This window comes from Miscanthus floridulus, chromosome 17 (genome assembly GCF_019320115.1).
Source record: "Miscanthus floridulus cultivar M001 chromosome 17, ASM1932011v1, whole genome shotgun sequence".
Taxonomy (NCBI): Eukaryota; Viridiplantae; Streptophyta; class Magnoliopsida; order Poales; family Poaceae; genus Miscanthus; species Miscanthus floridulus.
Window position 1 is genome coordinate 3968009 of NC_089596.1, and position 288358 is coordinate 4256366.

Sequence of the window (288358 nt, forward strand, 5' to 3'; positions counted from 1 at the left end):
CACCTCATGCAGCTCGGCATTGATACAGTCCCGGTGCTTGTTGGACCAGTCTCATACTTGCTCCTCTCTAAGCCTACCAAGGGTGTGGAGAAATCTTTCTCTCTTCTTTCACTTCTTGGTAGCATTCTTCCCATCTACAAGTAAGCATCCACACAAAAAGCCAACAATTTTTTTTCAGCATGATCCTCGTTAATTAATAATGTGATATGTTATGAAATACAGGGAGGTTGTTTCTGAACTGAAGGCAGCTGGTGCTTCATGGATTCAGTTTGATGAGCTTACCCTTGTTAAAGACCTTGATGCTCATGAATTGGCTGCATTCTCTATGTCTATACATGTGTGTTCTGTGAATGTGTTGAAACTGTTGACCACTTATTCTTTCAGTGCTCCATTGTCAAAGTAATCTGGATGGTGGTAGCAAAATGTTTTGGTGCAAACAACATTCCTTGTAACTTACAACAATGCTGGTTCTGGTGTGAGAAGTGGTTGCCATTTGGTAAGAAGTTCCACCCATGGGGTGTTGGCGCTATCTGTTGGGCCATTTGGAAGAGTAGGAACAAAGCATGTTTTGAAAAGAAATTGATCAAAAATCCTTTAGAGATAATCTGCCATGCATATGCGCTAATGAAATTTTGGTCACTTAAATGGATCAGGACCAGCTGGTGGAAGGTACCAATAGGATGCTGCGCGTGGCGAAAGAAGTCTTGGTGACTCAGACCGCGCGACAGGTGAATCAACTCCTGCAAGATACTGATGTAACTAAACATGATGAAGACGCAGCTTAGAGGTGATGACTCATGAGGCGGGTGGAGGAGGATTGTGTCCACTTAGATGCAGTCCCCAGAAGTTTAGGATGTTGTTGATGTCTGTCAGAATTCAGTCTTTTTAGTATCGTTTTGATGGGTGCTGGATTGCTCTGTAATCTTTTGGCTGGCAACTGTATGCATGTTAAAACTCGGCCGTATATATATATATATATATATATATATATAAAGTTGGTGTATGTATGGAAGATCTAATATATTATTTATATAACAATCAAGTGAATTTATTCAGTGTGATGCCTTCTATACGAGCTAAAGTGGATTTGTCAAATTATTTTAATTGTAATTATATCTATGCAGTTTTGTCGACAGTTTTTTTGGCAGGGTATGGTTTGTAAAATACCTTGGAAATGGTTTGGCCAACATACAAACTGTCGGCAAAGGTCTTAACTGTCGGCGTAGGTCTTAACTGTCGGCAAAGGGTTAACTGTCGGCAAAGGTTTCAACTGTCGGCGTAGGTAGACCGTTTGCCTACACATAAAGTGTCGGGGATTCTGTTAACTGTCGGCAAAAGTTTCACCGACGGCTTCTAGTGCGACTGTTTCTAAACTATCGGCAAAACTTTTCACGAGAGGTTATCTGTCGGCAAAGGTGCCCTTTGCCTACAATAGAAAGTGTCGGCAAAAAGTATGTTGTGTTATAGTGAATGTTTTATGTGGTGTTCCTCAATGAAACTTTTCCAAACATTGCGCCCAATAAAATAAAAAATTAATTTGGCCTTTAATAATTATTGTAGTTAAGAGATCGGGGTATATATAGTTGCTAGAGAGACCAAATTACCCTTGAATAATATCTATCATGTCTTGGTACTCTGTTTGCTCTTTTCTTAACGAGTCTAAGATGCTCAACCGACTATTGGTCATATCGATGACCATCAATATCCAGTGATTGCTGCATATATTTTTATACACAAATATGATCGACATTAACTAGAGTCAACATATATATGGGAGATAGCTTAGCTAGTAAGCAAATAATTGAACAAATGTCCATATGATCGACATTAATTATTTAACACTCACTTGAAGTTATAGGAGAAGAGTATGTCCTTGTTTTGTTGGTTCACTAAGAACCTCATGAGATTTTTCTCGAGTTCAGCTTTCCATTGAGGCGGGGGATCAAGGTGTTTGAATACGACATTTGGATCAACGAAACCAACATCATTATCCTTTCTCTTTCTAAGTTCTGTCATCTCATATCTGCATATATAAAAATATAGTGTGAGGATATATATAATATATATATATATATACATGTAGCTTTATATATATACACTTTAATAGTAGAAAATAATCACACTTACAGACAATAGCAGCTAATGAGACTTTTGTCGAGAGAGTCCAGGTGGCATAGTTGGTGTAATTCTAAAAACTCGACATATATAACGTCATCACCACAGAAGTAATGTTGGTTTCTAACTCTGACAGAAACAAAGTTCTCTCCCCATTCACATGCTGCCATGTACCACTTGTTTAGCAGGTACATTTGCGTACCCAGTTCACCTAAGGCCTCAGGGTTGTATAGACTCTTTCTATGTTCAAATTTCTTCCAAGGATCCACTTTTGGAGCAGATGGTCCTTCAGCGAGCACTTGAGCAAGGTCCAAACCATTATCCTCGTAAAACTGAACTAGGTCCTCAAAATCGACGTCCTATAAGTCTAAGTTTGAACCATATTCATTATGAATGACAAGAGGGGGACTGATTGTTGCGATTGTTGTCCGAGTTGTGTAACACCTTTCCCTGCTCTAGTCTTTTTCTGCGCCGCCTCAAATGACTTGGTGAGAGAGCGGTCGTAGTCTGATTTTGGCAGGGTCTTTTGAGATTCCCGCTTTTTCTGGTCCACCTTCTTTCTTAGAAGATCTGGAGGTAGGTACAAGTATGGTTTCTCCGGGTTCTTCCTCACTTCTCATTGCTTTCTTACTTTTTCGAAGAAACTTTTCACATCTTTTTGTACTGCATCCTTTAATTCCTTTTCACTTTTCTCGTAAGACAGTTTTTGGGGAATAACTAGATTAGAGGAGGCTTTCTTCTTTGCCGACTGGTGGGCCAACGACTTCGTTTGCAGGGCGGACCTCTTAGGAGCTGGCTGCTTCTTGATCATCAAGGGAGGCGTTGGAGACCTCCTTGGAGGTGGCGGCGGTGGAGACCTCCTTGGAGGCGTTGGAGACCTCCTTGGAGGTGGCGGCGGTGGTGGCGTTGCATAATCATTGCCCGGAGCACTATGATGATCTGGAGATTGAATAATTGGACTTAGGTTGGCGGAGGCCCTGCTGTGTGAGTACAAAAAAGAATAATTAGATATAAGAAATTATTATTATTAATCATGCATGTCAATAGAAAATTAGTGAAAAAATTGTTTCGTTCACTTTTGTCCGCACCTATTGTCTGGCAGTTGAGGAAGCGGTGGTGGGCTAGAGACCCTGAGAATAATGATGTAGCGCTTGCGCCATAGTTTGAATGTCTTCTCTGCTTCTCCTAGAGTCTTCTCCCCATCACCTCCTAGAATGTCAAGAGCCAGATCACTAAAACCTTTGTTAACTCTATCCACTGAGACGCTAACATGTCCAGGTGGTATTATTGCCCCATGAATTCTTGGTGTCTTGGTAGGATCTGGAGGAGAAAAAACACCGAGAGCCACCATGATTGTGGCATTCTCTTTTGGAATATGTAGCTCACATGATGTAAACGGTGCAGTGATGTCATCCACGGGGAAACGTAGCATTGCGTCATCTTGATTTGGCAACTCCGTGGAAGCGCAGCTGCTTTTCAACTGATCAGGGGGGCTAATATTAATGTTGATTCCTTGATCTGATGCCTGCCTTTGGGCACTCATTGCTATTTGCACTTGCTTTTTGATTTCGTCCTGCATTCTAGCTTGCATGTCTTTTTCGTGCTCCTGTGCCTGAAGCAACGCCTCCCGTGACTCACGAACTAGTTCCTCCAACCTGCTGATCCGTGCTGTATCCTCATCCTTCCTTCTCTACTGGCTTCTGTAGGTATCTCTATCATTAGGGAAACCATGCTCCCAAGAAATGTTCCGTCCTAAATCTCTCGTTCGGCCACTGTGTTCAGCAGTCCCGATGGCATACGTCAGTTCATCCTTCTCTCTATTGGGCCTGAACACACCAATAGCTTTAGCTTGTAGAGCATAAGAAAATCTTTGTGTTGCTCTTTTGAGTTTTGGGCCATGAACCAGCTTCCCGGTCTCTAGGTCCAGTCTTTCCCCATGAGCGAAAAACCAATTCTTTGCGCGTTTGGGCCAATTGAGTGATTCTGGTGTGATACCCTTGGCAAGAATGTCCGCTTCCATTTTTCCCACTTGGGAATGGTAGTCGCGTAGCCACCTAATCCCATGCCATGGTGGTATACCTTCTGTCGGGCATTCTCTTGGTTCCTTCTCACCCGTTCCTCACCCTCTTCCGATGTCTTGTACTATACAAAATCATTCCAGTAGGGCCTCAACTTCGCGAGCGGGCCGCTAGTATTGAAATTGGGCGTTAGGTTCTTCTTGACATATTTCGTGTATAGGGATTTCTTCCAAGTCTGGAATTGTGTAGCCATCTTCTTCATAGCCCACTTTCGAACTAGTTCCTTCAATTCATCATCGTTGATAGCATCATAATCATCCGCTTGCAACGTGAAATGTTGAAGGATATCATCCCAAATTAAATTCTTATCAAGATCAGAGACAAAACTAACATGAGGCTCGTTGATCTTTTGCTTCCATTCACGGGCACTGATCGGAAGTCTGTCCCTTACAAGGCACCCACAGTGTTGCACGAATTTCCTTGCGTGTGGACCAAGTGGTTCGCCTGTCTCGATATTGAATTCCGATATTATGTAGCGCCCCGCCAATGGCTTTTTCGGGCCTCGAATATTTTTGCTTTTCGTCGTTGTGGTCGTCGATCCAGAGGGCTACGTATAAAAAAAGAATAAATAAATATCATGTGTACACATAATAGATGATAGATATTCAAATATGTATATATATAATATTCAAAAATATATATAAATATATATACCTCGCTAGTATTTTCTTGCACAATATTTTCTTGGTTATCTTCAAGAGCTAGGTATTGACTCCCGTCATCTACATCCTGCTGGTCACCATCGGCAAATTGAGTGCCGGTGTTGATAATATCCATCATTTCTTCATCCATGTTGTCTCTCGGGGCAGCCATCTAGCTTTTACACCACTAGATATATCTATAAAAAATAAAAACTATATCTATAAAATGGACTCCTGTAGGACGTGCCACCTCGAGGATAGTAACATTTGTAGATGACATTTGTAGGTCTGAAGTTATCAAATATCCATCAAATTCTAGCTCAAAAACATGTTTAAATAAATAACCATCCGAACTAGTTGACCTTGCTTACGTGATCATCTCGGCGAGCATGTCTCCACCGGACGGCACCGTACTTGGCCACGGAAGAGCTCTGATTCTACGAGGAAGGGAAAACGGTCTTCCATGACCGTTGCCGCTCTCCCTCGTAGAATCAAAGCTCCTCCTTGATGTCCGTTACCGCTCGGCAGAGAACATGCTAGCCGAGATGAACACGGTCCGCAAGTTCAACTAGTACGGATTTTCTATAATTTTCTAACTATTTTCTAAGTTTTTCATTTCATAAAAAAATTAATTCTAAAAAATTAAAGACATGATTTCTAAGTATTTCATTTCATGGAAAAATTAATTCTAAGTGACCTGCTCGACATCGGCGAGCTCGCGGGCGTTTCATGGAAAAATTAATTCTAAGTGACCGGCTCGACAAAATTGAGAAAAAACACACGCTCTCATGACCTCACACATCTTCTAAGATCACATAAGCCACCGCTTGTCGATCCGATCTGACGGGGTTTCACCAGCGCTGAGCGTCGTTTAGGTTGCCTGCTCGACATCGGCAAGCGACACATACAAGACACATACAAGTGACCTGCTCGACATCGGCACATACAAGACACATACAAGTGATGGTTCATTCATGATTCATGCTACTGACAGGCCCATACAAGAGATCAAATGAGCCCTAGTCGTCGTCTTCCAAACACAGAGCAAACTCACACTAAGCATCGGGAGGTAAATTGCATCCAATACACCCGCAACTCCCGGGAATGCGCCAAGTGGACCAAGGCAAAACCCAGGAAGGCAGGAAAGCAGCGAAGCTAGATCAAATCACTGAATGAATCCGCGACGAGCCAACAGATCAAAAGCCCCAGCGGCCCCGCAGCTGGCGGGAATCGAATCCCCTACAGGGCCTAGGGCTGGGGCCTTGGAGCGGGGCACCGGGCGGATCGAGACCGAGGGTAACGCCGCAAGCTTGGAGTGGAACCAAACGGAGACGGGGGCAGTCGGTGGCGAGAGTGTAGAGGTGAGGGGAGAGGGGCTGGAGCAGCAACTTACGTCATCGGCGTGGCCGTGCAACTGCAGTCCGAGGCGCGTGGAGCCGGGGACGACGCACGAGTGACGAGGCGGTGATGACGAGGATGAGGCACTTCAGCGAGGACAAGGGTCGATGAGAGCAGCTAGCCAGAGAGAGGAGGCATGCCCGTGTGGGCTAGGGACGAAGCGCGCGCGTGACAACGTAGTACTAGATGTAGGCGTGTGGAGCTGGCGATGATGAGGACGAGGATCGACGACGGCAATGAGGCCGCGGTGGATCCAAATCAGATCTGGACGAGGGTGAGGATGATGGCAGCGGATCCGGGTCTAGGCGCCACACACGAATGGGAGAGGCGCGAGCCGGGCCACTGGCGGAGATGGCGAGAGACGGGAGAGGCGCGTGGAGGCGACTGGAGGCTATGGGGAGCGGCGGCGGCGCAGTGGCTCTCGGGCGAAGAATGAAGACGATGGATGGGGAGAAGAAGACGTGGCGATATATATTTGGCGGATTTTTAGTCCCGGATGAAGCCACGGCCCGAGAATAAAGAACCTTTAGTCGCGGGTGGTGGTAAGAACCGGGACTAAAGGTCTGACCTTTAGTCCCGGGTGCATCCATGACCCGGGACTAAAGGTATTTTTTTGGCAGGCCGCGAAAACGTAGCCCACCTTTAGTCTCGGGTGGTTGATCGACCCAGGAGTAAAGATGGGCTGCAGTTGGCTTTCTGCCGGTTCTAGAAGTTTTTCCTTTTTTTATATATTCCTTTTATATAAATATGTAGACAGTTATTAATTGCCTAATAAATAAAATATCATCCAAAAAATTATAATAAATATTCTTAGACTTGGTTTTGCATTATTATACACAACAAAAATTTGTAACCTAACTCTTTTGTTTTACTGTATAAATATTTAACATAGTGTAAATAATAATTACAATTTGCACCATGCAAAAATATACTACTTGATTAAAATCATTAAAACTATTACTTTTCAACAGAAAATAAGTTTTCACATCTTATTAACGTTGATCATTTGGTTTTTCATCACACATTCTCCACGGGAAATCCATCGTCAAGCAGAAAATTCATTTAAACCGTAGAAAATACGAAAACATGACAAAAAAAATCTGAAGTCATAATTATTACATAATAGGTCTAATACATCACTATATATATATCAAGCGGGCACAGTAGTGAACTTCTTCTTAACGTATATCCCTTGGTTATGATCGCGCCGTAACCATGGAGTGTCCTCATCATTTAGCTGGATGCTTGGGTCTTTGTTCACTATGAAGGGTGGAATTCGGTCATCCTTTTCATAATCTTCTGATATGTCTAATTTGTCTTCAATTCCGAGGATGTTTCTTTTTCCTAAAAGAACTATGTGGCGCTTTGGCTCATTGATTGGGTCGTTGTTGTTTTTCTCTCTCTTCGGTTTTGTAGACATGTCCTTGACATAGAACACCTGATTCACATCCTTGGCAAGGACGAACGGTTCGTCTTTGTACCCAATATTGTTGAGGTCCACGGTTGTCATTCCATACTGGTTGTCGACTGCTACCCCGCCTCTAGTCGCCTTTACCCATTGGCACTTGAACAAAGGTACCTTAAAAGTAGGTGCATAGTTTAGTTCCCATATCTCCTCTATGCGGCCATAATATGTTTGCTTATTTCCATTAGGGTCAGTGGCATCTATGCAGACACCACTGTTTTGGTTGGTGCTCCTTTTATTTTGGGCTACTATGTAAAATGTATTCCCATTTATCTCATACCCTTTGTATGTGAGGATATGCCACGATGGCTGCCTAGCCAACAAATACAGTTGCTCATCAATACTCTCATCACTCTAACATTCTTTTCACAACTAGTCGCTAAAAGTTTCCATGTGCTGACGCGTAATCCAAGCTTCAGACTTCCCTAGAAACTCGGATCGGAGCAACTCTTTATGTGTCTCGATATACGGATCCACCAAGGAGGAGTTTTGCAGAACTGTGTAGTGTGCTTTATTAAAATAATTGTCCTGTGTACCAATATATGTTTTCTTCCCTAGTGTCCCCTTTCCACTTAGTCTCCCCTCGTGTCGCGATTCAGGAACACCAATCGGGTCAAGGTCGGGAATAAAGTCAACACAAAACTCAATGACCTCCTCTGTTCCATAGCCCTTGGCGATGCTTCCTTCTGGCCAAGCATGGTTGTGAAAATATTTCTTTAGGACTCCCATGAACCTCTCAAAGGGGAACATGTTGTGCAGGAACATAGGATCGAGAATGCTAATCTCTTTGACCAGGTGAACTAGGAGGTGTGTCATGATATTAAAGAAGGAAGGAGGGAACACCAACTCAAAGCTAACAAGACATTGAACCACTTCATTCTGTAGTTTAGCTAGATCCATTGGATCGATTGCCTTCTGAGAAATTGCATTGAGGGATGCACATATCTTCACGGTGGCTAGACGTACATTTGGAGGTAGAATTCCTCTTAATGCAACTGGAAGCAATTGCGTCATGAGCACATGGTAGTCATGGGACTTTAAGTTTAGAAATTTCTTCTCTGGCATATTTATTATACCCTTTATATTCGAGGAGAATCCAGATGGTACCTTGATACTTGCTAGGCATTCAAACATGCTTTCCTTCTCTTCTTTGCTAAGAGTGTAGCTAGCAGGACTTAAGTAATGGCGTTCATCATCTGTCTTCTCTGGATGTAGGTTGTCTCGTTCTTTCAAACACCGCAGGTCCTGTCATGCTTCAAGTGTGTCCTTAGGCTTTCGATACACACCCATGAAGCCTAGCAGGTTCACACAAAGATTCTTCGTCAGGTGCATCACATCGATCGCGCTACAGACCTCTAGGACTTGCCAATAGGGTAGCTCCCAAAATATGGACTTCTTCTTCCACATGGGTGCATGACCGTCGGCATCGTTCGGAACAGGTTCGCTGCCATATGCCTTTCCAAATACTACTTTCACATCCTTGACCATATTGAGTACATCCTCACCAGGTCTGGTGGTCTGCCTTACCTTTAAAATGCTTGTCTTTCTTTCTTAGGGGGTGATTCGCAGGAAGAAATCACGATGGCCAAGGTACACGACATTTTGACATTTTTTCAAGAATATACCTTTAATGTCATCGAAACAGTGCGTGCATGCATTATATCCCTTGTTTGATTGTCCTAAAAGATTACTTAGAGCAGGCCAATCATTGATTATTACGAACAACAATGCTCGTAGGTTAAAGTGCTCCTGTTTGTTCTCATCCCACACACGTACACCTGGTCTATTCCACAAAAGTAGAAGTTCTTCAACTAGTGGCCTCAGGTACACATCGATATAGTTGCCAGGTTGCCTTAGGCCTTGGATGATCACTGGCATCATAATAAACTTACGCATCATGCATAACCAGGGAGGAAGGTTGTAGATACATAGAGTAACAGGCCAAGTGCTATGACTACTGCTCTGCTCCCCAAAAGGATTCATACCATCCGTACTTAAAACAAACCTTAAGTTTCTTGCGTCATTTGCAAACTCCGGGAATTCTCTATCGATTGCTCTTCACTGGGACCCATCAGCAGGGTGTCTCAACATATTATCTACCTTACGGTCTTCTTTGTGCCATCGCAACAACTTTGCATGGTCTTTGTTTCTAAACAGACGTTTCAAGCGTGGTATTATAGGAGCATACCACATAATCTTGGCAGAGATTTTCTTCGTGGGACGTTCGCCCTCAACATCACCAGGGTCATCTCGCCTGATCTTATACCGCGATGCATGACGTACCGGGCATGCATCTAACTTCTCGTACTCCTTGCCACGGTAGAGGATGCAGTCATTAGGACATGCATGTATCTTCTAGATTTCTAATCCCAAAGGGCAAACTACCTGTTTTGCTTCGTACGTAGTGACGGGCAATTCGTTATCCTTCGGAAGCATCTTCTTTTGGATTTTTAGTAACTCCCCAAATTCCTTGTTAGATACACCATTCTTTGCCTTCCATTGCAGCAATTCCAGTGTGATGCCCAACTTTTTCTACCCCACATCACAAGTTGGGTATAGCAATTTCTTGTGATCCTCTAGCATGCGCTCGAACTTGATCTTCTCCTTTTCACTTTCGCATTCTCTTTGTGCGTCACGAATGGGCTGACCAAGATCATCAACGGGCTCATCTTCTGCCACTACCTCTTCTTCAGCTTCCCCCATTGCAGTATCATTGAAGGCACCATATTCAGCAATAATGTCATCATCGTCCCATTGTTCTTCTTCACCTTCTTCCATTACAACCCCGGTTTCTCCATGCTTCGTCCAACAAATATAGTTTGGCATGAAACCCAACTTCAACAAGTGTGAATGAAGACTCCTTGAGCGAGCATATTCCTTCAAATTCTTACATATGGCACATGAGCAGCACATGAAACCATCGCGTTTGTTTGCCTCGGCCACACGTAAGAAAGAATGCACACCCTCAATGAACTCTTGGGAGCGGCGATCAGCATTGTGCATCCAATGCCGGCTCATCTGCATTACATGACATACATACCATATTAAAACGTAGAACATAATAAGTTAATTATACGACATGCATGCCACCACACAAGGTATTAATTTATGAAAGTCTCGCTACAATGTAGACAATCCCAACTACCACTAAAAAAACTAAAGCTAAAATGCACTTCAGCAGCATAAGGATTTCGCGACCAATCCCAACTAAAACAGACAGATCATGCGTTTGTTCAACATCTATGGGCTTCTTCCGCAGGATCACTGCCTCACCAGCCGCCGTAGGCGCCTGTGCAAGAGAGTTTTGCACGTGTTCAACATACTCTTTCTCCTAGTACCAGCCTGAACATCTAGTGCCATCCCACTGAAATTAAAACAAAAAATTAGAACTTTAATCACAATCATCATGAAAACAAGTATAAATTAACCATAATCATCAAATGCGACAAAATAACTCACATTGTGATCCAGACACTTGTGGAAGATACGACCCTTGTTGGGACACTCCTTCCTCACCCGGTACTCCATCACAATCTTCTCCTCACACTTGCTGTATGCAATGAGAGGGAGGTCCGGCCTCAGTCGTTTTGGAACCCGATGAGAGGCCGAGGACCCGGAAGCAGTCGCCATCTACTCTCTATACTCATTTTTACTATAATATAAATTTCTCATTTTATAAACAAATAAAATAAAAAAAAACTCTAAAATTCTCTATATCTCTAAACCATGAAGTGTGCTCTGCATGCTAGAAATGAAAGCTGAATACTAGTTTTGAATAACTACTTTAACCTTCCTTCATCCAAATATGCAAACTTTAAAGTGATTTTGAGCTTAAATGGCTTACAAATAAAAAAATCCACCATAAAAAACCACATATATCTAGTCCATAAAATGAGATATGCTACTGATAAAACATGAGAGTATAAAGTTGGTAACCTTTAGAACCGAAGAATCGATGGAGGAATCGAAGAAATCTTGCGATTACCGATGATGAGGAAGAAGAGAGGCCGGCGATAAAGCAAGAACACTGAGCTCGAAATGGCTCGCGGAGAAAGAAGGGCTATATAGGAGGGGACCTTTAGTCCTGGTTGGAGACAGCAACCGGGACTAAAGGTCCCTTTCTAGTTCCGGACGGAGCCTCTAGCCGGGAGTAGACTTTTACTCCCGATTGGAGGTACCAACCGGGAGTAAAAGTTAACCTTTAGTCCTGGTTGGTAGTTCTAACCGGGACTAAAGGTCATCTGCAGCAAAAGCCTGCCGTAGTAGCCGTTGGGTAGGGACCTTTAGTCTCGGTTGGAGCTACAAACCGGGACTAAATGTCTCTCTAGTCCCGGGCGCGAAAAATACCGGGACTAAAGCCAAATTTTGAGGTGGGATCAAAGGTCGTTTCTCTACTAGTGAACCCTGGGTCGATGTGCCTGTACTATCAGAGCAAGGCTAATAATACAGTCGACAGGTCAGCTATAACGATCTTTACAGTCTTCTCTCAGCCCACCCATATAGTAGTTAGCTCTCCACTATTAATACATGGCTCACTTGTTTCTCTCATAAAGTTTCTCGTTTTTTATGTCTAAGCAGGCCGTAAGCTTACAACTCACTTCTCTTTTCTCTCTTCTCCTCTCTCCTCCACCTCAGCATTCAGGCGGCTTACAGCCTGCTATTATACATGCTCTCATGTGTCTCCTTATTCGAGTGATACACTACACTACCTCTTAAATGATTTTCAGTGACGCCTTTTTATTTCTCTTTTTTTTCCAGATGTAGATCGATTGCTGATTAAGAACTTTTTCTAGAGGTGTCTCCAGGATGCTCGAACCAGTGGACCGCTCTTGAGAATTACTAGTTTCGAAATTAAAGATGGCCGGCGGCCTTCCAACCACCAATAATCACTACGTCAAAAAGCATTTCTAGGGGCGGTTGTACACCATTTGTAGGGGCGGTTTTCCCAGCCGCCCCTACGCAAGGGTCTCTACAAATCATGCATTTGTAGGGGCGGTTCCCAGGCCGCCCCTACAAATCAATTTGTAGGGGCGGCTGGAAACACCAGGCGCCCCTACAAATATATTTGTAGGGGCGGCCGTAGTACCAGCCGCCCTTACAAACAGGTATTTGTAGGGGCGGTTCAATCTAGAACCGCCCCTACAGTTCGTTTTCCCGCCAAAAAAATCAAATTTTCAATTCAAAATCGCTTTGCCGGACGTCCCACAACCAACGTTCCGAACCGCATTCGCGTTGACGAACACCCCGCGACCAACGTTCTGAACCGCGTTCGTGTTGCCGAACGCCCCGCGACCAACGTTCCGAACCGCGTTCGCGTTGCCGAACGCCCCGTGACCAGCGTTCGCGTTGCCGAACACCCCGCAACCGTGACTACAAGCATAAGAGTATTCTATAAACTACAATTACAAGTCCAATTCACATGAATATATACAATCCATCATTAAATATACAAATTCCATACACATTGTTATCAACGTCCTAGAGCTAGCCTTTCAGTCTCACGAAGGTGTTGGTACTGAGGATTTGTACCTAACTCAGACTCTTGGTCATGGTAGGCGCCTCTGACGTGTACAATCTGGTCCAATATGAAGTTGCAAAGGTCGCCGACGAGCTCTAAGAGTTGGTCATCCTTGTATGGGTCTCTTTTCATTCCTTTCTCTTCTCTCCACTACAATAAAACAAGTTTTGGTTTAGTATTTCATACCATTTACGAAGTTTTTATACTACGGGTGAAGAGGTTCAAACTTACCCTTAAGGGGTGTCTCCTGTAGGCACCGGTGTTACCCATCATTGAACATATATAGTATCCATAATGTACACTCCCAGACTTCAGCTTGGGGCACTGTGTGTTTTGCATATGAAAATGTTAAGTAATGCTTTTGACAGCCATGAACGGAGTACTGAAGAAGTAAGTTACACTTACCGCACATAGTGTTTTTATAGCCAGCTTTTCCTTCCTTGCTGGATCATGCCTTCCATGATGATTAGTGACATAGAACCTAAATGCCCTGTTCGAATTATTTTAGCAAATACAACTTGTTAGTATCCAAAAGTGAACGTTACAAGTATGTATACAAACATATAAGCTAATGAGGATTGTCGATATGTATACATCTTGAGAATCGATATGAAGTCTTTGTATGTCACCGTGTCCTTATCTAATGAATCAAAGACCCATGCCATGCTCCTCCCGACATCGACGGCTATACAAATCCAGTGGTTGTTGCATGGATTTAATCATAGAACTAGATAAGCCCTTTTGCATCGAATGAAATATATCGAACAAAGCTTTAAGTATAGAGTTGAGCTTACTTGAAGTTGTATGGTAGCCATATAGTAGAGTGGTGTTGGAGATTTTTGAAAGCCAAGGCAATGTATGCCGCAACCTTAAGGGACTCTTCCCTTAGCTTCGCACTACGGATGCGCTCTTTCTCCTAAAGAGTCTTTGCAGCTGCTAGCTCTTTGGCATCCAGTGTCCACCGTTTAGGGTAATTAAAATTTGTTTGGGCTATAGCTTGAGGGTCTACATACCCGGCTTTCACACTTGGCATTTGTTTGACAATGTGCACTTGCATTCTACAAATCATGGCGTGGGTTAGTTACAACAAAATTCAAAGATTACATTCATATCATATCGGGAGGACAAGGACTTACAGGCACCACGTGCGAATTAGATTCATCTCCATTTCTCCCAGGTGAAAGCATGTGTGCATGTCATTGAAGTCAAAGACAATTTTCCTGGCTGGGCTTCCAAATGTGCCGGTGGGAAAGCATGCTTGTATGATATCTATGCTCGTTGGGAGAACACGCAAGTACCAATCATGGAACCTTCTCATTCCAAGTGGTAGGCGCTGGATGTCTCGGTTTGGTAGGAAGGGCTTGCCTCTTTCATATTTTTTCGGGCAATCCTTTGACCATTCGATGGCATCAACATTTGGATACTGCTTTGCAATTTGGTGGAGTTTGCTACTGACGGCCTCCTCATAACCCCGTGATGGGACTTTTTTAACTTGGTTTTCAGGCTTGAACTGATCATGGGAATACCACTTGGACACCGACGAGACATCTTTGATCAGAACATAAACTGGCCTTATGTGGATTGGAATCTTCTTTCGAAGTTCCCATTCAGGCACGTCCTCATCTTCTTGTGCATCACCTTTTTCAGGAGGCACTCGTTGTTCATGTATCGGTTGTGCTTGTTGAGAAGACTGTGGCATCTCATGATGCACTTGCCCGGTACGAGCTGGAGAAGGTTGTGGCATCTCAGGAATGTGGGGGTCATGAGACGGTGAAAATATCTCCCTGGCCTCAACAACTCGCTCCAAATTTGGGAGAGGGGGAGGCGTCAAAGAAGCAGTCAATATAATGTCCCGTTTGTGCCAGAGGATGAACTGCCCCATAACATCTCCGAGTAACACCAGCCCCTCGGGAGTTGTGTAGTCTATCCTCCACTGCATGAACTCGGGCTTCACTATATGCACCTCGACCCTAGTGTAGTCCGGCGGTATCTTATTATTGTGGTGTAAGCCACCGGAAGGATGTGCCACACCCGTTGCCACCTCCATCACAGTGTTCTGCCGGCCGCTAAGAAACACCAAGGTGCAACTAGCAGGTTCCCATATGAGATCGACTGGGGTTGTGGCTGTAGTGGAACTTTGGCCGCTAGGAACTTTCGGAGGGCTGCCAACTAATGCCAGTTCTCCCGGCGGCGTCACTAATATACGTGGCTCCGTAGACATTTCTTGCTCCTCCAGCACCTTCGCAACTAGAGCCTTCACTTGGAGCTCAAGACTAGTCTCCCGGTCTCGGCCATGTTTCTTGTACATGTGCCTGTCCTCTTCGAATCCTTGCTTCCAGGTCATCCTTTTCCCTAGCCCCCTGGTGCGGCCTATGTGCTCCTTGTTTCCCAAGCCAAGGCTAAGCTCGTCCCTCTCTCTAGAAGGATTGAATGAGCCCGTCTCTTTGTCTTCAGCATATTTTAGTATCCTTGATACCGCCTCTTGGGTCTCCGGCTTATCAAACTTAAGATTACTGCCGGATGGTTCTGTACTCCTCGCATATATCCAGTTCCTTGAGCGTACCTTCAAGTTCATCACATCGATATTCCCAGTAGCTGCGGCCTCTTCATCCATCTTCCTAAACTGCTCTTCCTTGGCATAGTAGCCACTGGGGCCTAGATGATGGTGGTGTTTGTTCCTCCTTGCCAGCTTGGTGTTACGGGCACTGAACTCCAATGCCTCCGGTGAAGTCTTCTGAGCCACGAGCTCCTCCCATTGACTAGGAGTTATTTTGCCGAACTCATTGAAGGGAGTTAACCCCTTTTGAATATACTTCGTGTTGAGCTCCGACCTCCAACGTCGAAATGACTCTCCCATCATCCTGATAGCATTTTTTTACCAATTCGTGCTTACCCTCCGGAAATCTAAAATTGACCTTTAGCTGCCTATCCCATAGTGCATTCTTTATGTTCTCTGGTACCTCTTTCTAGTTAGGGATTGCTGGGTTCAATTTATCTCTTACTAGGGCCCCGATCGCATTATGGAATCGTCCTCTTAATTCCTTCAGCTCAAGGATCTTCCCTGCTGGCCCAACCTCCGTTATCACATAGCAAGCCTTATCTGGATATAGATTTCCTTTTCTATCCCCTCGTTTCCTCTTAGGCTTGGTAGTCATGGTTGTGTCTTGAGTTTGTGGAGCAGAGGCATCGTGATCTGTCTCTGTGGTTGTTGCCTCTGCTCTCCTTTTCTCTACTCCGTCTTGTCCAGCGAGATGTCACGGACGTCGACGTCGTCTTTTCTGAGTTTCAAGAGGGACCTGTATATAGGATAGGTCAAAGTGTTAGCAGAGGTAACACAGCCAAAGCTTTAGCAAAATTTACAAGCTAAGGCTTCTTCCCTACCTCCTCGTTCGGGTCAAAATCCTTGTCCAAATCTTCCTCCGTTGGCCTCCTTCTTGCTTCAGGTGGGAAAGGATCCTCGGGACTTTCATATCCCTCTTCTGACTCATCATCCTCTTCTTCTTCGCCTTCAGCAGCCTCTTCTTCGGGGCCTTCCTCCTCGTCACACTCCTCCTGAGTAAGCATCACTTTTAGATCCTTTTCTACCTCATTATCGAACTGTTCCTGAGTAAGCTGGTCCTCTAGTGCTTGCTCCTCAAGGGTTGGCTGCTCATCATGCTCGGGGCATCGAGCTGCACTGTCTGTTGTCCGCGACATTAATTCGCGCTTTGTTCTAAAAGATGCAAGAAAATGTGCTTTAGCTACGCGAGAAGGTATAAGAAATCAAAAAGGTCTATAAACCAAAGTAGTCCTATAAAACAACAATATAAAAAAACGAGAAGTAGCAGTGGTAGAGGCCTCAGAAACATGTCAATCATCATCTGATCTTGAACTTGGAGCATCAAGGCATCATAACAGAGAAGAGAGTAGAAGGTAATGTAGGGGCAGCTGCTAATGATGCCAAGTTCCTCATAAGTTCTTGATCATCAGCTCATATTCCATATAATGTATGGACTTAGACAATTTCATCATCGGCAAAACAAAGGAGAGGAGAGGAGAGGAGAGGGGAGATTTGGCAAAAAAAGCAACAGCTGCTTAACAAACATAGAGAGAAAAAGGTGTAAAAAAAAGCAGCTGCTGCTTCCCAAACATAGAGGATATGAGTTGACTGCTGCCACATGGTTGGAAGACCCCTGCAGATCAAAATCTAGTAACTTAGATATGGTAGAAGTGAGCCACTTAGTAGCAGCCACTTAATAGCAGTGAGCCACTTAGTAGCAGCCACTTAGTATTAGTCGTAGATAGAGTAGTAGAAGTGAGCCACTTAGTAGCAGCCACTTAGTAGTATAGGGAAGTGAGTAGAGTAGCAGCCAGCAACTAGGGAAGAGAGTAGAGTAGCAGCCAGCTAGTAGTAGTAGGAGTAGCTAGCAGTAGCAAGTAGAGTAGTAGTAGTTCAGTAGAGTAGTCTAGGACAGTAGTAGGACAATAGTATAGCAGTAGAGTAGTAGTAGAGTATAGAGTAGTATAGTAGTAGTAGAGTAGAGAGTAGTTGAGTAGTAGTAGAACAGTAGTATAGCAGGAGTAGTACACGGGCAGTAGTATAGTTGAACAGTAGTATAACAGTAGTGACGGAGGACGGAATAAAATGAAGGAATGGCAAAACTGATAACATAGACAATGGAAGATCCAAAGTCAAAGTAGTGCATACACATGCAACACGCAGTTACGTGCTAAGTATGAATTATAGAACTACCAAACATATATATATATATTCATAAGCACAGAGAAGAGAATGAAGAAAACAAAGTGTTGCAAGATCTCATCATCTTATTGGAAAACTGTCTCTACTATGTCGGTGGATAGCCCATTTTCCCCCCACAGCTTTTATAAAATCTTGTTTCTAAAATGTGGAGCACACAGGCCTTAACTGGTAGATATATAAAATGTTATCTGGTAATTAAGGATAGGGGAACTGAAAAATCATGAGAATGTATAAACACGGAGACATAAATGCAAGCACTGGTGGCTTATATGGATATTTCACGAAGTCGAGAACAATTCTGGACACTTGTAATATTGGAGTTTGGATGTAACACTATATTTAGCGGGAATCTGAAATTCAGGAATCAACAAACATAAGGGCTGGCAGGACCAGCATCTAAACTAACTAAACCACACTATAATTTAAGCTTTAGTGAATTGTAAGGTCAGTTAAAAATATCTCTGGGACTTGATGTGCATTGCATTAGTTAACTTGCAAAGAAAATATCAAACGCAGGCTGCTACTAATCGGAGTAGTAGAGCTGTCAAAACCATGAATTAAGAGCTAAGAGAACTCTAGGATTCACCTAAAGAATGAGAAATTAATTTATGGCCTCTATATCTATTATATTAGAACTGTGAAAATTCAGATAGGAGAAAGTAAAATTGGTCTAATGTGGGATAATGAGAGGTAACTTAACTTTTTTGGAGCAATCTTACTTAGGTTTAGATTTATTGAAACATTAATACAAGCAGGCAAGCATAACAGCATGATCTCATTTCTGTAAGCACTGACAGTAACACTTACTAGCTGCAGTTTCATGACAGCTGGTCAGCTACTAAATTCAAGTTGGTTCAAAGTCCATACAACACTGAAATATCAAAACAGTATGCACACCACAACCAAATGCACAATATGTTCTCTATAATGGATAAGAATTTGATATTTTTTTAGCTGCTCACCCATAATTGCAAAAAGTGAAAATTGGAATCCTAATGGATGATCCTAGAAGTATCTTCTGAAAATCTTGTATAGAGGCAGCAACATGTACATCATGATTTTATAAATTGGAACGGAGGGAGTAAACAAGGTAGAAGGGGCCAAAATTGTGCAGGCTTAAAATTAAAGGTACATGTAATTAATTGTTAATAGCAACAGCATATAAGTCACAGATATGCCAAAAAGGCACAAGTTGTAATAAGAGAGAATCATGGAAAGCTGAGTGCTTTGTGCCCTGCTGCTTTGCACTTACATGCAAAAAGGCGTGTGCCTGAGCAAGTAAACTACAGCTAGACTTCTAGAGTAGCTTCAGATGGTCATGCTGCACTAAACCTAGCCACACGCTTTTTGTGCATTTAACTACCCTGATAATATCACATTATGGGATACAAATGTTAATGAAACAATTGAATTGATGAAAGGCTGTCAAGAGCTTAGAATCAAATTTCAGATGTTCTAAAACAAGTCCGGTAAGGATAACTGGGCAAAAGATTGGAACCCATTAGGCTCTTAAAAATCACGAGTCCAGGAATGCTTGCAGTTTGTGAAGGCTTCGGCATCCAAGGGTGAAACTAGGATTCAGATATTAAGCAAGCACAGAGGCACAGTGCACAGGTTTGGCAAAGTGTTGGGAAAACACCTAATAATACGGTAAAAACACTAATTAATAGGAGGTAAGTTTATTCATGATTTCCCATAAGTTTGTTTCGGTTATTGAAATCAGTCAAAACGTGGAGCACACAGGCCTTAACGGGTAGATATATAAAATGTTATCTGGTAATTAAGGATAGGGGAACTGAAAAATCATGAGAATGTATAAACACGGAGACATAAATGCAAGCACTGGTGGCTTATATGGATATTGTAACATCCCGGTCCAGGGCTTAACATGATTAATAGGATACTCATACCAATAAGTTACAACTTCTTTTTCGGAAGCCCATCTGCAAATAACTCCGAGGTTAAGCGTGCTTGACTTGGAGCGATGGGTGACCGACCAGGAAGTCCTTCCTGGGTGCGCACGAGTGAGGACAAAGTGCGTAGAAAAGACCTGTGTTGGTCTGTGAGGGCAGTCTATATCCTAGAGAAGCTGCCAGATGTAAGCGGGCCTGGCCTCGGAGAGGCGGGACGTTACAGATATTTCACGAAGTCCATGAATTAAGAGCTAAGAGAACTCTAGGATTCACCTAAAGAATGAGAAATTAATTTAAGGCCTCTATATCTATTATATTAGAACTGTGAAAATTCAGATATGAGAAAGTAAAATTGGTCTAATGTGGGATAATGAGAGGTAACTTAACTTTTTTGGAGCAATCTTACTTAGGTTTAGATTTATTGGAACATTAATACAAGCAGGCAAGCATAACAGCATGATCTCATTTCTGTAAGCACTAGCAGTAACACTTACGCGCGGGGGAGGGCGCCGGGGGCCGGGCGCGGGACGCCAGGGGTCGGCGCGCGGGGGCGGGCGCCGGGGACCGGGTGCGGGTGTCGGCGTGCGGGGGCGGGTGGGCACGGGACCGGCGGCGAAAACCCTAGGCAGCCTGACGGCGTCGGAGGAAGAACACAACGCCCAGACGATGACTCCCGTGCGCTTCCTCCTATTTATACTAGGTACCATTTATAGGGGCGGTTCCTGATCCAGCCGCCCCTACAAATGTATTTGTAGGGGCGGTTCCTGATCCAGCCGCCCCTACAAATGCATTTTTAGGGGCGGTTCCGGATCCAACCGCCCCTACAAATATTTTCTATTTTTTTAAATTATAAATTCTATATTTTTATATCATAAAACACAAAGTAATATAAAAAAAATTATGTATATACACAAATATAACATTTTATATTATTATATATATGAAGAAATATATATATAAACAATTGTAGTCAAAACAATATAGAAAACAAAAAAAACAAAAATTAAAAATTTGAATTTTAAAACTTCGAATACAATTTTATGATGTTAAATGAAATAAAATGAAAATGTTGTAAACATAAAAGTTGTATAACTCATCAACATGTACAACTTTTATTTTGGTCATCTTGTCATGTGACTTTGTTTGAACGATTTAAATTTTGAAATTCAAATAATTTCAACTTGAAACAATATTTTGAAAGAGTAAATGATTTCACATGAAAAATTCATGAATACCAAAGTTGTAGAACTCATCAATATGTACAACTTTTATTTTGATCATATTTTCATTTGACAAAATTTGAACAGTTCAAATTTTGAATTTCACTAAATGGCAACTTCAAACAAGATTTTGAAACCTTAAATGATTTCAACAATAAAAGTCGTGAACATAAAAGTTGTTGAACTCCTCACTATCTACAACTTTTATTTTGGTCACTTCTTTATGTGACAAAGTATTAGTAAACATTGACAACTTTGGTATTAATCACTTTTTCAGCTCAAAAACATTTAGTGGTTGAAAATCTCGTTTGAACTTGTCATTTTTTTAAATTTGAAAATTTGAAGTGCTCAAACTTTGACAAATGAAATTTTGTAGTAATAGAGTGGATGTTCAAATAGAGTCATCTGGATGTTGCAAAGGGTAGTCTCACACACATGCATAAAATGTAGTCTCATACACATATAAAAATATGTAGTCTTACACACGTACATAAATATATAGTCTCACACGCATGCATAAATGAAATCTTACAAACACACACTTACATAAACACTCCACGTTCAACAACTAGCTAGCCCGCTGTAACGACTTTCTCTTTGACACCTTTTCGTTCCCATGGCATTATGTCTTTGGGGAGGTTCTTTTCTACAACACTGATCTTCTTAGGAAAGTCTATGAATAGCGGCATCTCATCGTAGTTATTGTAAGCTTCAACATCATCCACGCCATCAACTCCAATAATGTGTTGTTTTCCAGAGGCAACCACGTGCTTTGTCTTCTTCTTCGGGGGAGGTTACTTTGTGGGTTAGACATATAGAAAACTTGTGCGACACGTGAAGCGAGCACCCAAGGGTCATCTTGGTAGCCTAGATTCTCGAGGTCCAGGACTCTCAATCCGATCTCGTTCAGTTGGTGTTGTTTGATCCAGCGGCATCGAAACAGGGCCACCGTTATATCCCTTCCATAGTCAAGTTCCCATATCTCTTCAATGATGCCAAAGTATTGGATCTTTCGCCCTAATCCATCGAGAGCCTCTATTCGAACGCCGCTGTTTTGGTTCACATATTTACTATCCTTTGCGTGGGTATAGTACGTGTACCCATTGATGTCATAAGCATTCCAAGATGTCACTTGTCTTGATGGCCCTTCCACCAACCTACTGATGGTAATAGAGTCTATGGTTTCTCCAGGCGGTATGTTTTGGTCCTTCAACCATGTAGTTAGTCGTTGCTTGTGCTGTTTCATGACCCAATCATCCGAATAGCCATTTCTCTCCGCCATAATGATAGCCAAGTGTTCATCAATATACGGTTGCATCAGTTGTGTACTCTGCAAGACACTGTAATGCGCCCGACTCACCTCTTTGTAATCATGGCCGATGAACACTTTTCTACCACTGGTGCCCTTCCCAGCCAGCCTACCCTTGTGACGAGAATCGGGTTTACCAATCCCTTTCTGTACTTTTAGGTACTCTTGACAGCACTCGACGACTTCTTCAGTACTGTAACCCTCTATCATAGAGCCCTCTGGGTATGCTCGATTATGCACGTATCGACTTAAAACCGACATGAACCGCACATAGGACCACATTTCATGCAAGTAGCAAGGGCCAAGCGCCTATATCTGATGAACCATGTGAATCATGAGATGTGGCATTATATCAAAAAAAGCAGGAGGTAAACACATCTCCAGTTGGTTTTGTGTCTCCACCACAAATTCATGTAGGTCACTCAGCTCTTCCTTGCCAATCGTCTTCTGTGAGATCTTCGAAAAGATGTAGCACATGCGGGTGATGGCCATTTTCAAGAACTCTGGCTTTATAGCCCTGATTGCAATAGGTAGAAACACTGTCAGCATCACATGCAATCGTGAGCCTTGCAGTGTGTTATTGACAAGTCCTTCATCGACACTAGCTTCTTCACAATTACTGAAAACCCAGTCGGGACTTTGATCCCCCTCAGGAAAGTGCATATAGCTCTCTTCTCGTCTGGTGTTAGATTGAAGCACGCCGCGGGCAGAGTGTATTTTCCATTAGCCTCAGGTACCGGGTGAAGCTGTGGCATCACGTTTAGCTGCACCATGTCTTTCCGTGCTTTCAGACCATCCTTTGACTTACCTGTGTCCATTAAGGTAGCAATGAGACTCTCAAAGACATTCTTCTGCATGTGCATAGCTTCAATGACATGGGGGACCTCCAAGTCTGGCCAATAAGGCAGATACTGAAAGAAGATCGATTGTTTCTTGAAAGGTACGCCTTAGACAGGAGGTGTGCTTCTATCTCTGTTCGTCCCATCCGGATTCTTCTTCCCATAGACGACGCGTATGTTTTTCACCATTCTGTACACATGTTCTCCGTTATGACGTCTCTCCGGAGGGGGTTCAATCTCTGGGGCGTTATCATAAAATCTAAAGAACAATTTGCTGCGGTACTTGTGACTTGTCTTTAAGAAGCGTCGGTTCCTTAGGTAAACTATCTTCTTGGATGCATCCAGGTACACCCATGTAGTACCATCCAAGCAAACCAAGCATCCCATCTTCCCTTTGATCTATCCAAACAAAGCAAACAACACGGGGTAATCATTGGTAGTAACAAATATTATTGCTCTACATATGAAGTCCTCCTTTCGGAACGCATCGTACATCTGCTCCCCATGCCTCCATAGCCTCTCCATTTCTTGCATCAAGGGCTCGAGGAACACGTTTATATCAATGCCTGGTTGTTTAGGGCCAGAACTAAGAATAGTGAGGAGAAGGTACTTTCTCTTCTGACACAACCATGTTGGGATGTTGTACATGGTCAAGATCACTGGCCATGTGCTGTGGTTGCTCATCCTCTCATTAAAGGGATTCATTCCATCGGTGCTCAGGCCAAACCGTACATTCCTTGGGTCATTGCTGAATTCTTTGTGCTTCTCATCAAACCTTTGCCACTGACTATAATCAGCCGGGTGTGCAATCTTATCATCATCCACCTTGCGCTCATCGTCCCACCATGTCATGAGTGCGGCTTCTTTAGGGTTTAGGAACATACGTCTCAAGCGGTCGGTCACTGGCAGGTACCACATTACCAGGGCAGAAATTCTTCTCTGCTTTGCATCGTTGCCTAATGGAGTGTCCTCTAGGGGCTGAGATTCTTGTACTACCTTTTTTGTACCCTTCTTATTCCTCTTTTTCCCTATGGATGGTTCGTCCCCACCGTAAAGGTCATTGTTCTTGTACCGGCTGGCCCCACACCGGGGACATTTATCCAATGACTTGAACGTTTCACCACGAAAAAGTATACAGTGGTTGGGGCATGCATGTATTTTTTCAACCCCCATTGTCAATGGACTAATGACCTTCTTCGCTTGGTATGTGTTGGCAGGAACTGAGTTTGGTTGTGGCAGCACCCATGATAGGAGATGCAATAGATCATTGAAACTACAGTCTGACCAGCCGTACTTAGCCTTTAGGATGAGCAGCTCAAGCATGAAACGTAGCAATGTCCAATGTGTCGGACAACCCTTTTCAACACCATACACAGTCTCCTTCGATGCTTTTGTCACTCTTTCCAAATTTTCTAGACCTTTCGGGCTATTTAGTAAAATCTCTGGTCCAAGGGTTCGAATCATGTCATCTAAATCATCTTCAACTCTGACACGTGCTCCACCATCAATATTGGCACAACCTTCGTCGTTACCATCCCAACCACCAGCATCACCACCTTGTTCATTGCCAAACTCGAAATCCATTCGTGCATCAAGCTCTGCTGAATATTGGGACATGGATTCTATGGTTTTGTCGTCGTATTCCTCCTCATCCTTGTCGTTAACTATAATCGTTTCACCATGATGAATCCACACTGTGTAGTCCTCAACAAATCCTCGCATAATCAAATGTGATCTGATGATAGTCACATCTGTCCATGCCATACGGTTCTTGCAATCTTTACAAGGGCAAATAATTATATCCTTATTCTCTTTCAATGTCGTTGCATGCTTCGTTGCGGCTTCAATAAATTTATCCACCTCTTCACGGAAACCTGCCTTGAACCTTAACGATCCATACATCCAAGAGTTCCTGTACTCCATCTTTTACAACAACAACAAAACAAACATTAAAGGACTACTTATTCAGATATATAAAAAATGAATCAAAGTAATAATTATTTGAGAATAATTGTATATACCTCAGATATATATGAATATAAATCTAATATAATTACATGAAGCATACAAACACACCATGGTAGAGGAAAATTAATTAATGGCCCATTTATCCATAAATAATTAAAATACATATTTATTGATTATAATAAACAATTTCAAAGACAACAATTAGCAATAATTATACTTTACCCAATATCTTTCCTACAAACCCTAGTCCAATTTTATCAAACATAAATTTACAAAAACGAAATTAATAAAAAAACCAAACCCTAGATCTAGATCACATGCACATGAAACATCCATAAAACTAACTAATGGTTCATTAAAATCAAGAAACATGGACCAAATAAGGGTATGATCTTGTTCCCCTCCCTAATTTACCCTAGTACATTTAAAAGTTGGGTCTAATTTGCTCATAAATAGCTCAAGCACCATAGAAGAGAGAGAAAAACAAAACTCTAATTACTCACTAACCAACCATTAAAACTTAAAAAAAGTGTGGAATAGCATTTTCTTACCTTCTACAACCTTTCCACCAAAGGATTTGAGACCAAAACCTTCCCCCCTTAGTAGAGCAATTTTTGGGAGGTGCCCAAGGCCTCCCCACCTTTCTTTCCCGGGTTGGAGTGAGTGACCCGAGGAGAAAGAAGGTGCTGCTTCTGTTTTATATGGGGGTCATTTGTAGGGGCGGCTGGTGATTGAGCCGCCCCTACAAATCGGAGCGTTAAATACGGGGCCATTTGTAGGGGCGGCTCAATCACCAGCCGCCCCTACAAATAGCATTTCCAAGGACGGCTATTGATTGAGCCACCCCTACAAATCAGACCCCATTTGTAGGGGCGGCTCGTAACACCAGCCGCCCCCTGTTGTTCCATTTGTAGGGGCGGCTGGTGTCTGGGTACCCGAGCACGCCACTATAGGACCGGCTCCATCACCAGCCGCCCCTAAAAAAAATCGAACCGTCGCTAAAAATCGTTTTCTACGTAGTGAATGAAAATAGCCTCCATATTACTAGAAGAAAAACCCGGCGGCATCTCGACTCGTCCTTCCTCCCTCTATTTAACGGGTGAAATCCCAAGAGGCGAAAACAAGCTAGTTAGCACAGAGACGAGAGAGAGAGAGAGAGAGAGAGAGAGAGAGAGAGAGAGAGAGAGAGAGAGAGAGAGAGAGAGAGAGAGAGAGAGAGAGAGAGAGAGAGGAGGAGGAGGAGGAAGAAAAAGCTAATAATAAGGTGGTCGTTCATGGCTCCGATGAAGCTGTACGGTGCGACGGTGTCGTGGAACGTGACTCGGTGCGTGGTGGCGCTGGAGGAGGCCGGCGCCGAGTACCAGATCGTACCCATCGATTTCGCCACCGCCGAGCACAAGAGCCCTGACCACCTTGCCCGCAACGTACGTCGTCGTATTGTACTGTCTTTTTATTTGCCCGGCCGGCCGGTCGTCTCTCCCGGCGGTCTCCATCCCCTGCTGCTGTTGCTGCGGGATCTGATCTGATAGTTAAAACTCATCACTGTCCAGAGTATTGATATGATTTACATATATTGTGTTTCGATCTCTGCAGCCGTTCGGTCAAGTTCCAGCTTTCCAAGATGGCGATCTCCACCTATGGGGTACGTACGTATGATCCTATCATATCTCTTGGACGGAGAGTCGGAGATCCTATATATACAACCTCTTTGTAAATATGACAGTAGTACTAGTTTTCATCCCTGCCATGCATCACAAAATGGTATTTTTCCCAGAATCGCGTGCAATTGGCAAGTACGTTGCCCGCAAGCACAAGCCTGACCTGCTGAGGGAAGGCAACCTCAAGGAGTCAGCAATGGTGGACGTGTGGCTGGAGGTGGAGGCCAACCAGTACACCGCTGCACTGAACCCTATCCTGTACCAGTGCCTCGTCAGCCCTATGTTCGGGGGCACCACTGACCAGAAGGTGGTGGAGGAGAACCTGGAGAAGCTGAAGAAGGTGCTGGAGGTGTACGAGGCGCGCCTGGCCAAGCACAAGTACCTCGCCGGAGACTTCCTCAGCCTCGCCGACCTCAACCACGTCTCCGTCACGCTTTGCCTGCTCGCGACGCCCCATGCTTCTGTGTTCGACGCGTACCCGCACGTCAAGGCATGGTGGGATGGCCTCATGGCCAGGCCGTCTGTCCAGAAGGTCGCCGCGCTCATGAAGCCGTCTGCTTGAAGTGAGCTGAGTCTTCGTACGTTCCTGGAATAATAATATATATAAGCCGACGATCGAGCTGTGTCCTGGTTCTCGATCGATCGGCATGTTATCCAGCAGGTTGTTGTGTTGAATAAGCTAGCCGTTGTATGAGATCCTTTGAATAATTGCACTGAGAACAACGTCGGCATGTTTTCGTGTCTTGAGAATAATATAAGCTATGTGTTTGGTATATATAGTAGCTTCTCATTTAATCAAGATAACTACTCTCCCTCTGTTCTAAATTCAAATCCGTTCTAGATTTTCTAATATTATATGCATGCAAAAATTATCTACCTAAAAAAATCAGAACAACTTACAATTTGGAATATTTCACATGTATAAATGATGGATGTTAATGCTCATGGAATGCTTAACATAGTCGAACTAGCTATGTCATTAATTTATATCTATGAGAATATTTCATATAAACACAAAAAGTTATCGAATCTGCCAAGATTAGTAAGATTTTGCTTGCTGTTTTTGGTTGATTCAACAGCTATCGATCTTATTATAATTAATATCCTATTAATTATAACAAATCATCCGATTGAGATAGAGATAGATCGGCATCACATCATCTTAATTGGTCGTCCTCTGATCTGATCATGCTTCAAATCTTATAATTGATAGCTTAATTATACTAGATCGCTGCTTTATCTCTATTCCAATCAAACATAGTATGCATTCAAAGATATGTTTCAATCTTGAATAAACTCACTAGTTATTGGGAGCTAATCTAATGATAGAACCATAGCTGCATCGATCCAGTCGAACCTCACTGGTAAGACTTTGATTAGAGATTATTAATTAGTGGTTTTGTTCATGGTCGAGATATGTACTTTGTTTGTTTACTATGTATGCATCGGCTATTTTAGCCGATTCGCCTGCGGGGTTGCGGGGTTGAATACTAATTATAAGGGCTTGCGGGTTTGAATACTTGAATTTCCTATACCAAAACAATGCCCCTTGTATGTTTAACCTTTATAAACAATATCCAAGCAACGAACTCATCACTTTTGCTGATTATAAACAATTAATCAGCTAAACAGTATAGAGCAGCCGAATTAATTAAACTATTGCAATAAAGACTAATCTTATTTTAGCATCAAATTTGGTCATGTCAAATATGACTCAAGCCAAATTTGGGTACAAAACACAAAGGTGGGTTGGCCAAAAAGAGTCGACATATGTAAAATGAGAATAAGTCATATGGTTAGGTTCCTTGTGTTGAAACCCACCCATCCGAGTCCACGTTCTCGATTTGACACGGGTGCTCATATTTTTTAGGATTTAACAACGCTTTTCTGTTAGTGGTAAACGACGTGCCAGTGGACAATGAGACACCTGTGATGATTTCATTAATTTCGAGATGCGTTGGCTTAGTCTTTCAAAGGTTTCATAGGCGTAGGTCGTGTGTGTGCATGTGCATTCATAGAGGTGAGTGTTCCTGTATGTATATGAGCCTTTGTGTTTGTACTATGATTTATATAAAAGAGTCAACAAATAATGATATAGCATATTACTGTGATTCAAAAAAACAAGAGACTCAATAAATTTGAGGACGAAAAAATATTGATGACCACCAAATTGTTATAGTTAAGCCTATGTTAAGTAAAATCTAAAATTTCATGAAACTTACCCCAGTAAGGTAGGCAAATAAACTTATATGAACGGAAATATTTTATTCCAGTTGTGCTTTATGTGTTTTTATTATTGTCTAACCCGTAGAAGCCATATCAACAAATATGCATAACAAGAATATTGTTACAATACAATACTTTTTTTTATGAAACTTACCCTACTAAGGTAGCTAGGCAAATAAATTTATATGAACGGAAATATGCAAATAAACTTACCCTAGAAAGGTAGCTAGTATAAACTTTTTTGCTGTGATGTTAGGGGGCATGGCCCTGCCGGGCCCCCCTTATCTCCACCACTGGTCAGCGGTCACGTTGGTCTCGCCCATGGCCATTGGCCAGCCAAGCAGGTAGATCTGACACCAGGTTCCTCCATGCTCTCAAGTCCCCTGCCGTTTGCCCGGTTTCATCCCCTCCGGCAAAGCCCAGTCGAAGCAGAGTAGGTTGGCCAGGGTTATTATATACATAGATGGGGATGGCTAAATAAAGAGAGTCGACATATATGATATGAGGGTAGCCTCTCCTTGTATTGGAATCCATCCATCTGAGTTTAAGTACGTTCTCATATTGTCCAGGATTTGACAATTTTATTCTTCAGTGGTAGACGACGTGATAGTCAACAACGATATACCTATAATGGCTTTATTAATTTGGAGATCTGCTGACTTAGTCTTTCAGATGTGTTCATAGGTGTAGCTTGTGGGCGCGCGTATGTACTGTGATTCAAAAAAAGAGGCAATTCACAAAAAGAGGAGAGACTCAATAAGCTTGAGGACGACAAAATATTGACAACCACCAAATCGCTACTAGTTAAGTACACGTTAAATAAAACCTAAAAATTCATGAACTTACCCCAATAATAAGGTAGGCAAATAAGTTTAAATGAACCGAAATATTTTATTCCAATTGTGATTTTATTGTCTAATCCGTAGAAGCCATCAATAAATATATGTATGACAAGAACTTTGTTATACTATATCCTACTAAACATAAATATACATTGTCGAGTTACATTTAGGAAAAAAAATTAACATACATTTAGGTACAGTAAACTTTTTTTTTTCTGTGATGCTAGGGGGCATGGCCCTGCCGGGCCCCTCTTATCTCCACCACTGCCCACTGGTCAGTGGTCACGTTGGTCTCGTCTTGCCCATGGCCATTGGCCTGCCCGGCCGCCGTGTAGCTAGATCCGGCACCAGGCGCAGAAATAAAGATGCATATGCTCTGACTCTATGTATGTAGGCAGACGGTGATCACGCCCTGGCCCGTCTCTGTCTGATCGATGGATCGATCCTAGCTTCATCAATTCTGAGTAGCTGCAGATGGATCGGATGGCTAACTGCAGTAATTGGGCAGCAGGACACTGGACAATGCAAATTGCAGGCAGCAGGGCATGGCCGCATGGTAGCGGAGGACCAGCGATTGCATTGGTGGAATGAATGCGCAGGCGATTAGATCGTGGCATGCAGCCGGACATGGCAGCGGTGGACCAGTGATTGGTGGCTGAAAGGGCCGGCGCTATGCCAAAAAGAAAGGAAAAAGAAGACACCTAATTTGGTGACGCGGTAATAATTGTCTTTCCTATTTTGCTGCAGGCTACCCCTCTTGCTTGATGCTTTTAACAAGGACAGAGCTTCATTCTCAAGACATGATTAATGATCTGCATTACAAGGACAAAGCTTCATTCTCAAGACATGATTAATATACTAATCTGTTCTTTTTCACTAACTGTTACAAGGACATATATATGCTATCTTTCTTGATCAAGCTCTATGATGAAAGGATTTTACTCTTCTATGATGAGTATTATCTTTATTTTTTTAGATGAAATAGTCCCATGTAGTTCACTTCAGAAGTTAGTTGTTTTGAGAACCGTACTGTATCTTTGTGTTGATTGAGATTCATAGAAAATAGAGTGCATGATGACTCTATGCATGTGAAAATTTTGGTTATATACTTGCAGAATAAAATAGGATACATCCTCTGTTTTGTTCTTGTAAACCATCATCACAGACCTGTTTTATCTACACACGTCTACGATGGGGAGTCATCACAGACACATTTTGTGTGCACACGTATGAAATAACGCCTCATCATAGACGTGTGTAGATAAAACATGTCTGTGAGAGGAGTTATCACAGATACATATTAGTATATATGCATCTATGATGAGGAGTCACCATAGATGCATGTTCACGCGTCTGTGATTTCCAGTCATCATAGACGTGATAAGAGTGACATGTCGAACCCGCGTCTGTGATTTGCGTTGAACGCATTTGTCATGTGGAATTCTGACATAGTGCCAGAGAATTATGCACGTTTTCAGTCACGCACACTCTGAAGAATGCTACAGCTATCTCTTTCATTGGTGCCATCATAAATATGAATATGAATCATGGTGATGGAGGGGCTCAATGCAGTGAAGGGATCAGCAAGTTAGGTGCACAGGCACAACCACATGCACCGTGCAATTTCACGTTGCCATTATTCAATTCCCTATTTGGAAACATGTCATTATAATTCGATCATTGTATAGCTGAACTATGCCATTTTCTATGCCGTGGACAATGTTGGGACCACGGACGACAAGCGAATGCATTTCCATATTGCTCCAACTGCCTCTTTCTTCTTCCTCTAGTTGTTCTCCTTGTGTTCCTTTGTCTCAACCACTATACTGCCCCTTTGTCTCAAGCACTATACTTCATATTATAAGTTCACAATTTGATGTCTTGTCTCGATCATTGTGAAGCAAAAGAGCACTCTTGGAGGTACTTATAGTCCACTTATTATATATAAAATCATGTCTTGAGATGAGTTTAATTACGCAAATTGACATACAACATGAACTAATTAATCAAAACAGTGGCATCACGACGGGTACGAGATAGCACAGTCATGTTGCCACTTGACTATCTTCGACTTAGGTCCTATTTGGATCCATTAGCTGCTAATAGTTTGCTAGCTAATTTTTGCCGCTATTAACTAGTTTGTTCAACTAGTAAAATAGTTGTTAGTCGGGTATTTAGTTAACGATTAGCTAAACTATTAGCTCGGTCTTTTTGGATCCAAGGAACTAACTATTAGCTCTATGGATTGAAACAGGATCTTAGCATAGAGATCTAATAGGAAAATATTTTCCATGTTTATCCTCTCGGTCTTATACCTCTTAGGAGGTGGTAGTAGGTCAACATCGTATCCACGTAGATCAAACTAAATAGACGGCGCGCAATCATTCTAGAGTACTGTAGCAACACCTATTATTTTTATATTGAGATGTAAATGTGACCACATTGGCAATTAGAAGTGTTGTGTGATGACTAAACAAACATAAACTTATTTTTTTTTCAAAAAAAGACTTGCAAAAATCAATTCAAATATATTTCAATGTGACCTTTGCAACCTACTTTTTTATAAAAGGTAAAGAAAGTATAATGGCAAAAAAATAACTAGCCATATGCAATTTGGTGGGCATCACTAATGCAACCGTCTCGTATTATCTTTTTACACATATAGCATGGCGACGATTATGGATGCTTCGTTCGGACCATACGCGCAGCCCGCAGGTGCACATGAAGCTATACCATCTGTTCTATAGCTGTCATATATTGTCGTGCCTACTTTTTTTTTTTTTTTTTGCAAAAACCCAGACACAGACATACTCACACTCATCAACTCTATGAATGCAAGCACATTACATTATGAGCACCTTTGAAAGATAACTATGATGAACTGACAAATCTCGAGATGATGAAGTCATCACATGATGTCTCGCTATCGATGAACACATCGCCTATTGCGCTGAAAGAAAAATATCATTAAATCTTGAAATAAATCAAAAGAATATGAGAACCTGCACAAAGTGGAGAATTTAAATCTGGGGTAGATAATAAATTCCACCGAGCAATCTACTCCCTCCGTCGTTATAAATTATAAGTCGCTTTCACTTTTTTGGTACATCATATTAGTCAAAGCGACTTATAATTTGGAACAGAGGGAGTAACTTAGTTCGTACACATACTGTCATGCCAGCTAACCAATGGAGAAAGAAGTTATTTGGGACGGATACGAGTCCTCATTGTGGAATTGTATATCCACGTATTAATTATTGATGTACTGCCATGTATAAATACCGGAAATACATGAACCCACAGTCGTCATGCAAATTGCAATAATATTCTGTCTCTTCAGACATGCATGCATAGTAACGGCCGGTAAGTCTACATGCAAATTTTAATATTCTATCTCTTCACACAAACGTGTAGTTATAAGCTACCGTACGTGGATAACAATATAATACCCTGCGTGTACGTATCCTATCCATGTACAACATGTGTGCTACCGTCATACCGTACGTGTATATATATACATAATACTTGCATGCGAAATATCGATATATAGACAGCCATCGTCTACTATAAATCTAAATATTCTGTCTATTTACACATAGTTAATTAAGCTTTCTCCATGACACAGCGCGCGCGCTTCAAAAAAAACACCTTGTGCATGCATGCAATTGACAATAATGGATGCTTTGTCCAAGAAATATACGCACGTGCATGCGAATCAAAAGCGTATAAACGCGACAACGCGATCGAGCGAATAATTGACGCCGCGCGCGTTAATTAATGGTACGGTTGGTCCAGTACGTATCTGTCTGTATTTATCCCTCCTATTAAATAAGCGTCACGTAGGTCCTCGATCTCTGGCTACAAATCCATGTGATTGTGAAACTCCTCCTGTAGTTAGTCCGGTCAACATCAACCGGCCGGCCCGGAAGCCCACAGGGAAAATTGTCGTATATTCTAGCTAGCAGATCTCTTCGTGTAGTTGTCATGCATATATATATATTACCAGGCCATCTATATATATAGATGCATTATTGTAGGAAATCACATGCATGCATCCGGCCTGACACGATGATACGATTCTAGTTGATCGAGGACGATATATATATTTGCATGCATCCTGACACATGGACCCACCGTCCGTGAAACATTATTCGTGTGGACATAATATAACAATATTAATATATATAAAGGTGGTTGGTCACTTGTGTGATTGCATGTCCAAAATCACACGAATTTACAATAACAGCAAACAAATCATGTATTCCAGAGCCTTTCTCACTTGGAATTTAAAACCATGTGATTCACGAATTTACAAAAGAGAAATACTATAACACACTCGAGTGGTCCTCTCGCTCTCAACACTTGATTCCTCTCCCTCCCATTCTTCTTCATCTCTGGCCTCTCCTCTTCTTCCCTAACTCCAGCGGGCTTAGAAGGGGCTCGGGGAGGCAGGCCGTAGAGACGGCAGGATTGCAACGGTTAGGGTTTTGACAACGTAGGAGGCGGCCGGGCAAAGTCGGGGCGGGGGTGCCCATGGCCATGACGGCGGCGGGGGAGGGTGGGGGGAGAAGGAGGCTGCCACGGGAGTGGTAGGGTCTCGGCCGTGGAGCTTCGGCGAGACCCTACCGCGCTGCGGTGGGGCAGCGGGCGGCGGTGAAGCGTCGGGAGGAGGATGAAGGCGTGAAGAGCAAAAATCGAGTGTTCTCTGGTCTTTGAACACTCAAGTGTTCTATAAACGGACCCTAGAAAAACCAGGGCAGACGCAATCCAAAAGCTAGAATCACCATAACGTAAATTAAATAAACAGAAATAAAAATAAATTTTATGTCTAGGAACAAAGTGTATGAAGATGTCGAAATAAAGTGAAATAAAATAAAATGCGGATTTAATTTGTGGAATGTAAATTAACATGATTATATGATTGGACAAGGCAATTAATGGGTATGCAATAATAATATGAGATGGATGCAAACTCATGATCTTATTGAACTTGGGCCAGATCCAGTCCCGGGACCACACGATTGAATTTTGTTTTCGTTCTTTCCGCCTAGGGTTTTTGACCAGTACATGAAGACCTTGTGTATTTTCACCGCATGCGTGACATGTGAGCGTTTGTCGTCGTCTCTCTAGCTTCACCAGGGTTTTAATTAATTATTAATTAATATAAGGTGCTCAGGAGTCAGGCTCCTCCGGTTCCGCCCAGCCACGAGTATATTGTTGGGTGTTGAACACGTACTCGTGTGCGGCTGTGCTACCACCAAACCATGCAAAAATAAAAAACTGTAGAGCGAGTACTATACACACGGGGGAAGTCCGCGAATCGCGGATCGGAGGAGCAGGGATTGCCGGCCGGATTGGGAGCCGAGCAGCAGGGAGCATGGGAGATCGCTAGATGCCTGCCTGCAGCCAGCCTGGTGGTGTCATGGACGTCATTGCATGTCTCATGCAGCTGCAGCGCCGCCCGCCCAGCAGTAGATCGACCTGCTAGCTAGTGGACGGTTCAGGACTTATTGAGGCTGGGTATTGGAAAATGCAAAGAATTATAATTTTTTTTAACAAATTAAAGCCTACTAAAATTTCTCTTGCTAGCTAGGCTTCACAGCTTGTTGTACAATATTTTAGCTTTCCATCTATTACCATGTTCCAACATCATGGCTAGTTTAGAAAAAGTTTGAAAATTTGAATTTAAAAATCTGAGAACTTAAAACGTATATTTGGGACCTTAATGATCTCCAATCAAAAGTCATTAACTATAAAAGTTTCATATCTCTTCGAGCTCCACAATTTTGATATATAGTTATTTTGTCTTCGTCCAACTTCAAATGAAAATTTACAGGGCCGTTCAAATTACCAATCGCCTCTGAAAGTCAAATATAATCATGTGTAAAAGATTTGAATTTGAATACTATGCTTTATGATATATTCTTTCCCTACGGTTCAGATTCCGAGGGGAAGTTTCATTGTCATGTCACATTCTTTCTGTAGGAATTAAATTCGTAGGGAAATCACCTTTCCACCTAGGATATACCAGACCATCTCAGCAAGTTTCCCTAGGGATACAACCCACTAAGGAAAGAACCTTTCCCAACCGTTTTCCAAAACCGTAGGGAAAGAAGGCCTTTCCTATCGATACCCCTCCCTAGGGGGCTTTCCCTACCAAATACCGTAGGGAAATAGTTTCCCTACTGTTTTTCACCCTTTCCCTAGGATTATAAACCCTAGGTAAACTTGCTGATTCTAGTAGTTTAGCACAAACTTGCTCTAGAAATACCATTTATACATGAGGTTGTTAACACCGGTTGTGCCTGAAAATGGAGGAGATTTAAAGGAGTGTAGTGTCTCAGAAACCATTTATAGAGGCGGTCGTTGATACAAACTATGTGTCCTTTGTGCTACCCTCTAGGCCCTGCTACGTGTGATGCATCCTAGATTCATGCCCAGGGCAGATCCAGCTGTGGGACGGCGGGGTTTGATTAACCCCTACCGCATCCGCGGTAATGGCGAGAGCCTCCCTTTTAGCTCCTAATAATTTTGATGGACATGAAAAAGAAATTAAAGGAAGGAGAGACTCTAGAGTTTGTGGATGACTCGTGTTCTCTCTTCTGTAATTTTTTAGATCTGCCACTATTCATGCCGGTGATAAGAGCTTACTGTACGTGAGTACAATAGTTGGACCAAAGAGGAAAGTTGAGTGGCAATGCTTTTTTCCTTTTCGGGATACGGAGGAAAGTTAGACCAAAGAGGAAAGGTGGTGTTTAAATCCAGGGGATAAAGTTTAGATGTGTTACATCGGGTGTCACATGGGAGTGTTCGGATAGTAATAATAAAATAAATTACACAAGTCCTCAGTAATCCGCGAGACAAATTTATTAAGCCTGATTAATCCGTCATTAGCATTTGGTTACTGTAGCACCACATTATCAAATCATGGACTAATTCGGCTTAAAAAATCGTCTCGCAATGTAGTCGTAATCTGTACAATTAGTTATTTTTTAATCTATATTTAATACTCTATATATGTGTTCAAATATCTGATATGATAGGGACTAAACTTTAAGGAAGAACTAAACCAGGCCTTCTTGCTCATGTGCGTCCTTGCCTTCAGGACGGAGTACTAGTGGCTCTCTGCTGGTACACGTCGTACGTAGCTTTAATTATTCTATTATGAGTATACACCACCTCAACTCGTTGAGAACAAACGTCAGCATTTGTGAGCTTTGGGGTGTTTGGTTCCCTACTAAAATTTAATCCCTGTCATATCAGATTTTAGACACTAATTTAGAATATTAAACGTAGACTAATTACAAAACGAATTGCATAGATTGAGAATAATTTTCGAAATGAATCTATTAAGCCTAATTAGGCTTATGTTTTGTCTTTCTAATTAGTATCAAAATATCCGATGTGACATCTACTAAACTTTAGTCCCTGTATCTAAACACCCCGGTAGGTTTAATAATATAATATGCTACTTGGTCAGAGTGATTGATATAAAAAATTATTATCAATATTTGTGTCTCCAAACATGTTTAATGAAAAAATATATCACTTAATAAATATTAATATTTTTATAATATTGATTAAAATTTAAATTTATTGGCTTCTTGAAAAATGAAAATGATATTTACGGTCACGGCCAACTTGATTATAGCATGCATGCATGTATGGGCTTACGGGTTCTACTTGTAGCTTTCAATGCTTGATGACTTTATGGTTACAGCCAAAACCTGATTTTTGTATTGTTGCTAGACATATTGGCAGTTCTCCCGTTTCAACAATTCGCTATTGGCAAAGTCACCAGTCATCTAGGAGTTTTTCCTCTTATGATCATCAAGTACGATACATAGCTTGTCAATTCTCTTGCAAGTAGGTTAGTGTGGCAGTATAGCCAATGCAATAACTTATGTTGTGTCTGGCCGAGTTTGTGAAGTGCGGTAAAAACTCAAGGCTACCCTTACATTGTCACATATATATATATATGCATGTCAATCTGTTATATATTTACATGCATGCATTGTTGTTGTAGTCCCTCCTACCGAACAAATTGAAGGCACATGCGTTTGAAGCTTTGGCATGCATGGAGATGCATGCATGACAGTAGCTAGATCCGATCCGTAGTTGAGGACAACAGATCGTGTACCTATCTATAGTTTCAAGTCTCGCTCCATGCATTCATGCACGCATGGATCTGGATTAATATTCGCACATGGACCTCGGTGTATTGTAATATTTATTTTTGCTTTTTTTTTGGGTTACAAACCGATTTGTTGATCATTTGATTGATTTTTTTAATTGTCCTTTCTCCATATAATTCCATGATTTAAAAGCTATCGTCATTTTCTTCTCTTCTTCATTCCTGTTGTAGTTTATGCCAAGACCAAAATTAAGATTGCCGGGAGTTTCTTTTGGTGACTATCCAAGTCTCGATCTCGTTAGTTCCCAGCTTGTGTATGCAACGTGCATTCAGTCGCCAGACGGTCCGGATTTACCGTTCATGCAGCCAAGATGTTCAATGATTGAAAAAAAAAATCGATCCAGTTTCGGTTCACAAATAATGAGTCCTTTAAGTTGTTCTCTATTATGCCCCTCAGCCTCTCAAAGATAACCATTTACATGGTTTCTGGTCGTTCCAGGACGTCAAAGTATGGCATTCTAGGCGCGTGCTCTATGGACTACTATGGTAGCTTTGGTCCATCGGTTGGAAATGAATATGCAAGGAGTTATCTTAAGCAAAATACTCCTAGAAATGCATTTTCAAGAGACATGCATTTTCAGGATGGGTGGGTAAACTCAACTCCGCAAACCATTTTTACGGTCCCTGAAAATCGTTTCCGCCGTAGTGGATGTGTCTCTCTCCCTCGGCCCAATAGAATGAATATAACTTTATCATAATAATACCCACTTGAGCCATCTTGAGTTCAATCAAATTTATACAAAAATATCAAAAATTATAATACCAAAGAAACATCATTAGATTTGTCATAAAACACATTTTTCATAATATAATTACTTTATGACACTCTTTTTTATATGTTTAATCGAATTTTAGATAATTTGACTATAAATTAAGACAAAAATAGAACGACATACATTCTTCCTCCAGACGGAGGTAGCACTGCAGCACTCCCTCAGTCTCTTTTTTAAGTGTCGTTCTCACGTATCGAGGAGCTAAATATTCTCAAATTTAACTAAACATATATAAGAGGTTACTAATTATGATATGTAATAATAAGTATCAATAAATTAACCATTGCATATATTTTTGTGATATACTTATTTGGAGAAACAAATATCACTAACATTTTTTAGTCAAAATTTAGATGACACCTAAAAATACTGCAGCCGTGCTGTCGAATCTATGGCATGGTCAGATCAGGCGATCAGCCATCAGTTGCTTGTTATGTCATGCAGCATGCATGTGAGGCTATGAGCGCTAGCTTGTCGTCGTCCCTCTGCACCATCAGCTCCTGCTCTATATCTCGCTCACAGATTGAGGTTTGAATCGGAGTCAATGAGATCAGACGACGCCTTCAGGTGGGAGAGCCGGTCGATATAATCATGCCATGCATCCTGGTGGTGTGTCATGCATGCATTTTCTCACATGTGTCATCCATGTGCCTGCCTGCAGATCGCCGTGCTTTGTAACTGAATTCATGACCCCGACCTTTCAAAAGGAAAAAACTTGTACTAATAGTAGAACGCAGTAGTGGCTCTCTGGCTGTACACGTCGTAGCTTCGATTCTGCTGTGTTTACACATACAATAATACAGTAACGTACCTCGATAAACCTTTAGATTTGCTCTTGGCAAACAAACAAACGTGAGCTTTCAACAGGATGCAAGAAATGATCTCCTAGCTGTCCCTGCTGGATCGGAATATAATATAATCTGGATATATATTCGATATCCCGTGCCTGCCAGGCCACCTCCCAACTCCATAAAATATGTCTTGAAAGCTACACGAGCCAGTTTTTCTACTGACGGGTGACGTACGGCTACCAACCGACATATTGTTTTCTACCAGTAAAAAGATATGGGTCGATGCTGCATGGCATGATCTGGATACAATATTGCCCACACAATATATAATATTTGGATGCCCTGCCTGCCGGGCCATCAGCTACTTACTACTTTCACTATGTAAAAAAACCAACACCCTGTTCGCTTAGTTTATAAGCCGTACTTTTTTAGTCAACTAACAATATTTTTCTCTTATAACAAATCAGCCAACAGTACTTTTAGTCATGGCTTATCAGCCAAACGAGTAGGACGCAAATAGCAGACACCCGTTCTAGTGACACGAATTGAGCCACGTCTGGATGTGTGATCACAGACGCGTCTAGACAAAACACATCTATAATTTGCTCCCTTAGTTTTAGTTTGGAATATAATTAATCTAACTGAAGAATATAACTGATCCCATGCATCGAATACAATCTGTCGCCTCAGTCTTATATCACTACCCCAGATCTGGACATCACTGCCGGTTCAAAAACCCACTTCACTGTCGGATTTTGAACCGATAGTGGCATACCGACAGTGATGAGGGGTTGACATCACTGTCGGTCCTTAAAAACCGACACTGATCTACAGGAAACAGTGTCGGTTCCTGGCTCCACCTAGCAGTGTCCAGTTAAACAACACTGCCGGTTTGTAGTGCCAACCAACAGTGACGGTTGCTTTAAGAGTGTCGGTTCTTGACTCAAGCCAGCAGTGTTGAGCAAGCCTACACTGTCAGTTCATGGATCAAACCGGCAGTGTTGTAGTAAATATCAGTGTCGGTTCATGGATCAAACCGGCAGTGTTCTCGTAACTATCAGTGTCGGTTCATGGTTCAAGCCGGCAGTGTTGAGCAAGCCAACACTGTCGGTTCATGGTTCAAACCGGCAGTGTTGTAGTAAATATCAGTGTCGGTTCATGGATCAAACCGGCAGTGTTCTCGTAACTATCAGTGTCGGTTCATGGTTCAAGCCGGCAGTGTTGAGCAAGCCAACACTGTCGGTTTCCTTCTAACCGGCAGTGATGGTTACGACAACACTGCCGGTTTGTTGCTAACCGGCGGTGATGGCCCATTCATATTTTATTGTTTTATAATTTATTTTAATTTATATTTTTTCGTGGAATCGGGTTTTGCTTTATATACGCTACGTAGACGACAGGTCCATCAATATTAAACATTACAAATGTTACGATTACAATTCAAATGTTCTTATCCACATCTAGATCCCTCAAAATAAAAAAGAAATGTTCTTGGACTTCACACATGCTTCTCGGACTTCCTACAATAATCTGGCGAGCCGCTTTGGGCCATACTGGTCCTTGTACCTCACGGATTGTGCAATGGAAAATACTCCATCTTTTTCCAATACCTCGGCTAAGATGAATTTTGCCGGCTCCGATTGTAGTGCGACTATCTCCATGTCTAGCAGCCTTTCATGCTTAAATTTCTTGCGCTGTTGTTCAAAAAAGATGATATCCAAAGAGGAACAGTAAATCATTTTGTTGAATTATTAACAGACATAAATGAAATGGAGATTATACACACCAACTTATCGGCTTCTTCCGATTTCCCACCGATGTAGCGAAGCATTGCCCACATTACATAAAACCCACATTCATTGTTTTCCGCCGGCTGTGATAGGTACTTCCCCTCCATTTCGGCAACCTTGAATGGGACCGGCGTCCCACCGATATGTCTTCTTCGGACACTGAGCAACATTAAAAGGAGAAACATTAGAAAGCGGTATGTGTGACTAGAAAATAACAGTTATTAGGATCGCTTACTAATTCAGCACTGCCACCAATGCATCCAGATGATGAAATGGTTTTTTCTTCGAGTCCCACACCTCGATCAGATTTTTGGCAAGATTGACACAAATGAAGACGAAATGGTTGCTGCAATCACAGAATCCTAATTATCGAATAATCTTAACGAAAAAAGAAGCATAAAATTAAAAGCCAAAAACACATACTCGCCGTTGTAGGCTAGAAGTATGTGGGTTTTCTTCTTCATCGTGAATTCGTCGAAAACAACAATCAATCTCTGTTTCAGGTCTTTCACGTCACATCCATAGAGGCCTAGACATGTCCTCTCATTGACTCGCAAGGGGTCCAAGAAGCCTATGTAATCCCATTTGCTTTTTACAATGCAAAATTTTGATATACACCTACATAAAATCATGGGAAGTGCTCAAAAGTTAACAATTTGTCTCGAGAGAGTAGTTAATTGTAATATCGCGCATGTAGGGTACTTACATAGTCCACAGCGTCAACATTTGAACATCTAGATCACGTTTCTGGTATAGCTGGAACAAGCACTCCCACTCGACATCGAACTTCTCTTCTTCGGGATAATGGAAAACATGTGGCGAACGGATAATAATCTCAAAACCAAAGTCGTCCGTCTCTGTTGCAAGAGCCATGTAATATTCATGCAACTGGCGCATATATGTTGTCAGATTTTTATACTCGTCATCGGGAACCAAAAGATTGCCTCTTTCATACTTCATTGCCGGTGTTCCCGTCCCTTGTACATCATAATAGATGTTCGCGGCCTCTTCCATGGTTAATCCTGGGTTGTCTTCGACATACTTCTGTATGTTCCTTAAATCTTTATTGTGTATTTCTTCGTCTCTTGTTGTAGCGTATTTATTCTGTGTTTGCCTTTCGAATTCGGACTTCAACATATACGAAGGCAGTGAGGCATAGAGATTGAAGAAACTAACAAAATCTTCCTTCAAGATGTGTGCTGTAAATTTTTCTTTCATCAAGGTGGTAACGCTGCCACTGAATGACCTTTTTCTTTTCCGTTGGTCCACTTTGGGAGCATTAGCGACCGAATCCAAGGACCTTTTCTGCGACTGTGAGGATGTCCTTGATCTTGTTTTGGGCTGAGGTGGAGGAGGAGGATGACTACGAGAATTCTGTTTTCCCGACGCTGATGAAGATGGAGGAGGAGGAGGAGTCTCTTTTCTCAGGGCTGATGAAGATGGAGTCGAACGAGGAGGAATAGAAGGAGACCTCTGTCTTCTCGGGGGGTGATGGCTTCGGATGAGGAGGGGAGTGATCTCTGTTGGGAGATGGTGAGTGATCATCGGGGGTGGGTGAAGACTGGCAGTCATCCTCATCATCAGAGGACAATTGATGGTCAAGCTTAATGAAGCGCTTACGCCAGGCCACTTGAGAGCCCTTGTTTTGACCAAGTTTCGGCCTGTCTTCCGCTACGGGGTACTCAATGGGTATCTTGTTAAACTTCTTATCAAGTATTCTGTCAATGGTGATGCAAGCGTACCCCAGTGGAATTGGGCGGCCATTAATTATCCCGTCTCCCGTAGGCTAGGCTTGGCCGAGCGCCACCTTGTCCTTTGTCCATTCCTGACGGATGTACAACCTGACATTGACGGGTTCAGTGATGTCGTCCACCGGATGAGGCAGATTCGCCTCTTCTTTGTCGAGCGGGGTCGATCCGCAGCTGCTGCGACCCCTAAACTATGGGCTAAAGGCACTAGGAGTAGGGTTTTATGGTACTACTGATCCCTTGGACAGCAAAATTTGCTCGACTCGCGCTTCAACGGTTGCCTCAATCCGTGCTTCCATTCTGTCTTCCATCTCTTTTAGTCTCCTCAAATACTCTGCCTCATGTTCCGTTCTACCCCTCGAGCGGCTCCGGTAAGTGTTAGATTCTTGGGGGAATGCTAGTTTCCAAGGAACAACACCGGTTCCTCTAGTGCAACCAGGGTGCTCCTTGGTTCCGAGTGCTTGGGTGAGCACGTCTTTCTCCCTATTAGAAGTGCGAGTCCCTTGCCTCACCTCCTCAGTTACCTAGGAGATCCTCTGGATGAGTTCGCTCATGGGTTGATTTGAGGAGCTAAAGCTCCCGTCCTCGGCGTGCCGTACATTTCTCCCCATATAGTATAATACCGATCTGGGCTCCCAATCGGCGGTCTCAACCTGAATGCCTTCCTTAGCAAGGCGATCCATCTTTTGAAGTTCTTCTTCAAATTTTGGCATCTTTTTGGCGTAGCCACGAGAGCCGAGATGATGAGGATTCGTCGGTTTCTGCGAATTCTTCTTATTCTTCCAACTCAGTTCTAAGTACTCCTCGGATAACCTGTATTCCTTGAAATCCTACCAGAAGTCCTTCTGCTTGCTAAACTGTCCACCATCGAAATTTGGCTCTTTATTTTGGAGGACAAAATTCTTGTACAATGTCCCCTTGAAATTCTTGAAGCATGTCCCCATGATTTCTTTTGCTTTTTTCTTGACTAACTCCCTGTCATACTCAGCTAGGAAAGTGAAATACTCTGGGATCTTGACATCCCATATGTAATCCTTCCCGCTTTCGGGAACCCTCCACTAGTCATCATCTTTCCCAATCCACTTCTTGTACTTAATCGGGATGAAGTCCCTAACAAGTAACCCGAGGATAGTCTTGTATTTGGTCAAAGCTATAGGTGGTGAGAGCGGATCCCTGAATTCATCGAACTCAGTAATGTGCCAGTGTGCATTCCTACCAACAAAAATCTTTGACACGCCTCGCTTGGATCTGGCCTTCCTGCTACCCGAACCCTCTGGCTCCTCGGCCGGCGGAGGCTCCTGCTAGAGACACTAAGTAAGCTATGACCCTCTCAATTAATTAGCGTGTGTGGCTACATAGTGACATGATACCAAAGTTACCTGGCCATCTTGGTCATTTTGACCCAGATCGAGCAGGCCGGATGGGGTCCATGGCTGCTCGTTCTCACCGACCTGATTGACACCATCACCGTTTGTTAGATCATGCGGCTCTCCCGTCCCAGCGATATCAGCCGCGTCTTGTTGCCGATTAGTTCTTCGGCGATGGGGTAACAGGCGACGATGAGTCATGGCTGTGACACGATCGTGGTTAGTTTTGGCCGCGGACAACTACTAATATCATATGTTCATATATATATAATATGTTTAATGCAAAGTCTAATAATAAGTCCACATACAACAAAGTCAAATAATAGCATATGTTCACCTAGAATAAATTCATTGTTTGATTGACCACATACAACAAAGTCCACCTACTCTTCTACGAAACTAAGCATACATCAACTTCCAAATAAGAAAAGCAATGACCATAGCCATAAATAAAAGCATGACATCTTTCTAAGACCAAGGAGCAATTCTCCTAATCTTCACATCTTCGGCGGGTGGCTTCTCTTCGATCTCCAGTGCCAGCGGATGGCCATGGTTTGCATTCATTGGACCATAGTAGGCCGGTTGCCCATGGTTTGCAAGGTAGGCCGGATGACTATAGTAGGCCCTCAAAGCTTCAGCTTCTGTGTTGTATTTTTTGTACAAATTACCAGGGTAGCGATTGACTTGAGCATAGCAATCTTCCTAGGTTCGATAAATCCCAGGCATGTGACCAACATGCACTACATACCATGCCATGGTTGCCTATACATTTAAGTAAATTAGGTTGTCATTCAAACATGATGTATTCTTATACAATTTAATATATTTACGAATAACACACGACCATTGCATAGATAGGAGTGTTTGGAAAATAGCTATTCACGTACCTTAGTAATAGTTGTTAGATGTAGGAAAGATATAAAGAATATTTTTTATTCGTTAAAAACCAAATGATGATTTAGAGAGCCAGTTTAAGACTTTTGGATATACTCCTAGAGATGTCTAAGAGTCTTCAGTCTCACTATAAATCCTTAAATCCCCCAACCATCGGCGCGAGGTTCTTTCAGAAGTATCAGTGCAGGTAAGCATCTTTCCAAATTAGTGATACGTTGATCTGAAACTTACATGGTTGGTAGGGGCAAATATGCATCTCATACTATCCCAGGAAAGTGACATGCAAAAACTCATAATAAGATAGGTTGTTGGAAAATATTCCCAGTTTAATGCACAAGGCTACATAACTATGTATTACTTGTAATCTTGCATAAGTTAATAATTATGCATCTTTATGCTGATAGCATGTAGAATTCCGTGACAAGTTTGGACATATATTAGTTATATAGGTCTAAAGTATATCTACTCCATCCTCACATCGAAAAACATTAAGCATCGGTGGCACAGTTCCAAAAACATTGAGTACCTATCTGATGGGAGCGCAGTTGCAATTGCAAGCTACGAGGTGAGGCCAACCATTGGTTTCACATATGTATCCGGCCAAGCTCCAATGATGCACAAGATGGTTTCACAGAGAAAACGTAAGTTTGTTTCACAGAGAAAATGCAAGTACTCCGAAAACAAACTACCATTAACGTTCAGAGAGCAATTTCTGTCAAGTATTACGAGTCCCTGCTATGTTTATCCTGGTAACCAAAAATAAAATTATGCTTTTGTTCTTATCAGTATACTGATGAATATAGCTGAGCAACGTGCTACTAAGTAACAATGTACTACTTACTAGCACTGCGTCTAGAAACACAAAGAAACAGATAGCACACACTGTGTGGCAAACCTAGGTTCTAGCATTCACAGCTGCATGATCAAACTGTATGATAGCACACACTGCATGATCAAACTGATTCAAGTAAGCAACTGTGGGACATTTCATCAGACACGTAGCAGGCAGTGAGCCACGCACTCACTGTGGGGGGGGGAGCAACTGTCTACGTGCTCCTGAAGGCCTCGGTGGTGGGACGGATGGCGCAGTGCTCCAGACGGCGTGGTGCTCTGGCTTGGCACGGATGGTGCGGTGCTCCGGCTTGGGGCGGTGGACGGCGTGGGGTGGTGCTCCGGCGTGGGGCGCTACTCCGACGTGGGGCGGTGCTCCGACGTGGGGTGGTGCTCCGACGGTGCGGGGGGAGGGGTTGGCGCGGGGTTGAAATGAATTGGGATAATTTCAACCCGTGCCACTTTTATAGCAGTAGCTCATCACTATCGGTTCTGCTTGTAAACCGACAGTGATGGGGCACATCACTGCCGGGTCACTCCCTAAACCGGCAGTGATGTGCTGTAGCAATTAGGTGTTAAGTAGGATAAGTTTTCGTTTTCTTTTGAACTCCTCCTACTGGCGCATCGGTTAAGACCCCTCAACTTAGCCCCCGAGACCCGTGTTCGAGTCCCAGACGGCCCAAATTTTTTTGTTCTATTTTATAAATTATTAATTTATTTCGGGAAATAGCTCATCACTGTCGGTTTTGCTTGCAAACCGACAGTGATGGGGCACATCACTGCCGGGTCACTCCCCAAACCGACGTGATGTGTTGTAGCAGTTAGTTGTTAAGTTAGGTGTTAAGTAGGATAAGTTTTTGTTTTCTTTTGAACTCCTCCTACTGGCGCAATGGTTAAGATCCCTCAACTTAGCCCCCGAGACCCATGTTCGAGTCCCAGGCGGCCCAAATTTTTTTGTTCTATTTTATAAATTATTAATTTATTTCGGGAAATAGCTCATCACTGCTGGTTTTGCTTGCAAATCGATAGTGATGGTGTACATCACTATCGGGTCATTTCCCAAACCGGCAGTGATGTTGTGTAGCAGTTAGGTTTAACTTAGGTGTTAAGTAGGATAAGTTTCCGTTTTCTTTCGAACTCGTCCTACTGGCGCAACGGTTAAGACCCCTCAACTTAGCCCCCGAGACCCATGTTCGAGTCCCAGGCAGCCCAATTTTTTTGGTTTAATTTTATAATTTATTAAGCGGTCTAAAGGTAAAAAAGATAAAATAAATGTGTTGCATCCCTGAATCGAACCGAAGCCTACAAGTTCCAGACCAGCGGACAAACCATTGAGCTATCACCTGATTTTGAAAAGTTTGAAGGAATTTATTCCTTTGAGTGATTATCTGTCCCTGCTTTGCGCGTAGGCCCTTCAACTCCCTGGCCACGCTGGTCGCGCGGTTCCCATATGAAGAGCCGTTGTTTTAATTACCCGGTCCATGAAGCGCGGTTCCCACGAAGAGCCCTTCAGTTCCCCATGAAGAGACGCCGCATTTACCCGTCCATCGGCTGCTCACGCCGGTTCCCAAACGCAGACGCGCTCCATCTTCCCAACGTAGGCGCGCTTCGTCTTCCCAACGCAGGCGCAATGGTGGTTCAACTGTTCCCAACGTAGGCGCGCTCCATCTTCCGAGGGGTGCGAGTTATTGCACCGTGATCAGTTCCACCACCGACATGCCTATATAAGCCAGGCCCCCATGCACACAGTCGGCCGCCACACCACCGCGCGTCAAGAAAGCGAAGCACCGCCCTTCCCACGCACACCTCGCCCCCCCCCGTTAACCTGCCGCCACACACAATGCCTCGCCGCTTGAGGACAACATGGGCGAAGCTGAACCCGTCATCCTCACGTCGCCCCCCGACCCCTCCACCGACGTCATCGTCCGAATCGAACCTCGAGGACGATCCGGACCATGAGACCGCATCGGAGGAGGAACCGGAACCTCTTCCGGTGGAGGAGGTCGTCTTCAACTCGTTGGAGACGGCTCAGAAGGAGGAGGAGGACCGGCACCTCCGTGCCATCACACAGAAGGAGACCGATGACTGCATCCTGAAGTGCATCGTCGAGATCTCCAAGGAGGAGGAGCACTGCCGTGAGGAGGAGGAGAAGTGCCACCGCGAGGAGGAGGAGCGCTGCCGCCAGGAGGAGACCGAGCGGCGTCTCGCGATGGACATGGAACGGCGCTGGCGCAGGGCTGAGTGAAAGAAGCGCGAAGAGGACCGACAGCAGGGGGACGACGCATGCGGCAGCACCGGTAGTAATTAGTAGCACTACTGATTAATCAATGCCTTAGGTCGATGTAATAATTTACTGGTGCTGAAAAAAACCGTGTCGTCGAATCCTTTGTTTGATCATCATCACCTTGGGTTGATACTTTGCATTGCATATGACCTCTCGTTTTATTTGCTTACATATTGGATGTTGCATTTTGTATGACCTCATTTTGCTTACCTCGTTGTCACAAAGACCGTAGTATATGATATGCTACGTACCGGAGATCGAGGGGGCCAACAGGACTGTTGCTCTTCTAGATAATACCGTGTTGCAGCATGTCTGTCATCTATCACATCACTGCCGGGCCATTCTTTAAATCGGCAGTGATTTTCGTGTGTGGTTACAACATAAGTAAATTATCTTTTCCACATCTTTCGAACACCTCCTACTGGCTCAACGGTTAAGACCGCGCAACTTAGCCCCCTATACCCGTGTTCAAATCCTGGGCGGCCCAATTTTTTAGTTTAATTTTATAATTTATTAAGCGGTCTAAAGGTCAAAACGATAAAATAAATAAACCATGGCACACATCCTATACTAGCGCAGCGATTAAGTGTCTGAACTCTGTTGCCCGAGACCCGAGCTCGAACCCGAGGGCTGGCACAATTTTTTTTAATTTTTTATATATCACTGCCGGTTTTCAAAATAAACCGACAGTGATAACAAGCATCACTGTCGGTTTCTTCTCATCACTGCCGGTTTCTTGAAACCGGCAGCGATGTTTATATATATTAAAAAAATTTCTTTTATATACTGAATAAATAGAAGCATATGTATTCCTATGTCGAAATGGCTTGAATTTTTTTGACAAGCGTGTACACCCAAATTAAGATCCCATACAGGATCTTAGGTTTTTCTAATCATTTTTTTATTAATTATATTTTTCTGTGTGCTGAATAAGACAAAAGAGGGTGAATTTCATCTTGGACCCAATAGATTTTTTCATCCACCTCCACAAAATTCTTATCCCCAGGGCACATTAGAGCATGTGTAAAAGTTTGGCACCATTCTGGATCTTTTCGTGGGTAGACTCAGTTCAACCTATAATTAAACGGTCTCGTCGCGTGGAAATTCAATTAAGCCTCAGAAAGTAGCAAACCCTCTCCGAAAAATTCCAAACTTGGTCTTTCCTTCACACGTGGCAAGTGCAAGCCTGAGAAAAAGTTTGAGACCAATACGACACCGGAATGCCTATGAACCACAGAAACCTTGATAACCTATGTGTATAGTCATGGTTCGATGAAAGAGAACATGTACCTCTGTGAAGCATGTATACTCCGCCTATGTTGAAATGGCTTGAAATTTTTTTGGCAAGCATGTACACCCAAATTAAGACCCCACATAGGATCTTAGGTTTTTCTGTTTATTTTTTTATTTATTATATTTTTCTCCGTGCCAAATGAGACAAAAGAGGGTGAATTTTATCTTGGACCCAATAGATTTTTCCATCCACCTCCACAAAATTCTTATCCCTAGAGCACATTAGAGCCTGTGTAAAAGTTTGGCACCATTTCAGATCTTTTCGTGGGTAGACTCAGTTCAACCTATAATTAAACGGTCTCATCGTGCGGAAATTCAATTAAACCTCAGAAATTAGCAAACCATCTCCAGAAAATCCCAAACTTGGTGTTTCCTTCACACGTGGCAAGTGCAAGCCTGAGAAAAAGTTTGAGACCAATACGACACCGGAATGTTACACGAATTACATGCATGACAATAATTAAACACACAAAACCGTACATATTAAAATTAGAACACAATTAAACTACGACCTTGAAAACCTAGCTAAATAAACATTAATTACTATCAGAATCACTGCCGGGATCGATCAGGCCACGCACACTAACATACCTCTGTAGCCATATATGGTAATTGATGTCACGAATTATGTATCCGCTTGTATCGATGAAGTCCAATGCCCTAATGAGTGCACTCTCTCTTGCCTCACAATACCGAAAGAATGGTTGGCCATAGATGTAACCTATTGAACGACCACTGCCCCTGTTAGTAATCCTTATGCAGTACTGGCGTCCTTCTATAGTGAGCTGGCCGAGGTTTCCATTGCAGAAGTCCCAATCGTACCCGAGTTGCTCCGTAGCTTGGTCTAGAATGTCCGAGATAAAGAACCAGCTAAGTGCTGGTCGCAGCCAATCTATTGGGGATATAGTCTGCGACATATATGCATGCAACAATGATATTAAACTAATTACAGTTATTTGTTAGCATCAAAAAACAAAAGATGTTGGAAAATATTTCATACAATAGCTGGAACAGGGAACCGTGAAATGGCCACATTAGGAGCGAATGGCTCATCGCCAGGGTGGAAACCTGGTTCTTGTGGTGGGGGAGGTCCGTTGTTCATACCACCTGATCGATAAAATGCAAAAAAAATATGAACATAAAATATATGCACAAAAAATTCTTCCAAGTAAAATGTGGCAACATAATTAAATATAGATCGAATGCAAGGAATAAGAATATATATAAATATAGAATGCAAAGAAACATGAATATAAATATAGATCAAATGAATATAGATAGAATATTGGAGAAGACAACATATCAATACCATTGAAAAATGCAGGAGCCATGACCAAATCACATAGAGAGAGAGTGGATGTCTTGAGAAGTGGGAGTGAAATGTGAGAAATGAGACTGAGAGAGTTCGTGAGTGGGTGGGATCGATGTATGTGGCCGGCAGTTTGTTTTATATAGGGGGCATGGACATCACTGCCGGTTTTTAAATAGAACCGACACTGAAAGTTACTATCACTGCCGATTTTTAAATAGAACAGACGATGAAGGTGACTATCACTGTCGGTTTCTAAATAGAACCGACAGTGAAGGTGCATATATGTGAAGCATATATTTATTTAGACACTACAGTGGGAAAGTTTTAATAACAACGATATATTTATTTAGATAGTAATGAAATATATAAAAAAATTACAAAAATTAGAAATAAGTTACATATACGATAACAAAGACCTTACACTAAAATTCCATATACGATAACAAAGACCTATTTGCATACAGGTCAATGTTACCATCAATGTGTATCAACACATTATAATTTAACCACCTTAGTAGCATTCTTCTAGCACCAACTAGGGTCAAACAACAGCACCGAGGTGGTCTACGAGCTATACCGGTTGGAGATGATAAGTGGCATCGATGAATCCATGCCTCTGATGTACATGGCCTTTTTCTTGGTACAGTCCAGAGCACATCGGATTCAGCTCGACACCACAGCGGATGGCTCTGTGAACCTCGTGGCATCTCCAATCTTCGACGTTGCTCTATCTTCAGTAGCATTCTTCTAGTACCTCATGTGTGCACCATTTTGGTGGGCTACGATGCATAATGATATCTGTGGTTTGTTGTGAGGAAAACATTGTATCATGGCTGATAAGGCCTGGCTGAAACCAACATGTATGGAGAGGCTAGCTCCTGGCCTAGGGCTATTTTATAGGGGCTAGCAGTCATGGTTGTGGTCATAGGAGCACTGTTGGCATGTGAGGAGCATCTACATATCATTGTCGGTTTTAGTTTAAAAACAGATAGTGAATGGGGCCTTCTGTGTTGGTTTGAGCAACCGACTGTGATAGAAACTATCACTGCCGGTTTTAAAACCAAAACCGACAGTGAAGGACCCTGCCACCAACTTTAGGTAAAAAAAAACAGTGTCGGTTTGGAGCCTACCATCGCAGCCTTTTGTAAATAATATAAAAAAGTTTGGCCCGCCTGAGATTCGAGCGCAGGTCATGGGGTCGAGAGTGTGCGGCCTTAACCGCTGAGTTAGGATAGGGAGTTCGGTTAGAATGGTTTTATTTTTTCTTTTATCCCATTGTAATGCACTACTAAATAATAAATACAAAATCAAAAAAGTTTGGCCCGCCTAGGATTCGAGCGTGGGTCTCAGGGTACAGAGTGCGCGGCCTTAACCGCTGAGCTAGAATAGGGAGTTCACTTATTTTGCTTTTCTTTCTTTATTTATTAATAGAAATAATGCAGTTAGTTTATATTCTAAAATAACACAAAAATTTATGTCTTGATTATTTAATTCTATGATAATGAATTAATGGTCTATAATTATCAAATAAATAGTGTTTGTGAACATCATCTTAATATTTGATTACATAGTCAATAATTAAATTGTAGAGATGCGCACAAAATATAAATTAAATATTCAGTACGAATTACTGATACAACGTCTGCATAATGATTACATAGTTAACAATAATCTAACTATCTTTAGGTCCATCAACAATGAGGGCTTCATTGTGATCAATTCGTACGTAAGCAGGTTCGTCACCCTCTTGAAGGATAGGTAGGGGTACGTTCGCCCCGAATGGAGGCATTTCCTAATAGCCCCTGTAGTCTTCTTCGTCCGTCACTCCATTGACACCGACAATCTTCCTTTTCCCTTCTAGGACTACTTTTAGCCTTCCTTTTGTCTTGTTGTCCCTTGCATAGAAGACTTGCATAACATCTCTTGCAAGGACGAAGGGGTCGTCTCTGTATGCGGTATTAATGAGATCAACGGTAGTGAACCCTTCGCTGTTAGAGTTGATTTCCTCGAGCCGGACCCACTGGCAGCGAAAAAGAGCTGCCTTCAACGGACCGTAGGCTAGCTCCCATATCTCCTCCATGAAACCGTAGTATGTCGCCTGCACGTTGCCGCTCTCGTCGTGAGCATCAAAACGAACACCACAATTTTGGTATGTGCTCTTTCTATCTTGCTTTTTTGTGTAAAATGTGAATCCATTGATCTCATACCCTTGGAACTTAAGATATGTACTTGAAGGTCCCTTGGCTAAGGCATCCAGTTGATTACCCAACTTTATTCCAAGCAAGCGACGTCGCAACCAGCTGACAAATTCCTCCTTATGTTTTTTTATCCAGCCAAGCCCGTGACCTGCTCGGATACAGAGTTTGTAGCGATTGCCTATGCTCATCAATGTATGGCATCACACCCTCGGCTTGCTGGAGAACAGCGAACTGTGCATATCTGAAAGAAACAGGGTCGTCTACTGTAACAGATTTCTCCCCGATCGTTCCTTTGGCACGTAGTCTTCCCTCATGACGAGATTCTAGAACTCTGACCCTTTTGATGTCTAGATAATATGTGCAGAACTCAATGGCCTCCTCCGTTGACCATCCTTCAACCATGCCCCCTTCTGGCCTGAATTTGTTCCTAACATACCTCCTAAAAACTTTCATCAATCTTTCGAAAGGAAACATCTGATGCAGGTACATTGGGCCAAGGGCTCTAATTTGGTCAACAAGATGAATGAGCAGATGCAATGTGATATCAAAGTAAGTCGGCGGGAAATGCATCTCAAGCCTACCAAGAGTTTCGGCTATGTCCCGCTGTAGCTGCTCTAGCGTGGACACATTAATGACCTTTTTTGAGATCGCGTTGAAGAACGAGCAAAGCTTTATGATTGGGGCATGGACCTTTGGGGGAGGATACCATGCAGGGCAACAGGGAGCAGCTGAGTCATAATGACATGACAGTTATGGGCCTTCATAGGGCCATAGTTGAACTTGAGTTCTCTCATGTTCACTAGCCTCTTCGGGTTCGCACAGTAGCCCGTTGGGACTTTGAGTTCATTGAAGAAAGAAATAAGCGCACGCTTTTCTTCCTTCTTCAATGTCCATGACGCAACCAGAAGTTCAAACTAGCCATTCTTTAGCTCCACGGGATGCAGCTCCTTTCTGATTCCCAAGTGTTGCATGTCCAGGCGTGTGGCTAGTGAATCCTTCAATGTCCCCCCGGTGTCCATCAAGGTGTTAAGAGTGTTAGCGCACACGTTTTTAGTGATGTGCATGGGATCAAGACAGTGGCGTACACTCAGAAATGGCCAGTAAGGTAGTTTCTAGAAAACAGATTTTTTCTTCCAAACGCTCCCATCAGGCGCTGCTACTGCATTGTCCCCCTTCCCAAGGACAACCTCTAGTTTGTTTTCTCGAAGTATCATAGGCCCATCTTGATATTTTGGAGCTAAGCATTTCTCAATAGTACCATTGAAATCTTTTCTGTTCCTGCGGTAAGGGTGATCCTTAGGTAGGAACCTATGATGTCCCATATAAACTATCTTTGAGTTATTTGACAGATTTACCGCATCGGTGTCGTCCAAGCACTCAACACATCCAGTATAGCCTTTTGTCTTCTCTCCGGACAACGAACCTCGACCTGGCAGGTCGTTGATTGTAGCGATAAGTACTCCCTTGATCATGACATGTTCCTTTTTGTACTCGTCCCAAACATCTAGCACACCCTTTTCAAACATCTCCACTAGTTCATCGATCACTGATTCCAGAAACACATCGATGTCATTCCCAGGCTGTCTTGGCCCTTGGATCAGTAGTGGCATCTGGATGTACGACCGCTTCATACAGACCCAAGGTGGAAGGTTGTATATACAAAGTGTCACTGGCCAGGTGCTATGATTGCTTCTAACTTGGTCGAAATGATTCATCCCATCTGTGCTCAAAGCAAACCAAAGGTGCCTTACCTCTCCACTGATGTCCTTATAGAACATAGTATTGACAGTCCTCCCGTCATGCCCATCGGCGGGGTGCCTCATCATTGTATCTTTCTTATGCTATTCGCCATGCCAGCGCAACAGCTTGGCTGACTTTGCACATGCAAACAGCCTATGCACCCGAGGAGCTATAGGGAAATACCAAACGACCTTTACGGGACCTCCTCTGGTCTTAGTACCCTCATCTGACAGCCCTTCCTTGTACCGTGGAGCTTCACACTTGGGGCACTTGTCCAAGTCTTTGTATTTTTCTCCACGGTACAATATGCAATCATCGGAACATGCGTGGATTTTTTCAACCTCGAGGCCGATGGGGCAGATCATATGCTTGGCCAAGTATGTCTTTTCTGGCAACTCATTTTTTTCTGGGAGCATTTTCCTTATTATGCCTAACAACTGATTGAAGCCTTTATCGTTCAATCCGTTTGTTGATTTGAACTCTAACAGCATGATATCGGCTTTCAGTTTGCTCATTGGACAATTCCTATACAATGGTGTTTTGCCATCTTGTCTCATTTTCTCTAGCTTTCTCAGCTGTCTTTCACTAAGACATCCGGTCTCTACATTACGTAGCAGCTGAGAAATGCCATCGTTATCCTCGGTGTTGTCAGTCAGCGTGTTCCTAAACACATTATTAACTGTGGCCATAGGTTTCATGTTGACACCGGGTTCCTCGTCAGCATCGTGGATGGCTACGTCAGGCATGTCCACATCATTATCGTTTTCCCGCAGAACATTCACACCAACCTCGCCATGCATAGTCCCTATTGTATAGTTTGGCATGAACCCCTTGGTAATCAAGTGCGATCGTATAGACTCAATTTGACGAAAGTTCCTATGATTGTTGCAATCTTTGCATGGGCAGAAGACAGGGTTCCCATTCCCAGCATGGGCTTTGGCATCGGTGATAAACTGGCTGACGCCATGCATGTACCGCTTGTCCATTCGGGACAGATGCATCCACTCTCGATCCATCTCTGCACAAAAAATACTGAGACAATAATTATAAATAATTAATAAGAAATCGAGCTTCATGAACAACAATTGTAGCTCGAAAGTACCATTTTTGGAAAATATTATTGTGCACTAATTATTGAAAAATTGAAATTGGTAGTCCCGGTCCTGTAAATTGAAAATCATAGTAAAAAACAATTATTGCACAATATTGAAGAACAACTATTCTACTCTACTTCTAAGTACTAATTATAGCATCACATACTAACAATGATGATCTTGACCACCATGGAATAATTAGCTAGGAATTTAAATGTGTTCATAGACACCAACCTTTTGGATGATGGATTCACCATAATTTGAGCCTGGCACAAATGTCCAATTGGAAAAGTGCTCTCTAGAATGGAGAAAGAACTAGAATGAGAATCAAGCAATGTAGCCATCAAAACGAAGCTAATTAAGCAAAAAATCAAAGGAGTCGATGTTTGTTACTAACCTTAAAGAAAAAAGATCAAGTCATTCTTCAAAATCCAAGCACTAGCCTCATGATGAAGAGCAGCCGCAACAATGGAGGGAAGGGCCCAAACGAGTGCCTCTGTTCTCGGGATGGAAGAGAGGAGAAAGGAGGGGACGGCTGCAGTCTTTTTGTGTTGCAGGCTTATCACTGTCGGTTCTTGGCTAGAACCGACAGTGATAGAGCCCTATCACTGTCGGCTCTTGGCTTAAACCGGCAGTGATGAGTGCCCGCCAAAACACTGTCGGTTCAAGCCACAAACCGGCAGTGATGTGGTCCTTCACTGCCAGTTTTAGCCCAGCCCCAATCATTTTTTCATTTTCAAGCTCATAACCGGCAGTGAAGGTAAATCACTGCCGGTTCTCACAAATATGGCAGTGATGAGGCCGGCAGTGATGTGCAAATCTGGCATAGTGTATTATAGCTCATTTTAGCTTGATTAGCTCTAAATAAGACATCTTTGATTTTATTTGATTAAAAAATACATCAACACCTATATTATCAAAATTGGTTTCGTTGAATTCTTCAGTGAAATGTGTCTTAATAGCTATTCCCCCGGTCCTGAAATATAAGCAATTCAAGGTTTAAAATATATACCAAATTAAAAGGGATTTTAGGTGAACAAATACTTGAAAAGACAACATTCACATGCATACTTAGACCATTAGTGACTGTGACAAACCCAAATATACTGATCTTCTCCACATATGGGTCAGGATTCCTTTCAAAAAACACTACTACACAAATAATTTTGGAAGACGGTGCCCAAACATTAATGGAGGCGGGCACAAAATCCAACCGCCTCCTAAAATGCTGGGCTATTAACGGAGGCGGTCATTTTTATTTACCGAGATGGTCACGTTTGTCCTTCTCCATAAATCGATTTACGGAGGCGGTCAAAATCCAACCACCTCGTAAAATCGATTTATGGAGGCAGGCGCACTAAGACAACCGCCTAAAAAAATAACCTATTTTCGGAGGCGGTCGTCTTAAGGTGCCAGTTTATACCAAAATTTAGGAAGAGGAACGCGGGAACTCGAAGCTTCTAGGATTGTGTCATCAAGGAATCGATTAGATGTGAATCGATATCAGGTGATTTAGATGCGATGTCAGAATCGGCTATTTTATAGATGACGTCAGCAGATAGCGTCAATGAGCTATGCTTGAATGGCACTAGGAGGATGTGTCGGACTCTACAAATAAGGAAAATTAGGGTACAAGTTATTATTAAGTTAGGAAGTTTTCTTTTATTCCAATAATTGTAATGAGTCGTATTTGAGTAGGATTCATATTTAGGTTCCGGGTATAAATATTAGATCCTGGTTATTGTACAAGAGGACGAACACTCAATCAATACAATCTTTTCGGCTTTCGCCATCGCATTAGGAGTAGGAGTACTGTAGATCTCGGCGAGTTCTTTAGCAAATAGGGTTGCATCGACTAATCGACCTCCAACTTGCTTGTGAGTATCGTTACGACTTGTATTGTGCTTATAAAGCCGCATCAGTGGATTGATCTTTTATGAGCTATAATATAAGTTAGTTGTTGATCCATATCAAATTTTAGATAATTTGACTATAAATTAAGACAAAAATAGAACGACGTGCATTCTTCCTCCAGATGGAGGTAGCACTGCAGCACTCCCTCCGTCTCTTTTTTAACTGTCGTTCAAACATATCGAGGAGCTAAATATACTTAAATTTAATTAAACATATATAAGAGGTTACTAATTATGATATGTAATAATAAGTATCATTAAATTAACCATTGCATATATGTTTGTGATACACTTATTTGGAGAAACAAATATCACTAACATTTTTTAGTCAAAATTTAGACGATGACACCTAAAAATACTGTGGCCGTGCTGTCGAATCGATGGCATGGTCAGATCAGGCGATCAGACATCAGTTGCTTGTTATGTCATGCAGCATGCATGTGAGGCTATGAGCGCTAGCTTGTCGTCGTCCCTCTGCACCATCAACTCGTGCTCTATATCTCGCTCACAGATTGAGGTTTGAATCGACGCCGCTTCCAGGTGGGAGAGCCGGTCGATAGGATCATGCCATGCATCCTGGTGGTGTGTCATGCATGTATTTTCTCACATGTGTCATCCATGCCTGCCTGCAGATCGCCGTGCTTTGTAACTGAATTCATGACCCAACTTTGTAATTACCATCACCGGCTTTTCGCCGGAATCTGTGGAAAGAAATTGAGGTAGGGATAGTTCACACCCTGACCTTTCAAAAGGAAAAACTTGTACTAATATTAGAACGCAATATTGGCTCTACACGTCGTAGCTTCGATTCTGCTGTGTTTACACATACAATAATACAGTAACGTACCTCGATAAACCTTTAGAATTGCTCTTGGCAAACAAACAAACGTGAGCTTTCAACAGGATGCAAGAAATGATCTCCTAGCTGTCCCTGCTGGATCGGAATATAATATAATCTGGATATATATTCGATATCCCGTAACTGCCAGGCCACCTCTCAACTCCATAAAATATGTCTTGAAAGCTACACGATCCAGTTTTTCTACTGACGGGTGACGTACGGCTACCAACCGACATATTGTTTTCTACCAGCAAAAAGATTTGGGTCGATGCTGCATGGCATGATCTGGATACAATATTGCCCACACAATATATAATATTTGGTGCCTGCCGGGCCATCAGCTACTTACCCTACCAGATTCAGTTTCTTTGCCAAGTGTTTGCCTCAGGCACTCGGCAAAGGTCAATATACACTCGGCAAAGTCTTTACCGAATATTACACTCGGCAAAGGGCGCTCGGTAAACAGTTTATCAGCAAAGACCTCTTTGCCGAGTGCACTTTATCGGGCACTCGGCAAAGCCTTTGCCGAGTGCTAATCTGACACTCGGCAAAGAAAAGTCGCCGTGACGGCGAGCGTCACCGTGACGGCGGCTTTGCCGAGTGTCAAGGTCAAGCACTCGGCAAAGGTCGACGCTTTGCCGAGCGCCGTTGACTCAGACACTCGGCAAAGTTGGCCACTGTGCCCAGTGCCACCGGCAAGACACTCGGCAAACAGGCGACCTTTGCCGAGTGCCTTGCCCGTGGCACTCGGCAAATCTGTGATGTTTGTCGAGTGCAATGGCCTTTGCACTCGGCAAAGCATGTTCCCAGGTAGTGACTTTGCCGAGTTTCATGGCCATTATACTCGGCAAAGTGACTGAAAACAATCTTTTTTATTTGTTTTTTACATCCCATCCAAACAAACAAAAGATATATATAACAAACATCACCAACATCATATATATATATCACCAATACCACATATATATCACAAACGTCACATATATATCACAAACGTCACATGTCTCACAATATATCATAAATAAGTTCACAAGTAATCCAAGTGCTCCATCATCTACAACCACAATTGCAAATAGAAGTACTATTAACAACCACAAGCATCATCACCAAGATGGCCAATGAGACTGATTTGGTGAAGGATTCGCTGAAGCATGAGGATCGTTCGATGCCACCGATTGATTATGCACAAAGGAGAAGAGATTGCATGTGTGAGACAAGATAAATATATACCATACATGAATAAAACTTTCATACTCCACTAGGTTTGACCGTAAGCATGAACATACAAACTAAAACATTTATACTCACATGAGTAGAATAGTGAGGAGGTGGAGGTGTAGGTGGAGCGAATAGCGAAGGTGGCGGAACTACACCCGTAGCGGCGCCAAGACTTTGCATGTACTGAAGAATGTCCGCCATCCTCCGCTGCTCGGCCTCCACCCTCTCCATCTTCGCCTGCATCTGCTCACGTATCCTCCTCTCTTGTTCCAGCTGGGCCTACAATATATTCACCCCAATGTTACAATAATGCAAAGGAAAGGTATGAAAAAACCAATGAACGACGAATAAACCAGGAATAACCTCGAGTGCCTCCACCTGGTGGTGTGAAGTGTCCTACCGAGGTCGTATGACCGGGCTCATGCTCGTGCTTCTTGCTCGAATCTGGGAGAGACTAGGAGTAGCGGGCGAGTCGATTGCGCCGTCGCCAATCTAGTACCGCCCATACTTCTTGCCTCCTCCCACCCTCATGACGACTTCTCCATCAAGGTCTTGTCGATCCATTCATTGGTGACCTGACCCTGACTTGCGCAGCCCGTGTACATCCACTCACGGTCCTCCATCCTCTAACATATATAGCGGCGAGTAATGTAAGCATCAATTGCATCTACACGACGTTCCTACACTGGTGCAGCAAGGCTTTTTGCTCCCGGTTGGGAAACCCCTTTAGTCCCGGTTTCCCAACCGGGAGCACCAATCCAGGACTAAAGGTACACTCCTTTAGTCCCGGCTTGACGCCCGGGACTAAAGGGGGACCTTTAGTCCCGGTTGGAAACACCAACCGGGAGTAAAGGGGGCCTCCAGGCCTGGCCAGGGACCGCCACGGGGCAGGACCTTTAGTCCCGGTTGGTGTTACCAACCGGGACTAAATGTCCCTCTTTTTTTTTCCTTTTTCTGGTTTCTATTTTTGGTTTCTTTTTTCATTTAATGATTAGTTTTGATATTAAAATACATTTTCGAATACGCTGCTAATAGTAATATATATGTGTACTTCGCACGCGTAAGTTTTCGTTCGAACTTTGTACATAAATAACAAACGAATATACGCGTACATGCATATATATATGATGATCATATATATACACACGTTATTTTATGTACATATAATATGTGCATACATATATACATATACATATATATATATATATATATATATATATATATATATATATATATATATATTACAAAGGTTTGATATATAAATTGTTTATGTCCTTAGCAATTCACTCCGCCAGATTTGGCATCCACGTTTCGTTCGGGTCATTGTAGAACTCGCCGTTGGGGTTGATGACCTGGTCATTTAGAAATCCTGCTATAGTCTCTCGAATTGCTTTATGTTGGTCAAGTCGTATGACTCTTTTCCTCAACCATTCAGTCTTCAATAAAAATTAAAGGAAAAAGTATTAATATATATATATATATATATATGTATGTGTATTATTCTCATGTAATTACTTATAAAAATGAGAGCAATAAAGAAATTGTAAATATACGATCGAAATAATATAAAGGAAAAAGTATTTATATACGTACTTTGAGTTGCTCTTCAGGAGTTCTCTTTGAGTACGCCATGATGAACTCGCAAACATAGTATCCGCAGTAGTTGTTACCCTGCTCCTACCTTAGAACCCACTTTTACGACAAAAAAATCAATTAGGGTGAATTGAAATCATCATATGGTGTTAATTGAATATAAATGTGTAGTTATAGTACTTACTTTGTGTGCGATTACATCCAGTGGCGCTTTGCAATATTTCATTTTTTGTTCCTCAATGAACCTTATCCAAACCCTGGTCCCAATAAAATAAAAAAATAATTTAACCTTTAATAATTGTTGAGAGATCGGCGCCATTATATATATATATATATGTTGTTATAAAGAAACTAAATTAATTACCCTTGTATAATATCTATCATGTCTTGATACTCCGTTTGCGGTTTTCTCAACGAGTCTAAGATTTTCAATCTACTATTGGCCAGTGATTGCTACATAAACATATATATATGTGTGTGTGAGAGAGAGAGGTAACTAGCTAGTAAGGAAATATTGATGTCCCATATATATGATCGACATTAATTACTTATAATAACACTCACTTGAAGTTGTAGGGGAAGAGTATCTCCTTCTTGTCACGTTGGTTCACTAAGAAATTCATGAGATTTCTCTCAGGTTGAGGCTTATAATCCTTCGGGGGGGTTAGGGTGTTTGTATACGACATACGGATCAACGAACCCAACATCATTATCCTTTCTCTTTCTAAGTTCTGTCATCTCATATCTGCATACATGAAAATTATGAATATATATATTGTGAATATGTAATAAAGAAATTGTGAATATAGTAGAAAATAATCACACTTACAGACAATAGCAGCTAATGAGACTTTTGTCGAGAGAGTCCAGGTGGCATAGTTGGTGTAATTCTGAAAGCTCGACATAGATAATGTCATTGCCATAGAAGTAATGGTGGTTTCTAATTCCGACAGAAAGATAGATTTGTCCCGCATCAGACGCCGACATGTACCACCCGTTTAGCAGGTACATTTGCGTACCTAGTTCACCTAATTTCTCTGGGTTGTATAGACTCTGGCCTGGTACAAATTTCTTGTAAGGATCCACTTCCAGAGCAGATGGTCCTTTAGCGAGCACTTCGGCAAGGTTCAAACCAGTTTCCTCATAAAACCGAAGAAACGACTCATAGCCACCTACCTCCGCCACTAAGTTTAAGTTTGAACCATATTTGCTAGGAACGACAAGGGGGGGGGGATTGATTGTTGCGTTTGTTGTCCGAGTTGTGCAACACCTTTCCCTACTCTCTTCTTTTTTTGCGCCGCCTCATATGACTTGGTGATAGAGCGGTCATAGTCCGATATCGGTTGTTTCCCGGCGCTCTTAAGAGAATCCCATTTTTTTTGTTCCAACTTCTTTCTTAGCTGATCTGGAGGTAGGAAGAAGTATGATGGCTCCGGGTTCTCCCTCGCTCGTCGTGCCTGTTTTGCACCTTCAAAGAAATATGTCACTTCTTTTTGTACTGCATCCTTTAATTCCTGTTCACTTTTCTCATAAGATAGTTTTTGGGGAATAACTGGATGAGTATTTGCTTTCTGCTTCTATGCTGGCGGGCAGGGCAACGGCTTCGTTTGCAGGGCGGACCTCTTAGGGGCTGGCTTCCTTGGAGGCGGGGGAGGCGTTGGAGACCGCCTTGGAGGCAGTGCAGACTTTGGAGGCGGCGGAGGCGTTGGAGACCTCGGCGGAGGAGTTGTGGACTTCCTTGGAGGCGGCGGATGAGTTGGAGATGGTGGGGATGGAGCAGTGCCTTCGAAGGCGTCATCATTGCAGTGAGCACTATGATGGTCGGGAGAAGCAACAACTGGACTTTGGTTGGCGGAGGCCCTGCTTTGTGAGTACAAAAAATAATGAGATATAAGTAAATGCTTATTATTAGTCATACCTATAGAAAATTATCAAAAAATGTTTTGTTAACTTTTGTCCGCACCTAATGTCTGCTGGCGGTGGAGCAGACGCCCCAGGGATAATGATGTAGCGCTTGCGCCATAGTATATATGCCTTCTCTGCTTCTCCTAGAATCTTCTCTCCAACACCTCTAGGAATGTCAAGAGCTAGATCCTCATAACCTTTGCTCACTTTATCCACTGCGACCCTAGCATATCCAGGTTGTATTGGTGCCCCATGGATTCTTGTTGTCTTGGTAGGGTCTGGAGGAGTAAAAACACCGACAGTGACCTTGATTGTGTCATTCCCCCTTGGAACATGTAGCTCAATTGATGTCATTGGAGTAGTGACATCATCCATGGGGAAGCGCAGCGCTGCGTCATCTTGCTTTGGCAGCTCAGTGGAAGCGCAGCTGCTTTTCACCTGACCAGGGGGGCTAATATTAACATTCATTCCTGGCTCTGATGCCTGCCTCTAGGCACTCATTGCTATCTGCACTTGCTTTCTGATTTCTTCCTGCATTCTTGCTTCCATTGCTTTTTCTCGCTCCTTTGCTTCAAGCACCATTTCCTCCAACATTGTCACTCGCGCTGCTTGCTCCTCCTTGCTTCTCTAGCGGCTTTGGTAGGTTTCCCTGTCATTTGGGAAACCATGAACCCATGGAGTGTTGCGTCCTAAGCCTCTGGTTCGGCCAGTGTGTTCAGCAGTCCCGATGGCATACGTCAACTCAACCTTCTCTCTATTGGGCTTGAACACACCAATCTCTTTAGCTTCTATAGCAAAAGCCAATCGGCGTGCTGCTGTTTTGAGTTTTTGCCCATACACTGCCAGGCCGGTTTGTGGGTCGAGTCTTCCCCCATGACCGAAAAACCAATTCTTCGAGCGTGGGGGCCACTTGGCTGATTCTGGTTCGATCCCCTTAGCAATAATGTCCGCTTCCATTTTTTGCCACTTTGGAATGGCAGTATCGTAGCCACCTGATCCCATGTCATGGTGGTATACCTTTTTTTGGGCATTCTCTTGGATCCTTCTCACCCGTGCCTCACCCTCTGCTGATGTCTTGTACTCTACGAAATCATTCCAATAGGGCCTCTGTTTCAAGATCGGGCCCGTAGCAGTATTGAAATTTTGCGTTTCGTTCTTCTTGATGTATGTGTTGTATAGGTGTTTCTTCCAAGTCTGGAATTGTGTGGCCATCTTCTTCATAGCCCACGATCGAACTAGCTCCTTTAATTCACAGTCATTGATATCATCATAATCATCCGCTTGCAACGTGAAATGGGCAAGGATATCATTCCAGAGCAAATTCTTGTCAACATCAGAGACAAAACTAACATTAGGCTAGTTGATCTTTTTCTTCCATTCATGGATACTGATCGGAATTCTATCCCTTACAAGGTGCCCATAGTGTTCCACGAATTTCCTTTTATGTGGACCAAGTGGTTCGCCTGTCTCGATGTTGAATTCTGATATTATGTACCGGCCCTCCAGTGGTTTCTTCGGTCCTCGAACATTTTGGCTCTTCGCCGTTGTGGTCGCCGATCCAGAGGGCTACATATAAAAAAAATAATAAATAAATATCTTTTGTACACAGAAATATATACAATATTCACATATAATATATATTTAGTATATATACCTCGCCTGTATTTTCTTGCAAAACATTTTCTTGCTCATTTTCAAGAGCTAGGTATTGACTTCCGTCATCAACATCCTGCTCACCAGCATTGACAATAATATTCATCATTTCTTCCTCCATGTTGTCTCCCGGGGCAGCCATATCTAACAAATTTAACAAAATTTAAGTCACATATATAAACAAGTCATATATATACAATAAGTCATATACAAATTTATCTAAGTCACATATATATAAACAAGTCATATATGTAAACAAGTCATATATGTACAATAAGTCATAAACAAAATAAATCTAAGTCACATATATAAACAAGTCATATAAACAAGTCATATATATAAACAATTCATATATGTAAACAATCATATATGTCAACAAGTCATATATGTAAACAAGTCATATATGTAAACAAGTCATATATATAAACATGTCATATATGTAAACAAGTCATATAAACGACGAATTCGCCCTAGAGAGAACGACGAATGGGCGAATTCGTCGTTCTCGCTAGGGCGAATTCGTTGTTCTCGCTAGGGCGAATTTGTCGTTCTCGCAAGGGTGAATTCGTCGTTCTCACTATGGCGAATCGTCGTTCTCGCTAGGGTATACAACAATGGGGCGGCGTTGCTCCGCATATACAACAACGGGGTGGCGTTGCTCCGCATATACAACAACGGGGCGACGTTGCTCCGCATACAACACAACGAGGCAGCGTTGCTCCGCATACAACACAACGATGGCGTTGCTCCGCATACAACACAACGAGGCGGCGTTGCTCCGCATATACAACAACAGGGCGGCGTTGCTCCGCATATACAACAACGGGGCGACGTTGCTCCGCATACAACACAACGAGGCGGCGTTGCTCCGCATACAACACAATGAGGCGGCATTGCTCCGCATACAACACAACGAGGCGTTCCTCTGCATATATCACATACAAACACATATCAACGTACGTATGGGTCGGCGGTGACGATCGACGTACGTAGGGGTCGGCGGTGATGGGCGTCCGGAGGTGGTGATGATGAGGCGGCGAGGGGCGTGGCCGGTGGCCGAGGCTCCTCCTCCTCCCTTCTCCTTCTTCCTTCTCCCTTCTCCTCCTCCCTTCTCCTTCTTCCTTCTCCCTTCTCTCCTCCACCTCCCTTCTCTCCTCTACTACCCTACGGCGGAGCGGGGCCGGGGCGGGGACGGCCGCGGCGGAGCTGGGCCAGGACGACAACGGTGGAGCAGGGCCGGGGCGGGGACGGCCCGCGGCGGAGCGAGGACGGGCCGGGGTGGTCGGGGGATGGCACGTCGGCGAGCGCGCGACGTCGGGGCGGTGGGGCGCCGGTGCACGTGCGGACGCTCGCGAGGTGCGGCGTCGGCGGCGGATCGGACAAGCGGCGGCGGTCTATTACGGCTTGGCTTGGCAGTGGGGGGGAGGAAGAAGAGGGGCCGGGGCGGGCGCAGAGGCTATATAAGAGAGAGGACCTTTAGTCCCGGGCGCCACCACCAGCCGGGACTAAAGGCCCTTTAGTCCTGGTCCCTGTGAATGCCCAGGACTAAAGGTCACACCTTTAGTCCCGGCTGGTGGTGGCGCCCGAGACTAAAGGTAACCTTTAGTCCCGGCTAGTGGTGACGCCCGGGACTAAAGGTTTTTGGCGGGCAGCCGAACTGCAGTTTCGCTGCCCGCCAATTCATTAGGATTTTAATATATTTCTTTTTACACAAATGATAAAAGGATAGTTAATTGCACAGAAAATTAAATAAAAGACATAAAAATATTTTAAAAATATAGATTCTATTTTGCTTTATTGCACACAGGAAAAATTATGTGACCTAAAGTTTTAATTTTTTTAACAAGTTTTAAAACACAATATAGTGTTTAAATTACTATTTCGATAATGCAAAAATATAGTGTTTAATTAAATTCAGAAAAACTCTTGTGTTTCGACTGGAAATTTGTTTTCACATCATTTGAACGTGACATAATCCCACCATCAAACATAAATTTGTTTTCACATCATTTCAACGTGACATAATCCCAACATCAAACATAAATTTGTTTTCACATCATTTCAACATGACATAATTCAACATCAAACATAAATTCACAATTATTACATAATATCTCTAATACACACTATTGAACATCAATATATATATCAAGCGGGCACAGTAATGAACTTCTTCTTGACGTATGTCCCTTGGTTATGATCGCGCCGTAACCATGGAGTATCCTCATCGTTTAGCTGGATGCTAGGGTCTTTGTTCACTGTGAAGGGTAAAATTCGGTCATCCTTTTTATAATCTTCTGACATGTCTGACTTGTCTTCGATTCCGACGATGTTTCTTTTTCCTAAAAGAACTATGTGGCGCTTTGGCTCATCATTGATTGGGTGGTTGTCGTTTTTCCCTCTCTTCGGTTTTGTAGACATGTCCTTGACATAGAACACTTGAGTCACATCCTTTGCAAGGACAAACGGTTCGCCTTTGTACCCAATATTGTTGAGGTCCACTGTTGTCATTCCATACTGGTTGTCGACTGCTACGCCGCCTCCAGTCGTCTTTACCCACTGGCACTTGAACAAAGGTACCTTAAAATGAGATGCATAGTCTAGTTCCCATATCTCCTCTATGCGGCCATAGTAGGGTCCCCGAAAGGATTCATACCATCCGTACTTAAAGCAAACCTTAAGTTTCTTGCGTCACTTGCAAACTCGGGGAATTCTCTATCGATTGCTCTCCACTGGGACCCATCAGTAGGGTGTCTCAACATATTGTCTACCTTACGGTCTTCTTTGTGCCATCGCAACAACTTTGCATGGTCTCTGTTTCTAAAAAGACATTTCAAGCGTGGTATTATAGGAGCATACCACATAACCTTGGCAGGGATTTTCTTCTTGGGACGTTCGCCCTCAACATCACCAGGGTCATCTCGCCTGATCTTATACCGCAACGCGTGATATACAGGGCATGCATCCAACTTCTCGTACTCCGTGCCACGGTAGAGGATGCAGTCATTAGGACATGCATGTATCTTCTGAATTTCTAATCCTAAAGGGCAGACTACATGTTTTGTTTCGTACGTAGTGCTGGGCAATTCGTTATCCTTCGGAAGCATCTTCTTTTGGATTTTTAGTAACTCCGCGAATCCCTTGTCAGATACACCATTCTTTGCCTTCCATTGCAGCGATTCCAATGTGGTACCTAACTTTTTCTGCCCCACATCACAAGTTGGGTATAGCAATTTCTTGTGATCCTCTAGCATGCGGTCGATCAAACTTGATCTTCTCCTTTTCACTTTCGCATTCTCTTTGTGCGTCACGAATGGCCTAACCAAGATCGTCAGCGGGCTCCTCCTCTACCCCTACCTCTTCTTCAGCGAGCTTCTCCTCTGCCCCCACCTCTTCTTCAGCGGGTTTCTCCTTTGCCCCCACCTCTTCTTCAGCTTCCCCCATTGCAGTATCATTGAAGGCACCATATTCAGCAAAAATATCATCATCGCCCCATTGTTCTTCTTCACCTTCTTCCATTACAACTCCGGTTTCTCCGTGCTTCGTCCAACAAATATAGTTTGGCATGAAACCCGACTTGAACAAGTGTGAATGAAGAGTCTTTGAGTTAGCATATTCCATCGTATTCTTACATACGGCACATGGGCAGCACATGAAACCATTGCGTTTGTTTGCCTCGGCCGCACGTAACAAAGAATGCACGCCGTCCATGAACTCTTGGGAGCGACGATCAGCATTGTACATCCAATGCCGACTCATCTGCATTACATGACATAAATACCGTATTAAAACCTAGAACATAATTAGTTAATTATACAACATGCATACCACCACAAAAGCTATAAATTTAAGAAAGCCTCCCTACAATGTAGACAATCCCAACTACCACTAAAAACACTAAAGCTAAAATGCACTTCAGCAGCACAAGGATTTTGCGACCAATCCCAACTAAAACAGACAGATCCTCCCGTTTGTTCAACATCTTTGGGCTTCTTCGGCTGGATCACTACCTCATTAGCCGCCATATCTGCCTATTGTGCAAGATATTTTTGCAAGAGTTCAACATACTCTTCCCCCCAGTAAAAGCCTGAACATCCAGTGCCATCCCACTGAAATTAAAATAGAAAATTAGAACTTTAATCACAACCATCATGAAAATAGGTATAAACTAACCATAGTCATTAAATACGATAAAATAACTCACATTGCAATCCGGACACTTGTAGAAAATGTGACCCTTGTTGGGACCCTCCTTCTTCACTCGGTACTCCATCACAATCTTCGTCTCATCACAACACTTGCTGCATGCAATGAGTGGGAGGCCCAGCCTAAGTCGCTTTGGAAACCCATGAGAGGCCGAGGACCCGGAAGCAGTTGCCATCTACTCTCTATACTCATTTTTAATACACTATAAATTTCTCATTTTATAAACAAATAAAATTAAAAAAACTCTAAAATTCTCTATATCTCTAAAGAATGAAGTGTGCCATGCATGCTACAAATGAACGGTGAATACTAGTTTTTAATAGCTACTTTAACCTTCCTTCATGTAAATATGCAAGCTTGAAGTGATTTTGAGCTCAAATTGCTTACAAATAAAAAAAACCACAATAAAGAACCATATATATATAGTGAACAAAATGAGATAAGACAATGGTGAAACATGAGAGTATGAAGTTGGTAACCTTTAGAACCGAAGAATCGACGGAGGAATCGAAGAAATCGATGGAGGAATCGAAGAATGGATGGAGAAAGAGCAAGAACACTGCTTAAATTTGAACTTAAGCTCTCGGGCGGGCTCGGGGAGGAAGATGACGGCCAGCAGGATTTATAGCTCAGAAACATGTTTCAATAAATAACCATCCGTACTAGTTGACCTTGCTTACATGATCATCTCAGCGAGCATTTCTCCACCGGACGGCACCGTACTTGGTCAAGGAAGAGCTCCGATTCTACGAGGAAGGGAACACGGTCTTCCACGACCGTTGCCGCTCTCCCTCGTAGAATCAAAGCTCCTCCTTGATGTCCATTACCGCTCGGCAGAGAATATGCTCGCCGAGCTGAACACAGTCCGCAAGTTCAACTAGTACGGATTTTCTATATTTTTCTAACTATTTTCTAAGTTTTTTATTTCATAAAAAGTTAAAATAAAATGTTTAGTCACGGAGTCCATAGAAATGACTATATTTTGACCTAGCAACGCATTGTCAATTGTCATTGCGTTGCATTGCACCCCGGACCGGACTCCGGACAATAAAATACTATGGTCGATCGATGCCGTTCTTTGTCGTACAGTCGCACGGCGACGGCCGACGGACCCGTTCAACCACCAAATCTATCAGGCCCGGCTGTTCGGGCATATCATCAAAAGAGAACGGATTTGCTTCCTATTGCACGGCCTTGCATTGCATCTGTCATACCAGTCGGAGGCACTAGTCCCTATACTCATTTTTTAATACACTATAAATTTCTCATTTTATAAACAAATAAAATTAAAAAAACTCTAAAATTCTCTATATCTCTAAACAATGAAGTGTGCTATGCATGCTACAAATGAACGGTGAATACTAGTTTTTAATAGCTACTTTAACCTTCCTTCATGTAAATATGCAAGCTTGAAGTGATTTTGAGCTTAAATTGCTTACAAATAAAAAAAACCACAATAAAGAACCATATATATATAGTGAACAAAATGAGATAAGACAATGGTGAAACATGAGAGTATGAAGTTGGTAACCTTTAGAACCGAAGAATCGACGGAGGAATCAAAGAAATCGATGGAGGAATCGAAGAATGGATGGAGAAAGAGCAAGAACACTGCTTAAATTTGAACTGAAGCTCTCGGGCGGGCTCGGGGAGGAAGAAGACGGCCAGCAGGATTTATAGAGGGGACCTTTAGTCCCGGTTGGTGGATCCAACCGGGACTAAAGGTCACTGTTGTGGATCCAACCGGGACTAAAGGTCACTTTCCAGTCCCGGGTCACGCCACTAGCCGGGATAAGAGATTTACTCCCGGTTTGATCCACCCACCGGGAGTAAAGGTCAACCTTTAGTCCCGGTTTGTGGCTCCAACCGGGACTAAAGGTCCCCTGCCACAATGGCCTGGCGTAGGAGCCGTTGGGCAGGGACCTTTAGCCCGGTTGGAGCTACCAACCGGGACTAAAGGTCTCTCTAGTCCCGGGCGCAATATTTCCTGGGACTAGAGCCTTGTTTGGCCCTTAGATCAAAAGGTCTGTTCTCTACTAGTGCTACTATCTAATAGGTGGGGATAGGTCCTAATCCCACCTGCGGATCCGTAGATGAGGTTTGTTTCCGTGCTCTACTCCTATCCGAGACAGAATTTCGGCAGCACCTCCCCGTTGTTCTCCAAATACACGTCCTGCCAGGGAGAGTGTGTATCCGGAGAACAACAGGGAGATGATGCCGAAACTCTGTCTCGGATTGGAGCAGACCATGGAAACTAACCCCACCTACGCATCGGCGGGCTATCCAAAAAAACATGGACAATTCTAAACAGATATAGTTTTAGATATGGAAATATCTGCATATTTCCAACTGTATCTCTTTCAAACGGGAGACGCCTGACTGAGTTATGTGATCTACAACCATGATACGGAAAGAGGGGTTATACCTAGGGTGGCGGTGGAGTAAGGCTAGCGGGGCTGTGGCGGGTCGGTGTAGTGGTGAGGCGACGCGGTGCAGGCAGACCCGCAACGGCGAGGAAGGCGATCAGGGTCGCCGAGGTACTCCGGCTCCAATCCGATGGGCTCTTCTCTGCAAAAAAAACATAAAACTGTCAATACAAAATTTCGGCAGCACCTCCCCTGCACGGTGAGGTTTCCAAAACCTATAAGAAAACCAACGGCACGATGACCGACATGCACATATATATGAACGGCATGATGGCCGACATGCACAAGATTATATTCAACCACATATATATAACAATGTCACAACCACTACTACGACTCCTACGACTACCACCACTACTACTCTACCACTACTACTACCGCAACTACTAGTAATACTACGACGACGACGACTGTAGAGCATACCTAGTGGGCGTCGTCGGGCGGCGGTGGTGAAGGGGCCAGGGCACCGGTGGAAAAGGCGACGGCGGCCGGGGCGCCCCCCCTCCTCCTCCTCCTCCTTCTTCCTCCTTCCTCCTTCTTCCTCCTCCTACTTCTCTTCCTCCTTCTTCCTCTTCTCTTTCTCCTCCTCCTCCGGCGGCGCGGAGCGGGCGCGCGCTGGCGGGGGCGCGGGCGGCGCTAGCGCGGGCTGGCAGGGGCGGCGACGGCGGTGGCGAGGGCGGCGCTGGCGCGGGCATGCCTGCGTGCGTGTGTGCGATGTGTGTGGGCCGGCTGGGCCGGCAGGGTTAAACCCCCCTTTGTCGAGTGCCCCCGATCTGGCACTCGGCAAAGTATTTTTTTTATTTTTGTTAAATTCTTTGTCGAGTGCCACCTGGACTAGCACTCGGCAAAGAGGTTTTTTTAAAAAGTTTTTTCCCTTTGCCGAGTGTCTTCTCCTGACACTCGGCAAAGCGCTGATTTGCCGAGTGTCATTTTTTGACACTCGACAAACCATATTTTTTTTCACTTTTGACCTCCAAACTTTTTCTGTAGTCCTCATACAATACCTGGTACTCCATGTTCTAATGTGGCATATTTCTTGTACTTTTTCTATATTTCTTTAATTTATTTCATTTAATTGAATTTTCTTGGATAATTCAAATTATAACTGCTAGTCATTCGAATAATGAAAAAATGAATGAAAAAATGATATTCATGTTATTTAGTATAATGTGAGGCCGTATCCAGGAACAAACCACCAATTTCGAACATCTTGTTCATGAAACATGACCACGAACTTGCGGTCAAATTATTTTTAAATTCTATAAAAAGCAAACGAAGACCGAAAACCTTGAAACTTGTCGAGATGTCATGATATCATATGTGGAGGTTGTGATAAAAAATTGAGACTTCTTCGGAGATTCTTCGGTTTGCAAGCATCGTACGTGACAACTTGCGCGAAACCTTCTCAATTTTTTATCACAGCCTCCACATATGATATCATGACATCTCAACAAGTTTCAAGATTTTTGGTCTTCGTTTGCTTTTTATAGAATTTAAAAACAACTCGACCGCAAATTCGTAGTCATATTTCGTGAACAAGATGTTCAAAATTGGTGGTCTGTTCTTGGATACGGCCTCACATTATACTAAATAACATGAATATTATTTATCCATTCATTTTTTCATTATTCGAATGACTAGCGGTTATAATTTGAATTATCCAAGAAAATTCATTTAAATGGAATAAATTAAAGAAATATAGAAAAAGTTCGAGAAATGTGCCACGTTGGAACATGGAGTGCCAGGTATTGTATGAGAACTGCAGAAAAAGTTTGAAGGTCAAAAGTGAAAAAAATATGGTTTGCCGGGTGTCAAAAAATGACACTCGACAAATCAGCGCTTTGCCGAGTGTCAGGAGAAGACACTCGGCAAAGGGTTAACTACGGCTGCCAGCCGTTAACGGTGGCGGCCCTTTGCCGAGTGTTCTGGTTTGCCGAGTGCCCGACACTCGGCAAACCTGGTCTTTGCCGAGTGTTATTGTTTGCTGAGTGCTCGGCACTCGGTAAACTACCTCTTTGCCGAGTGCCAGTTGTTTGCCGAGTGCTTTCTCTCTCACACTCGGCAAATAGCCTCTTAGCCGAGCGCCCGATAAAAAGCACTCGGCAAAGTCTGGGACACTCGGCAAAGAAGCCGTCTCCGGTATGTTACTACTTTCACTATGTAAAAAAACCAACGCCCTATTCGCTTGGCTTATAAGCCGTACTTTTTCAGCCAACTAACAGTATTTTTCTCTCACAACAAATCAGCCAACAGTAAGCGAACAGGGCGCAAATAGTAGACACCCGTTCTAGTGACACGAATTGAGCCACGTCTGGATGTGTGATTACAGACGCGTCTAGACAAAACACGTCTATAATTTGCTCCCTTAGTTTTAGTCTGGAATATAATTAATCTAACTGAAGAATATAACTGATCACATGCCTCGAATACAATCTGTCGCCTCAGTCTTATATTATTGCTCATTTTAACTTGATTAGCTCTAACTAAGACATCTTTGATTTTATTTGATTAAAAAATACATCAACACCTATATTATCAAAATTGGTTTCATTGAATTCTCCATGAAATGTGTCTTAATAGCTATTCCCTCGGTCCTGAAATATAAGCGATTCAAGGTTTAAAATATATACCAAATTAAAAGGGATTTTAGGTGAACAAATACTTGAAAAAGACAACATTCACATGCATACTTACACCAATAGTGACGGTAAAACCCAAATATACTGATCTTCTCCATATATGGGTCAGGATTCCTTTCAAAAAACACTACTACACAAATAATTTTGGAAGACGGTGCCTAAACATTAATGGAGGCGGGCACAATATCCAACCGCCTCCTAAAATGCTGGGCTATTAACGGAGGCAGTCATTTTTATTTACTGAGGTGGTCACGTTTGTCCGTCTCCGTAAATCGATTTACGGAGGCGGTCAAAATCCAACCGCCTCGTAAAATCGATTTATGGAGACGGGCGCACTAAGACAACCGCCTCAAAAAATGACCTATTTTCGGAGACGGTCGTCTTAAAGTGCCTGTTTACACCAAAATTTAGGAAGAAGAAAGCGGGAACTCTAAGCTTCCAGGATTGTGTCATCAATGAATCAATTAGATGTGAATCGGTATCAGCTGATTTAGATGCGATGTCAGAATCGCCTATTTTATAGATGACGTCAGATGACGTCAATGGGCTATGCTTGAATGACGCTAGGAGGATATGTCGGACTCTACAAATAAGGAAAATTAGGGTACAAGTTATTATTAAGTTAGAAAATTTTCTTTTATTCCAATAATTATAATGAGTCGTATTTGAGTAGGATTCATATTTAGGTTCCGGGTATAAATATTAGACCCTGGTTATTGTACAAGAGGACGAACACTCAATCAATACAATCTTTTTGGTTTTCGCCATCGCATTAGAAGTAGGAGTACTGTAGATCTCGGCGAGTTCTTCAGCAAACAGGGCTGCATCGACTGATCGACCTTCAGCTTGCTTGTGAATATCGTTACAACTTGTATTGTGCTTATAAAGCCGCATCAGTTGATTGATCTTTTATGAGCTATAATATAAGTTAGTTATCGATCCATATCAAATTTTAGATAATTTGACTATAAATTAAGACAAAATAGAACGACATACATTCTTCCTCCAGACGGAGGTAGCACTGCAGCACTCTCTCCGTCTCTTTTTTAACTGTCGTTCTCATATATCTAGGAGCTAAATATACTTAAATTTAACTAAACATATATACGAGGTTACTAATTATGATATGTAATAATAAGTATCATTAAAGTAACCATTGCATATATTTTTATAATACACTTATTTGGAGAAACAAATATCACTAACATTTTTAGTCAAAATTTAGACGATGACACCTAAAAATACTGCGGCCGTGCTGTCGAATCGATGGCATGGTCAGATCAGGCGATCAGCCATCAGTTGCTTGTTATGTCATGCAGCATGCATGTGAGGCTATGAGCGCTAGCTTGTCGTCGTCCCTCTGCACCATCAGCTCGTGCTCTATATCTCGCTCACAGATTGAGGTTTGAATCGGAGTCAATGAGATCAGACGCCGCCTCCAGGTGGGGGAGCCGGTCGATATGATCATGCCATGCATCCTGGTGGTGTGTCATGCATGAATTTTCTCACATGTGTAATCCATGCCTGTCTGCAGAACGCCGTGCTTTGTAACTGAATTCATGACCCAACTTTGTAATTACCATCATCGGTTTTCGCCGGAACCTGTGGTAAAGAAATTCAGGTAGGGATAGTTCACCCCCCTGACCTTTTAAAAGAAAAAACTTGTACTAATAGTAGAACGCAATAGTGGCTCTACACGTCGTAGCTTCGATTCTGCTGTGTTTACACATACAATACACTACGTCATAATAGCACTTCACTATAGGTTTAAAATACTCCATCACTGTCGGATTTTGAACCGGCACAACCATACCGGCAGTGATGAGGGTAAGCTATCACTGTCGGTTCCTACAAACCAGCAGTGTTCTTCAACTTCACTGCCAGTTCTTTACACAACCGGCAGTGTTCATTTCCACCAACACTGCCGGTTCATAAGACCACCCGGTAGAGTTCAGTTCCAACAAAACTGTCGGTTTATGTTTCAACCAGCAGTGTTGTAGTAAGAATCACTGCCGATTTGTGACAAGAACCGGCAGTGATGACTAAGCCAACGCTGCCGGTTTGTGGCTTGAGCCGGCAGTGCCATCACTGCCGGTTTTGTTGCTAACCGACAGTGATGTTTACGAAAACACTGTCGGTTTTCTGATAACCGCCGATGATGTCACGTTCGCATTTTATTATTTTATAATTGATTTTAATTTATATTTTTTGTGGAATCGGGTTTCGCTTTATATACGCTACGTAGACGACAGGTCCATCAATATTAAACATTACAAATGTTACGGTTACAATTCAAACGTTCTTATCCAGATCTCGATCCCTCAAAATAAAAAAGTAATGTTCTCGGACTTCATAGATTGTGCAATGCTTCTCGGACTTCTTATAATAATCTAGCGAGCTGCTCTGGGCCATACTGGTCCTTGTACTTCACGGATTGTGCAATGGTAAATACTCTATCTTTTTCCAATACCTCGGCTAAGATGAATTTTGCCAGCTCCGATTGCAGTGCGACGATCTCCATGTCTAACAGCCTTTCGTGGTTATATTTCTTGCGTTGTCGTTCAAAAAAGATGATATCCAAAGAGGAACAGTAAATCATTTCGTTGAATTATTAACAGACTTAAATGAAATGGGGATTATACACACCAACTTATCGGCTTCTTCCAATTTCCTGCCGATGTAGTAAAGCGTTGCCCACATTACATAAAACCCGTATTCATTGTTTCCCACCGGCTGTGATAGGTACTTCCCCTCTATTTCGACAACCTTGAATGGGACCGGCGTCCCACCGATATGTCTTCTTTGGACACTGAGCAACATTAAAGGGAGAAACATTAGAAAGCGGTATGTGTGATTAGAAAATAATATGTTATTAGGATCGCTTACTAATTCAACACTACCACCAGTGCATCTAGATGATGAGATGGTTTTTTCTTTGAGTCCCACACCTCGATCAGATTTTTGGCAAGATTAACATAAATGAAGATGACATGGTTGCTGCAATCATAGAATCCTAATTATCGAATAATCTTAACGAAAAAAGAAGCATAAAATTAAAAGCCGAGAACACATACTCGCAGTTGTAGTCTAGATGTATGTGGGTTTTGTTCTTCATCGTGAATTCATCAAAAACAGCAATCAATCTTTGTTTTAGGTCTTCCACGTCACATCCACGGAGGCCTAGACGTGTCCTCTCATTGACTCGCAAGGGATCCAAGAAGTCTATGTAATCCCATTTGCTTTTTAGAATGCAAAATTTTGCTATACACCTATATAAAATCATGGGAAGTGCTCAAAAGTTAACAATTTGTGTCTCAAGAGAGTAGTTAATTATAATATCGTGCGTGTAGGGTACTTACATAGTCCACACTGTCAACATTTGAACATCGAGAGAGCGTTTCTGGTATAGCTGGAACAAGCACTCCCACTCAACATCGAACTTCTCTTCTTCATGATAATGGAAAACATGTGGCGAACGGATAATAACCTCAAAACCAAAGTCGTTCGTCTCTGTTGCTTGAGCCATGTAATATTCATGTAACTGGCGCATATATGTTGTCAGATTTTTATACTAATGATCGGAAACCAAAAGATTGCCCCTTTCATACTTCATTGCCGGTGTTCCCGTCCCTTGTACATCATAATATATGTTTGCGGCCTCTTCCATGGTTAATCCTGGGTTGTCTTCGACGTACTTCTATATGTTCCTTAAATCTTTATTATGTATTTCTTCGTCTCTTGTTATAGCGTATTTATTCTATGTTTGCCTTTCGAATTCAGACTTCAACAAAAATGAAGGTAGTGAGGCATAGAGATTGAAGAAACTAACACAATCTTCCTTTGAGATGTGTGCTGTAAATTTTTCTTTCATCAAGGTGGTAACGCTGCCACTGAATGACCTTTTTCTTTTTTGTTGGTCCACTTTGGGAGCATTAGCGACCGAATCCAAGGACCTTTTTTGATACTGCGAGGATGTCCTTGATCTTGTTTTGGGCTGAGAGTGGATCCCCGAATTCATCGAACTCAGTAATGTGCCAGTGTGCATTCCTACCAACAGGAATCTTTGACACGCCTCGCTTGGATCTGGCCTTCCTGCTACCCGAACCCTCTGGCTCCTCGGCCGACGGAGGCTCCTGCTAGAGACACCAAGTAAGCTATGACCCTCTCAATTGATTAGCGTGTGTGGCTACATAGTCACATGATACCAAAGTTACCTGGCCATCGTGGTCATTTTGACCCATATCGAGTAGGCCAGACGGGGTCCATGGCTGCTTGTTCTCATCGTCCTGATTGACACAGTCACCGTTTGTTGGATCATGCGGCTCTCCCGTCCGAGCGATATCAGCCGCTTCTTGTTGCCGATCTGTTCTTCGGCGACGGGTAACAGGCGACGATGAGTCATGGCTGTGACACGATCGTGGTTAGTTTTGGCTACGGACAACTACTAATAGCATATGTCCATATATATATATTATGTTTAATGCAAAGTCTAATAATAAGTCCACATACAACAAAGTCAAATGATAGCATATCTTCACCAATAACAAATTCATTGTTTGATTGACCACATACAACAAAGTCCACCTACTGTTCTACGAAACTAAGCCTACATCAACTTTCAAATAAGAAAAGCAATGACCATAGCCATAAATAAAAGCATGACATCTTTCCAAGACCAAGGAGCAATTCTCCTAATCTTCACATCTCCGGCGGGTGGCTTCTCTTCAATCTCTAGTGCCTGTGGATGGCCATGGTTTGCATTCATTGGACCATAGTAGGCCGGTTGCCCATGGTTTGCAAGGTTGGCCAGATGACTATAGTAGGCCATCAAAGCTTCAGCTTCTGTGTTGTACTTTTTGTGCAAATTACCAGGGTAGCGATTGACTTGAGCGTAGCAATCTTCCCAGGTTCGATAAATCCTAGGCATGTGACCAACATGCACTACATACCATGCCATGGTTGCCTATACATTTAAGTAAATTAGGCATGTGGTAAGTGGTAATAGTAACTCACTGAACTAGGGAAGCTTAAGAGTAAGAACATTGTTCGGCAATACATTGTCAGTATTGCTCATGTGCAAGATGAATAACCAAATTCTTCATTGCTCCCAATAGTCATATTATACCGATTGGTTTATGAATTTTGGAGGAAGCTAAAATTGACTTATATAGTCATATCTTAATAAAATCCACTTATTCAGGTGTCACCAATCTATGTCATGTTTTACATTGCCATTAGTATCTAAAAAAACCTCTCATTGATGCATTGGTAATCCACACACTGTTATATCGAAATCCACATGAAACATGAGGCTATGGATACCACTGCTCTAATGAACAATATTTGTAGGTATGTCAATGGGGCTTTTGCTATAAAAGGGTTGATGAACAAATAATAGAAAACCACATCTTCTAGGAAATTAAAAAATCAACTAGATGCATTTTTGGGATGCTGGTGCATGTTTGTGCCATTGAAATGTATCATTTCTTCTCCTGACTGATAGAGAGGCGAGAGCACACAAATTTGTACTTAAACATAAATACATAGCTACAATGATTGTATCAAGATCACATAATACATCATCATCAGTAATCATCTAAAATATGCTAGAAAAGACTATCTTAGTAAGGATGCTAGAAAGCTCATAAAAACAGCAAATGCTCTCCGAAGTCACAAGGTAGTTCTTTATTTTTTGTTCCTTGAACTAATGGTGCAAACATTGAGGGATGACTCAAATGTTTGGTCGGTGTACTAAGGCATGACAGTCGTGATGAGTTTGGTCGACGTCCGAGCCCTGGCCAGACAGCTTAATCTAGTCCTAGACATTTAAAATCAAATGCCTGGGATTCTTGCCTAAACAAACAAACATATCCTAACAACATCATCAATGTGGGCATACACTATCAACTGTCTTAAAAAACTATAATACACATAGGAGTGGATGTATTAGAACTAATTTTTCCTAACACAGTGTATATTTGTCACTTTCTTCTTGTCCCAACCACTCCATGTTATGTCATCTTGTGACTCGGTCACTTTACTCATCCCATGCTCTCGAGAAAATGCATGCTAAGCCACAACATATAGCTCCATATGTGTTTCTGTGATTTGTCAGGTGAGGCGCCGACTTCTTCTGCAAGCTACTCTATCTAGCAATCCACGATGCCACAGAGGTCCTTGCTTTTTTCCTTTACCTGGCATCCGAGCCTATGTGGTCTAAGGAGACCACTAATACTCACGGAAGATGGAGTTGAGATGACCATGATTATACGTGTGATGTGGGTGATACAAAAAATCAGCAATGTTACTAGCCATAGGTGGTGGAAGGTAGGAACCAGGAGGGAGAAGCGCTACTATGAGTCACCAACACCGTGGGGCATTTCATCAAACACACAGCAGGCAGTGAGCCACGCACTCATCATGGGGGAGGGAAAGCAGCTGTTCACGTGCTCCTGAAGGCCTCGACGGTGGGAGTGCTCCTGAACGCACTCACTAGGAAGGAGGAGGGCACGGCCGGCGTCGTGGACGATGAATGAGGGCACGGACGGTGTGGTGCTCCTGCTTGGGGCGGTGGACGGCGTGGGGCGGTGCTCCGGCGTGGGGCGGTGGATGGCGCGGGGTGGTGCTCCGGCGGCGTGGGGGGAGGGGTTGGCACGGGGTTGAAATCAATTTGGATAATTTCAACCCGCACCTCTTTAATACCAGTATCACATCTGAAAGCATCTAGGCCCCTAGTTGGGTTTCGCCGATTAATGACAATACGTAATTACTATTACTAATGTGTGTTTTGCACAGGCAATTAAGTTAGGCCATGGTAATGACAATTGATTGGGCAATCATGGTTGTCATGCCCCTACGATGGAAATCGTTTCGGTTTTCAAAGGATGGACGACAAGGTTAAGGATGGACTAGTTCTAAGTCTCATTTGGAGTTGAATAGACACTTTGAGTAGTTTAGGACTTTGTTTTTCCTTTGGCCATACTATTAATGGGGGTATGTATGGGTAGCTTGACCTAGGTGAGTCTAGTGGGCTAGGTGTGGTGCACACTTGCTAAATCTAGCACTAGGTAGCTCCAAAATAGCCCTTAGATCAATTGGAGCAAACTTCATTCACATATGATCGAGAGTTGGAAGTGAATGCAGGGTCAAATGCTGACCGAACACTGGTTCCGGTGTGACCGGACGCTGGCGCAGAGTCCGGTCAGTTCATTTGATCAAGGTGAAATTGTTTGGCGTGACCGGACGCTGAGAGGTGAGTGACCGGACGCTGGGTGCCAGCGTCCGGTCGATCTAGTAAGGTTCCAGAGAGGAAAAAAAGTGACCGGACGCGTCCGGTCACAACTTAAACACTGGGTTTTGGGGAGAACTGAACGGAGCGTCCGGTCAACATGACCGGAGCATCCGATGACCCCGCAGAGGCACATTACAATTCATTTTGAACACGGGTGTATAAATACTTCCTCTATTCGTGTGAGGGGGTACTTTTCCTCATTCCAACAGCTGAGAAACACCCTTGAGAGTGCCAAGAAGAGCAAGGTCCTAGTGAGGTGATTGAGATTTGAGAATCCCAAAGAGAGCCCTTATTAGTGAAAGCAAGAGTAGCAAAGTGTGGATCCACCCTTCTCATTAGGCTTGTCGTGGTCAAGTGAGAGTTCATGCTTGTTACTCTTGGTGATCACCATCACCTAGATGGCTTGGTGGTGATTGGGAACTTGGTGATCATCCGACGGAGCTTGTGGATGACCCAACTCAAGTTGTGAGCGGTTGTGGGTGATTCACCGCGACGGAGTGTTAAAGAATCAACCCATAGAGAGCACTTGATCCTTGCGCGGATCAAGGGGGAGCTACACCCTTGCGCGGGTGCTCCAACAAGGACTAGTGGGGAGTGGCGACTCTCCGATACCTCAGCAAAACATCGTCGCGTTCCTCCTTATCTCTATACTTTGAGCATTTACTTTGAGCAATTCAATTCTTGTCTTTACATTCATAGAATTGCTATGCTAGAGTAGGATTAGAACTTAGGTTCCAAGATTTTTTGTGTGGTAGAACATTAGAAACACTTTCTAGGCACAAGGGGTGAAGTTGGGCTAACTGTAGGGTTTAATTATTGCAAAGAAATTTAGAATTCACCCAATTCACCCCCTCTTGGGCATCTTGATCCTTTCAATTGGTATCGGAGCCTCATACTCACGTATTTAGACTTAACCGTCTAGAGAAAGATGTCTCACGGGGATGGAAAATCCGCATGGAGGCGTACTTAGAAGCTCTAGATGTTGGGATACTAAGAGCCGCCTCACAAGGCTTCCCAAAACCTTGGGATGCCACACACCTACAAGGCGATGAGGTGAATTACGAGAAATAGAATGCAAAGGCTCGAAACGCCATCTTTAGAGGCCTTTGCAAAGATGTGTTCAACCGGGTGAGGAACCACAAAGACGCCCATGCACTATGGTCGGATATTTATGCGCTCCATGAGGGAACTAAGAGCGAGCATGAGGAACAATATGATCTTGTTATGAAAAAGCTAAATTCATTTGAGATGCTTCCCAAAGAGAGTGCTAATGAAATGTACTCATGCTTGAATGTTCTTGTAGAGGAAGTCAATAGGCTTGGACTCACTCAAATGCAACCATCCGATGTTGTAAGAAAGATCTTGAGTGTACTTCCCATTGATAAATATGGGCATATTGTGACCGTGCTTCATCAAGGTGATCTTTCCACCGCTACACCAACACAAATCTTGCGAAAGATCAATGCTCATGAGATGTACATGCACATAACACCACAAGATGGCTCATCCTCTACGAAGAAGAAAGAAAAAGACTTAGCATTCAAAGCTAGCCAAGAGAAGGGTAAAGCAAGAATTGAGTATGAAAGCTCAAGTGATGATGAAGTAGATGATGAAAGTCTTGCTCTCATGGTGAGAAGAACCGCCAAGATGCTAAAGAAGCACAACAAGAGTGGCATCAAGTTTGATGGGAAGAAAAAGAAGTTCTTCACTAGCTTTAGAAGGAAGCCAATCTTGGAGATGGATTGCTAAAATTGTGGAGAACTTGGTCATCTAGCACACCAATGCACAAAGCCCAACAAAGACAAGTACAAGAACAAGTACAAGGGCAAGAAAGATGACTCAAGTAATGATGAAGAAGATGAGAAGAAGAAAAACAAGCCATACAAGAAGAAGGATGGCAAGAAAAAGGAATTCCATAAGAAGAAGAAAAGTGGGAAGGCATACATCGTCGGTGATTGGCTCACGGACATTGATTCATCAAGTTGCTCATCCGATGATGATAGTGATAATGAGAAGGTGGCCACCATTGTGATTGACTCTTCATCATCTTCACCAACACCACCACTATCATCCTCTACACACCTATGCCTTATGGCCAAGGGTGAACAAAAGGTATCAAATGATGATGATAGTAGTATTGATGATTGTGATAGTGATAGTGATGATGATGAATTTGAATCACCTTCATATCATGAACTTGTCAAATTGCTAAACAAATATACTAGGATCATTAGAAAGACTAGAGCTAAGAATGACAAGCTAGAAGCTAAGAATGATTCTCTTTTAGCTAAATGTGATATAGCCGAAAAGGCTAGTGTTGAGCTTAGAGAAGCAAATGATGCTATATCATCCAAACTCAAGGAGCTCAAATCTTCTAAGAAAGAGCTTAAAGATAAACATAATAAACTTGAGAGGATACACAATGAGCTCATCACTAGCCATAATATGCTAAAAGAAGAATATACCACTCTTAAGATTAATCATGATAATCTTGTCATTGCTCAAGAATTTCTATCCAATGAGCCACATGATGCTACTAACAATGTTGTTAAGATTGATATAGCTACATCATGTGATGATTTGATCATTGAGAGCATTGAGCAAAGTTCTAGTAGCAAGGGCAAGCAAGTGGTTGAGACCGATAATTATGATGAGTATATCAAGCTCAAGAATGACAATGAAAAGCTAAAGAAAAATCTTGAAGAGCTCAAAACCACCAACACTATAGTGCTAGAAACTCTTGATCATGATGGTGACTTGATTCTTGAGAATGAGAAGCTCAAAGAAGAGAACAAGAAACTCAAGAGAAAAACAATGATGCACTCAAGGAAGAGAACAAGAAGCTCAAGTTGGTGAAAGAGCATCTTAAGATTGGATTGAACAAATTCACAAGAGGCAAGCATCTTCAAAGTGAGCTACTAATGAACACCATCATGAAGATGGATAGAAGTGGTATTGAGTACTTGGCAAACCAAGAGAAGAAGACGCAAGCTCAACAACAACACAAGTCAAAGCCAAAGCCAAAGAGATGTTTTGAGTGTGGACAAGAAGGCCACTTTGCCCATGAGTGTCAAACTCCACCACCACAACCCTTGCCCAAGCATGCTAGACCTTTTGTTTTCAATACTCATTACATGCTTAGAAAGGATTCTAGTGGAAAGATGAAAATCATGTTCTTAGGACCTCCCAACAAGAATAGGCCTAAGAAAATTTGGGTAGCAAAGTCACTTGTTGAGAAGGTGAAGGGCCCTCGACAAGATTGGGTTCCTAAAGCTTGATCTCTTGTGTGTAGGTGAAGTACAAGACCGGTGGAAGTCATTGGGTTATTGATAGTGGTTGCACACAACATATGACCGCTGATCCTCGTATGTTCACCTCACTAGATGAAGAAGTAGATGGACAAGAAACAATCACATTTGGAGATAATTCAAAGGGCAAGGTTAAAGGATTGGGCAAAGTGGCAATATCAAATGATCATTCTATCTCAAATGTGCTATATGTTGCTTCATTGAGCTTCAACTTGCTATCCGTTGGACAATTGTGTGATCTTGGCTTCTAATGCTTGTTTACCGAGAAGGAAGTTGTTGTATCTAAGAAGGATGATGATCAAGTGATACTCAAAGGATTTAGATACAACAACCTATATCTCATGGATTTCACATCCAAAGATGCTAACTTGAAGACTTGTCTATTCACCAAAACAACACTTGGGTGGCTATAGCATAGAAGACTTGCTATTGTTGGGATGAGCTCACTCAAGAAGCTAATGAAGAATGATTTGGTGAGAGGGTTGAAGGATGTGAAGTTTGAAAAGGACAAGCTTTATAATGCATGTCAAGCCCGCAAGCAAGTTGCAAATACTTATCCAACAAAAGCTTTCATATCAACAACAAGAGTGCTAGAGCTCCTTCACATGGACTTATTGGGACCTAAAACATACAAGAGTTTGGGAGGAAATCTTTGTTGTCTTGTGATTGTTGATGACTATTCAAGATACACATGGGTGTTCTTCCTTCATGACAAATCCGAAGTTGCATCATGCTTCAAGAAGTTTGTCAAGAAAGCACAAAATGAATTTGAAGTGAAGCTCAAGAAGATTAGAAGTGACAACGACAAATAATTTGACAACACAAACATAGAAGCCTATGATGATGAAGTTGGGATCAAGCATGAGGTCTCCGCAACATATACTCCTCAACACAATGGTGTAGTTGAGAGAAAAAACCAAACATTGATCACACTAGCAAGAACAATGCTTGATGAGTACAACACTCCCGAAGCTCTATGGGTGGAAGCTATCAACAACGCATGATATGCATCCAACTGCCTATTCCTTCAAAAGTTTCTTGGCAAGACACCTTATGAGTTGCTCAATGGGAAGAAGCCGGACATCTCCTTCTTTAGGGTGTTTGGTTGCAAATGCTACATCTACAAGAAGCGGCAACACCTAGGAAAGTTTCAAAGACGTTGTGATATTGGTTTTCTTGTTGGTTACTCATCAAAGTCCAAAGCATATAGAGTATTTAATCATGCCACCAGCTTGGTTGAAGAAACATATGATGTGGAATTTGATGAATCTAACGGCTCCCAAGGAGCACATGCGAATCTTGATGATATAGGAGATGAACCATTGAGGGAGGCTATGAAGAACATTCCGGTTGAAGACATCAAGCCTAATGATGATGAAGATGATGTATAAGTGATCAATCCTCCTTCTTCATCAAGTGTGCCACAAGATGGTGAAAAAGATGCAAGAGTAGAAAATGAAGACACTCATGTCTCCCATGAGCAAATGGTGACATAAGCACATGATGTTGATGCTCCACAACCTCCCCCTCAAGTGGTTGATAGAAGAAATTCACCTCTACTACAAGCTCATCCACAAGATCTCATCATAGGGAGTCCATCAAAGGGAGTAATGACTCGCTCTCAAAAGCTTGCTTCGTTTATTGAACATCACTCCTTTGTCTCTTGTTTTTAGCCTACTAAGGTAGAAGAAGCTCTTCAAGATCTGGATTGGATAAATGCCATACATGAAGAGTTGAACAACTTCACTCGCAATGAAGTTTGGACTCTTGAAGAGCGACCACAAGGTGCAAGAGTCATTGGAACAAAGTGGGTGTTCCGCACCAAGCAAGATGATCAAGATGTTGTTGTGAGGAACAAGGCAAGACTAGTTGCAAAGGGGTTCTCTCAAGTTGAAGGTTTGGATTTTTGAGAGACCTTTGCACCGGTTGCAAGACTAGAAGCCATTCGTATCCTCCTTGCATATGCATCACATCATGAAATAAAACTATATCAAATGGATGTGAACAGTGTATTTTTAAATGGCTTTATTAATGAACTAGTCTATGTTGATCAACCTCCTGGGTTTGAAGACCCTAGATATGCTAATCATGTTTATAGGTTGTCTAAGGCATTATATGGGCTTAAGCAAGCCCCAAGAGCTTGGTATGAGTGCCTTCGGGACTTCCTCATTGAGAAAGGCTTCACCATTGGGAAGGTCGAAACCACACTATTCACCAAGAAGCTTGATGGCCATATCTTCATTTGTCAAGTGTATGTTGATGATATCTTCTTTGGATCATCAAATGAAGATTCTTGTAAAGAGTTTGATGAATTGATATCGAAGGAGTTCGAGATGTCAATGATTGGAGAGCTTACATTCTTTCTTGGTTTTCAAGTCAAGCAAATGAGAGAAGGGATTTTCATCTCTCAAGAGAAATATACAAATGATCTTCTCAAGAGATTCAAGATGGATGAATGTAAGCCAATCAAGACACCAGTGCCAACTAATGGACATCTCGACCTAGATGAGGGAGGTAACATGGTTGATCAAACTCTCTACCGCTCTATGATTGGTAGTTTGTTATATTTAACCGCATCTAGGCCCGACATCATGTTTAGTGTGTGTATGTGTGCTAGATTTCAAGCTAATCCTAAGGAAACTCATTTGATTGCCGTTAAAAGAATCCTTAGGTATCTTAAGCACACACCAAGCATTGGCCTTTGGTATCCCAAAGGAGCTATATTTGAATTAGTTGGCTATTCCGATTCGGATTATGCCTGTTGCAAAGTTGATAGAAAAAGTACATCCGGAGGGTGCCATTTGCTTGGTAGATCACTTGTGTCTTGGTCCTCCAAGAAACAAAATAGTGTGGCTTTGTCGACCGCCGAAGCGGAATACATTACTGCGGGTGCTTGTTGTGCACAAATACTTTATATGAAACAAACTTTGCTAGACTATGGTGTAGTTCTAGAAAAGGTACCTCTTTTGTGCGACAATGAAAGTGCGGTAAAACTTGCAAATAATTTGGTTCAACACTCTCGCACCAAGCACATAGATATCCGCCATCACTTTCTTAGAGATCATGTTGCAAAGAATGATATTTCATTAGAAGGTGTAAGGACCAAGGATCAATTGGCGGATATATTCACTAAACCGCTTGATGAGGTGACTTTTTGTCGATTGCAGAATGAGCTCAATGTTCTTGATTTTAGTAACTTCACTAGAAAATGAGCTTGTGTTGTCCCTTGCATTGCATTGTAATATACAACATGTTTAATTTTTGGTAATGCACATAGGGCTTGTCTAACATGGTTAAGATAACTCCCGAAAAGCGAGTGAAAAAGCTTAACCTTGGATCAAACTTGACAAGCAACTAGATTTACTTTCAAGTATTACATTGCATATGCATGGATGTTGTTTTGTCGTTTCTCTTCAATCACCCTTTTATTGCCTATTTTCTTAAAAAGAATTATAGCCTAAGGCAAAATATTTTAGAAATTTTGAGGGTTTGAGAGAGGTCACTCACATCAGTCTCAATTGGTGTTTATTTGGGTCTTATTGAAGTTGGGACTTGATTGGGAACAGGCAACACGAAGGAACTTTGAAGATTTGTTGGAAAAGAGTGACCGGACGCTACACCGGACTCTGAAGTCCAGCGTCCGGTCAGTTCACAGGAGGTGAACCTTGCTGTGAAGGATTGACCAGACTCTGCTGTCCAGTGTCTGGTCAGAAGGCGTTCCAACGTCCGGTCGAGCAAAGACGAAGGAGACAAGGTGGACCGGACTCTGGCTATGTCCGGTCAGTGGTGATCGGACGCGTCTGGTCACGATTCCAGGGGTTTTGGACCTCTCTAGAATCGACCGGACTCTGGGTGGCAGCATCCGGTCGTTGCCACCGGAGCGTCCGGTCAGTAGAAATCGTGCGGGTTCTGGACTTCTTCTTTGTTTCCTTTTTTGTCTCATCGGGGAATCCCTCATAACCAAATCCACCACGCGTAACTTATCCGCATCCACCATGCCGACTTCGCCGCTCCTGCCCGCACCGCGCCTATGCCCTAGCTGCGCCGCCACGCCATCTTCTCCAGCGTCACCTCTCGCATTGCCATGCTGCGACATCCACTCCTGTGCCCACGCCTTAGCTCCACTCGTGCCCATGCCGCTCCCGCTCCAGCGGCACTGAGCTGCACCGACCTCGCCGCGCCACTGTGCCCGCATTCACCGTGAGCCCGTGCTCTACCACCGCCGACTGATCCTCGCCGGAGTCCCTACTTCCTTCACCAGCGCCTCTAGTGCCTACATTGCATCTTCCCTGCCGCCGATCCACGCCGACCAACGAACCCTAACCCTAGCTTCACAAGTGTCGATCTGGTGGTCCCTCGATTCGTTCCTTATTCTTCGGTTCTCTAATTTGTTAGGTAGCAAGCCCTTGTTTCCAATTTTGTATCTATTGCTTGCTTCTTAGGGTTTCGTATCTCTAGATATATTGTATTTATTGATATATCCGATCTATTCTACGGTCATCTTAGAAGTTGTCAGGCAACTCGGGGCCAAGCTCGTGAGTATGGATCGAGGCCAAGCCTCAGAAGTGACAGTTGGCAATTGATCTTTGTTAGATGCAGCAGTTCATTTCAGATGGCCCGTGTCAAGAATGCCGATGGTGGTCCAGGTGATGAGGATCCGAGGCGTCCGCCTCGCTTGCCTACTGATGCAAAAGGCAAGGCGACAAAGAAGCTTGCAACAAAGAAGCGCAAGTATCTAGATGCTGATACAGCTAGAGCAGCCGTAGTTGCAACCGCCGTAGAGCGTGCAGAGGCAGGAGGTGCTAGGAGTGGTGTAGTGATTGCAGAGCAGCTTTCTCCAACTTAGAGGGCCACTGTCTAGGAGATTGAGCCTCGTCGTGGTGGTCTAGATGGGACAACCATGGTTGGAGGATGGCGTGTCGCTATTGATGAGAGTCAGCCTCAGGGGGAGTCACAGCAGGAGCCATAGCCAGCAGAGTAGACTCAGGAGAGAGAGTAGGCAAAGGAGACAGAGTAGGCACCTTAGCCACAGTTACACTGCTCTGGTCGTACCCGTACCCAGGTGCCACCGAGGGTAGAGACACAATGGAGGGGTTCTCATCTGCCACCTAGACCACAGGGTCCACCTCCAGTGACTCACTTGGATTTGAGGGCCGCCACAGCCAAGCAGGAGCAGCAGCTCAGGTTTATTTCATTTGAGAACTAGTTCTTACCTAGGAGGGATGAGCGTGCATCAGAGGGCTTCTACACACCATTGTAGGAAGATTTTTATAATGCATATCTTAATAGTGGAGCAGTATTTAGGTCACAGAGGGTGTGCAACATTGAGTCCATTGTAGCAGCAGCTGGAGAGCATATTCGCGCTTACCTATCATACTTGCCAGGGCTGACAGACTTACTCGGACGGACAGGCTTATATGTTCCATCTTTGGAACGTGAGTTCTATGCTACACTTTGAATTGACCTACAGCATAGATTTATACATTTTGCATTCAGAGGCAGAGATTATAGGCTGATGAGCTTCTGGGTCAGAGAGATACTCAGGCTTTAGGAGCAGCCCATCTGGCTACATGAGGTGTGCTATGGATAGACAGAGCCTCCCAGACACCCTCACGGCGGTCTTGTACCCCCTACAGATCTAGTCCATCATTGCTTCGCAGAGCCTTTCGGCTAGGGATTGAGCAGGACACCCAGAGACCACACTCCTATAGCTAGAGTGCTTGATGCTATCATGAGGAGGACATTGCTTCCGAGGATGGGATATCGCGAGGGATTGACTCGCATTCAGTTGTGGCTTCTGAACTCTCTGATGCAGCAGAATGTATTTGACATTTGGGATCTCCTTCTATCAGAGACAGAGGATACTATTGTAGAGGGGTTCAAAGGTCACCGACAGTTGCCCTATGCCCACTGGATTACTTTTCTGATACACAGGGCAGTTACTATGAGGCCACCTGAGATGCTGGTAGAGTATAGTGGTGCTACTATAGAGTTTCCTGCATACAATATGACTCGGATGCTTTGCCACAGTGTAGGGAGGACACCCAGCCAGTCACGCCATCGCCCAGAGCTACTAGAGACTGCAGTCCAGTAGTAAGAGACCATCAAGGGCATAGCAGCTACAGAGGAGCAGCTTGATGCTCAACAGGAGGGGATGGTCGAGAGCGACCCCAGTGATAGCTCAGATGATGACTACCATGTTGTCCCTCAGATGCCTCCACAACGACATGATCATGAGGCCGGCAGCTCCAGCTCAGCTCTATATGCACCACAGACAGACCCTGCTCTACTTGCTATCCTTGAGCGAATGAGGCAGGATCAGGCTCGCCAGGCCTAGGAGAAATCTGCTACATTTGCACAGTTTCAGACTAGGCAAGATGAGTTCTAGCGACAATAGCAGCAGCAGGCTATACAGCAGCAGCAGCAGGCCATGCAGCAGCAGTAGCTCCTCATGCAGCAACAGCTCTTTGGATTTATGTAGCATGTTGTGACAGCTATTGGGGCTCCACCACCACTGCCTTCACCCCAGATCGGCTAGCCTACCACCACTTCAATGACTCTAGTTGTATAGCCTAGTGGGCTTCAGAGTTAGGGACAACCACCAGCATAGTTTCCTTCTCCTACAGAGCAAGTGTCCTAGTGGTTTGCCTCGCCAGTGCTAGCCTTATAGTTCACACCACTTGAGATAGGCTTCACACCGGCTGAGACTTCCTCGCTGATAGTGCTAGATACTATAGTTCCTAGGAGCCTTGGTGCTACATTCAGTGAGTTGACAGGGCAGCCTACTCCACCATATCTACATGTCCTAGGTCCTTCCATAGTTGCACCTATTATCGGGACTAGACCTCACTCCTACAGCTAGAGTGCTTGATGCTATCATGAGGAGGACACTGCTTCCGAGGATGGGATATCGCGAGGGATTGACTTGCATTCAGTTGTGGCTTCTGAACTCTCTGATGCAGCAGAATGTATTTGACATTTGGGATCTCCTTCTATCAGAGATGGAGGATACTATTGCAGAGGGGTTCAGAGGTCACCGACAGTTGCCCTATGCCCACTGGATTACTTTTCTGATACACAGGGCAGTTACTGTGAAGCCACCTGAGATGCTGGCAGAGTATAGTGGTGCTACTATAAAGTTTCCTACATACAACATGACTCAGATGCTTCGCCATAGTGTGGGGAGGACACCCAGCCAGTCACGCCATCGCCTAGAGCTACTAGAGACTGCAGCCCAGTAGGAAGAGACCATTAGGGGCATAGCAGCTATAGAGGAGCAGCTTGATGCTCAACAGGAGGGGATGGTCGAGAGCGACCCCAGTGACAGCTCAGATGATGACTACCATGTTGTCCCTCAGATGCCTCCACAACGACATGATCATGAGGCCGACAGCTCTAGCTCAGCTCTACATGCACCACAGACAGACCCTACTCTACTTGCTATCCTTGAGCGGATGAGGCAGGATCAGGCTCCCCAGGCCCAGGAGAAATCTGCTACATTTGCACAGTTTCAGACTAGGTAGAATGAGTTCCAGCGACAACAGCAGCAGTAGCAGGCCATGCGGCAGCAGTAGCTCCTCATGCAGCAGCAGCTGCTTAGATTTATGCAGCATGTTGTGACAGCTATTGGGGCTCCACCACCACAACCTTCACCCCAGATCGGCCAGCCTACCACCACTTCAATGACTCTAGTTGTATAGCCCAGTGGGCTTCAGAGTCAGGGACAACCACCAGCATAGTTTCCTTCTCCTACAGAGCAAGTGTCCCAGTGGTTTGCCTCACCAGTGCAAGCCCTGTAGTTCACACCTCTTGAGACAGGCTTCACACCGGCTTAGACTTCCTCACTGATAGTGCCAGATACTATAGTTCCTAGGAGCCTTGGTGCTACATTCAGTGAGTTGACAGGGCAACCTACTCCGCCATATCTACATGTCCTAGGTCCTTCCATAGTTGCACCTATTATCAGGACTACAGAGACGCTCCCTTCTTCTGTTGCATCATCAGAGCCGCCCGCTACAGTCATACCTGTAGAGTCTCAGGCCGTACCAGTTCCTGATCTGACCCAGACCACTTCAGCACCGCTTCCAGCTACAGAGGGTAAGACAGCTCAGAGCTCAGGATCAGATGATGATTGCACATAGTTCCAACTTGCTCCTCGTACCTCAGCGCCCAACTCATCCGCTGCAGCCCCACCAACCGACCTTTAGGTTTTGGTGTTTGATGCCAAAGGGGGAGAGGGATCGAGTATGTTAGACTTAGGGGGAGCGACTTATCTAGGGGGAGTTTAGCTTATCTACTATATTTGGTTTTTATGTGTGATACACTATTATGCATTCATGTGTTTACTTTCATGCATCGAACTATATTTATGTGATAGTGATATCTACGTGATTGTGATAGTTATGTGATATGTGACATGTGTGCTCTCTACTTTGAATTATTTATATGTCATATCACTTGTGTTATGGTCATTTGCTTTGCTTCCGCGTTTTACTCCGATGCAAATAAGCTTTATTACTTGTACTCATGCTTATTTCATATCTTTTGAGTACATCATGTTGGCTTGGGTCATATAAGCTTGCCTAACTCTTTTGTTCTTATTGACAAAAGCTTATATGAACCAAGCATGTTGAAAACCTCATCTCTTTCACATACTCGAGGTGATATTGTCATCAATCACCAAAAAGGGGGAGATTGAAAGCATCTAGGCCCCTAGTTGGGTTTCGGTGATTAATGATAATACGTAATTACTATGACTAACGTGTGTTTTGCAGAGGCAATTAAGTTAGGTCATGGTAATGGCAATTGATTGGGCAATCATGGTTGTCATGCCCCTACGATGGAAATCGTTTCGGTTTTCAAAGGATGGACGACAAGGTTAAGGATGGACTAGTTCTAAGTGTCGTTTGGAGTTGAAGAGACACTTAGAGTAGTTTTGGACTTTGTTTTTCCTTTGGCTGTACTATTAAGGGGGTACGGACAAGTAGCTTGACCTAGGTGAGTCTAGTGGGTTAGGTGTGGTCCACACTTGCTAAATCTAGCACTAGGTAGCTCCAAAACAACCCTTAGATCAATTGGAGCAAACTTCATTCACATATGATCGAGAGTTGGAAGTGAATGGAGGGTCAAATGCTGATCGAATGCTGGTTCCGATGTGACTGGACACTGGTGTAGAGTCCGGTCAGTTCATTTGATCAAGGTGAAATCGTCTGACGCGACCGAACGCTGAGAGGTGAGTGATCGGACGTTGGGTGCCAGCGTCCGATCGACTCCCATAAGGTTCCAGAGAGAAAAAAAGTGACCAGACGCTGTCCAACGTCTGGTCACAACTTAAACACTGGGCTTCAGGGAGAACTGACCGGAGCATCCAGTCAACATGATCGGAGCGTTCAGTCAACCCACAAAGGCATATAACGGTCCGTTTTGAACACGGGTGTATAAATACTTCCTCCATTCGTGTGAGGGGGTACTTTTGCTCATTCCAACAGCTGAGAAACACCCTTGAGAGTGCCAAGAAGAGCAAGGTCCTAGTGAGGTGATTGAGATTTGAGAATCCCAAAGAGAGCCCTCATTAGTGAAAGCAAGAGTAGCAAAGTGTGCATCCACCCTTCTCATTAGGTTTGTCGTGGTCAAGTGAGAGTTCGTGCTTGTTGCTCTTGGTGATCGCCATCACCTAGACGGCTTGGTGGTGATTGGGAGCTTGGCGATCATCCGGCGGAGCTTGTGGATGACCCAACTCAAGTTGTGAGCAGATCATGGGGGAGCTACACCCTTGCACGAGTGCTCCAACGAGGACTAGTGGGGAGTGGCGACTCTCCGATACCTCGGCAAAACATCGCCGCGTTCCTCCTTCTCTCTCTACTTTGAGCATTTACTTTGAGCAATTCAATTCTTGTCTTTACATTCATAGAATTGTCATGCTAGAGTAGGATTGGTACTTAGGTTGTAAGACTTTTTGTGCGATAGAACATTAGAAATACTTTCTAGGCACAAGGGGTGAAGTTGGTCTAACCGTTGGGTTTAATTATTGCAAAGAAATTTAGAATTAGCCCAATTCACCCCCTTCTTGGGCATCTTGATCCTTTCAACATCACTGTCGGTTGTAAGTCAAAACCGATAGTGATGGGGGTACATCACTACCGAGTCACTCCCCAAACCGACAGTGATGGGTGTACATCACTGTCGGCTCATTCCCCAAACCGGCAGTGATGTGGTTTAGTAGTTGGGTGTTAAGTAGGATAACTTTTTATTTTCTTTCGAACTCCTCCGACTATCTCAACGATTAAGACCTTTCAACCAAGCACCTGAGACCCATGTTCGAGTCCCAGGCGGCCCAAATTTTTTTTTTATAAATTATTTAATTACTTCGGGAAATAGCTCATCACTGCCGGTTCTCATCACTACCGTGTTCGAGTCCCAGGCGGCCCAATTTTTTGTTTTTTTTTGTTTTTTGAAAAATGTAGCAGTTAGGTGTCAAGTAGGATAACTTTTCCTTTTTTTCGAACTCCTTCGATTGGCTCAACGGTTAACACCCCTCAACCTAGCCCCCGAGACCCGTGTTCGAGTCCCAGGCGGCCCATATTTTTTTGTTCAATTTTATAAAATATTTAATTAATTCGGGAAATAGCTCATCACTACCGGTTCACATTATAAATGTTGTGTAGCAGTTTTTTTTTAAAATGTAGCATTGTACTGTGTTTTTTTATATACTGAATAAATAGAAGCATATATATTCCTATGTCGAAATTGCTTAAAATTTTTTTGGCAAGCTTGTACACCTAAATTAAGACCCCACACAGGATCTGAGGTTTTTCTGATCATTTTTTTATTTATTATATTTTTCTCTGTGCCGAATGAGACAAAAGAGGATGAATTTCATCTTAGACCCAATAGATTTTGTCATCCACCTCCACAAAAATTTTATCCCTATGGCACATTAGAGCCTGTGTAAAAGTTTGGCACCATTCCAGATCTTTTCGTGGGTAGACTCAGTTCAACCTATAATTAAACGGTGTCGTCGTGCAGAAATTCAATTAAACCTCATAAAGTAGCAAACCATCTCCGGAAAATCCCAAACTTGGTGTTTCCTTCACACGTGACACGTGCAAGCCTAAGAAAAAATTTGAGATGAATACAACTCCGGAATGCCTATAAACCACAGAAACCTTGATAACCTATGTGTATAGTCATGGTTCGATAAAAAAGGCACATGTACCTCTATGAAGCATTTATACTCCGCCTATGTCAAAATGGCTTAATTTTTTTTTGAAAAGCATGTACACCCAAATTAAGACCCCACATAGGATCTGAGGTTTTTCTGATCATTTTTTTATTTATTATATTTTTCTCTATGTCGAATGAGACAAAAGCGGGTGAATTTCATCTTGGACCCAATAGATTTTGTCATCCACCTCCACAAAATTCTTATCCCTAGGACACATTAGAGCCTATATAAAAGTTTGGCACCATTTCGAATCTTTTTGTGGGTACACTCAGTTCAACCTATAATTAAACGGTGTCGTCGCGCGGAAATTCAATTAAACCTCATAAAGTAGCAAACCATCTCCGGGAAATCCCAAACTTGGTGTTTCCTTCACACATGGCACGTGCAAGCCTAAGAAAACGTTTGAGATGAATACGACACCGAAATGCCTATGAACCACAGAAACCTTGATAACCTAAGTCACTATAACACAACATACTTTTGCCGACACTTTCTATTGTAGGCAAAGGGCACCTTTGCCGACAGATAACCTCCCGCGATAAGTTTTGCCAACAGTTTAGAAACAGTCGCGCTAGAAGCCGTCGGTGAAACTTTTGCCGACAGTGAACAGAATCTCCGACACTTTATGTGTAGGCAAATGGTCTACGTACGCCAACAGTTAAAACCTTTGCCGACAGTTAACCCTTTACCGACAGTTAAGACCTACGCTGACAGTTAAGACCTTTCCCGACAGTTTGTTGGTTGGCCAAACCATGTCCAAGGTATTTTACAAACCATATGAAAGGTCCTTGTGTGGTTTTGGTAATTGAGTGACAACCTAGGTGGACTAATTGTGTTTATGTGAGATACACAGGTGATTAGTCCACAGATACATATGTGTGAGCAACATATGCCATGAAGGTGAAAATGGCTTGGAGATGTTGCAAAGCTCACACATGTGATGATGAAGTAGCTCATTGCACATGAGACATGACAGTGAGTCATGTGATCAAGGTGGAGAAGATCAAGACAAGACTTGGCTTGATGGACCGGTTGCAAGCGTGAAGGGCAAGTCGGAGGCTTTGGAGCGATGGACCGCGTGGCGGTGAAGCTTAAGCAAGACTTGGCGCCGATGGACGAAGGCAATGGTGAAAACCAAGTGAAGTCAAGATCGATGAACCAATATAATCATGTGATGATATGAAGTGGATCATATCATTGTTGATTGTGTTGGTGCATGAGTTGCATCGACATTGGAGGAGATGGAATGGAATGTGCAAGGCAAAGGTATAACCTAGGGCATTTCATTTCACCGGTCATAGGTGTGTAGAGAAGTTGATGACCGGATTTAGGATAGATGGTCGTACTATCAAGAGGGGCAAACTTGTTTGCATATCGGTCATCTAGTACCACTCGAGTGATCTAACTTTGCATCGTCGTTAGGATTGAGTGGCATGGCAAGTTGAGTGGCTAATCCTTTGAAAAATGATTGTGAAAATGCTAACACACATACACATAGTGGTGTAAACTTGGTGGTGTTGGCACATTTATAAAGGAGATGAAGTTGGAGTTGATGTGGATCAACTCGGCGATGGAACGGGGGTGAGAAGGGTTTGAAACTCCACCGGCGGAGTGTCCGCCCGTAGAGTGCGGACAGTCCAACGGTGCCACTGGCACCCTATACAGAAAAGATAGGGTTTCACAGAGTGGACCGGACGCTGGTCACATGGTGACCGGACGCTGGGTTCCAGCGTCCGGTCAGTGATGGCAGACAGCATGCAGGCGTCGGTCATCGATCGGACGCGGGCGCTGGAAGTGACGGGACGCTAACTGTGTGTGTCCAGTCAGGGTGACGTGTGGTGACGCGGGCAGAGTAGAAAGGCCAGAGAGTGACCAAACGCTGGTGCTACGTCCGATCGCGATCGACCGGACGCGTCCGGTCATGTCTGGTACCTTACTGGAAATGACCGGATGCTGGGGTTGCTGCGTTCGGTCAGTTCAAGCTGCTGCGTCTAGTCGACAGATGACCGTTGAGATCGGGCAAATAGTATTTGAAGCAGGGGACACGTGACGTGCATCGCACGACCGGACACTGAGGTCTAGCGTCCGGTCGATTGGACCAGAGCGTCCAGTCGTCCCGACTTTTGCCCAGTGAAGGGGTAATGGCTCTATTTGTTCATGGGGTTATAAATAGAAACCATGGTTGGCCTTGGGCCGATAGCTGAGCACACTAGAGCCTTGGTGGCTTGTGTAGTAGTGCTTGGGAGCCCTCCATCTCACATATACTTGATAGTGATCATTCGATTGTGTGAGAGAGCGATTCTAGTGCGATTACATCGTGAGGTTGCATCGAGTGGCATTAGGTGATCGAGTTGCAAGCTGGTGGTGCTTATTACTCTTGGAGGTTGACACCTCCTAGATGGCTTGGTGGTGGTCTCCATTGAAGCCTGCAAGAAGCTTGTGCGGTGCTCCAGAGAAGAGCTTTGTGAGGGGCATTGTGCTCGCCCCGTAGGAGCCATGAAGAGCAACTCTAGTTGAGCGTGTCATTGAACTACCCTCACTTTCGGGGTAGGTTCCTGTGGTGCCCGACGTGCGGGCTTGGCGGGTGATGCCAATTAGCCACCGAACCACCAAGTGAGCGGTCGACACAACGGGGACGTAGCGTGTTGGCAAGCACGTGAACGTCGGGAGAAAAATCATCGTGTCAACCTTGTTCTTCCCGTTGGTTTGTATCCTCGTTACACAAGCTTGTAATTACTTTCATATACATTGTGCTTGAGTAGTTGCTCTTGTAACTAGTTAGCTTGTGTAGCTTACTAGTTACCTTCTTGCTTGTGTAGCATAGAAGTAGCTCCCTTGTGTGGCTAATTAGGTTTATGTAACCTTGTTAGTCACTTTGCTTAGTTTGTGTAGCTAAGTATTTGCGCTCTCTAATTTGGCATTGGTTGCCTTGTTATTGAGCATTGCTAATGAGCTTAGTTGGCTTTGTGCTTTTGCTTACTAGCATGTGTAGGAGCTCCCTTGTTGCTTAAAGTACTAGTGGCATAGGTTTGTGTGACCTTGCTCCTAGAATTGGTTAGGTGAGCTCTAGCTAGCCCGGCACCTTTGTTGCTTAATTAGTATCTTTGGAAGGTGCTAGAGAACATAGATAGAGGGGTGTAGTCTTGGCTAGACCGATAGTTCTAATTCCGCACTTGTTTCAGTTAGCCGACGCGATTACTTTTAGAAAGGACTATTCACCCCCCCTCTAGTCCACCATCTTGACCCTACAAGTGGTATCAGAGCGAGGTCTCTCATTTGTGGTCTTCACCGACCCAAGAGGATGGCATCTAGTGGGCTAGATGTTTGTGAGACATACATTTTTTATGGCACAAACTTTGCACTTTGGAAAAATCACATGCTTGATCATTTTCGTGCAAAGGGACCTAAATTTTGGTGGGTTGTCACAAGTGGTCTCACCCATGTCTTGGACCATAGAAATCTCACCAAAGCTCAAAGAGTTCTCTATGAATTTGATGCACATGCTTGTTGTTTTCTAATGGATGCTTTAAGCTTTGATTTGATGAAACAAGTAAACATCAAGGGAACCGCTCGTGAGATATGGGAGTCCATCAAGGAAACCTTCGGTGATTCTTCCACATGGGATGATGGCAAATTCAAGGAGGATGAGCCCAAGAAGGAGGTGCATGAGTGTGTTGAGCATGACCACAACTTGGTGATTGTGGAAAATTGCTCTGCCTTATGGTCAAATGATGATGATGATCTATCTACTACAAGTTCACTTGATAAGGTTGATGATGATGCCACAAGTGTTGCAAGTGATGATGCTACCCCATGCACACTTGATCGTGATGTTGGTTTATGCTCAAGCCATGATGATGATGCTACTACAAGCTCTCCAACTACACCACATTTTCTCATGTTACAAGGTGACACCAAGGTATCAAATGATAATGTGGTTGATCATGTTGATTCATATGATGAGCTTGTTAGTAGACTTGCTAGCATGACCATGTCTTTAGATAATGAGAAAACTAAAACATTGAAATTAGAAAATGAAAACTCATTTCTAAAGAACTCTTGTGAAGAACATAAGAAATTACTTGATGCTTATAAATCTTCACATGATGAGCTAAAATTGAATCATGAGACACTACTTGCATCTCATGATGAATTATTAGAACAACATGCTTCTCTCATTATAATGTTTACAAAAAAAACTTAAAAATAATGAGAGCTCATCACATGGATCAAATGATAAATCACAAATTGTTGCTAACCCTTGTGATGTAGGCAAGAAGCATGTATCCACCTCTTGTGATGATTTATTAGAAATGCCATGTTCTTCACAAATAGATGCTTGTTCTACTTCTATGTCTTGTGAGACCAACCTTTTGAAGGAGAACAATGAGCTCAAAAATGAAGTGAAGAATTTGAGCAACAAGTTAGAGAGGTGCTACATCTCAAAAGTCACCTTTGAGCATATGTTGAAGACTCAAAGAAACTATGGTGACAAGTGTGGCCTTGGCTTCAAGAAGAAGATGACAAAGGGTGAAAGAAAGAGAGAGAGAGAAAGATGAAGAAGCTACAACAAAGAAAGCTCTCTCATACCATGTGCTACCGGTGTCATGAAGCGGGACACCTTGCAAATGGTTGCCCTAACATTGAGAAGCTCAAGAATATAAAAGAAGAAGAGAGGCTAAAACATGTCAAGTGCTTCAAGTGCCGCACTTGGGGTCATCTTACCTCAATGTGCCCAACCAAGCAATTGGTGAAGCAACAAGTGAAGCCTCAACCAAAGCCACAAGTTGAGCAAGAGAAGACACCCCAAGTTCAAATCAAGATCAACCATGAAGATGGTGGTGATTTGATGATAAAGAAGAAGAAAACTAGAAGGGGTGGAAAGGCAAGGCATCCAATGCAAACTCAAGATGCCAAGATGATGAGCAAGAATGAAGATGAGAAGAAAGATTATGCTCACATCAAGTGCTTCAAGTGTGGAAGTACGGGACACTTTGCCTCTAAGTGTCCTACCAAGCTTGAGAAAAAGGATCAAGCAATCCATGAGAGGCAAGGCAATGAGAAGCACCATATGAGTAAGGAAGAGAAGGCTCAATCAAAGAGAAAGTGCTACTCGTGCCGGGAAAGGGGACACATGGCACATTCATGTCCCCTAGATAACACCCCTAAGCCTATTTCAATTAATGATGATTCTATGCTTAGGAAGGGTGATAATGGTACCTCTATGGTTGCTATTGCAAAATATCCCGTTATTCATACTAAGGCTATGCCTAAGTATGTTGCACCTAACTTGAGAGGACCCAAAGTTGTTTGGGTACCAACAAAAAGTGGATGATTGTTTGTAGGTACCATCAGCATTAGAGGCTTGGTTCAAATGATATTCATCTTGTTGATTATGTAGTTGAGCCAAGTATTGTTAAATGATGATCATTGTCCCAATGCCATGACAAATTGAGTGAAGTCTAAATGTGCTACAACATACAAGTGTCAAATTCAAGTTGTTGGTAATTTATTGGATATATTTGATACTTACAAATAATTGAGTTGAATCTTGGAAGTTGGATGATCATGAGCTAACCAAGGTATATCTTTTGTTGATCATTTAATTTGGGTGCATATGAGTTAATTGAATTGGATAAATATGCAATGTTGCTTGCTATGAGATGATTGAATAGATAATTGATTAGTAGTCAAGTTTAAAATGATTTGTGTTGGATTAATTCATGAGATGACTTTTAGTAAGTGATTTGAATGGATATATGTCTTATGGAAGTATTCAAACAAGTTAGTTTCAAGTTTGATTCATACATGATGAAGTATAGCTCAATTATTGAAATCTGTCCTATAATTGAGAATCTGAGCTAGCTGTGATTAGCCATGTTTGAGTAGTCAACACTTATTGGATTGGCATAAAAATTGGTGTACATGCTCTAGACTTATGGTATAAGATGCTGTACAATTTTTATGAGAATTGGATAAGAAATGCTTCGGTTTTGGAGTGGATCTTGTCAGCTATAGTGCAGCTGTTTTCAGCATGTAGCAGTGGTGGAAGAATTGAAATCTGGTAGCAATCTAAAAGTCAAATGAAGCTAAAATTTTTACAGCTGCTAGGTAACTTAGTATTGCACACCTCCACCAAATTTAGTGGTATTTGGATTTGTACTTTGGGAGATATGCTTATTTCTTTGAAGGGTACAAAATCTGTCAGAAAAGTGATAAATGTTGGATTGATCTAGAGTCACTTTGATTGAAAGGTCCTCAAGTTGGAAACATGTTTACAAGTGTTTGAGGTACCTAAGTTTGGTTTTGAGATGATCTAGAAACATGACAAGCAAAGAATATAAGGCCATTTGATTGTGGAGTGTACTTTGCACACCTTCGGTACTCAAATTGGAAGATCAAGATCAAACTCAAGATGAAGTTGAAGTTTAAGTTCTAGTGACTATTAGAAATCATTTGGTAGAAGGAAAAGGACTTAAACAAGAAGAAAGAAAAGGACTTAAAGAAGGAATTAAGGTTACTCACCAAGTTAAGTCCATCACTTGGATCAATCAATCAAGTCATTTCAAGTGAGTATCAAGAATGGTTCTTAGAGAGAGGTCACTTCTCCCTAGTGTAGGGGCTTGCCGCCTATGTGTAGGCGAACCAAGTGTGGTACTTGGAAGGCTAATATGGAAGTGGTGATCCGAGGAACGTTTGAGATGCTTAGTTGAAGCAATCAAAAGGATTGAAGCAAGCCAACCACAACAAGAAAGTGCACTTGATCATAAGTGGTATTCATTTCATATGGGTGAAGAATGGAATTCAACATGGTATCTATTGGTCTTCACCAAGCTTATAATTGGACTCCACATTACTATTGGAGTAATGAATTGGAATCTATGTGACTATCCTCTACTCTAACATAGCAAAGGTATCATTGTAATGTGCATGATCATTTCATCCCTTACTAGTATGCGGTTAGTGCATATAGTTCATACTTTATAGGATCATGCATAACAAATGAAATGTTTAAATTCATAACCTACCACTATTGCTTCAATTATTACTTGATCTAGTGGTTAGTATATGAATTTGTTCATGAGCTAGTGATCCCAAGTACTTGATCTAATTTGGATTGCTAACAAGTGACAAGTACAACATTGACAAGATAACCCTTGCAAGAGGTGTGAAGAAGCTTGTCATTGGTTCAAACCGGACTTGAAAGCTTAGGCAAATCAATTTAGTTCAAGCTAACCATAGAAGCTCATGATAGTGATAAAAGTACAAGCACAAGACAACAATGCAAATGGGTATCTAGTTTGTTTGTTACAAGTGGTATCTAGACTCAAGTATTTTATCAAGAATCTACAAGTAATGTCTAGATCAACTCACAAGTGATATCCTATAAGTGGTACTCATGAAGATATCAAATGTTCAAGAAATGGTTTTTATTGATAAATCCAACAAGTGGTTCCATACTAGAAGATTCTTTCAAGTGATATCATATCTACACATAATATCAATCATGCAAGACGATGGTTCCACAAGTGATCCTCAACTTTAAGTGATCATCAAATGAAGAATGCATCATTCACCTACAAGAGCTCAAGTGTATCAAATGGATGACCCATGCTATCACATAGGGGGAGGTGTCCCACAAATTGATATCAAGATCAAAAATCTTATGTGTGGTATCTCAAGAAGCCCTACACAAGATACAAGTGGTACAAGTTACAAGTGGTATCTACAAATGGTGTCATTCCAACAATCAAGTGATGTCCATAAAAATGCAAGATTCAAGCCTCAACCATCTACCCCAAATGCATACCTTTGCATCAATGAGAAGCACACCTTTTATGGAAATTGATGACAAAGGGGGAGAGATTGTACAAAGATATGAAAGCTTTGAGATTGAGATTGTACAAGGGGGAGAGATAAGATATAAAAGCTCAAAGAAGTAGAGGTTGGACATGGACATGGACAAAGAAAGAAGTAGAGGTTGGACATGGACATGGACAAAGAGGGAGCAACATTGAAGAAAAGAGATGGATCAAAGAGAAGCACACAAGTAGGGGGAGCAAGCTCATGAACTTTGATTGATTGCATTTGATATGTGCATATTCATGTGCTTGCTTGCATTGCATAAGCTTTCAAATTCAATATGCATGCTTGTGTGGTGTATGCTAGTTGTAGAACTTGAATGATGATTTGATAACTAGCATGCATAGGATGATAGCTAGACACTTGGTATGTTTTTCAAGTAATGCTAGTACCTTGCTTTTAATGTTGATCTCACAAAGGTATCTAGTGCTTTTATTTCTGAGTGATATCTAGCTAACCATTGTGCTAAGGATGAACTTAAAGGTGCAACTCCGATTGGTACACGCTTCAAAGGTTTATTCTATACACCTTAGCATCATTTGGTAGTAATTACTCTTCCACAATTTAAATCTATGCATATGTGCGAGCTACAAAACAAACACTAGCACATATGTAGGGGGAGCTAATACTACCATTTTGGGTTTGTGGTACTTGTCCAAAATCATTTACACATGGTAAAATTGCTTGGGCAAGCAACATAAATCCAAAAGAGCTTAATTTTCATCTTTGTAGAGTTGTCATCAATTACCAAAAAGGGGGAGATTGAAAGGTCCTTGTGTGGTTTTGGTAATTGAGTGACAACCTAGGTGGACTAATTGTGTTTATGCGAGATACACAGGTGATTAGTCCACAGATACATATGTGTAAGCAACATATGCCATGAAGGTGAAAATGGCTTGGAGATGTTGCAAAGCTCACACATGTGATGATGAAGTAGCTCATTGCACATGAGACATGACATTGAGTCATGTGATCAAGGTGGAGAAGATCAAGACAAGACTAGGCTTGATGGACCGGTTGCAAGCGTGAAGGGCAAGTCAGAGGCTTTGGAGCGATGGATCGCGTGGCGGTGAAGCTTAAGCAAGACTTGGCACCGATGGACGAAGGCAACGGTGAAAACCAAGTGAAGTCAAGATCGATGAACCAATATGATCATGTGATGATATGAAGTGGATCATATCATTGTTGATTGTGTTGGTGCATGAGTTGCATCGACATTGGAGGAGATGGAATGGAATGTGCAAGGCAAAGGTATAACCTAGGGCATTTCATTTCACCGGTCATAGGTGTGTAGAGAAGTTGATGACCGGATTTAGGATAGATGGTCGTACTATCAAGAGGGGCAAACTTGTTTGCATATCGGTCATCTAGTGCCACTCGAGTGATCTAACTTTGCATCGTCGCTAGGATTGAGTGGCGTGGCAAGTTGAGTGGCTAATCCTTTGAAAAATGATTGTGAAAATGCTAACACACATACACATAGTGGTGTAAACTTGGTGGTGTTGGCACATTTATAAAGGAGATGAAGTTGGAGTTGATGTGGATCAACTCGGTGATGGAACGGGGGTGAGAAGGGTTTGAAACTCCATCGGCGGAGTGTCCGCCCATAGAGTGCGGACAGTCCGATGGTGCCACTGGCGCCCTATACAGAAAAGATAGGGTTTCACAGAGTGGACCAGACGCTGGTCACATGGTGACCGGACGCTGGGTTCCAGGGTCCGGTCAGTGATGGCAGACAGCGTGCAGGCGTCGGTCATCGACCGGACGCTAGCGCTGGAAGTGACCGGACGCTGACTGTGTGTGTTCGGTCAGGGTGACGTGTGGTGACGCAGGCAGAGTACAAAGGCCAGAGAGTGACTAGACGCTAGTGCTGTGTCCGATCGCGATCGACCGGACGCGTCCGGTCATGTCTGGTACCTTACTGGAAACGACCGGATGCTGGGGTTGCTGCGTCCGGTCAGTTCAAGCTACTACGTCTAGTCGACAGATGACCGTTGAGATCGGGTGAACAGTATTTGAAGCAGGGGACACATGGCGTGCATCGCATGACCGGACACTGAGGTCCAGCGTCCGGTCGATTGGACCAGAGCGTCCAGTCGTCCCGACTTTTGCCCAGTGAAGGGGTAATGGCTCTATTTGTTCGTGGGGTTATAAATAGAAACCATGGTTGGCCTTGGGCCGATAGCTGAGCACACTAGAGCCTTGGTGGCTTGTGTAGTAGTGCTTGGGAGCCCTCCATCTCACATATACTTGATAGTGATCATTCGATTGTGTGAGAGAGCGATTCTAGTGCGATTGCATCGTGAGGTTGCATCGAGTGGCATTAGGTGATCGAGTTGCAAGCCGGTGGTGCTTGTTACTCTTGGAGGTTGCCACCTCCTAGACGGCTTGGTGGTGGTCTCCGTTGAAGCCTGCAAGAAGCTTGTGCGGTGCTCCAGAGAAGAGCTTTGTGAGGGGCATTGTGCTTGCCCCGCAGGAGCCGTGAAGAGCAACTCTAGTTGAGCGTGTCATTGAGCTACCCTCACTTTCGGGGTAGGTTCTTGCGGTGCCCGACGTGCGGGCTTGGCGGGTGATGCCAATTAGCCACCGAACCACCAAGTGAGCGGTCGACACAATGGGGACGTAGCGTGTTGGCAAGCACGTGAACCTCGGGAGAAAAATCATCGTGTCAACCTTGTTCTTCCCGTTGGTTTGCATCCTCATTACACAAGCTTGTAATTACTTTCATATACATTGTGCTTGAGTAGTTCCTCTTGTAACTAGTTAGCTTGTGTAGCTTACTAGTTACCTTCTTGCTTGTGTAGCATAGAAGTAGCTCCCTTGCGTGGCTAATTAGGTTTGTGTAACCTTGTTAGTCACTTTGCTTAGTTTGTGTAGCTAAGTATTTGCGCTCTCTAATTTGGCATTGGTTGCCTTGTTATTGAGCATTGCTAGTGAGCTTAGTTGGCTTTGTGCTTTTGCTTACTAGCATGTGTAGGTGCTCCCTTGTTGCTTAAAGTACTAGTGGCATAGGTTTGTGTGACCTTGCTCCTAGAATTGGTTAGGTGAGCTCTAGCTAGCCCGGCACCTTTGTTGCTTAATTAGTATCTTTGGAAGGTGCTAGAGAACATAGATAGAGGGGTGTAGTCTTGGCTAGACCGATAGTTCTAATTCCGCACTTGTTTTGGTTAGCCGACGCGATTAATTTTAGAAATGACTATTCACCCCCTCTCTAGTCCGCCATCTCGACCCTACACCATACCCTGTCCAAAAAAAACTATCGGCAAAACTGCATAGATATAATTACAATTAAAATAATTTGACAAACTCACTTTTGCTCATATAGAAGGGATCACATTGAACAAATTCACTTGATTTTTGTATAAATAATATATTAGATCTTCCATACATGCACCAACTTGATATATATATATATATATATATATATATATATATATATATATATATATATATATATATATATCAGGTCAAGCAGGTCAAGTGATGATCATAGTACATAGAGCCATATAGGTCCAAGATATAGATTAGTCAGTTACAGACATGTATCGACATACTACAAGTCTTGTATTAATTGGTTATGACTAGAGCTATGAGATCAATAGATCATGACTTGGGCACAAAAGTGGCATTCAACAGTTCCATGTCTTTGTCCTACGCAATAATAGGTGCAAACAAAAGAACAAAACTGCAATTCATGTCGTCCTGCAGCAATTCTCAGACACTTGTTGCCACTCCAAAATACTTGAACACCAGCTTCGTGCACATATGGTTGCTGCCACTCCAAAATACTTGAACACCAGCTGTGAAGGGGGGTGAATAATTTGCTGGGAGAAGCAATAGTAGATCTGTAATAAACAGAAGGAAATTACAAGGAGAACTAAATGAAACCGTCATGCATGAAAAAGGAATCAAAACCATTATGACACCCTTGCTCACATCTTGGATTAGTAAGCTTCAGACAATAATTTGATTGACTAGGTGGGTAACACTTAATCAGTGAACTCTTGTGATATATGTTCCAGAACTCAGCCGAAGAGACTACTTTCTACTTACAGAATAACTGGAGTAATAGCTTTGTGGTTTCATATTGCAAAATCAGTTGCAACCTCTATGTCTAATCGAAAAGGGTAAAAAACATGTTGCGGCCTGAAAAGCCCCAGGACATTGGGATCATGCAATTAGGCATAAATTTTGCTTATGTGGTGTTTCTCTTTCTCCTTTGGCGTATATGCATACAACTGAGGACTCAAAATCGGTAAGAATTGAAACTGTTTCATTACCTGAGAGATGGAGGGTAAGGTGAAATTAGTTGCCTCTGGGATATATTCTGGAGAACGAATGAAGCCAACTTTCTCAGATTTTGACGCGACAGGATACGGGTTGCCATAGCCTACAACTCGTTTGCCAAAGTATTATGAAATGTTGTCCTGCCGTGGCATGTACTTTGTAAAGTCAACTTCACCTGAATGAAAAATGACAGCATTAAGTCCTTTTAGCCTCGATGTCAGAGTCCAAAGGTCATATGTTTTGTTCGGTTTTGATAGAACAAAAATCAGATATGCATGCTACAGCAAGGAAAGGAAGCAAAAAACAATTGTGGCTCATTGCAATCGAGCATCACTGCAAGATACAATCGTCTATGCATGATGTCATGAACTAGATTGCTACGAGATGCAAGATTCTGCACAGGCAATGACGGAACCGGATTTAATGATTTTTGTCTAGCAAGTCACGTTGCAGCTAACCCCTTCACACATCACACCCAACCTCGAATTCGGATCTCCTGCAAGGCAAAGGTGGCCAGACTTAAGTTTTTCAGCAGCTTGGCAGTGCAAGTCTGACAGTCTTTCCGCTCAGCTGTGTTCTGCAGCAATTTTGGAATATTACTAATGCTATAGGTATATCAAGGTAGCCTTCATCCCATCCCGAAATTATCATTTATCAAGGTAGCATTCATCTCAGTTAAGGCTAGTAAATAAAATCCCCATATAGCACAAGGTAGCATTCCAAAAGCTTATCTTCCTCTGAAATATTTTATCTGCTGTGTGTAAACTTAAGTATATTAAGCCAGCATGCATCTCCCTATGAACCAAGTAATCTGATGCGCTATTTTAACTTGAAGTAAAGCATTCGTCATGATCTACCCAAAAGCACACATGATAGGGACTGCATGTTCTATGGAAGACTGAAATATGGTAGAGTGAAATTTTATGTTAATCCACCCACATGATATGATCTCCAGGGAATAGGTTTCATCAATCGTTAATATGGGATTGGAGACTAGAGCACTAGGAGATTTTCTCACACATCATCAACAGGTAAACAAAGAACCCAATGCAATTTTGCAGAATCACGATCACCCTATGCAAAAAGACTTGGACGAGGATAGCAGGGGAACTACAATTACTGTAGAGTTTTCACTTATCTAAAAACTCAGAATTCGCACCAACCAATGCAATTAACAAATAGTTATGGCTTCCTCTGCTTCATTGGATTGCACTGATGGATCTAGCTATCACAACAATCTCCTAATTTAGTGGTCAAAAGAATAATAGCACACCTTTAGTCTAATCTAAAAGTGAATATAAGTGTTGCTGCTAGCTAAATATAATATGGAAACTGTATTGCATTTAATTATATCTTTATAATATGGAAACTGCATGAGAGAGTTTAAGTATTCAAGCTCAGAGTAATTTCTTAGTGTACTTGGACATTCCACTTGAAATGAAAACTAAGATGAAAATTGCTTTGATTGTGAAAAACATAGCGACATAATTAGTGCATCTTTTGGACAATAAACTCGCCCGAAAATTTCTAGGGAAACCATTTCTTCCTTAGGAGTTTCAAGAATCTGGGAAAGGAAAAGATAGCCTTGCTTAGCTTGTAGCAGCGGTAGTGTGGTACAAGAAAAAAAACATAAGGCAGGAAAAGGAATAAGTTATATAGTACAGAGGGCTCTTGCAGTCTTGTAGCTTACCCTTTTGCAAACTCAACAATCAATCGGCTTCTGTTGGACAACAAACGCAAACTCGTGCTTCATATCCACATAACGCACTCTGTGGAAATGGTTTCCAGAAACAGTACCACCATCAAGAAGCAAGTAGAGAAATGAATCATCGGCCAGAAGGAACTAAACCAGGCATGACTGTGAATTTCCATTAAAACAGGTAATTTATTTTTTCCCCCAAAATGATCAGCAAAGTTACAAGTTTGGGAGAACAGCTAACAATTGCACAAGGGCACCCTCAAAACCTTCAACACGACCATCCAAGTTAAAACATGAAGGGTGTGTGGAACTAATTATAATAGAAACAATGCTGAGAATGACAGCACATAGCAGCCTAGGATGCCAATCACAAAAGGCAACAAAGGTTCTAATGTTTTTTTTTCTATATTTCAGGAGGAAAGCAAAGAATAAAAGTATTTCTTTTCATTTTAATTGATTAGATATCTCAAACCTCGAATTCATGTGCAATGGAGAAAATCTCCAGAATAAAATAGTAGCATGGCTGACCATGATTTCCTTGTAACTCAGTAAGTCTTGTATTATGTAGGATCATGTCCAAATAGGTGTCACTTCAACCAGGTGAGGAAGGCATGAAAAATATATTGTTACATCCAATCAATCAAGGGTTCAATGCCAAAGAAACAATAATTTGCAAGGAAGTTTCATAGGCATTCTGCTACCACCAGCAATCCAAACAGGCTTTAAGTGTTCCCTACCTTTTCATGGAATTTGGTTATGGTATAAGCATATAGGCCAAATGCCATCTATTATCCAATAGGTAGTTTGTGGAAACTGGACTCTGCAATCTAGTGGAATCAAATAGGGCCTAAGTTGCATCAGTGGTTCTGTAAACTAGACAGAGCTAAAAGAAAACGTTGGAATAAAGATCAAAAGCAGCCTTGACTCATCAAAATTTAAAAAAAATGTTTCATGGAAAGTGCATAAAACATCTCATATTTATAACCAGGATAACCTCCCATATCTGCCGAAAAGGTCTTGAAGGTCCTGTGTCCTTGTACGGGAGGAGACACGACCCACATACAATTGTGTGTTCCCACCATAACGATCATCATAATGATCACCATGGCGGGGCTTCTTGATTGCAACACATAATCGATTATATTAGCATCTGTACCAAGAATATAAAGCAAGGAAGCATCGACACAGAAAACACCTGCATGTGGCATGAATTTTCATGATACAAAAGGTAATCCATAATAACACAGATACATCCATGGTGCATTCCAAGTCAGATTTGTTTCATCAATAAATAGTACCTAATAGCAAAAATCCTACAATCGAGCAAAAATCCATACTTGTCTAGCAAAGATTATAGATCTATCTGCGCATAATCAGGGCAGACACACTAAAGGACATGGGTGTACACATACACCCACACAGATCCATAGGTTTTGCAAAAAAATGACATGTATAGACTAGTAATTAGATCGGATCAAAACATAAATAGCTTGATTTAGGGTTTGGGCGCTTGGTTTCGCACAGCAGCAAAGGGAAGAGAAGCAGTGGGCATACTTGGTGTGTGCTCGTCGATGGCGAACGGCCTAAAGAAGGTCTGGTGAAGGGCCTGACGAAGGCGTAGAGCGGCGGCGGCGGTCCTGCGCCCAAACCCTAGCAAGAAGGGTAATGGGGATGAGGGGAAGAGAATGATGTGGAGGATGAGATGGGGGATGTAACGCACATGAATGCACACCATACAGGAGATCCACTGCAGTGCGGCAGCACTCGCTCGCCGGCGGTGGGCTAGGGCATCAGTGGCGCCCAGCGGGGGTGCTTGTCGATGGCGCTCGGCGGTGGGTGAGGGCATCTGTGGCGCCCAGCGGTGCCACCGTATGGTGGCGACCGTCATGGGCTCTCAGTGTGTGGCGGCGCTTTGGCAAGGGGGCGTTGGGGTGCCGCGGCGGTGATGTTGGGAGCACCGTCGTAGGGGTGGCGGGTATTGGGATTTTTTATTTGTTTTGGGTGTGCGGAGCCAGAGTGGGTGGAAGAGTTTTTGACGCTTTCTTGCGTGGGTCTCAATATTTCGGCGTCCTGCTTTGGGCCCATGATTTTGTTGCTAGAGGCCCACATGCGGGTACTCCTTGGCCGACACTTGCACAGTTGCCCTGTATTGGCTATGCCGACACTTTCTAAGTCTTCTAATTTTTGCCGACACTTTTTCTGCCAGCAGAGAAACGCTGACAGATAATTTGTAGTCTTATAGTCTTATTGTCGATAGATGATTAGACATTAAAATGATATACAATTGACAACACATAATATGTCATCGAAACCTGCCTTTTGCCAACACATAAGTGTAGGCAAATGTGTGTCATGGTGTAGTGTGTGTATAGTCATGGTTCGATGAAAATGCACATGTACCTCTGTGAAGCATGTATACTCCGCCTATGTCGAAATTGCTTGAAATTTTTTTGGCAAGTATGTACACCCAAATTAAGACCCCACACATGATTTGAGGTTTTTCTGATAATTTTTTTATTTATTATATTTTTCTCTGTGCCGAATGAGACAAAAGAGGGTGAATTTCATCTTGGACCCAATAGATTTTGTCATCCACCTCCACAAAATTCTTATCCCTAGGGCACATTAGAGCTTGTGTAAAAGTTTAGCACCGTTCCAGATCTTTTCGTGGGTAGACTCAGTTCAACCTATAATTAAACGGCGTCGTCGCGCGGAAATTCAATTAAACCTCAAAAAGTAGCAAACCATCTCTGAAAAACCCAAACTTGGCGTTTCCTTCACACGTGACACGTGCAAGCCTAATAAAAAAGTTTGAGATGAATATGACACCGGAATGTCTATGAACCACAGGAACCTTGATAACCTATGTGTATATTCATGGTTCGATAGAGAGGCGCATGTACCTCTGTGAAGCATGTATACTCCGCCTATGTTGAAATGGCTTGAAATTTTTTTGGCAAGCATGTGCACCCAAATTAAGACCCTCCACAAGATCTGAGGTTTTTTTTATCATTTTTTTATTTATTATATTTTTCTCTGTGCCGAATGAGACAAAAGAGGGTGAATTTCATCTTGGACCCAATAGATTTTATCATCCACCTCCACAAAATTCTTATCCCTAAGACACATTAGAGCCTGTGTAAAAGTTTGGCACCATTCTGGATCTTTTCATGGATAGACTTTGTTCAACCTATAATTAAACGGTGTCGTCGTACGGAAATTCAATTAAACCTCATAAAGTAGCAAACCATCTCTAGAAAATCCCAAACTTGGTGTTTCCTTCACACGTGGCATGTGCAAGCCTAAGAAAAAGTTTCAGACGAATACGACACCAGAATGTATATTTTTAGTTGCCCAACAAATGTTACACGAATTACATGCATGACAATAATTAAACACACAAAGCCGTACAAATTAAAATTAGAACCCAATTAAACTACGACCTTGAAAACAACCTAATAAACATTAATTACTATCGGAATCACTACCGGGTTCGATCGGGCCACGGACAGTGATAGAAGCTATCATTGCCGATTTTAAAACCAAAACCGACAACTTTTCATTTTCTTTTGATCTCCTCCGACTGGCTCAACGGTTAACCCCTCAACCTAGCCCCCGAGACCCGTGTTCGAGTCCCAGGCTGCCCAATTTTTTTTTGTTCAATTTTATAAATTATTTAATTAATTCAGGAAATAGCTCATCACTGCCGATTCTCATTATAAACCGATAGTGATGAGGGTACATCACTACCGGTTCATTCTCCAAACCGACAGTGATGTGGTGTAGCAGTTTTTTTTAAAAATGTAGCAGTTAGGTGTTAAGTATGATAACTTTTCATTTTCTTTCAAACTCCTCCTACTGGCTCAATGGTTAAGACACCTCAACTTGGCCCCCAAGACCCGTGTTCGAGTCCCAGGCGGCCCAAAATTTTTGTTTCAATTTTATAAATTATTAAATGAATTTTATCTATGCACCTTCTTTCTCCATGGCCTTCTTAGCGTTCCTCTTCATCTCGGCCTAATCTGGAGACTGGAACAGTACACACATCAAGTAAATGGATCACTCAACAGTCAACACACAAGCCGTAGGCATTCCCATTCACATCTCTAGGAGCACATACATCAATGATCAATGAAGGTTGGAGCTACTACACCTTTGCTCAATGCCTACTGTGGGCTGGGCTCCTTCGAGTATTGCGAGCAGGGACTACAAACTGGTTGGGGACCAGTGGCGACGAGGAGCTGTGGATCCCTCACTACTAATAGTAGCTCGAAAGAGAATGGTTGCCCCAATGTCCTTCTATCGGAAGTCTAGACATATATATTTATATTTATATTTGGCTGGTGTTTAAATTCAGAGAGTAAAGTTTAGAAATATTACGTTCGGTGTCTAATCGAGTGTTTGAATAGTAATAAGGTCAGTCTCAATGGTAGTTTTAAATAATTTCATTCTCATTAATTGCTTTGATACGTCGGCATATTTGCTCAGTCGGCAGAGTATTAACGAGGAGAGAGGAGATGAGAGTTTCATTAGGATCAAACATCCTTCACGGTTATGTGCATAATGATTACATAGTTAACAATAATCTAACTATCTTTACATGCATCAACAATGAGGGCCTCATTGTGATCAAGCCGTACGTAAGCAGGTTCATCACCCTCTTGAATGATAGGTAGGGGTACGTTCGCCCCGAATGGAGGCATTTCCTGATAGCCCCTGTAGTCTTCTTCGTCCATCACTCCATCGACACCGACAATCTTCCTTTTCCCTTCTAGGACTACTTTTAGGCTTCCTTTTGTCTTGTTGTCCGTTGCATAGAAGACTTGCATAACATCTCTTGCAAGGATGAAGGGGTCATCTCTGTATGCGGTCTTAGTGAGATCAACGGTAGTGTACCCTTCGCTGTCAGTGTTGATTTCCTCGAGCCGGACCCACTCACAGTGAAAAAGAGCTGCCTTCAACGGACCATAGGCTAGCTCCCATATCTCCTCTATGAAACCATAGTATGTCGCCAGCACGTTGCCATTTTCGTCGTGAGCATCAAAATGAACACCACAATTTTGGTATGTGCTCTTTCCATCTTGCTTTTTTGTGTAAAATGTGAATCCATTGATTTCATACCGTTGGTACTTAAGATATGTACTCGAAGGTCCCTTGGCTAAGGCATCTAGTTGATTACCCAACTTTATTCTAAGCAAGCGACGTCGCAACCAGTTGACAAATTCCTCCTTATGTTTTTTAATCTAGCCAAGCCTATGACCTACTCGGATACAGAGTTTGCAGCGATTGCCTATGCTCGTTAATGTATGGCATCACACCCTCAGCTTGCTAGAGAACAGCGAACTATGCCTGTCTGAAAGAAACAAGGTCATCTACTGTAACAGATTTCTCCCCAATCGTTCCTTTGCTACGTAGTCTTCCCTCGTGATGAGATTCTAGAACTCTCACCCTTTTGATGTCTAGATAATATGTGCAGAACTCAATGGCCTCCTCCATTGACCATCCTTCAACCATGCCCCCTTCAGGCCTGAATCTGTTCCTAACATACCTCCTAAAAACTTTCATCAATCTTTCGAAAGGGAACATCTGATGCATGTACATTGGGCCAAGGTCTCTAATTTGGTCAACAAGATGAATGAGCAGATGTAATGAGATATTAAAGTAAGTCGGCGAGAAAAGCATCTCAAGCTTAATGAGAGTTTTGGCTATGTCCCGCTGCAGCTGCTCTAGCGTGGACACATCAATGATCTTTTTTTATATCGCATTAAAGAACGAGCAAAGCTTCATGATTGGGGCATGGACCTTTGGGGGGAGGATACCACGTAGGGCAACAGGGAGCAGCTGAGTCATAATGACATGATAGTCATGGGCCTTCATAGGGCCATAGTTGAACTTGAGTTCTCTCATGTTCACTAGCCTCTTCGGGTTCGCACAGTAGCCCGTCGGGACTTTGAGTTCATTGAAGAAAGAAATAAGCGCACGCTTTTCTTCCTTCTTCAATGTCCATGATGCAACCGGAAGTTCAAACTGGCCATTCTCTAGTTCCAGGGGATACAGCTCCTTCCTAATTCCTAAGTGTTGCATGTCCAGGCGTGTGGCTAGTGAATCCTTCGATGTCCCCCTAGTGCCCATCAAGGTGTTAAGAGTGTTAGCGCACACGTTTTTAGTGGTGTGCATGGGATCAAGACAGTGGCGTACACTCAGAAATGGCCAGTAAGGTAGTTTCTAGAAAACCGATTTTTTCTTCCAAACGCTCCCATCAGGCGTTGCTACTACATTATCCCCCTTCCCAAGGACAACCTCCAGTTTGTTGAGTTTCAAAGTATCGTAGGCCCGTCTCGATATTTTGGAGTTAAGCGTTTCTCAATAGTACCATTGAAATCTTTTCTGTTCCTATGGTAAGCGTGATCCTTAGGTAGGAACCTACGGTGTCCCATATAAACTATCTGAGTTATTTGGCAGATTTACCGCATCGGTGTCGTCCAAGCACTCGACACATCCAGTATAGCCTTTTGTCTTCTCTCCGGACAATGAACCTCGACCTGGCAGGTCGGTGATTGTAGCGATAAGTACTCCCTTGATCGTGACATGTTCCTTTTTGTACTCGTCCCAAACATCTGGCACACCCTTTTCAAATATCTCCACTAGTTCATCGATCACTAGTTCTAGAAACACATCGATGTCATTCCTAGGTTGTCTTAGCCCTTGGATCAGTAGTGGCATCTGGATGTATGACCGCTTCATATAGACCCAAGGTGGAAGGTTGTATATACAGAGCGTCACTGGCCAGGTGCTATAATTACTTCTAACCTGGTCAAAAGGATTCATCTCATCTGTGCTCAAAGCAAACCAAAGGTGCCTTACCTCTCCACCGATGTCCTTATAGAACATAGTATTGACAGTCTTCTAGTCATGCCCATCAGCGGGGTGCCCCATCATTGTATCTTTCTTATGCTCTTCGCCATGGCAGTGCAACAGCTTGGCTGACTTTGTACATGCAAACAGCCTATGCACCCGGGGAGCTATAGAGAAATACCAAATGACCTTTACGGGGCCTCCTCTGGTCTTGGTACCCTCATCTAATGGCCCTTCCTTGTACCATGGAGCTTCACACTTGGGGCACTTGTCCAAGTCTTTGTATTTTTCTCCACGGTACAATATGCAATCATTGGAACACGCGTGGATTTTTTCAACCTCGAGGCCGATGGGGCAGATCATTTGCTTGGCCAAGTATGCCTTTTCTGGCAACTCATTTTTTCTGTGAGTATTTTCCTTATTATACCTAACAACTGATCGAAGCCTTTATCGCTCAATCCGTTTGTCGATTTGAACTATAACATCATGATATCGGCTTCTAGTTTTCTCATTGGACAATCCCTATACAATGGTGTTTTGCCATCTTGTCTCATTTTCTCTAGCTTTCTCAGCTGTCTTTCACTAAGGCATCCAGTCTCTACATTATGTAGCAGCTGAGAAATGCCATCGTTATCCTCGGTGTTGTCAGCTAGCGTGTTCCTAAACACATTATTAACTATGGACATAGGTTTCGTGTTGACACCGGGTTCCTCGTCAGCATCGTGGATGGCTATGTCAGGCATGTCCACATCATCATTGTTTCCCTGCAGAACATTCACACCAACCTCGTGATGCATAGTCCATATCGTATAGTTTGGCATGAATACGCTGATAATCAAGTGCGATCGTATAGACTCAATTTGACAAAAGTTCATTTGATTCTTGCAATATTTGCATGGGCAGAAGACAGGGTTCCCATTCCCAGCATGGGCTTTGGAATCGGTGACAAACTGGCTGACGCCATGCATGTACCGCTTGCCGTTCAGGACAGATGCATCCACTCTTGATCCATCTCTACACAAAAAAATATTGAGACAGTAATTACAAAGAATTAATAAGAAATCGAGCTTCATGAACAACAATTGTAGCTCGAAAGTACCATTTTTGGAAAACATTATTGTACACTAATTATTGGAAAATTAAAAATGGTAGCTCCAGCCCTGTAAATTGAAAATAGTAGTAAAAAACAACTATTGCACAATATTGAAGAACAACTATTCTACTCTACTTCTAAGAATTAATTATAGCATCACATACTAACAATGATGATCTTGACCACCATGGAATAATTAGCTAGGAATTTAAATGTGTTTATAGACACCAACCGTTTGGATGATGGATTCACCATAATTTGAGCCTTGCATAAATATCCAATTGGAAAAGTGCTCTCTAGAATGGAGAAAGAACTAGAGTGAGAATCAAGCAATGTAGCCATCAAAACGAAGCTAATTGAGCAACAAAATCAAAGGAGTGGATATTTGTTACTAACCTTAAAGCAAAAGGATCAAGCAATTCTTCAAAATCCAAGCGCTAGCTTCATGGTGAAGACCAGCCGCAACAATGGAGGGAAGGGCCCAAACGCGCGTCTCTGTTCTCGTGATGGAAGAGAGGAGGAAGAAGAGGACGGCTGCAGCCTTTTTGTGCTGTAGGCCTATCACCGTCGGTTCTTGGCTAGAACCGACAGTGATAGAGCCAAATCACTGCCGGTTTGTGGCTTGAACCGGCAGTGATAAGTGGCCGCAAAAACAGTGTCGGTTCAAGCCACAAACCGGCAGTGATGTGGTGCTTTACTGCTGATTTTAGCCCAGCCCCAATCATTTTCATGCTCATAACAGGCAATAAAGGTACATCATTGCCGGTTCTCACAAATTGGACAGTGATGATGCCGGCAGTGATGTTCAAATCTAGTGTAGTGATAATACAGTAACGTACCTCGATAAACCTTTAGATTTGCTCTTGGCAAACAAACAAACGTGAGCTTTCAACAGGATGCAAGAAATGATCTCCTAGCTGTCCCTGCTGGATCGGAATATAATATAATCTGGATATATATTCGATATCCCGGGCCTGCCAGGCCACCTCCCAACTCCATAAAATGTCTTGAAAGCTACACGAGCCAGTTTTTCTACTGACGGGTGACGTACGGCTACCAACTGACATATTGTTTTCTACCAGCAAAAAGATATGGGTCGATGCTGCATGGCATGATCTGGATACAATATTGCCCACACAATATATAATATTTGGATGCCCTGCCTGCCGGGCCATCAGCTACTTACTACTTTCACTACGTAAAAAAACCAATGCTCCGTTGGTTTGGTTTATAAGCAGTACTTTTTTAGTCAACTAACAGTATTTTTCTCTTATAACAAATCAGCCAACAGTACTTTGAGTCATGGCTTATCAGCCAAGCGAACAGGGCGCAAATAGCAGACACCCGTTCTAGTGACACGAATTGAGCCACGTCTAGATGTGTGATAACAGACGCGTCTAGATAAAACACGTCTATAATTTGCTCCCTTAGTTTTAGTCTGGAATATAATTAATCTAACTGAAGAATATAAATGATCCCATGCCTCAAATACAATCTGTCGCCTTAGTCTTATATTATAGCTCATTTTAACTTGATTAGCTCTAAATAAGACATATTTGATTTTATTTGATTAAAAAATACATCAACACCTATATTATCAAAATTGGTTTCGTTGAATTCTCCGTGAAATGTGTCTTAATAGCTATTCCCTGGGTCCTGAAATATAAGCGATTCAAGGTTTAAAATATATACCAAATTAAAAGGGATTTTAGATGAACAAATACTTGAAAAAGACAACATTCACATGCATACTTACACCATTAGTGACGGTAATAAAACCCATATATACTGATCTTCTCCATATATGGGTCAGGATTCCTTTCAAAAAACACTACTACACAAATGATTTTGGAAGACGGTGCCCAAACATTAATGGAGGCGGGCACAATATCCAACCGCCTCCTAAAATGCTGGGCTATTAACGGAGCGGTCATTTTTATTTACTAAGGCGGTCACGTTTATCCGTCTCCGTAAATCGATTTACGGTGGCGGTCAAAATCCAACCGCCTCGTAAAATCGATTTATGGAGGCGGGCTCACTAAGACAACCGCCTCCAAAAATGACCTATTTTCGGAGACGGTCGTCTTAAGGTGCCTGTTTACACTAAAATTTAGGAAGAGGAACGCGGGAACTCGAAGCTTTCAGCATTGTGTCATCAAGGAATCGATTAGATGTGAATCGGTATCAGCTGATTTAGATGCAATGTCAGAATCGGCTATTTTATAGATGACATCAGCAGACGGCGTCAATGAGCTATGCTTGAATGGCGCTAGGAGGATATGTCGGACTCTACAAATAAGGAAAATTAGGGTATAAGTTATTATTAAGTTAGGAAGTTTTCTTTTATTCCAAGAATTGTAATGAGTCGTATTTGAGTAGGATTCATATTTAGGTTCCGCGTATAAATATTAGACCTTGGTTATTGTACAAGAGGACGAACACTCAATCAATACAATCTTTTCGGCTTTCGCCATCGTATTAGGAGTAGGAGTAGGAGTACTGTAGATCTCGACGAGTTATTCAGCAAATAGGGCTGCATCGACTGATCGACCTCCAGCTTGCTGGTGAGTACCGTCATGACTTGTATTGTGCTTATAAAGCTACATCAACTTATTGATCTTTTATGAGCTATAATATAAGTTAGTTATCGATCCATATCATTGTTTGTAAGGCTGCATCAGCTGATTGATCTCTTACGAATCATAATATAGATCAAAGTTATCGATCTTGTGTTAAATAACTTGTTGTTTAATATAATATCACCAGTTATCGAATCTTTTAAGATTAGTAAGATTTTCATTGTTGTCTTTTGGTTGGTTCACCAGTTATCGATCTTGTTATAATTAATATTTTATTATTATAATAAAATCATTTGATTGAGATAGAGATAGATCGGCATCATATCATCTTAATTGGTCGTCCGTTGATCTAGTCATGCTTTAAATCTTATAATTGATGGCTTAATTCCGCTAGATCGATTGTTTTATCTCTATTTCAGTCAAACATAGTATGCATCCAAAGACATGTTTCAATCTTGAATAAACTCACTAGTTAATGAGATCTAATCTGATGACACTATCATATCTGCATCGATCCGGTCGAACCTCACTGGTAAGACTTTAGATTAGAAATTATCGATTAGTGGTCTTGTTCATGATCAAGATATGTACTCTGTTTGTTTGCTATGACTGCATCGGCTATTTTAGACGATTTACCTATACACTACTGGAAACACCATTTTTCCTGTGTGCCAAAAAAACCATCAAGAAAGCGGGAAAAACCGTCAGAAAAATTAATTCTGTCGAGAGCACGACAGGCATATCCCGTCAAGGATCGGTTGACAGAGAAATAGAATTTACCTGTAAGCCTCCCGACAGAAATATTTTCCTGGCGGTATTTCTTTGACGGATGCGTGACAAAAAAAATTAACATCAGTAGGTCTAGTACATTGTCAGCAATCGTCAGGTTAATCGATTTTCCTGTAGGCTTACTGTCAGGGATATTGCTAATTTCTTTGTGGGTTTTAGTAAATTTTCTGTCAGTCAACTCAGGGAAATAAAGATAATTTTATGGGATGGGAAGCTATTTTCTGTCGGTTTTTCATCAATGAAATACTAAATTTCTGTTAGTTCAACCTAATTTTCCTGATGGTTTCCCGTCAAGGAAATCACAATTTTTTTCCCAAATCACCACCAGAGAAATTAGTAGATGACAGGAAAATATCACAATTACATGTTATGTTCTAGATGCACCAAACAACACATTATATGCATAGCACAATAATTAAGCATATATATTAGAAGTTCCATAAAAGCTTACAAAGCATTCAATACAGGCCAACATACCAAAGGTTCTACCGTCACAAATTACATCTAAAATTCTACTACTAGCACCATATGGTGCTCCTAATTTATACATGTACAACCATGTCACCTACCACGACATCCTAGTTTTAGCCAAGTCCATCTAACATTCAATTACTACTAAGTTAACCATCCACGGCCATACATGTTCAAAAGACAAAAGACAGCCACTAGCTTATGTTGTTCAATGGACAAAAGTCACTTTGACAACCCATGTGCTATATCTGCCAATAGCAACCTTACCACATATATCCCAAATCACAGAAGTCATCGATGTATGATCCAGCATTGCTGCCCCCATTGTTGTCGTCAATGTCCTCTTCATCCCTGTCCTCATCATCCCCTTCGTCCTCTTCATTCATGTCCTCCCCCGTGTCCTCTCCTTCCATGTAGCTCCATCCATGTCCTCTTCGTCCTCTCCATCCATGTCCTCACCAAGTCACCATCCAAGTCCTCACCAACATGGGATGAACTAGTGGGCAGCTGCAAAATGATAATACCATGTAAATATCAATTGGATTTTAGGACTGATATACATTAATTAATTGTCTTATACATGATTTCCTTTTACACCAGCACCATACATGAAGCATATACAAGTGAATAGTGGCCCTGACGAAATAAAATGAATTGGCATTCCATGAAATTCTGGAGCTGAAACAATTATTTAGACATGCACAAGATTTCAAAGTCTATTTCATCATCTACTAGCTATGTCAAACCTTCATATTCCCGTGGGACTAAATTATAAATTCCTTTGTGGAGGTGGCAAGTTTCAGTACAGCTAGAAGTACAACTTACCATGAGGTTAAAACTAAGATGGAAAGTTGGAAACTATAGTAACCATCAACATGAGGCCACCTCCCTTACTGTTGCACTGCGTGCTGTCATTCTGACATCAAAACATATCAGTTATCTACTTAAAATGGTTTAGACCAGCTGGTTATTTTGTCATAATTAATATCGATTTCATAGGTACAAGTATCAAGTTAATGTACTTACATTTGCTTGTAGAGCTGCAAGGCGCCTTTTATGATTTTCTGGAACCTCCTGATCTAATTTGCGATAAAGATCCTACATCCAAACAAGTATAGTAGTTCAAAAATAAACTACTAGGAGTGTGCGTTCTTTAATCAATAAAAAACAAATTTATTGTGTGCATAAAACATCCCTAGTTAATACTGAAACACCAAAGTTACTCCATGAACATTAACCATTTAGTAGAAAGAACTGATTTTTAGGATTTCTATTCATAATGCTTATCATGTTATTGATAAAAGAAAATAAAGTAACACTTGTCTTAACAAGACAACAGTGAAGCACCAATTCTAATAACAGCTATTTAACCAGAAAGCTAATTCACACCACTTTGTTATGGGTTGCAGTGATGATGAAGTATTTTTTGACTACTACACAAATCGTAGAAGCTTATTTTAACCTGTGTCAAACAAATAAAAATAGTGCACTATGCATAAGTTGTACCGATGAACAGCCTATACAATAGAGCGAAAAGAAATAGTTGTACCTTGAAGCAAAAGGACAACTGAAGATGACTGTGGGTGCTTCTATTGCTGTTGTAGGCTGTTCATGAAAGAAACAATGAAAGAAACATCGCTTATCAATAAAATTAGCAATAGCAATTATAAAAGGAACATCAGTAAATTTAAGTCTACAAGTGAACCTCAACAGTGCTTCTCAATTTTTGATGTGTGGCGTAGCAAAATGTGCCTGAAGGTAATAGATCTCTCCAATCAAACCAGAGGCAGAGCAGATTCTTGCGGAAGGTGACGGATCCAGAGACCGAACATGCTACCTACGATGACCACCACACAATCCATCACATTCCGCATAAAAAAGGGAAAGGGTTCAGGGAAGGGCTCACGCCATGCAATTACTTATAGATTCACATGACATTAGATGGAAGAAAGACTACGGGATGTTGCGACCGGTGCAGTGGGTCCAAGGCAAACCTTAGATGCACCTGTATGGAGGCTTGGATCAGGCAAGCGATGACGTCGATGTGGGCGTCGGCGTGGTGGCGACTCGCTGCGAGGAGGTGGGCGGCTGGCTCGGGGCAGACGAGCGTCGATCTAGGCAGAGATGAGGCGGACGGATGGCCGACTGAGGATTTGACGCCGGCGGCCGGAGGCGGAAGGGCCACCAGCCCGTCGGGCGGACGGGCCGTCGCCTCCTGGCTGGAGGCGGGTGGACCACCAGCCGAGCTAGGAGAGTGGAGGCGGGCGGGCCACTGGCTAGGGCGGGTGGAGAGGTGGACGCTACAATGGCCGGGAGCTGGGCAACTAGAGAGGCGAAGGTGGCGACGGCCGGGAGCTGGCCGGGTGGAGAGGCGGAGGCGCGACAGAACGGGAGCTGGGCGGTGGGTGGAGATGCGGATGCGACTCAAGGCTGAGGGCGCTGGGGGATGGATAAGGTCTGACTTTTTTTCATTCTTTGCCTTTTGGATGCATAGAGTCCACAGGCGCAAAGCCGCCAAATATTGGTCGACGAAAGCGCGAAGAAGCCCGCAAAGCAAAAACATAGGCAGGAAAATTGGCGCGCTTTTGATCCCAAATTACCCTGTGTACATATGTGACAGAGAAATTGCGTAACTCATAGAGGATTGTAGGTAATTATCCTGTGAGCTAATTTCCCTATGCGTATGACTTAAACCGACAGGGTTATATTGGAGAACCGATAGGGTAAATTATATTTTTCCTATGAGTTTTCATGCAACTGACAGAAAAAATATACGGCACACAGGAAAAATCTAGTTTCCAGTAGTGATACTCTCACGCATATAGCATGTTTTCATTAATCTGTCAACATATAGATAGTTATATAGATTCTTTGGCTTTAGTTTGTTATTATTATCATAGTTGCATCGATCCGATCGAACCTCACTGTTGATGATAATAGATTAGATACAAACTGTTTATAGATTCATTTATATTAGACAGTCAATTTGTTCGCATGTTATACTCTTTTCATCAAACTTATCGGCTCGACGCTTTATATCGATCATGTTCCATTTAGCCGATGATGCTTTCTTATATTGCTTCTTTGCTGATTATCAATTCTCTAATCGATCGATGACATCAATCGATCATTTGGTCATATATGTTGGAATTTTAAGGAAAGATCTTCTGATTTTGTATTTGGGTATATTATACTTGTTTTTGTCTAGATTATTCAGTCATCATAAATCTGCTATGATCCATGAGCATCGGTTATTTTGATTCATATCATTATTATTTAATATTAGCCGATAATCCTTGATTTAAAGATCTTCATTTTATGGATACGCCGGATATCGACTATTTAATCGATAGCCTTATTGAATCGGCTATCTAGTCGTATATTTGGAACTGTCTAGTGCAACACCGACATGTTCCACCTTAAATTACTGATAAGATTTTCTCTCCTTGTCAATTGTAGGTCAAATTGACTGGCACGTCGTTGGGTTTTCAGAATCGGCTGGTTCTGTGTTGAAGCCAAGCAGATCTCTGGTCTCGTTCCACTCAGATCCTTCGGCTTGCTGTGTGTTGATCACATCGCCATATTTTTGTGTCAACAATGCCGCCTTCATAAATCTATTTTCGGAGGCGGGAACACAATGAGGCCTGCCTTCGAAAAAGGCTGAGGCCCAACAGGCCCAGGCGAGGCCCGATAGACGTCTTCGGTATAAATATAGGAAGTTAGGGTTTCTTCCTTCCTTCACTCACTCACTCCCTCTTCCTCTCCCTCTCCCTCTCCCTCTCCCTCTCCCTCTCCCTCAGCCTCTGAGTGGCGCTCCCTCCGACTCCCTTCCAGTAGCGCACGTAGGACCCACTCCCTCTCCTCTTTCTCCTCCCTCTCCTCCTCCCTACATAGGTGCTGGTGGGTCGGGCGGTGCCGCCCTGGGCCACCGCATGGTGGGGCGGGTGGTGGCGCCTCGCAGTGGCACAGGGTCGGACCCGATGGGCGGCGGCGTGGGGCCAGAACCATCGGGCGGCTGCTGCTCTCCTCCAGCGTGGAGCAGAGGCAGATTCGACGTGGAGCAGATCGGCTCTCCTCTGGCGCGGCTGTCTCCGTGTAGGGGCCGCATGGATCTCCTCCTTCGGGGCTCGGGAGCAGCGGATCCTGTGGTAGAACCGTTTGAAATAACGCACTTACGGAGGTGCTTGTCTTCCACTAGACACTAAGCACCCCGAGAGCGAGCTACATCGGGCGGATTCCGTCGAGCACACCCCAAGGGAGAGCCCGAAAAATCCATATTTTCCCTCAGGATCCAATAATGAGAACAAGTTTACATTACTTAGTCCATTTCATACATCCAGAGTTCTTAGAAATACATTATTACAGTACCAAATTCAGAGTGCCGAATTTAAACAGCGGAATGCAAAGAAACATCTATCGATATTATATAAGGATCCACCTGTGCCCACTAGAAGAATCCTTCACACAACGGCTACTCCTCAAGCTGCACCTGCAACAGGGGTAAATAAAACCTGAGTACTCAATGTACTCACAAGACTTATCCGACTAGTGGGAATAATTTCCCGACTCTAAGGGATATGATAAGCTTTATGGTTTGTTGGGTTTCCTTTTTGTGAAAAGCAATACTAATAGTGAATCCTTATGTATGTTTATTATTAGCTGCCATGATTATTTTATTATCTGGCCAATCTATGTAAGCACATGTTCTACTTTCAAGCAAGAGTTGAGCAAGCATTTCCATTTCACCACCTTTCATCTTTCTGTTCTTACTACGGTGCTAGACTGTAGACAAGCCATACCGGATCACCGGCGATTCATGAATCAATGTGCCCAGCTAGGTACCCCGAAACACACGCCCCGCTTACACCCCAAGCACAAGCAGGACCAACCCACAACTCTCCTGTCGCGGTGTCCAGGTCCCCATCCAAACTTGGACTCCAAGCCCCCGCTCCTGAGTCCCAGACTCAGTGAGGTGCTTAGACCTCCACCATCCCCGCCTCCAACCAGTCGGTCCAGAAAGAGTCAGAACCCACGACAAGAGAGCAACAAGCCTTCTATGCGCCCATACACAAGTATGTGTTTGGGATAATAAGTCTGTGACTTGCCTAGAACCTAATGCAACGGTCGGTCCTTAACTGACACAAACAAAGAAATAGTGTAACCAAGCTATGTCCCGCTGGCCGCAGGACACAACCTCTTACACCCACCAATACCCAAACTATATCCCTGCCCGGTCTCTATTTTCCTTTCACCATTTTTATCATGAGTGATAATAATAATCACCTATTGTGAGTAACGACAGGTTACCCACGCTACCGAAATCCTGAGCATAGCAGCTACTCGACCTATACTAGTAGGACTCATAGGTAAGTATATCTATGCATGTAGTTTCCATAAAATGCCTGTAACGTAAATGCATATCACAAATATATCCGGTGATCATTCAAAAATAGGGGTTATGCATCGAGGCTTGCCTTAGGCAGGCGGGGTGTCAATAAAGTCAGCAACTGATGGCTCTGGGGCTCCCTCCTGTACGAGAATCTTGTCCTCGCACTCCTCGATGATCTTCTCGTAATCCTGCTCTCCCGTAGGCACGAACTCTACCAACTCGTTATCTACATATATGAAATGATGATGCAACACTTAATAATATGGCAACAGTAACTCTTAAAATAAGAATACATCTATCAAGCTACTAAACTAGTTCTACCGACTAAGTCGCTAAGTTACCTATTATTACCACTAAACAGGTATGAAACACTGCATGTATTATCTTAGCAACTAAAGGCATCCCTATTCTTAACAAGGTGTACTAGCTACCCTATTTACCAACCTATCCTAAGGCTACAAAAATTACAGTGAGCACATAATAATCTAATGAACCTACTGTAAAAATTTCATGGCTAGAGCTATTACCAATTTGCCACAAAAATTCCTACAATTATTAATCTAAATAACATTAACACTTCCAAATGATTTAATAGACCTTAGCATCAACACATACATATATAAACTAACCATACTATCAGATAGACAATATTTTTAGGAACTCAATAGAATTTGTTTCACAATTTTTGGATACTTACATGAATTGATATTAATTTCCAAAGTTCAACTTAGAATGTAAAATAATAAGCTATTTCTATCTTCTATAAACTGAAAAGCGAATTTAACCCACGCGGCCCACTCCCGCGCAGTGCGCGCGCACGCGACCCGCCGGCGCAGCCCAAGTGGGGGGCGGCCCAACCGCGTGACAACGGCCCACGACGGGGAGGCCCGCGCGTGCTGGCCACTTATGCGAAAACGCCCTCGAGCTACCGATGATTCACCCCGAGGTCCACAACACTATTCCTATAGTCTGCTATTATACAGATACGCCCCTTCCATTTTGCTTCTTTACCACGGGCGGGTCCTCCGGCCACCCACGCGCGCATTGACGCGGCAGCGACGGCATAGGACAGCCACGCCGGCCATCCTGGCCCCTCCCCGCCCCCTCTAGGAGGCCGATGCTCACCTAGATGCAGATGCAAAGCGATGGGCGGTGAAGAGATGAGCGGGGACGCGATCGGGAGCTCCCTCCATGGCGGCGGACACCCTCAAAGCTACCTGTGGTGATGGCTTGACTAGGAACGGACGGGGTGCGTCTGGCCACGCGCACACGACAAACACAGCGACGGACCGCGATGGCGCGACCACGTCAGCGGTGCCGGGAAAGCAGTGACGGTGAAAGTGGGGTGCGCACATCGAGAAGGACTGCGAGGCGGGGCTGGGGGTGCAACCAATTTGGCTCGGGATGACTAGGTGGGTAATGCCCACGGCAACGGCGAATTAGCCTTTAATGGCGCGACGGCGGACGTCCGGATCCAAATTGGAGCTTGCCAAGGCGCGATTGGACACGGTGCGGGGTCGGTTGGCTAGCAGGCTCGAAGACGGAGTTGGGGGCGCACAGAATTGAATGGACAAGACCCATCCATGCCAGATTGATGACGCAACCTGGCTGGCCCGGGCAACAGAGAAGGGAGGGGAAAGAAGGGGATGGGTCCGGCTGCTTGCCCGAGCCTTGGTGGGACGCGGCGTCCACACATGTGCAAGCGCTACAAGCCAACGCAGCCAGGAGAGGAAACGTGCACGCGTGTAGCGGTGGCACCACAGCAGGGCGGCCGTGGCGCCATTAATGGCGAAACGACATGCGAGCGGCCTCGGCAAGCCCACGTGCATGAAGTCGGGACGGGCAGCAACGTAGAGGCACAGGCGGACACAACGCAACGCTGTGGCACGATGGTGACAGCGCGATGCTACGAGCTAGTGTGCAGCGCGGTGATAGGACGGCGGCAGCGCAGGCGGACGCGACGCAAGCGGCGTGGGCGCACGTGGGCGACCCAGCAAGCGCGACCGCAACCGGCAGCAGCGGCGACGCGATGCAAGCGGCAGTGAGGCGAGACAGCTGCCAGCTAGGGCTCGGCCAGACACGCGCGAGGAACCCGACCCAAACGTGCCTTGCACGCTTTTTTAAAGCGTCCTAAAAATCCAATTCCATAATTCCAACGCCAAACTGCCTATGCTATACTTAAGAGGGCATGTTAGGCTAATAAAACAAGCCCTAATACCCCATCACTCCTTAACCCAATTACTCTACAAAAATTGCCAAACTTAGCCTTGTCAAACCATTTTTCGACTTAGGAAATTTGACTAAGTCTTGATCGGATTCGCGTCAAATTCAATTTCCAAGCTATTAGGTATGTTAGCTAGTGAATTCATTTTTCGACCGCGGGTATTTCATCGTCATCTACAAAGTTTGTACTTTAAACTTTATTAAAGTTCTGTATATGCATTCTATAGCACTTTCGCTTAATAAGAATTGGTTTCAAACCCTAAGTGATATTATGTGACAATGGAATGTAACTTTCGTTTCGCGTTTCCGTTGATCGTTTTAAGTTCTGGAACACTAACACATAAACACGATGCTCATGTAGTGTTTCAGTAAATGATTTACAGTGTAACACCGAGGGTGTTACAGATCCGGCACTGGTGCAGCAGATCAGCGAGCGACGTGGGGAGGCCAGATCCGGTGGTGGTGCGGAGCGGGGATGCCGGATCTGGTGGTGCACGACGCGCAGAGGCGCATGGTGAGGCGGCGGCGATGGCAGGGCCTGCGCGGATCAGGCGGGCTCACTAGTGTGCTCCAAAACGGGCTCGCCTGTGGGCTTTCATTTTTTATTTTTTTAAACGATTTACGGAGGCAGGCAAAGCAACCGCCTCCGTAAATCTCGCATTAACGGTGACCTTTGATCGGAGGCGGTTGCAATGCCCGCCTCCATTAATCCAAATATTCCACCTCCAAAAAGATTTTTGTAGTAGTGAAATTCAATAACTCACGTTACCTCTACTATTGTACAACTCCCACACATGCAAATCTTATAGTTTACTCAAACAATGGGTCTCTATTAACCACGTACTACGCACCACGATGACCCTTGATCATTATTGCCGTATTTGTTTTTTTTAATCATAGTATATAGATGTAGATACTCATATATGCATGCACACTCACCCTATGAATACATGCACACATCATATCTATATGAACACATTCAAAAGATTAAGCCGCCATATCTCGAGTTATGAAGTCGTAGTTACCACATACGCCTTGCCTATCAACAAACATGATGCCGACGATTTAAGAAAAACCGTCGTTAAATCTAGAAAAACGTGAACACCCCGCGTCAAATCGAGCACTTAAATCCAAATAAACAGGTTTCACCGTAAAAAAGACCTAGCTAGCTAAACTACGCTCCATTCGCTCGTAAATAGCAGGACTATGGCTGTATGGCAGCAATCGTATATGCGTGTCCGTCCCTCTCTGTCCTTTGCTTTTCTTCACGTGAACAAACAACCATGCATGCAGGATGGTTGGCAGGACGTGTTGCTTCTGTCCACCATCCCCATACCAGCAAGCTATGTATTATCACTTCATGAATAAATGTGTGTCACAATAATGTTTCTGTCTCGTCGCTTCTCCTTAACACGGGAATCATGTGTTGTAATATACAATTATCTCTCTCCATAGATGCAACAGCTAGCACTCGACCAATGACATCACTACTGCAGACGGGCTCTTTGCCGAGTGCTTAGGGCACTCGGCAAAGCCCCTATTGCACTCGGCAAAGAACCCGTCGGCAAAGGTTTCTTTGCCGAGTGCCACATATCGGGCACTCGATAAAGCCTTTGCCGAGTGTCACGTCAGCACTCGGCAAAAGTCCATGCAACATGAAAAGAAACAAATAAACGGTACCTACTGCCAGCCTCCCCATCCGGAGTGTGAACTGCCACCTTGAGGAGGGCCAGTTGGCCACCCGGCCTGTGGAGAAGGGCCACCTTGAGGAGTCGGGTTCGAACCCGCCGACTGTGGCTGCACAAAGGAGAAGCGAATTCATGAGTATCTACAGGAAGTCCGCACAAGCTAAAGGAATAAACAACCATATATACTCACCAGAGTCCCTGCAGGAGGAGGAGGAGCCACAACTGGAGCGAGCAGCGACTGGGGCACGACCATACCTGGCAAGGCCTGAAGGCTCGCCATGAAGCTGAACATGTCCTGCAGCCTCTACGCCTCGGCCGCCCTCTGGGCTTGTACAGCCTCCATCTCCAGCCGATGGGCCTCCGCCTGGGCCGCCTGCTGGGCCTCCAACCTCCGCAAGTCGGCCTGCAACATTCCACCCGCAATTTTTAAACAATGCAAAGGCAAGGTAGATGTGTAAAAGCAATGAACGACGAATAAAACAGTACTAACCTGGAGTTCCGCCATCTGCTGCTGTGAGCTCTGCTGCAGAGAGCGTATGGGGAGGGAGGAGCTCATGCTCCTTGCTCGAATCTCAGCGAGGATGGGAACAGAGGCGGAGTCGACTGTGCTGTCCGCCATCCAGTACCGGCCGTGCTGCTTCCCTCCTCCCAGCCTCATCAGGAGGTCTGTGTCCAGGGGCTGGGTGGCCGGATCGAAGTCCTCCCCATGGCGCTCGCGGGCCGCCGAGGTGTACTCGCTAAGCTTGCTGTGGACGCTCGCGTTGGTGTACGCCTCGGGCCCGTCCAGCTGGGCGGCACTCGGCAAAGTTATTACTTTGCCGAGTGCCAACCCTAGGCACTCGACAAAATAATTTTTTTTTTGGTTTTTTGCCACTAATTTTTTTTGAAGCTTTAGTACACTACCACAAACAACATGTTTAAATTTGGGACATTTTCATTGCCTTTTGGCATATTTCTATAGTTTATTTTGTTTTGTTGAATTTTTCCGAAAAATGTAAGTTTGAACTGCAGGTGCATCGAATAATGGATTACATTCGTTCAAAAAATGTTATCCTTGTTTCTTAGTGTAAATTTATGCTAAATCCAGGAACTGTCTCGAAATTTGGATCAACGTACTCACGGGGCAACGCCGCCAACTTGCGTGGGAGTGGTTTTTTAATTGTATAAAATGCGAACGAATTCCGAAAATCATGAAACTTGTCGAGTTGTCGCCATATCTTATGCGTATGCCGTGGAAAAAATTTGAAAAAGTTTCGACCACGTTGTCACGTACGATGCTCACAAACCAGGACATCTCCACATGTGATTCCTGGATTTAGTTTAAATTTACACTAAGAAACAAGGATAACATTTTTTGAACGAATGTAATCCATTATTCGATGCACCTGCAGTTCAAACTTACATTTTCTGAAAAAATTCAACAAAATAAAATAAACTATAGAAATATGCCAAAAGGCAATGAAAATGTCCCAAATTTAAACATGTTGTTTGTGGCAGTGTACTAAAGCTTCAAAAAAATGGTGGCAAAAACCCAAAAAAAATATTTTGCCGAGTGCCAAGTTTTGGTACTTGGCAAAATAAATTCTTTGTCGAGTGCCAAACGGGGGGCACTCGGCAAAGAGGACGCCGCTGGATGCCGTTAGGCCCCTACCAATCTTTGCCGAGTGTCTGCCTTTGCCGAGTGCCAGGCACTCGGCAAAGACAGCCTTTGCCGAGTGCAGGTCTTTGCCGAGTGCCAAGCACTCGGCACTCGGCAAAGGCCTCTTTGCCGAGTGCCATATTTTGCCGAGTGCGGCGCTCGGCAAAGCAGGTCTTTGCCAAGTGCCCGAAATTTGGCACTCGGCAAAGATTTTTGCACTCGGCAAATCACGTGTTTCCCGTAGTGCATGCACGGTAACGGCAATGCATGCAGTAGTTGCTTAGTATTAATCGCTGCAAAAAACCTTGCCAAATGCTGAAAATCCCTCAAAAGAAACAATTCTTGGCATCTCTCTCATGCTCCTGCTGGCTTTCTGTTGCAAGTATAGGCTTTGCTGTTACATCCGGTCAGACCATGAAGTATTTCCTCGACAGCTTAGGTAGCGGCCTAGATAGCTTGCTACCAACAATAGAAGAATCTTAAAGCCAGGTAAAAAAATTGAATAAAATCTCAAGGACGAGTGATAGACGATGAACCATACGTATAATTCTGAACTTGTTGAACGATTCGTACGTGGAGTTTGTCAATTCTCTTAAAAGTAGCAGTAGCCGACAACTTACACTGTGTCTTGGGCGAGTTTTGTTAAATGATGTAATATGTATAAACCCCGGCCAGCTATCCATACGTTTTCACATGTCGGTCAGTTTATATTTACATGCATTATATCCAGCAAAATGAAAGCACATGCAGGTCTCCAAGCTACCACCGCCGCCGCGGTCTAGGGCATTTTGCAGACGCAATTCAGAGCCCCCTCGTTCCTCTCTGGCGAGGCTGTCGGTGGCAACAAGGAGGGGCAATCCATCTCTCTTTACAATTACGTGATTCTTCAGCTTAGTTTGCCTAGATTCAGTTTGAATAAATCTACCGTGAAGTCATGATTAATGTTCGACCAGGAACATTTAATTAATTACCTGCAATGAATTCGAAGATAGCCACGATGAGGTCTCTAGAGTCGATTTCATCGGTATGAGGTCACTTTGTGGACACTATCTACAAGGGGAAGGGTGTGCTCTTCCATGGGGATATTAACTCTAGTCTCATCGTCGATGATCGTACAGAGGGTAAAAATTCAGTGGGGATGGTCCCCATGGGGCATCCATAGGCACCTGTTTTGGATTCATGGCGCGTGTCCATGCACGATCAACCAATGCATGAGACTATTGCATAAAATTCAAGAGGAGTCGTCGGAAAGAAAAGGTACAACACTCTCACGCATTCGATGATTGTGTATGGACACATGTTGTCTCAGAAGGTTGCCCACAACTGCCCCATGGGGCAGTCCCCACCGAATTTTTCCATAAAGAGGAAATCAAGCGTCCAACTTGAGGATCAAAGGGTGGAAGTGTTGATGTACCCAATAATATTTCAACCGTTGATGTTCTTTTATCGATTTAGACAAGGGTGGATCTTGCACCAAGGTGGGGTGGGGTCAAGCCTCTACTATCGCTACTCGAAGCATGAAACCCCTCATAATCCCCCTTACAAATTGGTAACATAGAAGCTTGAAAGGAGAGGCTAGAGATGAAAAATAATAGGAGCAACCTTCCCGGTAACTTATTTTTCTAGATCGGTCACTGAAATCATATGCATTTTGGTCTTGTTTATGAATATTCGATCTTAGGACATATGTCCAAGGTTTTGGGATTGGACGATGGATTCGGCATGAGAACTGCACTGTGGTTTTGGTGTTCGATATATGGTGTCTATATATTTATCTAGAGTATTGGCGGCATAAACGAAAGGAGCTAGAGAAGAAAATGTTGGAAGGACCTAGATAGCATATTGTATATTTTTATTTCAGAATTTGTTTCCAATGTAATTTGGTGCCTACTGTGTGTCGAGTTTTAATATGATTTGTCCAAAAGAAAAAGAAAATCACGTGCATGCATTATTTGCACTGATATCGATTGATTACGCGTGGATAGATAAGCTTTTTTACATGCATTATTTATTGTGGTCCTACCTAGCAAGTTAGCTCTGATCCGGTCTGACCCGATCGATCTCCGTGGATACGCGCACACATGGATCCACGTGACTTAACTTAGGCCCCATTTGGATCCAAAATTTTTTGGATTTTGGCTACTGTAGCACTTTCGTTTGTATTTGTCAATTAGTGTCTAATTATGGACTAATTAGGTTCAAAAGTTTCATCTCACGATTTCTCACCCAACTGTGCAATTAGTTTTTTTTTCGTCTACATTTAGTACTTCATGCATGTGCTGCAAGATTCGATGTGACGGGTACTATGCAAAAATTTTTGGCAACTAAACAAGCCCTTACTATTACTCCCTCCGTCCCAGAATATCTGTCGTTCTCGCTTCCCGAGAAACAACTTTAACAAAATATATATTAAAAATATTATTATTTATGATACATAATTAGCATTGAAAAGATCTTTGAATCTAGTTTTTTAACAAATTTATTTGGAGACACAAATGTTGCACATATTTTATATAAATTAAGTCAAAGTCGTGGCACGGACACCGAAAACGACAGATAAATTGGGACGGAGGGAGTAGTTGTAAGGGGAGAGCTTAAAGGCCTGCGTCAAGTGTGCATGCGATTACCAAAACCAACCAATAACACTAAAAAAAATGAGGTGAGCGGATCTCCATGTGATCATTAATTGTCGAGTCCATGGATGCTGCATGCATGCATGGATCGAGTTGGTGCTGCATGCATCCACGTACGTACTCACCGCGCACAAATTGAATCGTGCGCCAGAGACCATTATAGGCCTGTTTGGGGAGCGTTCGCTCAGCTTATATGAGCCAAATAAGCGATTTAATCCCGCCAAACGCCGAGCGACGGAGGCTCAACGTGAACGCGCGACTGCGACCGAGGGTCACGCGACGTGCTGGCCCTCCGCGGCGGTCGGCGGAGCCCGAGTTGCATGCCCCGGCGCTGGTTCTCCTACGCGCGCTTGAACGCGGCGGCGAGCGCGTTGGACAGCGCTGACGCACGTGCCCTCTGCGTGGTGGGCGTGGAACTGGAACATGGCCGGTGGGCCGGCACGGGGCAGGGCATGCAAGTGCTCTGATGTGCGCCGAGAGTGGGGCAGTTGGCGGGCGGTTGTGCGGCTGAGCTAGCAGCCAGCGCCGACGAGGTGCGGCCAGGGCGAGGGTAGGCCATGTACAACGATGCCTGAACAGGCGCTTAAAAAAAGAAGCTAATTTGTTTTCCTACAAGCGTTCAAACCTACAATGATGGACTAAATTATTTTTTGTGCTAATCTAGGTTGTAACCGTTAATTTTCAAACTTAATCACGTAGAAGCGCTGGCCACTTAACTTGGCAGCGGATGCAAAGTCAAGCGCCCTGTGAGCCTCCACCGTGACACAAAAATGAAAAAACTGCACGCAAGCGCCGGTGGAAGCGCCCGCACTGTACGTGCTCAGCGCAGCCGACATATAATGACCGAATGACACACGGCGGCAGGCGGTTGGAGGAAGAAGAAAGGAGCTGGATGGAAGAGAGGGAAAAGAGAAGGGGCTAATTGCATATATCCGCCACACTCGCCGTTAAATGGACATGCCATGTCAGATCTAATTGCTAAAGAAAGAGGCATGGACCTCTGTTGAACCACTTAAAAAGTTTGAGGATCCAAACATATATATATATATATATATATATATATATATATATATATATATATATATATATATATATATATATATATATATATATATATATATATAAAGAGAGTTGATGAACCTATATGACACTCCATCAACAGTTAAACAACCTTCGGTGTATTTTACTCTTTATATTTTATCATATAGTTATTTTGATGTCATAAATGTCATATATATATATATATATATATATATATATATATATATATATATATATATATATATATTAAGAGAGTTGATGAACCTATATGACACCCCATCAACAGTTAAACAACCTTCGGTGTATTTTACTCTTTATATTTTATCATATAGTTATTTGATGTCATAAATGTCAGTGTTTTCTTTATAAAGTTTGTCAAATTTAAAAATAAGATTAACTGGAATAACTCTAAAATTTTATTTATTCAAAAACATAGTGAGTAATAGATAGCCACAAAGGTTATCTCACATGTTATTAGGTGGTCCACTTGAGGTGAAAATGATTGAAAAAGGTATTATTCCAATATAGAAATAAAACAAAAAATGGTTGGATCGAAAATTTTCCATATTTGTGAAAATAATAAATAAAAAAATAGCTATGAAACTAGCTAGTTGAAAGTGGAAGTATTTATATTTGGCTAAATTCGAGAACAACAAAAAGAGGGTTATTTGGACCCATGCCATTACAATTTTTGTACTTCTGAAATATGCCATGCCATTACTATTCACCTATTTGAAAACTTGCCATTACAATTGTTCCTGTACCCAATTCAAGTGATTTTCTATGCTTGAAACAAGATTGGACCCACTTACACATCGTCGTATTATTTTTGTATAGCCTAAAATACCCCTCTGATTGCCCTCTCCCCCACTCAATGACATGCAGGCCCACATATCATCTCCTTCCCCTCACTGCGGGCGAGCTCACCGTCCTCCGGTGACGTGGGCTGTCCATTGGTGGAATACGTCCCCATGCTAGATCTGGTGGTGTCCGGCGAAGGAGGCATGATCGCGCGCACTGGCTGAGCTAGGGGTGCAGCGGGGGCCATGCCCCCCCTAACAATACAATTATATATAATATATATAGTAAATGGACTATATGTGTATATTAAAGGAGTATAATAAAGAAAATCTTGTTATAATGTTTATCGATATCTTTTAGACAATAAAATCACACATAATATAGATAGAATAAAATATTTTGATTTATCTATTTGTTTGCCTACTATATTAGGATATATCTATTAAATTTTTTACTTTATTAAAATACTTATGTTTCATTATATTTCATATTTTATTGAATGCGTATTTAACTTAGCAAAAACAATTCGGTGACCATTCCTTTTTATTGTGAATCACAGTATAAATGTAGACGCTCACGTATATTCATGTACACACTCTTATGATCAAACACACGTCCTACTCCACTATGAGAACTTCCAAAATACTAAGCCGGTAGATTTTAAAATTCATGAGTCATCACATGCGCCCCAATGTCGATATACACGGTCGTCTACAATGTGAAGAATAGCGAGCATGGTTAAATCGTCAAATACTAAAATAAATCTAGAAAAATTAGAGCCTAATCCCAAGACAAAAATCTAAACAAATAAGCTACAATCAATTCTCATATTTTAAAATTCTTCGACCGGCCCCCATATGCATAATTCTTGGCTCCGCCACTGCAGGGTTGGACCCGGCACTGCCACATCAGGTGCGGCGACGAGGAGAGGGAGTGCGGTAGGTCCAATCCTTGGCGGCGGCAGTAGTGGTGCCCGTGTGGTGGCGGCTCGCCCTCGTGCTTGCCCAGTGGCACTGGCTCACCCGCGCGGCAGCGAGGGCTTGCCCACGCGGCGGCGATGGCTCGCCCGCACGGCGGTGGTGACTCGCCCATGCACCCACGTGCCGGCAGCAGCTGCTCGCTCGCTCGGCATGGTATTTTGGGTGATACGAAAATACGATGATCTGTAAGTGGGTCCGATCTCGTTTTAAGGGTAGAAAATGGTATGGAACATGTATAAGAACAATTGTAATGGCAAGTTTCCAAATAGTTGAATAGTGATGGCATATTTCAGAAATGTGAAAATTGTAATGGCATGGATCAAATAACCCTAAAGAATGGTATAATATTGTAATATAGAAAACGCAGACGGTTCGAATTTGTCCCCTCTCCACTTTCATGCTAGCGCACACAGTTGGCTGCATGTTGTGCTCATTCTGCGCTCCCACATGTGCATGCTGCATGGTCGATGCGCTGCACACAGTTAGCTGTGGTACTGTGCATGCACGCGTGGTTGGTGCCGATCCAGCACCATAAATACCCATCACGGGCTGCCCTGTTCTGCCTCAAGCAGGAGCCTGCACACACAGCTAGCTAGCTAGCTCATTGGGTGATCGATCAGTAAGCTCTTCTTTGGCCTAGCTAGCTGCTAGCAGTGCAGCTAGCCAAAGAGAACTCAGATCGATCATCACGGTCGCTGCTAGCTGCTCGCTCCCACACACACACTGCACGCACCGTCTCCGTGTTTGTTAATTTGACAATGGCGACAATGGAGGTGGAGGCAGCCGCCGCCACGGTGCTGGCTGCCCCCTTGCTGTCCTCCTCTGCGATACTCAAACTGCTGCTATTCATAGTGACGCTCTCGTACCTGGCCCGAGCCCTGAGCCGGCCACGCAAAACCACCACTAAGTGCAGCAGCACAACGTGCGCCTCCCCGGGCGTTGGCAACCCGCCGCTCCCGCCCGGGCCCGTGCCGTGGCCCGTCGTCGGCAACCTGCCGGAGATGCTGCTGAACAAGCCGGCATTCCGCTGGATCCATCAGATGATGAGCGAGATGGGCACGGACATCGCTTGCGTCAAGCTCGGCGGCATCCACGTCGTGTCCATCACCTGCCCGGAGATCGCTCGGGAGGTGCTCCGGAAGCAGGACGCAAACTTCATATCCCGCCCGCGCACTTTCGCGTCCGAGACGTTCAGCGGCGGCTACCGGAACGCCGTGCTCTCGCCCTACGGCGACCAGTGGAAGAAGATGCGTCGCGTCCTCACCTCCGAGATCATCTGCCCGTCTCGCCACGCGTGGCTCCACGACAAGCGCGCCGACGAGGCCGACACTCTCACCCGCTACGTCTACAACCTCGCCACCAGAGCCGCCGGCGACGTCGTCGACGTCAGGCACGTTGCTCGTCACTACTGTGGCAACGTCATCCGCCGCCTCATGTTCAACAGGCGCTACTTCGGCGAGCCCCAGCCTGACGGCGGGCCTGGGCCGATGGAGGTGCTGCACATGGACGCCGTGTTCACCTCCCTCGGCCTCCTCTACGCCTTCTGCGTCTCCGACTACCTCCCCTGGCTGCGGGGCCTCGACCTCGACGGCCACGAGAAGATCGTCAAGGAGGCTAACGAGGCGGTGAACAGGCTCCACGACACGGTCATCGACGACCGGTGGAGGCAGTGGAAGAGCGGCGAGCGGCAGGAGATGGAGGACTTCCTGGATGTGCTCATCACGCTCAAGGACGCCCAGGGCAACCCGCTACTGACCATCGAGGAGGTCAAAGCGCAGTCACAGGTAAAGTACATGCATGCATCTTGTTTATTGACATGGCATGCATATCCATGCATGCATTGGGTAATCCGTGTAATTGGGTACATACATCTACATGAAATATATATAATGAACTCATATCGATGTGTACGCACGCAGGACATCACGTTCGCGGCGGTGGACAACCCGTCGAACGCCGTGGAGTGGGCGCTGGCAGAGATGGCGAACAACCCGGAGGTGATGGCGAAGGCGATGGAGGAGCTCGACCGCGTCGTCGGCCGGGAAAGGCTAGTGCAGGAGTCGGACATCCCGAAGCTCAACTACGTGAAGGCCTGCATCCGGGAGGCCTTCCGACTCCATCCGGTGGCGCCCTTCAACGTCCCGCACGTCGCGCTCGCCGACACCACCATCGCCGGCTACCGCGTCCCCAAGGGCAGCCACGTGATCCTGAGCCGCACGGGGCTGGGCCGCAACCCGCGCGTGTGGGACGAGCCCCTGCGCTTCTACCCAGACCGCCACCTTGCCGCCGCGTCCGACGTCGCACTCACCGAGAATGACCTGCGGTTCATCTCCTTCAGCACCGGCCGCCGTGGCTGCATTGCGGCGTCGCTCGGCACCGCTATGAGCATCATGCTATTCGGAAGGCTCCTGCAGGGGTTCACCTGGAGCAAGCCGCCCGGGGTGGAGGCCGTGGACCTCAGCGAGTCCAAGAGCGACACCTTCATGGCCACCACATTGGTGCTGCACGCCGAGCCGAGGCTGCCGGCGCACCTCTACCCGGCCATCTCCGTCTGATTAATCGATCGCCCGGCCAGTCATTATATTGTATGCATATAAGACGAGCGAGCCTGGCGTGATCACTTGCATTGCATGTATCATCGATCAGTACTGGATGCAATAAGTTTTTCCGCGCTTGATTTTGTGGTTGTGCGTATTCTGCACACCGACCGTACGTAAGTGGCGACAGCGTTCAGCTTTGTACCGAGTTAAAAATTATTATTATTATCGACAATAATAGTTGCATTGGAGCTTTGCTTGAGTACGTGTATCTATCTGGCTATTCACTCGTACATGATTTTTTGTTTTGTTTATTATTATTATTATCGACAATAATAATTGGAGCTTTGCTTGAGGGCCGGGGGAATATATGTACGTATCTTGACTGAAATTTGAGGGGGAAATATGTATGTATGTATGTATGTATGTATGTATGTATGTATGTATGTATGTATGTATGTATGTATGTATGTATGTATGTGCCGAATTTCATACCATTAGATGTTCTAGAGAGAAATCACGCTCAACACCTCTATAGTGTCATTTTAGGATTAAATACTGCGCGTGAGAATGTGTGAAGAAATAGACTAACGATGACAGGCTGTTATCTCGCGGCACCGCCTTTAGAAATACATTTTAAAATACAGTTAACAAGCAGCTAGGGTTCTCCTTTCTATATAGAGACGCTAGAAATAGAACCACGTCTGAAAAAATGGATGTGCCTATGAAAATTATTTTTTACTAGTGATGACGCAATCTCTATTCGTTAGTGTATATATGCCTAAGCCCCTAGGTATCTGCAGCCTCCCTTCTTCCTCACGCCCTTGTCAAATCAAGATCATGCCTAAGGCTGTGTTTAGATTCCAAAAAATTTTGAGCAGTACCCGTCACATCGAATCTTGCGGCACATGCATGTAGTACTAAATGTAGACGAAAAAAAACTAATTGTACAGTTGGGTGAGAAATCGCGAGACGAAACTTTTGAAACTAATTAGTCCATAATTAGACACTAATTGTCAAATACAAACGAAAGTGCTACGGTAGCCAAAATCCAAAAAAAATTTGGATCTAAACGGGGCCTAACTCAAATATATTTTATGGCTCCTGTTGAAGTAGACGCAAAAAAAAACCAATAATTAAGGAGCTCCAAGTAGACATGCATATTTTAGTTTATGTTTTATAATTATTTTTCTAAAATAACTTATATTATTATTTACATGTAGATTTGAGGATTATATTTTAAATTATGTTTTATAATAGTAGAGTTAGTCAATTTAAAAAATAAACTAAATTATAATTTTACGTTATATTTCATAAAGGCATATACGGGTAAGTTAGATGCAAACATAGGATCTTGACACACTATGCAGCTACCTACTCAAGTCTGCGGTGTAGGTAGAGGTGTTCCCTGCTATTGGACTTGAATCAAGGCACTGTAGACGAGATTCACTCGTCTCTAGGAGCCGGCCCGGATCCGCATGCAATGCACCAGCCGTCTCTTTCTGTCAATCCGGCCGGCCGGGCCGGCCAGGCATGCCAACGAATCGGATCGGAGTCGGAGGAGGGGATCGGCGGGGTACTTCAATTCACTACTGCTCACGCTCAGGTGTCGGTGAGCAAGAAGCAGAAAGAGTGTCTGGAGAGCACCGGGCATGCTAGCTAGGGAGGGCTGGTGGCCTCGGCTCTCCTTGGTGTTCGGCCGGAGACGATGACGATGGCTAGCCCCGCCGGTCGCCGTGGGCATGCATCCCGCCGGCGCCGCCCGGGTCACACGGACGCGGGAGGGCGTGGCCAGCGAGCGCGAGCGAGATTTCCGGGATATGGCAGCGGATGGCCACCTACCCAATCGCAATCGCAATCGCAATCGCAATCGCAATTCGCAACACGTTGTTGGGTGGTTGGTGCAGTGGAGCTGTCTCCGATCCCTCCTCACCCTGACCCACCTCGCAGAGGCACACATGATGCACGCTAGCTACTAGATGCCGATCCATCCACGTGGTTGGTTGCCGCACCACCACCCGCACCGCACATGACCTGACGACCCCAAATCACAGCACTGCCTGCTCTGCTCAGCAGCGCGCCGCCCTATAAAATGATGCCCACGCGATCGAGCACGCACACGCACCACCACCGCTCCAAGCTCAGCTCGCGCGCCTCTCGGGGTCGGGGATTGAACGCGCGCCATGGGCAGCAACGCGCCCCCTCCGCCGACGCCGCACGTGGTGCTGGTCCCGTTCCCGGGGCAAGGCCACGTCGCGCCGCTGATGCAGCTGGCGCGCCTCCTCCACGCCCGGGGCGCGCGCGTCACCTTCGTCTACACCCAGTACAACTACCGCCGCCTCCTGCGCGCCAAGGGCGAGGCCGCCGTCAGGCCCGCCGCCACCTCCTCCGAGAGGTTCCGCGTCGAGGTCATCGACGACGGCCTCTCCCTCTCCGTGCCGCAGAACGACGTGGCGGGGCTCGTCGACTTCCTGCGCCACAACTGCCTCGACCCGTTCCGCGCGCTGCTGCGGCGCCTGGGGCACGAGGCGGAGGAGCAAGGCGCGCCGCCCGTCACTTGCGTCGTGGGCGACGTCGTCATGACCTTCGCGGCGGCCGCCGCCAGGGAGGCCGGCATCCCCGAGGTGCAGTTTTTCACGGCCTCCGCATGCGGACTCATGGGCTACTTGCAGTACGGCGAGCTTGCCAAACGAGGCCTCGTCCCTTTCAAAGACGCGAGCCTCCTGACCGACGACGGGTACCTGGACACGCCGCTGGAGTGGGTGCCGGGGATGAGCCACATGCGGCTCAGGGACATGCCGGCGTTCTGCCGCACCACGGACCCCGACGACGTCATGGTGTCCGCCACGCTCCAGCAGATACAGAGCGCCGCCGGCTCCAAGGCCCTCATCCTCAACACCCTGTACGAGCTCGAGAAGGACGTGGTGGACGCGCTCGCCGCCTTCTTCCCGCCGATCTACACCGTGGGCCCGCTCGCCGAGGTCATCGCGTCCTCCGACTCCGACTCCGGCCTCGCCGGCATGGACATCAGCATCTGGCAGGAGGACACGCGGTGCCTGTCGTGGCTTGACGGGAAGCCGGCCGGCTCCGTGGTTTACGTCAACTTCGGCAGCATGCACGTCATGACGGCCGCGCAGGCGCGGGAGTTCGCGCTGGGCCTGGCGCGCTGCGGCTCCCCGTTCCTGTGGGTGAAGCGCCCCGACGTGGTGGACGGCGGCGAGGTGGTGTTGCCGGAGGCCCTACTGGACGAGGTGGCGCGCGGCGGGGGCCTCGTCGTGCCGTGGTGCCCGCAGGCGGAAGTGCTCAAGCACGCCGCCGTGGGGCTGTTCGTCTCGCACTGCGGGTGGAACTCCCTGCTGGAGGCCACGGCGGCCGGGCAGCCGGTGCTCGCCTGGCCCTGCCACGCGGAGCAGACCACCAACTGCAGGCAGGTGTGCGAGGTCTGGGGCAACGGCGCGCAGCTGCCCAGGGAAGTGGAGAGCGGCGCGGTGGCCCGTCTGGTGAGGGAGATGATGGCCGGGGATCTGGGGAAGGAGAAGCGGGCGAAGGCGGCGGAGTGGAAAGCGGCGGCGGAGGCCGCGGCCAGGAAAGGCGGCGCGTCGTGGCGTAATGTTGAACGCGTGGTGAACGACCTGCTGCTGGTCGGGAGCAAGCAGTGACAAGCATGATGGATGACGATGGATCCCATTGGCAGATCGAGTTTCTAGTTAAAATTCCCCACATTCCCCACGCCGGTGCTGCTTTGTTGCAATAAGTGGTTCTGATTACACAAATGAAATAATTTCCGTACTTCCCAAAATTACTCTGCTTTCTTATATTTAAAAAAACAAGTAAATATGCAAATAAACGTACAGTTCATTGTGTGGTCACCTAAATGATTTACGGCTCATAAATTTTATATTACGGTTAGATCATCCATTCTAATACGCATTGAAATTAGACTCCATATTATCATTGAACGTGCAAACGCACGCGGTTCTCACTCATATGATCGCCGGTCGAAAGCCTACATCACAAAGGAGACAAGAAGCACTACTTGAAACCTTATTATCCCTGTGTGCCACAATACTGTCAAGGAAAAAGCAAAAACCGTCAAGGAATGTCTTTTGTCGGGCTACCAACAGTCAAATCCCGTCAATGATAGAATATTTGAGACAATTCCTTGTGTGCCATTAAAAAATATCGCAATGTCCTGTGTGTCCCTGAAAAAGTTTAGCGGTCTTTAGCGCCACTGCTCCAACTTTTTCATGCCCTCCATGCCACTTTCGTCAGTTTGGGCTCTAACGCCGTCAAACAGCAGGTGTGAAAAGACGAAAATGCCCTTAAGTGTAAATATGTCATTAATTTTTTTGAGCATCTTAACGACTTCAAATGAAAAAACTCAAAACTAGAAAGTTGTAGATCTTGTCGAGATATATAATTTTCATATAAAAATTATTTTTATTTAATTCCGCAAAAAAAATATGATTTGATATGATTAATATATCTTAGAAAAATCATATTATTTTTTTTTGCGAAATTAAATAAAAATAATTTTTATATGAAAATTATAGATCTCGACGAGATCTATAACTTTCTAGTTTTGAGTTTTTTTATTTGAAGTCGTTAAGATGCTCAAAAAAAATTAATGACATATTTACACTTAAGAGCATTTTCGTCTTTTCACATCTGCAGTTTAACGGCGTTAGAGCCCAAACTGACGGAAGTGACATGGAGGGCACAAAAAAGTTGGAGCAGTGGTGCTGAAGACCGCTGAACTTTTTCAGGGGCACACAGGGCATTGCGATCTTTTTTAATGATACACAGGGAATTCCCCCAATATATTTTGCTTGCGAGATTTCCGATAGAAACTTTATCTCTAATGGTAATTTTCTAACGGTGATTTGACAAAATATTGTAGTGTCTTCAGTTTTTTAAGACCAATTGACAACTGTTATGGTATTTATTTTCCCCTAGGATTATCGTCAGGGATAATTCAATTTTTTTTGTGGATGTGTTGTAATTTCTTTGATAACCTACTATCAAGGAAATATATACTCACATTATTATCGGTTGTATGTTATTTTCCTGTAAGTCTCACTTTAAGGAAATACAAATATTTTTGTCGGTTCAACACAATTTGTCTGTAGGTTTCCCTTCAAGGAAACACTACCGGATTCAGCTTCTTTGCCGATATACACTCGACAAAGAGCGCTCGGTAAACAGTTTATCGACAAAGACCTCTTTGCCGAGTGCACTTTATCGGGCACTCGGCAAAGCCTTTGTCGAGTGCTAATCTGACACTCGGCAAAGAAAAGTCGCCGTGACGGCGAGCGCCACCATGACGGCGGCTTTGCCGAGTGCCAAGGTCAAGCACTCGACAACGGTCGCCGCTTTGCCGAGCACCGTTGACTCAGACACTCGGCAAAGGTGGCCACTGTGCCGAGTGCCACCGGCAAGACACTCGGCAAAGGTAGCCTATTTGCCGAGTGTCTTGACAGGACACTCGGCAAACATGAGACCTTTGCCGAGTGCCTGGACCGTTGCACTCGGCAAAGCTGTGATGTTTGCCGAGTGCAATGGCCTTTGCACTCGGCAAAACATGTTCCCAGATAGTCACTTTTGCCGAGTGTCATGGCCATTGCACTCGGTAAAGTGACTGAAAATAGCCTTTTTTATTTGTTTTTACATCCCATCCAAACAAACAGAAGATATATATAACAAACATCACCAACATCACATATATATCATCAACACCACATATATATCACCAACACCACATATATATCACAAACGTCACATATATATCATAAACGTCACATGTCTCACAATATATCACAAATAAGTTCACAAGTAATCCAAGTGCTCCATCATCTACAACCACAATTGCAAATAGAAGTACCATTAACAACCACAAGAATCTTAACCAGATGGTCAATGAGACTGATTTGGTGAAAGATTCGCTGAAGCATAAGGATCGTTCGATGCCACCGATTGATTCTGCACAAAGGAGAAGAGATTGCATGTGTGAGACAACATAAATATATACCATACATGAATAAAACTTTCATACTCCACTAGGTTTGATCGTAAGCATGAACATACAAACTAAAACATTTATACTCACAGGAGTAGAATAGTGAGGAGGTGGAGGTGGAGGTGGAGCGAATAGCGAAGGTGGCGGAACTACACCCGTAGCGGCGCCAAGACTATGCATGTACTGAAGAATCTCCGCCATCCTCCGCTGCTTGTCGAACGATGAATACTTGCCACCCTTCTACAACCAAATGAACCTCAGACCTTCCTTGCATACTGAGCATGGGAACTTCTCGTGAACACACCAGGCACAGAATATCCCATACGCCAGGAAGTCATGCAGGGAGAAGTGGTACCAAACATGCATTTTGAAGTTTTTCTTTGTAGCTCGGTCATATGTCCATACCCCTTCCTCCCAAGCACGGACCAATTCATCAATCACAGGCTCCATGAACACACCCATATTATTCCCCGGGTGTCCAGGAATTATCAACGACAAGAATACGTTCTGTCGTTGAAAGCATACGCCGGGGGAGATTGAGGGGGATAACGAACACGGGCCAACATGTGTATGGGGCAACCATCATTCCATAAGGATTGAACCCATATGTTGCCAGCGCAACACGTACATTACGAGCCTCTTTAGCTTTCTCATGATGAATGCCATCAAAGTGGGTCCATGCTTTACCATCGAATGCATGTACCATCCTGTCAGGATTGTATCGTTTGCCATTTTTGTGCCATGTCATCTGTATCGTGGATTCCTCGTCATGTATAGCCGTTGGATCCTCGGTATGAACGGAAGGTGCCGTAGGATTGTCACGGGAATGTGAAGCTGCCTCTTCTGGCCATCACCAGAATCTACCTCCAAGAACCTAGAGGATTTACACTTTGGACAATACTTTGCTTCCACGTATTCTTTCCTAAATACGACGCACCCCTTCGGGCAAGCATGTATCTGCTCATACGGTATCTTAAGTGCACGAAGAAGGTTCTGTGACTCGTGCATGATCTTTGGCAGAAGGTGACCCTCCGGAAGTAGGCTGCCAATAACTGTCAACATACCATCAAAGACGTCTCGACTCAGGCTATACTGGGACTTTAACGCCATTATGTGTCCAATGACATCCAGTTGAGAAACCTTTGTCTGGCCGTGAAGAGGTTTTTGTGCCACGACAAACATGTCATAGAACGCCTTTGCGGTTGCCTCTGGCTCCTTCTCTGTACGTCCTTCAGCAAACTGTGCCTCATGATAGTCATTTAACAGGTCTGCTACCCCGGCATCAGCATCATAATCCTCGACGCGTGGTCTCACCACCACCTCTCTCATACGATCGGCTTCACCATGGTAGACCCACCGAGTATAGTCCGACGTAAATCCATTCTTTCAAAGATGTTCCCCCATGACCTTCTTCGTTTGACTTTTCCTGTTTGTACATTTGCTGCAGGGACAGCAAATTTTACTCGCTCCTTTAGCAGCCATGCCAAATGCCTGTTTCAAGAAAGCATCGGTCTTGTCGATCCATTCATTGGTGACCTGGTCCTGACTTGCGCGGCCCGTGTACATCCACTCACGGTCCTCCATCCTCTAATATTTATAGCGACGAGTAATACAAACATCAATTGCATCTACACGATGTTCCTACTATCTAATAGGTGAGGATAGGTCCTAATCCCACGCGAGGATCCATAGACGAGGTTAGTTTCCATGCTCTACTCCTATCCGAGATAGAATTTCGGCAGCACCTCCCCACTGTTCTCCAAATACACGTCCTGTCAGGGAGAGTTTGTATCCGGAGAACAACATGGAGATGATGCCAAAACTCTATCTCGGATCAGAGCAGACCATGGAAACTAACCCCACCTACTCATCCACGGGCTATCCAAAAAACGTGGACAATTCGAAACAGATACGGTTTAAGATATGGAAATATCTGCATATTTCCAACCGTATCTCTTTCGAACGGGAGACGCCTAACTGGGTTACGTGATCTATAACCATGATACGGAAAGAGGGGTTATACCTAGGGTGGCGGTGGAGTCAGGCTAGCATGGCCGTGGCGGGTCGGTGCAGTGGCGAGGCGACGCGGTGCAGGTAGACCCGCAGCGGCGAGGAAGGCGATTGGGGTCGCTGAGGTACTCCGGCTCCGCTCCGACGGGCTCTTCTCTGCAAAAAAAAGAAACATAAAACTGTCAATACAAAATTTCGGCAGCACCTCCCCTGCATGGTGAGGTTTCCAAAACCTGCAAGAAAACCAATGGCACGATGGCCGACATGCACATATATATCAACGGCACGATGGCCGACATGCACAAGATTATATCCAACCACATATATATAATAATGTTACAACCACTCCTACGACTCCTACGACTACCACCACTGCTACTCTACCACTACTACTACCGCAACTACTAGTAATACTATGACGACGACGACGGTAGGGCATACCTAGTGGGTGTCGTAGGGCGGCGGTGGTGAAGGGGCCAGGGTGCCGGTGGAGAAGACGACGGCTAGGAAAGTGCCGAGGATGTGGCAACGGCGGTCGGCGTGCCTCCTCCTCCTTCTTCCTCTTTCCTCCTTCCTCCTCCTTCTCTTCCTCCTTCCTCCTCTCCTCCTCTCCTCCTCCTCTCTTTCTCCTCCTCCAATGGCGCGGCACTAGGGGCGGCGCGGGCGGCGCTAGCGTGGGCACGGGCGGGGGCGGCGGCAGCGCTGGCGCAGTCAGCGTGCGTGTGTGCGGTGTGCGTGGGCCGGCTGGGCCGCCAGGGTTAAATCCCCCCTTTGCCGAGTGCCCCCGATCTGGCACTCGGCAAAGTATTTTTTAAAATTTTTTTAATTCTCTGCCGAGTGCACCTAGCCTAGCACTCGGCAAAGAGGGTTTTTAAATTCTTTGTTGAGTGCCACCCAGCCTGACACTCGACAAAGAGAGGTATAAATTCTTTGCCGAGGGCCAGCCATCCTGGCACTCGGCAAACCACCTATTTGCCGAGCGCCAAACTCAGACACACGGTAAACCATATTTTTTCACTTTTGACCTCCAAACTTTTTCTGCAGTCCTCATACAATACCTGGTACTCCATGTTCTAATATGAGGACTGCAGAAAAAGTTTGGAGGTCAAAAGTGAAAAAAATATGGTTTGCCGAGTGTCAAAAAAAATTGCACTCGGCAAATCACCGCTTTGCCGAGTGTCAGGAGAAGACACTCGGCAAAGGGTTAATGGCGGCTGCCGGCCGTTAGCGGCGGCGGCCCTTTGCCGAGTGTTCTGTTTTGCCGAGTGCCCGACACTCAGCAAACCTGGTCTTTGCCGAGTGTTATTGTTTGCCGAGTGCTCGGCACTCGGCAAACCACCTATTTGCCGAGTGCTAGTTGTTTGCCGAGTGCTTTCTCCCTGGCACTCGGCAAATAGCTTCTTGGCCAAGCGCCCGATAAAAAGCACTCGGCAAAGTCTAGGACACTCGGCAAAGAAGCCGTCTCCGATAGTGAAACTACTATCTCTGACGTGACAACACCACCAAAAGATTGGAAGCCGAGAGGAAATATCACAATATTGCATATTCTAATTCTTGTTGTGTTCCACAAAGCATAGATGCAACAAAAAAAAAGTTCCACCAACTTATACAAAGCATTCAACATGAGCCACCACTGTTATCAAAGAAAAATGAGCCACCATAACAATGGTTTTGCCCTCACAAAGTACAAGTACATCAAGTAGGTTTTATTTTAAACAATTTATTCATAAATATTATTTAGTTTTATTGATTCTTAATATATTTAATTGTTAAAATAATTATTATATATGTTATTTTATGAGTTGTCATTATCTATGGTGGTTATATAATTATATTCTCTACTTACACAGTAATTTTGTTCTACTAAAACTATCGACAGACAAATAGATATATGTTATCGTCGTCAAAATCTAATAGATATCCGAATGTGTTTCTGAATTCAAGACATTCGTTTTGCATTCGTATCCGATAATATTCGTATTCGTATCTTAATTTGAATTAAAATGTAGTAAATAGTGCTATCTGTGTTCGATTCCATGTGGATCCAATCTGAATCCATCCTTAAATATAAGAGTTACAACAGATATAAAATGACCAGCATTTGAAAGGATTAATAACCATTTGCATGAAATGCGACCGGTGTGCGACAAAAGTCACAAATCCAGTAGCACGCATTTTTGTATTTATGTAAATGTGCATCTAGTAGTGCTTGACAACTTAAAACAAACTCGACGGCAGTCAAATTAATTAAAACTGACATTTCAATAAACAAATTAAATCATGTACTATTAATTTGCATATGTGTTGCCGTAAGACGTATGTAGACAAAGATCCTCATGATAAGATTAATTAAATTTGCCTAAAATGCCCTAGTAGCCCAAAACAAGTCATAATTCACAAAGGGAATGTTAGAATTTACAACTAGTACATATATAATCCCTCTAAGAAAGGCAGTTAAAATGTACTCTCCCTTTGTCTAAAAAACTTATGTTTTAAATTTTTTTACACAGGCTAATTCTCAACTAAAATTACTCATGTATCTCTATTTATTGAGAGTGATTCGTCATGCTAATTAAGGGAATCAACTGCTAATTAAAAAGAATGCATGGAGGCGTGCAGACCACAATCCCTAACTTATATGGGACTAATCTAGTTCCAAAAGTTAAAAAATCAGATTTTTCAGACTAATTTTGAGTCCAAATTAAAACATTAAGTTTTCTGAAACGGAGGTAGTATATCATCATCACATTATAAAAGAGTGGTTTTTTTTAGAGGCGCTCTCCCTCTATATATAATATCCGTTCCATGTAGATGTTTCAATTTTACACTACTGAAAACTCGAATACTTCTGTGTGTGCAAAAATCCACAGAAAAATACAAACACCGATAGAAAAATATTTTCACAAAAATAGAATGACACGCACAGGAAAATTACGTTTGCCCAGATTAAAAATAATTTTTCTGTGAGGATATCTACACAGAAAAAAAGAAATAAATGCACAGAAAATACGTGTATTTTTCTGTCGGTCTAGGTGAACTCACAGAAAAATTTCTTTCGCCCAGATTAAAAGTAAATTTCTGTGTAGCCATCCTCACAGAAAAAAGAGTTAAACACATAGAAAAAATAATTTATTTTGAAACAGTAGCAACAACATATTAAAATATATATTGTCCATACAGTAATTTCATGACACATCACAACGTAATAAATATATTCATAGGTGTCTAAATGTTCAGCACATTCATAGGTACATAGATGATGTCCAAATGTTCTGGCATCAATACATTCAAAACCATTACCATCTCAGCAATTCAAGTTTAAGCCAAAATGACCACCGGCATGCATCATTGAGCCATATAGATAAAACCAAAGCTAGAGCCTCCTAACTAGTTAGTGTGCAAAAGCACAACACTACAAAAGAAGAAACCACCACCACATCCATGTTTTGCAACTAAACACCACCATCACATTTTTGGTCATTCATCCTCATCGAAGAACATAACTACAGTAGAACATATGACATTAAAGATATTACAAAGGTGTAAGCCTGCCTTCAATAACTATGCTAGCAAGTAAAAGAAATGCCTCACTTCTCAAATAAATTAATTTCTAAAGACAGAGATAAGTCTATCAGTTAGGCCTATTCAATTTAGAATGGTTCAAACGAATGAGAATGTATTATTTCTAAAATTAAAAGTACAAGATTGCATTTTCTTGTAATTGAACACTTGCTATGGTAACACACTTGTTGCTCTCATCTTCTCCTAACCAAAGTTATCAGAATACACCACTTAAAATTCAGAGCACCAGAGTAACCTGCTCAAGAGCCTGACATGAAACATAAAAAGGAGCGTGTCAATTACAAAAGGAGGAACTTTCTTTAGTTTATATAGGCAGTAAATTCATCTATAGCATAAAGGCAAGCTGCTTTATAAACAAAACATTGTGTTGTTGGTTAAAATATACTTAAAACAAAGGAGACAGTGAATAACACCTCGCATCAAAATTCAAATTCAAACTAACTACTAGTAGTTTCTGCATGACATGAAGAAATTTGACATAAAAGATTATGCCAACAAGCCTACAAGAGTAATCATGGAGCAAAAATGACATGATAGGAAGGCATATAGTCAGGCACACCATCTATGCAGCTAGTTTTCTTTGTGGTTCCTCTAATATCTCACTTTTTCTAAGTTCGTTTTTTCTACAGTATAGAACCAAAAATCAGCAATTCTTGCATACTCTAGCTAGCTGTTGACGGTAGTTAACAACCAACTTAAACCATCAATTAAACATGCATAAGGGCATAAATATAATCACCAATGAAGGTTTAGGGGTTTAAACTAATAAATTCCACAAGTTTTGGTAAATCTGTGTTTCTAGCAGGGTTAAATCAGAAAACCACCAAGGAGGACATAATCGTCAAAGGAAAATATAGAGTTCCACCGCGGTACCTACATGGGAAGACTCTAGAAGAGTCCAGAAGCCATGTCACCAAAGCTGAGGCCACCCCCTAGTCCCACTTGTCAGCCAGCTTTGTATGGCGGTCTCCCACCGCCTTTGAGGATGCATCTAGGCCATTGCTTAAGTCGGTTTAATCCAAGGGCTCACGTTGGACTCTCAGGGCTATATAATCTAGCCCCTGCCTCCCCCAAGAATCATAAGTCATCAAGTCCTTTGAGAAGACAGAAACCCTAATCTCCTCAGAGCTCTTCCTCCTCCATAGCATAACTAGTTAGGATAGATCTAGATGGAGGCAAGCAGGACTTCGCTTGGATTCTTGATCTTGTCAAGAGTGTGGTTCGGTATAAACTTTGTACCTCTCTCTCTTTTATTTCTCCATTATTTTTATATGCTAGTTACAATTGTTACGACAATCTCAATATTCATCTTATTCATGTTCTTCATTATGATGTGGTTCGGAAACCACCACCGTTCAATAGGCGGAGATCTCTGTGTCGCGACACCGACTTGCGACCTCTCTCCCCACCATGGGAATGGGGGCATACCAGTCAAACTGCTCTATCTGCTCACCACTACAGTCACCGAGCATGGAACAGGAGGACACAGCTACACCACGGCCTGACTCGGCGCTCGTTCCACACCGATAGCCTGTACGCAAATGGCTCAGGCCAAACCGAGAGGCTCGCTTCTCCCCGTTGTGGCTCGCGTGCACGCGCCGACCCTGAAGACACGGGGGTACGGGCACGCTCCTCTGACCGGCTGGCGCGCCCCGCCACACTCAGAGTAGGGGAGGGCGACGCCAACGATGCCTCCAAAGGGAGCGGTGAATGCGCCCGGTTCACCTCTCGCTCACCGGCGGCGTTTGAGCTCGTGGCACGCTTCCTTGATTCAGGAACGTCACCATGCCTATCCGTATTCTGCCCACCGCCGGCGGACATGGCAGTAGGCGAAAGATGCTCCACCGAGGTCGGAACAATGCCCCGGTCTCCGCCGTCCTCGAAGGTGCTCGCGTCGCCACCCATCTCTGTGAGCTCCTCTGACTCGAGCTCCGCCTCCACGTCGCTTCGATTTTTGCCAGCCCACACCCGTCGGCCGATCTCCTTCTCCTTCTCGTGCCTCCTCCAAGCCTTCTCACTCTCTTCTTGGCATCTGCCACCTCCTTCTGGGCAGCTTGCTGAGCCGTGCCCTCCGGCACCCTCAAGAGATGCGGCTGAGATTTGTAACCGGCAAGTCCCTACGAAGCGGGCGACTCAGTCAAAATACAGGAGAGCAAAAGGGAAAACACGAAATAAGGAGAGGGGAGCATACCAGAGTGGATAGCTTCGTGGCATGGAGGGGTCCGGGCTTTCCATCGAGGGACTCTTGGGCCCTCAGCTGCAGCACCCGGTCGAGCCAACTCCAGACCTCGTCCTTCGCCAACTCCTCTGGCGACGCGCGGTCGAGATCTGTTGGGCCCAAATAGATCCACATCGGCCGCCTCCTCTCCGCTAGCGGGGTGATCTGATGGTGGAAGAAGGTGTGGAACACCCGCAGACCATCTAGGCCATGCTGCACCAGCTTCTGGAGCTTTGCCTCGATGACCTCCAGCTTGTTCTATCGACTCAAGGGCCCCCACGACTAGCTCTCCTGCCTCTCCGGCCTCCTTCTAGTGAACAGCGGGAATGGCGCCTCCGTTGGGTTCCTAATATAGTCCACTTCCAATTCCCTAGAGAAAAGGTACGTTGTTATTTTAATAGTTATGCCACTTATGAGCAGTCGAAGAAGTCCCATTCCAGGAGGAGACATCGATCATCCTAAAACCAAAAGAATCAATCTTCAAAGAATGAATGGAAGGAAGATAAGGAACCTGAAGGAGTTGTAAAGGATGAACCTGCTCCGTCAAAGTCAAGTCCATAGACCAAGAATGTATGAAAAGAGAAGGTAACATTGTCACCAGAGTCACAAGAGCTGCAATCATCAGGGCCTCCATCCCCAGGACTGATTGATGCATCCAAGGAATGAACGAGATAGGAGAAGTGTTCTGTCTGGAGGACTTAAAAATCCGAACCCTGACCGTGAGGTAACATCGGTAGTTATCCATATTTACTTTTTAGTATTGCATAAATTATTTTTCATTTTAGCATATTTACTTTTTCTACATTAGCATTGCATTTAGAAAAGAAAAATAAAAAGTTCCATTATTGCATTATATCATTGCATCATAAAGCCTAAAGCCCCATGTGAAAATTTTCTCGGTGTGTAAAAGCCCAAAGGAATATTCACCGAGGTGGCATAAAAATAAAAAAAACATGCATACATATTTTCTTTCTGCATTATATAAATAAGAAAATCCAAAAATATATTAAATAGACATCCTGCTAAGACTTTGTCAATTAGGAAATCTATCTAAACTCCAAGGACAACAAATCTCTGAATGGCTAACCGCTAAGCCCTTATCCTAATCTGTGCCATGAGTTTTGGTGTTCTTGTTGGAATATTTTACAGGATGATCAAGAGTAAAGCCATCCATCCGAAGAACATATTCCCGAGCCACTGCTACACCCGTTGTACAAGGAAAACTACTTCTAGAAGGACGATAGAGATTTGAAGAAAGACCACAACAACATCCAGCTTGGGGGAGGAGCATCCCCATGTATCTAGCTAAGTATTTTTCCCATTTTTGGTTTTACTATCTTTGAGTTTTCTATATATTTGCTAAAGTCATAAAAAGATGCATAACAAACAAAAACAAAATAAAAATTTATGTTAGCTATATATATATTAAGGTGTGATCTTAAATTACGAAAATAAAATAAAAAGTGTGTCTAGTTTTTAAGAGTTAAATAAAATGAGCTCTAAGGATAATCTCTTACAATGGAAATGATGACTAGTTGCTCTGTCATAATTCCTTTCAAGTACCTAGTTTTCAGCCTTGAATTCTCCCGAGTTTTGGATACAACTATTTTATATAAGAATTTACTCTGAACTTGAAACTCGTGGGTAGCATATGCTTGATCTAAGTCAAGGCAATTGACGGATAAGATATGAGAAGGTCTGAGCTGCTATTTATCTTGTTCCTAGTGATACTAAAGTTCTAGAGATTTATCTTTTAAAAAACATAAAAATCTTACATGATGAGCTCCTGTATGACAAAGCTTGAATTCCTACCAGAGCCATATATGATATTTAGAATAGAAAGAACTTCCACTCTATATATGCTGCTTGTTTTGCATTGAGTTTAGTCAAGCTTTGTTGATCCTTATGAGAGGTTTATCATGCTCTTAAAATCAAGATCATGTACACACCACCCACATATGCACTACTCCTACACTGGGGGTAGGCGCAAAAACATGCCATTCCATTTAGATCCACCCAAAAATGTTTTACTCCTACATTGGGAGTGAACACCAAAAATATTCTTGATAAGATTTCCATCAAATAAATGCTCCAAGTTCTTGTTGCTATCTCTCAAAAGTTTTGTTGCAGAAAGAAGCATGGGGCTATGCAAAAGTTATTTATAAAAAAAAGAAAGAAAAAAAAGATAAAAAAATGGACGAGGAGCCTAGCTAGGATTCTCGATCTTGTCAAGGGTGTGGTTCGGTATAAACTTTGTACCCCTCTCTCTTTTATTTCTCCATTATTTTTATATGCTAGTTACAATTGTTATGACAATCTCAATATTCATCTTATTCATGTTCTTCATTATGATGTTCATCGTCTACTTTGATTATATGCCTAGTATAGCTAGTTTATCATTATGTTTATGCATAAGTTCATATAGTGCTCAATCCAAGATACCATGGGTGGTTGGTCGACATTGTGTAAGCGTGGTGCTTATACGTTGTTTACCTATGGATACACCCTATATTCTGGGTCATGTGGTAGATCGTGGATGTGATACTCCCGTTGAGTCCTTTGTAGTCCACTCCCCGAATATAGGCACACATAGGGTCCGATTACGAAGGTAGAATGAGCTCTGCCCTCAATCTTCCTTAGTAATATCCCTTATGTGTAGATATGATGATGATTTTAGCCATTATTACTAGGTGTAATTGCACTAATAATCAAATGTATGCTTTGACTTGTAATTAAAAATGACTTAGGAATTATTCCTCTAATATTCTACCTAACCATGCTAATGCCATAGAAAGGAGTTCTCTGAGTGACTTATCATTATCATTACTTATCATATATACATATCTTATCTTATGACTTATCCCTGTTGTGAGTAGAGTATTTGTTATGGTTTACTTCTCCTTCAATAATATAAGTTATCAATACATGTCCATGCTAGACCTTCCCAGTGGTAACAATATAAATAACGATACCTGGAATACTCTCGGGTAAAATGCTACAAGGGTATATTATCTGTGCGCATGTGGATACTCTTTATTCATAGATTGATATAGTCACATACTTTAATAAAGATCTGCTTAGTGTTATTCTAGTAGTGATACTATGTAGTACCAACACATATCTCTGGCGTCATCACTAGGGATGACAACCTAGTAAAGTTAGGAGATATAGGTTTATAATAGGTGGCTAAGTACTTCAACCAAGTGACACGTTAATAAATACCAATAAACATTTCTGGGTTGTTGCTAGAGGTTAGGATTAAACTTCATTCTTAGTAGCAATGCTAAGAAATGTCAACACTAGCTCAGTACCTTTCATCTTGTCAACATCCTCTGCTACAAGCATGGCTGCTTATGGGAATTACACATCACAGACTGCTTTAACCTTCATGCTACCTGCCAAAAGATTGTGAACCCACAAATGTAAATTAATAACATCAGTTATATTAGATAGATATTACACTATAATCTGTGCTATATCCAAGTAACAGCAACATCGTAAACAATGTAAATCTCCAAATATGTGCTCTATCCAAGTATCTAACAGGACCAACAGCCATTTGAGTTGCAACTTCCAATCTCTAAATATGTGAAATCTAATCTAAGTACTAAACAAGTAACAAATCAAATGAAGCAAGTTTGATTTACACTGAATACCATCTACTAAGAAACAGCAAGTTGCTTACCTACTCCTTCGGACAAAAGTATTCCAAGTTCAGCTCTAATACTTCCAATGCTACACAAAGATAAAACTGTGTCGGGCTTCATAGGCATAAGATTGCAATGAAGTGTACAAAATTATAGGCATATGACATATGATAATGATGTATTTCAAGTCACAAACAGAATAAATAGTAGGATAAGAAACTTATAGATACCACTACTACTACTACTACTTAGTGTTATATGCAAGGCACCACCCTATCTAAGACACTAATGGGCATGAAAATTTCATTTAGCACATCACATTGCAGAAAAATAGAACAGGGAATTGCATCACATAGCCACCAAAATTCAGAGTAGTCCTTATGGCAAAAGGTAATTGAAGGAAGATTCACTCACCCTTTAGAATTCAATGGTTGTTGCAGTCTCACAAAAAACTAACTACGTTTAGCCTCACAGTTTCCTGCCTGTACATACAAATGAGAATGGAATCATATATACGTTGGTATGACTAACATATGATGATTTCACAAATAAGTAGCTGCTGCATTTACTTTTTATCAAAATCATCCAAATTTGATGTCCTTAGGTGCCAACCAAAAAGCAAAATAAGAAGGCAAGGTGCAAGAGTCTCCATACCTAGCACCACCTCTAGCTGACTTAGCTTCATACAAGGCGTGAGATACATCCATAAAATCATTCCCTGATTTTCAAATAATGCTAATAACTATGAGCAAAAGGAAAATACATGACAGACAATATTTTGATTTTCCATAGAATGATTTCTTGATTTCATGTATTTGTGATGCATATCAGTTACAAGAATAAAATCATAACATAGTAATATCCTAAAGAATAAAACTCCCTGGAGACAATTGTCGTGGATTTGTGATGCAGCTTGTCAAAAGTAGTACTTTAATTGTGAGACATATATGAATCAAGAATAATAAGGCAAGAACTTGTGAGAGAATTAGAGTAAATTAAGCATAAGTCCTTTATCTGTATCAAGAAGTATTGGCTTCAAGATCCATAAACTATTTAGAAACAGATATGCTTGAGACAAACCTACAGTACAGGGCAATGTCAAAGTTAACTCATTTGTATCAAACTTCTCTAAGTTTGGCCAAATTCATAGACAAATTTATTAACAAAATTCAATCACATCCTGCAGGAAGACCAAATCAAAATTTGCTCATACAAGCACACATTTGGGTTTAGATCTATAGATAGCCAAATAGCTTAAATTAGGGTTCCAGTGCTAAGTTTTACACAAAAGGAAGGGAAGAGAAGGGATAGGCATACCTGGTGTTGTGGATGCTCATAGCTGTAGATCTGGATGCCTGGGTGCCAAGGCGGAGCCAAAGCGAGCGCGGCGGGGCTGGGGTCAAAGGCGGACAAGACGGAGGCGCAAAGCATAGGGCGGTGGGCATGAACGGTGGCTCCATCGTCATGGGCAGCTTGGAGGAGAGGCGCGTCGCGCGACAGTGGCCTGGAGGATGGTCGAGGCGCGTCGCACGGCGACGGACCTTGGGGCCACGCCTAGATGACCAACGGCATGCCTGAGGCCGCGCCCTAGAGGGCCGGTGGCCGGCGACGAAGCTCTTGGTGCGGTAGGAGGCAGATCTAGGGGCGGCGGGCGGCGACGGACCTAGTGTGGCGCGCAATGTCCATGGAGCTTGGGTGGCTGGCAGCGGGCGACGAGCGACGGATGTGGAGCAGAGATGGGGCGGCGGACCTAGAGCTAGGAGCGATGGGTCTTGAGAGTGTGGGCCACGGCGCGTTTAGGATAGGGAGAGGGGTTGACTGCCGCTGGAGGATTAGGTTTAGGGGGTTTTTTGTTTTTTTATTTTTTCACTTTCTTTTCTATTTCATACCGCGCCAATACCAAAAGGAAGGCGCCATTGTCGAAAATAGGGCGCCAATGCCGAAAACCGGGCGCCAAAGCCAAATCCATGTGCATACCTTATTTTTTTTCTATGCATACATAATTTTAATCTGTGTGTAATACAAAACCGACAGAATAATTGTGTTTTTCCCCTGCGTGTATAGTTCTTTCCTGTGAGTTTTATAAAAACTGACAGAATAATTTTAATTTTTCTGTGAGTGTATATTTTTTCTGTGTGTCTTTTGTCACGCACAGAAAAATCTTACAATTATCCTGTGAGTTTTCGTATTTTTCTGTCGGTATATTCTAGAACCGACAGAATAATTGGAATTTTTCTGTGTGTAGCAAAAAATCGCACAGAAAAATTGGTCACCCACAGGGCAATTCGAGTTTCCAGTAGTGTTATAAATATAATTTTATAAATTGCTTTAACATTTTATAAAATAGCGAGGGGGCTCGCCTTCACTACTACAGAATGGACTTGTTGTCCCGGGCGGTAACGGCCTTTAGTCCCGGTTACCGCGCCGGGACAACGATCCCGGGACTAAAGGTGGAACCTTCAGTCCCGGGTCATAAAGCCGGGACTAAAGGGGGACCTTTAGTCCCGGTTGGTGTTACCAACCGGGACTAAAGGCCCTCCAGCCGAGCAAACCTGGCGCACCCTTTAGTCCCGGTTGGTAACCCCAACCGGGACTAAAGGTTCACCCTTTAGTCCCGGTTGGGGTTACCAACCGGGACTAAAGGTTCCTTTTCTTTTTCTTTTTTTTTGTTTAATTTGTTTTCAGTTCAGTTACACATATTTGTTTAATATATAATATGTTTTTATGTACGTATTCTACGCTGCTAATATAAATACACGCACGCATATAAATACATCTAATTCTCATCTCAAGCATTATTCGAATAAAGTATGAAACTATATATATTATAGATATATATGTATATATACAACACTTTCATAATCTTGTTGTCCCGGGAATAACGATATCAATAAACATTTAATTTACATCATTAGTTCCTTAGATCAAAGTAGAACTCGCCGTTGGGATTTAGCACTTTTTCTAGAAGATATCCTGCTATTGACTCTTGAATTGCTTTCAGATGGTCTTTTTGCATGACCCTTCGTTTCAACCATTTAGTCTTGCATTTGAAATAAAAGGAAAAGTATTAATACATATATATATATATATAAATATATATATTCATTTAAAAATAAATAAAAAATGATATATACATACTCTGAGGACATCTTCAGGAGTTCTTCTTATGTATGCAGTGATAAATTCACAAACGTAGTATCCACACAAGTTATTACCTGGTTCTTGCCGCAAACACCACTATACGAGAAGAAGATTATTCTCAGCATCTCACACGTAAATTGAAGTACGATATAGTAATTAAACATGTGGGGAAGTATATATAGTACTACTTACTGGTATTTCAACTACATTAAGTGGTGCCTTGCAATCCTTACGGTGCTGCCGAATAAACTCTTTCCAAACCCTGTGCGACCAATAATGTACGATCGTTAATAAATTATGGCAAAGTCTATTCAATAATAGTTGTGCGCGAGAGATCGAAATTACCCCTGGATAATGTCTATCATATCTTGGTATTGTGCTCGCTCTTTTCTCAATGAGTCCAAGATTACTAACTGACTTGAGTTTAACTCAATGACAATGAGTATCCAGTGAAACCTGCATTGGTTTATACACACACGTACATGCATATAAGTTGTATTGATATTACATAAAATGTGTAGACTACATTATTATTAACACTTACTCAAAGTTGTACGGGAAAAGTATTGTTGTCTTGTCGTGCTGCTTCACGAAGAACTTCATGATATTCGTCTGTGCTTCAGATACCCAGTGGTCCTTGACAATAATATCGGTTTTGAATACGATATAAGGATCAATGAAGCCAACACTGGTGTCTTGTATTCTTTGGAGCTCTGACATTTGGAATCTATATATAAATATAAGTTACATGTGAGGATAATTATATACACGTACGCATGGAAGTGAGTTTATTAAATAAAAGTAAGAATCACTTACAAACAAAAGGAGCTCATGATTGATTTGTCCAGAGCGTCCAAGTGGAATAGTTGATGCAATTCTTCGAAACTAATATGTAAGATGTCATCGCCACGGAAGTAATGATGGTCTCTAAATCTGACAAAGATCCACTGCTCACCCCTGCCACACGCCTGCATGTACCACTTGTTGAGCAAGTACATTTGCGTACCCAATTCATTCAGAGCCGCAGGGTTGTACAGACTTTTGCCATATTTATAAGTCTTCCAGGTATCAACTTCCAGGTTCTGGATTGGAGCTTTGCCCGTCAATTGATCCAAGGTTAAACCAGTATCTTTAAAAAAAGCATTAAGGGCTTGAACCGACACTTCTCCAGAGTTGTCTGGTCGATAGACTTCTATGTTGGAACCATATTTATTAGCAACAACAAGATTTTGCATTGGTTGCTTCTATTGTCCGAGCTGTGGGACATCCTTCCCTGATGCTCTTTTCCTTTTCTTATCTGCATCATGTGACTTCACGAGGGAGCGGTCATAGTCTGATAGTGGTGAAGGCTTACGAAGTTCAATCATCTTTTTCTTGTGAGCATCGACCTTCTGCCTCAGCACATCTCGTGGTATGTAAAAGTACGGCTTCTCCTTAAGCTTTGCTTGACTCTTGTTTTTGATATCTATAAAAAAATCTTTTACTTTTTTGTCTTCTTCAGCTGCTATTTGCTCATCAGTCTTTTTAGGAAGTATTTCTTGAGAAATAACTCTTTTTCTCGGGGTCTTCTTTGCCGCCGGGACCTTAGACGTCTTTGTAGTGCGTCGCTGTGGAGGGGGTGGGGGCGGTGTTGGAGATCGGCGTGGAGGCGATGAGGCCGGTGTTGGTGGAGACCGGCGTGGAGACGTTGGAGATCGTTGTGGAGGTGGTGGGGCTGGTGTAGGAGTTGGAGATCGTTGTAGAGGCGATGGGGCCGGTGTAGGAGTTGGCGATCGCCGTGGGGATGAAGTCGTCTCGCCCCCCGCGACGCTGTGATGAGATGGGGAATGAATGATTAGGCTAGGCTGGGGAGAGACCCTGCTATAAAAACAATTTGTGTGTCAATTATTTTTGAAGCCAATAGAAAATTAATGGAAAATAATATTTCATTCACTTTCATTCATACCTAGGGTGAGGTAGGGGAAGCGGTGGCGCCCCAGGAATGATGATGAAGCGTTTGCGCCATTGAATAAATGTCTTCTCTGTTTCTCCTAGTGTCTTCTCCCCATCACCGCCTTCAATGTCAAGAGGAACATTGCTGTAACCTTTGAGCACTCTATCGACCGAGATGCTAGCATATCTAGGTTGAATAACTGACCCATGGATTCTTGGTGTCTTCGTTCGGTCTATTGGAGATACAACCCCGACAGCCACCATGATTGATGCATTACCATCTGGAATGTGCAGCTCACATTTTGTTAGAGGCTCGGTAATGTCATCAACAGGGAAGCGCAACCCAGCGTCGTCTTGAATAACTGGCAGCTCCGTAGAAGCACAACTGCTTTTCATCTGACCAACGGGGCTAATGGTGACTCCCGGCGTTGATTGCGATTGCATTTGACTCATTGCTAGCTGCACTTGCCTCTTGATCTCCTCCTGCATTCTTACCTCAAGAGATTTTTCTCGTTCACGTGATTCAAGCAATGCTTGTCGTGACTCATCAACAAATTGCTCCAATGCACGAATTCGTTCTGCCTCCTCATCCTTCTTTCTCTGGCGGCTTCTGTAGGTATCCTTGTCTGCTGGGAATGCGTGTAGCCACGGAACCGCCCCATAGCCTCTTGTTCGACCACCGTGTTCGGGATTCTCTAGGGCATATGTCAATTCATCCTTCTCTCTGTTGGGCTTGAAAACACCACTATCAGCTTCTTCCCTAGCACGAGCTAGTCTCTGTGTTGCTCTCTCAATTTTTTGGCCGAAAATTAGCTTGCCAGTGTCTGGGTCTAGGCTTCCCCCATGAGCGTAGAACCAATTCTTCGCGCGTTGAGGCCAGTTCTTTTCTATTGTTTCAGGTATGATTCCCTTGGCAGTAATCTCTGCTTCTAGGTTCTGCCACTTGGGAATAGCACTCCTATAACCACCTGATCCCATGCGATGATGGTATTGCTTCTGTCGGGCATTCTGCCGATTCCTCATCACACGTTCCTCACTGTCTTGAGATGTCTTGTATTCTACGAAGGCATCCCAATGGGACTCCAACTTGACAAACGCCTTAGCATTGAAATTCGGCGTAGCATTCTTCAAGATAAACTTTTTATACAATGTCTTCTTCCAACTCTAGAACAATGTTGCCATCTTCTTCATTGTCCAATCCCTCACTAGCTCCTTCAAAGCATCATCTGCTTGTAATGTGAAATGCTGAGTGATATCTCTCCAAGCTAGGTTCTTATCACGATCAGATACAAAACTAACATTAGGAGCGGATATCTTCTGCTTCCATTCACGAGCACTAACTGGGATCCTATCCCTTACAATGAACCCACATTGATTGACATATGTCTGAGCATGTGGTCCCAATGGTTTGCCGGTGTCGGTGTCGAATTCTGATATTATGAAACGGCCCTCTAATGGCTTTTTTGGCCCTCGGACTTTCCTACTTTTGTCGGTGGTTGATGTAGATCCAGAGACCGGCTACATGAGTAGAAACACAATGATTAACAACAAATATACGTACGCATGCATCTATAAGAGATGATAGATAATTGAATATACCTCGCCAGTATTTTCTTGCGCGACAATTTGTTGATCTTCAACCACCGGCATATTCAGGATATCCTCATAATCAGCAAAGTACTGACTCGTGTCATCTACATCCACATTGGTGCCGGCGTTGATAATATCCGCCATTATGTCATCACTCAAGTTATCATCCGGAGCAGCCATTTGTATCTTCAAGATAACACATAGATAGAATTATTATGGTACATAACATAAGTACATGTGATAACACATATAGAATTACTAAATCCAATTAAATATAATAACACATAATATTTCATAAGGATAAACAATAACAAGGTATAGGCTTTGGAATCGAATCAAAAACACTTTCGATCCAAAAACATGGAAATAAGTACATGTATATATATACACATAGAATGATACAATATATTTTCTCTCTCTCTCAACACATAGAAATAAGTGCATATGTCTATATCTCTAGATATGCATGTGATAACACATAGAATGTCTCTCTAGATACAATTTTCTCTCTCTCTCAACACATGAAAATAAGTACATGTATATATACATATAGAAATAATTAATTAAGTACCATATGTATACATATAGAATCTCTCTCTAGATATATATATAGAGAGAGATAGAATATATAATTACTAAATCCAATTAAATAAATCTAACATGAAATTAGATAAACTAGTAATAGATAATACATTTTAATCTAACATATATCAAAAACTATAATAAAAAACTATCTAAAAAAACTATCTAAATAAAGTACTAATTAAATTTTAATACATTTTAATCTAACATATATCAAATACTATAATAAAAAACTATCTAAAAAAACTATCTAAATAAAGTACTAATTAAATTTTAATACATTTAAATCTAACATATATCAAAAACTACTAATTAAATCTAACATTTTAATCTAATATTGGCCGGCCGAGAGCAAGCTAGCTCTAGCAGGCTGGGGATCGAGGCGGATGGCGCGGGCCGGCAGGGCGTGCTGGCCGGCCACGCGCGGGGCCGAGCTGAGCACCTCGCGCGAGGACGACGTACGGCAGAGACGGTGGGGCTCGACGACGAGGCCGCCGGGCGCGCGGGAAGCGGTCGACGGAGGGGGCTCGGGTGCGGGCAGAGACGGGATGCGGCCGGGCGGATGGCGCGGCCGGGCGGGGGTAGAAGACGACGGCGGCGCGGCAGAGACGAGCTCGACGTACGGCCGGGCGGGGCTGGGGCGACGGAGGCGAGATCGAAGATGGCGGTGGCGGCGGCGATGATCGACGTGTAGATCGAAAGGTAGAAGATGAAACCGTTCGATATATATAGGCCGGGACCCTTTAGTCCCGGCTGGTAACACCAACCGGGACTAAAAACCCTTTAGTCCCGGCTGGTATTACCAGCCGAGACTAAAGGCCCAACCCTTTAGTCCTGGCTCGCCTTACAAGCCGGGACTAAAGGGTTTTTAGTCCCGGTTGGTGTTACTAGCCGGGACTAAAAGTATTTTGGGCGGGCACCGAAATTGCCGCTCACCGTTTAGTCCCGGTTCTTGGTCTGGGCCGGGACTGAAGGCCTGAAAATTTTGGCAACCCGCCAGCGTAATTGGAAAGACCTGGGATTTTGATTTTGTTTAATACTAGGTTAATCAATTAATTCCATAGCAACTTCAATACTTTGCAATATTTATTTTAAAAAATTCTATTGATTAACTAATTATTTATTGTAAATAGGAAAATTTTGTAACCTATAGTTTTTAATTTCTTTTATGAATATAGAATATAAATGTTACTAATACTAAGTATTTTGTTAATGCAAAAATATATTTGTTACTTAAAATTAATAAAACTAATATTATTCGATAGGAAATTTATTATCACATTATTGTAACGTCAATGTTTCAATTTTTTCTCGGTTTTTGACCAAAATTGACAGGAAATTTTTGTTAAACCTATAAAAATAAAGAAAATATAGTATTTTTTGTTGTACAACTTTTTCAAATGAAAAAATGGCCTATATAAGGATTGTAGATATTGATGATATGAACAAACTTGGTATTCAAAACTTTCTCAAATGGAAAGTTGACCAAAACAACAATTGTAGATCTTTTTGAGTTTAACAAACTTGGTATTCAAAACTTTTCAATTCGAGAGTCTATAATACTAGGGTCAAAGTGTTGTTTTTTCATTTGACCAAATTTGACTTGGTCAAACTTGCTCAAATGAGACACTAAATGACCTCAGATGAAAAAACTCTAAATACCAAGTTTGATCATCTCAGCAAGATCTACAATTGTTACATAGCTCATTTTCCCATTTGAGAAATTTTTATCAAACACTAGTCACAATTTTCCTTATCTCTTATAGACTTTCTAAAACTATGTCACACACTTGTGAAAATTGAACTACATTTTGTTCAAGCTTTCTCAAATGAAAAAATGGTCTATATAAGGATTGTAGATATTGATGATATGAACAAACTTGGTATTCAAAACTTTTCAATTTTAGACAATCTAGGGTTCCGAAAACTAGTTTGTAGGCGTTGAAATTTAAAAATCACAAATTTGAACCGTCCAAACTTTCTCAAATGGAACGTTGACCAAAACAACAATTGTAGATCTTTTTGAGTTTAACAAACTTGGTATTCAAAACTTTTCAATTCGAAGTCATTTAGAGTCCATAATACTAGGGTCAAAGTGTTGTTTTTTCATTTGACCAAATTTGACTTGGTCAAACTTGCTCAAATGAGACACTAAATGACCTCAGATGAAAAAACTCTGAATACCAAGTTTGATCATCTCAGCAAGATCTACAATTGTTACATAGCTCATTTTTCCATTTGAGAAATTTTTATCAAACACTAGTCACAATTTTCCTTATCTCTTATAGACTTTCTAAAACTATGTCACACACTTGTGAAAATTGAACTACATTTTGTTCAAGCTTTCTCAAATGAAAAAATGGTCTATATAAGGATTGTAGATATTGATGATATGAACAAACTTGGTATTCAAAACTTTTCAATTTTAGACAATCTAGGGTTCCGAAAACTAGTTTGTAGGCGTCGAAATTTAAAAATCACAAATTTGAACCGTCCAAACTTTCTCAAATGGAAAGTTGACCAAAACAACAATTGTAGATCTTTTTGAGTTTAACAAACTTGGTATTCAAAACTTTTCAATTCGAGAGTCTATAATACTAGGGTCAAAGTGTTGTTTTTTCATTTGACCAAATTTGACTTGGTCAAACTTGCTCAAATGAGACACTAAATGACCTCAGATGAAAAAACTCTGAATACCAAGTTTGATCATCTCAGCAAGATCTACAATTGTTACATAGCTCATTTTCCCATTTGAGAAATTTTTATCAAACACTAGTCACAATTTTCCTTATCTCTTATAGACTTTCTAAAACTATGTCACACACTTGTGAAAATTGAACTACATTTTGTTCAAGCTTTCTCAAATGAAAAAATGGTCTATATAAGGATTGTAGATATTGATGATATGAACAAACTTGGTATTCAAAACTTTTCAATTTTAGACAATCTAGGGTTCCGAAAACATATTACATAATATCCGTCTCTAAAACATAATATATTAAACATGCATCGTTGTATCATGCGGGCACAACAGTGAATTTCTTCTTGACGTATGACCCTTGGTTATGATCTTGTCGTAACCATGGAGTGTCTTCATCATTTAACATGATGCTTGGATCTTTCTTCACTATGAAGGGTGGAATTCGGACATTTCTTTCGTAATCTTCTGACATGTCTGACTTGTCTTCAATTCCTACTATATTTATTTTCCCAGAAAGAATTATGTGGCGCTTTGGCTCATTGATCATTGAGTTGATGTCTTCGTTTTTTCCTCTCTTTGATTTTGTAGACATGTCTTTCACATAGAACACCTGACTCACATCGGCAGCAAGGACGAATGGTTCCTCTTTGTATCCAATATTATTGAGGTCCACTGTTGTCATTCCATACTCTTTGTCGACTGTTACCCCTCCTCCGGTCAGCTTCACCCATTGGCACCGGAACAAAGGGACTTTAAAATTAGGTGCGTAGTCTAGTTCCCATATCTCTTCTATGCGGCCATAATATGTTTGTATATTCCCATTTGGATCTGTGCCATCTATGCGAACACCACTATTTTGATTGGTGCTCCTTTTATCTTGGGCAACTGTGTAAAATGTATTCCCATTTATCTCGTACCCTTGGTACGTGAGGATATGCCACGATGGCTGCCTAGCCAACAAATACAGTTGCTCATCAATATTGTCATCGCCTTGACATTCTTTTCGCAACCAACCACTGAAACTTTCCATGTGCTGACGCCTAATCCAAGCTTCAGTCTTCCCTGGAAACTTGGATCGTAAGAACTCCTTATGTATCTCGATGTACGGATGCACCAATGACGAGTTCTGAAGAACTGTGTAGTGTGCTTTATTGAAATAATCGTCTTCCATGCCGATATATGTTTTCTTCCCTAAAGTTCCTTTACCACTGAGTCTCCCCTCATGTCGTGATTCGGGAACGCCAATCGGGGCAATGTCAGGAATAAAGTCAACACAGAACTCAATGACCTCCTCTGTTCCATAGCCCTGGGCGATGCTTCCTTCAGGCTTAGAACGGACTTTCACATATTTCTTCAAGACTCCCATAAACCTCTCGAAGGGGAACATGTTATGTAAGAACACAGGTCCAAGAATACTAATCTCCTTCACCAAATGAACTAGGATGTGTGTCATGATATTAAAGAAGGATGGAGGGAACACCAACTCAAAGCTGACAAGACATTGAACCACATCATTCTGTAGAGTAGCTAGTTCCACTGGATTGATTGCCTTCTGAGAAATTGCATTGAGAAATGCACATAGCTTCACTGTGGCTAGACGTACATGCGGAGGTAGAATTCCTCTTAAAGCAACTGGAAGCAATTGCGTCATAAGCACGTGGCAGTCGTGGGACTTTAAGTTTAGGAATTTTTTATCTAGCACATTTATTATACCCTTTATATTGGAGGAGAATCCCGATGGGACCTTGATGCTGCTTAGACATTCGAACATGCTGTCCCTCTCTTCTTTGCTAAGCGTGTAGCTAGCAGGACTTAAGTAATGACGTCCATCACCTGTCTTCTCTGGATGAAGGTTGTCTCGTTCTTTCATGCACTGCAAGTCCTGGCGTGCTTCAAGTGAATCCTTTGGCTTCCCGTACACACCCTTGAATCCTAACAGGTTCACACAAAGATTCTTTGTCAGGTGCATCATGTCGATTGCGTTGCGGACCTCTAGGACTTGCCAATAGGGTAGCTCCCAAAAGATGGACTTCTTCTTCCACATGGGTGCATGTCCATTAGCATCTTTGGGAACAGATTCACTGCCTTGTCCCTTTCCAAATACTACTTTCACATCCTTGACCATTGCGAGTACATCTTCCCCGGTTCGGTTATGAGGCTTCTTCCGGTGGTCTGGCTTACCTTTAAAATGCTTCCCTTTCTTTCTTACTTGGTGATTCAAAGGAAGGAATCGACGATGGCCAAGGTACATGACCTTTCGACATCTTTTCAAATATATACTGTCAAGGTCATCAAAACAATGTGTGCATGCATTATATCCTTTGTTTGTCTGACCTGAAAGATTACTTAAAGCAGGCCAATCATTGATGGTTACGAACAACATTGCTCGTAGGTCAAAGTGTTCTTGTTTGTACTCATCCCAGACACGTACACCTGGTTTGTTCCATAAAACTAGAAGTTCTTCAACTAATGGCTTCAGATATACATCAATATCGTTGCCAGGTTGCCTCGGACCTTGGATGAGGATCGGCATCATAATGAACTTCCGCTTCATGCATAACCATGGAGGAAGGTTGTAGATACATAGAGTAACTGGCCAAGTGCTATGACTAGTGCTCTGCTGTCCAAAAGGATTCATACCATCTGTACTTAAGGCGAACCTTAAGTTTCTAGCCTCATTTGCAAACTCTGAAAATTCTCTATCTATCGCTCTCCACTAGGACCCATCAGCTGGGTGTCTCAGCATATTGTCTACCTTACGGTCTTCTTTATACCACCGCAATAACTTTGCGTGGTCTTTATTTCTGAACAAACATTTTAAGCATGGTATTATAGGAGCATACCACATAACCTTGGCAGGGATTTTCTTTCTAGGACGTTGTTCACCCTCGACGTCACCAGGATCATCGCGCCTGATCTTATACCGCGATGCTTTACATACCGGGCATTCATCCAAATTCTCGTATTCATTGCCATGGTAGAGGATACAGTCATTAGGACATGCATGTATCTTTTGGATTTTTAATCCCAAAGGGCAGACAACCTTTTTTGCTTCGTACGTAGTGGTGGGAAATTCATTTGGCTTCGGAAGCATCTTCTTTATGAGGTTTAATAAATTCCCAAATGCCTTATCGGATACACCATTCTTTGCCTTCCACTGTAGCAATTCCAGTGTTGTACCCAGCTTTTTTTGCCCCTCTTCGGTCGTCGGGTATAGCAACTTCCTATGATCCTCAAGCATGCGCTCCAACTTAACTTTCTCTTTTTCACTTTCCCATTCTTGTTGTGCATCACGAATGGCATCGCCAAGAGCATCACCGAGATCATCTTCTACCGCTACCTCTTCTTCATCTCCCCCCATTGTAGTATCATCAAAGGCACCATACTGAGCAATAATGTCATCAATGTCTAAATCTTCTCCTTCACCTTCTTCCATCATGACCCCGCTTTCTCCATGCTTAGTCCAACATATATAGTTTGACATGAAACCTGACTTAAGCAAATGTGAATGAAGACTCATTGAGCTTGAATATTCCTTTAAATTCTTACATAGGGCACATGGACAGCATATGAAACCATCCCGCTTATTTGCCTCAGCCACACCTAAGAAATAGTGCAAGCCCTCTATAAAGTCTTGGGAGCGGCGATCGGCATTGTACATCCAATGGCGTGACATAATCTGTATTACACGACAAATTATGAAAACCTTGAACATAATTAAGTATTTTATTACACAACATAAATGACACACACACGGTTGATTAATTAACTAAGCCTGGCTACAACGTAAGCAATCCCAACTATCACTAAACAAACTAAAACTACAATGCACTTCAGTAACATAATTATTTTGTGATCGTACACAACTAAAACAGACAAATCATTCTTCTGTTGAATATCAATAAGCTTCTCCTGCTGGCTCACTGCCTCATCAGCAGCAGCCGCTACCTCAAGCGCACCCAAATTCTGCACGTATGTAGCATAATCTTCCTCCCAGTACCAACCATCGCATCCATTGCCCTCCCACTGAAATTAAAGCCAAAAAATATTTAGTCAAAAATATTCAAGAAAAGCAGGTCAATTAGCCATAATTATAAAATGCGTAAGAAACTCACATCGCGATCCGGGCACTTGTAGAAAACACGACCCTTGTTGGGTCCCTGTCTCTTGACTCGGTACTCCATCACAATCTTCTGCTTACACTTGCCGCAGATAATGAGAGGGAGTTCTGGCCTCAGTCGTTTCGCAACCGAACGAGAGGCCGAGGATCCGGTAACAGTTGTCATCTACTTTCTATACTTATTTTTGCAAACTAGTGTAAATTTCATATTTTCTAAAATGATATATTTAAATAAAACTAGTACGGATTTCACATGTTTCAATAAATAACCATCCGTACTAGTTGATCTTGCTTACGTGATCAACTCGGTGAGCATTTCTCCACCGGACGGCACCGTACTTGGCCAAGGAAGAGCTCCGATTCTACGAGAAAGGGAACACGGTCTTCCACGACCGTTGCCGCTCTCCCTCATAGAATCAAAGCTCCTCCTTGACGTCCGTTACCGCTCGGCAGAGAACATGCTCGCCGACCTGAACACGATCCGCAAGTTCAACTAGTACGGATTTTCTACATTTTTCTAACCATTTTCTAAGTTTTTCATTTCATGGAAAATTTAATTCTAAAAAATAAAAGGCATGATTTCTAAGTATTTCATTTCATGGAAAAAATAATTCTAAGTGACCTGCTCGATATCGGCGAGCTCGTGGGCGTTTAGGTTGCCGAGGATAGTAACATTTGTAGATGACATTTGTAGGTCTGAAGTTATCAAATATCCATCAAATTATAGCTCAAAAACATGTTTCAATAAATAACCATCCGTACTAGTTGACCTTGCTTACGTGATCATCTCGGCGAGCATTTCTCCACCGGACGGCACCGTACTTGGCCAAGGAAGAGCTCCGATTCTACGAGAAAGGGAACACGGTCTTCCACGACCGTTGCCGCTCTCCCTCGTAGAATCAAAGCTCCTCCTTGACGTCCGTTACCGCTCGGCAGAGAATATGGTCGCCGAGATGAACACGGTCTGCAAGTTCAACTAGTACGGATTTTCTACAATTTTCTAACAATTTTCTAAGTTTTTCATTTCATGGAAAAATTAATTCCAAGATCACGTAAGCCACCGGGGACGAGGATGGCGCGTGCTCCAGCGAGGACGAGCGAGGTGTGATTTTGATAAACTAATTTAACTTTTGTTTATCCAAACATATATGCAAATCATCATGTGATTTTGAGCTAAAAATGACATATAAAATCATAATAAAGTCCAACATATAAAGTTACACATGCATCTACATCGCAAAATGAGATAAGCTACTGATAAAACATAAGAGGATTAAGTTTGTTACCTCCAAAATCGAAGAGCAACACCAATGGAGGGGGAGAGTGCAAGAACAACAGCAAGCTGAAGAACAGAGGCAGTGAGTTTGAATAATGGAATGGCTCGGGCTCGGGGAGGAAGAATTGAGTAGAATTATAGGCCGGGATAATTAGTCCCGGTTAGGGGTCCAAACCGGGACTAAAGATTAATCTTTATTCCCGGGGAATCACCCAAACCGGGACTAAAAGATTTAGTCCCGGCTGGTATTACCAACCGGGACTAAAGGTAAACCTTTAGTCCCGGTTGGTAATACCAGCCGGGACTAAAGATCCCTGCCCCGCGGACGACCGTTGGGGAGGGGACCCTTTAGTCCCAGGGGCACAAAATGCCGAGGCTAATGCTAAATTGGGACATCGTTCTAAAGTCTGTTCTCTAGTAGTGCTTCTATAATACCCGTTAGATATAGATATCGTGTTATCTGAGTATTCCATCGTCATTATAATTTTATAAATTGCTTTGACGTTTTATACATCCAAAAAATAATTCATGATTCTAATTTTGTATTTGAAGAAATTGTTAATGATATATAAATTGACATATCAATAATTCAATTAATATTTCCATTGTATTTGAAATAGTTTTCCATAAACACGTGTGTGTCGTATGGGCATATTTGGTAGTAAACAAAACAAGCAACACAAACCATATATTTATATTAGATAGATATACGGCACAATCCCACTTGCCGCGATGCCACATTTACCTGATCCCGGGGTTGGATTCCCATGGGCCACAATTACCTGATCCCGTGGGGTCGTTCAGGGACCATTAGAATTCAACGGATTAGTGCTAAGTGAAATCATCGTAAAGTTTTGATTTTTTTTTCATAAAAGAATTACTAACATTTATAATATAAAATAAGTAGGTTTAAGATGAAATGTATTTCAATAGTATACTTACTTAGAAATCATATCTAATTTGCATGGATAATGGATCCAGATTCAGGTTGCATTATTTTTGGACAAGTTGAGTTTACTTTGTGATAAGTGATAGATTACTGTTGTATGATTTTTCTTAACACTTCTATATTTCATGTGTCTGTTTTTTTTTTTGTTCAGGCAACAAACAATTGTATCATCGATTAGCTATAGAGAAAAAAATATAGATTATCTCAAGTGAGTTGTTCTTTTAGTTGTACTGGTTGCATGAGTAAAATAGTTGCATGAAAATTTCTAAACATTCGTTCAGGCACATAAAATAATGTAGCAGCTTCCTTTCTCAACAGCTGCCCATCTATGTTTGGCTGGCATGCATTTATTTATACACGGCTATCCTGATCCTGATAACTTCTGTCCCCATGGGTTAGCCCATCTATGCTTGTCTGGCATTTATACACGGCTATCCTGATAACTTTTGTCCCCATCGGTTAGATTGCCTGGCGATATGACAGCTATACATGGAGAGAATACGACAATTTTTCCTGTCGGCTTTGGGTTTTTACATTGATTCGTGAAGAGGACTGATAGCCGTCGTAATTGCTAGCTACATCCCCATGTGACGCTTATTTAAGAGAGACACTGGACCAGCTAGCCATGCTCACGCTGTCGCGTTTACGCTTCCCATTAATATTAATTCGGCCTCAAACTATAAAAGGGCGTCATATAGCAGGACAAAGCATCCGCCAGAAGCTTTTCTTTCTTTCTTTCTTTGGAAACGGTCATGCAGAAGCTTATAACTATATAGTACTCCCTCTGTTCCAAATTGTAATAGAAGTTTTGACTTTTTTTACATAGTTTTTGTTATGCATTTACATCTAAATATATATAAAGAGAACTGCTCCAGTACTCCTCTTTCTAAAAATTGCACACATCTCAAAGCAGCCCAACTAAATAAGTTATCATTTTCTTAATTATATTCATTTGGGTCCTGCTTGGGCCCTTCCAATCATTCCCAGCCCAAACCCAGTCCGCTGGTTAGTATCCTCTACATCCGCTTTCTTCGGAGCTTTTCTCGCGAGATGAGTTCTTCACCGAATGGGGTGGTGTCCATGCATTCAGATGGAGATGGTGGTGCTCCCTTGCCAGCAGTGCCCACGGCAACGTCCAAGATCGACACAACTATCACGGTGGTCGTCACTACGTGAAAAAACAGTTTGTAGCAACAGGACGAACTTTTTGTAGGGGCGGCCGGTGATGGAGCCGCCCCTACAATGACGTGCTCGGGAGCCCAAACACTAGCCGCCCTACAAATGGAACAGCAGGGGCGGCTGATGATACGAGCCGCCCCTACAAATGGGTCTGATTTATAGGGGCGGCTCACTCACCAGCCGTCCCGGCGTTGCTATTTGTAGGGGCGGCTGGTGATTGAGCCGCCCCTACAAATGCCCTCGTATAAATACCTTCTATTTGTAGTGACGGCTCAATCACCAGCCGCCCCTACAAATGACTCACATATAAAGCAAACTGCAGCACCTTCTTTCTCCTCGGGTTACTCACTCCAACCCGTGAAAGAAAGGTGGGAAGGCCTTGGACACCTCCCAAAAATTGCTCTACTAAGGGGGAAGTTTTGATCTCAAATCCTTTGGTGAAGAGGTTGTAGAAGGTAAGAAAATGCTATTCCACACTTTTTTGAAGTTTTAATGGTTGGTTAGTGAGTAATTAGAGTTTTGTTTTTCTCTCTCTTCTATGGTGCTTGAGCTACTTATGAAGCAAATTAGACCCAAGTTTTGAATGTACTAGGGTAAATTAGGGAGGGAAACAAGATCATACCCTTATTTGGTCCATGTTTCTTGAATTTAGTGAACAATTAGTTAGTTTTATGTATGTTTCATGTGCATGTGGATCTAGATCTAGGGTTTGATTTTTTTATTAATTTCATTTTTGTAAATTTATGTTTGATGAAATTGGACTAGGGTTTGTATGAAAGATATTGGGTAAAATATAATTGTTGCTAATTGTTGTCTTTGAAATTGTTTATTGTAATCAACAAATATGTATTTTAATTATTTATGGATAAATGGGCCATTAATTAATTTTCATCTACCATGGTGTGTTCGTATGCTTCATGTAATTATATTAGATTTATATTCATATATATCTGAAGTATATACAATTATTCTCAAGTAATTATTAATTTGATTTATATATATATATATATCTGAATAAGTAGTCCTTTAATGTTTGTTTCGTTGTTGTTATAAAAGATGGAGTACAGAAACTCTTGGATGTATGGTTCGTTAAGGTTCAAGGCAGGTTTCCGTGAAGAGGTGGATAAATTTATTGAAGCCGCAAAGAAGCATGCAACGACATTGAAAGAGAATAAGGATACAATTATTTGTCCCTATAAAAATTGCAAGAACCGTATGGCATGGATAGATGTGACTATCATCAGATCACAATTGATTATACGAGGATTTGTTGAGGACTACACAGTGTGAATTCATCATGGTGAAACAGTTATTGTTAACGACGAGGATGAAGAGGAATACGACGACGAAACCATAGAATCCCTGTCCCAATATTCAGCAGAGCTTGATGCACGAATGGATTTTGAGTTTGGCAATGAACAAGGTGGTGATGCTGGTGGTTGGGATGGTAACGACGAAGGTGGTGCTAATAATGATGGTGGAGCACGTGTCGGGGATGAAGATGATTTGGAGGACATGATTTGAGCCCTTGGACCAGAGATTTTCTTAAATAGCTTGAAAGGTCTAGAAAATTTGGAAATGGTGACAAAAGCATCGAAGGAGACTGTGTATTGTGTTGAAAAGGGTTGTCCACACATTGAACCGTAGTTTCAATGATCTATTGCATCTCCTGTCATGGGTGCTGCCACAACCAAACTCAGTTTTTGCCAACACATACCAAGCGAAGAAGGTCATAAGTCCATTGACAATGGGGGTTGAAAAAATCCATGCATGCCCCAACCACTGTATACTTTTTCATGGCGAAACGTTCAAGTCACTGGATAAATGTCCTCGGTGTGGGGCCAGCTGGTACAAGAACAATGACCTTTACAGTGGGGACGAAGCCTCCATGGGGAAAAAGAGGAATAGGAAGGATACAAAAAAAGTGGTACAAGAATCTCAACCCCCAGAGGACACTCCATTAGGCAACAATGCAAAGCAGAGAAGAATTTCTGCCTTGGTAATGTGGTACCTGCCAGTGACCGACCGCTTGAGACGTATCTTCCTAAATCCTAAAGAAGCCACACTCATGACATGATGGGATGACGAGCGCAAGGTGGATGATGATAAGATTGCACACCCAGCTGATTGTAGTCAGTGGCAAAGGTTCGATGAGAAGCACAAAGAATTCAGCGATGACCCAAGAAATGTATGGTTTGGCTTGAGCACCGATGGAATGAATCCCTTCAATGAGAGGATGAGTGACCACAACACTTGGCCAGTGATCTTAACCATGTACAACATCCCAACATGGCTGTGTTAGAAGAGAAAGTATCTTCTCCTCACTATTCTTATTTCTAGCCCTAAACAACCATGCATTAATATAGACGTGTTCCTCGAGCCTTTGATGCAAGAAATGGAGAGGCTATGGAGGCATGGGGAGTAGATGTACGATGCGTTCCGAAAGGCGGAGTTCATATGTAGAGCAATAATATTTGTTACTACCAATGATTACCCCGCGTTGTTTGCTTTGTTTGGACAGATCAAAGGGAAGATGGGATGCTTGGTTTGCTTGGATGGTACTACATGGGTGTACCTGGATGCACCCAAGAAGATAGTTTACCTAAGGAACCGACGCTTCTTAAAGACAAGTCACAAGTATCGCAGCAAATTGTTCTTTAGATTTTATGACAATGCCCGGAGATTGAACCCCCTCCGGAGAGACGTCATAATGGAGAACACGTGTATAGAATGGTGAAAAACATACGCGTCGTCTATGGAAAGAAAAATCCGGATGGGACGAACAGAGATAGAAGCACACCTCCTGTCGAAGGCATACCTTTCAAGAAACAATCGATCTTCTTTTAGTATCTGCCTTATTGGCCAGACTTGGAGGTCCCCCATGCCATTGATGCTATGCACATGTAGAAGAATGTCTTTGAGAGTCTCATTGCTATCTTGATGGACACAGGCAAGTCAAAGGATGGTCTAAAAGCATAGAAAGACATGGTGTAGCTAAACGTGATACCACAGCTTCACCCGGTACCTGAGGCTAATGGAAAATACACTCTGCCCACGGCGTGCTTCAACCTAACACCAGATGAGAAGAGAGCTATATGCACTTTCCGCGGGGGTCAAAGTCCCGACTAGGTTTTCAGCAAATGTGAAGAAGCTAGTGTCGATGAAGAACTTATCAATAACACACTACAAGGCTCACGGTTGTCATATGATGCTGACAGTGTTTCTACCTATTGTAATCAGGGCTATAAAGCTAGAGTTCTTGAAAATGACCATCACCCATATGTGCTACTTCTTTTTAAAGATCTCACAGAAGACGATTGGTAAGCAAGAGCTGAGTGACCTACATGAATTTGTGGTGGAGACACAAAACCAACTAGAGATGTGTTTACCTCCTGCTTTTTTGATATAATGCCACATCTCATGATTCACATGGTTCATCAGATACAGGCGCTAGGCCCTTGCTACTTGCATGAAATGTGGTCCTATGAGCGGTTCATGTCGGTTCTAAGTCGATACGTGCATAATCGAGCATACCCAGAGGGCTCTATGATAGAGAGTTACAATACTGAAGAAGTCATCGAGTGCTGTCAAGAGTACCTAAAAGTACAGAAAGGGATTGGTAAACCCGATTCTCATCACAAGGATAGACTGGCTAGGAAGGGCACCAGTGGTAGAAAAGTGTTCATCGACCATGATTACAAAGAGGTGAGTCGGGCGCATTACAGTGTCTTGTAGAGTACACAACTGATGCAACCGTACATTGATGAACACATAGCTATCATTATGGCTGAGAGAAATGGTCGTTCGGATGATTGGGTCATAAAACAGCATAAGCAATGACTAACTACATGGTTGAAGGACCAAAACATACCGCCTGGAGAAATCATAGACTCTATTACCATCAGTAGGTTGGTGGAGGGGCCATCGAGACAAGTGATATCTTGGAATGCTTATGACATTAATGGGTATATGTACTATACCCACGCAAAGGATAGTAAATATATGAACCAAAACAGCGGCGTTCGAATAGAGGCTCTCGATGGATTGGGGCGAAAGATCCAATACTTTGGCATCATTAAAGAGATATGAGAACTTAACTATGGTAGGGATATAACGGTGGCCATGTTTCGATGCTGCTGGATCAAACAACACCAACTGAACAAGATCGGATTGAGAGTCCTGGACCTCGAGAATCTAGGCTACCAAGATGACCCTTGGGTGCTCGCTTCACATGTCGCACAAGTTTTCTATATGTCTGACCCACAAAGTAACCTCCCCCCCGAAGAAGAAGACAAAACACGTGGTTGCCTCCGGGAAACAGCACATTATCAGAGTTGATGGCGTGAACGATGTTGAAGCTTACAATAACTACGATGAGATGCCGCTATTCACAGACTTTCCTAAGAAGATCAGTGTTGTGGAAAAGAACCTACCCAAAGACATATTGCCATGGGAACAAAAAGGTGTCAAGGGGAAAGTCGTTACAGTGGGCTAGCTAGTTGTTGAACGTGGAGTGTTTGTGTAAGTGTTTATTTGTAAGACTTCATTTATGCATACGTGTGAGACTATATATTTATGTATGTGTGTAAGACTATATATTTTTGTATGTGTATGAGACTACATTTATGCATATGTGTGAGATTGTGAGACTACCCTTTGGAACATCCAGATGAATCTATTTCAACATCAACTCTATTACTACTAAAACTTTATGAAATCACTTAACACTTTATGAAATAAAGAAATAGCCAAAATAAAAGTAGGAGATCTTGACGAGTTATACAACTTTTATATTCATCACCTTTACAGCTGAAATCATTTAGTGGTTGAAAATCAGGTTTTAAGTTGTTATTTTCTGAAATTTAAAATTTGAACTGTTCAAATGTTTTCAAATAAAGAGATAACCAAAATAAAAGTTGTAGATAGTGATGTATTCAACAACTTTTATATTCATCACCTTTACGGCTGAAATCATTTATTGGTTGAAAATCAGGTTTGAAGCTGTCATTTTCTAAAATTTAAAATTTGAATTGTTCAAAATTAGTGACAAAGATAGATGACTAGACTAAAATGATAGAGCATGATTTTAGAAAATTTTAGGGGAAAAAATCATCACATTTAGAGTTAGTATGAGGGATAAAAACTAGTTACGAGTTTCAGCCACAGATTAAAAAGAGAAATCACACTTGTTCATCATTGATCATCATGATCAGTTGTGATTTTTTAATCTCTGGGTAAAATTTGTAACTAGTTTTTCTCTCTCATACTAACTCCAAATGTGATGATTTTTTTCGTAAAATTTTCTAAAATCATGCACTATCAAGTTACTGTGTTGATTTGATCATTCTTTTCATTTGATAAAGTTTGAGCACTTCAAATTTTTAAATTAAAAAAATTACAAGTTCGAACGAGATTTTCAACCACTAAATGATTTCAGCTGAAAAAGTGATGAATACCAAAGTTGAATAACTCATCAAGATCTATAACTTTTATTTTTATCATTTCTTCATCTGACAAAGTAATAGTAAACATTGTTCACAAATCAACGTGTTTCTCGTGTAGTTCATGAAACTACGTGTCATATGTGAATTTGTGAACGATGTTTCCTAATACTTTGTCACATGAAGAAGTGACCAAAATAAAAGTTGTAGATAGTGATGAGTTCAACAACTTTTATGTTCACGACTTTTATTGTTCAAATCATTTAAGGTTTTAAAATCTTGTTTGAAGTTGCCATTTATTGAAATTCAAAATTTCAACTGTTCAAATTTGCTCAAATGAAAATATGATCAAAATAAAAGTTGTATATATTGATGAGTTCTACAACTTTGGTATTCATGAGTTTTTCGGCTAAAATCATTTACTCTTTCAAAATATTGTTTTAAGTTGAAATTGTTTGAATTTCAAATTTTGAATCGTTCAAACAAAGTCACATGACATGATGACCAAAATAAAAGTTGTGCATATTGATGAGTTATATAACTTTTATGTTTACAACATTTTTATTTCATTTCATTTAATGTCATAAAATTGTAGTCGAAGTTTTAAAAATTAAAATTTTAAAATTCAAATTGTAGTCACACGACAAGATTGAGTTATGTTTACAACTTTTATGACTACAATTGTTTTTATATATATTTGTGCATATATAGAATAATATAAAATATTATATACATTTACTTTGAGTTTTTGTGATTTAAAAAATACATAATAAAAAATTTAATAAAATAGAAATGCATTTATAGGGGCAGCTAAATCAGGAACCGTCCCTACAAATGCATTTGTAGGGGCAGCTAGATCAGGAACCGCCCCTAGAAATGTATTTGTAGGGGCGGCTGGTTCAGGAATCGCCCCTACAAATCGTCCTGAGTATAAAACCGGGGGCGCTCGGGTGAAGAAGTGTTGGGCGCCCTCTTCTTCATCCCGACGCCGTCAGGCTGCCCAAGTGTTTCCCGCCGCCGCCACCATCTCCGTGCCCTAGCCACCGCTCTCTTCGCGCCGCTTTCTCTCACCTCCGGCGTCCTCCTATGACAGCCTCCGTCGCCCGCCACGCTTCCTCCCCCAAACGCCGCCTTCCCTAGGCCGGCCGCCACGGCGGCTAGGGTTTGTGCGAGACGCTCGATAGTGAAGGTCACCCGCCTCTTTCCCCTCCCGCTTCCCCTTCTCGGCGCTGAGGAAGACGGGCTGGCACCATCCCCTCCTGCTATCTTCGGCGCGACTTCCCCCGACGGCACGGACTCGCCCAAACCCTACGACTTCTCGGCGATGCGAACTCCCCTAGCGACCGCGTCCTATCTCAGTGAACTCCCCAGCGGCGCGAACTCCCCCAGCGACTTCCCGGCAGCGCGAACCCTAGGAGGAGGCAGCTCGTGCTCGCCAACGGGTCCGACGCTGGAGAACGGCACTCTCAGCAACAGGTCTACAGCCTAACCGCAACCCTAACCGTTCATCTCTCTTTCTTTTCCCCCCTCGGGTGTCTCAGTGTATTTTCTTGATGACTTAGTGACGAACTGGCAGTGATGTATTTAGGGTATTTTTGGTCAATTAGTAGTGGCAGTTAGTGTACAGGTCTCCTTTAATTTTGGGTTCCATCCCCTGTTAATAAGCTGTGTCTGTTTGAGACTATTCTGATTTTGTGTATTTTACAAATAGTTTGAGAATTCCTCGATTACTTGGTAGTTGCCTATATCTATTTTGAGTAGTCCTGATCATGCTGCTGCCTAACTTTTTGGTTTAGCGATGAGGTGAAACACAATGTCGAATTTGATTTTGATAGATACTTTTGTGCTGACCTGATTACTGTCATGGAATAAGCTATTAAAAAGAATCCAAGCTATCAGCATATACCGGGGAAGGGATGATTTGCCCATTTAATATTATGGAAATGTATATTCATCACATGATGTGACTAAGTTTATTGACTGCACGTGCTGGATCCACAGTAGAATCAGAAAAGAGCGCCTCTCATTTCACCATGTAGTCTGATGTGTATTTGGTCATCCTTGTGGTTATGGGGCTGCCAGGAGCAATGCTCACTTCTGTTTAGTGACCTAGTAAATTATTATAGAAAAGCCACATGAAAGTTGTCTAGGTAAGAAGAGGAGCATATCCCTGTGCTTTTATGTCAATTGGTATTTATTTTGAGGATATTATAAAATCACTCTCTCTACCATGATTTGAGAATATACAATTATACGTACTGTTGGCACACCAAAAGAATTCTAGATATGCCATAATCTTTGTGGCCTAACACTTAACGGTGCTTAAACTCGTAACATACCATGATTTTTTTTAGAAATAATAAGTCTAAGCCTTTTACAATATCTGTTTAGACATATAATTACTTTGTTGTTTCTCTCATCCAATTGTGCTATTTACTGTTCGGTCTTGATTTTGCCGCGGAATTTGTTATTTCTAATTTTTCATTCATTATTTGATGGGTGCTGGCCTATTAGTGAGTAATATGTATGGATGTTGTTTTAGGATAATTAGCAAAGTCAGGATTTATGACCCTCTTTTTGGATTTTTCAGTTTGTCTCAGTCCGCGACTTCCCGGCGAAGCGAGCTGATCTGAACGCCCCCGCTCTCTGCTCCAGGTATGCCTCCGCTATCTGAACTTGGTTGTGCATGCTATTAGTTTCCCAGGAAATCAGATTTGCCATCTAGTATAGGATGTGTCCTATTGACATTTAACGGTTGCTCCATTTCTTTAAGAGTAGGATTGTCTCCTTCAAACATGGCTACCAAGGACTTCCTTACGTAATCCCATGTTGACCTTTGCCTAGGATCTTTAGCTAGAAGCAAGCTTGCTATGCTGACAATAACAAGTGGCAAACCACCACATTTCTTTAGAATACCAGTTAAGATCTCTTCTGGTACATTAGGGCAAGCTTCTTCCGTACCATATATTCTATGAACAAATAGTGCTCTTGAGTTGTGCTCATTTAGTGTTTTCATCTCATAAACATTATCTTTATTGTTGCAATAGGCAATAGCAACAGAGTAAACCCTTGTAGTTATCACCACTCTACTATCACAATTATTTCCTAGGAAAACAGTTTCAATAACTTTCTAATCCCATATATCGTCGATTACTATGAAGTACCTGCAAAAACAAATTGCATGGATTAGTAGTGAAGTCTTAGTACAGTTGGCAAAATGATACTATTTTACACTATATCAGTTCCTTTTATCTTATATTTATTTGCTTCCTCATCCCTTTTACTGTCTACTGATGTCTTACCTCATTAAATGAGTATGAAACCCCACTGAAACTGGCTTTAGCCTTCAAGGTCATTCACACTTGCATTTTTAAAGCAATTTGATTCCCCCCCCCCCTGCAACTGTCATCAATTTCAGCAAAAACGTAGTAGTACTTTTTCTTTGTTCTGTCATGACAGTTTTCTGTTTTGGCAATTTTAAGTATTAGAAATGCAGTTAGCATGATAGGTGCTTGATTTTTCTGTTATATTAGCTGCTAGAAAAGCCTTTCCCGCTAGCGCTGTTTGTGTACTAGGAGCGATCTTAGACTGAAATGCTCTTCCTTTCAGTGAAATAGCAAGTGGCATCAATTTGCTATTATTAAGTGCAAGTGGCATCCATTTCAGAGAAAGCGTACTATTAACTTTTTTTTGTTTCGTCATGGGTTCCTGTTTTGGCAATTTGAGTATTGGAATTGCGGTTAGAATGACAGGTGTTTGGTTTTTCTGTAACAAGACTTGCACTTTCAGTGAAATGGAAAGTAGTGACATCCTTTTGCTACTTTGGGCTTCCCCTCTACTCTTTTTGTTCATTTAGCTGGTATAAAAGCTGCGCGAACAAACCACAGCTCTCTGAGTAGCTCAGCTAGTATGTACGATGCACAAGTGAATACTACTGGCAGCAAGCAACCAGGCCAACTTAATCGCATCTCAGTCGGTCCATGTAACCTCATTTGGCTCCAAGGACTCATGTCTGCCACGTGGAGTCGATGGTTCTTTGTTAGCTAATAGGTTTTAAGCATATGTTGTTGTGATTTTGAGTATTAGAAGTGAGCTTAGACTAGGAGGTGCTCAGTTTAGCTGTTGGAATACTCTTCCTTTCAGCAAAATGGACTGGCATTCTTTTGTTTTTAGGTGCAAGGATTACTGTTGCTTAGAATCAGGCATCTGATTGTGCAGACTGCAGGGTTTGCCTAATTGAAAATTTATTAGAATCACGTTCTGATTCTTTTTACTCTGGATTAGAATCAAGTCGATTTATTCTAGATTAGAATTACTTAATCATATCTCTTCCGGTATGTGAGTTACCTTTGATACTTCTCAATTATAATGATTTCATTCTAGCAGTTTGAAATTCATTCATTTCTACTTGTTCTCATGTTACTTCTATAATTTTCAAATAGCAATTGTATTTCAACATGAGTAATCTAACTTTCATTGAACCTTGTTTGTAAGTGCTTAATTCTACACGAATCCTTGAGTCATACATTTTTCTTAGGATATATCCATGACCTGTACTAGCTAATATAGAACTGAGCAAATTTTCTAGTGGATAGCTTTTGGTCCTTTTACCTTATATATATGTGAGAAATCCTTGTTACTTCAATTCTTTACTTACTTGATGGGCAATTGTTTTTTAGTTACCAAAAGTATGCTGTTTCTTTTGCAGTGGCCACTGCCGTCACCTTCAGCAGGGTCATCAGGGAGGTGACTGATGAGGTGTACATTTGTTTGTTTTGCTTCAAAGCGGGTTTTGGTGGGATGACAGAGACGGCGTGCAAATACAGACGCACGCTAGTTGCTAACTTGCTACCCTCCTCGGCTCCTCCCCTGTGCTACCCTCATCTCCTCTATTTTTGTCACCTTTCCTATCCTCTATGTTTGGGAAGCAGCTGCTGTTTTTTACACCTTTTCCTCTCTATGTTTGTTAAGCAGTTGTTGTTTTTTTGCCAAATCTCCCCTCTCCTCTCCTCTCCTTTGTTTTGCCGATGATGAAATTGTCCAAGTCCATACATTATATGGAATATGAGCTGATGATCAAGAACTCGTGAGGAACTTGGCATCATTAGCAGTCGCCCCTACATTACCTCCTCCTCTCTTCTCTGTTATGATGCCTTGATGCTCCAAGTTCAAGATCAGATGATGATTGATATGTTTCTGAGGCCTCTACTACTGCTACTACTCATTTTTTTATATATTGTTGTTTTATAGTACTACTTTAGTTTATAGACCTTTTTGATTTCTTATACCTTCTCGTGTACCTAAAGCACACTTTCTTGCATCTATTAGAACAAAGCGCGAAATAATGTCGCGGACACCAGACAGTGCAGCCCGATCCCCTGAGCATGATGAGCAGCCAACCTATGAGGAGCAAGCACTAGAGGACTAGCTTAATCAGGAGCAGTTCGATAACGAGGTAGAAAAGAATCTAGAAGTGATGCTTACTCAGGAGTAGTGTGACGAGGAGGAAGGGGGAGCAGAAGGAAGAGTAGGAGAGGCTGTTGAAGGCGAAGAAGTTGTTGATGATGATGAGGAGGACTCAGAATAGGGATATGTAAGTCCCGAGGATCCTTTCCCATGTGAAGCCAGAAGGAGGCCAACGGAGGAAGATTTGGACAAGGATTTTGACGCGAACAAGGAGGTAGGGAAAAAGCCTTAGCTTGTAAATTTTGCTAAAGCTTTGGTTGTGTTACCTCTGCTAACACTTTGACCTATCATATATACAGGTCCCTCCTGAAACTCAGAAAAGATGACGTCGACATCCGCGACATCTCGCTGGACAAGATGGAGTAGAGGAAAGGAGAGCAGAGGCAATAGCCATAGAGACGAACATTGAGGCCTCTGCTCCACAACCTCAAGACACAACCATGACTACCAAGCCAAAGAGGAAACGAGGGGATAGAAAAGCAAATCTATATCCAGATAAGGCATGCTATGTGATAACAGAGGTCGAGCCAGCAGGGGAGATTCTTGAGCCGAAGGAATTAAGAGGACGATTCTGTAATGCGATCGAGGCCCTAGTAAGAGATAAATTGAACCCAGTAGTCCCTAACTAGAAAGAGGTACCAGAGAACAAAAAGGATGAACTATTGGATAGGCAGCTGAAGCTCAATTTTAGATTTTCAGAGGGTAAGCACAAACCGGTAAAAAAATGCTTTCAGGATGATGGGAGAGTCATTCCACCGTTGGAGGTCGGAGCTCAACAAGAAGTATATCCAAAAGGGGTTAACTCCCTTCAATGAGTTCGGCAAAATGACTCCTAGTCAATGGGAGGAGCTCGTGGCTCAAAAGACTTCACCGGAGGCATTGGAGCTCAGTGCCCGTAACACCGAGCTAGCGAAGAGGAACAAACACCACCATCATCAAGGCCCCGGTGGCTACTATGCAAAGGAAGAGCAGTTTAGGAAGATGGACGAAGAGGTCACAGCTGCTAGGAATATCGATGTGATAAATTTGAAGGTACGCTCAAGGAATTGGATATATGCGAGGAGTACAGAATCATCCGGCGGTAATCTTAAGTTTGATAAGCCGGAGACCTAAGAGGTAGTATCAAGGATACTGAAATATGTTAAAGACAAGAAGAAGGGCTCATTCAATCCTTTCAGAGAGAGGGACGAGCTTAGCCTTGGCTTGGAAAACATGGAGCACACAGGCCACACCAGGGGGCTAGGGAAAAGGATGACCTGGAAGCAAGGATTCAAAGATGACAGGCACATGTTCAAGAAACATGGCAGAGACCAGGAGACTAATCTTGAGCTCCAAGTGAAGGCTCTAGTTGCGAAGGCGCTGGAGGAGCAAGGACTGTCTACGGAGCCATGGATATTAAAGACACCGCCAGGAGAACTGGCATTAGTTGGTAGCCCTCCGAAAGTTCCTAGCAGCCAAGGTTCCACTGCAGCCACAACCCCCGTCGATCACATACAGGAACCAACTAGTTGCACCTTGGTGTTTCTCAGCGGCCCGCAGAACACTGTGATGGAGGAGGCAACGGGTGTGGCACATCCTCTCGGTGGCTTACACCACAATAATAAGATACCGCTGGACTACACTAGGGTCGAAGTGCATACCGTGAAGTCCGAGTTCATGTAGTGGAGGATAGACTATGCAACTCCCGAGGGGCTGGTGTTACCAGGAGACGTTACGGGCAGTTCATCCTCTGGCACAAACAGGACATTATATTGACTGCTTCTTTGCCGCCTCCCCCTCTCCCAAATTTGGAGCGAGTTGTTGAGGTCGAGGAGATATTTTCACCGTCTCGTGACCACCACATTCCTGAGATGCCACATTCTTCCCCGCCTCCTATCGAGCATGTGCCTGATGAGATGCCACAACCTTCTCCAGCTCGTACCGAGCAAGTGCATGATGAGATGTCATAGTCTTCTCAACAAGCATAGCCAATACATGAACAACAAGTGCCTCCTGAAGAAGGTGATGCACAAGAAGATGAGGACGTGCCTAAATGGGAACTTCGAAAGAAGCATCCAATCACCATAAGGCCAGTTTATGTTCCGATGAAAGATGTTTCGTCGGTGTCCAAGTGGTATTCCCATGACTAGTTCAAGCCTGAGAACCAAGTTAAAAAAAGTCCCATCACGGGGTTCTGAGGAGGCCATCACTAGCAAACTCCACCAAATTACAAAGCAGTATCCAAATGTTGATGCCATCAAATGGTCAAAGGATTACCCGAAAACATATGAAAGAGGCAAGCCCTTGCTACCAAACCGGGACACCCAGCGCCTACCACTTGGAATGAGAAGGTTCCATGATTGGTACTTGCGTGTTCTCCCAACGAGCACAGACCTCATACAAGCATGCTTCCCCACCGGCACATTTGGAAGCCCAACCGAAAAAATTGTCTTTGACTTCAATGACATGCAGACTTGCTTTCACCTGGGAGCAATGGAGATGAATCTAATTCGCACGTGGTGCCTGTAAGTCCTTGTCCTCCCGATATGATATGAATGTAATCTTTGAATTTGGTTGTAACTAACACACGCCGTGATTTGTAGAATGCAAGTGCACATTGTCAAACAAATGCCAAGTGTGAAAGCCGGGTATATAGACCCTCAAGCTATAGCCCAAACAAATTTTAATTACCCTAAATAGTGGAAACTGGATGCCAAAGAGCTAGCTGCTGCAATGACTCTTCGGGAGAAAGACCACATCCGTATGGCGAAACTAAGGGAAGAGTCCCTTAAGGTTACGGCATACATTGCCCTGGCTTACAAAACTCTCCAACAACACTCTACTATATGGCTACCATACAACTTCGAGTAATTTCAACTCTATACTTAAAGCTTTATTCAATATATTTTATTCGATGCAAAAGAGCTTATCTAGTTCTATGATTAAATCCATGCAGCAACCACTAGATTTGTATAGCCATCGATGTCGGGAGGAGCATGGCATGGGTCTTTGATTCAATAGATAGGGACCCGGTGACATACAAAGACTTCATATCAATTCTCAAGATGTATACATATCGACAATCCTCATTAGCTTATATGTTTATATACATACTTGTAACGTTCACTTTTGGATACTAACAAGTTATATTTGCTAAAATAATTCGAACAGAGCATTTAGGTTCTATGTCACTAATCATCAAGGAAGGCATGATCTAGCAAGGAAGGAAAAGCTGGCTATAAAAACACTATGTGCGGTAAGTATAACTTACTTCTTTAGTACTCCATTACATGGCTATCAAAAGCATTACTTAACATTTTCATATGCAAAACACACAGTGCCCCAAGCAGAAGCCTAGGAGTGTACATTGTGGATACTATATATGTTCTATGATGAGTAACACCGGTGCCTACAGGAGACACCCCTTAATGGTAAGTTTGAACCTCTTCACCCGTAATATAAAAACTTCGTACATGGTATGAAATACTAAACCGAAACTTGTTCTCTTGTAGTGGACAGAAGAGAAATGAATGAAAAGAGACCCATACAAGGATGACCAACTCTTAGAGCTTGTCGGCAACCTTTGCAACTTCATATTGGACCAGATTGTACACGTCAAAGACGCCTACCATGACCGATAGTCTGACTTAGGTAGAAATCCACAGTACCAACACCTTCGTGAGACTGAAAGGCTAGCTATAGAATGTTGATAACAATGTTTATGGAATTTATATATTTATTGATGGATTGTATATATTCTTGTGAATTGGACTTGTAATTGTAGTTTATATAATACTCTTGTGCTTGTAGTCTAAGGGGTTCGGAACGCTGGTCGCGGGGCGTTCGGCAACACGAACGCGGTTCGAAACGTTGGTCGTGGGGCGTTTGGCAACGCGAACGCGGTTTGGAACGCTGGTCGCGGGGCGTTCGGCAACGCGAACGTGGTTCGTAACGTTGGTCGCGGGGCGTTCGACAACGCGAACGCTGGATGGAATATGCGGAAACAAACAGTGTTCTGGTCGAATTTGAATTGAAAATTTGAATTTTTTTTGCGGGAAAGCGTACTGTAGGGGCGGTTCTATATTGAACCACCTCTAGAAATAGGTATTATAAAGGCGGCTGGTACTACAGCCGACCCTTCAAATCTATTTGTAGGGGCGGCCAGGGAACCGCCCCTACAAATACATGATTTGTAGAGACGGTTGGTTAGGGGCGACCGGTCAAACCGCTACTACAAAGGGTTACGATCCGCCCCTAAAAAGCGTTTCTGCAGTAGTGCGCCCTCACACCTCACAGACCTCCAACAACGGCAACAACCATTAGAGATTTAGAGGCGGCAGACTTCACACGGCCAAGAACCAGCAGCGAATGGTTACAAATGTATTAGGCTCTTAAATTTCAGAGCCTATTTGTCATTTACACTGGCGTTTTGCATTACACGTCCGCCAATGTAAATAGTGTATTTACACTAGCGGCTTTCTTAGAGAAACCACCTGTGTAAATATGTATACACATGCGGTTATAAACCCGGGCCCACATATTTTACACTACTGGCGCTGCTCCTTATAAACCGCCAGTGAAAAAAAATGGCTGGCATCAGGAAAAATCGTTTTTGAATGTCGCATTCTCTCTTGATTCTTGGTCCCATACACGCACATTTATGCATGAATGAATGATGTAGGATCTCTTTGTTATGCAATCTAACCTATGGGGACAGAAATTATTAGGACACATATCAATAATCCTCTCCATGTACAATGTATAACTCCTTACTGCTGCCGTCCCGTGTATAAATGCTGGCCAAACATCGAACCCTTAAGAGAAAATATCTAGAGTAATATATATTCAGTCAGTTCACACAAACTCCCCTACATGCGTCCGAAAAGTAATACAATTCTGAATACCCTCAAAATAATACAGTTCCGAATTTGAACTAAGTCAATTCATTTTATGCTTGACAAAGTCTATAGAAAATAGTATCAACGGTTATGATTCAAAATAAGTATAACATAAAAGTATCTTACATGTTGAATCAATGTTACTTATTCTGTATAATAAATATTAGTATGTTCTAAAAAAATTCCAATTGACGATGTTTTCCTTTTTTTTTTGTTTTGCGCAAGCATGACAATAATGGATTCTTTTGTCCAATATTGGCACGTGCATGAATACTAGTATCACTTATATATAGTTGTCACATAATTGCAATACCAACACCGACAAATGCATGGGCATGGAAATTATTATGAGGTCAGAGATATCAATTGACTGTGTCTCCATGTATAACTCTGTCCTGTACTGCTGCAGTGTGCCGTGTACAAATGCCGGCCAAACATAACTGGAAAGCTCTAAGCACATAGCGCACGACCTCGGTGAGCATAGAGCACACACATAACAAACAAGCGAAAGAGAACACGAGGATTGTTAATTAGTCGCAAGACATTGTAGTCTTTTTAGTTTTTTCATTCATGCTTCACTATGCCAGAAACGCAGATTAGAGACACTGGTTAAAAGTCATCAAAGAGGCAAAAAAAACAAGTCACTTGTATTGCGTCGTCTCTGACTTGAACACATCGGTGATGGATAAAATGTGTCATTGATGACCCTTAATCACAGACAAGTATAGCCAAAACACGTCTCTAATGTGAATACTTGCCAAAAACACGCCAATCATGCATGTGAGTCATCAATGTCTCATATAGCCAAATCGCGTCTCTATGTGAGTCATCGGAGACTCTTATAGCAAGAATGCATCTCTGACAAGGGTCAAATAGGATCTAGCATCTTCTAAAGATAGGGGGTTTTTTTAGAGGCGGTTGTAAATCCTAGCTGCACCTAAAAATCAATTTCTAGAGGCGGTACGGTTTTGGAATAATTTTTAGATGCAGATTTTGATAGAGGCATGCATCTCTATTAAAAATGCCTTTGTTGCTAAAAGACATTTGTATAGTAGTGCCAGGGAAGCTTTTGGAGAAATCCATGAAACTGCAACAGGACAGAAAACACACAAGAGAAGGGGGGAAGACAACCATGTAAATTTCTCAAAAGACTGCCCCCACCCCCCTAAGAATCTTCCACATCCTTTACTTCTTGTGCTTCTTTCCCTTGTTGCTGCATTCTTCTTTGTCATTGTCATCAGTGGTCTTCTTCAAGTCATCTTTCTTCTATGTTTTCCCGATTGGATCACCCGATTGGATCATCGGTCTTTTTTTTGGGTGGGTGTGGGGGTGGGGGGGCGACGGGGGGTGGGGGGGGGGGGGGATTGGATCATCGGTCTTCCTTTTAGTCTGCAAGACTTCATCTTTCAGGTTGGCTGGGTCTATATATCGATCTTGCAAGAGGACGAGCCTAGCTAGGTTTGTAATCGCGTTATTGGACAGCATTGGGGGGTCGGGTTTGCTGGAAGACACATCCTATCATAGGATACTGGGGACTTGTAAGTTGTAACCCATCTACAGACTTCTGATTCTACTACTTCTCGCCTCAGTGAAATTTTCACTCTTTAATATTGAAAGTTCAACCCGGCCGGAACGGTTCGAGAACAGCAGCATCGATTTCACTGGACAGCATTTTGAGCTGCTGCCGTTCGGCGCGGGCAGGAAGGCGTGCCCTGCAATCGCCATGGGCGCGGCCATCGTCGAGTTCAGCTAGGCCAACATGCTGTACTGCTTTGACTGGGCGCTGCCTGAGGGAATGAACGCAAAAGACCTGAGCATGGAGGAGGAAGGCGGGCTCAGTTGCCACCGGAATTGAAGGTGCCGCTCTGCCTAGTGCCCATCAGGAACCAATGGCAGCAGGACTGCCGTATGGGCCATCCTTGATTTTTTTTTGGACCTGGACCGACAATAAAATAAGGGTCTCTTAATGTCGTAAACATATACATACATACAGCTCAAGGTTCTGGGATTCAAAACTGGAAAAAATTCGTGCACTTCAAAAAATTCAGACCCGGATTCATCCAAGTTGATCAGCCAAAGTTGAATTTTGATAAAAATAATTCATGGTTGTGAGATACTAACACAGAAATAATTTGTGGCCGTGAGGAACTTGCACGAATTTAGTTTGTGCCAGGTTTTTTACTCGCACAAAAACTTTTTGTGGTGGAGCTAAACTCACTGAGGGCCACAAACCACCACATAAATGCGTACACACCTACAGCAACACTATATCTCCCTAGAACCAACCATCACGAAATACATGTTTTTTTTTACCAACAAACAGGAAAAAAACCAATTCACTACGCAGCATATGCATATCTTTGATAAAAAGATCATGAGGGTTTTGTCCAACTGGCTTCATGCGTGTGTACCTTCCATTGTCATCTACCTGTGCCGACATAACGTATATGATTCGGTTTTCTCCCTCCATCCCTCTGGTTTTTTCCCTTCCTCCGGTTTTCTCTCCCTCGCATCCTACGTCCAATTTTCATTCAGTGCCCCAGGTCCCTTTGATTACAGTGGCGATTGATTTCTTTCTCCCCCATCTTCTTAATGAAATACGCGTGAAATCATGTTCTCGAAAAAAAATTCTTTCTCCCGCGTTAATCATGGTAGCTACAGGGAATCGCCCCCCACCCCCCCACCCCCACCCATCCCATTGACCACGATTGCCGCCTTTATGATCATGGGGATATGATTTGATCTTCCTTCCTCTAATTTTAAGGACATGACTTCTTTGGGTAGACACAACACTCTTCATGTTGCTATGCAAGGCATAATTTCTAGACCTCAAGCATGACAATTAAATCTGCAGGTGAGTTCCTATGTACTTCTTTTCATGATTATATAAATAGATTGCTACCTAATAATAATAATAGTAGTAGTAATAGTAATAGTAATGGTATAGTATTACTATTACTACTACTACTACTACTATTATTATTATTATTATAGAAAATATATATAGGATAAGGAAGTACATGGAAAGAGGCATAGAGGTGGAAAAGGCCAGCATATATATAAACATTGAAGTCAGATTGGAGGCCTAATCTATATCAAGTTCAAGTCCACCTTGGGCACCATGAGTAACTCGCACTAAAAGCGATGCTCAATTTGCATACAGATCTCAAAGCTGGAGTTATACTGTACCATAAAGGACCTAGCTAGGTTTGTCATAAGATCTTTTACCTTTAATAACTACCAATAAAGGGGAATAATACAACGAAAAATATTTTCATAATATATAACTTTTTGCGTTTATATGAAATATTCTGATAGATATAAATTAATGACATAGCTAGTTCGACTATGTTAAGCATTCCAAGAGCATTAACATCCATCATTTATGCATGTGAAATATTCCAAATTGTAAGTTATTCTGACTTTTTTAGGTAGATAATTTTTGCATGCATCTAGATATAGAATATATCTATAATATTAGAAAATCTAGAACGGAGTTGAATTTAGAACAGAGGGAGTAGTAGTTATCTTGATTAAATGAGAAGATACTATATATACCAAGCACATAGCTTATATTATTCTCAAGACACGAAAACATGCCGACGTTGTTCTCAGTGCAATTATTCAAAGGATCACATACAACTCGGCTAGCTTATTCAACACAACAACCTGCTGGATAACATGCCGATCGATCGAGAACCAGGACACAGCTCGATCGTCGGCTTATATATATTATTATTCCAGGAACGTACGAAGACTCAGCTCACTTCAAGCAGACGGCTTCATGAGCGCGGCGACCTTCTGGACAGACGGCCTTGCCATGAGGCCATCCCACCATGCCTTGACGTGCGGGTACGCGTCGAACACAGAAGCATGGGGCGTCGCGAGCAGGCAAAGCGTGACGGAGACGTGGTTGAGGTCGGCGAGGCTGAGGAAGTCTCCGGCGAGGTACTTGTGCTTGGCCAGGCGCGCCTCGTACACCTCCAGCACCTTCTTCAGCTTCTCCAGGTTCTCCTCCACCACCTTCTGGTCAGTGGTGCCCCCGAACATAGGGCTGACGAGGCACCGGTACAGGATAGGGTTCAGTGCAGCGGTGTACTGCACTACCCTAGATCTGTACATCACTGCAGGTTCAAAAACCCCCTTCACTGCCGGATTTTGAGCCGACAGTGGCATACCGACAGTGATATGAGGTTGACATCGCTGTCGGTTCTTAAAAACCGACACTGATCTACAGACAATAGTGTCGGTTCGTGGTTCCACCCGACAGTGTCTAGTTGAATAACACTGCCGGTTTGTAGTCCCCACCGACAGTGACGTTTGCTTTAAGGGTGACGTTTGCTTCAAGGGTTTCGGTTCTTGCCCAAACCGGCAGTGTAGATCAAGCCAACACTGTCGGATTATGGCTCAAGCCGGCAGTGTTGAGCAAACCAACCCTGTCGGTTGATGGCTGAAGTAGGTAGTGTTGATCAAGACAACACTGTCGGTTCATGTCTCAAACCGGCAGTGCGGAGCATGAGAACACTGTCGGTTCATGGCTCAAGCCGGCAGTGTTGAGTAGTCCAACACTGTTGGTTCATGGCTCAAACCGGCAGTGTCGAGCAAGAGAACACTGTCGGTCCATGGCTCAAGCCGGCATAGTTGAGTAGTCCAACACTGTTGATTCATGGCTCTAACCGGCAGTGATGGTTACGACAACACTGCCAGTTTGTTGCTAACCGGCGGTGATGGCCCATTCGCATTTTATATTTATATTTTTCGTGGGATCGGGTTTCGCTTTATATACGCTACGTAGACGACAGGTCCATAAATATTAAACATTACAAATGTTACAGTTACAGTTCAAATGTTATATCTAGATCTCGATCCCTCAAAACAAAAAAGAAATGTTCTCAGACTTCTTACAATAATCTGGCGAGCCGCTCTGGGCCATACTAGTCCTTGTACTTCACGGATTGTGCAATGGAAAATAGTCCATCTTTTTCCAATACCTCGGCTAAGATGAATTTTGACAGCTCCGATTGTAGTGCGACGATCTCCATCTCTAGCAGCCTTTCGTGCTTAAATTTCTTGCGCTGTCGTTTAAAAAAGATGATATCCAAAGAGGAACAGTAAATTATTTTGTTGAATTATTAACAGACATAAATGAAATGGGGATTATACACACCAACTTATCGGCTTCTTCCGATTTCCCGCCGATGTAGCGAAGCATTGCCCACATTACATAAAACCCGCATTCATTGTTTCCCGCCGGCTGTGATAGGTACTTCCCCTCCATTTCGACAACCTTGAATGGGACCGGCTTCCCACCGATATGGCTTCTTCGGACACTGAGCAACATTAAAAGGAGAAACATTAGAAAGCGGGCATGTGTGATTAGAAAATAATATGTTATTAGGATCGCTTACTAATTCAGCACTGACACCAGTGCATCCAGATGATGAAATGGTTTTTTCTTCGAGTCCCACACCTCGAGCAGATTTTTGGCAAGATTAACACAAATGAAGACGAAATAGTTGCTGCAATCACAGAATCATAATTATCGAATAATCTTAACGAAAAAAGAAGCATAAAATTAAAAGCCAAGAACACATACTCGCAGTTGTAGGCTAGAAGTATGTGAGTTTTCTTCTTCATCGTGAATTCGTCGAAAACATCAATCAATCTCTGTTTCAAGTCTTCCACATCACATCCATAGAGGCCTAGACATGTCCTCTCATTGACTCGCATGGGGTCCAAGAAGCCTATGTAATCCCATTTGCTTTTTAGAATGCAAAATTTTGCTATACAGCTACATAAAATCATGGGAAGTGCTCAAAAGTTAATAATTTGTGTATCGAGAGAGTAGTTAATTATAATATCATGCGTTTAGGGTACTTACATAGTCCACAACGTCAACAGTTGAACATCAAGATCACGTTTCTGGTATAGCTGGAACAAGCACTCCCACTCGACATCGAACTTCTCTTCTTCAGGATAATGGAAAACATGTGGCGAACGGATAATAACCTCAAAACCAAAGTTGCCCGTCTCTGTTGCTTGAGCCATGTAATATTCATGTAAATGGCGCATATATATTGCTAGATTTTTATACTCATGATCGTGAACCAAAAAATTGCCCCTTACATACTTCATTGCTGGTGTTGTCGTCCCTTGTACATCATAATAGATGGTCGCGGCCTCTTCCATGGTTAATCCTGGGTTGTCTTCGACGTACTTATGTACGTTCCTTAAATCATTATTGTGTATTTCTTCGTCTCTTGTTGTAGCGTATTTATTCTGTGTTTGCCTTTCGAATTCGGACTTCAACATAAACGAAGGCATTGAGGCACAGAGATTGAAGAAACTAATACAATCTTCCTTCTTGACGTGTGCTGTAAATTTTTCTTCCATCAAGGAGGTAACGCTGCCACTGAACGACCTTTTTCTTTTCTGTTGGTCCACTTTGGGAGCATTAGCGACCGAATCCAAGGACCTTTTCTGCGACTACGAGGATGTCCTTGATCTTGTTTTGGGCTGAGGTGGAGGAGAAGGATGACGACGAGAATTCTGTTTTCCCGACGCTGATGAAGATGGAGTCGGACGAGGAGGAGGAGGGGGAATCTCTTTTCTCGGGGCTGATGAAGATGGAGTCGGACGAGGAGGAGGAGGAGGAGGAGGAGTCTCTTTTCTTGGGGCTGATGAAGATGGAGTCGGACGAGGAGGAATAGAAGGAGACCTCTGTCTTCTCGGGGGTGATGGCTCCAGATGAGGAGGGGAGTGATCTTTGTTGGGAGATGGTGAGTTATCATCGCAGGTGGGCGAAGACTCGTAGTCGTCCTCATCATCAGAGGACAATTGGTGGTCAAGCTTAATGAAGCGCTTGCGCCAGGCCACTTGAGAGCCCTTGTTATGACCAAGTTTCGGCGTGTCTTCCGCTACGGGGTACTCAATGGATATCTTGTTATACTTCTTATCAAGTATTCTGTCAATGGTGACGCGAGCGTACCCCAGTGGAATTGGGCGGCCATTAATTGTCCTGTCTCCCACAGGCCAGGCCTGGCTGAGCGCTACCTTGTCCTTTGTCCATTCCTGACGAATGTACAACCTGACATTGACGGGTTCAGTGATGTCGTCCACCGGATGAGGCACATTCGCCTCTTCTTCGTCGAGCGGGGTCGATCCGCAGCTGCTGCGACCCCTAAACTGTGGGCTAAAGGCAGTAGGAGTAGGGTTTTGTGGTACTGCTGATCCTTTAGACAGTAAAATTTGCTCGACTCGCGCTTCAACGGTCGCCTCAACCCGTGCTTCCATTCTGTCTTCCATCTCTTTTAGTCTCCTCAAATACTCTGCCTCATGTTCCTCTCTACCCCTCGAGCGGCTCCGGTAAGTGTTAGATTCTTGGGGGAATGCTAGTTTCCAAGGAACAACACCGGTTCCTCTAATGCGACCAGGGTGCTCCTTGGTTCCGAGTGCTTGGGTGAGCACGTCTTTCTCCCTTTTAGAAGTGCGAGTCCCTTGCCTCACCTCCTCAGTTACCTGGGAGATCCTCTGGATGAGTTCGCTCATGGGTACATTTGAGCAGCTAAAGCTCCCGTCCTCGGCGTGCCGTACATTCCTCCCCATACAGTATATTACCGATCTGGGCTCCTAATCGGCGGTCTCAACCTGAACGCCTTCCTCAGCAAGGCGATCCATCTTTTGAAGTTCTGCTTCAAATTCTGGCATCTTTTTGGCGTAGCCACGAGAGCCAAGATGATGAGGATTCGTCGCTTTCTACGAATTCTCCTTATTCTTCCTGCTCAGTTCTAAGTAGTCCTCGGATAACCTGTATTCCTTGAAAGCCTGCCAGAAGTCCTTCTGCTTGCTAAACTGTCCACCATCGAAATCTGGCTCTTTATTTTGGAGGACAAAATTCTTGTACAATGTCCCCTTGAAATTCTTGAAGCATGTTCCCATGATTTCTTTTGCTTTTTTCTTGACTAACTCCCTGTCATACTCGGCTAGGAAAGTGAAATACTCTGGGATCTTGACATCCCATATGTAATCCTTCTCGCTTTCGGAAACCCTCCACCGGTCATCATCTTTCCCAATCCACTTCCTGTACTTAATCGGGATGAAGTCCCTAACAAGTAACCCGAGGATGGTCTTGTATTTGGTCAAAGCTATAGGCGGTGAGAGTGGATCCCCGAATTCATCGAACTTAGTAATGTGCCAGTGTGCATTCTTACCAACAGGAACCTTTGACACGCCTCGCTTGGATCTGGCCTTCCTGCTACCCGAACCCTCTGGCTCCTCGGCCGGTGGAGGCTCCTGCTAGAGACACCAAGTAAGCAATAACCCTCTCAATTGATTAGCGTGTGTGGCTACATAGTGACATGATACCAAAGTTACCTGGCCATCTTGGTCATTTTGACCCAGATCGAGCTGGCCGGACGGGGTCCATGGCTGCTCGTTCTCACCGACCTGATTGACACCGTCACCATTTGTCGGATCATGCGACTCTCCCGTCCCAGTGATATCTACCGCTTCTTGTTGCCGATCAGTTCTTCGGCAATGGGGTAACAGACGACGATGAGTCATGGCTGTGACACGATCGTGGTTAGTTTTGGCCGCGGACAACTACTAATAGCATATGTTCATATATATATATATAATATGTTTAATGCAAAGTCTAATAATAAGTCCACATACAACAAAGTCAAATAATAGCATATGTTCACCTAGAACAAATTCATTGTTTGATTGACCACATACAACAAAGTCCACCTACTCTTCTACGAAACTAAGCCTACATCAACTTCCAAATAAGAAAAGCGATGACCATAACCATAAATAAAAGCATGACATCTTTCCAAGACCAATGGACAATTCTCCTAATCTTCACACCTCCGGCGGGTGGCTTCTCTTCGATATCCAGTGCCAGCGGATGGCCATGGTTTGCATTCATTGGACCATAGTAGGCCGGTTGCCCATGGTTTGAAAGGTAGGTCGGATGACTATAGTAGGCCCTTAAAGCTTCAGCTTCTGTGTTGTATTTTTTGTGCAAATTACTAGGGTAGCGATTGACTTGAGCATAGCAATCTTCCCAGGTTCGATAAATCCCAGGCATGTGACCAATATGCACTACATACCATGCCATGGTTGCCTATACATTTAAGTAAATTAGGCATGCGGTAAGTGGTAATGGTAACTCACTGAACAAGAGTTATTATTCAAGTTATATGGCCAAACTAATTCTATTTAATGTTCTTTATCCTTGACATGATAAAAAAATTACCTCAATAATTGGACTATTTATTATTCGGAGATCAATGTGGTTTAGTAATCATACTTGCTGCTGCTGCCGAGCCAATTTTAAAAGTTGTTTTTAACTTTTTTCTAGAACAAACATCTATAGATGCCTTTTTTAAGCATGCTATACATTCCCCCTAAGATTGAATCCCCAAACAATCAAATATTTCTATAGTGTAATTTGGCGGTCTAGGACTGTGACAACAGGTATCTGAAAATAGCATTATTTTTAAAATATACTAAAACTTATACAAGAAATAAATAATTTCTTGTAGTATATATAAGAAAATATTAGATGAAAGGTCAAAGCAAAACATCTACAACATAAAGGAAATAGGCAAGTCATTGTAATTAACCAACATGACCAGTCAAATAAAATAGGACCCTATCAAAATATTAGAGTTGCATACATTCTTCATCTTTAAAACTATTTAAAAAAACTTAGTTCTATAGGTCTAAAATATATATACTACATCCTCACATCCAAAAACATTGAGCATCGGTGGCACTACAGACTAGACATTCATGATCAAACTGTATGCTAGCATTGCAATAAAGTAGCAGTAACATAAATTATGGCAAGTAAATTATCATATCAAACAATAAGTTGTAGTACTTGGTAAATGAAAAGCCTCTACTGATTCAAGTAAGCAGTTGTGGGACAAATCAGCCAGAAATTCTTATCTAACTCTTAGACAAACAGAACACTTAGCGGGCATTTCATCTAACACTTAGCGGGCAGTGAGCCACGCACTCACCGTGTGGGTGGTAAAGCAGCTGTCCGCGGGCGCTCCTGAAGGCCTCGGTGGTGCTCCGGCGTCGGGCGGTGGACGGCGTGGGGCGGTGCACGGGCGTCGGCGTCGAAGAAGAGGAGCGCGGGGCTGGGAACGGCGGCGTGGGGAGCGGTGGACGGTTGCTCCAGTGTAGGGCAGTGCACAGGCCTCGGCGTCGAAGAAGAGGAGCGCAGGGCTAGGAACGGCGGCGCGGGGGGTGGTGGATGGGTGCTCCGGCGTGGGGCGGTGCACGGGCGTCGGCGTTGTAGAAGAGGAGCGCGGGGAATGGTTGGCGCGAGGTTGAAATTTGGATAATTTCAACCCACAGCGGCCTTTTATACCAGATCTCATCACTGCTGGTTCTAACTAGGAACCGACAGTGTTATGGGTACATCACTGCCGGGCCATTCTTTAAACCGGCAGTGATGCAGGAATATAAATTGAAAGAAAATGCAAAAAAATTGTGTTGCATCCCTGATTCGAACCGAAGCCTACAAGTTCCAGAGCAGCAGACAAACCATTGAGCTATTACCTGATTTTGGAGAGTTTGAAGGAATTTATTCCTTTGAGTGATTATCTGTCCCTGCTTTGCGCGTAGGCCCTTCAACTCCCCGGCCACGCTGGTCGTGCGGTTCCCATGAATATTGAAGAGCCACTGTTTACCGAGGAGTCCCCACGAAGAGACGACGTCCTTGGACTGGTCGTGGCCCTTCAGTTCCCCACGAAGAGACGCCGCGTTTACTCCTCGGCCACGCTGCTCGTGTCGGTTCCCAAATGCAGGCGCGCGCGCTCCGTCTTCCCAACGCATGTGCAATGGCGGTTCAATGGCGTTCCCAATGCAGGCGCGCTCCGTCTTCCGAGGGGAGGGAGTTATTGCACCGTGATTAGTTCCACCCACAGACACGCCTATATAAGCTAGGCCACCATGCACGCAGCCGACCGCCATTGCACCACTGCGCGTCAAGAAAGCGAAGCACACCCTTCCCACGCACACCTCGCTCCGGCCCTCGACGACCACCCGCCGCCACAATGCCTCGCCGCTTGAAGACAACATGGGCGATGCTGAACCCGTCGTCCTCATGTCGCCCCCGATGCCTCCACCGACGCCATCGTTCAAATCGGACCTCGAGGCGAACCTTGAGGACGATCCGGACCGTGAGACCACATCGGAGGAGGAACCGAAACCTCTTCCGGTGGAGGATGTCGTCTTCAACTCGTTGGAGACGGTTCGGAAGGAGGAGGAGGACCGGCACCTCCACGCCATCACACAGAAGGAGACCGACGGCTGCATCCTGAAGCGCGTCGTCGAGATCTCCAAGGAGGAGGAGCGCCGCCGCCAGGAGGAGGAGGAGCGCCGTCGCCGCCAGGAGCAGGAGACCGAGCGGCATCTCACGATGGATGCGGAACAGCGCCGGCGCAGGGCTGAGCGAAAGAAGAGCGAAGAGGAGCACCGGCAGCAGGGGGACGACGACGCAGGCAGCACCGGCAATAATTAGTAGCACTAGTGATTAATCTATGTCTTAGGACAATGTAATAATTTACTGGTGCTCAAAAATTTACTAGTTATTAATCTATGTCGTCGAATCCTTTATTTGATCATCTTCACCTTGGTGCTGAGAAATACCGTGTTGCAGCATGTCTATGTTCTGGCAGTGATAGGGGTAAATCACTGCCGGGCCATTCTTTAAACCGGCAGTGATTTCAGTGTAGCAATTACAGCATAAGTAAATTATCTTTTTATCTCCTTTTGAATACCTCCTACTGGCACAACGGTTAAGACACCGCAACTTAGCCCCCGATACCCGTGTTCGAATCCCGGGCACCCCAATTTTTTTGGTATAATTTTATTATTTATTAAGCGGTGTAAAGGTCAAAAAGACAAAATAAATAAACAAGACACACATCCTATACTATCGCAGCGATTAAGTGTCTGAACTCTGTAGTCCGAGATCTGAGCTCAAACCCGAGGGCTGGCACAATTATTTTTTCATTTTTTATATATCACTGCCGGTTTTCAAAATCAACCGACAGTGATAACAAGCATCACTGTCGGTTTTTTCTCATCACTGCCGGTTTATTGAAACCGACAGTGATGTTTATATATATTAAAAAATTATTTTACATACTGAATAAATAGAAGCATATGTATTCCTCTGTCGAAATGGCTTAAAATTTTTTTGGCAAGCTTGTACACCCAAATTAAGACCCCACACAGGATCTTAGGTTTTTCTGATCATTTTTTTATTTATTATATTTTTCTCTGTGCCCAATGAGACAAAAGTGGGTGAATTTCATATTGGACCCAATAGATTTTTTTATCCACCTCCACAAAATTCTTAACCTTAGGGCACATTAGAGCCTGTGTAAAAGTTTGGCACCATTCCGGATCTTTTCGTAGGTAGACTCAGTTCAACCTATAATTAAATGGTCTCGTCGCGCGGAAATTCAATTAAACCTCAGAAAGTAGCAAACCATCTCCGGAAAATCCAAAACTTGGTGTTTCCTTCACACGTGGCACGTGCAAGCCTGAGAAAAAGTTTGAGACCAATACGACATCGGAATGCATATGAACCACAGAAACCTTGATAACCTATGTGTATAGTCATGGTTCGATGAAAGGGCACATGTACCTCCGTGAAGCATGTATACACCGCCCATGTCGAAATGGCTTGAAATTTTTTTGGCAAGCTTGTACACCCAAATTAAGACCCCACACAGGATCTTAAGTTTTTATGATCATTTTTTTATTTATTATATTTTTCTCTGTGCCCAATAAGACAAAAGAGGGTGAATTTCATCTTGGACTCAATAGATTTTTTCATCCACCCCCATAAAATTCTTATCCCTAGGGCACATTAGAGCATGTGTAATCTTTTCGTGGGTAGACTCAGTTCAACCTATAATTAAACGGTCTCGTCGTGTGAAAATTCAATTAAACCTCAGAAAGTAGCAAACCATCTCCGGAAAATCCAAAACTTGGTGTTTCCTTCACACGTGGCACGTGCAAGCCTGAGAAAAAGTTTGAGACTAATACGGCACCGGAATGCATATGAACCACAGAAACCTTGATAACCTATGTGTATAGTCATGGTTCGATGAAAGGGCACATGTACCTTCGTGAAGCATGTATACACCGCCTATGTCGAAATTGCTTGAAATTTTTTTGGCAAGCTTGTACACCCAAATTAAGACCCCACACAGGATCTTAGGTTTTTCTGATCATTTTTTTATTTATTATATTTTTCTCTGTGCCCAATGAGACAAAAGAGGGTGAATTTCGTCTTGGACCCAATAGATTTTTTTATCCACCTCCACAAAATTCTTATCCCTAGGGCACATCAGAGCCTGTGTAAAAGTTTGGCACCATTCCGGATCTTTTCGTAGGTAGACTCAGTTCAACCTATAATTAAATGGTCTCGTCGCACGGAAATTCAATTAAACCTCAGAAAGTAGCAAACCATCTCCGAAAAATCCAAAACTTGGTGTTTCCTTCACACGTAGCACATGCAAGCCTGAGAAAAATTTTGAGACAAATACGACACCGGAATGTATATTTCTAGTTGCCCAACAAATGTTACACGAATTACATGCATGACAATAATTAAACACACAAAGCTGTACATATTAAAATTAGAATCCAATTAAACTACGACCTTGAAAACCTACTAAATAAACATTAATTACCATCAGAATCATTGCCGGGATCGATCGGGCCACGCACACTAACATGCCTCTGTAGTCATATATGGTAATTGATGTCACAGATTATGTATCCGCTTGTATCGATGAAGTCCAATGCCCATATGAGTGCACTCTCTCGTGCCTCAATACCGAAAGAATGGTCGGCCATAGATGTAACCTACTAAATGACCACTGCCCCTGTTAGTAATCCTTATGTAGTACTGGCGTCCTTCTGTAGTGAGCTGGCCGAGGTTTCCATTGCAGAACTCCCAATCGTACCCGAGTTGCTCCGTAGCTTGGTCTAGAACGGCCCACAAGCCACATGCAGCATAGGTAAGGTCCTGTAGCGCAATCTACATATGAAGAAAAAGAAAAAAATTAGAGAATGTTATTACAATATTAAACAACAAATAACCACGACTCAAGTATAAGTGACCATTTTACCATATCCGCATGGTTGTAGCTCGCAAACCATTCGCTTGCTTGCGGGACGGGGATATCACCAGCATTCAAAGCAAGTGCCTTAAAGTGCGAGAAATTAGGCACATCATAGCAAATACGTCGAAGTGCCTCTAAACAAATGCGCACGGCAGTTAATTGGGCACTTATCATGTCCGAGCTCGGTATTCCGGTCCTGTGGATATGGTTCCGATGATTTGAACCCCTCACAGGGATGAAAAAACTGAGTTCACACGTCCATAGCCGACCACTTGCATTAGATATCGTGTTCTCGACGATGTCCGAGATAAAGAACCAGCTAAGTGTTGTTCACAGCCAATCTGTTGGGGATATAGTCTGCGACATATATATGCATGCAACAATGATATTAAACTAATTACAGTTATTTGTTAGTATCAAAAAACAAAAGATGTTGGAAAATATTTCATACAATAGCTGGAACAGGGAACCGTGGAATGGCCACGTTAGGAGCGAATGGCTCATCGCCGGGGTGGAAACCTGGTTCTTGTGGTGGGGGAGGTCCGTTGTTCATACCACCTGATCGATAAAATGCAAAAAAAAAATATGCACAAAAATTTCTTTCAAGTAAACTGTGGCAACATAATTAAATATAGGTCGAATGCAAGGTATAAGAATATATATAAATGTAGAATGCAAAAAAACATGAATATAAATATAGATCAAATGAATATAGATAGAATATTAGAGAAGACAACATATCAATACCATTGAAAAATGTAGGAGCCATGACCAAATCACGTAGAGAGAGAGTGGATGTCTTGAGAAGTGAGAGTGAAACGTGAGAAATGAGACTGAGAGAGTTCGTGGGTGGGTGGGATCGATGTATGTGGCCGGCAGTTTGTTTTATATAGGGGGGCATGGACATCACTGTCGGTTTTTAAATAGAACCGACAGTGAAGGTGTATATCACTACCGGCTTTTAAATAGAACCGACAGTGAAGGTGACTATCACTATCGGTTTCTAAATAGAACCGACAGTGAATGTGCATATAAGTAACGGATATATTTATTTAGATACTACAGTGGGAAAGTTTTAACAACAACGATATATTTATTTACAAAGTAATGAAATACATAAAAAAATTACAAAAAAAGTTACATATACGATAACAAAGACCTTACACTAAAATTCCATATACGATAACAAAGACCTATTTGCGTACAGGCCAATGTTACCATCAATGTGTATCAACACATTATAATTTAACCACCTTAGTAGCATTCTTCTAGCACCAACTAGGGTCGAACAACAGCACCGAGGTGGTCTACGAGCTATACTAGTTGGAGATGACAAGGTGGCATCGATGAATCCATGCCTCTGCTGTACATGGCCTTTTTCTTGGTACAGTCCAGAGCACATCGAATTCAGCTCGGCACCGCACCGATGAACCAATGCCGCTCCGGGATGGGAAATTACCCAGAGCACACCAGGTCTCTCTGGACATACAGTCCAGAGCGCACCACAGTGGATGGCTCTGTGAACCTCGTGGCATCTCCAATATTCAGTGTTGCTCTATCTTCAGTAGCATTCTTCTAGTACCTCATGTGTGCACTATTTTGGTGGACTACGATGCATAATGATATATGTGGTTTGTTGTGAGAGGAAAACATTGTATCATGGCTGATAAGGCCTGGCTGAAACCAACATGCATGGAGAGGCTATCTCCTGGCCGAGGACCATTTTATAGGGGCTAGCAGTCGTGGTACATTTTTATTTCTGAACTAAAGTTGTCGGGGTAGGTGGGAGCAGTGTTCCAACGGTTGTGGTCATGGGAGCACTGTTGGCATGTGAGGAGCATCTACACATCACTGTCGGTTTTAGTTTAAAAACCGACAGTGAATTGGGCCTTCTGTGTCGGTTTGAGCAACCGACTGTGATAGAAGATATCACTGCTAGTTTTGAACCCAAAACCGGCAGTGAAGGGCCCTGCGGCCAACTTTAGGTAAAAAAATATAAAAAAAATAGTGTCGGTTTGGAGCCTGCCATCGCAGCCTTTTGTAAAAAATATAAAAAAGTTTGGCCCGCCTAGGATTCGAGCGCGGGTCAGTGTGCGGCCTTAACCGCTGAGATAGAATAGAGAGTTCACTTAGTTTACTTTTCTTTGTTTATTTATTAATAGAAATAATACAGTTAGTTTATATTCTAAAATAACACAAAAATTTGTATCTTGATTATTTAATTCTATGATAATGAATTAATGGTCTATAATTATCAAATAATAGTGTTTGTGAACATCATCTTAATATTTGATTACATAGTCAATAATTAAATTGTAGAGATGCACACAAAATATAAATTAAATATTCAGTGTGAATTACTGATACAACGTCTGCATAATGATTATATAGTTAACAATAATCTAACTATCTTTAGGTGCATCAACAATGAGGGCGTCATTGTGATCAATTCGTACGTAAGCAGGTTCGTCACCCTCTTGAAGGATAGGTAGGGGTACGTTCGCCCCGAATGCAGGCATTTCCTGATAGCCCCTGTAGTCTTCTTCGTCCGTCACTCCATCGACACCGACAATCTTCCTTTTCCCTTCTAGGACTACTTTTAGCCTTCCTTTTGTCTTGTTGTCCCTTGCATAGAAGACTTGCATAACATCTCTTGCAAGGACGAATGGGTCGTCTCTGTATGCGGTCTTAGTGAGATCAACAGTAGTAAACCCTTCGCTGTCAGTGTTGATTTCCTCGAGCCAGGCCCATTGGCAGCGAAAAAGAGCTGCCTTCAACGGACCGTAGGCTAGCTCCCATATCTCCTCTATGAAACCATAGTATGTCGCCTGCACGTTGCCGTTTTCGTCATGAGCATCAAAACGAACACCGCAATTTTGGTATGTGCTCTTTCCATCTTGTATTTTTGTGTAAAATGTGAATCCATTGATCTCATACCCTTGGTACTTAAGATATGTACTCGAAGGTCCATTGGCTAAGGCATCCAGTTGATTACCCAGCTTTATTCCAAGCAAGCGACGTCGCAACCGGCTGATAAATTCCTCCTTATGTTTTTTATCCAGCAAAGCCTGTGACTTGCTTGGATACAGAGTTTGCAGCGATTGCCTGTGCTCGTCAATGTATGGCATCACACCCTCGGCTTGCTGGAGAACAGCGAACTGTGCCTGTCTGAAAGAAACAAAGTCGTCTACTGTAACAGATTTCTCCCCGACCGTTCCTTTGCCACGTAGTCTTCTCTCGTGACGAGATTCTGGAACTCTGACCCTTTTGATGTCCAGATAATATGTGCAGAACTCAATTACCTCCTCCGTTGACCATCCTTCAACCATGCCCCCTTCTGGCCTAAATCTATTCCTAACATACCTCCTGAAAACTTTCATCAATCTTTAGAAAGGGAACATCTGATGCAGGTACATTGGGCCAAGGGCTCTAATTTGGTCAACAAGATGAATGAGCAGATGTAATGAGATATCAAAGTAAGTCGGCGGGAAATGCATCTCAAGCCTAACGAGAGTTTCGGCTATGTCCCGCTGCAGCTGCTCTAGCGTGGACACATCAATGACCTTTTTTGAGATCACATTGAAGAACGAGCAAAGCTTTATGATTGGGGCGCGGACCTTTGGGGGGAGGATACCACGCAGGGCAACAGGGAGCAGCTGAGTCATAATGACATGACAGTCATGGGCCTTCATAGGGCCATAGTTGAACTTGAGTTCTCTCATGTTCACTAGCCTCTTCGGGTTTGCACAGTAGCCCATCGGGACTTTGAGTTCATTGAAGAAAGAAATAAGCGCACACTTTTCTTCCTTCTTCAATGTCCATGACGCAACCGGAAGTTCGAACTGGCCATTCTCTAGCTCCACGGGATGCAGCTCCTTCCTGATTCCCAAGTGTTGCATGTCCAAATGTGTGGCTAGTGAATCCTTTGATGTCCCCCGATGTCCATCAAGGTGTTAAGAGTGTTAGCGCACACGTTTTTAGTGATGTGCATGGGATCAAGACAGTGGCGTACACTCAGAAATGGCCAGTAAGGTAGTTTCCAGAAAACTGATTTTTTTTCTTCCAAACGCTCCCATCAGGCGCTGCTAGTGCATTGTCCCCCTTCCCAAGGACAACCTCTAGTTTGTTGAGTTCTCGAAGTATCGCAGGCCCGTCTCGATATTTTGGAGCTAAGCGTTTCTCAATAGTACCATTGAAATCTTTTCTGTTCCTACGGTAAGGGTGATCCTTAGGTAGGAACCTACGGTGTCCCATATAAACTATCTTTGAGTTATTTGGCAGATTTACCGCATCGGTGTCGTCCAAGCACTCGACACATCCAGTATAGCCTTTTGTCTTCTCTTCGGACAACAAACCTCGACCTGGTAGGTCGGTGATTGTAGCGATAAGTACTCCCTTGATCGTGACATGTTCCTTTTTGTACTTGTCCCAAATATCTGGCACACCCTTTTCAAACATCTCCACTAGTTCATCGATCACTGGTTCCAGAAACACATCGATGTCATTCCCAGGCTGTCTTGGCCCTTGGATCAGTAGTGGCATCTGAATGTATGACCGCTTCATACAGACCCAAGGTGGAAGGTTGTATATACAGAGCGTCACTAGCCAGGTGCTATGATTGCTTCTAACCTGGTCGAAAGGATTCATCCCATCTGTGCTCAAAGCAAACCAAAGGTGCCTTACCTCTCCACCGATGTCCTTATAGAACATAGTATTGACAGTCCTCCAGTCATGCCCATCGGCGGGGTGCCTCATCATTGTATCTTTCTTATGCTCTTTGCCATGCCAGCACAACAGCTTAGCTGACTTTGCACATGCAAACAGCCTATGCACCCGGGGAGCTATAGGGAAATACCAAACGACCTTTATGGGACCTCCTCTGGTCTTGGTACCCTCATCTGACGGCCCTTCCTTATACCATGGAGTTTCACACTTGGGGCACTTGTCCAAGTCTTTGTATTTTTCTCCACGGTACAATATGCAATCATTGGAACACGCATGGATTTTTTCAACCTCGAGGCCGATGGGGCAGATCATTTGCTTGGCCAAGTATGTCTTTTCTGGCAACTAGTTTTTTTCTGGGAGCATTTTCCTTATTATAGCTAACAACTGATCGAAGCCTTTATCGCTCAATCTGTTTATCGATTTGAACTCTAATAGCATGATGTCGGCTTTCTGTTTGCTTATTGGACAATTTCTATACAATCGTGTTTTGCCATCTTGTCTCATTTTCTCTAGCTTTCTCAGCTGTCTTTCACTAAGACATCCGGTCTCTACATTACATAGCAGCTGAGAAATGCCATCGTTATCCTCAGTGTCGTTAGCTAGCGTGTTCCTAAACACATTATTAACTGTGGCCATAGGTTCCGTGTTGACACCGGGTTCCTCGTTAGCATCGTTGATGGCTACGTCAGGCATGTCCACATCATCATCATGTTCCCGCAGAACATTCACACCAACCTCGCCATGCATAATCCATATCGTATAGTTTGGCATGAACCCCCTGGTAATCAAGTGTGATCGTATAGACTCAATTTAACGAAAGTTCATATGATTCTTGCAGTCTTTGCATGGGCAGAAGACAGGGTTCCCATTCCCAGCATGGGCTTTGGCATCGGTGATAAACTGCCTAACGCTATGCATGTACCGCTTGTCCGTTCGAGACAGATGCATCCACTCTCGATCCATCTCCGCACAAAAAAATACTGAGATAGTAATTACAAAGAATTAATAAGAAATCGAGCTTCATGAACAACAATTGTAGCTCAAAAGTACCATTTTTGGAAAACATTATTGTACACTAATTATTGAAAAATTGAAATTGGTAGCCCCGGCCCTGTAAATTGAAAATCGTAGTAAAAAACAATTATTGCACAATATTGAAGAACAACTATTCTACTCTACTTCTAAGAACTAAATATAGCATCACATACTAACAATGATGATCTTGACCACCATGTAATAATTAGCTAGGAATTTAAATGTATTTATAGACACCAACCTTTTGGATGATGGATTCACCACAATTTGAGCCTTGCATAAATGTCCAATTGAAAAAGTGCTCTCTAGAATCGTGAAAGAACTAGAATGAGAATCAAGCAATGTAGCCATCAAAACGAAGCTAATTAAGCAACAAAATCAAAGGAGTGGATGTTTGTTACTAACCTTAAAGCAAAAAGATCAAGCCATTCTTCAAAATCCAAGCACTAGCTTCATGGTGAAGAGCAGCCGCAACAATGGAGGGAAGGGCCCAAAAGCGCGCCTCTGTTCTCGGGATGGAAGAGGGGAGGAAGAAGAGGACGGCTGCAGCCTTTTTGTGTTGTAGGCTTATCACCATCGGCTCTTGGCTAGAACCGATAGTGGTAGTGCCCAATCACTATCGGCTCTTGGTTTAAACCGGCAGTAATGAGTGCCCGCCAAAACACTGCCGGTTCAAGCCACAAACCGGCAGTGATGTGATCCTTCACTGCCGGTTTTAGCCCAGCCTCAATCATTTTTTTTTCATTTTCAAGCTCATAACCGGCAGTGAAAGTACGTCACTGCCGGTTCTCACAAATCCGACAGTGATGAGGCCGACAGTGATGTGCAAATCTGGCGTAGTGCTGGTTGGCCTCTGCCTCCAGCCACACGTCCACCATTGCTGACTCCTTGAGGTTGCCTTCCCTCAGCAGGTTAGGCTTGTGCTTGCGGGCAACGTACTTGCAAATTGCACGCGATTCTGGGAAAAATGCCATTTTGTGATGCATGGCAGGGATGAAAACTAGTACTACTGTCATGTTTACAAAGAGGTTGTATATATAGGATCTCCGACTCTCCGTCCAAGAGATATGATAGGATCATACCACTACTGGATTCAGGTTCTTTGCCGAGTGCCTGAGGCACTCAGCAAAGGCCAGATTCCACTCGGTAAACCCTTTGCTGAGTGCGACACTCGACAAAGAACACACGGCAACAAATTGATCGGCAAAGCCCTCTTACCCGAGTGTCTTTTATCGGGCACTCGGCAAAGGCTTTGCCAAGTGCCCTGGGGACACTCGGCAAAGAAAAGCAACCGTCACGGCGCCGGTCCCGTTGATGGTCACTTTGCCGAGTGCCAACCCGGCAGGCACTCGGCAAAGATTTTTTATTTTTTTAAAAAAAATTCTTTGCCGAGTGCAAACCCTTTAGGCACTCGGCAAAGAGTTTATATTTTTTTTACAAAATTTCTTTGCCGAGTGCAACCTTCAGGCACTCGGCAAAGATTTTTTATTTTTTATTTTTAAATTTCTTTGTCGAGTGCCCCCTGTCCGGCACTCAGCAAAGTTCGATTTTTTTTAATTTCTTTGCCGAGTGCCCTCTGCCCGGCACTCGGCAAAGTTTGATTTTTTTTAATTTCTTTGTCGAGTGCTCTCTGTCCAGCACTCGGCAAAGTTTGAATTTTTTTTAAAAAAAATTCCTTTGCCGAGTGTCCTCTGTCTGGCACTCAGCAAAGTTTGAATTTTTTTTAAAAAAAAATTCTTTGCCGAGTGCCCTCTGTCCGGCACTCGGCAAAGTTTGATTTTTTTTTTAAATTTCTTTGCCGAGTGCCATGGTCACAGCACTCGGCAAAGCTAGAAAAATAGTTTTCTGGACACCAATTTTTCCAGCTTTGCCGAGTGCTGTGACCATTGCACTCGGCAAAGGGGTCCTTTGTCGAGTGCAACACTCGGCAAAGTGACCCAAAACTGCAATTTTTAATATTTTTTACATTCCATCATGACAAATAAATTCATACAAACATATATCACATATATATCTCATCCATCACATATATATCTCATCCATCACATATATATCTCATCCATCCACACATCCATCCGCACATATCACATCCATCACAATATATATCACATATATAATAATAAGTGCTCAAGTCCATCCAAATAAATACACAAGTCCATCAAAGTCCACAAGTGCATCACAAGTATATCACAAAGTGAACAACAAATGAAAAAAAATACAACGTGCACTCATCTCGGCCAAGGCGACTGTGGTGAAGGCCCAGCTCCATCATTTGGAGGTGCATGAGGTGGATTATTCGAACCACCATGAGATGAAGACTGCACAAAGGAGAAAAGATTGCATGTGAGACAAGATTATTTGGATAACTAATCTAGGAAGGTAGAGACCATACAAGCAAAGCACAAGCGAAAGTAAAAAACTTTCATACTCATAGGAGTAGCTGTAGCTGCAGGACGCGGAGGCGGAGGTGGAACCAACAACCCAGGTGGTAGAGAGAAGCCGACACGTTGCCCAAGTCCTTGTAGGAACTCCATAATGTCCGTCAGCCTCTGTGCCTGGGCCTACCGCTCGGCCCGCTTAGCCTCCAGCTGGGTCGCCATCCTCTGCTGCCCGGCCTCCAGCTCCTGACGTTGCCTCATTTCTTGTTCCAGCCGGGTCTGCAATATTTCACTCCAATGTTTTAGTAATGCAAAGCTAATTAAGGTGTGTAAAGATCAATGTATGACGAGTAAAATAGGAATAACCTCGAGTGCGTCGACCCGGTGCTATGCAGCGGTCGGCCGTATGCGAATGGCCGGGCTCTCGCTCGTGCTCCGTGCTCAGATCTGGGAGAGAGAGGGAGTAGAGGCCGTGTCGATGACGCCGTCGCCAAGCCAGAACCGCCCATGCTTCTTGCCTTGCCCCGCCCTCATGACGGCCTCTCCATCGAAGTCCTGCGTGCTCGGATCGTGGTCTACCCATGGAGCGACCTCGCCACCTCAGTGTACTCACTGATGTGGGAGTGGACGCTCGGGTTCATGTATGCCTCGGGCGGGTCCTCCAAGTTGAAGGAGACGTCGGACGTCGCCTTGCCCTTGTGGGCCATACACCATGCCTGGAAGTCCGAGCAAGCCTGGCCACTATGTGACGCCGACTGGGAGAAAGACAGCACGATGATTAGAAATCAGGCAGAACTGAACGTCACAATAGATAAATAAATTCGCGTACCCATGCTTGTTTGTATCCGGCGAGGCTGCGGCTGCCTTGATGGTGTGCTGGACCTTGCATCTGCGAACGATGGTCCCGGGCATCCCTGTGCATCTTGAGGTACTCCTCCATGAACCACCTGTCCACCATCATCGCCCAGCACTCAGGATATGCTTGGCACCACCAGGGAATCATCTACATGTCATCAAGTATTGGACATATAAGAAGATCAAATTAAACCAACTTAATCTCAAAATGAATCAATATTGATGTTCTTCATTTACCTCAAGGTACTGCTCTCGGGTCAGCTGCATCTCTCTTGCGTCTTTCTTGGTTTTCCTCTCTCCAAGCTTCGACCCGTAGTAGGTTACGATGGCCTAGATGCGCACCTCGTGATGCATGTCGGAGATGAGTTTTTTACAGGCTTTGGTAGTCACCTGCTCCGCCCTAGCCTCAAATCCCTCCTCGCATCTGTAATAAGTCTGCATACAAAAGTCATTTATCCATTCATTATTTCAAGAAAAGTCTGCAATGTTGTGCGAGGGAGACTTACCCAAAGCTCTGCCTTCACCCGTGCCGCCTTGTTGGGATACTCTGCATCGGTGGCGACGGCGTAGTGGTCAAACGAGTAGGCCGGCTCCATCTTCGATGCATACGTGACAATGCCAGGGAAGTGTTGCCTGCATAGAAGACCCAGGATGCCATTGACTAGACGTGCGTTACCACCCGACACAACCACCCAGTTCCTGCACAAGTGATTAAGAAAAATTATTAGTTTTTTTTTCATCATATCATATGAAGTAGTAGTGATAACATATAAAGTTACTTACTTTTGCCCTTCGGGGCGAATCACTGGGCATTGGTGAGGAAGCGGAACATGTGGAAGGCTCGTGGGACCTCGCAAGTAGACACTCGAAGAGGAGTCGGAGGAAGCAGAACCCGTGCCTGCCGCCTCCAACTCGTCGTCCTCGTGCGGCCCCTCCTCCTCGTCCGTCTACCGAACCAGCTCATCGTCCGACTCGTCCACGGGCGCCACCTCCTCCTCTGGCTCCTCCTCACGCGGCGTGGGAGGAGACGGCCCCATCCTGCGTCTGGTAGTCCTCCTCCTCCTCCTGTCCGATCCCTCTGCCGCCCCCTCCGCCTCCTCCTGCAGCCGGCGTGGTCTTTGGTATATTGAGTTCACGGACCTATGATGGTCGCCCGCCATCTATGTTCACTCACCTGCAACAAAAAAACAAGACGTAATTAGAAATAGGTGAAAAATGAACAAAACATAATTACAAAAAACATAGTAATATATGTATTAGAAAAATTTGCAAAAATGAACAAAACATAATTACAAAAAACATAGTATTACATGTATTGAGATTAGCTGGATCATAGGTCTCGTCATCACTATCAACATTGTCCAACTCATCAACACTATCCGAAGGAGGAATGTTGTCTTCATTGTCATTGCCTAAACGTAATCGCTCAAGCATTTATATGTCCCTCAGATTTCGCACCTCGTCTCCAGCGTCCTCGTCATCATCCCTTTCATTGTCTACTTCCATTCCTATCTCTTCGGTTAAGTCTATGTCAAACCTTCCTTGTAGTCCCTCTTCTTGATAGAACTCTCCATCATATGTGTTTGGGTTGAAGTTGTAATCTTCATCGTTTGGGATAGGTAGTTTACCGTGTGGCGATACCTTGTGCACAAAAGACCAACCCTTAAGATGCTCGACGTCTTTGCACGCGTATGACGTATAATAAACCTAGACGACCTATTGAGCCACAATGTAGACATCTTTTCCTAGATAGATGGAATCCTATCGAATCTCGATTAGCCCAAGCTTAGGGGTCCATCTCGTTACTCTAGGATGAAACCAGTGGCATTTGAATATGACAGGAGTAAGAGGTTTGGAACCATAGAATGATAGTTCGTAGATTTCTTCAATTCTTCCATAATAGTTGAGTCCATCAGTGCCGGGCGTAACAACTCCGCTGTTTGTGGTTTTTCGATTGGACCGACTCTGCTCATAGCTTGCTGTGTGAAAACGATATCCATTCATGTCATAACCGGTAAATGACTTGACCCTAACAGCACAGCCGTTTGCAACCTGTCTCAGCTCATCACTTATAGACACATCAGTTTGGGCTTTCTGTTTGAACCAACAAATGAAATCAGGGCTCACTGGTCCCGCACCCTGTGAAAGAAGGGTATCATTTTCTTGCGGGGTAGGTTGCCTTGATCCATGCCAGGATTGATGAAGAAATTCCCTGTACCAACGAGAAACAAGGGGGTTGGACGAAGAAACAAGGATATACGGCGAAATGAAACAAGTTCATTCAGAACTTACCCAATGAACGGTTGCACCTCAACAAGGTTGGTCAACACATATAGCATGATACTATGCCACTCTTCATTTTTCAATTGCTTAGTGGTCGATGCACTTGCGCTTCCGAGTTGCCCTTGGAAAAGGCTGAGGTTCGATTCATTTTCGCCAGCATTGTAACGAGGGGGTGGATTATAAACACTAGGAAGTTTCTCAGTGTAGTGTTTCTCTGTGAAGTTCGACACCTCCTCTAGAATGTATGCCTCTACAATGGAAGCCTCAATTTTGGCTTTATTTCTACATTTTTTGCGAAGAGTCTTCAGACATCTCTTGATTGGATAGCACCAACGGTTCTACAAGCCCCCCTCATCCATGCCTCATACAGGAGGTGCACAATCAAATGCTGCATCGGCAAGAAGAAGTCGGGTGGAAAGATCTTCTCCAACTTACAAAGCAACACGGGTGCCGCTTTTTCCAAGTCATCAATGACGGTCCAAGAGAGCTCCTTGGCACAAAGCTGGTGGAATAAGTAGCTCAACTCTGCCAGCACTTGCTAGACATGCTCCGGGACATAGCCTCGAACCATCGCCAGAAGAAGCCGCTCAATCCATATGTGGTAGTCATGACTCTTCATCCCGTTTACTCGCAGAGTGCCTAAGTTCACTCCCCTCTTTAGATTCGCTGCATACCCATCAGGGAACATTAGCGTCTTGATCCATTCAAGTACTTCCCTCCTTTGGTCCTTTTTCAAGACAAAATCGGCCTTAGGCCTTCTCCAGGTCTTACCATGACTAGGAGGCTGCATCTCTTGATTTGGTCTATCGCACAATGTTGCCAGGTCCACTCTAGCCTTAGGGTTGTCCTTAGACTTTTCAGTGTCCGTGAGTGTTGCCCAAAGTGCCTCGGCGACATTCTTTTCAGTGTGCATTACATCAATGTTATGTGGAAGATGAAGGTCATCGAAATAAAGGAGCCTCGTCATGCCCGAGATATGAGTCCACATATGTTGCTCATCATATCCAACAAAACCACCTTCATTAGGCACGAGAGCATCTATCTGAGCATGAACCTCGGCACCAGTCATCATCCGTGGTGTAGGGTTTGTCACTTTGACACCTTTCGTAAAGTTCTTGATGTCTTGTCTGAATGGATGGTCAAGAGGTAGGAATTGACAATGTCTGTCAAACGACAAATACTTGCCACCCTTCTGTAACCAAATGAACCTCACACCTTCCTTACATATTGGGCATGGGAACTTCCAGTGAACACACCAGGCGCAGAATATCCCATATGCCAGTAAGTCATGCAGGGAGTAGTGGTACTAAACGTGTATTTTGAAGGTTGTCTTTGTAGCTCGATCGTATGTCCATACCCCTTTGTCCCAAGCATGGACCAATTCATCAAACACGGGCTCCATGAACACACCCATATTACTCCCTAGGTGTCCAGGAATTATCAACGACAAGAATACATTATGTCGTTGAAAGGAGACACCGGGGGGGGAGATTAAGGGGGATAATGAAGACGGGCCAACATGTGTATGGGGCAGCCATCATTTCATAAGGATTGAACCCATCTGTTGCCAGCGCGACACGTACATTGCGAGCCTCATCTGCTTTTGTCACGATGTTTGTCATTAAAGCAGATCCAAGCTTCACCATCGGATGGATGTACCATCTTATTAGGATTGTACCATTTGCCATTTTTGTGCCATGTCATCTGTTTCGTGGATTCCTCTGTCATGTATAGCCATTGGATCCTCGGTAGGAACGGAAGGTACCGTAGGATTTTCTCGGGGATCGTAAGTTGCCTCTTCTGGCCATCATCAGAGTCTACCTCTAGGTACCTGGAGGATTTACACTTTGGACAGAACTTTGCATGCTCGTGTTCTTTCCTAAACAGGACGCACCCCTTTGGACAAGCATGTATCTGCTCATACGGCATCTTAAGTGCTCGAAGGAGTTTCTGTGACTCGTACATGCTCTTTGGCAGAATGTGGCCCTCTGGAAGTAGGGTGCCAATCACGGCCAACATCTTATCGAAGCCAGGACGACTCAAGTTTAACTCGGACTTCAACCCCATTAAGCGTCCAATGGCATCTAGTTGAGACACCATTGACCGATCATGAAGGGGTTTCTGTGCTGAGTCCATCATGTCGTAGAACGCCTCTGCGGCTGCCTCCATCTCCTCCTTCTCACGTCCCTCATCGAACTGTCCTTGGTGAAAGTCATCTAACATGTCTGCCACCCCAGCATCAGCATCAAAAGCCTCCACTCGTGGTCTCACCACCTCCTCTCTCATACGATGGGCTTCACCATGGTGGACCCACCGGGTGTAGTCCGGCGTAAATCCATTCTTCACAAGATGTTTACCCATTTCCACCTTGTTTACCCACCTTCTGTTTCCACATTTGCTGCAGGGACACAAAACTAGGCAATGTCCTTTAGCAGCCTTGCCAAATGCACTGTTCAAGAAAGCATCGGTCTTGTTCATCCATTCCGTGGTGTAATCACTCTGACTTCTCCAGCCCGTGTACATCCCCTGACGGTCATCCATCCTCTAACATATGTATCAGCGAGTAATGTAACCATCAATTGCATCTACATGGTGTTCCTACTATCTAATAGGTGAGGATAGGTCCTAATCCCTCCCGCGGATGTGTAGATGAGGTTAGTTTCCATGCTCTACTCCTATCCGAGACAGAATTTCGGCAGCACCTCCCTGCTGTTCTCTAGATACACGTCCTGCCAAAGAAGAGTGCGTATCCGGAGAACAACAGGGAGGTGATGCTGAAACTCTGTCTCAGACCGGAGCAGACCATGGAAACTAACCCATCTACGCATCCGCGGGCTGTCCAAAAAACGTGGACAATCCGAAACAGATACGGTCATAGATATGCAAAGATCTGCATACCTCCAACTGTATCTCTTTCGAACGGGAGACACCTAACTAGGTTACGTGATCTACGACCATGATACGGAAAGAGGGGTTATACCTAGGGTGGCGGCGGAGTCAGGCTAGCGGGGTCGTGGCGGGTCGATGCAGTGGCGAGGCGGCGCGGTGCAGGCAGACCGGCACAGCGACGGGAACTCCAACTCGGCTCCGACGGGCTCTTCTCTATAAAAATGGAACAAAATACTATCATTTAAAAAACAGCAGAACCTCCCCTGCACGGTGAGGTTTCCAAAATCTGCAAAAAACAGCGGCATGATGGCCGACAAGCACATATGTCTCTAGAGAAGCCATGTAATTTGGATATCAATCCATGCAGAAGAATATATTCAAGTAGTACCACTACTTCTACTACTACTTCCACTATTGCTACTACTACTACCACTAGTTCTACTACTACTACCACCACTATTGCTACAACTACTACCACTAGTTCTACTACTACTACTACTACCACCACTACTTCTACTACTACTACCACTAATTCTACTACTACTACTACCACTACTTCTAATACTACTACTACCACTTGCACTACTAGTACAACTAATACTACTACAACTATCACTACCACGACAACAACAAGAGAGAAGGCATACCTGACGGGTGCCGGGGGTAGGGGCGGGCGGCGTCAGGGTTGGGCGGTGTCGAGGTTGGGGTCGTCGGAGTCGGGAACGGGGCCGGGGGCAGGGCCGGCCTGGGGCGGCCAGGGACAGGGCGCGGGCAGCGCGGGCGTCCGGGCGGCCCGGGCAACGTGTAGAGATGTCCTGGTTCGTAAGCATCGTAAGTGACAACGCGCACGAAATCTTCTGAAATTTTTAATCATAGCCTCCACATATGATATCACGACATCTCAACAAGTTTCATGATTTTCGGACTTCGTTTGCTTTTTATAGAATTTAAAAACACTTCGCACGCAAGTTTGCGGTCATGTTTCGTGAACAAGATGTCCGAAATTTCGGGTCCGTTACTAGATACGGCCTCACACTACACTCAGTAACATGACTATCATTTTTTGAATTATTAAATTCCATTATTCGTACCACGTGCAGTTCAAAATTATATTTTTCGAAAAAAATCAAGTAAATGAAATAAAGTAACTAAATATATCAAAAAGCCATAAAAATCCCCAAATTCTAACTAGGAGTTCCTGGTGCTTTAAAAGGGCTGCACAAAAAATTTGGAGGCCAAAAACAAAAAAAAAAACTTTGCCGAGTGCCGGGGCATGGCACTTGTCAAAAGGGGTCTTTGCCGAGTGCCACGAATAAGGCACTCGGCAAAGAGGGTTTTGATTTTTTTTAAAAAATTTCGTCTTTGCCGAGTGTATTCACAGGGCACTCGGCAAAGACATTTAAAAAAAATTAAATCTTTGCCGAGTGCCGTGTCAGGGGCACTTGGCAAAGTATTTTTCAAAAAAAATTAAAAAGAATATTTGCCGAGTGTCGTGTCAGGGGCACTCGGCAAAGTATTTTTCAAAAAAAAATTGCCGAGTGCCAGATCTGGGACACTCGGTAAAGAAAATTTAAAAAAAAATTTAAATCTTTGCCGAGTGCCAGATCTGGGACACTCGGCAAAGAATTTTTTTTAAAAAAAAAATACTTTGTCGAGTGCCTAACAGCAGGCACTCGGCAAAGAAGGACGTAGCCGAACACCGTTACGCGGGGCATCCTATGCCGAGTGCCGCGCTTTTGCCAAGAGTCTAGCACTCGGCAATGAAGTCCGGCACTCGGCAAAGAGTTCTTTGCCGAGTGTAATTCTTTGCCGAGTGCAGCACTCGGCAAAGAAGGTCTTTACCGACTGCCCGATTTTTGACACTCGGCAAAATCTCTCTTTCCGGAAGTGTACGTACGTACCCCATAGGTGGAGATCGCCATCTTGGAAAGCTGGAACTTGACCGAACGGCTGCAGAGATCGAGACACAATATATGTAAATCATATCAATACTCTGGACAGTGATGAGTTTTAACTATCAGATCAGATCCCGCAGCAACAGCAGCAGGGGATGGAGACCGCCGGGAGAGACGACCGGCCGGGCGGGCAAATAAAAAGACAGTACAATACGACGACGTACGTTGCGGGCAAGGTGGTCGGGGCTCTTGTGCTCGGCGGTGGCGAAATCGATGGGTACGATCTGGTACTCGGCGCCGGCCTCCTCCAGCGCCAACACGCACCGAGTCACGTTCCACGACACCGTCGCACCGTACAGCTTCATCGGAGCCATGAACGACCACCTTATTATTAGCTTTTTCCTCCTCTCTCTCTCTCTCTCTCTCGTCTGTGCTAACTAGCTTATTTTCGCCTCTTGGAATTTCACCCGTTAAATAGAGGGAGGAAGGACGAGTCGAGATGCCGCCGTGTTTTTCTTCTAGTAATATGGAGGCTATTTTCATTATTGGTGGTTGGAAGGCCGCCAGCCATCTTTAATTTCGAAACTAGTAATTCTCAAGAGCGGTCCACTGGTTCGAGCATCCTGGAGACACCTCTAGAAAAAGTTCTTAATCAGCAATCGATCTACATCTGGAAAAAAAAGAGAAATAAAAAGGCGTCACTAAAAATCATTTAAGAGGTAGTGTAGTGTATCACTCCAGTAAGGAGACACATAAGAGCAAGTATAATAGCAGGCTGTAAACCGCCTGAATGCTGAGGTGGAGGAGAGAGGAGAAGAGAGAAAAGAGAAGCGGGTTGTAAGCTTATGGCCTGCTTAGACATAAAAACCGAGAAACTTTATGAGAGAAACAAATAAGCCATGTATTAATAGTGGAGAGCTAACTACTATATGGGTGGGCTAAGAGAATACTGTAAAGATCCTTATAGCCGACCTGCCGACTGTATTATTAGCCTTGCTCAGGCACATCAACCCAGGGTTTAATACCCGTATGAAAAAAAATCTTGCTCGAAAAAGTGGAGGTAGCCATGCTTAGATACGAAAGTCATTTCCACTTCCTGATCAAGTCATGAGAAGGAGAAAGGAAGTCCACATGCGCACGCTTGCTCACCTCGTCGGGCGAGGTGGGGCGAATGGCGCGCGGCACCTGCGTGAATGGTCCGCCGAAACCTGGACCCCGGCCTTGCAGGGGCGTACCACCTTTTTGCATATTTAGTTTTTGGTTACTTGACCTTTAAATTTGTGGATAGGAGTCCCAAACGGTTTAGATCGTGATCACGACACGGGATCGGGTCAGACGGTCCTATATAAACAGGCTATAGGCCAACGCCAAAATACATCTAATCGAGCTAGGGTTTTTGCCTCTTCACGCTGCTGTGCCACCATCGTAGCTTCTCCATTTTAAGTGTCTGCTTCATTGATGGGGCCGTATCTTTTATACTATGTTTGTATATATGTTGATGATATTCTAATTTTTGGTACAAACATTGATGTGATCAATGAGGTCAAGTCTTTTTTTGTCAAAGAGTTTTGACATGACAGATCCAGGAGAAGCCGATGTAATTCTGAACATCAAGTTGATTAAGGATGAGAGTGGGTTTACCTTGTTTCAATCTCACTATGTTGAGAAGGTCTTGAGCAGGTTCAACTTTATGGATAGCAAGCCTTCTCCAACACCTTATGATCCTAGTGTGATAGTGAAAAAGATTAAGAGGATAGCTAGAGACCAGTTGAGGTACTCTCAAATCATCGGTTCACTTATGTACTTGGCTAGTGCAACAAGACCAGACATCTCTTTTGTTGTGAGCAAAGAGTAGGTTCATGTCTAACCCGGGTGATGATCATTGGCATGCACTTGAAAGGGTCTTGCATTATCTTAAAGGTACCATGAGCTATGGGATTCACTATTCTAGGCACCCAGCTGTGCTAGAGGGATATAGTGATTCGAATTGGATATCTAATATTGATCAGATCTACGCCACGCGTGGGTATGTATTTACTCTTGGAGATGGTGCAGTGTCATGGAGGTCTTGCAAACAAAAAATTTTGATGAGGTCAACCATGTGAAAGAACCTAAATGGCTAGAGGGGGTGAATATTCTATTAAAATTTTCTACAAAAGACAACATTAGAGCCAGGGTTAACTAGTATACTAAGAAATCCTAATAGCAACTACTTTGCACTAGCACTATTATCACCCAAGCAAGCCCCTATGAAAGGTCCTAATGGCTAGAGAAGGGGTGAATAGCCTATAAAAATTTCTACAACAATATTTAGGCAATGTGGTTAGTCAAATAAACAGCGAAGCGAGTATAGCGCTAGTCTACTAAAAATGCAAGCCACCTACTACAATTCTAGTTGCTATAGTCTCTATCCACACAATGGCTATATCACTACACTAAGTTAGTGAGCTCTCAAAGACTCACTAAAGAGCCCCACTAACCACAAGTCCCAATGCAAGCTAGCTCTCAAAACTAATTACACTAAAGAGCTTAGCTTACACACTAGGAATGTAATGCAAGAAAGGATGGCGATGATTATACTGACGTGTCGAGGTATGAGCCAATCACAAGATGGAGCCAATCAATCAATCACAAGATAACCAATGAAATCCTTGGACAAGGTGACACAAGATTTTTTACCGAGGTTCACTTACTTACCGGCAAGCTAATCCTCGTTGTGGCGATTCACTCACTTGGAGGTTCGCACGCTAATTGGCATCACACACCAAACACTCAATAGGGTGCCGCACAACTAACAAAAGATGAGGATCACACAAGCCACGAGCAATCCACTAGAGTACCTTTTGGCTCTCCGCCGGGGAAAGGTCAAGAAACCCTCACAATCACCACGATCGGAGCCAGAGACAAGCACCTTCCTCCGCTCAATGATCCTCGCTGCTCCAAACCGTCTAGGTGGCGGCAACCACCATGAGTAACAAGCGAATCTCACAGCGAAACACGAACACCAAGTGCCTCTAGATGCAATCACTCAAGCAAAGCACTTGGATTCTCTCCCAATCTCACAAGGATGATGAATCAATGATGGAGATGAGTGGGAGGGCTTTGGCTAAGCTCACAAGGTTGCTATGTCAATGCAAATGACCAAGAGAGAGAGCTTGAGCCGGCCAAACACCTTTTATAGAGGCCCATCAAAATAGAGCCGTTGGGCAAACAGACCAGCCCAATTTGGGGTGACCGGACACGCTGGTCGCGCTAACCGGATGCACAGCCCTAGCATCCGGTCGCTGCCAGCCGTCCATGTGTCCCCCTCCGTTCAATCATGATCGCTCGATTTCAACGGTCGACTTCTGCTGCGCCAGCGCCTAAGTAACGATCGGACGCGTCATCATGGACACCGGACGTGCCGATCCGTAGTCAGCAACAGCATGCGCGCCACAGCCACGCCGTGTCTAGACGCGCTGCACCCCTCGACTGCCCAGCGTTAGATAACTTCTAGAGAGCTCCCCAAGCGACAAAACATCGACTGGTCAGTTCTTCTCTTCTGCGCGTCAAACTAAGCGACTGACATCAGCGTACGTCACCTATGACTGAACGCAGGCCTTGCGCGTCTGGTCACTTTTACTGTGCTATGTCCAGTCGATGAACCGACCGAGCCCGACCGTGCCAACATTTTTATAAATGACCGGACTCACACCCCTACGTCCGGTCACTGTAAAACAGTGACAAACACCTCCTTCACTTCACCAACTTCTCCACCCTTGCTCAAATGTGCCAACCACCAAGAGTATCACCTTGTGCACGTGTGTTAGCATATTTTCACAAACATTTTCAAGGGTGTTAGCACTCCACTAGATCCTAATGCGTATGCAATGAGTTAGTGCATCTAGTGGCACTTTGATAACCGTATTTCGATATGAGTTTCACCCCTTTTAAAAGTACAACTATCCATCCTAAATGTGATCACACCCACTAGGAGTCTCGATCACCAAAACACAAAAGCTCCTATGGATATCACCTTTGCCTTGAGCTTTTTGTTTTTCTCTTTCTTCTTTTTCCAAATGAAGAGCTTGATCATCATCACATGTCCAACACCACCACCTCTGGATTTCAATAGCTCCACCACTTGGATTGGTGCTTAACCTATCTCATGATCACTTAGAGCACATGGTTAGCACCTAGGGTTTCATCAATTCACCAAAACCAAACTAGAGCTTTCAATCTGCCCCTTTTTGGTAATTGATGACAACCCTTTCACAAAGATATGAATTGAGATTCAATTGAATTCATGTTGCTTGCCCAAGCATATTTACCATGTGTAAAAGGATATGGACAAGTTTCATGAATCCCAAGTGGTAGCATTAGCTATCCCTTCATATGTGCTAAGAATTTGGATTGAAGCTTGCACATATGCATGGATTGGAAATGTGGGAGGGCAATGTCTAACAAATGATGCTAAGGTATAAGAGATGGACCTTTGAAGCGTGATACCAATTGGAGTGCACCAAGTATACCATCCTTAGCACCATTAGTAACTAGACATACATAAAAACTAGAATACCCCGTGAGATCAACATTAGAAGCAAGGGTCTAGTTTTCACAATATAAACACAAGTCTAGTTACTCAACCTATGCATGCTAGTTTTTCATTTCATCAATCAAACCTACAACTAGCATACATCACACAAGCATGGATATTGGAATTTAAAATTTGTGCCATGCAAGCAAAACATATGAAATGCACATTCAAATGCATCAATCAAGTTTATGAGCTTGCTCCCCCTACTTGAGTGCTCAATTTTGAATTGATCCCCTTACTTTGTCATATCTCTCCCCCTATGCCAAAGTTCTTCCCCTATTTGTCATATCTCTCCCCCTATGTCAAAGTTCTCTCTCTATCACTTATATCTTTGTTTCTCTCCCCCTTTGTCATCAATGACCACAAAGGTTCAAGTTTTAGATATGTTAAGATTATCAATGTCAATCAATGGGGGTGAGGATCATTTTCCCAAATTTGGTCCAATCTAGAACACTTGTCAAAGATATTTAACTCGGTTTGATCCAAGGACAAGCTTCTTCACACCTCATTTCAAGGGTTATCTTGTACCATGTTGAGTTAAACACTTATAGTCCATTTTCTAGATCAAACACTAGGTTCACAAGCCCACAAACATGTCGTATGCTACCACTAGATCAAGTCAAGCATAGAAGCAATAACGGTACCATACAAGCATCAAATTCATTTGTTTTTCATGAATGAGCCTAAGACATGTGAGGAATGACTAGATGCACTAATCAAGTCCTTACCAAAGGATGTATGCTATGCCAATCAACTTTTACCTTGGTTGCTCGAAGGAGAGGCATGTCATATAAGTGGGGGTGCATCAACACATATTTGAGAAATCCAATATGTTCAACTCATTCCTTAGCTTGCAAAACCTTTTCTCATCCAATGGCTTGGTGAATATATCGGCAAGTTGATCTTTGGTGCCTACACATTCAATGCAAATGTCCCATTTTTGTTGGTGATCTCTAGTTAAATGGTGGTGGACATCAATGTGCTTTGTTCTTGCATGTTGAACGGGATTGTTGGTTAGCTTGATTGCACTCTCATTGTCACATAGCAATGGAACTTTCTTGAACTAGATTCCAAAGTCATTCAAGGTGGCCTTCATCCAAAGAATTTGTGCACAACAACTACTGGCGGATATGTATTCGGTTTCGGCGGTTGATAATGCAACACTATTTTGTTTCTTTGATGACCATGAAACAAGTGATTTTCCCAACAATTGACATGTGCCCGAGGTGCTCTTCCTTTCAACCATGCATCCCGCATAATCCAAGTCGGAGTAACCAACTAGCTCAAACTTTGCCCCTTTGGGATACCACAAACCAACATTTTTTGTATGCTTCAGGTACCTCAATATTCTCTTTGTAGCCTTCAAATGACTCTCTCTTGGTGAGGCTTGAAATCTTGCACACATGCATACACTAAATATGACATCCGGCCTTGATGCGGTCACATAGAGTAGGCTTCCAATCATAGACCGATACAACTTTTGATCCACCATGTTGACACTTGCATCATTATCCAAATTGACATTTGTTTCCATTGGTGTACTAATGGCTTTGCTATCACTCATACCAAACTTCTTGAGTATGTCTTTGATGTACTTGCCTTGACTCACAAATGGACCACTCTTCAATTGCTTGATTTGAAGACCAAGGAAGCAACTCAACTCTCCAATCATGGACATCTCAAACTCTTTTGCCATCATCTTTCCAAACTCTTCATAAAAGTCTTGATTGGTTGATCCAAATATGATATCATCAACATAGATTTGCAACACAAACAAGTCATTTCCAATCTTCTTGGCAAAAAGTGTAGTGTCAACATTGCCCATCATGAACCCCTTTGAGAGTAGGAAATCCCTCAACCTCTCATACCATGCTCTAAGTGCTTGCTTCAAGCCATGCAATGCCTTCTTCAATTTATACACATGGTTGGGCTTCTTGTTACCTTCAAAACTGGGAGGTTGCTCAACATAAACTTCTTCATTGATATAGCCATTGAGAAATGCACTCTTGACATCCATTTGATAGAGCTTGATGTTGTGGGCACAAGCATAGGCTAGCAAGATTCTAATTACTTCCAATCTAGTAACCGGAGCATATGTTTTTTCCAAAATCAAGACCTTCAACTTGTGTATAGCCTTGTGCTACCAACCTTGCTTTGTTCCTTACTACTATCCCATTTTGATCTTGCTTGTTTCTATAGACCCATTTGGTTCCAATCATATTGTGTCCCTTTGGTCTTTCCACTAACTCCCATACTTGATTTCTTATGAAGTTGTTCAATTCTTCATGCATTGCATTCACCCAATCAACATCCTTCAATGCTTCATCTATCGTCTTTGGTTCAATGGATGACACAAATGAGAAATGCTCACAAAATAAATCCAATCTTGATCTAGTTTGCACACCTCTAGAAATATCTCCAATTATAGTGTCCAATGGATGATCCCTTGCAATATGAGTTGGTTGGAGTATTGGAACATTGCTTGCACTTGCTTGATCATTGGGTTGAGATGATGTACTAGCCACTTGTTGATCTTGCACATTGTCATGAGAGCCACTTGTACTTGCTTAATTTGTATCATCTTGCACATTTGAGTTAGAGAGCACTTGCACTTGATCATCTTCTTCATCAATCACTTGCCTAGACCTCAATTCACCAACATCCATGTTCTTCATGGCATTTGAAAGTTGAATGCCTCTAACATCTTCCAAGTTCTCATTCTCATCTTGGGAACCCTTGGTTTCATCAAATTCAACATCATGCACCTCTTCAAGAGTACCACTTGCCAAATTCTAAACTCTATATGGTTTGCTAGTGGTGGAGTATATCCATGTAAGAATCATTCATCACACTTCTTGTTAAACTTGCCCAATCTATTGCCTTTCTTTAAGATATAGCATTTGCAACCAAAGGCCCAAAAATATGCAATGTTGGACTTTCTACCATTCAAGAGCTCATATGGTGTCTTCTCTTTCAATGGGTGACAATATAGGCGGTTGCTACAATAGCAAGCTGTGTTGATAGCTTCGGCCCAAAAGGATTGACTCACATTGTACTCACTAAGCATAGACATTGCCATATCAATGAGTGTTCTATTCTTCCTCTCAACAAGGCCATTTGATTGTGGATTGTACTTGGCCGAGAATTGATGTCTAATTCTAAATTTATCACACAACTCATCAATTCTAGTGTTCTTGAACTCACTACCATTGTCACTTCTAACTCTCTTGATGGTTGTTTCAAACTCATTGTGAATGCCCTTGACAAATGATTTAAATGTTGCAAACACATCACTCTTGTCCACTAGAAAGAATACCCAAGTATATCTTGTATAGTCATCCACTATCACAAAGCCATATTTGTTTCCACCGATGCTAGAGTGTTGTATTGGCCTAGACAAGTCCATGTGCAATAACTCAAATGCCTTGCTAGTTCTCATTATGCTCTTCTTAGAATGGGTGTTTCCAACTTGTTTGCTGGCTTGACAAGAGCTACAAAGTTTATCCTTCTCAAACACAACATCTTTCAAGCCTCTAACCAAGTCGTGCTTAACCAATCTACTCAATTGTTTCATTCCAACATGACCAAGTCTTTTATGCCATAACCAACCCATACTAGACTTAGTGAACAAGCATCTTAACAATTGAGCTTCACTAGCATTGAAATCTACCAAGTATAGATTCCCATATCTAAAGCCTTTGAAGAACAAGTTATATCCATATACACTTATGATCTCTGCATCATCTACCCCAAATATGCATTTGAATCCAAGATCACACAATTGAGCCACGGATAGCAAATTGAAGTTCAAGCTCTAAACTAGCAACACATTAGAAATGCTCATATCATTGGATATTGCAATCTTACCAAGCCCTTTGACCTTGCCTTTGCCATTGTCACCAATTGTGATACTATCATAACCATCATTGTCATTGGTATTGATTGAGTTGAATATTCTTGCATCACCGGTCATGTGTTGAGTGCACCCACTATCAAGAACCCAATGCCTTCATCCGCCTTTATAATTGACCTACAAAAGAAGATCAATTCTTTTTAGGTATCCAAACTTTTTTGGGTCCTTGAAGGTTAGTGACCAAGATCTTTGGTACCCAAATGACTTTCTTCCTTGAGCCCATTCATGGTGCACCAATGAACTTAGCCTTCACACCATTTGTACCCTTAGTAAGCACATAGAAAGAATCAAGTTTAATTGAGGATACATTAGCATTCTTGTTCTTGGCCTTGCACTCATGCTCTTTATAACCAACTTGCTTGCAACTAGTACAAAACTAACCATTGTTCTTCATAAAACTAGTCTTGTGAGGTACAAAGGTTGCCTTGCCTTTCTTAGGGGTATAGCCCAATCCCTCTTTGTAGAGAGAAGCTCTTTGGCTACCCAAGCATATAAGCAAGCGGTCCTCACCACCATAGGCTTTACCTAAGGAGCGAGTGAGCTCACTGACCTCATTCTTGAGGGTCTCATTCTCAAACATTAGTGAGGCATCACAAGTGAAATGATCATTCGGTTCACGTCGTGGGCCATGGCGCGTGCGCGCCCACCATCTCCGTGGCGCTCTATCTCCTGGTCGAGCTCCGCGCATTCCTGCTCGAGCTAGAATCATGCTTCCTCGATCTCTCAGTGTTAGGCTTTCAGCTGCTCCACGCTCGAGCAGCGTGTGAATCTCGCAGTGGGCCTGACGATCCTCGGGCGTCGAGGCCTTTGGAAGGCCATGGAGCAAGGCCACCACGGCGGTGATGTTCTGGCTTTCCCGGGCGAAGCGAGAGAGGGCTTCATCGTCTGCGATGATCCTCCGGTTCATGTCATGGGCCATGGCACCGTCTCCATGGCGCTCTATCTCCTGGTCGAGCTCCATGCATTCCTACTCGAGCTGGAGTCACGCTTCCTCGATCTCTCGGTGTTGGGCTTTTAGCTTCTCCACCGGCATGCGTGGCGGGGCCGCTGTCTCCCTCTCGGCCTCGTCGTCGAGGTCATTTGTTGGAGTAGCCTCCCCCTCATGGATGCTTTCGACGTGCCCCTCTGGGGTACCCGCCATGAAGCATTCACCAGAGGGGTGATGGTTCGCCTGCTGGAGTCAGAGCCAGAGGGCGACCCTGGCTCCTCTACCAGGAGGTCATGAAAAGATTCCATGACATGTTCGATTACCCCCACGAACTCATTGTTTACGGGGGATGGGATCATGCGCTGGGCCATAAGGTGTCCAATGGTCTCTGCGGCGTTGCAGAGACCAAATGGGAGCACCGTCGGGGTGCTCTAGATGATGTATTCCAGGGAGAACGGTTCTCCCCTAGTAAGCCGTAGCTCATCGAGCATCTTGGTGATTGCGTCAAGGCCGGCGGAGTGGAAGGGTTGAATGACAATGGGTGCCCGTGCCAGTTCTCCCTCCACCGTGACGATGAAGTCTAGGTCCCCGAAGTGCATGCATGTGCCTAGGCCCCAGCTGATTACATGGCTAGCCATCCGTGGCCTGATGTTAATCTCGGAACGCGCAAAAGGCCCCTACCTAGCGTGCCAACTATCGATGTTTCGAGTAAACACCAACGAGTAAATTTGTGTTACTCCACATTGTGCCTGGATGGTGTGCTAAAAGACATAAGGTTTATACTGGTTCGGGCAGAATGTCCCTTTGTCCAGTTCATGGCTGCTGCTCATGTTATTAGCATCGAAAAGTTCGTAGTAGGGGTTACAAACGGGCGAGAGAGGAACAGGTCCCAAGTCTCTGATGGAGAGATCGAGTGGGCGCTGAGAGCTTGGTTGCTGCTCAACTATGTGTAACATGATGCGTGGTGTGTTGAATCGATCCGTCCCCTTAGTGGGGTGTCCTGCCTCTTCTTTTATAGACCAAGGGGAAGCAGGGATTACAGATGGGAGAAAGAAGAAAAACCAGAGGCCAAGGAGGTCCTTCAAAGATATTAGGTCTTCCTTTTCCTCTGAGTGAGCCCCGCTGACATGGCAGACGGTGCCAGGGATAGCTCCATGCTGGGTGCATGTCTGCTGATCCTGATAGGGCCGTGCTCTGGCTTTGTCAGCAAGTGGTCACGTCCCATCCCGCCCTGAGGGGCGGCGTGACGGACCATGGTGCTGAACCATGACCTTACGGGGAGTAGACGGCGTAGTGGCCCCACGTCCGAACTATAGATGATGTGAGTTTCCTCCTGGACCATAGTGATTGTCGTATGCTTCCATCGGGGTCCATGCCCGAGGGCAAATGTCGGCGTCCATAACACTATAAGACAAATATTGGTGCCCACAACACTGTTCGGGCTCTGACATGCCTGGAAGGGCTTAAAGCGCCCATCTTGTCATATCCTGACGGTACTTTCCTGCAGGTGTGCAGGATATGGTCCTTGGTATTGCGGTTGACTTGAGTACCCCACCTTATCTATGTACGTAGTTATGAAGGAGCAGTGCGCAGTCGTCGGACGAGGCGGAGTCTGCCCTCAGACATCGGGCGAGGCGGAGCCAGCCCTCGAACATTGGGCGATGCGGAGCTAGCCCCCGAGGGTCAGGCGAGGTGGAGTCTGCCCTCAGACATCGGGCGAGGTGGAGCAAGTCCTCGGACATCGGGCGAGGCGGAGTCTACCCTTAGACGTCGGGCGAGGAGGAGCTAGCCCTCGGATGTCAGGCGAGGCGGAGCCAGCCCCCGGGGGTTGGGCGAGGCGGAGTCTGCCCTTAGATGTTGGGCGAGGCGGAGCCAGCCCTCGGATGTTGGGCGAGGTGGACCCAGTCCCCGGGGGTCGGCCAAGGCGGAGCCTGTCCTCGGGCGTCAGGCGAGGCGGATTCTGCCCTCAGACGTCGAGTGAGGCGGAGCCAACCCTCGGGCGTCGGACGAGGCGGAGCCAGCCCTCAGGGGTCGGGCGAGGCAGAGCCAACCTTTGGGGGTCGGACGAGACAGAGTTAACCCTCGGTCGTCGGGCAAGAGATGTAGTCGCGTTCTTGTCTGTCCGGAAGCATCAACGTTTGATGGTTATTAGCTCCTACTCTTTGGGTACCCCTGTATTTAGTCCTCGACACTTATATTTTAGTACTGAGGGAATAGCTATTAAGACACATTTCATGGAGAATTCAATGAAACCAATTTTGATAATATAGGTGTTGATGTATTTTTTAATCAAATAAAATCAAAGATGTCTTATTTAGAGCTAATCAAGTTAAAATGAGCTATAATATAAGACTGAGGCGACAGATTGTATTCGAGGCATGGGATCAGTTATATTCTTCAGTTAGATTAATTATATTCCAGACTAAAACTAGGGGAGCAAATTATAGACGCGTTTTGTCTAGACGCGTCTGTGATCACACATCCAGACGTGGCTCAATTCGTGTCACTAGAACGGGTGTCTGCTATTTGGTTTTTTTACATAGTGAAAGTAGTAAGTAGATGGCCCGGCAGGCAGGGCATCCAAATATTATATATTGTGTGGGCAATATTGTATCCAGATCATGCCATGCAGCATCGGCCCATATCTTTTTGCTGGTAGAAAACAATATGTCGGTTGGTAGCCGTCACCCGTCAGTAGAAAAACTGGATCTGGTAGCTTTCAAGCCATATTTTATGGAGTTGGGAGGTGGCCTGGCAGGCACGGGATATCGAATATATATCCAGATTATATTATATTCCGATCCAGCAGGAACAACTCACTACTGAATTCAGATTCTTTGTTGAGTGCCTGAGGCACTCAGCAAAGACTAAATTGCACTCGGCAAAGAACACACGGCAAAAAATTGATCGGTAAAGCTCTCTTTGCCGAGTGTCTTTTATCGGACACTCGGCAAAGAAAAGCGACCGTCACGGCGTCGGCCCCGTTGACGGTCGCTTTGCTAAGTGCCAACTCTGCAGGCACTCGGCAAAGATTTTTTATTTTTTTTAAAAAAAATTCTTTGCCGAGTGCCCTCTTTTCGGCGCTCGGCAAAGTTTGAATTTTTTTTTAAAAAAAAATTCTTTGCCGAGTGTCCTCTGGCCGGCACTCAGCAAAGTTTGATTTTTTTAAAAAAAAAATCTTTGCCGAGTGCCCTCTTGCCGGCACTCGGCAAAGTTTGAATTTTTTTAAAAAAAATTCTGTGCCGAGTGCCATGGTCAGGGTACTCGGCAAAGCTGGAAAAATGATTTTCCGAGCGCCCATTTTTTCAGCTTTGCCGAGTGCTGTGACCATGGCACTCGGCAAAGTGACCCAAAACGGCAATTTTGATTTTTTTTTTACATTCCATCATGACAAATAAATTCATACAAACATATATCACATATATATCTCATCCATCACATATATATCTCATCCATCCACACATCCATCCGCATATATCACATCCATCACAATATATATCACATATATAATAATAAGTGCTCAAGTCTATCTAAATAAATCCACAAGTCCATCAAAGTCCACAAGTGCATCACAAGTATATCACATGTCCATCACCAAGTGAACAACAAATGAAAAAAATACAACGTGCACTCATCTCGGCCACTGCGACTATGGTGAAGGCCCAACTCCATCATTCGGATGTGCATGAGGTGGATTATTCGAACCACCGTCAAATGGAGACTGCACAAAGGAGAAAAGATTGCATATGAGACAAGATTATTTGGATAGCTAATCTACGAAGGTAGAGGCCATACAAGCAAAGCACAAGCGAAAGTAAAAAACTTTCATACTCACAGGAGTAGCTGGAGCTGTAGGACGCGGACGTGGAGGTGGAACCAACAGCCCAGATGGCAGAGAGAAGCCCACACGTTGCCCAAGCCCTTATAGGAACTCCATAATGTCCGTCAGCCTCTGCGCCTGGGCCTGCCACTCGGCCCGCTCGACCTCCAGCTAGGTCGCCATCCTCTGGTGCCCGGCCTCCAGCTCCTGACGTTGCCTCATTTCTTGTTCTAGCCGGGCCTGCAATATTTCACTCTAATGTTTCAGTAATGCAAAGCAAATTAAGGTGTGTAAAGATCAATGTATGACGAGTAAAACAGGAATAACCTCGAGTGCGTCGACCCGGTGTTGTGCAGCGGTCGGCCGTGTGTGAATGGCCGGGCTCTCGCTCATGCTCCGTGTTCGGATATGGGAGAGAGAGGGAGTAGAGGCCGTGTCGACGACGTCGTCGCCAAGTCAGAACCGCCCATACTTCTTGCCTTGCCCCACCCTCATGACGGCCTATCCATCGAAGTCCTGGGTGCTCGGATCGTGGTCTGGCCCATGGAGCGACCTCGCCACCTCAGTGTACTCACTGATGAGGGAGTGGACGCTCAGGTTCGTGTATGCCTCGGGTGGGTCCTCCAGGTTGAAGGAGACGTCGGACGTCGCCTTGCCCTTGTGGGCCATACACCATGCCTGAAAAGTCCGAGCAAGCCTGGCCACTATGTGACGCCGACTGCGAGAAAGACAATACGATGATTACAAATCAGGCAGAACTGAGCGTCATAATAGATAAATGAATTCGCGTACCCATGCTTGTTTGTATCCGGCGAGGCTGCGGCTGCCTTGATGGTGTGCTAGACCTTGCATCTACAAACAACGATCTCGGGCATCCCTGTGCATCTTGAGGTACTCCTCCGTGAACCACCTCTCCACCATCATCGCCCAGCACTCGGGATACGCTTGGCACCACCAGGGAATCATCTTCACGTCATCAAGTATTGGACATATAAGAAGATCAAATTAAACCAACTTAATCTCAAAATGAATCAATATTGATGTTATTCATTTACCTCAAGATACTGCTCCTGGGTCAGCTGCATCTCTCTTGCGTCTTTCTTGGTTTTCCTCTCTCCAAGCTTCGATCCGTAGTAGGTTACGATGGCCTGGATGCGCGCCTCATGATGCATGTCGGTGATGAGTTTTTTACAGGCTTTGGTAGTCACCTACTCCGCCCTGGCCTCAAATCCCTCCTCGCATCTGTAATAAGTCTGCATACAAAAGCGATGTATCCATTCATCATTTCAAGAAAAGTCCAATGAATGCGACATATTGAGCAATGTTGTGCGAGGGAGACTTACCAAAAACTCTGCCTTCACCCGCGCCGCTTTGTTGGGGTACTCCGCATCGATGGTGACGACGTAGTGGTTAAACGAGTAGGCTGGCTCTGTCTTCGATGCGTACGTGACAAAGTCGGAGAAGTGTTGCCTGCACAGAAGACCCAGGATGTCACTGACTAGCCGTGCACTACCACCCGACAGAGCCACCCAGTTCCTGCACAAGTGATTAAGAAAAATTATTAGTTTTTTTCATCATATCATATGAAGTAGTGGTGATAACATATAAAGTTACTTACTTTTGCCCTTCGGGGCGAATCACTGGGCGTTGGTGAGGAAGAGGAACCTGTGGGAGGCTCGCGGGACCTCGCAAGTAGACACTCGAAGAGGAGTCGGAGGAAGCGAAACCCGTGCCTGCCGCCTCGCACTCGTCGTCCTCGTGCGGCCCCTCGTCCTCGTTCGTCTGTCGAAACAGCTCCTCGTCTGACTCGTACACGGGCGCCACCTCCTCCTCGTGCGGTGTGGGAGGAGATGGCCCCCTCCTACGGCTGGCGGTCCTCCTCCTCCTCCTGTCCGATCCCTCTGCCGCCCCCTCCGCCTCCTCCTACAGCCGGCGTGGTCTTTGGTAAATCGAGTTCACGGACCTATGACGGTCGCCCGCCATCTTTATTCAATCACCTGCAATAAAAAAGAAAAACAAGACGTAATTAGAAATAGGTGCAAAAATGAACAAAACATAATTACAAAAAACATAGTAATACATGTATTAGAAATATATGCAAAAATGAACAAAACATAATTACAAAAAACATAGTATTACATGTATTAGAAATAATCTTCATGATTGAGATTAGCTGGATCATAGGTCTTGTCATCACTATCAACATTGTCCAACTCATCAACACTATCCGAAGGAGGAATGTTGTCTTCATTGTCATTGCCTAAACGTAATCCCTTTCATTGTCTACTTCCATTCCTATCTCTTCGGTTAAGTCTATGTCAAACCTCCCTTGTAGCCCCTCTTCTTGATAGAACTCTCCATCATATGTGTTTGGGTTGAAGTTGTAATCTTCATCGTTTGGAACAGGTAGTTTACCGTGTGGCGATATCTTATGCACAATAGACCAACCCTTAAGATGCTCGGCGTCTTTGCACGCGTATGACGTATAATAAACCTGGACGGCTTGTTGAGCCACAATGTAGATATCTTTTCCTGGATAGACGGAATCCTGTCGAATCTCGACTAGCCCAAACTTAGGTGTCCGTCTCATTACTCCAGGATGAAACCAGTGGCACTTGAATATGACAGGAGTAAGAGGTTTGGAACCATAGAATGATAGTTCGTAGATTTCTTCAATTCATCCATAATAGTCGAGTCCATTAGTGCCGGGCGTAACAATTCCATTTTTTGTGGTTTTTTTATTGGGCCGACTCTGCTCATAGCTTGCTGTGTGAAAACGATATTCATTCACGTCATAACCGGTAAATGACTTGACCCTAACGGCACAGCCGTTTGCAACCTGTCTCAACTCGTCACTTATAGGCGCATCAGTTTGGGCTTTCTGTTTGAACCAACAAATGAAACCGGGGCTCTCTGGTCCCGCACCCTATGAAAGAAGGGTATCATTTTCTTGCGGGGTAGGTTGCCTTGATCCATGCTAGGATTGACGAAGAAATTCACTGTACCAACGAGAAACAAGGGGGTTGGACGAAGAAACAAGGACATACGGCGAAATGAAACAAGTTCGTTCAGCACTTACCCAATGAACGGCTGCACCTCGACAAGGTTGGTCAACACATATAGCATGATACTGCACCACTCTTCATTTTTCAATTGCTTAGTGGTCGATGCACTTGCGCTTCCGAGTTGCCCTTGGAAAAGGCTGAGGTTCGATTCATTTTCGCCAGCATTGTAACGAGGGGGTGGATTATAAATGCTAGGAAGGTTCTCAGTGTAGTATTTCTCTGTGAAGTTTGACACCTCATCTAGAATGTATGCCTCTACAATGGAAGCCTCAATTTTGGCTTTATTTCTACATTTTTTGCGAAGAGTCTTCAGACATCGCTCGATTGGATAGCACCAATGGTCCTGCACGGGCCCCCCCATCCGTGCCTCATACGGGAGGTGCACAATCAAATGCTGCATCGGTAAGAAGCAGCCAGGTGGAAAGATCTTCTCCAACTTATAGAGCAACACGGGTGCCGCTTTTTCCAAGTCATCAATGACGGTCCGAGATAGCTCCTTGGCACAAAGCTGGCGGAATAAGTAGCTCAACTCTGCTAGCACTTGCCAGACATGCTCCGGGACATAGCCTCGAACCATCGCCGGAAGAAGCCGCTCAATCCATATGTGGTAGTCATGACTCTTCATCCCGTTGACTCGCAGAGTGCCTAAGTTCACTCCCCTCTTTAGATTCATTGCATACCCATCAGGGAACTTTAGCGTCTGGATCCATTCAAGTACTTCCCTCCTTTGGTCCTTTCTTAGGATGAAATCGGCCTTAGGCCTTCTCCAGGTCTTGCCATGACTAGGAGGCTATCTTTGTAGCTCGATCGTATGTCCATACCCCTTCGTCCCAAGCACAGACCAATTCATCAAACACGGGCTCCATGAACACACCCATATTACTCCCTGGGTGTCTAGGAATTATCAATGACAAGAATACGTTATGTCATTGAAAGGAGACACCATGGGGGAGATTAAGGGGGATAACGAAGACGGGCCAACATGTGTATGGGGCAGCCATCATTCCATAAGGATTGAACCCATCTGTTGCCAGCGCGACACGTACATTACGAGCCTCATCTGCTTTGTCACGATGTTTGTCATTAATGCGGATCCAAGCTTCACCATCGGATGGATGTACCATCTTATTAGGATTGTATCGTTTGCCATTTTTGTGCCATGTCATCTGTTTCGCGGATTCCTCTGTCATGTATAGCCGTTGGATCCTCGATAGGAACGAAAGGTACCATAGGATTTTCACGGGGATCGTAAGTTGCCTCTTCTGGCCATCATCAGAGTCTACCTTTAGGTACCTAGAAGATTTACACTTTGGATAGAACTTTGCATGCTCGTGTTCTTTCCTAAACAGGACGCACCCCTTCGGACAAGCATGTATCTGCTCATACGGCATCTTAAGTGCTCGAAGGAGTTTCTGTGACTCGTACATGCTCTTTGGCAGAATGTGGCCCTCCGGAAGCAGGGTGCCAATCAAGGCCAACATCTTATCGAAGCCAGGTCGACTCAAGTTTAACTCGGACTTCAACCCCATTAAGCGTCCAATGGCATCCAGTTGAGACACCATTGACCGATCGTGAAGGGGTTTCTGTGCCGAGTCCATCATGTCGTAGAACGCCTGTGCGGCTGCCTCCATCTCCTCCTTCTCATGTCCCTCATCGAACTGTCCTTGGTGAAAGTCATCTAACATGTCTGCTACCCCGGCATCAGCATCAAAAGCCTCCACCCTTGGTCTCACCACCTCCTCTCTCATACGATGGGCTTCACCATGGTGGACCCACCGGGTGTAGTCCGGCGTAAATCCATTCTTCATAAGATGTTTACCCATTTCCACCTTGTTTACCCTCCTCCTGTTTCCACATTTGCTGCAAGGACACAAAACTAGGCAATGTCCTTTAGCAACCTTGCCAAATGCACTGTTCAAGAAAGCATCGGTCTTGTTCATCCATTCCGTGGTGTAATCACTCTGACTTCTCCGGCCCGTGTACATCCACTGACGGTCATCCATCCTCTAACATATGTATCAACGAGTAATGTAACCATCAATTGCATCTACATGGTGTTCCTACTGTCTAATAGGTGAGGATAGGTCCTAATCCACCCGCAGATGCGTAGATAAGGTTAGTTTCCATGCTCTACTCCTATCCGAGATAGAATTTCGGCAGCATCTCCCCGTTGTTCTCCAGATACACGTCCTGCCAAAGAAGAGTGCGTATCCGGAGAACAACAGGGAGGTGATGCCGAAACTCTATCTCGGACTAGAGCAGACCATGGAAACTAACCCATCTATGCATCCGCGGGCTGTCCAAAAAACATGGACAATCCGAAACAGATACGGTCATAGATATGCAAAGATCTGCATACCTCCAACCGTATCTCTTTCGAACGGGAGACGCCTAACTGGGTTACACGATCTACGACCATGATACGGAAAGAGGGATTATACCTAGGGTGGCGGCGGAGTCAGGCTAGCGGGGCCATGGTGGGTCGGTGCAGTGGCGAGGCAACGCGGTGCAGGCAGACCGGCAGAGCGATGGGAACTCCGACTCAGCTCCGACGGGCTCTTCTCTATAAAAATGGAACAAAATACTGTCATTTAAAAAAAATCGGCAGAACCTCCCCTGCACGGTGAGGTTTCCAAAACCTGCAAAAAAACAACGGCACGATGGCCGACAAGCACATATGTCTCAACAGAAGCCATGTAGTTTGGATATCAATCCATACAGAAGAATATATCCAAGTAGTATTACTACTTCTACTACTACTTCCACTATTGCTACTACTACTACCATTAGTTCTGCTACTACTACCACTACTTCTAATACTACTACTACCACTAGCACTACTACTACAATTAATACTACTACAACTATCACTACCACGACAACAAGAGAGAGGTCATACCTGACCGACGCCGGGGGTCGGGGTCGGGCGGCATCAGGCGCCGTGTCAGGGGCACTCGGCAAAGTATTTTCCGAAAAAAAAATCTTTGCCGGGTGCCTAACAGCAGGCACTCGGCAAAGAAGGACGTGGCCGAACACCGTTACGCGGGGCAGCCTATGCCGAGTGCCGCTCTTTTGCCGAGTGCCCTTCTTTGCCGAGTGCAATTCTTTGCCGAGTGCCCGATTTTTGACACTCGGCAAAGCATTTTGCACTCGGCAAAGAACCCGTTTCCCGTAGTGGCTAGGATATCGTTTCTTGCATCCTGTTGAAAGCTCACGTTTGTTTGTTTGCCAAGAGCAAATCTAAAGATTTATCGAGATACGTTACTGTATTATTGTATGTGTAAACACAGCAGAATCAAAGCTACGACGTGTACAACCACCAGAGAGCCACTATTGCGTTCTACTATTAGTACAAGTTTTTCTTTTGAAAGGTCAGGGGGGTGAACTATCCCTACCTGAATTTCTTTACCACAGATTCCGGCGAAAGCCGGTGATGGTAATTACAAAGTTGGGTCATGAATTCAGTTACAAAGCACGGCGATCTGCAGGCAGGCATGGATGACACATGTGAGAAAATGCATGCATGACACACCACTAGGATGCATGGCATGATCATATCGACCGACTCTCCCACCTGGAGGCGTCGTCTGATCTCATTGACTCCGATTCAAACCTCAATCTGTGAGCGAGATATAGAGCACGAGCTGATGGTGCAGAGGGACGACGACAAGCTAGCACTCATAGCCTCACATGCATGCTGCATGACATAACAAGCAGCTGATGGCTGATCGCCTGATCTGACCATGCCATCGATTCGACAGCACGGCCGCAATATTTTTAGGTGTCATCGTCTAAATTTTGACTAAAAAATGTTAGTGATATTTGTTTCTCCAAATAAGTATATCACAAAAATATATGCAATGGTTAATTTATTGATACTTATTATTACATATCATAATTAGTAACCTCTTATATATGTTTAGTTAAATTTGAGTATATTTAGCTCCTCGATACGTGAGAACGACACTTAAAAAAGAGACTGAGGGAGTGCTGCAGTGCTACCTCCGTCTGGAGGAAGAATGTAAGTCGTTCTATTTTTGTCTTAATTTATAGTCAAATTATCTAAAATTCGATTAAACATATAAAAAAGAGTGTCATAAAGTAATTATATTATGAAAAATGTGTTTTATGACAAATCTAATGATATTTATTTGGTATTATAATTTTTGATATTTTTGTATAAATTTGATTGAACTCAAGATGGCTCAAGTCGGTATTATTATGATAAAGTTATATTCATTCTATTGGACCGAGGGAAAGAGACACATCCACTACGGCGGAAACGATTTTCAGGGACCGTAAAAATGGTCTGCGGAGTTGAGTTTACCCACCCATCCTGAAAATGCATGTGTCTTGAAAATGCATTTCTAGGAGTATTTTGCTTAAGATAACTGCCCTTGCATATTCATTTCCAACCGATGGACCAAAGCTACCATAGTAGTCCATAGAGCACGCGCCTAGAATGCCATACTTTGACGTCATGGAACGACCAGAAACCATGTAAATGGTTATCTTTGAGAGGCTGAGGGGCATAATAGAGAACAACTTAAAGGACTCATTATTTGTGAACCGAAACTGGATCGATTTTTTTTTCAATCATTGAACATCTTGGCTGCATGAACGGTAAATCCGGGCCGTCTGGCGACTGAATGCACGTTGCATACACAAGCTGGAAACTAACGAGATCGAGACTTGGATAGTCACCAAAAGAAACTTCCGGCAATCTTAATTTTGGTCTTGGCATAAACTACAACAGGAATGAAGAAGAGAAGAAAATGACGATAGCTTTTAAATCATGGAATTATATGGAGAAAGGACAATTAAAAAAATCAATCAAATGATCAACAAAATCGGTTTGTAACAAAAAAAAAAAGCAAAAATAAATATTACAATACACCGAGGTCCATGTGCGAATATTAATCCAGATCCATGCGTGCATGAACGCATGGAGCGAGACTTGAAACTAAGATAGGTACACGATCTGTTGTCCTCAACTACGGATCGGATCTAGCTACTGTCATGCATGCATCTCCATGCATGCCAGAGCTTCAAACGCATGTGCCTTCAATTTGTTCGGTAGGAGGGACTACAACAACAATGCATGCATGTAAAAATATAACAGATTGACATGCATATATATATGTGACAATGTAAGGGTAGCCTTGAGTTTTTACCGCACTTCACAAACTCGGCCAGACACAACATAAGTTATTGCATTGGCTATACTGCCACACTAACCTACTTGCAAGAGAATTGACAAGCTATGTATCGTACTTGATGATCATAAGAGGAAAAACTCCTAGATGACTGGTGACTTTGCCAATAGCTAATTGTTGAAACGGGAGAACTGCCAATATGTCTAGCAACAATACAAAAATCAGGTTTTGGCTGTAAGCATAAAGTCATCAAGCATTGAAAGCTACAAGTAGAACCCGTAAGCCCATACATGCATGCATGCTATAATCAAGTTGGCCGTGACCGTAAATATCATTTTTATTTTTCAAGAAGCCAATAAATTTAAATTTTAATCAATATTATAAAAATATTAATATTTATTAAGTGATATATTTTTACATTAAACATGTTTGGAGACACAAATATTGATAATAATTTTTTATATCAATCACTCTGACCAAGTAGCATATTATATTATTAAACCTACCGGGGGTGTTTAGATCCAGGGACTAAAGTTTAGTAGATGTCATATCGGATATTTTGATACTAATTAGAAAGACAAAACATGAGCCTAATTAGGCTTAATAGATTCATTTCATAAATTATTCTCAATCTATGCAATTAGTTTTGTAATTAATCTACGTTTAATATTCTAAATTAGTGTCTAAAATCTGATATGACAGGGATTAAATTTTAGTAGGGAACCAAAATCCCCCCGGCTCACAAATGCTGACGTTTGTTCTCAACGAGTTGAGGTGGTGTATACTCAGAATAGAATAATTAAAGCTACGTACGACGTGTACCAGCAGAGAGCCACTAGTACTCCGTCCTGAAGGCAAGGACGCACATGAGCAAGAAGGCCTGGTTTAGTTCTTCCTTAAAGTCTTAAAGTTTAGTCCATGTTATATCGGATGTTTAAACACATATATAAAGTATTAAATATAGACTAAAAAATAACTAATTCAACAAATTACGACTACTTTGCGAGACGATTTTTTAAGCCTAATTAATCCATGATTTGATAACGTGGTGCTACAGTAAACAAATGCTAATGACGGATTAATCAGGCTTAATAAATTTGTCTCGCGGATTAACGAGGACTTGTGTAATTTATTTTATTATTACTATCCGAAAACTCACATGTGACACCCCATGTGACACATATAAACTTTATCCCCTGGATTTAAACACCACATTTCCTCTTTGGTCTAACTTTCCTCCGTATCCCGAAAAGGAAAAAAGCATTGCCACTCAACTTTCCTCTTTGGTCCAACTATTGTACTCACGTACAGTAAGCTCTTATCACCGGCATGAATAGTGGCAGATCTAAAAAATTACAGAAGAGAGAACACGAGTCATCTACAAACTCTAGAGTCTCTCCTTCCTTTAATTTCTTTTTCATGTCCATCAAAATTATTAGGAGCTAAAAGAGAGGCTCCATTACCGCGGATGCGGTAGGGGTTTAATCAAACCCCGCCGTCCCACGGCTGGATCTGCCCTGGGCATGAATCTAGGACGTATCACACGTAGCAGGGCCTAGAGGGTAGCACAAAGGACACATAGTTTGTATCAAGGACCGCGTCTATAAATGGTTTCTGAGACACTACACTCCTTTAAATCTCCTCCATTTTCAGGCACAACCGGTGTTAACAACCTCATGTATAAATGGTATTTCTAGGGGAAGTTGTGCTACTAACACTAGGAATATAATCATTTCTACCCTATATATAGTTTGACTTTCAGGGGCGATTGGTAATTTGAACGGCCCTGTAAATTTTCATTTGAAGTTGGACGAAGACAAAATAACTATATATCAAAATTGTGGAGCTCGAAGAGATATAAAACTTTTATAGTTAATGAGTTTTTATTGGAGATCATTAAGGTCCCAAATATACGTTTTAAGTTCTCAGATTTTTAAATTCAAATTTCAAACTTTTTCTAAACTAGCCATGATGTTGGAACATGGTAATAGATGAAAAGCTAAAATATTGTACAACAAGCTGTGAAGCCTAGCTAGCTAGAGAAATTTTAGTAGGCTTTAATTTGTTAAAAAAATTATAATTCACTACTGGAAACACGTGCTTTGCCGAGGGCCTGAGGCTTTGCCGAGGGCCAAATCTCGGGCACTCGGCAAAGACACTCTTTGCCGAGGGCCAGCCACAGGAGCCCTCGGCAAAGAGGCCTTTGCCGAGGGTCCGGCCCTCGGCAAAGACATGCCCACGACAAATCAAATCTTTGCTGAGGGCCGCGGCCCTCGGCAAAGATGCCCTCGGCAAATTAGGCCCGTTGGGTCACGGCGGCCATTCCCGTCAAGCTTTGCCGAGGGCCACCCGTTAGGCCCTCGGCAAAGGTTTTTTTTTTCTGTGAAACTAGTTTTTCGGCAAATTTTTTTTTAAAAAAAAAGTCTTTGCCGAGGGCCCTAGACCAGGCCCTCGGCAAAGATTTTTTTTGGAACCAGTTTTTCGGCCAATTTTTTTTTATAAATCGTCTTTGCTGAGGGCCCGAGGCGAGGCCCTCGGCAAAGAAGCCCTTTGCCGAGGGCTAGGCTAGGCCCTCGGCAAAGATTTTTTTTGTTTTTTTAGCCCAGTTTTTTTGTGGTGCTACAGTACATTATTTTGAACTCAATTTTAAAATTTGGGCCAATTTTGACTTTTTTTGTATATTTTCTTAATTTATTTCGATTCTTTGATTTTTTTCGAATATGTCAAATTTGAACTGCACGTGCATGGAATATTGCAATGTAGTGTTTCGAAAAATGTTATTCATGTTAATTGGTGCATGTTGAGTCCCTATCCACGAACTCGCATCAAATTTCACGCATCTTCTTCGCGTAACATGACGACCGACTTGCCGGAAAAGTGTTTTAAAATTATATAAAATCCATACGAAGTCCGAAAATCACAAAACTTGGCGAGATGCCATGTTATCGCATGTGTAGGCTGTGGTAAAAAATTGAGAAGGTTTCGAGCGAGTTGCGACGTCGGATGCCTGAAACCTAGACATCTCCACATGTAAAAAATTGAGAAGGTTTCTTCTCAATTTTTTACCATAGCCTACGCATGCGATAACATGACATCTCGCCAAGTTTCGTGATTTTTGGACTTCGTATGGATTTTATATAATTTTAAAACACTTTTCCGGCAAGTCGGTCGTCATGTTACGCGAAGAAGATGCGTGAAATTTGATGCGAGTTCGTGGATAGGGACTCAACATGCACCAATTAACATGAATAACATTTTTCGAAACACTACATTGCAATATTCCATGCACCTGCAGTTCAAATTTGACATATTCGAAAAAAATCAAAGAAACGAAATAAATTAAGAAAATATATCAAAAAAAGTTAAAATTGGCCCAAATTTTAAAATTAAATTTTAAATAAAGTATTATAGCCCCACAAAAAAACTGGGTTCAAAAAACCAAAAAAAATTACCGAGGGCTCTTTGCCGAGGGCCTGGCCCGTGGCCCTCGGCAAAGAATTTAAAAAAAATAAAAAAATCTTTGCTGAGGGCCCTGGATCTGGGCCCTCGGCAAAGGGCCTAAACCTAAATCGGGCCGCCAGCCCAAATTCCCGATCGAAATCTTGTCAAAAAAAAATTCCCGATCGAAACCACATCTCCCTCCCCACGCGCCCGCTCGCGGTCGGCCCCCGCGCCTCCACCACCGCCGCCGCGCGCCCGCCGCTGCGCGCGCCGGCTGCCCCGAGCCCGGCCGCCCCGTGGGCCCGATCGCCGCGCGTGCACCCCGGCCGCCCCGCGCCTCCACCACCGCCGCCGTCGCACCCCGCAGTCTGCGCGCCCGCCCGCTGGCGCGCCCGGCCACCCCGAGCCCATTGGCCGCCCAACGCGCCCCACAGCTGCGGCGTGCACCACCCACGGTCGCCCCGGCGCCTCCATCACCGCCGCCACGCACCCCGCTGTCGCGCGGCCGCCGCTGCGCGCCTGGCCACCCCACTCGCTCGGCCGCCCAGCGCGCCCCGCACGCCCCCACCGCGCGCCAGCCCCACCACGCCCCCAGTGGCGGCCGAGGTCAGCCTCCCTGCCTCCCTTCCCCGTACTCCGTCGAGCAAGGGGAGGTCGGCCCGCCCCGGCCGGCCCTCCGGCGGCCCCCCCCTCACTGGGCCTTCCCGCCCCGACACCTAGCCCCAGGCCGCCCCCGTCGCCGGCTTGCTGTGTGCGAGGGAAGGAGGCAGAGGGTGAAGTTGGAGGAAGACGGAGAAGGAGGAAGAGGAGAAGTAGGAAGGGGAAGAAAAGGAGAAGAAGAGGAGAAGGAGAGAAGGGGAAGAGAAGGAGAAGAAGAGGAAAAGGAGAGAAGAAAGGGAAGAGGGGGAGAGGAGTACTCCAATGCTGCTCGACCTCGCCGGAGAAGAAAGTGAACCCCGCACCGCGACGCCCGACTCCACCGCAACCCTAGGTAAAACTCTCGTTGTCGGCCTTCGTGCCATATGTGGTTGTGTGGGCCTTCGTGCCGTAAGTTGATATGAGGGCCTTCGTGCCGTTGTGGTTGTCGGCCTTCGTGCCGTTGTGAATGTCGGCCATCGTGTCGTTTTTTTGCAGGTTTTGGAAACCTCCCCGTGCAGGGGAGGTGCTGCCAAAATTTTGAACAAACAATAACCTATTGTCTTTTTATGCAGGAGAAGAGTACGTCGGAGGGGACCCGGAGGACCCCGATCGTCTTCGTCGACGTCGCGGTCACGGATGACACTTACCGCAACAAGCAGGAACGAGTATTGGCGGAGTTTTGGGTAAGTCTCTCTCGCACAACATTGCTTAATACATCGCATTCATTGGTTAAATCTTTTATTGAAATAATGAATGGATACATCGGTTTTGTATGCAGAAATATTTCAAGGCCAAAGAAGGACTTGAGGCCCAGGCGGATCGGGCGGCTGCCGCAGCTTGTAGGAAGTACGTCACCGAGATGCACCACCATGGGCGCGTCCAGGCCCACATAGACTACTACAGGTCAGTACTTAGGTAGTCCCTCCCCAAGCCTCAAGCAAGACGGATTACGCTGACCCGGGACCAGTACCTTGAGGTAGGCGAATAACATTCATAATGATTCGTTTTGATATTAAGTAGGTTCAATTTCATCTTCTTATATGTCAAATACTCGATGACTTGTAGGTGATTCCCTGGTGGTGCCGATCGTATCCCGAGTGCTGGGCCATGATCGTGGACAAGTGGTTATCACAGGACTTTGTTGACACGCACGAGAGGCAGCGGGAACAGCGTCTGATGAGGCAAGGTCCAACTCACCATCAAGGCAGCCGTAGCCTCCCCGGATACAAACAAGCATACGTAAGTGATTTCTTTCATTTATTTTGACGCTCAATTCTGCTTGATTTCTCACCATCTTCCCGTCTTTCTCGCAGGAGGCTGCGCACCTGGGCGAGGAGGTCTCGGAGTTCTCTACGTGGGCTATGTCCCACATGGGCAGGGCGTCGTCCTCTGTCTCCTTCAACCCGGCTGCCCCGCCCCAGGTGTACTCCGACCTGAACGTGTACACTAAAGTCCAAGAGTACACATCAATGGTAAGGGAGATCTATGGGGAAGATTACAATGTGCGCACTGAGCCCATTGATGCAGAGGCGATCATGAGGCTCGGAGGAGGCAAGAAGCACAGGCGGCTGTGGATTGCAGACGGCGCCATCGACTCCACCACTGTTCCCTCCCTCGACGCTATCCGAGCACGGAGCACGAGCTCCAGCCAGCCCATACGTCCACGGCCTTCTCCAGCACTACAGCAGGTCCAAGCACTCCAGGTAATTCCTGTTTTACTCGTCGTACGTAGATATTTACACACCTAAATTAGATTTGCATTACTGATACATTGGAGTGAAATATTGCAGGCCGAGCTACAAGAAACAAAAAGGCAAAGTCAAGAGCAGAACGCGGAGCTGACCGCACAGCTGCAGGCCCAGAAGGTCGCGTTCGAGGCCGCGCAGAAGCAGATGGCGGAGATGATGGTGATCATGCAAAGTCTTGGGCAAGCATCGGGTGTACCTGTGCAGTTTTCAGCTCCTCCACCTCCTACTCCTGCAGCTACTCCTGTAAGTATGAAAGTTCACTTTTCGCTTGTGCTTTGCATGTATGTCGGCCTTCGTGCCATTGTGGATGTCGGCGTTCGTGCCGTTGTGGATGTCGGCGTTCGTGCCATCGTTTCTTGCAGGTTTTGGAAACCTCCCCATGCAGGGGAGGTGCTACCGAAATTTTCAATTGAGTCTAATCTTTTTGTATTCCTAGATTACTAGATGCAATCTCTAAGTTTCAAAACTGTTTTCCTGGATTACTCACACATGCAATCTCTGCTCCTTTGTGCAGCTTTCGTCCACGGGTTCCAATCAACCCGCTAGTGCGTCACCGGGTGATTCTACTTTTTCTTCACCATCGTCTCATAGGCTAGCTTGATGAGGACTCGTGCTAGGTGATGTGGTTGGACTTTAGCGTGATTTGTGATTTATGGTTGTGACTTGTGCTTGGATTTCATTAACTTGTCGTAATAAACATGTGAATGATGATGAACATGTGACTTGTCGTTGTAATATATTGTGATTTGTGGTTCACAATTATGGTTGTGATATATTGTGAGAAAATGGGTTCTGTGTGATATATATATATATATATGTATATATATGAAATGCTTGTGTCGATGGAATGCAAAAAACAAAAAAAAATTAAATTTCTGCCTCTTTGCCGAGGGCAATGACCAAGGCCCTCGACAAAGAAGGGTCCTTTGCCGAGGGCCCTAGTAATAGCCCTCGGCAAAGATTTTTTTGGGAAAAATCCTGAAAATTTCTTTGCTGAGGGAAAGGGAGCAGGCCCTCGGCAAAGGTTTTAAAAAAGTTCAAAAAAAACTATTTCTTTTGCCGAGGGCTGGCCCTCAGCAAACAATTTTTTTTAAAAAAAAAACCTTTGCCGAGGGTCCTGGCAATAGCCCTCGGCAAATATTTTTTTGGGAAAAATCCTGAAAATTTCTTTGCCGAGGGCCAGGGAGGAGGCCCTAGGCAAAGGTTTTTTAAAAAAAATAAAAAAATTTATTTGCCGAGGGCCGGCCCTCGGCAAAAAAATTCAAAAAAAACCATTTCTTTGCCGAGGGTCGGCCCTCGGCAAAGAAACCGCCAACGGCGCCGGTGCGTGACGGCTTCTTTTCTTTGCCGAGGACCGTCCTGGCCCTCGGCAAAGACCCCTTCGCCGTCTAAAAATTCCCCGAGGGGTCTTTGCCGAGGCTTTCTGGTCCTCTGCCGAGGGCCAGAGGCCCTCGGCAAAGCATGCGAGTCCAGTAGTGATTCTTTGCATTTTCCAATACCCAGCCTCAATAAGGGGTGTTTGGATTTAGCTACTAAAATTTAGGAGTTGTATCGAGAGAATGTTGCATGGAGTGTTCGGATACTAATAAAAAAACAAATTACATAATCAATCAGTAGTCTACGAGATGAATTTTTTAAGCCTAATTAATCCGTCGTTAGCATATATTTACTATAGCAAAATATTGTCAAATCATGGACTAATTAGGCTCAAAAGATTCGTCTCGCAAATTAGTCGCAAACTATGTAATTAGTTTCGTAATTAGTCTATATTTAATATTCCATGCATGTATCCAAACATTTGATGGGACAACAACTAAAATTTAGGAGGGGCAACCAAACGCCCCTTAAGTCCACTAGCTAGCAGGTCGATCTACTAGGCGCTAGTGTCCAGTTATCCACTGCTGAGCGGGCTAGCTGTCGGCGCTGCAGCTAGCCCTAGCCTGCAGGTAAGGACGGCCGCCACACTGCATGAGACATGCAATGACGTCCATGACACCACCAGGCTGGCTGCAGGCAGGCATCTAGCGATCTCCCATGCTCCCTGCTGCTCGGCTCCCAATCCGGCCGGCAATCCCTGCTCCTCCGATCCGCGATTCGCAGACTTCCCTCGTGTGTATAGTACTCGCTCTACAGCTGTGAGAAGGCTCCCAATCCGGCCGGCAATCCCTGCTCCGATCCTCGATTCGCGGTCTTTCCTCGTGTGTATAGTACTCGCTCTACATTTTTTTTGCATGGTTTGGTGGTAGCACAGCCGCACACGAGTACGTGTTCAACACCCAACAATATACTCGTGGCTGGCCGGAACCGCAGGAGCCTGACTCCTGAGCACCTTATATTAATTAATAATTAATTAAAACCCTGGTGAAGCTAAAGAGACGACGACAAACGCTCACATGTCACGCATGCGGTGAAAATACACAAGGTCTTCATGTACTGGTCAAAAACCCTAGGCGGAAAGAACGAAAACAAAATTCAATCGTGTGGTCCCGGGACTGGATCTGGCCCAAGTTCAATAAGATCATGAGTTTGCATCCATCTCATATTATTATTGCATACCCATTAATTGCCTTGTCCAATCATATAATCATGTTAATTTACATTCCACAAATTAAATCCACATTTTATTTTATTTCACTTTATTTCGACATCTTCATACACTTTGTTCCCAGACATAAAATTTATTTTTATTTCTGTTTATTTAATTTACGTCATGGTGGCTCAAGCTTTTGGATTGCGTCTGCCCTGGTTTCTCTAGGTTCCGTTTATAGAACACTCGAGTGTTCAAAGACCCGAGAACACTCGATTTTTGCTCTTCACGCCTTCATCCTCCTCCCGACGCTTCACAGCCGCCCGCTGCCCCGCCGCAGCGCGGTAGGGTCTCGCCGGAGCTCCACGGCCGAGACCCTACCACACCCGTGGCAGCCTCCTTCCCCCCCCCCCCTCCCCCCGCCGCCGTCATGGCCATCGGCACCCCCGCCCCGACTTTGCCCAGCCGCCTCCTACGCTGTCGGAACCCTAACCGTTGCAATCCCGCCGTCTCTACGGCCTACCTCCCCGATCCCTTCTAAGCCCGCTGGAGTTAGGGAAGAAGATGAGAGGCCAGAGATGAAGAAGAATGGGAGGGAGAGGAATCGAGTGTTGAGAGCGAGAGGAACACTCGAGTGTGTTATAGTATTTCTCTTTTTGTAAATTCGTGAATCACATGGTTTTAAATTCCAAGTGAGAAAAGCTCTGGAATACATGATTTGTTTGCTGTTATTGTAAATTCGTGTGATTTTGGACATGCAATCACACAAGTGACCAACCACCTTTATATATATTAATATTGTTATATTATGTCCACACGAATAATGTTTCACGGACGGTGGATCCATGTGTCAGGATGCATGCAAATATATATATCGTCCTCGATCAACTAGAATCGTATCATCGTGTCAGGCCGGATGCATGCATGTGATTTCCTACAATAATGCATCTATATATATAGATGGCCTGGCAATATATATGCATGACAACTACACGAAAGAGATCTGCTAGCTAGAATACGACAATTTTCCCTGTGGGCTTCCGGGCCGGCCGGTTGATGTTGACAGTTTCACAATCACATGGATTTGTAGCCAGAGATCGAGGACCTACGTGACGCTTATTAGGAGGGATAAATACAGACAGATACGTACTGGACCAACCGTACCATTAATTAACGCGCGCGGCGTCAATTATTCGCTCGATCGCGTTGTCGCGTTTATACGCTTTTGATTCGCATGCACGTGCGTATATTTCTTGGACAAAGCATCCATTATTGTCAATTGCATGCATGCACAAGGTGTTTTTTTTAAGCGCGCGCTGTGTCATGGAGAAAGCTTAATTAACTATGTGTAAATAGACAGAATATTTAGATTTATAGTAGACGATGGCTGTCTATATATCGATATTTCGCATGCAAGTATTATGTATATATATACACACGTACGGTATGATGGTAGCACACATGGTGCAAAGCACCGGGTGGACGCACTCGAGGTTATTCCTGTTTTACTCGTCATACTCTCTCAGTATCACAAATAGAGGATGTTTAGGACATGAGTACGATTACCAAGGGGTGATTAATTAGGGATTAGTTTTCCTATCTTGCCCTTATTAAATACAGCAGAGGGTGCTACTTGTGTAGCAATCCATCGTAGCTCGGTTGGCTAAGGCTCCGCGGCCTGAGACCCTTCCACGGTTCGACCCCTGGCGGCCACGGTAGTTTTTGTTGCCACGATTTTTGCATGGTTTTGCATGGCTTTGCATGGCGCTGTGCGGGTGGGGCGTTCGCGGCGCGGTTTGGCCGTACGCGCAGCGCGCGGCATGGATTTGCATGGCGATGTGCGGGTTCTGAGGGAGATGGCGAAGCGTGCTGAGGGAGATGGCGAGCGTGCGTGCTCCGCGGCGAGTCATGCACGCCAACCCTAAACCCTAGCCGGCGGACTCCGCGCGCGGCGAGCGAGCTGTGGACGGCGAGTCGCGAATAATTAAGGACACGAGCCGAGGAGTGCCGAGGGAGGCGAGCGGGGCGATCGGACGGGCGGCGCGCGTGGGAGTCGAGTCAAGGAGACGCGATCGAGGCACGCGCGTGGACGAGGGAGGCGAGCGGACGGGCGGACGGGCGGCGCGCGTGGCCCAGGGGCAATCACGTCCAAAACCAAGTTCCAGCGCGTGGACGTCTTCTTTTGCCGCAAACCCGCTCGGCTCCAGAATGTCCTCTATTTGTGATACGGAGGGAGTACATTGATCTTTACACACCTTAATTAGCTTTGCATTACTGAAACATTGAAGTGAAATATTGCAGGCCCGGCTGGAACAAAAAATGAGGCAACGTCAGGAGCTGGAGGCCGGGCAGCAGAGGATGGCAGCCCAGCTGGAGGCCGAGCGGGCTGAGCGGCAGGCCCAGACGCAGAGGCTAACGGACATTACGGAGTTCCTACAAGGGCTTGGGCAACGTGTCGGCTTCTCTTTGCCAGCTGGGCTGTTGGTTCCACCTCCGCCTCCACGTCCTGCACCTGCAGCTACTCCTGTGAGTATTAAAGTTTTGGGGCTCTTGCGTTTGTACCCTTGTTTTGTATCGAAATTGTGATTTTACCCCTGTTTTTTTGACTTTGTGAATTTACCCCTACTGTGCCATTCACGAAGCACCAGTTTGCCCCTGCTCCGTCATCCACCCCTAACGGTGTTAAACTTTGTACAAAAGGACATGAATGCCCATGCAATTTTGCCCCTGTTTGTTATGCCTAATTGTGATTTTACCCTGATTTAGAATTATACTTTTTTATTGTATGCTGATAATTGATTAAATTTGGTCAAACATATTTGGCACAACTTGCAATTATTTAAACTCAGATGATGACAGATGTAACGCCATAAGAAATATTTCGATATAATCTTTTGTGTGGGACCAAAAATCTTCAATGTATAAGAATGCATGTAGAACATCGGTTAACAAACTGTATAAATAGATGCATGCACTGATAACCTGAGTGCCTTACCACATAGGAATGTCACACAGTACATGTTTTTTCAGCAAAAGTATTGCTTCCACTACAACCAAAGAACATCTTACAACTTATTAGAATTGTATCTGGGTTTGTTCAGGGTATTGCACATCAAGAGTTCGAGACTCACAGAAGTACAATTCCCATATAACCCAAATAACACGGCAAATGATTTTTTAAGTTCTTACCTTAGTTCAGTAACTAAAGTCAGGTCAAAACCAAGGCTCCAAAAAAGTGGATGATGCATCTCATATACTACCAGTGGTGTGTTCCTGTTAAAAATTCAGTTCAGTAAAACAAAGAAGACAACCTATGAAAATAACAGAGCACAGAACACTACTTCTTACCGTACCTCATCTCTGGTTTTAGTTGTAACAGTTGAGAAATAAAATGCACTGCTTCTTGCATGTAGTCCACCACAAAGGGATAAAAGTGACAGTTTATAATGTTCATATCCCATTCATAGTACTCACCAAATGGATGCTTTCCTTTAGTGATAGATAGGCAATAGACATAAGGCTACCCAAACTAAACAGATCCATAGCACGTAAACAATTATGATGGAGCTGTTCAGGTGCTTGCCATCCAGAGCTTCCTGGTGGTCATATGGAGTGCCTTGGTAGGTATCTGCACTGGGCCCTCGATCTTCAGTTCAGCTCCTCAACCTTGGCACCTCTCCCCCAGGTTGCTGCAGACTGCTCAAAATACAGAACGAACACGAGTCAGCTTGATTCAATCCAATGCCACAGGAACAAGAGGACATGCAATCCATCGTCACATAACAAAGCACGAATGGCGGGCGATATCGATCGTACCTTTGACCTTTCTCGATGGTCTTGGAAATCCTGATGAGCGCCTGACGCGGATCCTGTGCTGCGCCTCCAGCAGACTCCCCTCAAATCCAGCCTTGCACGCACGCCATGTCCGCCGCCGCCATCGCTCGCGGGAGGAGAGGAAAAGTGAGGATTTGAGGAGCAGTGAGGAGGCAGGACTGCTGCCGTGCGGCCGAATCCCCAAATCTGAGCGATGGCGCCACCCTCGCGTGGAGCACCACCAGATATCCTAGGTATCCCTCTCGAGCGAGCTCCGCCGTGCCACCCTCGCCCGCAAGGCCGCAATCTCCTCCCCGTTGCCTGCCTCCGAGATTTGGAAGGACGAGGACCGGATGAGAGCCGCCGCCTGCCACCGTACGCCGGCCACCGCACGACTGTGCCCGAGCGTCCGAGCCGCGGCCGCTTCCGAGCGCCGCACGCCCGAAGCCCCCGCACCCGCGTCGCGTGCCAAGCCCCGCGGCCCTCCCGCGACCCCACAACGCGCGCCACGTGCCGAGCCCCGCCACCGCCCCGCGCGCGCGAGCCCCGCCGCCGGGAGCCGTTGCCGCACCGCGCGCCGTGCACTGCCAACGCCGCCGCCGCCGGATGCCCCCGACGCCGGGTCGATGCAGCCGGCCCGTGAGAAAGGCACAGTTTCAAGGAGTCTGAATATAAGGATAAGGGGCAATTTGGTCTTTTCGTCTTTGTTTTTTCAGATTTTGAATTTTTTTAATTCATTTATTCCATGACCATCTGACGGCGTCCAAACCAGGGGCAAACGGATGATTCAATTCAAAATAGCAAGGGCAAAATCACAAAGTTGAGAAAACAAAGGCAAAATCACAATTAGACTCCTGCATAAGGGTAAGAACACCATTTTCCCTAAAGTTTTTTACTTTCGCTTGTGCTTTGCTTGTATGGCCTCTACCTTCCTAGATTAGCTATGCAAATAATCTTGTCTCACATGCAATCTTTTCTCCTTTGTGCAGTCTTCATCTGACGGTGGTTCGAATAATCCATCTCATGCACCTCTGAATGATGGAGTTGGGTCTTCACCAAAGTCGCAATGGCCGAGATGAGTGCACGTTATATTTTTTCATTTGTTGATCACTTGGTGATGGACTTGTGATATACTTGTGATGCACTTGTGGACTTTGATGGACTTGTGATGGACTTGTGGATTTGTTTGATGGACTTGAGCACTTATTATTATATATGTGATATATATTGTGATGGATGTGATATGTGCGGATGGATGTGTGGATGGATGAGATATATATGTGATGGATGAGATATATATGTGATGAATGGGATATATATGTGATATATGTTTGTATGAATTTATTTGTCATGATGGAATGTAAAAAAAATTAAAAATTGCCGTTTTGGATCACTTTGCCGAGTGTTGCACTCAGCAAAGGACCCCGTTGCTGAGTGTCATGGTCACAGCACTCGGCAAAGCTGGAAAAATGGGCGCTCGGAAAACTATTTTTCCAGCTTTGCCGTGTGCCATGACCATGGTACTCGGCAAAGAATATTTTTTTAAAAAAAATTAAACTTTGCCGAGTGCCGGCCAGAGGGCACTCGGCAAAGAATTTTTTTTAAAAAAAATTCAAACTTTGCCGAGCGCCGGCCAGGGGGCACTCGGCAAATAATTTTTAGAAAAAAAAATAAAACATCTTTGCCGAGGGCCGGATAGAGGGCACTCGGCAAAGAAAATTTTCAAATAAAAAATCTTTGCCGAGTGCCGACAGGGTTGGCACTCGGCAAAGCGACCGTCAACGGGGCCGGCACCGTGACAGTCACTTTTCTTTACCGAGTGCCCGATGAAAGACACTCGGCAAAGAGGGTTTTACCGATCATTTTTTTGCCGTGTGTTCTTTGCCGAGTGCCGCACTTGGTAAAGGCTTTGTCAAGTACAATTTAGCTTTTGCCGCGTGCCTCAGGCACTCGGCAAAGAACCTGAATCCAGTAGTGAATCACTGGTCCACCGCTGCCATGTCCTGCTGCATGCCACGATCTAATCGCCTGCGCATTCATTCCACCAATGCAATCGCTGGTCCTCCGCTACCATGCGGCCATGCCCTGCTGCCTGCAATTTGCATCGTCCAGTATCCTGTAGCCCGGCCAATTACTGCAGTTAGCCATCCGATCCATCTGCAGCTACTCAGAATTGATGAAGCTAGGATCGATACATCGATCAGACAGAGACGGGCCAGGGCGTGATCACCGTCTGCCTACATACATAGAGTCAGAGCGTATGCATCTTTATTTCTGCGCCTGGTGCCGGATCTAGCCACACGGCGGCCGGACAGGCCAATGGCCATGGGCAAGACGAGACCAACGTGACCACTGACCAGTGGGCAGTGGTGGAGATAAGAGGGGCCCGGCAGGGCCATGCCCCCTAGCATCACAGAAAAAAAAAAGTTTACTGTACCTAAATGTATGTTAAATTGTTTTCCTAAATGTAACTCGACAATGTATATTTATGTTTAGTAGGATATAGTATAACAAAGTTCTTGTCATGCATATATTTATTGATGGCTTCTACGGATTAGACAATAAAATCACAATTGGAATAAAATATTTCGGTTCATTTAAACTTATTTGCCTACCTTATTATTGGGGTAAGTTCATGAATTTTTAGGTTTTATTTAACGTGTACTTAACTAGTAGCAATTTGGTGGTTGTCAATATTTTGTCGTCCTCAAGCTTATTGAGTCTCTCCTCTTTTTGTGAATTGCCTCTTTTTTTGGATCACAGTACATACGCGCGCGCACACAAGCTACACCTATGAACACGTCTGAAAGACTAACTCGTCAGATCTCCAAATTAATAAAGTCATTATAGGTGTATCGTTGTTGACTGGCATGTCGTCTACCACTGAAGAATAACGTTGTCAAATCCTGGACAATATGAGCACCTATATCAAACTGAGAACTTAAACTCGGATGGATGGATTCCAATACAAGGAGAGGCTACCCTCATATCATATATGTCGACTCTCTTTATTTAGCCATCCCCATCTATGTATATAATAACCCTGGCCAACCTACTGCTTCGACTGGGCTTTGCCGGAGGGGATGAAACCGGGCAAACGGCAGGGGACGTGAGAGCATGGAGGAACCTGGTGTCAGATCTACCTGCTGGGCTGGCCAATGGCCATGGGCGAGACCAACGTGACCGCTGACCAGTGGTGGAGATAAGGGGGGCCCGGCAGGGCCATGCCCCCTAACATCACAGCTAAAAAGTTTAGTTTATACTAGCTACCTTACTAGGGTAAGTTTATTTGCCTATTTCCGTTCATATAAATTTATTTGCCTAGCTACCTTAGTAGGGTAAGTTTCATAAAAAAAATTATTGTATTGTAGCAATATTCTTGTTATGCGTATTTGTTGATATGGCTTCTATGGGTTAGACAATAATAAAAACACATAAAGCACAACTGGAATAAAATATTTCCGTTCATATAAGTTTATTTGCCTACCTTACTGGGGTAAGTTTCATGAAATTTTAGATTTTACTTAACATATGCTTAACTATAACAATTTGGTGGTCATCAATATGTTTTCGTCCTCAAATTTATTGAGTCTCTTGTTTTTTTGAATCACAGTAATACGCTATATCATTATATGTTGACTCTTTTATATAAGTCAAAGTACAAACACAAAGGCTCATATACATACAAGAGCACTCACCTCTATGAATGCACATGCACACACACGACCTACGCCTATGAAACCTTTGAAAGACTGAGCCTGCAGTGCATCTCGAAATTAATGAAATCATCACATGTGTCTCGTTGTCAACTGGTACGTCGTTTACCACTAAAAGAATAGCGTTGTTAAATCCTGAAAAATATGAGCACCCATGTCAGATCGAGAACGTGGACTCGGATGGGTGGGTTCCAACACAAGGAACCTAACCATATGACTTATTCTCATTTTACATATGTCAGACTCTTTTTGGCCAACCCACCTTTGTGTTGATACCCAAATTTGGCTTGAGTCATATTTTACATGACCAAATTTGATGCTAAAATAAGATTAGTCTTTATTGCAATAGTTTAATTAATTCGGCTGCTCTATACTGTTTAATTAGCTGGACACCTCCAAGAAGGGAACGGCGTTCGCAGACGTCGCCATCAAGCTTTCGCCCCGACCTCAAGAAACCTCCACACCGTCAACGCTGATACTCCTATTGGACAGACTACAGATCAGATCAGGTTTGGAGTACATTAGGATATGTATATATGCTTTAGTGTAGCTGTAAGGAACTTGCATTATTGAGGCCGACACAACACAAGAGTAACGTGATGCATGATGCATGCATGCAGGTGCCTGCAGCGCGCAGCAGCGCATCCATGCATGGATCGACTCTCGCCAAATCCCAGCTACCACACGCATGCATCCACATCGAGGTCCAGCCCCTCGTTCTCACCCTGGATGATCATTTCACGAGTTGATCAGTTTAATTAATCAATTTTCATTGTGCTAGTCGCTCTCAATGATATGGTTGCGGCCGCATCCACAAAAAATAAAAAATAGTACTAAAAACTAAAGTTTAATCATATTTGTACCCATAAAGCAAGTGAACCCCTCGAATTTGCATACGGTGCTGACAGCATGTGCTGGCTGGATTATATTCAACAACTTGTTGCATGGGGTGATCACTCAGCAAAGTCAGCAGCAATTAATCATATATTCAACTATATATACGTACCATCGATAGGATCAGCCCTAGCATTTGACATTTCCGCTTTCAGTACAATATATATACTAATATAGGAGTAGCCTAGGCTATGTCCGATCTGTTTTTGATATGTTTGCTTCATCCAAGGCCCTCAATTTCTATGTGTATGCAACATTGCATCCATAGAATGATTCTTTTCTTTGTATTATATCATTTTAAAATTTTAATATGTTTGGTTAATTCAAGGCACTATTTTTTGTGTATTTACAATTCATAGATTTTTTTTTTGCTTTTTTGTTATTTTTGAATTTCCTTCTTTTGAAGCAGGAGACCATTACCTTTTTGTGCATTTGCTATGCATAGAATCTTTAGTTACACAAATCCTACCTAGAAATTACACAAAAATTGTCATCGGAACTCTAGTATGAGTACAGTGTAAATCCAGTATAAATTGATAGTAATTAAAATTGGGGATATGTGGGATCTTTTATTTTTATGTTTTCTCAAATTTGCCTATTTGCTTTACATTGTTGCAAAAAGGCCCGTATAATCATGTTAATTTACATTCCACAAATTAAATCTGCATTTTATTTTATTTCACTTTATTTTGACATCTTCATACACTTTGTTCGTGGACATAAAATTTATTTTATTTCCGTTTATTTAATTTACGTCATGGTGATTCTAGCTTTTGGATTGCGTCTGCCCTGGTTTTCTAGGGTCCGTTTATAGAACACTCGAGTGTTCAAAGGCCCGAGAACACTCGATTTTTGCTCTTCACGCCTTCATCCTCCTCCCGACGCTTCACCGCCACCCGCTGCCCCGCCACAGCACGATAGGGTCTCGCCGAAGCTCCACGGCCGAGACCCTACCACACCCGTGGCAGCCTCCTTCTCCCCCTCCCCCGCCGCCGTCATGGCCATGGGCACCCCAGCCCCGACTTTGCCTGGACGCCTCCTACGCTGTCGGAACCCTACCCGTTGCAATCCCGCCGTCTCTACGGCCTGGCCGGCTTGCCTCCCCGAGCCCCTTCTAAGCCCGCTGGAGTTAGGGAAGAAGATGAGAGGCCAGAGATGAAGAAGAATGGGAGGGAGAGGAATCGAGTGTTGAGAGCGAGAGGAACACTCGAGTGTGTTATAGTATTTCTCATTTTGTAAATTCGTGAATCACATGGTTTTAAATTCCAAGTGAGAAAAGCTCTGGAATACATGATTTGTTTGCTGTTATTGTAAATTCGTGTGATTTTGGACATGCAATCACACAAGTGACCCACCACCTTTATATATATTAATATTGTTATATTATGTCCACACGAATAATGTTTCACGGACGGTGGATCCATGTGTCAGGATGCATGCAAATATATATATCGTCCTCGATCAACTAGAATCGTATCATCACTAATATAGAGACGGGCTTTACTCCCGGTGGAGAACCCCCTCTAGTCCCGGTTCCCCACCCGGGAGTAAGCATCCGAGACTAAAGGGGGGTCCTTTAGTCCCGGGTCAGGAACCGGGACTAAAGGGGGACCTTTAGTCCCGGTGGGTAACACCAACCGGGACTAAAGGTCCTCACAGCTTTAAAAAAAATAATACCTCCCACCGCTGCATCCCGTGAGATTCGAACCCAAGACCTCATGCATTGCCTCGCGCTTAGCTTACCACCCCACCTACACAACACATCTGACAATGGATGGGATGCTTCCCTTTTGAACTAACCCATTGGGGGACCTTTAGTCCCGGTTGGTGGCTCCAACCGGGACTAAAAGGTCCTTTAGTCCGGGTTGATGTTACCAACCGGGACTAAAGAGTCTACCTTTAGTCCCGGTTAGTGTTACCAACCGGGACTAAAGGTTGAGGACTTTTAGTCCCGGTTGGTGGCTCCAACCGGGAGTAAAGGTCCACCTTTAGTCCCGGTTGGTGTCTCCAACCGGGACTAAAGGTCCCCTGCCACTGTGCCGAGCGCAGTAGCCGTTGGGCAGGGACCTTTAGTCCCGGTTGGAGACAACAACCGGGACTAAATGTCTCTCTAGTCCCAGGCGCAAAAAATGCCGGGACTAGAGCCCATTTTAGCCTCGAATGAAAGGTCTGTTCTTTACTAGTGCATCGTGTCAGGCCGGATGCATGCATGTGATTTCCTACAATAATGCATCTATATATATAGATGGCCTGGTAATATATATGCATGACAACTACACGAAGAGATCTGCTAGCTAGAATATACGACAATTTTCCCTGTGGGCTTCCGGGCCGGCCGGTTGATGTTGACCGGACTAACTACAGGAGGAGTTTCACAATCACATGGATTTGTAGCCAGAGATCGAGGACCTACGTGACGCTTATTTAATAGGAGGGATAAATACAGACAGATACGTACTGGACCAACCGTACCATTAATTAACGCGCGCGGCGTCAATTATTCGCTCGATCGCGTTGTCGCGTTTATACGCTTTTGATTCGCATGCACGTGCGTATATTTCTTGGACAAAGCATCCATTATTATCAATTGCATGCATGCACAAGGTGTTTTTTTTTTTTGGAAGCGCGCGCGCTGTGTCATGGAGAAAGCTTAATTAACTGTGTAAATAGACAGAATATTTAGATTTATAGTAGACGATGGCTGTCTATATATCGATATTTCGCATGCAAGTATTATGTATATATATACACGTACGGTATGACGGTAGCACACATGTTGTACATGGATAGGATACGTACACGCAGAGTATTATATTGTTATCCACGTACGGTAGCTTATAACTACACGTTTGTGTGAAGAGATAGAATATTAAAATTTGCATGTAGACTTACCGGCAGTTACTATGCATGCATGTCTGAAGAGACAGAATATTATTGCAATTTGCATGACGACTGTGGGTTCATGTATTTCCGGTATTTATACATGGCAGCACATCAATAACTAATACATGGATATACAATACCACAATGAGGACTCGTATCCGTCCCAAATAACTTCTTTCTCCATCGGTTAGCTGGCATGACAGTACGTGTACGAACTAAGCTACTCCCTCTCACTGGTAGAGAACAGAGCTTTACTCCCGGTGGGGAACCCCTCTAGTCCCGGTTCCCCACCCGAGAGCAAGCATCCAGGACTAAAGGGGTCCTTTAGTCCCGGGTCAAGAACCGGGACTAAAGGGGACCTTTAGTCCCGGTGGGTAACACCAATCGGGACTAAACACTGGTAGACAACAGAGCTTTACTCCTGGTGTGGAACCCCCTCTAGTCTCGGTTCCCCACCCGGGAGCAAGCATCCGGGACTAAAGGGTGGTCCTTTAGTCCCGGGTCAGGAACCGGGACTAAAGGGGGACCTTTAGTCCCGGTGGGTAACACCAATCGGGACTAAAAGTGCCTCCTGACATGCCACGATGGCCGGCACCCTTTAGTCCCAGTTGGTAATACGAACCGGGACTAAAGGTTTTTTTTCTTTTTTCTTTTCTTTTCATTTTTTTGTTTTCTTTTCAAAATAGGTTTTCGAAGTCGTATTGTACGCTGCTAATTATATATTTATACGCACGTATAGTATGTTTCGGTTCAAGCACAATGAACGTATTAAATCACACAATTCAAGCATAGAAATATATATATATATATATATATATATATATATATATATATATATATATATATATATATATATATATATATATATATATATATATATGCATGCATCATATATATATTTACATGCATGCATGCATGCATGCATATGTGTATTTTACATTATATTATTTCATGTGCATATATTACAAAAGATTGCATTACAGTTGTTGTGATATAACAAGTTTCCTCTCATCCTCTAGCTTGGCTTCAATGGCAGTGTTGGGTCGAAGTAGAACTCGCCCTTGGAATCGATGACCTGCTCATTAAAAAATCCGGCTATAGACTCTTGAATTGCTTTGATTTGGTCTTGCCGTATGACCTTTTCCTTCAACCATCGAGCCTACAGGTTTGAATTAAAGGAAAATAAATTAATATATGTACAAAAAAAGATATATATATATATATAAAGACATAGTAACACAATCAATAATAATAATTAAATGAATATATAGTTTATTTTTAACGTACTTTGAGTCTCTCTGTAAGAGTTCTTTGTAAGACCACCTTGATAAACTTGCAAACATAGTAACCACAGTAGTTGTTCCCCTGTTCCTGCCTTAGACACCACTTTACGAGAAAAAGATTTGTCATCCAATCTGGTGATCTGGTGAAAGCTATATGTTTAATTAATAAAAATGATGCGATTCAGGGGACTTACTTTCAAAGGGATTACATTCAGTGGCGCTTTGCATTTTTCCATGTGTTGCTTCTCAATAAAGGTTTTCCAAACACTGCCCAATAAAAAATTTGCCACGTCATCAGATATAGTAAATCATCATGTTTGTGTGTATATATAGTTGCTAGAGATACCGAAATTACCTCTGGATAATATCTATCATATCTTGGTAGTCTTATTGTGGTTTTCTCATCGAGTCATAGATTATCAAGTGACTTTTCACCAGATCGATGTCCATCAATATCCAGTGATTGCTGCATGTGTTTATAGGATATAATGCATAACACTCATTAATTAACTAGAATCAACATATGAGTCATTAAGGATCATCGACATTATTAACACTCACTTGAAGTTGTAGGGAAAGAGTATATCCTTCTTGTGGCGTTGGTTCACTAAGAAGTTCATGATCTTACTCTCTAACTCAGACTTCCAATTAGTCTTTGGAGTAACTGGGTCTTTGAACACTATATGGGGATCAACAAAACCAATTTCATTGCAGCCTTCCTTTCTAAGCTCTGTCATTGTAAATCTGCATATATATAGTACTTGTTAGGATAATTTATATGCATATACACACATATGATGAGTTTAATAATAGATCGAAAGAATTATTACTTACAGGCAATAGCAGCTAATGATAACTTTGTCTAGAGAGGTCAGGTGGCATAGTTGATGAAATTCTACAAAGTCAACATACATAACATCATCGCCACGGAACCAATGTTCGTCTCTAATTCTGACACCAACGCAGAAGTCTCCACCGGTAGACGCCTGCATGTACCACTTGTTTAGCAGGTACATTTGCGTTTCCAGATCAGATAAGGCTTGAGGGTTGTATAGACTCTGGCCTAGTACAAATTTTTTCTTCCAAATATCAACCTCCGCTGCACTCTCAATGTTTCCATCACCAAACATCTGGTAAAGGTCGAGACCAGTCTCATCAATAAATTCACCAAGGTGATCCAAATCGACATCCGGAGGTATATTTGTCTGATGCATTAATCCTAAATTCGAACCATATTCATTACCAACAACTAGCGGGGGGACTGATTGGTGCGATTGTTGTCCGAGTTGTGCAACTCCTTTCCCTGCCCGCTTCTTTTTCTGTGCCGCCTCAATTGACTTGGTGAGAGTGCGGTCATAGTCCGTTAACGTTGATTTGGACGGCTTACGAGATTCTCGCTGTTGTTGCTGGTAAGAAGCCACCCTTTTTCTAAGAATATCTGGAGCTACGAAGAAGTACGGTTTCTCCGGGTTTCTCCTTGCTTCTTGATTCTTTTTAAGTTTGTCATAGAATCTAGATATATCTTTTTTATATGCATCAGTTACTTCTTTCTTCTGTTCAGATATTATTTTGGGAATAGCCCTTGGTTTCACGGTGGCTTTCTTTGCCGGCGGGGACTGGTTCTTTGTTTGCGAGGCTGGCCTCTTGGTACTTGGCTTCTTGGTAGGCGGGGGCGGGGGAGGCGTTGGAGACCTCCTTGGAGGTGGTGGCAGCGGCGTTGGAGACCTCCTTGGAGGTGGCGGCTGCGGCGTTGGAGACCTCCTTGGAGATGGTGTGGATGCAGCCTCGTCTTCCAACACATTGTCATCGTACAGAGCACTATGATGATCTGACGATTGAACAATTGGATTTAGGTTGGGGGAGGATCTGCTACAAAAAAAGGAATGACATATTATTATGAGCAGATTGTTAATTATTTAAGCCAATATAAATTAATGATGTAGTGTTTTCATCCGCACCTATGGTGAGGTAGTTCAGGAGGAGGTGGAGGCGACATCTCGGGAATGATGATGTAGCGCTTGCGCCATAGAATGAATGTCTTCTCTGCTTCTCCAAGAGTCTTCTCGCCATCACCTCCAGGAATGTCAAGAGGCAAATCACTAAAACCTTTTTCAGCTTTATCTACCGAGATGGTAGCATATCCTTCTTGGATTATATTCCCATGAATCCTTGGTGTCTTGGTTCGGTCAATAGGATTAACAAGACCGATAGCCACCTTGATTGTGGAATTCCCCTTCGGAATGTGTAGCTCACACGATGTAAAAGGTTCAGTGACGTCATCCACAGGGAAGCGCAGTCCTGTGTCCCCTTGATTTGGTATCTCTGTGGAAGCGCAGCTGCTTTTCAACTGAACAGATTGGCTAATGTTGATTCCTGGCTCTGATGTCTGCTTACTTGCACTCACTGCTATTTGCAATTGCCTTCTGATTTCCTCCTGCATTCTCGCTTCAAGGTTTTTTTCCCGCTCCTGTGCTTCACGCACCGCTTCCTCCAACCTCTGGAGCCGCTGTGCCTCTTCTTCCTTCTTTCTCTGGCGGCTTCTGTAGGAAGGTCTGTCCTGAGGGAATCCATGCTCCCACGAGACACTTCCTTTGCCTCTAGTTCGGCCACCGTGTTCAATAGTCCTGATGGCGTATGTGAGTTCATCCTTCTCTCTGTTAGGCCTGAACGCACCACTAGCAGTAGCTCTCTGAGTATAAAACAATCTTTCTGCTGCTTCTTGCAGTCTTGCGCCATAAACGCACTTCCCTGTCTCCGGGTCCAGTGTTCCCCCATGAGCAAAAAACCAATTCTTTGCACGCTCTCCCCACTCAAGTGATTCTGGTGTGATACCCTTGGCAAGAAGGTCTGCTTCCATTTTGTTCCACTTCTTCATGGCAGTCGGGTAGCCACCTGATCCCAAGTTATGGTGGTATGTATTCTGTTGGGCATTACGTTGGTTCTTTATCACCCGACTCACACCCTCTTCCTACGTCTTGTACTGTACAAACTCATCCCAATAGGGCCTCTGCTTTGAGATCGGGCCTGGGACAGTAAAATCTGGTGCTATGTTCTTCTTGACATACGTCGTGTATAAGTGTTTCTTCCAAGTCTGAAACTAGGTGGCCATCTTCTTCATTGCCCAATCCCTAACTCGCTCCTTCAATTCATCACCATCTATTATATCACCATAACCATCTGTTTGGAGCGTGAAATGTTCCAAGACATCATTCCAAATTAACGTCTTGTCACGATCGGAGACAAAACTGATATGAGGAGCATTGGTCTTCTTCTTCCATTCGCGGGTACTGATCGGGAGTCGGTCCCGTACAAGATAACCACAGTGGTGCACGAATTTCGTTTTATTTGGCCCCCCGGTTCGCCTGTATCCACATTGAACTCCGAGATGATGAAGCGGCCCTCCAATGGCTTTTTGGGACCTCGAACATTTTTACTCTTCGTTGTAGTTGTTGATGTCGATCCAGAGGGCTACAAAACATAAACATTATTTTTAATGTCATGAGCACACATAAGACATATGATAATATATATAGCTAATAATAAAAAATATATACTTGGCCAATATGTTGTTGCTCATTTTGTTCAAGAGCTAAGTACTGACTCCCATCATCTGCATCATCTTGCACGTTATTGTTAGCACCATCATCGCCGGCAACTTGAGTGCCAGTGTTGATCAAATTCATCATCAACTCCTCCTCATCCATGTTTCTCGGGTTGGCCATCTAGCTTCAAAAAACAAAACCAATATATAGTACATCAAATCTTTGCTTACATGCGTAAAATCTATGAACAATATGCATTATTAAATCTTGCCCCTCGGTCATGGACGCAATTCGCCACACTAGGGCGAATTAGGGCTATACATAAACGGCCGAGGGCGAATTGCGTCGGTGACTAGGGCGAACCACGTCGGTGACATCAACAGCGCGGTTCGCCCTGGTGTGATTGTTTAGTGTTAACGATAACGATAATACGAATGTTGATCGACTAGGCCGCGAGAGAGGGCGGTGTGACAAGAGTGGCGGTGCTCCACTCCGCCGTATATATGTTTGTACACAGGGGTGAACGAGGGCGGCGGTGCTCCACCGTATACATAGAAACGCATGGGCGAACGAGGGCGGCGGTGCTCCACGACGTATATATACATGCATATGAATACAAATGACGTATATATACGTGTCGGCGCGGGGGCCGGTGTGCTGACGACGACGACGTGAGGCGGGCCGGCGTGCTGACAACGACGACGTGAGGCGGGCCGGGGCGGTGTCGGTGCGTGTTGTGATCCTATGTACCATGTGAACCATGTAGTCATTCATCATATGAGAAAATTCTATGCTGATAATGTAAGTATAAGTCATTATGAAATGTAAGTATATGTGTCTTATTGCTAATATAACCATTACTATTTCCGAAATGATAAGAATTTATTTTCTTCTTCTATAGGCACAGTACTTCGTCTCTGATGCTATGATATAAAGTTTGAAGATAGTCTTCCCGAAAAAATATGTAATGCTCATATTACTTAGCAACATTAATATATTATATCTGTATATTCAAAGTTCACAAATGAAGAAACGTTGAAGTTTTCCTTCATTTTTATATGATATTTGCGTATATAAAATCTAGGACATTTGTAATTTACTTTAGAACATCTATATTCGGTATCACAGCAAAATATAACATTTTTTGAAGTTTTCCACCGTCTGAGAATGTACAGAGAGACGAACTGATCACCTCGAGCTCGACAGTGGAGGGCCTCGGACGCGCGCGGAGGAGGGCGCGGTGGAGGGCCACGGGCATGCGCGGAGGAGGGCCACGGGCGCGCGCGGTGGAGGCTGCACGAGGAAGAAGAGGGCAGCGGTGTCACAGAAGGCGAACGGACGGCGGCGCGAGGAAGAAGAGGGCGGCGGTGTTCGACGAGGAAGAAGAGGAGCGGATCGATCTGCGCCAGGCGCTGGCGGTTATATACCAGGGAGATTTACTCCCGGTGCCAGCCACCAGCCGGGAGTAAAGGGTCTTTACTCCCGGTGCGCGTTACCAACCGGGAGTAAAGGTCCCTTTACTCCCGGTGCGTGTTACCAACCGGGAGTAAAGGTATACCTTTACTCCCGGTTGGTAACACGCACCGGGAGTAAAGGGTTTTTTTTGGCGGGCCACGAAACTGCAGCCCACCTTTACTCCCAGGTGGCACCCGGGAGTAAAGGTGGCCTGCAGTTTCGTTTCCCGCCTGTTTTGAGCAGACTTTTTTAATAGAAATATGGATTTTCTTGTTAAATACATAGTAAATTAAATAAAAGGCATAAAATTATTTTGTTAAAAATATGGATTTTCTTTTTCTTTATTGCACATAGGAAAAATCTATAACCTAACTTTTTTATTTTTTGTTATAATTGTAAAACATAATGTAACTAATATTTATTATTTCGTTAATGCAAAAATGTAGTGTTTAATTAAAATTATTAAAACTATTGGTTTTGGACAGGAAATTTGTTTTCACATCATTTTAACGTTAATATTTTAATTTTTCATCACTCAATATCCTAATTTTACTTTTTGAGAGAGAAATCCCACCAAATCAAGCATTGATTTAATTTGAAACACGACATAATAAACATCTGAATTCACAATTATTACATAATATCTCAAACACACACTACATTAAATCACTATATCATCAAGTGGGCACAGCAGTGAACTTCTTCTTTATGTATGTCCCTTGGTTATGATCGCGTCGTAACCATGGAGTGTCCTCATCATTTACCAAGATGCTAGGGTCTTTGTTCACTTTGAAGGGCGGAATTCGGTCATACTTTTCATAATCTTCTGACATGTCCGACTTGTCCTCGATTCCCACGATGACTCTTTTCCCTAAAAGAACTATGTGGCGCTTTGACTCTTTGGTTGAGTCATTATCGTTTTTCCCTCTTTTTGGTTTGGTAGACATATCATTGACATAGAACACCTGATTCACATCCTTGGCAAGGACGAATGGTTCGTCTTTGTACCCAATATTACTAAGGTCTACTGTTGTCATTCCATACTCGTTGTCTACTGTTACCCCGCCTTCGGTCACCTTGACCCAATGGCACTTGAACAATGGGATCTTCAAAGTAGGTGCATATTTTAGTTCCCATATTTCATCTATGCGGCCATAATATGTCTGCTTATTCCCATTCGGGTCTGTGGCATCTATGCGGACACCACTGTTTTGGTTGGTACTCCTTTTATCTTGGGCTACTGTGTAGAATATGTTCCCATTTATCTCGTACCCTTTGTATGTGATGATATGCCATGATGGTTGCATAGCCAATAAATACAGTTGCTCATGGATGCTCTCATCACCTTGACATTTTTTTCGCAACCAACCGCCGAAAGTTTCTATGTGCTTACGCGTAATCCAAGCTTCAGTCTTCCCTGGAAACTCGGATCGTAAGAGATCCTTGTGTGTCTCAATATACGGATCTACCAAAGAGGAGTTCTGTAGAACTATGTAGTGCGCTTTTTTGAAATAATCATCCTCCGTACCAATATATGTTTTCCTCCCTAGTGTCCCCTTTCCGCTTAGTCTCCCCTCATGTCTCGATTTAGGAACACCAATCGAGTCAAGGTCAGGAATAAAGTCAACACAGAACTCAATGACCTCTTCTGTTCCATAGCCCTTGGCGATGCTTCCTCCTGGGCGAGCATGGTTGTGAACATATTTCTTCAGGACTCCCATGAATCTCTCTAAGGGGAACATTTTGTGTAGGAACACAGGACCGAGAATGAAAATCTCCTTGACTAGGTGAACTAGGAGGTGTGTCATGATATCAAAGAAGGAAGGAGGGAACACCAACTCAAAGCTGACGAGACATTGAACCACATCATTCTGTAGTTTAGCTAGATCAGTTGGATCAATTGCCTTCTGAGAAATTGCATTGAGGAATGCACATAGCTTCATGGTGGCTAGACGTACATTTGGAGGTAGAATTCCTCTTAATGCAACTGGAAGTAATTGCGTCATGAGAACGTGACAGTCATGGGACTTTAAGTTACAGAATTTCTTCTCTGGCACATTTATAATACCCTTTATATTCGAGGAGAATCCAGATGGTACCTTGATGTTGTTTAAGCATTCAAACATGGTTTCCTTCTCCTCTTTGCTTATAGTGTAGCTGGCAGGACGTAAGTAATGGCGTCCATCATCTATCTTCTCTGGATGCAGGTTGTCTCTTTCTCTCAAACAACGCAGGTCCTGTCGTGCTTCAAATGTGTCCTTAGGCTTTCCATACACACCCATGAAGCCTAGCAGGTTCACTCAAAGATTCTTCATCAGGTGCATCACGTCGATCGAGCTGCGGACCTCTAGGACTTGCCAATAGGGTAGGTCCCAAAATATGGACTTCTTCTTCCACATGGGTGCGTGACCGTTAGCGTCGTTCGGAACAGGTTGGCTGTCATGTCCTTTTCCAAAGACGACTTTCACATCATTGACCATATCGAGTACATCCTCACCGGTTCGGTTGCGAGGCTTGGTCAGGTGGTCTGCCTTCCCTTTAAAATGCTTGTCTTTCTTTCTTACGGGGTGATTTGCAGGAAGAAATCGACGATGGCCAAGGTACACGACCTTTCGACATTTTTTTAAGAATACACCACTAATATCACCGAAGCAGTGTGTGCATGCATTATATCCCTTGTTTGACTGTCCTGAAAGATTACTTAGAGCAGGCCAATCATTGATTGTTACGAACAACAATGCTCGCAGATCAAAGTGTTCCTGTTTGTACTCATCCCACACACGTACACCTTCTTTATTCTACAAAATGAGAAGTTCGTCAATAAGTGGTCTCAGGTACACATCGATGTCATTGCCAGGTTGCTTCGGGCCTTGGATGAGCACAGGCATCATAATGAACTTTCGCTTCATGCATAACCAATGAGGAAGGTTGTAGATACTTAGAGTAACAGGCCAAGTGCTATGACTACTGTTCTGCTCTCCAAAAGGATTGATACCATCTGTACTTAAAGCAAACCTTAAGTTTCTTGCGTCATTTGCAAACTCCGGGAATTCTCTGTCAATTGCTCTCCACTGGGACCCATCAGCAGGGTGTCTCAACATATTATCTACCTTATGGTCTTCTTTGTGCCATCGCAACAATTTTGCATGTTCTTTGTTTCTGAACAGACGTTTCAAGCGTGGTATTATAGGAGCATACCACATAACCTTGGCAGGGATTTTCTTCCACGGACGTTCGCCCTCAACATCACCAGGGTCATCTCGTCTGATCTTATACCGCGATGCATGGCATACCAGGCATGCATCCAATTTCTCGTACTCTTTGCCATGGTACAACATGCAGTCATTAGGACATGCATGTATCTTCTCGATTTCTAGCCCCATAGGACAGACAACTTGTTTTGCTTCGTAGGTAGTGGCGGGCAATTCATTGTCCTTCGGAAGCATCTTCTTTTGGATTTTTAGTAACTCTCCAAATCCCTTGTCAGATACACCATTCTTTGCCTTCCATTGCAGCAATTCTAGTGTGGTTCCCAACTTTTTCTGCCCTGCATCACAAGTTGGGTACAACAATTTGTAGTGATCTTCTAGCATCCGTTCGAACTTGATCTTCTCCTTTTCACTTTCACATTCTTTTTGTGCGTCACGAATGACCTGACAAAGATCATCAGTAGGCTCATCTTCTGTGGCTACCTCTTCTTCAGCTTCTCCCATTGTAGTATCATTGAAGCACGCACCATCGGGAATAATATCATTGTCGTCCCATTGTTCTTCTTCACCTTCTTCCATTACAACGCCGGTTTCTCCGTGCTTCGTCCAACATATATAGTTTGGCAGGAAACCCGACTTGAACAAGTGTGAATGAAGAGTCCTTGAGCAAGGATATTCCTCCGTATTCTTACATATGGCACATGGGCAGCACATGAAACCGTCGCGTTTGTTTGCCTCGGCCGCACATAACAAAGAATGCACGCCATCAATGAACTCTTGGGAGCGGCGATCAGCATTGTACATCCAATGCCGGCTCATCTGCATTACATGACATAAATACCATATTAAAACCTAGATCATAATTAATTATTTATACAACATGTGTGCCACCACAAAAGGTATAAATTTATGAAAGCATCGCTACAATATAGACAATCCCAACTACAACTAAAAGAACTAAAGCTAAAATACATTTTAGGAGCACAAGGATTTCACGACCAATCTCAACTAAAATAGACAGATCCCCTGATTGTGCAACATCTTTGGGCTTCTTCGGTTGGATCACTGCCTCATTAGCCGCCGTATCTGCCTGTTGTGCAAGATATTTTTGCACGAGTTCAACATACTCTTCCTTCCAGTAGAAGCCTGAACATCGTCCACTGCCATCCCACTGAAATTAAAACAAAAAATTAGAACTTTAATCACAACCATCATGAAAATAGGTATAAACTAACCATAATCATTAAATACGATAAAATAACTCACATTGCGATCCGGACACTTGTAGAAGATACGATCCTTATTGGGACCCTCCTTCTTCACTCGGTACTCCATCACAATCTTCGTCTCATCACGACACTTGCCGCATGGAATGAGAGGGAGGCCCGGCCTATGTCGCTTTGGAAACCCATGAGAGGCCGAGGACCTGGAAGCAGTTGCCATCTACTCTCTAAACTCATTTTTTAATACACTATAAATTTCTCATTTTATAAACAAATAAAATTAAGAAACTATAAAATTATCTATATCTCTAAACAATGAAGTCGTTGCCATCTTCTCTCTATACTCATTTTTAATACACTATAAATTTCTTATTTTATAAACAAATAAAATTAAGAAACTATAAAATTATCTATATCTCTATACTCATTTTTAATACACTATAGCTCAAAAACATGTTTTAATAAATAACCATCCGTACTAGTTGACCTTGCTTACGTGATCATCTCGGCGAGCATTTCTCCACCGGACGGCACCGTACTTGGTCAAGGAAGAGCTCCGATTCTACGAGGAAGGGAACACGGTCTTCCACGACCGTTGTCGCTCTCTCTCGTAGAATCAAAGCTCCTCCTTGATATCTGTTACCGCTCGGCAGAGAACATGCTCGCCGAGCTGAACACGGTCCGCAAGTTCAACTAGTACGGATTTTCTATAATTTTCTAACTATTTTCTAAGTTTATATTTATATGTACTACGTTTGGGTACGGTGATTGACAGACTACTACGACGATATCGGGACATGTGAATAAATAACCATCCATACTAGTTGAACTTACTTACGTGATCATCTCGGCGAGCATTTCTCCACCGGACGGCACCGTACTTGGTCAAGGAAGAGCTCCGATTCTACGAGGAAGGGAACATGGTCTTCCACGACCGTTGCCGCTCTCCCTCGTAGAATCAAAGCTCCTCCTTGACGTCCATTACCGCTCGGCAGAGAACATGCTCGCCGAGCTAAACACGGTCCGCAAGTTCAACTAGTACGGATTTTCTATAATTTTCTAACTATTTTCTAAGTTTATATTTATATATACTATGTTTGGGTACGGTGATTGACAGACTACTGCGACGATATCGGGACATGTGAATAAATAACCATCCGTACTAGTTGAACTTGCTTACGTGATCATCTCGGTGAGCATTTCTCCACCGGATGGCACCGTACTTGGTCAAGGAAGAGCTCCGATTCTACGAGGAATGGAACACGGTCTTCCACGACAGTTGCCGCTCTCCCTCGTAGAATCAAAGCTCCTCCTTGACGTCCATTACCGCTCGGCAGAGAACATGCTCGCCGAGATGAACACGGTCCGCAAGTTCAACCAGTATGGATTTTCTATAATTTTCTAACTATTTTCTAAGTTTATATTTATATATATAGTACGTTTGGGTACGGTGATTGACAGACTACTGTGACGATATCGGGACATGTGAGTAAATAATCATCCGTACTAGTTGAACTTGCTTACGTGATCATCTCGGCGAGCATTTCTCCACCGGACGGCACCGTACTTGGCCACGGAAGAGCTCCGATTCTACGAGGAAGGGAACACGGTCTTCCACGACCGTTGCTGCTCTCCCTCGTAGAATCAAAGCTCCTCCTTGACGTCCATTACCGCTCGGCAGAGAACATGCTCGCTGAGATGAACACGGTCCGCAAGTTCAACTAGTACGGATTTTCTATAATTTTCTAACTATTTTCTAAGTTTATATTTATATATACTTTAACATTTTTTCATGTAAATATGCAAGCTTGAAGTGATTTTGAGCTCAAATTGCTTACAAATGAAAAAAACCACAATAAAGAACCATATATATATAGTGAACAAAATGACATAAGACAATGGTGAAAAATGAGAGTATGAGATTGGTAACCTTTACAACTGAAGAATCGACGGAGGAATCGAAGAAATCGACGGCGGAATCGAAGAATGGATGGAGGAACAATGGAGGGAGGGAGGAAGCAAGAACACTAGTGTAGTGAGCTTCAAAATGTGCTGAGCTCGGGCTCGGGGAGGAAGAAGGAGACGGCCGATATATAAAGGGGGAGCTTTAGTCCCGGTTGGTGGCTCCAACCGGGACTAAAGGTAACTTTCCAACCCCGGGCGCAGCCACGGCCCGGGAGTAGACCTTTACTCCCGGTTGGTGCCACCAACCGGGAGTAAAAGTATACCGTTAGTCCCGGTTGGTGGCTCCAACCGAGACTAAAGGTCCCTGCCACCTCTGTCTGGCGCAGTAGCCGTTGGGCAGGGACCTTTAGTCCCGGTTGGAGCCACCAACTGGGACTAAACGTATTTCTAGTCCCGGGCGCAAAAAATTTCAGGACTAGAGCCTATTTTGGCCGAGGATCAAAGGTCTGTTCTCTACTAGTAAAAGGTGCCTCCTGACATGCCACGATGGCCGACACCCTTTAGTCCCGGTTGGTAATACGAACCGGGACTAAAGGTTTTTTGTTTCTTTTTTCTTTTCTTTTCATTTTTTTGTTTTCTTTTCAAAATAGGTTTTCGAAGTCGTATTGTACGCTGCTAATTATACATTTATACGCGCGTATAGTATGTTTCGGTTCAAGCACAATGAACGTATTAAATCACACAATTCAAGCATAGAAATATATATATATATATATATATATATATATATATGCATGCATGCATGCATCATATATATATTTACATGCATGCATGCATATGTGTATTTTACATTATATTATTTCATGTGCATATATTACAAAAGATTGCATTACAGTTGTTGTGATATAACAAGTTTCCTCTCATCCTCTAGCTTGGCTTCCATGGCAGTGTTGGGTCGAAGTAGAACTCGCCCTTGGAATCGATGACCTGGTCATTAAAAAATCCGACTATAGACTCTTGAATTGCTTTGATTTGGTCTTGCCGTATGACCTTTTCCTCCAACCATCGAGCCTACAGGTTTGAATTAAAGGAAAATAAATTAATATATGTACATATATATATATATATAAAGACATAGTAACACAATCAATAATAATAATTAAATGAATATATAGTGTATTTTTAACGTACTTTGAGTCTCTCTGTAGGAGTTCTTTGGGAGACCACCTTGATAAACTTGCAAATATAGTAACCATAGTAGTTGTTCCTCTATTCCTGCCTCCGACACCACTTTACGAGAAAAAGATTTGTCATCCAATCTGGTGATCCGGTGAAAGCTATATGTTTAATTAATAAAGATGATGCGATTTAGGGGACTTACTTTCAAAGGGATTACATTCAGTGGCGCTTTGCATTTTCCCATGTGTTGCTTCTCAATAAAGGTTTTCCAAACACTGCCCAATAAAAAATTTGCCACGTCATTAGATATAGTTAATCATCATGTTTGTGTGTATATATAGTTGCTAGAGATACCGAAATTACCTCTAGATAATATCTATCATATCTTGGTAGTCTTGTTGTGGTTTTCTCATCGAGTCATAGATTATCAAGTGACTTTTCACCAGATCGATGTCCATCAATATCCAGTGATTGTTGCATGTGTTTATAGGATATAATGCATAACACTCATTAATTAACTAGAATCAACATATGAGCCATTAAGGATGATCGACATTATTAACACTCACTTGAAGTTGTAGGGAAAGAGTATATCCTTCTTGTGGCGTTGGTTCACTAAGAAGTTCATGAGGTTACTCTCTGACTCAGACTTCCAATTAGGCTTTGGAGTAACTAGGTCTTTGAATACTATATGGGGATCAACAAAACCAATTTCATTGCAGCATTCCTTTCCGAGCTCTGTCATTGTAAATCTGCATATATATAGTACTTGTTAGGATAATTTATATGCATACACACACATATGATGAGTTTAATAATAGATCAAAAGAATTATTACTTACAGGCAATAGCAGCTAATGATAACTTTGTTCCACTTCTTAATGGCAGTCGGGTAGCCACCTGATCCCAAGTTATGGTGGTATGTCTTCTGTTGGGCATTACGTTGGTTCTTTATCACCCGACTCACACCCTCTTTCGACGTCTTATACTGTACAAACTCATCCCAATAGGGCCTCTGCTTTGAGATCGGGCCTGAGATAGTAAAATCTGGTGCTATGTTCTTCTTTACATACGTCGTGTATAGGTGTTTCTTCCAAGTCTAAAACTAGGTGGCCATCTTCTTCATTGCCCAATCCCTAACTCGCTCCTTCAATTCATCACCATCTATTATATCATCATAACCATCTGTTTGGAGCGTGAAATGTTCCAAGACATCATTCCAAATTAACGTCTTGTCACGATCGGAGACAAAACTGATATGAGGAGCATTGGTATTCTTCTTCCATTTGTGGGTACTGATCAGGAGCCGGTCCCGTACAAGGTAACCATAGTGGTGCACGAATTTCGTTTTATTTGGCCCCCCGGTTCGCCTGTATCCACATTGAACTCCGAGATGATGAAGCGGCCCTCCAATGGCTTTTTGGGACCTCGAACATTTTTACTCTTCGTTGTAGTTGTTGATGTCGATCCAGAGGGCTACAAAACATAAACATTATTTTTAATGTCATGAGCACACATAAGACATATGATAATATAAATAGCTAATAATAAAAAATATATACTTGGCCAATATGTTGTTGCTCATTTTGTTCAAGAGCTAAGTACTGACTCCCGTCATCTGCATCCTCTTGCACGTTATTTTTAGCACCATCATAGCCGGCAACTTGAGTGCCAGTGTTGATTAAATTCATCATCAACTCCTCCTCATCCATGTTTCTCGGGTCGGCCATCTAGCTTCAAAAAACAAAACCAATATATAGTACGTCAAATCTTTGCTTACATGTGTAAAATCTACGAACAATATGCATTATTAAATCTTGCCCCTCGGTCACGGACGTAGTTCGCCACAGGGCGAACTGCGTCGGTACTAGGGCGAATTAGGGCTATACATAAACGGCCGAGGGCGAATTGCGTCGGTGACTAGGGCGAACCACGTCGGTGACATCAACAACGCGGTTCGCCCTAGTCACCGACGCAATTCGCCCTAGTGTGATTGTTTAGCGTTAATGATAACGATAATACGAATGTTGATCGACTAGGCCACGAGAGAGGGCGGTGTGACGAGAGTGGCGGTGCTCCGCTCCATCGTATATATGTTTGTACACATGGGTGAACGAGGGCGGCGGTGCTCCGCCGTATAAACCCTAAACCCTACGGCGCTGTTCGACTAGGCGTGGCGCCTGGCACTGCTCGTCGGCGCGCGACCCGTCGGCCAACCCGTTTGGGCCGGACAGCGTCCTGCTGGACGACGTCGCCTTCCCACCGCTGCTCGTTGTGGACCCGGACCAGGACGTGCTGCACGACCGCATATAGGACTATGCCGCTAGGTTGACGGCAATGGGGAAGCCAAACTTGTCGTGTTGCCGTGTTCAGAGGGGGCCAGGGCCACGGGTTCTTCATCTTCGACCCGGAATGCGAAAGCCGAGAGAACTCACCTGAAGACTGCAGAGGCGCGCGCGGTGGAGGGCTCGTTGGCGTGAGGTGGGGTGGCGACCGGCGGCGGCGTGAGGAAGAAGAGGAGAAAGGGCGGTTGTTCGACGAGGAAGAAGAGGAGGGGATCGATCTGCGCAAGGGACTGGCGCATATATACCAGGGAGATTTACTCCCGGTGCTAGCCACCAGCCGGGAGTAAAGGTCCTTTACTCCCGGTGTGTGTTACCAACCCGAAGTAAAGGTACCTTTACTCCCGGTGCTTGTTACCAACCGGGAGTAAAGGTATACCTTTACTCCCGGTTGGTAACACGCATCGGGAGTAAAGGGTTTTTTTTGCGGGGCCCGAAACTGCAGCCCACCTTTACTCTCGGGTGGGCTTCCCACCCGGGAGTAAAGGTGGGCTGTAGTTTCATTTCCCGCCTGTTTCATTTCCCGCCGGGAGTCTTGTTAAATACATAGTAAATTAAATAAAAGGCATAAAATTATTTTGTTAAAAATATGGATTTTTTTTCTTTATTGCACATAGGAAAAATCTATAACCTAACTTTTTTTATTTTTTGTTATAATTATAAAACATAATGTAACTAATATTTATTATTTCGTTAATGCAAAAATGTAGTGTTTAATTAAAATTATTAAAACTATTGGTTTTGACAGGAAATTTGTTTTCACATCATTTTAACGTTAATATTTTAATTTTTCATCACTCAATATCCTAATTTAACTTTTCGAGAGAGAAATCCCACCAAATCAAACATTGATTTAATTTGAAACACGACATAATAAACATCTGAATTCACAATTATTACATAATATCTCAAACGCACACTACATTAAATCACTATATCATCAAGTGGGCACAGCAGTGAACTTCTTTACGTATGTCCCTTGGTTATGATCGCGTCGTAACCATGGAGTGTCCTCATCATTTACCAAGATGCTAGGGTATTTGTTCACTTTGAAGGGCGGAATTCGGTCATCCTTTTCATAATCTTCTGACATGTCCGACTTGTCCTCAATTCCCACGATGACTCTTTTCCCTAAGAGAACTATGTGGCGCTTTGACTCTTTGGTTGAGTCATTATCGTTTTTCCCTCTTTTTGGTTTGGTAGACATATCATTGACATAGAACACCTGATTCACATCCTTGGCAAGGACGAATGGTTCGTCTTTGTACCCAATATTACTAAGGACTACTGTTGTCATTCCATACTCATTGTCTACTGTTACCCCGCCTCCGGTCACCTTGACCCATTGGCACTTGAACAATGGGATCTTCAAAGTAGGTGCATATTCTAGTTCCCATATTTCATCTATGCGGCCATAATATGTCTGCTTATTCCCATTCGGGTCTGTGGCATCTATGCGGACACCACTGTTTTGGTTGGTACTCCTTTTATCTTAGGCTACTGTGTAGAATGTGTTCCCATTTATCTCGTACCCTTTGTATGTGACGATATGCCATGATGGTTGCATAGCCAATAAATACAGTTGCTCATGGATGCTCTCATCACCTTGACATTTTTTTCGCAACCAACCGCCGAAAGTTTCTATGTGCTTACGCGTAATCCAAGCTTCAGTCTTCCCTGGAAACTCGGATCGTAAGAGATCCTTGTGTGTCTCAATATACGGATCTACCAAAGAGGAGTTCTGTAGAACTGTGTAGTGCGCTTTATTGAAATAATCATCCTCCGTACCAATATATGTTTTCCTCCCTAGTGTCCCCTTTCTGCTTAGTCTCCCCTCATGTCTCGATTCAGGAACACCAATCGAGTCAAGGTCGGGAATAAAGTCAACACAGAACGCAATGACCTCTTCTGTTCCATAGCCCTTGGTGATGGTTCCTTCTGGGCGAGCACGGTTGTGAACATATTTCTTCAGGACTCCCATGAATCTCTCTAAGGGGAACATGTTGTGTAGGAACACAGGACCGAGAATGAAAATCTCCTTGACTAGGTGAACTAGGAGGTGTGTCATGATATCAAAGAAGGAAGGAGGGAACACCAACTCCAAGCTGACGAGACATTGAACCACATCATTCTGTAGTTTAGCTAGATCAGTTGGATTAATTGCCTTCTAAGAAATTGCATTGAGGAATGCACATAGCTTCACGGTGGCTAGACATACATTTGGAGGTAGAATTCCTCTTAATGCAACTGGAAGTAATTGCGTCATGAGAACGTGACAGTCATGGGACTTTAAGTTACATAATTTCTTCTCTGGCACATTTATAATACCCTTTATATTTGAGGAGAATCCAGATGGTACCTTGATGTTGTTTAAGCATTCAAACAAGATTTCCTTCTCTTTGCTTAGAGTGTAGCTGGTAGGACATAGGTAATGGCGTCCATCATCTGTCTTCTCTGGATGCAGGTTGTCTCTTTCTCTAAACAACGCAGGTCCTGTCGTGCTTCAAATGTGTCCTTAGGCTTTCCATACACACCCATGAAGCCTAGCAGGTTCACACAAAGATTCTTTGCCAGGTGCATCACGTCGATCGAGCTGCGGACCTCTAGGACTTGCCAATAGGGTAGCTCCCAAAATATGGACTTCTTCTTCCACATGGGTGCGTGACTGTTAGCGTCGTTCGGAACAGGTTGGCTGCCATGTCCTTTTCCAAAGACGACTTTCACATCATTGACCATATCGAGTACATCCTCACCGGTTCGGTTGCGAGGCTTGGTCAGGTGGTCTGCCTTCCCTTTAAAATGCTTGCCTTTCTTTCTTACGGGGTGATTTGCAAGAAGAAATCGACGATGGCCAAGGTACACGACCTTTCGACATTTTTTCAAGAATACACCTCTAATATCACCGAAGCAGTGTGTGCATACAATATATCCCTTGTTTGACTGTCCTGAAAGATTACTTAGAGCAGGCCAATCATTGATTGTTATGAACAACAATGCTCGCAGATCAAAGTGTTCCTATTTGTACTCATCCCACACACGTACACCTTCTTTATTCCACAAAATGAGAAGTTCGTCAATAAGTGGTCTCAGGTACACATCAATGTCATTGCCAGGTTGCTTCGAGCCTTGGATGAGCACAGGCATCATAATGAACTTTCGCTTCATGCATAACCAAGGAGGAAGGTTGTAGATACTTAGAGTAATAGGCCAAGTGCTATGACTACTGTTATGCTCTCCAAAAGGATTGATACCATCTGTACTTATAGCAAACCTTAAGTTTCTTGCGTCATTTGCAAACTCTGGGAATTCTCTATCGATTGCTCTCCACTGGGACCCATCAGCAGGGTGTCTCAACATATTGTCTACCTTATGGTCTTCTTTGTGCCATCGCAACAATTTTGCATGTTCTTTATTTCTGAACAGACATTTCAAGCGTTGTATTATAGGAGCATACCACATAACCTTGGCAGGGATTTTCTTCCACGGACGTTCGCCCTCAACATCACCAGGGTCATCTCGCCTGATCTTATACCGCGATGCGTGGCATACCGGGCATGCATCCAATTTCTCGTACTCTTTGCCACGGTACATGATGCAGTCATTAGGACATGCATGTATCTTCTCGATTTCTAGCCCCATAGGACAGACAACTTGTTTTGCTTCGTAGGTAGTGGCTGGCAATTCATTGTCCTTCGGAAGCATCTTCTTTTGGATTTTTAGTAACTCTCCAAATCCCTTGTCAGATACTCCATTCTTTGCCTTCCATTGCAGCAATTCTAGTGTGGTTCCCAACTTTTTCTGCCCTGCATCACAAGTTGGGTACAACAATTTCTTGTGATCTTCTAGCATCCGCTCGAACTTGATCTTCTCCTTTTCACTTTCACATTCTCTTTGTGCGTCACGAATGACTTGACAAAGATCATTAGCAGGCTCATCTTCTGCGGCTACCTCTTCTTCAGCTTCTCCCATTGCAGTATCATTGAAGCACGCACCATCGGGAATAATATCATTATCGTCCCATTGTTCTTCTTCACCTTCTTCCATTACAACGCCGGTTTCTCCGTGCTTCGTCCAACAAATATAGTTTGGCATGAAACCTGACTTGAACAAGTGTGAATGAAGAGTCCTTGAGCAAGGATATTCCACCGTATTCTTACATATGGCACATGGGCAGCACATGAAACCGTCGCGTTTGTTTGCCTCGGCCGCACGTAACAAAGAATGCACGCCGTCAATGAACTATTGGGAGCGGCGATCAGCATTGTACATCCAATGCCGGCTCATCTGCATTACATGACATAAATACGATATTAAAACCTAGATCATAATTAATTATTTATACAACATGCATGCCACCACAAATGGTACAAATTTATGAAAGCATCGCTACAATGTAGACAATCCCAACTACCACTAAAAGAACTAAAGCTAAAATATATTTCAGGAGCACAAGGATTTCGTGACTAATCTCAACTAAAACAGACAGATCCCCCGATTGTGCAACATCTTTGGGCTTCTTCGGCTGGATCACTGCCTCATTAGCCGCCGTATCTGCCTGTTGTGCAAGATATTTTTGCACGAGTTCAACATACTCTTCCTCCCAGTAGAATCCTGAACATCGTCCACTGCCATCCCACTGAAATTAAAACAAAAAATTAGAACTTTAATCACAACCATCATGAAAATAGGTATAAACTAACCATAATCATTAAATACGATAAAATAACTCACATTGCGATCCGGACACTTGTAGAAGATATGATCCTTGTTGGGACCCTCCTTCTTCACTCGGTACTCCTTCACAATCTTCGTCTCATCACGACACTTGTCGCATGGAATGAGAGGGAGGCCCGGCCTAAGTCGCTTTGGAAACCCATGAGAGGCCGAGGACCCGGAAGCAGTTGCCATCTACTCTATATACTCATTTTTTAATACACTATAAATTTCTCATTTTATAAACAAATAAAATTAGGAAACTATAAAATTATCTATATCTCTAAACAATGATATTTTTAATGGTCATTGTGTTCTCGTCTTTTACTGCGGCAGGTAAGTAATTCACATGATATTTCCGCAAATTAACAGAAGAATGGGAGTGTACACACATAACAATCGATTATCGTTTATATTTATATATATACTACGTTTGGGTACGGTGATTGACAGACTACTGCGATGATATCGGGACGTGTGAATAAATAGCCATCCGTACTAGTTGACCTTGCTTACGTGATCATCTCGGCGAGCATTTCTCCACTGGACGGCACCGTACTTGGCCACGGAAGAGCTCTGATTCTATGAGGAAAGGAACACGGTCTTCCACGACCGTTGCCGCTCTCCCTCGTAGAATCAAAGCTCCTCCTTGACGTCCGTTACCGCTCGGCAGAGAACATGCTCGCCGAAATGAACACGGTCCGCTAGTTCAACTAGCTACTTTAACCTTCCTTCATGTAAATATGCAAGCTTGAAGTGATTTTGAGCTCAAATTGCTTACAAATGAAAAAAACAACAATAAAGAACCATATATATATAGTGAACAAAATGGGATAAGACAATGATGAAACATGAGAGTATGAAGTTGGTAACCTTTAGAACCGAAGAATCGACGGAGGAATAGAAGAAATCGATGGAGGAATAGAAGAAATCGATGGAGGAATCGAAGAATGGATGGAGAAAGATCAAGAACACTGCTTAAATTTGAACTTAAGCTCTCGGGCGGGCTCGGGGAGGAAGAAGACGGCCAGCAGGATTTATAGCTCAAAAACATGTTTTAATAAATAACCATCCGTACTAGTTGACCTTGCTTACGTGATCATCTCGGTGAGCATTTCTCCACCGGACGGCACCGTACTTGGTCAAGGAAGAGCTCCGATTCTACGAGGAAGGGAACACGGTCTTCCACGACCGTTGCCACTCTCCCTCATAGAATCAAAGCTCCTCCTTGATGTCCGTTACCGCTCGGCAGAGAACATGCTCGCCGAGCTGAACACGGTCCGCAAGTTCAACTAGTACGGATTTTCTATAATTTTCTAAATATTTTCTAAGTTTTTCATTTCATAAAAAGTTAAAATAAAATGTTTAGTCGCGGAGTCCATAGAAATGACCATATTTTGACCTAGCAACACATTGTCAATTGTCATTGCGTTGCATTGCACCTCGGACCGGACTCCGGACAATAAAATACTATGGTCGATCGATGTTGTTCTTTGTCGTACAGTCGCACGGCGACGGCTGACGGACCCGTTCAACCACCAAATCTATCAGGCCCGGCTATTCGGGCGTATCGTCAAAAGAGAACGGATTTGCTTCCTATTGCACGGCCTTGCATTGCATCTGTCATACCAGTCGGAGGCACTAGTCCCTATACTCATTTTTTAATACACTATAAATTTCTCATTTTATAAACAAATAAAATTAAAAAACTCTAAAATTCTCTATATCTCTAAACAATGAAGTGTGCTATGCATGCTACAAATGAACGGTGAATACTAGTTTTTAATAGCTACTTTAACCTTCCTTCATGTAAATATGCAAGCTTGAAGTGATTTTGAGCTCAAATTGCTTACAAATGAAAAAACCACAATAAAGAACCATATATATATATAGTGAACAAAATGAGATAAGACAATGGTGAAAAATGAGAGTATGAGATTGGTAACCTTTACAACTGAAGAATTGACGAAGAAATCAAAGAAATCGACGGAGGAATCGAAGAATGGATGGAGGAACAATAGAGGGAGGAAGCAAAAACACTAGTGCAGTGAGCTTCAAAATGTGCTGAGTACGGGCTCGGGGAGGAAGAAGGAGACGGCCGGGATATAAAGGGGGGACCTTTAGTCCTGGTTGGTGGCTCCAACCGGGACTAAAGGTCCCTCCCAACGGCTACTACGCCAGACAGAGGTGGCAGAGACCTTTAGTCCCGGTTGGAGCCACCAACCGGGAGTAAAAGTCTACCTTTAGTCCCGGTTGGTGGCTCCAACCGGGACTAAAGGTCCCTGCCACCTCTCTCTGGTGCAGTAGCCGTTGGGAGGGACCTTTAGTCACGGTTGGAGCCACCAACCGGGACTAAAGGTATCTCTAGTCCCGGGCGCAAAAAATGCCAGGACTAGAGCCCATTTTGGCCGAGGATTAAAGGTATGTTCTCTACTAGTGTCTATTCCAAATTATAAGTCGCTTTGACTAATATGATGTACCTAAAAAGTAAAAGCGACTTATAATTTATAACGACGGAGGGAGTAGATTGCTCGGTGGTATTTATTATCTACCCCAGATTTAAATTCTCCACTTTGTGCAGGTTCTCATATTCTTTTGATTTATTTTAAGATTTAACGATATTTTTCTTTCTGCGGTAGGCGATGTGTTCATCAATAGCAAGAGACATCATGTGATGACTTCATCATCTCGAGATTTGTCAGTTCATCATAGTTGTCTTTCAAAGGTGCTCATAATGTAATGTGCTTGCATTCATAGAGTTGATGAGTGTGAGTATGTCTGTGTCTGGGTTTTTGCAAAAAAAAAAAAGTAGCCACGACAATATATGACAGCTATAGAACAGATGGTATAGCTTCATGTGCACCTGCGGGCTGCGTGTATGGTCCGAACGAAGCATCCATAATCGTCGCCATGCTATATGTGTAAAAAGATAAAATACGAGACGGTTGCATCAGTGATGCCCACCAAATTGCATATGGCTAGTTATTTTTTTGCCATTATACTTTCTTTAGCTTTTATAAAAAGTAGGTCGCAAAGCTCACGTTGAAATATATTTGAATTGATTTTTGCAAGTCTTTTTTTTGAAAAAAAAATTAAGTTTATGTTTGTTTAGTCATCACACAACACTTCTAATTGCCAATGTGGTCACATTTACATCTCAATATAAAAAATAATAGGTGTTGCTACAGTACTCTAGAATGATTGCGCACCGTGTGGATACGATGTTGACCTACTACCACCTCCTAAGAGGTATAAGACCGACAGAATAAACATGGAAAATATTTTCCTATTAGATCTCTATGCTAAGATCCTATTTCAATCGATAGAGCTAATAGTTAGTTCCTTGGATTCAAAAAGACCGAGCTAATAGTTTAGCTAATTGTTAACTAAATACCCGACTAACAACTCACTGGTAGAGAAATGGGTTGTAGTCCCGGTTGGAAACTGGCTTTAGTCCCGGTTTTCCAACCGGGAACCGGGACTACGAATCCGGGACTAAAGGTCTTGCCCTTAAGTCCCGGGTCATATAACCGGAATTAAAGGTCCATCCTCAGGAGAAAAATAAACGAAATTGTAGGGAGACCTCTCTTGCGATGTGTGAGATTCGAACCTAGGACCTCTTTCCTCACGCATAAACTGCTTACCAATTCAGCTGTACACCACATGTGACAGGGTCCTGGACACTCTCTTTTTGAATTGACCTATGGGGTACCTTTAGTCCCGGGTGGGAGACCTTTAATCCGGGTTGGTGACACCAACCGGGACTAAAAGGTCACCCTTTAGTCCCGGTTGGTGTTACCAACCGGGACTAAAGGTTGAAGGACCTTTAGTCTGGGTTGGTAACACCAACCGGGACTAAAGGTGGCCTGCTGCGAAAGCGTGCCAGGACAGGGGCCTTTAGTCCCTGTTGGTAGCTCCAACCGGGACTAATTCTTCCTTTACTCCCAGACGCAAAAAATACCGAGACTAAAGCCCAAAATCGAAGCGGATGAAAGCTCATTTCTCCACTAGTGACTATTTTACTAGTTGAACAAACTAGTTAATAGCGGTAAAAATTAGCTAGCTAACTATTAGCAGCTAATGGATCCAAATAGGACCTAAGTCGAAGATAGTCAAGTGGCAACATGACTGTGCTCTCTCGTACCGGTCGTGATGCCACTGTTTTGATTAATTAGTTCATGTTGTATGTCAATTTGCATAATTAAACTCATCTCAAGAAATGATTTTATATATAATAAGTGGACTATAAGTACCTCCAAGAGTGCCCTTTTGCTTCACAATGATCAAGACAAGACATCAAATTGTGAACTTATAATATGAAGTATAGTGCTTGAGACAAAGGGGCAGTATAGTGGTTGAGACAAAGGAGCACAAGGAGAACAGCTAGAGGAAGAAGAAAGAGGCAGTTGGAG

At 43.5% G+C, this 288358-nt stretch overlaps 5 protein-coding genes, 2 long non-coding RNA genes and 1 pseudogene across 7 annotated transcripts in view; 4 read left to right on the forward strand and 4 right to left on the reverse strand.

Moving 5' to 3' along the window:
- The window catches only part of LOC136516491 (uncharacterized), a 944-nt gene extending 601 nt beyond the window's left edge, over positions 1-343 (forward strand). Inside the window, exons 2-3 of the long non-coding RNA XR_010774077.1 lie at positions 13-140; positions 223-343. This is a non-coding gene — a long non-coding RNA (uncharacterized lncRNA). The remainder of the gene's footprint in view (positions 1-12; positions 141-222) is intronic.
- A 26046-nt stretch (positions 344-26389) lies between these two features.
- LOC136517462 (glutathione S-transferase 1-like) lies at positions 26390-27630 on the forward strand. Its single transcript, XM_066511023.1, has 3 exons — positions 26390-26629; positions 26799-26847; positions 26980-27630. The coding sequence occupies exons 1-3, from the start codon at positions 26480-26482 to the stop codon at positions 27423-27425; spliced, it is 645 nt and encodes a 214-aa protein (XP_066367120.1). The 5' UTR covers positions 26390-26479; the 3' UTR covers positions 27426-27630.
- A 28436-nt stretch (positions 27631-56066) lies between these two features.
- Positions 56067-212189, reverse strand: LOC136517433 (uncharacterized). Its single transcript, XR_010774266.1, has 3 exons — positions 212082-212189; positions 211918-211981; positions 56067-56164 (listed from the first exon to the last, which is right to left on the reverse strand). It is a non-coding gene; the product is annotated as an uncharacterized lncRNA (long non-coding RNA).
- On the forward strand, positions 139071-141290 carry LOC136518043 (tyrosine N-monooxygenase-like). The gene is made up of 2 exons (XM_066511697.1): positions 139071-140271; positions 140407-141290. The coding sequence occupies exons 1-2, from the start codon at positions 139246-139248 to the stop codon at positions 141040-141042; spliced, it is 1662 nt and encodes a 553-aa protein (XP_066367794.1). The 5' UTR covers positions 139071-139245; the 3' UTR covers positions 141043-141290.
- LOC136518060 (cyanohydrin beta-glucosyltransferase) lies at positions 143154-144840 on the forward strand. The gene has a single exon (XM_066511713.1). It carries the CDS (start codon positions 143208-143210, stop codon positions 144681-144683), a length of 1476 nt encoding a protein of 491 aa, XP_066367810.1. The 5' UTR covers positions 143154-143207; the 3' UTR covers positions 144684-144840.
- Positions 147662-148624, reverse strand: LOC136517018 (uncharacterized; annotated as a pseudogene).
- Positions 195305-195927, reverse strand: LOC136518184 (glutathione S-transferase 1-like). The gene has a single exon (XM_066511845.1). The coding sequence runs from the start codon at positions 195925-195927 to the stop codon at positions 195520-195522; it is 408 nt and encodes a 135-aa protein (XP_066367942.1). The 3' UTR covers positions 195305-195519.
- A 263-nt stretch (positions 212190-212452) lies between the features above and the next one.
- On the reverse strand, positions 212453-222381 carry LOC136515111 (probable glutathione S-transferase GSTF2). The gene is made up of 3 exons (XM_066508805.1): positions 222201-222381; positions 221983-222031; positions 212453-212634 (listed from the first exon to the last, which is right to left on the reverse strand). The coding sequence occupies exons 1-3, from the start codon at positions 222348-222350 to the stop codon at positions 212453-212455; spliced, it is 381 nt and encodes a 126-aa protein (XP_066364902.1). The 5' UTR covers positions 222351-222381.
- Between the last annotated feature and the right edge of the window lie 65977 nt (positions 222382-288358).

Coding starts and splice junctions, on each gene's coding strand:
- LOC136517462 (XM_066511023.1), top strand. CDS start 26,480: ATGGCTCCGATGAAGCTGTACGGTGCGACGGTGTCGTGGAACGTGACT. Junction 26,630..26,798: donor CTGACCACCTTGCCCGCAAC/GTACGTCGTCGT, acceptor CGATCTCTGCAG/CCGTTCGGTCAAGTTCCAGC. Junction 26,848..26,979: donor TGGCGATCTCCACCTATGGG/GTACGTACGTAT, acceptor TATTTTTCCCAG/AATCGCGTGCAATTGGCAAG.
- LOC136518043 (XM_066511697.1), top strand. CDS start 139,246: ATGGCGACAATGGAGGTGGAGGCAGCCGCCGCCACGGTGCTGGCTGCC. Junction 140,272..140,406: donor AGGTCAAAGCGCAGTCACAG/GTAAAGTACATG, acceptor GTACGCACGCAG/GACATCACGTTCGCGGCGGT.
- LOC136518060 (XM_066511713.1), top strand. CDS start 143,208: ATGGGCAGCAACGCGCCCCCTCCGCCGACGCCGCACGTGGTGCTGGTC.
- LOC136518184 (XM_066511845.1), bottom strand. CDS start 195,927: ATGCCACTGTCGGCTCAAAATCCGGCAGTGAAGGGGGTTTTTGAACCT.
- LOC136515111 (XM_066508805.1), bottom strand. CDS start 222,350: ATGGCTCCGATGAAGCTGTACGGTGCGACGGTGTCGTGGAACGTGACT. Junction 222,032..222,200: donor CCGACCACCTTGCCCGCAAC/GTACGTCGTCGT, acceptor CGATCTCTGCAG/CCGTTCGGTCAAGTTCCAGC. Junction 212,635..221,982: donor TGGCGATCTCCACCTATGGG/GTACGTACGTAC, acceptor CATTTTTCCCAG/AATCGCGTGCAATTTGCAAG.